The 266682-nt window shown below is 43.2% G+C and overlaps 2 protein-coding genes, 1 long non-coding RNA gene and 1 other non-coding gene across 7 annotated transcripts; 3 read left to right on the top strand and 1 right to left on the bottom strand.

Annotated features, from left to right (window-relative positions):
• Positions 1 to 18764: 18764 nt before the first annotated feature.
• On the bottom strand, positions 18765 to 92254 carry LOC105737776. Its single transcript, XR_001113460.2, has 3 exons — positions 92171 to 92254; positions 71638 to 71741; positions 18765 to 20816 (listed from the first exon to the last, which is right to left on the bottom strand). It is a non-coding gene; the product is annotated as an uncharacterized LOC105737776 (long non-coding RNA).
• On the top strand, positions 29482 to 46295 carry CHRNA1 (cholinergic receptor nicotinic alpha 1 subunit). Its single transcript, XM_030803076.1, has 9 exons — positions 29482 to 29602; positions 34303 to 34448; positions 34560 to 34604; positions 36287 to 36396; positions 39517 to 39712; positions 40191 to 40428; positions 43709 to 43932; positions 45064 to 45303; positions 45627 to 46295. The coding sequence occupies exons 1-9, from the start codon at positions 29560 to 29562 to the stop codon at positions 45756 to 45758; spliced, it is 1374 nt and encodes a 457-aa protein (XP_030658936.1). The 5' UTR covers positions 29482 to 29559; the 3' UTR covers positions 45759 to 46295.
• Positions 92255 to 125784: 33530 nt separating the features above from the next.
• On the top strand, positions 125785 to 250119 carry WIPF1 (WAS/WASL interacting protein family member 1). Of its 4 annotated transcripts, none has more exons than XM_004091972.3 (8): positions 125785 to 125934; positions 224048 to 224136; positions 228214 to 228343; positions 234288 to 234464; positions 237264 to 238034; positions 241631 to 241843; positions 242514 to 242627; positions 247084 to 250119. In XM_004091972.3, exons 2-8 carry the CDS (start codon positions 224086 to 224088, stop codon positions 247137 to 247139), a joined length of 1512 nt encoding a protein of 503 aa, XP_004092020.1. In that variant the 5' UTR covers positions 125785 to 125934; positions 224048 to 224085; the 3' UTR covers positions 247140 to 250119. The 4 variants fall into 4 exon arrangements, with proteins under 4 accessions (XP_004092020.1, XP_030658993.1, XP_003253782.1 ...); XM_003253734.4 differs by lacking the exon at positions 125785 to 125934 and adding an exon at positions 174986 to 175060; XM_030803132.1 differs by lacking the exon at positions 125785 to 125934 and adding an exon at positions 211791 to 212106.
• Positions 243416 to 243478, top strand: LOC115832587. The gene has a single exon (XR_004028113.1). It is a non-coding gene; the product is annotated as a U7 small nuclear RNA (small nuclear RNA).
• Positions 250120 to 266682: the final 16563 nt, after the last annotated feature.

The following is a 266682-nucleotide window of genomic DNA, read 5'->3' as shown; positions in this document are numbered from 1 at the left end:
AGTGAGCTAGGATTGGCTAATTTGAATAATTTCAGCAGGCTCTGGGCTATGGGAGTGGTCTCCAGTTGTTGGGTACCTGGTCCTGGGGTGATTTAGAGCAGGCAGAATGTTGTCTGGTATGTGAGTTTGACAAAGGAGATGATTGGGGTTGTGAGCTCTGATGGGTTGGTTTATATGTCAAAGGTGTCCTCAAAGGGGAATTCTTTGCTCTGTAGGACTTAGCTAGCCCTGGGAGGAGCAGGCCCTCTACCATCAATGCATCAAATGCCAGAGCATCAAGAAAACAAAAAATTGGAAACTATATTCCATACAGTTTATTGCTCCTACTTCCCTTCAAAGTCACCTCCCAGTTTCTGACTCAAATCTGACTGTCCTCAATACTTTCTTTTCTTATTCAAATTTTATTCTAAATTGCATAACTTAACCTAAATTAGATGTTCTTAGAAAAAGGAAATGGGACTTTATCAAATTTTATAAAAATCACAAATCACAAGGAGAATGAATCAGATGCACACTTATTAACTAAAATCCTTAATTAGGAAGACCAGGGAGGTTCTCTAATTAGAAACACAGGAAGTCATTTTTATGCAATAGGCACTAAACTCAAGGACTTTCTGCGGAAATGTTAACTTCAAAGATTCAGTATTTCTCAGAGTGCATTTGAAAAGACTAGCATCCCATGTACTAGTCTCTTGTACATGTGAGAAATATGAATTGTTCTGAGAACTATGACAACCTCCATCAACCGAACACAGCTATAGGTCCTAAGAACTGAGACCACCTGTGTCAACATGACTTCGTTGTTTTGTCCAGGAAATCTTTGCCCAAGGCAGGTAAGACTATGAAGCAATAATTTCAATTTTGCTTCAGAAACTCCCTATAGAGCAATCTACTTGAGACAGCACGCTGCTCACCTGAGCAAACAGCTTGCTTACCAAACAATAGCTTATCTATCAAAAGTCCCTGCCAGACCCTGCTGGGTTGGCTAGTCTTAACTACTATATGCCCTGCCTTAAAAAGCATCTTAACCGACTTGAGCCGAGTCCCCCCAGAACCCTACAAAATCCTCCTGTCTTCCTCATCCCGAGACACAGCTTATATGCCGTGGTTCTCTCCCTTTCTGCCTTGAGTTGTGTTAACTTAGTTTTGCTTTATCAGCAGGTGGTTTGGTGATGCATTAGATAGCAGGTATCCCAAGAGCAAAGAGAACAATAGTTAAATGAGCTTGGGAAATACTGTATACCAATTCCACCTGTGTGGAAATTAGAATCATGTTAGCATAATAAAGCTTCTGAGAAGTTCTGCATTTTAAAAAGTTGAGGAGATTATACAAACTGGCAACTTGTGTATGGGAAGCCTTATTGTTCCTGCAAACTTACTAACTTCTCTAAGAACATTTTTTTTTCTTAACATCAGTTTTAAAAACATTACTTTAGGTCAATGGATGAATGATTTATCAGAAATGAAGGATCCTGGCATCCTGCAGCTAATGGGAAGTGACAAGATGCCCAGGCTCCCCACGCTGAGAATGTCCCCAGTCCACCAGCAGAGCCCCTGCTGGGCCTGCCCTATGCCGGGAGTTCCCATGTGCTTAATGAGTTCGAGTTGACTGGAATCCCCGGATCTGTCAACATACAGCCTTTCGCTGAGGCACCCCCAGCAAGGCACCCATCCACTTTGTCAGAGTAGGAGGAGCCAGGATGCCTTCTTGCCCCAGATTCTCAAAGCCACTTGAGCAGCCTGCCCACTAACACAGGCCCAGCCCAGAACCAGCATTCAGTGAACACCCACCCGATACCCATTCCCATTCCAGATGGTGATACCGGGAGATCAGAGGAAATCCCCACTGAGAACCTTCACAGTCTCTCAGTCAGGACAGCTAACTTCCCTGTTGTTTCCACTCTGGAAACCCCCTGGTTTTGTCCCAGGTCTGGGAGAAGAAATTAATAAATGATCAGATAATTCTAGGATCTGATGCATTGTCTGTGGAACTGGTGGCCAAGCAAAGAGGATGCGTGGCTCACAAAATCAAGGTTATTCCAATTGCCAGTGAGCATTTTGCAAGTGTGTTTCTTAGTATGTCCCTATTAACAATCACGAATATTAATTACAGCGATTAAAAGGAAACATCTGTGAAGACAGGCTTGAATCCTTATAGCTCTGGCTGGGTATAGCCAAATAAGAGCTGCCAGAGGGAAGCATCATCATCATGTCACTAGGAAGGAAGGCAGCAAGAAAGAGGGAGGGAGGGAGGAAGGGGAAAAAAGAGAGGAAGGAGAAAAGAAAAGATATTAATAGATACTGTTCAGGCTAGGCCCTAGGACACTGATTCGGTCTCCCCTCTCCCTTTTTCCTCCCTCTCCCCCTTCCTTGCTCTATTACTCTGGCTTGCTGCTAAGTTTTCAGATTGCAGAGCAATGCGTCTACAGAGGAAGCCAGAGTTTTTCACTTTGCAAAATCCATGCTGTTCCAAGTCTACTGAACTGAACATGGGTTATAGAAAAGTTGTTAATATTTTACCTGCCCACATACCACGAACCGCTTTTCTTTTTGCTTCTTCCAACTTTATGATGGGAAGAAGCAAAGGGTTTGGTAGAAGGTCATTTTGACGGGAGCTGAACATTTCTTACAAGGAAGAAATGCCCAATGGCCCTGTACTCCTCTATAGTGGGGAGTCAAGAAGTCTCAGAGATGGCCAGGAGAGGACTGGCCCCGCTCAGCCTTAGCCTAAGATGCAGAAAAGCTCAGCCTGCTAGGAGAGGCCTCCCCACCCCCCACCCTCACTCTATACCTGGCCAAACACAAAGAAAAGTGGTAAAGAAAAAAAAATCTCTGTGATCAGTCAGCAACCCTGGGAGCTCCTTTCTTCCTGATGTGTTTTCCTTCATTGAAAGCCTGGCCCAATCAAAGACAATGCCAAGAGCAAGCTACTTAGTTCTCAGAATGCCCAAGGCCTTCTACAATGTTGTGGAAAAAGACTCCAGGCTTGGAACGTAAAAACAAGGCTTGCCAATTATAAAAACTGCATTGTGGGAGAAATGAGAATGTTGGCCAGTCTGGGGCTGGGGCCCCTGAAATATCAAAATCGAGGGCTTGCTTTGATATCTACAAGCCCTGCAAAGCTTTCCTTGGGGTCAGCAGGGGAGGGTGACTGCAAGGATGATGGCCTTCCGGCCACTCCCACAGGAAAGACCTCAGATGGGATCGCCGCATTCAGCGTGGTATGGTCATAGACAAAAGGACAAAAAATAACAAACGCTGGCAAGGATAGAGAGGGGAACACTCGCACACTGTTGGTGGGAATGTAAAGTAGTATTACCATTATGGAAACCAGTACGGAGATTCCTCAATAACCTAAACTAGAACTACAGTATGATCCAGCAATCCCACCGCTGGATATACATCCAAAGGAAGTGAAATTAGTATGTCAAAGACACTCGCATGTTTATCACAGCACTACTCACAATAGCTAAGACAGGGAATCAACCTAAGTGTCCATCAACAGATGAATGGATAAATAAAATGTGGTGGATACAAAATAGAATATTATTCAGCCATAAGAATGAAATCCTGGCCAGGCGCGGTGGCTCACGCCTGTAATCCCAGCACTTTGGGAAGCTGAGGCGGGTGGATCAAGAGGTCAGGAGATCGAGACCACCTGGCTAACACGGTGAAACCCTGTCTCTACTAAAAATACAAAAAATTAGCCGGGCGTGGTGGCGGGCGCCTGTAGTCCCAGCCACTCGGGAGGCTGAAGCAGGAGAATGGCGTGAACCCGGGAGGCGGAGCTTGCAGTGAGCCGAGATCGCATCACTGCACTCCAGCCTGGGCGGCAGAGCGAGACTGTCTCAAACAAAACAAAACAAAACTCCTGTCATTTGCAGCAACATGGATGGAACTGGAGGACATTATGTTAAGTAAAATAACATGTTACTCATGTGTGGGAGCTAAAAAAAAAGTGAATCTCAGAGAATGGTGGTTACCAGAGGTTGGGAAGGGACAGAGGATGACGACAAGTTGGTAATGGGGACAAAAATACAGTTAGATAGAAGTTGTAGTATTCGATAGTATAGCAGGGAAGTTATAGTTAATCATTTATTGTCTGTGTCAAAATAGCTAGAAGAATTGTGACGCTACCAACTCAAAAATGTTTGAGGTGATAGATTTCTCAATCAGCTGATTTAATAATTACAAAATGTATACAGGTATCAAGATATTTTATGTACCCCCATATACATGTACAACTATTCTATATCAAAAGAAGGGCCTTAGTGAAATGGGAAAAGTTCACTTGTCGCCCTTGCAGGGCGTGCGACACGGGGACCGGCTCGCTTCTTCAGTGCCCCATTACTCAAGCCTCTAGGGAGCATACAGACGTGCAGGCTACCGGGCTCCAACCCCACGGCAGTGTCAGTGTCGAGGGGTGGGTGTTTACAGCTCCTGCAGCCCCAGGAGGCGTGTGCTACCCTGCGCTCTTTTAGTTTTGTCGTCTATAGGCAGCTTGTATTAACCAGCTCAATTAGACCCTCTGTCTTGTTGCAAGAACACGGGACTTTCTGTATCCTGGGTGCCTGCTTTGCTGTAACTGAAGAATGGATCACACCTGGGCTTGGAGAATGAGTGCAAGATTTTGAGTAAAGGCAGTTCTCAGCAGATGGGGGAAGTCAGAAGGTGATGGAGCGGGAAGGTTTCTCCCTGGAGTCGGACAGCTCAGCGGCCTGGGCTCTCATCCGACTGCCACAGCATCATTCTGCTTCTGCCGATCAGTGGCCTGGTTCCTCCGCCGTTATGCTCCTCTCCACGTCCTGCCATCTGTGTGTCTGCCTGCTAGGGCCTCAGGATTTTTATAGGCACAGGATGCGGGCGTGGCAGGCCAGGGTTGTCTTGGGAAATGCAGCATTTGAGCAGGAAAACAAAAATGCCTGTCCTCACCTAGGCTCGTGGGGGTGGGAGCCCTAGCCAGGGGCCACGCCCTTCCGCCCCCTTCTGTATCATTTAAAGGCACCACGCTCTTCCCTTCTCAGCACTTCCCTTCGGTATCATTAGGAAGCTCAACAGGAAGGGAGGTGGCATTATCATAGGCTAGCCATTGCAAAATACTATTTGAAAATGGGACTGAGAGCATAGTTTGGAAAGAAGTACTTGTTCTCAATGATCAAAGGGGAAGATGACACGGAAACTCTATAAAAGGGTCAGATGTCTGTTCAAGGAAATGAAGCATTAAGGATCTGATTATTCTTTAGGTTTTTAACTGATCCAGGACTTGCAGTTCTTGTGTTACCAAGGGCCTGGTTTTCTGGTCAGCAGCACACAATTGTTTTAAATCCCAACCCCTCATCCTAGTACTCCAAGCCCCTGAGTAGCCACAAGGGTCTTGCATTTCCCCCGGGCAATGGCTTGAGGGAGAGTCTCCTGCCCCTCTATGATTTTCAGGAAGAACTGATTCCCTGTCCCAGGTTAGATGGGTCTCCAGGAATATCCCTTAGTGACCAGAACAGAGCCCTCAGCCAGCCATCCTGGAGCTTCAAGCACCCTACCGCAGTGGGTGGTATCATCTGGGCCCCATATGTTCGCAGGGAAGGGCTGAAGAGCCCAGGCCGACAAATGGGTGGGTGACCTGGCAATGATGTGTGGTCACAGTGGAATCTGGTTGCCATGGGGATGCGAGGTTTTCTACTCAGGCTGTTTGAGAAGCAAATTTTTCCATTGTGTATATGTAAGCATACTGCAACATCTTTAAATTCCTTTTCTTTTTTAAATAGCATTCAGGGTGGATTCATACATTAAAAGAAAAATTCTAAAAGGCAATTTCCCAGAAAACAGCCTTTTGGAGGGTAGCTAGGGCTCAGCCTTTGTTGAGGGATGAGGATAGGAGGAAGGGGCAGGGGCCACTTTTCCGAAAGCACCCAGGTCTACCCTAGCTGTTTAACATCTATCTCTGTGCTGCTGCCAGAGGCTGGCCCAACAGTAGCAGAAGCTCCAGGGATAGGCCAAAGAAAGCATTTTTTTCTTCTTCAACCTTCAACAAGGAAAATTTACCTTGTTTTCTTTCTTGCTATTCAGTAAATGATTCCACAGCCCAGGCCTCTGTCCTCTATCTCAACACACAGGAACAATTTTTTGAGCTCCTGTGGACTTCTTTTAGGAATATGGTAAAATATACATAAACATTACCATTGTAACCATTTTTAAATGTACAATTCAGTGGCATTAATTATATTTACAGTGTTGTGCAACCATCACCGCCATCCATCTTCAGAACTTTATCATCATGACAAATAGAAACTGTACCTGTGAAACAATAACTCTCAGCTGGGTGGGGTGGCTCATGCCCCTAATCCCAGCAGTTTGGGAGGACAAGGCGGGTGGATCACTTGAAGTCAGGAGTTCCAGACCAGCCATGGCCAACATGGTAAAACCCGTCTCTACTAAAAATACAAAAATTAGCTGGGGGTGGTGACACACGCCTGTAATCCCAGCTACTCAGGAGGTGAAGCAGGAGAATTGCTTGAACCCGGCGGGTGGAGGTTGCAGTGAGCTGAGATTGTGCCACTGCACTCCAGGCTAAGTGACAGGGCAAGACTCTGTCTCAAAAAAAAAACAAAAACAAAAACTCTCAAGGGGCATGATGGCTCATACCTGCAGACCCAGCACTTTGGGAGGCTGAGCCAGGCAGATCACCACTTGAGCTCAGGAGTTCAAGACCAGTCTGGGAAGCTTGGGAAAACCCAGTCTCTACAAAAATTACAAAGATTAGCCAGGTGTGGTGGTGCACGCCTGTAGTCCCAGCGATTCCGGAGGCTGAGGTGGGAGAATCACCCTAGCCCAGGAGGTCAAGACTGCAGTGAGCGGAGATTGTGCCACTGCACTCCAGCCTGGGTAACAGAGTGAGATCCTGTCTCAAAGAAGCAAACAAACAACACACACACAATAACTATGCCCTTCTTTTCCCAGCCCCCACTAACTACTGTTCTATTTTCAGTCTCTGTGAATTTGCCTATTCTAGGTACCTAATAGAAATGGAATAATTCTATAATATTGTCCCTTGGCGACTGACTTATTTCCCTTGGCATGGGTTCAAGGTGCATCCATGTTGTAGCACGTCTCAATACTTCATTCTTTTTAAGGCTGAATCATATTCCATCATATAGACGTGCTGCATTTTGTTTATTCATTCATCTGTGGATGGGCACTTGGGTTTTTCCACCTCCGGCTATGGTGAATAGTGCTATGGTGCACAAGGGTCTATTTGAGTCCCTACTTTCAATTCTCTTGGATATATAACCGAAGTAGAATTGCTGCATTGTAAGGTAATTCTATGATTCACTTTGTAAGGAACTACCAAATTGTTTTCCACAGCAAGCCCCGGAGACTTCTGATTAATGCGTTTCCTGGAGCAGCTGAAGATTGTTTTCCAATGGAATTTGGCAATGAGAACAATGGCATCTATTTTTTAATTCTCTTATTCACTTTCTATTTTTCTCTGAAGGTTTCTGTATGTCTTCTTTGTTCAAGGTGCTACTATTGACTGTCAGATATAACATATCTGGGGGCACCACTGAATTGACAATTGATTGGTGGACCAAAACTGGCAACAAGGTGGGGTGAAGCAAACATTCTCCTGCTTTTCCAAACCCTCCTGTGGATCCAGCAATACTTGGCTTCCACTGGTCATTCTCAGGGACCTTCATCACAACATCCTCTCTCACCCTCCCCACTCCCAGCTTCTGTCTCCCCCAGTCCATCCTCAGGACCAATGGAGTGTTCCTTCTCTGGACTCATTCTCCAAACTTCCACCACACTGGAAGTCTCTACAGCATGGTCTCGTGTTTTCACTGTTATTCCTAATGTTTTGTCTTCTTGGGGCAGCATATTCCCACCCCTCCCACTTCCACATATACAACAGTCCCAGATATAAGGCTAAGCTCATCACAGAACTTGGAAAGTAAGAGCACACTGACTTATGACCCTGGTCATCGACTTGGACAAATGCTCCTTGGAGGTCCCAGAAGTAAGGAAGCCTGGGGTAAAGGAAGCAGCCATTTCTAGACATGGAGACTGGATTTTGCTTTTCTCTTTTTCATATTCTCATAGTGAATATAAAATATTCAAAGAAAGCCATGTAACTGAAGAGTTTAATGAATAATTTATAAAGCAAACATCTTTGTCACCACCACCCAGGTTAAGAAGAAAAACATTGCCTGGCACCCCAGAAGTCCCTGTCCACCCCGGGAAAGAAAGTCTGGCTGATTCTGATTCCTTTCCTTCCCCCGGGTGTCCCTATCCTGTGTTTTATAAATTTTTTTCCATATTTTTACTGCTTTTGTATGCATCCCTAAAAAAAATAGCTTTCTTGTTTCTGAACTTCACATGAACAATATAATGCTGTATATATTCTTTTTCGATTTTCTTTGTTCACTCGACTTTATGTTTGTGGGTTATGACCATGTTGTTGCCCTAGCTGTAATTAGTTCATCTTTACAGATGGATAGCATTCCACTGTACAAATACAGCTCAATTTATACAGGCCATCTATAACTGTTGATGGGCATTGGGTTGCTTCCAGCATGGGGCTATTAGAAAAAACACTCTCATGATCATCCTTATACATCTCCAGATGCAAAGCTTGTGCCTAGGAGCAGGGTTGCTAGGTCATGGTGCCAGTGTATCTTCGCCTCTCCTAGATAATGAATACTAGCCTGTTTTCCTAAACTGTTGCGTCACTCTCACTCCCACCCTAGGTGAGAAAGTGCCTGCTACTCCTTTGCTCTCAGAAAATGCTCTGCAAATCCATGAACACAGAAGGCTGCTTATCTATTTTACTGGAGCTAAAAATGTTCTACAGCCACATCCTTGACCTTGGAGATCTCCAAGCTCAGAGGCCCTTGGAGATCTTTCCACAGGATCCCCTGCCCCAGTTTCAGAATAGTGGGAGTCAGGGGAGACTGGAACAGAGATGAGGATTGCAGCTGGGCAGGAAGGCCCTGAGGGCACTTAGCAGTCACCCTGGAGTTGTAAATGGCAGAGCCTCGCCAGCTACAGACCCGCCAGCCAGTTGCACAGCATACATCAAAGGCTCGAGATGCCCGGCTGTGGGTTTAAATGGAGCCCAGGTGTAGCCTGCAAACTCCCTCTCTTCTCCCCCGTTGAGCTACACCTCCACTTTACACGCTGAGCTTGGCAACCTCAGCACTACCAGGGCTGTGGGGTCAGAGTTGCACTCAGTCTTGCCAGCTAGGAGCGCTCAGTTAGGCTTGGTGATTAGAACCCACCCTTTGAATAGAGCAGAGATGCTGTTTTAGACCAACTACTGTTCCAGAATCAAGTGATTCAGATCGTGTGTGTAAGCAAATAAAAAGTTCAATGTTGTGTATTGAGAAAAAATTTACGTACCTCCTTATTACAAATTTCAAGCAAAAGAGATAAATACGAAGAATACAAAATCACTTAAAACTCCACCATATGGAAACAACCATCACAAACATTTGTTCATTATCATTCCGTATATCTCTCAATGCAAATATACAGATGGAAAAAAGGATAGAAGTTAGAACTGAAGAATGGATGGATGGGTGGATGGATGGACGGATGGACAGACAGATGGGTAGGCAGGTGAGTCCGTAGATGGGCACACAAGTTATAGATGTAATTCTAGAAATAATCCTACAGTACATGTTATTTTGAACTGAAAATGTGTTCCTTCTCTTTAGAAACTACTACCTGTTGCTTTCTTCCTGTAAGTACAGGAGTAAGATATTCTTAATGCAGAAACCTGGAGATCATAGAACACAAAGAAAAAAATGTACTCATATTCCACCACCAGAAGATTACTGTTAACATATATGCATATGTGTGTGTATAGGTATGTTATGGACTGAATGATATCACCCCATAATTCACGTGTCAAAGCCCTAATCTTCAATGTGACTGTATTTGGAGACAAGGCCTTTAAAGAAGTAATTAAGGTTAAATGAGGTCATAAGGCCCCTAATCCAATAGGGCTGATATCCTTATAAGAGGAGGAAGAGACAACAGAGATCTCTCTCTCTGTCTCCATGTGTGTACAGAGAAAAGGTCATGTGAGGACACAGTGAGAAGGTGGCCGTCTGCAAGTAAGGAAGAGAGCCCTCACCAGAAACCAACCCTGTTGGCACTCTGATCTTAGACTTCCAGCCTCCAAAACTGTGAGAAAATAAATATCTGTTCTGTGATCCATCCAGCCTGTATTATTTTATGGCAGCCCAAACAGACTCATACAAAATACAATGTAATATTTAGCAATGCACCTCTGTCACCTACCTCCATGGTCCCTTTTTCAGTCTTTATTCTGTTCAGTGGCCAAGGGCCAAGGACTCCCTGTGATGCCAGGCTCTGGGCACCAGAATGGAACGACTCAAAAGGGCAACAGCATCCCCGCAGGCCTCCCCATCTTCCCACCCAGTGTAGGCTCAGTAATAACTGAGTCTCCATAGCTACAGTGCCTTGAACCAGATTTTAAAACAAACCAACCATGCATGAAATTGATACAAAAAATAAAATGCTGCTTAAGTCTGTCCCTAGATCCAGCTCCTAGGGGAGTCCCTTCTCCCCTGCAGAATGCACTGGCCTCTGTCATCACACCACCTTCTCTGCCATCAACACAGGGATCGGGAGAAGACCAGACATGTTGTCCAGACCCAGGCTCTTGTGAAAGGTCTTTGGGTTTTGGACAGCAGTATCCAAAGCTTTCCGGCTTCTTCTCTATGCTAGGGAGAGGCGAGGCTCTGTAAGTGTAAGCCTAAGGGGTGAAGAGGCCTCGTGCTCACAATCTCTGTCTCCAACCTCATTCCTTATTCATACTAATCTTCCTGGTGCCCCTTCTTATCCAAGCCCCTCATGTGATCCCTGCACCCAGGGCACCCACCACTGCATGTCCTCACTTGCATCAAAATATCTCCAGCTCCCATCCTTAGAACTGCCCCATGAGCCATCCCTTAGTAATGTGATGGTCAACTCTGTGAGGGGATTGAGCTGGTCATATATTGCTGTTTCCAAGCTACAGGTTTGCATTTTAAATGGGTCTTTCTGAAAGCAACGCTGTGCTCTTAAAAACATGGCTCCCCCCAGAAGCCGCGTGCCATGAGCCTGATTGGTGGGGCTCTGCTGGGGCCTGCAGGTGTGCGGACCCTTGGATCATACTGGGCAAGGGGCTACCTACCCCCTCTATGACTGAGACCAACCTGACTTCTAAGGAGATGGTGGAAGGGGAGCAAAGAGAGAGGGTACCTCCTCATTTCTGCTCTGGGCCCCGCTCTGTGGGGGCGCAGAGCAAGCTCGCTGTGTTCAGCCCAGCCGCAGTGCCAGCTGGCGAGCTTGCCAGATCTTTCTCTATCCCCCATGCCACCTCCTCCTCTCACCTAAAATGGGAGGAGAGGGGGAGGAAATGCTGCATTTTCCTCCTGTGCTGAATTTATCCCGACTCAGACCGGCTGCGGAAGCCAGGGAGAAGATAAACAAAGAAGTCTTGTTATAATTTTTCAAAAAACTCCCAGTGCTCTGCAGCCCACTCCGTTTTCTTCCTACCTTGCTTAGGGTGGAACTCCGCTTGGCTTCTGTTGCTCTGTCCTGCATCTGAAGGGCGACCTCCTTGCTGGAGGAGACCCTCCTCCGTGTGAGCCTCAGCCCCTGGCTGCAGCTTTATTTCACAGGTGGGGACTGAGCTCCGAGGCAGGTGCTTGGCATTTTCTAACCAGTTATCACCCTTGCTGTGGCCATCAGTTGGCCACTAGCTGCACCTGCCTCGCTGTAAACGGGAAAGCAATGGCACTGGACTTTGCCTCATGCCCCCTTCTCTCACTATGGAAGTCCTAAGGAGAGATGCAGAAGGAACAACAGCCTGAGGAAGAAAGAGAAGTGAAGCGAAGGGCCTGGGTATCCATCAAGCGGAATTTGGCGCTTGGACCAAAGGAGCTGGGCAGTAGGGGCAGGAAAGGACAGCCTCATGAGAGTCAGGCTGTTGTCTCGTTTAGTCTTCATTGTAGTCCGCTGGTGATAAAGAGAGCGATCAGTAGCTTTCCTCCTGAAGAGTGTGGGATCTGCATCGGAATTCAGGCATCGTGGATATTTACCACCTTGCCGTGGGGCACAGGCATGTGGTTGAGCTGGGCCAATTAGGGACACACAGACTTAAGTGAGATGCCAGAGCTGAGAGTGGCAGGAACTACGAGGGACTACCATGGCAGGGGGCTGCAGGGGGTGGAACCCTGTGTCCTCAGTGGCCTTGGAGGTAGCTGTTTCCCCACGGTGGCCAGGCCCAGCACCAGCGGTACCCATAGGGGACTGTGATGTCCAGCAACCCACAGCAGGCGTCCCAGAGCCCTCCCGGCCCTAGGCTTCTGGTGTGGTTCTGCCCATGAGCCTGGCTGCGCCAGAGCCCTCCTGCTGTTTTCCAAGCTCACGCTGCAGCCCTCGCTGACTCTGAGCCACCCCATAGCCATTCAATACACTCCTTTTCCACTGAAAAGGCAGATAGCGAGAAACGTTGATCCGATAATAACATGAAGTCCATGAAAGCCTGGGGCTATGAAGAATGTTGAGCCATTGAATCCACCAGAGATAGTAAAGGGGGCCTTGAAATATTCTGAGGCTTGTAGAAGGGTAAAGTAAATACCTAAGGTAATTGTGATGGATACTGCCTGCTGAAAACAGCCGTTGTTCGGTTTTTGCTGCTTACATCTGAGAGCTCCAGCTGATCTCCCAGGCCCCTGGGCTTCGATTCCAGAGACTTCCACCCTACTTATCTCCAAATGCTTTCTGCCTGTCTGAGGCCAGAGTAGAGCCACTACACTTAGATGAACCAAGCATATCACACATCACATAAAAAGGATAAAAGCCTCCAAATCTTGCACCAGCCCCTGCCCTCCTACCCTGACAGCCGCCACTTCTACCAGTGGGGCTTTTCCCACCAATCAGGCGAGTAGGGTGAGGAGTAACCTGTTCTGTGGGCAAGTGAGGACTTCTGAAACAACAAGGCCACCAATCAGGGTGAAACTTGATGTCCTGAGAAGCCCCATACAAGCCTCCTGCGTGGCTTCTGATGGGTTTGATTCTAGCCCTGCAGTTCTAGCTACCTGGTTACTTCTAAATGGGGCTTTTATTACGAAAAGCAAGGTTCCCAGAGCCTGGAGTGTCTTCCAACATTACAATCCACATTGCGATGGTGAATAATCACCATCATGATCACTCAAAGGCCAGGCAAGTATTTCCTTTTGCAGTTGCCCTTTTGCAGTGGCATGTTTCTCTCTGCCTAGTCTCTTAGCACCTGCCTGGCAACATTAATTATTTAAAGGGAGGTCAGGGAGGGCCAGAGCATCCCTCTGTGCCTTGAAATTACTAGTTTGCTTCTACTCTCAGGAGAGTCAGAATACAGGATTCTCGAGTCTCTGGGAGAAGGATCACATAACAAGAAACAAAGGGTTTCTTAAATCCGTCCAGATTTGTAGGGAGGGATTTGTGGAGGGACCAAGGGGCTCTACTGGAAATAAGACCTTAGTGACTTTTTTTGAATATCTCTGGCCTCAGAAGAAAGCGACGATGTTCCTAGACCCAGAGGCTTTGAGCAGACAGAAGCTGGCCTCTGACTGTTAATCCTCGAAGTCCTTGTAATTCACCCACAGAGGGGGGCTCTGAAATCAGTGGAACGTGTGGGCTCTGAGAGCATCCAGCCCCCTATTGTCCTCAGAATCCCATCTTCCTGATGACATCCAGATGTGTCATCATTCCATGGGTCTGATTAGCTGTAGAATGTGGTATTTCCATGTTCCCAGGATTCATCTGAGTTAACTCTGCTGCTAATTGGATTTGTATCTGGCAGTGGTAACATCAAAAAAAAAAAAAAAAAAAAGGTTCTGTAGTCAATTAGGTTTCCCTGGAACACACAGGAAGGGGTTGTCCTATCAGCGCTGAGGTGTCTCTACCTTAATGAGCTGCCCCAGACAAAGGCACAAAACGACATTATCAACCCTGAGTACCTGTCTTTAGTGGCTTCTGTTGAACAGGAAACTGAGCTGGATCTGGGCACACACGAGCTGGCTTTACTGCACTCTCAAATCGCCTGCTTCCCTGGGAACACATCTGAATGTGATCAGGTGCATTAGAGCCACTTTAAAAAATCATCCCCAAGGAAATGAAATGCACAACTGGTATTCCTGCAGCCTAATGACCAAGGGCTTGGTTTAACTGCACCAAAGGCAGGAAATGGCCACATACAAAGCCAGTTACAGCCCCCACTGCCCCCATAATCCAGCCACATGGCACACACCTGGAGGAAGGGAAGTGGAATTCTTCCTGCAAGGTTTTTTCGGGTCTAGAACAAATTATTCTTCAAATGTCTTAACATCCTGAGTGTGGGTGGAAGTGATGCTTAGTTATAGCTTATGGAAAAGATGGCGTGTTTTAGAGAAGAATCATCTAGCTGGCTGGGGACTGCAGGAAGGGCCGATGGTCACTGAGGGAAAACAGCAAGGCCTTGGCTTTTTTTTTTTCCCTTTGGATCTTGGTGGGTCAAGTTCTGCCACTTTTTTAGAATACTGGGGGTTTCCAATCTCTGCCCCCAAAGATCTGGAGGCACTTCCTGCTCGAAGGAAAGTGGAAAGGCAGGGAGAGTTCCATATTCATCACTCAGCAGCAGTCACACTGCCAGGACTGGGATGGTCTGGGAGGAAGTGGGCTCTCTCTGGGACAGTGGGGAGCCCCAAGAGGAGTGACCTTGTGAGGAGGTGGCTTCAGTCACAGACAGTGGTGGGAGTGAGCCAGGCTGTGGTCAGTCCGCGGTGAGGAAGGATTCCATCTAGGGGCGGGCAGCGCCCAGCATGTGCTGTGCCAGGCCAGCCCCTGGGCCTGAGGTCAGCCTATGCTGTGTTTGCCTTCAGGATCCCATGACCTTTCTGTAAATGTGACGCAACGTGGTCCAACCGCTCCTGCTATGGGAACTGGAACTGCACATTTCCTGCCTTTCATCTTCAGCGTGTTAGGAACGAATATGTCAAAATAAGCAAACCACAGCACTGTCACTGGGGCGAGGGGCAGGGCTGTGGCTCTGGGGGAGCAGAGAGGGCTCCAAGCAAGTGGTGCCAAGAGAAAAGCCTGGGGCATGTTGTCTGCCCACACCAGGCCAGGCGAGTCTTCTGGCCGAGGACAGGGGTGTTGCTCAGTCAAGGTGCACAGCCTGTGTGGGGACATGTGCTATGGTTGTCAGAACCCAGCTAATTCTGGGTTCTTTCTGGGTGATGCTGGGAAAGCTTCGCTGTGGAATTTTATCATTTGCTGGAGAGCATGAGGCCCTCCCTTGATCTCCTGCCATAGTGGGATTCTGGAGAAAAGCTGGGCTTTGACAAGGCAAATTCAGAGAGCATAAACGCAGACCATGAACACAGCAAGCATAACTTTTGGGTGATGATACTGATCTTTAAAAAATCAAATATGTTAGAATTTATGTCCCAAAGTGGGGTATGCTTGTGCCATCTCCTTGGGGGTGGCAGGGAAGAAGGAAAGGATGTGCACTTACCCTATTCCAATCCAGGTGGAAGAACTGCGTTATTAAAGTGTGAGAACATTCAGACACCAAATACAGAGATGGTCCCAGATCTCTGCAGAGCCCAGCATTGCCTGGCTTGCTGAATGTTCTCCTTAATCCCAGTTTGCTTTCTCTCTCTAGCCCCCAACCCACCCCACATCTTCACTGCATCCCCACCGCAGGCAGCCACATTTTTCCTTCAGCCTCTCATCCCTGAAAGCACAGCTCTTTCTCCCAGACACCAGGTCCAGTGTAAAAATTCAGGCCACATCAACTCCCAGGAAGCTCCCTCGTGTGTCTCCCTTGGGTCTCTGACAACAACCTCCTATTTCGAAGACCCGCTTCCCAGTTCTGTCTTTGAATTGTTCTCTCCCGATTCCCTTGCTCTCACTTTCTAAGCTTGCTTCCTCTGGCTCTTTCTTTGCCCTTCCTAAGCCATATGGGAGGGGGCAGATGATCTGTCTCTGTCTCAGGCAGGAATTTCCATCTGCAAAGTATCAGTCTTTATACATATGGTACAAGAATGAGCTCTGGTTTAGGACAAAAAGGGATACACAAATGCTGTGTCACTGGCAGGCTGGGGATGCTTGTCACAGAGCCAGGCACTAGGAACAATTCCTTAAGGTGACCATTCTAATCAATGACAGGGTCCTTCTTAACCAGCACCATGCCAATTCACCTTCAGAATCGAAATGAGCAAAGAAGTACATGCCTGCAAATTTTTCAAGTATTTTTCTCTAGGAAATATGAGCCAAAGATCAGTCTCCGAGACTGATAGTTATATCTTTAAGAGGCAGAACTTGAGGGGCCCTCTGAGAGGGGTCAGCAGCTTCGACCTTAATGCAGGATTAATTGCATCAGGCCTGGAACTGGCCTGGCTAAAGCAAAGACTATCACAGCCCCATCTCAAATTAGGGATGCCTTGTGGTGCATTTCTTCCCACCCAAAATGTATCCTGAAAGCCCCCATCCTAGGAGCAAGGAGGAAAACATTGGGACAGCAGCTGTTCATCCAGGACAAGGGGGGCCTAGTCATCCTCCGACCCCTCAGTTCAGTGGGAGTCTCATGCTCAGAAAGTTTTCTCATGCCTGCCTGAGCTCCCCATGTTTCAAGAAAGGGGGTGCGGGGTGGGAAGAGGATAGAGCCAAGGCTGTGTGTGCTGTTTTACAAGTCATTGCACAAGGAAGCTGAAAAGGCCCTGGAATCCTATCTCCTGCTATCTTAGCTCAGGTTCTCAGCACCAGCCAAAGCTGCCTTTATTGTTTTTGAAACGAAAAACAAGCATCATAAAGTTAACTTTCACCACAACAACTTTAAGTACTTCTGAAAACAATTTTACAGAAAAACAGAAAAGATCCAGACTGCACAAAATTGGTGCAACCACTAAGAAAGAAAACAGGTTTTATTCCTTTGATATTTTGCACAGATTGGGAGGAGAGGATAAAGGCATTGCATAGAGTTCAGTCAGGAGGCTGAATATCTGGAGCCTTATGGAATTTCCCCTGATTCCAGCAGGACACGAGCCCTCTGAAGGGCACTGTCTCTGATTTTGCCGGAGGACATCTCACGTTGGCTGAATTCTTCCCCTTGTACTTCATCCCTTGGAGCTGCACTCCTCAAAAGTGACTGCTGGTGGCGCTGTAACAGCAGCGGATGAATGCATCCCCCAGGGGCACAGGGATTGCTCAGAGGCCACAGATAGACAGTACTCATCTTTGAGGTCTGATATTTTAAGCATTCACGTGAATTTTGCATTCATATTTATTTTCACGGAAAAATCAAACTTTATATTGTTCATTGGTTGAACTCGTCTATAGTCCTGGCAGTGGACCACATGAAGACAGGAACTGGAAATCTCAACCAAGGTCAAGGGCAGAAACTCTCTCACAGGGCTAGGACTGGACCTGAGTAAGACTGTGTCACCGCACTGGGCGGGTGAGGGGCAAAGGGTGCAGTGGCGGGTGATAAATGGTGATCCCAGTCAAAGGCAGGGACTCAGGCACTAGGAGCTGAGAGGTGCCACGGCCAGGTCTGGAGAGTAACGGGGACAGCTCTGGGAGGATGCTCTCAGGACTCAGGGACCTCCTGGCCAGTGCGCCTTAGCTGAGGAAAGAGGAACTTCCTCAGTGGCCCTGCCCATGCTGAGCTCACCCACGCTTCTCAGGATCTCACCTGACAGCAGGATGAGTCCCCTTCCCTTGGGTTGGAGGCTTCCTGTTCCTTCTTGAACAGTCCCTGGAGTTCCTGTGCAATGACAGGGGACTTTGACATGAGACGGGAGTAGGCTTTGGACTGCCTCACCCAGAAGCCAGGTGAGACTCGGTCCCAACACTTCTCAGGATGAGTGTCATCACATTTTTTTCTCAGCCGGTTTCTGGCTGGAACCCTGGCAGCTAAGCAGTCATACTTCTGGGTTTACACGTTGTTATTCTATCACTGAAAGTATTCAACAACATTTGGGTTTTAGTCATAACATAGCTAATGCATAATTTTGTTTGCTTTGCAGCAAATTAAAGAAAGAATTGGAGCACATTAAATAAATGGTTACATCGATTAATTTGTATTTTTCCAAATCCTCAAGTAACATTGAAGCTCCAGGCAGATGCACTATGTTTACCCAGGAGCTCCAGATCTCCCACCTGGGGACTGCCAATGTGCCCGGAATTGTGACAAAACTAAGCTAGTACCACTAATGCATTGATTGAACCAGAGCACACAGAAGGGACTCGTAGAAGTTGGCAATTTAAATAGTACTGATCATGGCCATATAATAGGCTAACAAGGCTAATGTACTTAAAATAGTATGACAGATGAAGTAGTGCTTGAATAAAATTCAGCCTTACCTAGCCAATCTTTAAAAGTCTAGCTAGATAATTAGGGAGCTGACACACATGTTTTAATTTGTTGTAAGGCCTCTGTAACAAAGAGAGAAGGTAAAACGTCATAAATATTCAACACATCTACACTCTTTCCACTGAACTGCAGAACACTAAATCATTCTGTCACATACAAGGCCCATCCTCCTCACCCGTAACTAGCGAAGCATTCCCAAGACCAAATTACATAGTACTTAAGAAAATTATGAAAATGAGAATGTAAACAATATCACATTTGACCACAGCACTTGTCAAACATACCCTGCATATCACGGGCTTTCTCTAAAGAAATCTGTTCGTGCATTTATTAGTGTCGAAAGACAAGTTACAACAGATTTAATTTAAAGATCTTAATTGGCTTTTATTTGCAAATCTAGAATATCGGGCAACACCTCATTCTACAAAATAGAATGAGTGTTCCCATGAGCCAAGCAGAGGATGTTAGTTTTATGGTCAGAAAATGGTTGAGGAAAGCAGAAACAGAGAAAAAAAAGCAGATTGGTTGCTTCCAAGTTACTTTCCTTGGAAAGGTTGAAGCAATGGGGCCTTCCTATCATGGCAGCAAAGGGATTGGGCTGTTATCTCCCTGTCTTTCTTGATTTCTTGGAAGATCAGATAAACACCTTAGTTTTGGCTTGGTGGTGTGAACTTCAGCATGAGTGGCTCCATTTTGGTTTGGTCTGTTAGGCCTAGTGCAGGAGCTCGGTCCAAGTCAATGGCCTCCTGTAAATTTCGTGTAACATTACTCTACACGTTTTGGGACTAAAAGAGAGCATGCTTACATTATTCTCATGTGTAGCGTCCTCACAGGCACATCCCACTATGTATCAGAAACCCTTTATGAATTCTATCTTCGCCATTTACCCAAAAGGATTCAAAAGGGCTTACATGCTTTGGAAAAGACTAAAGGCTACCTCCCAAACTTCTAGCTCTCTGATATTTGGCCACTTTTTAGCCAAAAGGATATGCAAGCCTTTGTTAGAAAATCATGTATTAACAATTAGTGGACAACCACCTACCATTGTCTTAAAGAACAGGATAAGAAGAGAAGGAAGATTCCGTTAAAAAGTCCAACGATATTTTAACATTTCTTGTATTGTCAGCTTTAGGATATTTTGAGAGCCCTGAAAAACTTATCTTTGGCAGTTTTTTTAGCAGAAAAGATTACTGCCTATCATTTTTCAGTGTGTAATAAATATAGTAACCATCCCAGCTAGACGTGAAGTTTCAAAGGCTAAATTCAGTCATTGATTTGATTGCATTTTTTGCACCAATGCAATTAATTCCACTGGAAGATGATAAAAAATTTCATTACACAAAATGCATGAGAGGTGAAAAATAATGTTTAACTAAACTCTTTACCAAGGCTATTATTGCTTTGAGGAAAATCACTTAAAAACAAAATTAAAAATTCTAAATTATCTGTGACTCTGCTGAGATAGGTATTATAAATACTGTAATATTAGTGCAAATTTTTTTCTGAAGTGAATTCTTTATTAATTTCATTTTTGATCATTCTTGACATAGTGTCAACACTAGAACATTCTTGGTTCAAATTAAAACTAATTAAAAGTTATTCAGGGAACACAAGTGAATAACAATGTTAACAGTTAGCACCTCTCAGAATAGAAACTCAAGCAGCTGACAAAATGGAAGTTGAGAAACATTCATGGCTTTGACTATTCCAAATCACAGCAACGTTTGCTTATGTAACTGAAATAAACCCAGGATCCTACGTGGTCCAGTCTTGACACTGGTTCAGTCCAGCAGAAAAATAGATTTGAAAACAAATCTTTCCTGCCTTTTGAGAAAATGCCAAAGGTAGGAGTGCATTTTAAATATCCAACAAAGTGCCTCAAAAATAATGTTTGCACTCCTCTCCCACTCTCAAGTTATCTGGCCAATTATATCTCCTCCCTCTCTATTCCCCCAGCCTCTCCAGACACCCAGACACTTTCTCAATTCTCTTTTTTCTCTGCCTTAGTTCTTCATTTGTCATTGTACTTAGCCTCCCAAGCTTCCTTAGTTTTCCTTCAGTCTGTTATTACCCAGACTGTGTGTAACAAAGTTCAAAACATACTTTTTGCTACCAGCAGGGGGTACAGAAAGGACACATCAGATTCTGCACCACACTCATTTCTCTTGGTTTGTGTCTGTCCCAGAGAATATGAGAAGCTGGCCATGGAAGAATTCTGCCATCAAAGCATTTCCTGCATTGATCAAGTGGTTGGACCCCGGAGCTGCCGTGGCCAAGGCCTGGCTTCGGTTCGTGTTGACTCTGTGTGGTCCTGTAGCCACAGTCCACGCTTACTTCTGCCAGGGGTCCACTGGGTCAGAAAGTACCCCAAAGTATCCCTTGAGAGGAAGAGGCGCAGATTTTTCTCCTCCTTCCGAAAGGAAAGTTAAGAGAAAGGTTACATATATAATTTAATGTACACACACGTATATTTTAAAAATCAAAGCACAGCTGTTCTAGATGAAGGAAGGGTGGGAAGCAGGGAGCATCACCCTTTTGGCCACTCCTTCCCGTCCGCTATCTCTCCTCCTTCCCTTCTCTCATGGCCACCTCAGGAGAGCTTCCTGGAGCACAATTTGAACCATGAGTGTAGTGGACAGAGCACCGTGTTTGGGGTCAGAAATATCAGATTCCCCTTCTGGTACTTGTATCTAAGTGAGCTCAGACACATGACATATGTCACATGCACAGCTGAGCTGCTGCGAGAATGAGGTGGTAGATAACAGGATTGCAGTATGGGGTGATTTCCCCTCTACCATTAGACCCAGAGAAAAAGGGAGAGTGTGAAGCAGGATGGGGGCAAATCCATCCCTGCCCCTGCAAGAAACAGCACCAAGGTCGGGGGAACCCATGATGAGTGGTCAGCAACCTCTTTCTATGTAGTTAGAAGCCTTTGTGTAATCCAGTGGTAACAAACCCAATCATTACTACAGACCGTCAGCATGATTGCATAGCACTGAGCTTGGCTGAAAAAAAAACAGAAGAAACTGACCATTGCAGATAGACTGAGACATGACAGAGGCAGGTCATCTGGTGTGAACCGGATGAAATCTCATGCCTGAAGAAGCCTAGCTTTGCACATGAATTGCCGTTGGCTCTTCAGCTCTCCAGTACAATTACTTAGAACTGTAAGCTTGTGAAATAGAAATGCAAAGTCGGGCTCTTTCAGGGGCTGAGAATTGACCCCCCTTTCTTGACTCTTTTGAGGAGCACCTGTAGTTCCTGGGGTGCCTTCCTCACCCGAAAGGGCCTGCTGGGCTGGCTTGCTGGAGTTTCCAAAACACAGGCCCTGGGGGCACAGCAGGAGAGACACCTCGTCCGGAGAGAGCCTCTAGCGCTTGGCCGCCGCTTTAATAACCATTTGTTGCCACCTGCTGGCCACTGGACCAAGGCACTCCATGTTGGAAACAGGAGTTTGGCTAAGCGTTAGCCAGGCCCCAGGGAGCTGCACCCAAATGTAGACAGCCTGTATTTTCTCCAAAGAAGTGACCTTGGGAAGATCCACAATTATTCCATTCATTAAGCCACACAAGAAGGTGGATTTTATAAAAGAGATATACTTCATTCGTGCATTAATTAGTCAATTGCAAACACTTTTGGAGCTACATGCCAGGTACCCTGCATGGCACTGGGGTGATTGATAGTCACATTTTATTTTATCCCCAAATGACATTATCTAGTGTGATCTTCTACCCTATTCATTGAATTAAGCTTTACATCCATTCATTCCCTCATCAGCAGTTATTTACTGACTGCCTACTATATGACAAGCTGTCAGCCAAAAGCTAAGGATACAGTGGTGAGCAGAAACAGGTGCCATCTCTGCACTCACTGGGTTGCAGTCTAGTGGGAGAAACAGACGTTAATCAGATAATCACACAAATAAATGTAACATATGCACCCTGACAGGTATAATAGAAAAACATAACTGTGAGAAGAGCAGGTCTAAGTGACTTTGGTTGATTCTAAAATGGAAATTTAGCTATTTGATATGCGTTAAAATTATTTAACATGTTTTCATTTTCTGACCCAGCACTTCTACTCTTAGAAACTCATCCTAAGGCAATAGTTAGAAAATTGGGCTGATTTATATGCATAAGGATGTCCACTGCATGATTATTTATAGAAGCAAAAATTAAAAATAAAAAATGAAAACATCCAATGATAAGAAATTGGTTAAATGAATTATGATACATTCAAAAAACAGAACGTTCTCAGGCATTAAAAATGAAAATGAGCCGTGCGCGGTGGCTCGCGCCTGTAATCTCAGCACTTTGGGAGGCCGAGGTGGGAGGGTCACCTGAGGTCAGGAGTTTGAGACCAGTCTGGCCAACATGGTGAAACCTCGTCTGTACTGAAAATACAAAAAATTAGCCAGGCATAGTGGCACACACTTGTAATCCCAGCTACTCGGGAGGGTGAGGCAGGAGAATCGCTTGAGCCTGGGAGAGAGGGGTGCAGTGAGCTGAGATCATGCCATTGCACTCCAGCCTGGGTGACAGAGCAAGACCCTGCCTCAATTAAGAAAAAAAGAAAAAGAAAAGAAAAGCATATATAGGAAATCCAATTTGAAATTGTTTTTTTGAGACCGAGTCTCACTCTGTTGCCCAGGCTGGAATGCACTGGTGCTATCACAGTTCACTGTAACTTCCAGCTTCTGGCCTTAAGCGATCCTTCTCCCTTGGCCTCCCAAAGCACTGGGATTACAGGCATCAGCCACTGGGCCCAGCCCCCTCTGGAACATTTGTAATGTTGTTGATTGGATCAAAACATTATATCTTTATTATTGTTGACTATTATTGTTAGATCATTACGTTCATCATGCAAATATGCTGTATGCTGTTATTTTTTTCTATTCAGAAAAAGGCACAAAATGACAACAAAATTCTTTTCACTCTGCTCCCACCAGCTCCCACCTAATTTCTTTGTTACCTTTTGCAGTAAAACCTCCAATTCTGCCCCCTTAAACCTATTTCAGTCAGGTTTCACACATGTGAGGTTGCCAGTGGCCTCCATAGTGCTAATCCCCGTAGCCATTTCTGTCCTCATCTCATGGGCTCACCCCCACCCCCACCTCCTGCACTGGCCTTCACCAGGCTTCCAGAACTCTACCCTCTTGTGGATCTCCTCCTGCCCCACTGTGTCCTCCTTCTCGGTCTTCTTCGCTGCACCCTCCTCTTCTTCTCAACTTTTTTTTTTTTTTAATGACACAGAGTCTCACTCTGTTGCTCAGGCTGGGGTGCAGTGGCATGATCATGGCTCACTGCAGCCTCAACCTCTTGAGCTCAAGGGATCCTCCCACCTCAGCCTCTCAAGTAGCTGAGACCACGGCACACACCTCAATGCTTGGCTAATTTCTTTTTATTTTTCATAGAGATGGAGTCTCACTATGTTGCCCAGGTTGGTCTCAAACTCCTGGCCTCAAGTGATCCTCCTGCCTCAGCCTCCCAAGTTACTGCCCAACTGTTTTTTTTTTCTTTTTGTTTTTGAGATGGTGTCTCACTCTGTTGCCCAGGCTGGAGTGAAATGGTGTGGTCTTGGCTCACTGAAGCCTCCACCTCCCGGGTTCAAGTGATTCTCTTGCCTCAGCCTCCCAAGTAGCTGGGATTACAAGTGTGTGCCACTATGCCTGGCTAATTTTTTGTATTTTCAGTACAGACAAAGTTTCACCATGGTGGCCAGACTGGTCTCGAACTCTTGACCTCAGGTGATCGCCATCATGCCTGGCTAACTTCTGTATTTTTGTAGAGACGGGGTTTTACCATGTTGGCCAGGCTGGTCTTGAACTCCTGACATCAGGTGATCCACCCACCTTGGCCTCCCAAAGTGCTGGGATTACAGGCATGAGCCACCACGCTCAGCCTCCAACTTTTTAATGTTAGTTCTCTTCTCTTTTCTGCCCATACTGATTCCTTTGACCTTATCCTGTTGTGGCTTTAAGCAACATCTACTCTAGATCTCCCAAACTACTGACTCAAAAATCCAACTACCTGCTCACATTTCTAATGGACACCTCCAATTGATCACATCCCAGGCAGAACCCTTGAATTTCCCCCGCTTTAAACTTGCTCATCCACGGTCTTCCTTAATCCACTTGTTGGCATTTAAATCCTTCCTTATGCTCAAGCCGAAACCCTGCAAATCATCTTAAATGCCTCCCTTTTTCTTGCATTCTAGATCAAATCCTTCAGGAAATCCCATTAACCCTCACGTCAAAATACATTTCCCAGATCTAACGACTTCTTACCACCTTCACTGCAACCACTCTGGTCCAGTTCATCACCATCTACCTCAGGGATTACTGCAGTAGTAGCTCCTAATTTACACCCCCACAGCCTGGTGTCCCCAAAGCAGCCAGAGTCGACCTTTGACAGATATGTCAGATGGTGTCACCGTTTGGCTCAAAATGCCGCAGAGGCTCCACATCTCACAGAAAATGAAAGTCGAGGATGCGTGTTGCGTCCCTCTTCCCTGGGCTGCTCCCTGACCTCATCTCCTAGCAGTTTCCCCATCTCTTGCCCTGCTCCAGCCTGCCAGCTTCCTGGCTATGCCTGAGCACACCAGTCCCATTCCCCTCAGGGACTGCGTTGCTGCTCACTCTGCCTGCAGTGCTCCTGCCACAGATATCTGTCTGCATCTCCTTCAAATGCCACCTCCTCAGTGAAACCCACCCTACCTGCTGTGTTTAAAATTGCAATCCCCTTCCAGCTGTCCTGGTCCCCTTTTATCCTGCTCTGCTTTTTCTTTTTCCTATAGCATTTTTTACCTGATGACACATTAAACAATTTAATTGTTAGCTATAACAACTTACTTATATAAATTACATATATCTTATTTATATAACATATATAAGAAAAAGTTATATAAAGATATATATTTATATAAATAAAAAATATACACCTTTTTTGCAATTTATATATTATATGTTTACATATATTATATATGTTTATATATTATATGTTTACATATATTATATATGTTTATATATTATATATAATATATGTTTATATATTATATATAATATATGTTTATATATTATATATAATATATGTTTATATATTATATATGTTTATATATTATATATAATATGTAATATGTTTATATATTATATATGTTTATATATAAGGTATGTAAACATATATAACACATGTAAACATATATGTAAACATATATAATACATGTAAACATATATGTAAACATATATTATACATGTAAACATATATGTAAACATATATTATACATGTAAACATATATGTAAATATATAATATATAACCATGTATTATATAACATGATATAAAAATAGTTAAAAGGATATATATCTTATTTATATATTATATAACATATTATATATAAAAATAAATTATAAAATATATATATATTTTAAATCATCCATCTCCTCCAATTAGAATGCATTTTTTCTGAGAACCAGGAATCTTTGTCTGCTGTGTTTATTGATGTATTTCAAATGCCTAGAACACTGCTTGGCACATAGCAAAACCCAGTGAAAAAATTTTTAGTGAATGAATGAATGGAATGCATGGAAACAGGGTCTGAACAGACACAAACTAAAACATCAAAATAAATATTCTGGGTAGAAGGATAGCGGGTCCTTTCATTCATCTGTTCTCTAATTTCTGTATAATAAATTCAAATTGCTTGAATAATAAACTTTTAAATGAAAAAAATAGGTTACTCCTGAGGATCATAGTAATTTTTTTTTAGTCTGTGGTTTCATCTGTTCACCTTTAGAAGAGATTTGGTAAGACGGTGGCAAGAAGAGGGGAAAGCCGGGCCGGGCGCGGTGGCTCACGCTTGTAATCCCAGCACTTTGGGAGGCCGAGGCGGGCGGATCACGAGGTCAGGAGATCGAGACCACGGTGAAACCCCGTCTCTACTAAAAATACAGAAAAAAATTAGCCGGGCGTGGTGGCGGGCGCCTGTAGTCCCAGCTACTCGGAGAGGCTGAGGCAGGAGAATGGCGTGAACCCGGGAGGCGGAGCTTGCAGTGAGCCGAGATTGCGCCACTGCACTCCAGCCCGGGCGACAGAGCGAGACTCCGTCTCAAAAAAAAAAAAAAAAAAAAAAAAAAAAAGAGGGGAAAGCCTCCAATGCTATCACTGTGAAGACCCCATGCCAGGCAGTGGGAGAAATTCTGTCTTGAGTTGAGGTCCCCCTGACCCGGTAGGGAGTTGACTTGAGAGGTGGCAGATTGGGGAGAAGAGACAGAGAAGGAGAGGAAGCCAATAAAGGGAGGGTTATTGAGCCACTTCCATCATGGGCAACGGGACTCACTCCCACAGAGAACAGTGTAGGGCATGCTTGGGGGTTACCCAGTCCAAGGGGAGAGGGGGCGGGGATATTTATCCTCCAACATTGGTTGAGGCCTGTTTCTGGAGGCAGTAACACTTTAGCATCTCAGGCTTGTTTCATGTGTTCCCATGGCCAAAAAAAAGGAAAGAAAAATCCCTCCGTTACAGGGTTGCAGCCATTGGCAGTAAGCAGAAAGCCAGGGCGGGCACAGAGACGGTCTCAACAGATTCCTCGATTCGACCTGATTCTGCTCTGTGGGTGGAACTCCCTTGTCCGTTGCTGTCTGAGGTTCCTGGCTATGCCCCCGGGAGGTTCTTCCTTACCCACTTTCCCCCACGGCCACATTTGAAGGGGGGGATGGAGAGAGCACCCTTTTTGGAAGAAAGTGCAGATCTTGGAGCCTGCTTTCTGGCCGTGTGTGTTTGGGAACTCAAGGACTGCTTTAAGCCTTGAACAACCAAAACTTTTGTAGCCTGGGTTAATGAACTCTTTGGCAATATAATTCCTTCAAATACTGAGTAAGCTTCGGCAATATTTGTTTCCATCATTCCCATGTGCCCATATACACACATGGGGTTCTTTCCCGGTCACAATTCTCCAATCTGATTAATTTCTTTGCATCCTGATCACCATAACTCTCTCCTTCAACTTAATAGCAGCCATCTTGAAGCCATCTGAAAAAAAAAATAGGCTTGGCTGTGAAGAAAGCACCCTTAAAGTGATCTTTGCTGTTGTGATGAAACTGCCTGTTTAAAGAGAAATCTTAACGGGCTTTGGTTGCTGAAAGCCTTTATTCCATGTTTTCACTTACTCTTTGAAGTTCAAAACAGAAGACTCCACATTTCTGGACTCATTCTATTTCTTTTCATTTCTGCTCTTGAACCAGCACATTTTTGCCTGAGCTCAGCTCTTCCTTGTACTGACTTGCTAAACAATGCCAGAAAGAGCCATGGTGCACTAACTTTGGTTTACCAACCTCTATTCTGGGAGCTACAGGCTCAGTAGACACATTGTTCACCAAGTAATTGAGGACAACAGTTTATGAAATTATTTGGTACTATATAATATGGGTCTTCATATTTTCAGCCTCCAGTATCAATTTTCTTGCCTTCTGCTGCAGTGCTACATATTTTAGAATTTATTTTTAACCTCAGGGTACTAGTGCAAAGGACTAAATTTTTTATTAATTATGGAACACCAGCTGCTGTACAAATAAACCCAAGGATTTTGATGGCTCAACACAATACATGTTTGTTTTCATTGAAATAGTGCTGGGTGGTGAGCAGGTGGATGGGGGTCCCCCTCCACACAGTCATTCAAGGATTCAGAATGTCAAAAGCAACGCCACCTTCAGAACATGGTTTCTAAGGTTGCCCTCGGGACCATGTCCATTCTAGCCGGTCAGAAGACTAGAAGGGCAGGGCTGAGCTCTGGTAGGTTTGTGAGTCTGAGAACATTTTTCCACTCATGCCACTGGCCAGAGGTCAGTCCCATGGCTCCATTTAGATGGAAGCGGATGGTCAGAGAGTGGGGGTTGTATTTCTCCCACGGGGTTATTCCATGGAAGGGAGAGAACCAAATTTTTTTTAGCAAACAGTTAACTGATCTCCCACCGTTTAAACAAAAAATATAAATAGTATGAGCTTGCAGCTCTCTCTACCCTCTGAGCCCCTTCTCTAATGATTTGTTTGGATCCACTGGAATGAGAGGATCTGTCAGGATGTTGTCGTGGGCTTGAGGTGAGAGGACCTTTCTCACCTAGTTCCATGTGGGAAGGAGGCCTGGAAGGAACAGGCAGGGTACCTTTAAATAACTGTCTCCTTCTGTGAACCCACCTCACACCCTGCAAAGAAGCATAGCTTGGGTAACAATACTTCTCAGACTGAGAAATTACTAACTGCTGGTTTTTAGGATGTTTTTCAAGCAAGATAATTGAAAAGCTGAACCACTCTGCTCTTTGCTTCCCTGAGTGAGAGTGGGCAGAGGGACGGATGGAAGGAGGCAGGGACCCGGAACAACTGCTGATGCGGTGGGACACTTTTTCCCGATAATTATGCTTCACTTGAATCACAGTGCATAGGACGTGGGCAATTTGCTCCAGCTAATGGTTCATGTGGGATAGGTATTGCCTGATACAGAGGCAGGGGTTGGAACAGCCACTCTGGGGGCCAGCAAAGCCAGTTTTATGGAAGAAGCTGTCTTTGTTAAAAACCAAACCCAGTCAACATGGGGGCTCTCCAGCAGCAGACTCAACACCAGCTACACTTTTCTGAAATCCAGGCAGTCAGAAAAGCCCCCGGCACCATCAGCCTAACACTGACGCAGAGAAAATGAAACTGAAGCCATGTTCGCAGAATGTGGATTTTTGTGGTTTAGGACAAACAGCTGACTATCTACTCAGACCAAATGACCCTAATCAAATCAACCCACAGCGATGAGGTTCTGGTTTACACAAAAGGGAGGCTCACCACTTAAAATAATTCCTTCCTTTCTATACATTTTTTTTCATTAAGATCTGACTCCTGGTGCATTTAAAATATAGTGCAGTTCATACTCAGCTTGTCAAGGGTAAGCAATTATGTAAAGTGTGGCATATCTGTAATGGTGTACGGTCCCAGTAACTCCCTGGGCTCCAGGGCTGAGGGCAGCCCAGCTGTCGCTCCCACAAACAGGTGGTGTAAAACAATAGCTCTAGTGAGCCGACTCGCTTTCCAAACCCTCCAGCAGACAAGCACCCAGCCAGAGTGCCAGTGAGAAGCACAGGCCACCACTCTGCCCGGGTTCACACCAGCTCCGGTAGCCCATGGAGCCCTGGCCTCTCTTCCTGCTCTTTAGCCTTTGCTCAGGTAAGTGCTGGGGTCAGGGGTGGGGAGAGGGCTCTCCTTTGAGGCTAAAGTACTGGAGGCCCCCAAATCAAAGTCTTGCTTCTTTGATGAGACCACAGAATGGCAGAGCTTCCCCAACCAGAGGCTGCTCTGTCAGTTTCTTCCTGATGTTAGCTTGATTGAGTTTTTGGATAAAGATTTTTAGTTTGCGTTATCTAATTAAAATAGAAACTGCCTGGTCAAAGACTTCAAGGTAGCCACGCATGTCTCTCCCTCTATCATGCCTGGCAGCCAACTCATCCCTCTGAACACTCTGCACTACTTGTAGGACCTGGACGTCTTGTGGATCATGGTAGTGTCCTGGGGTTCATATTTAAACAACTACAGATACTTACAACAGTGCCTTATAATCACAGACAACGGAGTTAACAAGTCCCTTTACTGCTGCAGGAGAATTCTAATAATAAAGAGGACTGATTGACAGCTACATGTGCTGGAGATAGAAACCAGTTAATAATCATAACTAAACTCTCTCCACAGAGACAGAAATATTTTGTAATTTTTTCAAAATTTCTGAAGTTAAAAAGATTCCATATGAATGCATTCCTATCTACTTTTTTTTTTTTTTAAAAAAAGGATGTTACTATATATAGGTTTGGGTTTGAATTGAAACTATAAAACCTTGCACAGCATTTGACCTGCATTCTACTCTGGAATGTGTCCTAACACAGCAGCTGAAACACCATCCTGAATCCCAGACTTCCGCTAGAGGGAAACAGGAGATGTTTGCTGATTGCTTCACATAAAAGTTTACTGGTGATATTATCCCAACTGAGAAACAAGGTGGCTGACATCCTGTGATTTTTCATTTCCAATATTGCTCTGAAAAACACAGGCCTTCTGGTCAAGAGGCAAAAGCTTTATTATTAATTTTTTTCAATAGCAGAGTTGAGTGAAAGAGCCTAAACTCAGATAAATTATATCCTGTGGGATTTGGACTCTATCCAACCAAAGCTAGCCTGGTGTGTGGGTGTGTGTGTGCGTGCGTGCGTGCACACGTGCGTGCCCGCAAAACCACACTCACAGAAAAATTCTTAAATGATATGCTTTAATGTAAACATCCTTAAGAGATCTCTTAGGATTTTGGTTATTGCCAACCAAAAATGCATGATTAGCTATTAAAGAAGTATGTGATATGTATTTAGGTCAAATCTCGAGTTTGCTGGCATCGATTTCCATGGGTGTTTTATAGAAATTTAGAGTTAGATCAGGCAGTCCAACATCCTCAATTTTTTATTACAAGGAAACTAAAGCTGACCTGCCCAAGGTCACTTAATTTATACATTTTGGAATGTGGTCAGTTGGAGACTTGGTTTATTACATGCACAGTCAGAAAACACAGCCTGAACTAGCCAAAGGTAGCAAGAGATACAGAATCAGGTTAAGATAATAATGATCTATGGGACTAATAACAGTTCGAAATTTCTTTTGCCCAGCCCAGGGAGCTATTTCCTACATACAAATACAAATGGAACCAGTGTGGTACAAAAGGAACACTTTGAAACTGTGGTTGAGTTTCCCTTCTTAGAATCAGTCCTTTGTGGACAAAATTGTCATTTATATCCGGGACCCTTTTCCTGTGTTAGCTTAACACAGCGTGATCTCTGTTCTATTTATACAGCACTTTTCATTTCAACTTTTTCTTCTCTTTGCCTCTGGAATCCCAAGCACTTCATTGCCATCTTTCTTATGGCATATCACTTTCCAACTTGTTCACAGTTATTTACGTAAATGACAAATGTCAATCTCCATGAGGGTAGGAAGAAGGATTCACTTTTGAACATCTCAAAGCTCCCAAAACAATGCTTTGCTTACAGTAAATTGTCAACAAATATTTCATGAATAAATTAATGTTACCATCATCTGAATAAAGATTACAAATATAATCTTGCTAAAAAGGGAAATTTGACATTATTTAATTTTCTATCTGCATATTTGTTTATTTACACCCTACCTTTTTACAAAAGTATTTACTGTGATTCATTGAATCTGTGAAGAACTAATCGAACTCTCCAGGCCATATTGGAGTTGAGAAGAGAATCATAGAGTTCCGACTTTGAGCCCTGTGAGTTTTCTATCACTCTATCCTGCTTTGGGGAAGAAAAAAGAAAAGAATACCAATGAACCAATCTAAGAACTCAAGCCCTCCTTCCTTAGAAATTCCTTATGGAAGGAACAGGCACCTTGTTATTGGCTAGGCTGGGAGAGGAGGAGGTGACTGTCGCTGAAATGCTGATTATGTCTGCTTCTGTCATCCTCCCCTTCCTCTTAGTGGGCCATAGGGTTGGTCTGCATAGTTCTCCTGCTACATAATGCTGACCATCTGCTCTGCCCTCTGCTTTCTAGTATGTTCTTCCTGTCAAACTGGAGTGAACAGTCATTTAAAAATAGGCAGCCCAAGGCAAGGCCAAAGCAAAAGCTTCAAATTCAGTGGCCAAGGCGCTCAGTAATCCATTCCAGTCTGCACCCCCACCATGGGCTGGATGAGGCCCAGGATAGAAAATGCATGGAGGACGGAAGGATTATCAAGTCCCAGGGGCTCAATGGGGTGGTTGCAAAAATGGAATCTTCAAACAACATATTCCCTTCAAGAGTCCTCAAATGCAGGTGGCTTTAGAGAAATGTCATGTGAAATCTCTGCATGGTTGGGCACTGAGTGCCCTTGGAACATTTTGGGTTCAGAAAACATGTGAAACTAGCGGGTGAGGTGGCTCTTGCCTGTAATCCCAGCACTTTGGGAGGATGAGGTGGGTGGAAGGCTTGAGCTCAGGAGTTTGAGACCAGCCTGAACAACGTGGCAAAACCCCATCCCTACAAAAAATACAAAAATTAGCTGGGTGTGGTGGCGCGTGCCCAGGTAATTTTTGTATTTTTTATAGAGATGGGGTCCCAGCTGCTTGGTTGGGGGAGGCTAAGGTGGGAGGATTGCTTGAGCCTGGGAGGTCGAGGCTGCAGTGAGCTGTAATTGAGCTACTGCACTGCAGCCTCAGCAATAACCTGCGGAAAGGGGAGATCTGGTTATGTGAATGAAGGCAAATGGATCATGTGTCTACTTCCTCTCCCAGCTCTGAACACACAGTCCCCAACCCACGGAAGGCTTGAGTTACAAAAATCCTTCATAAGACACTTGTGATTTGGAACACATTTTCTCATAGGAATAGTGGCACTTGCGGTTCTGAGTTTCCAGGACAGCTCACAACACACTGTTAGTATCAAGAATTAGTGCAGAAGCTCAGCGCAAAATGACAGGACTCTAATCTGAGCTTTGCCCTTACTAGTCACATGACCTTGGACAAGTGGTCCAACCTCCCTGAATGTCAGGTGAGGATGTCTGTCCTCCTGCTTCATCTGTGGCTGATGAAGACTGAAAACGGCTGTAGATAGAAAAGGGGGCCGTGGGTTCTGAGAGTATTAGATGATACTGCTCTCTTTCCTGAAGGAAAATGTAGTAAAGATTCCTTGGAATCGCTCGTGTTCCAACTAGGAGCCCCAAACCCATGTCAACAAAGCACAGTTTTCACTCTATTTTAACAACTTAACTGGGAAGTGTACCTGCCAGCAGTGGTATTTTTAAAAATCGTGGTAAAATACCCATTTCGTAAAATTTACCATTTTAACCACTTTAAAATATACAATTCAGTGGCATTAAGTACATTCACATGTTATATGACCATCACCACTATCTATTTCCAGAACGTTTTTATCATCCCAAAGGGAAACATCAGGCACATTAAGGAGTCCTACCCCATCCCTCTCTCCCCCCAGTCCCTGGTAACTCCTGCTCTGCTTTCTCTCTGTATGGATTTACCTATTCTGGATACTTCATGTAGATGCAATCATACAATATTTGCCCCATTGTGTCTGGCTTCTTTCACTTAGCAAAATGTTTCCAAGCTCCATCCATGTTGTAGCATGTGTCAGTACATCATTCCTTTATTCCTTTTTCATGTCTGAATAATAGTTCATCGTAGGGGTATACCATAATTTGTCCATCCATTTACCTGTTGATGGACACTTGAGTTGTTTCCACCCTTTGGCTATGGTAAATAATGCTGCCCTTCTTTTGGGTGTGGACCTAGGAGTGGAATTGCTGGATCGTATGGTAACTGTGTTTAACTTGTTGAGGAACTGCCATTTTACATTCCTACCAGCAACATATGAGGTTCCAGTTTCTCTGCAACCTCCCCACCCCTTATTATTTTCCCCTTGTTAATTATGATCACTGTACTGGGTTTGAACCAGCATCAATTTTGGCTGTTCGTGGCATCAAGAGATCTGACACAGCCAGTCCAAGATTTCATTACACTGCTCTGAAACACTGAGATTGGCTTTTTTTGTGGGCTTTTTTTTCGTGTGTGTGTGTGTGTGTGTGTACCTGGCAAACTTGATTCAGCCAGGCTGTATGAAGGAATGTTGCCTGTCCAAAGTACAAGTGTTGTGATTACCTGGCACACCCCACTGTCACCGGGTAAGGGACCACAACAGCAACTGTAATTGGAAAAAAACAAGGCAATAACCACTGCATTTGGGAGCCTTTCAACAAGGAGGCCTGTATGCCTTCCGTTAGAAGGAACTGAGGCTTATGCCTCAGTTCCTCATGTTCATGTGTTTGGAGGGTGGGGAGCAGAATCTGACAGTGTGGGTGTCATCTGCTGTCTCAGCTGGCCTCGTCCTGGGCTCCGAACATGAGACCCGTCTGGTGGCAAAGCTATTTAAAGACTACAGCAGCGTGGTGCGGCCAGTGGAAGACCACCACCAGGTCGTGGAGGTCACCGTGGGCCTGCAGCTGATACAGCTCATCAATGTGGTGAGACAAGAGCACTGGGGGCCTGCCCACACACCCACACCTCTCACCCCTGGGTTTCCTCCCTTGGGGCCCCTCTCTCCCCCATAAAAATGATCCTTAATTTTTTTCCAGGATGAAGTAAATCAGATCGTGACAACCAATGTGCGTCTGAAACAGGTAACTTAGCCAGATAATTGCATGTATGTCGTTTTTATTCACCCTGAAATTAAACCTGGGCCCAGAGGAAATCAATATGAGTAACAGGGATATATACCAAAATGTTGAAAGTAGATATTTTGAGATGGTGAAAGCATGGATCCTGTTTGGTTTTGGTTTTGCTTTTTTTTTTTTTAAAACTTTAGGGCTTTTTCTGTGTGTATTAGTTTGCTAGGGCTGCCATAACTGTGTGGCTTAAACAACAGAAATTTATCATCTCATAGTTCTGGAAGATAGAAGTCCAAAGTCTAGGTATTGGCAGGGTTGGTTCCTTCTGAGGGCTGTGAGGAAGAATCTGTCCTAGGCCTCTCTCTTCAGCTTGTAGATGACTGTCTTTATGTTCAGATGGCGTTCTTCTTGTGTATGTGATACATATATGTATGATATATATGAATATATATGTATATTTAAATACATGTGTATATATATATATATCTTTAAATTCCCCCTTTTTATGAAGACACCAGTCATATTGAATGAGAGTCTATTTTAATGACTTCATTTTAACATAATTACCTCTGTAAAGAACCTGTCTCCAAATTAAGTCACGTTCTGAAATACTGGGAGTTAGGGCTTCAGCATGAATTTTAGGGGGACACAATTGAACCCATAGCATTGTGCTTTCCAGCTTTGCTGCAGTGGGCACATACAGGTGGAGTACCCCTTTCCCAAAATGCTTGGGACCAGAAGTGTTTCAGATTTTGGATTTTTTTTTTATTTTGAAATATTTGCATATACTTACCAGTTAAACTTCCCAAATCTGAAAATCTGAAATTCAAAATTCTCCAATGAACATTTCCTGCGTGTCATGTTGGTGCTCAAAAAGTTTTGGATTTTGGAGCATTTGGGATTTCGGAGCATTTTGGATTTCAGATTTGGGATCCTCAACCTGTATTACTTTTCTTTTGAGACAGAGTCTCACTCTGTCGCCCAGGCTGGAGTGCAATGGCATGATCTCGGCTCACTGCAACCTCCGCCTCCCAGGTTCAAGTGATTCTCCTGCCTCAGTCTTCCAAGTAGCTGGGACTACAGGCACCCACCAGCACGCCCGGCTAATTTTTGTATTTTTAGTAGAGACGAGGTTTCACCATGTTAGCCAGGCTGGTCTCGAACTCCTGACCTCAGGTGATCCACCGGCCTCAGCCTCCCAAAATGCTGGGATTACAGGCATGAGCCACCACACCCAGCCTTTACTTTTATAATGTAAACAAATATATGGTACTTTTAAAAAATGATGCTGCCTGCTTGAGGAAAATGTTCACACTAGGGTCTTTCTCCTTTTCTGGGGGTGGACAGAGTGACATGGTAGATCTGCCACCCCCCAGCTGCGTGACTTGGCGGGGGTTCCTTTGTTTTCTCATCTGCAGAATGAGATCAGTAATCACCCTCCCCTCATGGGATTGTTGTGAGGACTAAATGAGTTAATATAGGTAAGGTGTTTGAAACAGTGTGAGCACGTCGTCAGTGCTATACGTTTGCTGTTCTTATTTACTGAAGTGAAAGCTGAATTCTGAATCCAACTTTTCTTATGGAAGCACAATTTCTGTCAGTAATGAATTCCTATGCATGTCAGGGCTCTTGATAACCTTAGATTTTAAAAAGTGTTTTTGGCTTTTTAATTAGCTGTATGTCTTTGTTTCTAGCAATGGGTGGATTACAACCTAAAATGGAATCCGGATGACTATGGCGGTGTGAAAAAAATTCACATTCCTTCAGAAAAGATCTGGCGCCCAGACCTTGTTCTCTATAACAAGTGAGCAAATTGCATGGGCGGCGGAGGGCGCTCCTGGGGCAGGTGGAGTAAAGTGCCCTGATGGAAGGGCTGTGCACTTGGAATGCTTCTCACCACTGCTAATGTTAAATCACCCAGGATGGTGGCTCACACCTGTAAACTCAGCACTTTGGGAGGCCACGGTGGGAGGATTGCATGAGGCCAGGAGTTTGAGATCAGCCTGGGCAACATAGCAAGACAATGTCTCTACAAAATTAAAAAAGTAAATCACTGTAAACCAAGAGCCAAATTGACGGGCTAGGGGTGCCATATGGTGTCTCATGACTTAAAGAGAAAGGATTACTGCAGCCAAACTGAATCCAGGCTGAGGGTGGGGGACATTTGATCCCTGAGAGCCCCTGAAGCATGTGTGGCAACTTTCCAAGGCACCAAAACGTCCTATCGCTGAGTTCCTTGGAATCTAGTATCCTCCCTACCAAATATTTCTGAGCCTCCTGGGGTTGTTACTCATCACATCCTGAACACCTTCCTGACACCCACTGCTGCTGTTGGCCTGGGACGCCTTCACTGCCCGTCCACTGGGCCCCACGACAGACTGCATGTTGTGAAATTATATTATTCAAGACGTTCTGGTCTAATGACAGGTTCATTAGCATACGCCCTTCATTTGTCAGGAAATGCTCGTTTCAAAAAGCATCCTTCCCAGGCAGGAGCATGCAACATCGGCCCGGAGGATTTATGGTCTGACATTATACAACATGTGTCGGGGGTCCACAAGCTGTGTGTCCTAGCAGACTTAGGGAAGGTGACAGGGCTAGTGGATGAAAACGACACCTTTTAAGGAAGGCCCTTTCAAGCTTTGATTTTCTGCCACACGTTGTCCAATTATACTTGGGGTTCAAGCTTGAGCCAAATTATCCGATCATTTGTGTAATCTTTTTGGACAAATGGGCTGATAAAGTATCTTTCAGTTTCTCTTCCAGTAGGAATCTGAGAAGAGCAATTAAAATCCTTTGGTTCTTTTGCCAAACTCACTCAGGATCACCCTGGTGAGGAGAGAACACTGTTTTATTGCTTATTGGGAGAGACTAAGACAACCCTATGACTCTCTGCCCTTTGGGGCTGCTTTGGGCGGGTCCAACGCCACATAGTTTCCCAGGTAAAGAGCCCACTTCAGTCCCAAGGAAAAACCAATGGGAAGAAAACCTCTTGATTTATGACATGAGGGACCAACATATGCCATGATGTCCCTGAAATCCCACTGAGACAGACCCCATCCCATCCATTCAACACCTATTCTAACACCCTGCCGTCTGCTAAATCCCTTGAACACAGACTGTTGTTTACGGAAAGAGTAAGTTGTCCACTGAACAAGGCCGGCAGAAATCGCTTATTTTGTTTTTGTAGAACCTCCCATGGTGTCTGTCTTTTTGAAAATAATAAATCATTGCCAACATTTGAAAACCAAGAAACATCATATTAAAATCTGGTTTTTAGCCTCTCTAGAAAAATTCAACATTTAAACTTCCAGATTTTTTTTTTTGAAACAAAGTCTCTGCTCCGTTGCTCAGGCTGGAGTGTTGTGGTGTGATCATAGCTCATTGCAACCTTGAACTCTGGGGCTTGAGCAATCCTCTGCCTCAGCCTTCCAGGTAGCTGGTACTATAGGTGCGCACCACCACGCCTCTCTAATTTTTAAAGAAAATTTAGTAGAGATGAGATCTTGCTGTTGGCCAGGCTGGTCTTGAACTCATGGACTCAAGCAATCTTCCTGCCATAGTCTCCCAAAGTGCTGGGATTACAGGCATGAGCCACTGTACCTGGCAAAATCTGGCAATTTTTGATTTAAAGAAATCTACGTTTCGCTGGGTGCAATGGCACACTTTGGGAGGCCGAGGCAGGCGGATCACAAGGTCAGGAGATCGAGACCATCCTGGCCAACATGGTGAAACCCCGTCTCTACTAGAAATACAAAAAATTAGCCGGGCGTGGTGGCGGGCGTCTGCAGTCCCAGCTACTTGGGAGCTGAGGCAGGAGAATGGCGGGAACCCGGGAGACAGAGCTTGCAGTGATCCGAGATGGCGCCACTGCACTCCAGCCCAGGAGACAGAGCAAGACTCCATCTCAAAAAAAAAAAAAAAAAAAAAAATCCATGTTTCCAGCTTCTGAGGAAGAATCCAAATCTGGCAAGATTGGGCCTTCATTCCCACATGGGTTCCTCAGGGGACACTGCAAGGTGGCAACTTCCTGTCAGGAAAGAGGGGCGCTCTGTTCAGCAGTGTCACCCTGCACTCATTCCTCACCTGCCTGGCCCTGGAGGTATCTGAGTTTGTGAGTCCACCCCAGTGAGCTCTAAATCGTTCTTTAAAAAGTAGTAGGCCGGTCAGGGGTGGTGGCTCACTCCTGTAATCCTAGCACTTTGAGAGGCCAAGGCAGGCGGATCACTTGAGGTCAGGAATTCAAGGCCAGCCTGGTCAACATGGTGAAACCTAGTCTTTATTAAAAATACAAAAATTAGTCGAGTGTGTGGTGGGCACCTGTAATCTCAGCTACCTGGGAGGCTGAGGCAGGAGAATTGCTTGAGCCTGGGAGGTGGAGGTTGCTGTGAGCCAAGATTGCACCATTGCACTCCAGCCTGGGTGACAAAGCGAGATTCCATCTCAAAAAAAAAAAGAAGTAGTAGGCCCCTTCCCTAACCCGCTTGTCACAGTAATGAGTCGCTGGAGGTGTTTTATGTAAAATTCCTGTGTTTTTTTCCCCAACATAGTACATCAGGGAGGTGATAGATGAAGATTAACATTACAAACACTTGTGAGGGCCGGAAAAATAATCTGGGATGCAGTGGACCCATGTTACCTGTTATTTCTTTAAAACTGTGGGTTCCCACATTCTTTCCCAGATACTCAGATTCAGGGTTTACTTAGAGGGTGTGTAGAACTCTGTATTTTTAACAAGCACCCCAGTGATTCTTATTATCAAATTTGGGAAACATTGCAATAGATAAAAAGTGACACTGCCCGAAAGAGAGCTTCTATAATTAGCACCTGAATAATTAACAGCTGTCTCCTGTTAACATCCCCAAGCAGAATGGAAGGCTCATCTGTCACTTGGAGCCATTTTCCTCTTTTATCCCAATTGTAGTGCAGATGGTGACTTTGCTATTGTCAAGTTCACCAAAGTGCTCCTGGACTACACTGGCCACATCACATGGACACCTCCAGCCATCTTTAAAAGCTACTGTGAGATCATCGTCACCCACTTTCCCTTTGATGAACAGAACTGCAGCATGAAGCTGGGCACCTGGACCTATGACGGCTCTGTCGTGGCCATCAACCCGGTAGGTGGTGGCCACATATGATAAGGGTGGTTTCAGGAAAAGTGTGATTCGGGTCTCCAACTTTTCCTTGGACAATCATAGGCTCTCAGTACCAGTTAGAACTTAGGAACCATCCAGTTTGATGGTTCAAGTTGTTTGGGAAGGGAGAACTAAATGGGAGCTTAAATTAATTTGCTACGCCCAGGCTCAGTCTCAAGAATTTTGATGTAATGGGCCTGGGGTGGCGGTAGGGCATCAATATGTTTTAAAGCTGCCAGGTGACTTGAATGTGTAGCCAAAATGGAGAACGCTGCTAGTCCAAACCCCCTTATGTCATAGGAAAGGAATCTAAGACCCCAAAGCAGTAGTGCCCCAGAGTCCCTCCTGGGTGTGTGACCCACAGAGCTGGAATCTGTGGCCTTGTCACTGCTGATTACAAAACGCTGCCCCTCATCAGGGTGACCTGCCTGGGATTTCCAAACCTCATTTCCTTTCTCAGGAAAGCGACCAGCCAGACCTGAGCAACTTCATGGAGAGCGGGGAGTGGGTGATCAAGGAGTCCCGGGGCTGGAAGCACTGGGTGTTCTATTCCTGTTGCCCCGACACCCCCTACCTGGACATCACCTACCACTTCGTCATGCAGCGCCTGCCCCTCTACTTCATCGTCAACGTCATCATCCCCTGCCTGCTCTTCTCCTTCTTAACTGGCCTGGTGTTCTACCTGCCCACAGACTCAGGTGGGTGCGGTTGCCATGACTGCTGCTGCTGACACTGATGGGTCTCGTGCTGCTATTTTGGGGAAGCCAGAAATAATCATGTGCTAACAAACAGGCAGATCGACCCGAACCATCATCATTAGGAGGGTGCATTTGCTGAGTGGGCGTGCGCAGTGGTGAGAGTCACTGTGAGTGGAGCTCACAGCTGGGGCAGACATCCCGAGCGGCTGGGAGTTGAACGTGACCCTCAAGATGCACACTGTAGCTCAGGCTGGTTAAAGTACATTAACCACCAATACCTATTTGCTGAATACCAACTGTGTGCCCAGAAGTGTGCTGGGTAAGGTGTGTGATCCCAGACACTTCTCATGCCACTTCCACGATGAAGTCACTTTCTATATACTGACTAATCCTGGTCTTGCTCCTTTACCCACTGCTAACCACTTGAAAATAGATTTTGCGTATCTCTTTTCCAGATGGTGGCATCTTCACACACAAGACCCTACTTCCCAAGTGGCCATTCTTTCTCACATATCAGCCTAGACAACTTACTTACCTCCTACTGAGTAATCATATCTGTGACATAATTTTATCAAACACCAGAAAGGAGGAAAGCGTACACATCTGCCTGCCAGCAAGTCACTATTCATAAACAACTTATGGCAGACAAGTTTGAAAAAAAGAAAGATGTTACAGACAGACCTCAGGCTTCTGACAGGTAGCAATTTTTATCAAAATGACTTAAAAAAAAACCCACAAAAGTTTAAATCCAACTTGCCAACTAGGAAAAAAGATTATTCATTTACTCATTCAGTGGATATTTATTGAACAAATATGATGTGGCAGATAGACCGCAGAGAATAAGACAGAAAGTGCCTCACCCCACAGAGTGCATGTTCCAGTGACTGCATTTGGGGTTTCATTTTTGTTTTTGTTTTGAGACCAGGTCTCACTCTGTTGCCCAGGCTGGAGTACAGTGGCATGATCACGGCTCACTGCAGCCTCAACCTCCTGAGCTCAAGTGATCCTTTCACCTCAGCCTCCTGAGTAGCTGGGACTACAGGCATGTGCCACCACACTTGGCTAATTTTTGTTTTTTTTGTAGAAACGGGGTTACACTATGTTGCCGAGGCCAGTCTCGAACTCCTGGGCTCAAATGATCTGCCCACCTCGGCCTCCTAAAGTGCTGGGATTACAGGTGTGAGCCACTGTGCCTGCCCTGCACTCGTTTTTAAACAAATTATCACAAACACTATTTTTTTCAACTTTCTAATCAAATGAAACTTTTCTTTACATTAAAATATAAATAAATAGAGATGGAGTCTTGCTATGTTGCCCAGGCTAGTCTCAAACTCCTGGCCTCAAGTGATCGCCCCTGCCTTGGCCTCTCAAGGTGTTAGGATTACAGGCATGAGCCACTGCACCAGGCCCTCAAATGAAACTTTTTAAAATAAAAACACTGTTGGGGCATTATGGGAACTAACAAGAGTCTCTATAAACATTAAATGATTTGCGCTTGAAAAGCACTTAGGGGCCAGACGCGGTGGCTCACACCTGTAATCCCAGCACTTTGGGAGGCCAAGGCGGGTGCATCACTTGAGGTCAGGAGTTCGAGACCAGCCTGGCCAACATGGTGAAACCCCATCTCTATTAAAAATACAAAAAATTAGCCAGGTGTGGTGGCATGTGCCTGTAATCCCAGTTACTTGGGAGGCTGAGGCAGGAGAATTGCTTGAACCCTGGAGGCGGAGGTTGCAGTGAGCCGAGATGGCACCACTGAACTCCAGCCTGGGCAAGAGAGTGAGACTCCATCACAAAAAAAAAAAAAAAAGAAAGAAAAGCACTTAGGACAAAGATTATGCTTGATAAATATTGGCTATTATTATTATTATTAATCAAGAAATTTTATATAAGTGGACAAATATTTTGTATTTGTAATTGTATTCTTTTTCACTTTGAAAGGTTTTCCTACCTACCAGGTAGAATTGACAATTTCTTGTTTGCATCCACTCTGTATCCTATACATACATACATATTCTATACATATTCTAGCATCTGGAAGCAGCCAGTAGGGGACAGCTTCATCATTGAAAGCAGGGTAACACAAGGGTTTCCAGCAGCACCAACAGCAAGGCCAGCCCAGGGAAAGTCCCTCCCAGAGCTTCTCTGCTGCATCTAGGTGGTCAAGCCTCACAAAAATACCTCAGTGCCATTCAGACCCTGACCTTCCTGCTGCCAAGTTTGCCCAGCCAAAACCCTCCTGAGATCAAAGGGTCTGCAGAAAAGAGGTGGGGGCTGGGGAAATCCCTGCTCCCTTAGTATGCAAAACAAAACAAGAAATAAGTGAGAAGACAAACTTTCTCTTATATGAAAATGCGACAGTGAGTGGTGTGAAACCACTGTATCAGAAGATCACTCAGGATGCCAAGGAGAACTCCTTAGCCTTTAGGATTTTGTCCTTTTCCTGGGTTTTGGTCTTACAGCTTGCTCCCTTAATAACAGAAAGATACGTGTACTTCTGGGCTGCCCATTCATCTGCTGGGTAATAAGTAGGCGAGGGGTGGTTCAGTTTCATGATGTTTAATGCATCCTGCTGCAGAAGGGAAATGCCACACCGAGTCCAGCTTATCCACCCAGAACTCCTTTCAGTTCCCTGGGTTCCACCAAGAATCAGAAATCTGGAGCATGAGATGAAATATTGTTCCGTTTTCTGCTTGGCAGCCTCTAATGGAAATGCTTGCCACTGGCTGCTGTCAGAAAAGTTAAGGTATGTCGGTTACATAGGAAATTCTGCAGAAAAAAATGCTTTGAGATTTCCCAGAATAATGCTTTGAGAACATGTCGGTCACATTCCTGTTACCCTTGGGTTTCAGTGGTGAATTAGTTTGCTTGGGCTGCCACACAAAACACCATAGACTGTGAGGCTTAGATAACAGAAATGTAATTTCTCACAGTTCTGGAGACTGGAATTCCAAGATCAAGGTGCCAGCACAGTTGGTTTCTTGTGAGGCCTCTCTCCTTGGTTTGTAATGGCCATCTTCTTCCTGTGTCCCACGGCCTTCCGTCCATGCATCTGTGTCCTAATTCCTCTCCTTATAAGGACACCAGTCATACTCGATTACTCACTACCCCATATCACCTTGTTTTCATTTAATTACCTCCTTAAAGTCCCTGTCTTCAAATACAGTCACATTCTGAGGTCCCAGGACTCAGGACTTCCACATATAAATGGTGGGGTGGGAGGAACACTGCAGCCCAACCCAGATGGGTAGTTGTGGGATTTTTTTTTTTTTCTTTCCAGGGGAGAAGATGACTCTGAGCATCTCTGTCTTACTGTCTTTGACTGTGTTCCTTCTGGTCATCGTGGAGCTGATCCCCTCCACGTCCAGTGCTGTGCCCTTGATTGGAAAATACATGCTCTTCACCATGGTGTTCGTCATTGCCTCCATCATCATCACTGTCATCGTCATCAACATACACCACCGCTCACCCAGCACCCATGTCATGCCCGACTGGGTGCGGAAGGTGAGTCGGAAGGCCCCTGTAGACTCCACACGGGGGCACATCTACAGGCCTCCCCTTCCAGGAACCAATGAGTTTCTAGCTAATTCTTGGGGCTATTTAGGAACTGAGTTTTTTTGGGGGCTTCAGAGAATTTTTGGAAGGAACTTTCTTTGGCCTCTTTTTAGGAATAAATAACTCCTGTAGCCTTCCCAGAGAGAAAAGAAAAACAGAATTAACAAAGCTCATTCCAAATTCAAGTTTAAAGAATCTCTTTGATTAGAGAAGATGAACAAACGGCTGCTTTTTATTGAAATGCCGTGAAATTTTCGCGATTTCTTTTGTATGTCTTCCAATTTGTGAACAGACTGGATTATTTTTTGCTGGTGAAATCATCTGTTGAGAATAGAATGAATAGAATGAGGGCTAGAGATGGGAGGGTTCCTGATGAGAGAGGGTCAAAAAGTGAGTTTTAGTGAAGGACTTGGTCTCAAATATTTACGTTACTGAATTTAAAAATTTAACATTTGAAATATGTCTTTCTTTGACAAAACTTTACAGAGACACTGAAGTCCAGGATCTTTTGTGCAGAATGTAAAATATTTGTCAGGAATTGAAAAAAGAAGCTACTGCTCACAATGTACTCTTTTAAGAGGAGAGAGAGTAAGAGTCCCTGTTTCTGTAAAGGCTGATAGATGACTGCTGGCAATACCTGTACTGCAGTTTCTTCAGGAAAAAGAAACAGAAGAAAACAATCTAGCTGTTTTATGGGATATATTTGAAGTGGAGGGGCCCCTTCTTTAACCATTTGATCCTGGTGACACATTGCTAAGGCATTTTCCACACCTGTAGGGGATTCTGAAGCTTTTAAGCTCATGGGTGGCCCCAGGTCGATGACTGCACATGGGCTCCCTCCAGTGGCGAACTTCTCACATTACAGAATCATCACTGTTAACCATAGTCATTTCACAGGACCCGGGATACAGAAGGATCTTTGAAAAAATCTAGTATAGTTCTTTTGTTTTAAGGACAAGGAGGCTGAAGCCCAGAAAAACTGAATGACTTGCCCCAAATCACATCGATAATTCAAAGACAGAGTTTTATGCTTGCCTCGTGGACAATAATTCTCATGCATGGATTTCTTTTTTATGTTAGGTTTTTATCGACACTATCCCAAATATCATGTTTTTCTCCACAATGAAAAGACCATCCAGAGAAAAGCAAGACAAAAAGATTTTTACAGAAGACATTGATATCTCTGACATTTCTGGAAAGCCAGGGCCTCCACCCATGGGCTTCCACTCTCCCCTGATCAAACACCCCGAGGTGAAAAGTGCCATTGAGGGCATCAAGTACATCGCAGAGACCATGAAGTCAGACCAGGAGTCTAACAATGTAAGCTTTGTGGCTTGAAATCCATGCCTCTGGGTTTAAATGGCCAAATGCATGAACACAGATGGTGAGTGTGACTTGACAAGAGGTGGCATACAACAGGCAGCTACTGACCTAACATGAACCCTGATGACCACCTCTAGACCACCTTAGTAACTTACCACTTTGTAAATAATCTATTCAAAAAATAAAGATGATGTCAGCCAAGGGATGGGAGGACTTTGAGATCTACAAATTGAAGGGCCCATAGACGATGCAAAGCACAAATGTTGTGGGTCCAGAAACCACCTTAGGGAGACTCTGTCTAACATTTTCCTCTCTCCCAGGCGGCGGAGGAGTGGAAGTACGTTGCAATGGTGATGGACCACATACTCCTCGGAGTCTTCATGCTCGTCTGCATCATCGGAACCCTAGCCGTGTTTGCAGGTCGACTCATTGAATTAAATCAGCAAGGATGAGCAGCAAGTGAGCTGAGCCTAGCTCTGCCCCAGAATCTACCAGAGCAGAGAAGGGCAGGAGAGGAAGATTTGTCTACTTGCTACGCTCGCACTTATCAACCGTATTATATTCCGTACTTATTATTGATGATAAGATTTACCTTTATGTAAGTTTATGGCCTTGAAGTGTTTTCATGTTGCTTCTCCCTTTAGTTCTGCTGTCTCCCTGAAGAGTGAACCCTCTTTAGTAAATGAAACTAATCACTAAAAAAACTGTTCATTTCCAGTGTCTGGAAGAGTTTTTCCCAGGATAACCGAGGTTTTCTGTTGCACTGTCATTGCTGTTATATTTATATGTTTACTTATTTTGTCTAACCACGAGACCACTAGGGAGTTGCTGATGTTCTTTTTTAAATGAAGTGTATTCTTTGCTTAAGAGTCAGTTTTGTACCTACTAAGAAAACTCCATCTACCAGTCCTAAAGGGATAAGGCATTTGATTTGGAGAGAGAGGAAGCAGTAGAAATGAAATAAACTAAAATGCAAACTGCTTCAAAAATTCATGGTTTTTTTTTGTTTGATTGTTTTTTGATACAGGGTCTTACTCCTATCACCCAGGCTAGAGTGCAGTGGCCTGATCTCGTCTCACTGCAGCCTCCACTTGCCAGACTCAGGTGATTCTCCTACCTCAGCCTCCCGGGATAGCTGAGACTACAGGGGCATGTCACCACACCCAACTAACTTTTGTATTTTTTGCAGAGACAGGGTTTTGCCATGTTGCCCAGACTGATCTCGAACTCCTGGGCTCAAGTGATCCACCCATCTTGGCCTCCCAATGTGCTGGGATTACAGGTGTGAGCCACTGCCCTTGACCAAAAAAATCCATGTTTTAAAGCAGATTTCTAGACCTGAGAAGTCAGAGAAGGTTTACCAGTCTCATATGGCACCTGGGCTTGATGAGGGTTTGAAGGGAAATAAGTCCAAACAGTAGGGCCTAGGCACTATGGAAATTGTCTTGCCTGTATGGGTTTACTTCATCCTCATCCCCTTCATAAAATCCTAGAATGTCCCTATTTTACAAATAAGAAAATTGAATTTCAGGGAGGTTAAGTTCTTTGCTCAAACTAGAAGAACTGAGATTTGAATCCAGACTTTGAGATTCCAAAGCAACTCCAGGGTGGGTCAGTTCATCTGTTCACTGGCTCTCCCAGCCACCCCTGGCTCCATCTAGGCCATCCTGTAACTCTGCTCAGTGTTGTCAAGAATTTCATTCTTAGCAAAAAACCATCTTTCTGTCTTCCCAATTAAAATTCATGCCTTCCACCCGCCACCAGCCTTTATTCCAATCATGTTTGGGGTTCAAGTCCTATAAATGAAACCAGAAATGTATTATGCATCATCACCATTTCTAAAATTCTGAAGTAAGTAGAAGAGAAATTGATTTCTTTTCACATTGTAAACTTTGATCCACAGTATAGTTTACCCAAGAACTAGAAACTGTGCAGCTACAGGCCAGGCTTAGTTGATGGCCTCCAAATTACCGCAAACCAACTGTATTTGTCAGGGTTCTCCAGAAACACAGAACCAATAAGATATTTGTATGTATCACAGTTTCTAGTTGTTGGGTAAACTATATTATGGATTAAAATTTACAAGATGAAAAGAAATGACATACATGAGAAATCATAAATATATCTGTGAGGCTGAGAAGTCCCACAACAGGTTGTCTGCAAGCTGGGATTCCGGTAGCATGGCTCAGTTCAAATCTGAAGGCTTCAGAACCAAAACAGCCCATGGCATAATTCTCAGTCCATGGCTGAAGGCCCAAGAACCCAGAGGGAACATCAGCCTAAGTCCTGGAGTCCAAAAGCCGGAGAGCCTGGAGTTCTGATGTCCAAGGGCAAGAGAAGGAGGGTGTCCCAGCTCCAAGAAGAGAGACATGAGTTTGCCTTTCCCCTGCCTTTTTGTGTTCTATCTGGGCCCCCAGCCAAATGGATGGTGCCCACCCACATTGAGGACAGATCTCCCCCACTCAGTCTGACTGACACATCAGACTCCTGTGGAAACAAATACACCCAGAGATGATGTTTTACCAGTTCTCTAGCTATGCCTTAATCCTGTCAAGTCAACACCTAAAATTAACCATCACAAACCCACCCCTTGTCAACTTGGCACCCATACCCATCTCCTTAAACCATACTTGGTCTCCAAATAAAGACAGTAACAAGGTAATAGTTCACCCAGCTTGATACAGCTATCCTGCATTCAACCAAAAATGCATTAACCCCTGCCCCAGAAAGGAGGTCAAGTCCTTGATTGATGTTTACTTTTCCCGTGAGATCCCATAACTTAAATACTATGATGTAAAATTAACAATACTTCAATACTGATATAAAGTCAATATCTTATGTTACATAAGAGAGAGGAATGAAAACAAAGATATTTGCTTAATATATGTATATATACATACAAATATATTTTTAACAAATGGGAGGAAACACTCATGACAATTACGGTCCTCATTTCTGTAACTGGTTATGTGGTCATAGCTGGTATTTGTAACTACCTCCTTCCACTACCTATTCTGTATTCCCTTTGCCTCCAGCAAGCACCTCAGCTGGTCATGGCACCTTGTGGGGTGACCCACGCTTTCATTCCTGAAGGGTCTGGGCCATTTGTAGTCAGTCCTGCCTGAATTGGGTTGCAATTTCCCATTGACCTTAATCACAGGGTATGCTGATGCTGAAAGATGCCCCAAGGGATCTCGTGTATTCCAGACATACTCTTACTTACCTGCATTGTGGAGTGGTAGCCCAATGTCCTTTTGGAAGTCTGGTTAATCACCCCAGCCTATACTCAGGGCACCCCAGCCTGTCCACTCAGGGCATGAGGAGCTCGAAGTGGCCAGGTGGCAGTCTTAACTCCCAGTTCAATGGAATCATTGTTGTGTCTCCTGGTGGAAGCATTCCTCCCTCTGAAACTAGGAACTTTAGGCCAGCAGAGCATTAAGTTGTGCAAATGGGAAGCAAAAATTTTACTAGTGGATCAGCAGGGATAATGATGAGTGGTGTCATTCCCATTTTCGCCCCTTGATTCCTGAGCCCACAAATCCTGGTTATGGGAGAAACAGGACCATATACTAGACACTGATTCAGACCATATACTAGACACTGATTCAGAGCCTTCTGGAGAATCTTGCCTCAGCCCTGCAAAATGCTGTCACTTAGCTGGTGCTGTAACTGCAATTTCAAAAGGCCATTCCATTGTTCTATAAAGCCAGCTGATTCAGGATAATGGGGAAGATGGTAAGACCAGTGACTTCAATGAGCATGAGCCCATTGCCACATGTCTTTGGCTATGAAGTGAGTTCCCTGGTCAGAGTCAATGCTGTATGGAATATCATGATGATGGATAAGGCATCTATAAGTCCACAGATGGTAGTTTTGGCAGAAGCATTGCATGCAGGAAAGGCAAATCCATATACTTATGTCTATTCCAGTAAGTGTCAGTATTGTAGTACTCAGTAAGTGTCTATTCCAGTAAAGACAAAATGCTACCTTTTCTATGATGGAAGAGGCCCAATGTAGTCAAGTTGCCCCCAGGTAGCTGGCTGATCACCCAGAAAACAGTGCCATACTGGGGCTCATCATTGGTTTCTGATGCTGGCAGACTGGGTGTTCAGTGGGTGTCTGCAATCAGGTTGACCTCGGTGAGCGGAAGTCCACGTTGCTGAGCCCATGCATAACCTCCATCCCTGCCACCATGGCCACATTGTTCATGAGCACATTGGACCATGTCAGGGGTGTCTGGGGAAAGAGGCTGACTAATATCCACAGAAGAAGTCATCCTATCCACCTGATTATTAAAGCCTTCCTCTGCTGAGATCATTTTGGTGAGCATTTACATGGGACAAAAATATCTTCACATCCTTTGTCCACATGAGAGGTCTATCCACATACCTCTTCCCGGATTTCTTTGTCATCAACTTTCCAATCATGTGCCTTCCAAATCTCTGACAATCCAGCCAAACCATGGGATACAGCCCATGGATCAGTATGTAATCACACATCTGGCCATTCTCCTTCTATGCAAAGTGCATGGCCGGGTGCACTGCCTGAAGTTCTGCCCACTGAGAAGATTTCCCTTCACCAGTGTCCTTCAGGGATGTCCCAGAAAGGGGCCATAGAGCTGCAGCTGTCCACTTTCAGCTGGTGCCCGCATATTGTGCAGAACCATCTGCGAATCAGGACCTGGTCTCCTCTTCCTCTTCAGCTGATCATAGGGTACTTCCCATGAGGCCATGGGTGCAGGTGGGGAGAGAGAAACCACGGGCATTTGGGCCACTTCATGTAACTTACTTGTGTCTGCAGGGCCTGCTTGGGCCTGATCATGTATATACTACTTCTAGTTAATGATGGAACACTGCTGTGTACACCCAACTTTATGGGTTGGTAGATCAGACAACACCCAGTTCATGATAGCCAGATCAGGTTGTGTGGTAACTTGGTGGCCCATGGTCAAGCATGCAGTTTCTACTAAAGCCAAGAGTTATCTGTCTAAAGGAGAGTACTTATCTGCAGATGATGGCAGGGCCTTGCTCCAAAATCTAAGGGCCTCTGCTGTGATTCTCCTCTACCCTCCCTATCTGCCACTGACCCCTCAAGCACCATGGGATCTGCTGGATCATATGGCCCCAAGTGGCAGAGCAGCTTGCACAGCAGCCTTGACCTGTTGCAGAGCCTTCTCCTGTTCTAGATTCTACTCAAAACTAGCAGCTTTTTTAGTCACTTGGTAAATGAGCCTGAGTAACACACCTAAATGAGGAATATGTTGACTCCAAAATCCAAGTAGGCCTACTAGGCAGTGTGGCTTTTTCTTGACTGTAGAAGGGGCCAGGTGCAACAACTTAACCTTCACCTTACAAGGGATACATCAACAGGCTCCATACCACTGGATTCCTAGAAATTTCAGAGGTAGAAGGCCCTTAAATTTTGATTGGATTTATTTTCCACCCTCTGACATGCAAATTACTTACCAACAAGTCCATAGTAGTTGCTACTTCATGCTCATTAGGTCCAAGCAGCATAATGTCATAAACATAATGGATCTACTACTAAGGTGGAGTAGATCAAACCAAACTCAGACACCAATCTCCTCTGGAAACCCCCTCACAGCCACACCCAGAAGTGGTGCTTCACCAGTCCTCTAGGTATTCCTTAGTCCAGTCAAGTTGACACCTAAAATTAACCATCACAGCAGGGTATAGGCACGTAGTTGGACTTTAAGGTTTTAATGGACTAGAATCAAATGCTGCATTTTCTATTTGCTAGCTGTTTGACCTTGAAGAAAGTTAATTAACCTTTCTGAGCCTCAGTCTCCGCATTTGTTAAAGGACCTTCATTGACTTCTTTTATTTTATTATTATTATACTTTAAGTTTTAGGGTACATGTGCACAATGTGCAGGTTTGTTACATATGTATACATGTGCCATGTTGGTGTGCCACACCCATTAACTCATCATTTAGTATTAGGTATATCTCCTAATGCTATCCCTTCCCCCTCCCCCCACCCCACAACAGTCCCTGGAGTGTGATGTTCCCCTTCCTGTGTCCATGTGTTCTCATTGTTCAATTCCCACCTATGAGTGAGAACATGCGGTGTTTGGTTTTTTGTCCTTGCAATAGTTTACTGAGAATGATGGTTTCCAGTTTCATCCATGTCCCTACAAAGGACATGAACTCATCATTTTTTATGGCTGCATAGTATTCCATGGTGTATATGTGCCACATTTTCTTAAACCAGTCTATCGTTGTTGGACATTTGGGTTGGTTCCAAGTCTTTGCTATTGTGAATAGTGCCGCAATAAACATACGTGTGCATGTGTCTTTATAGCAGCATGATTTATAGTCCTTTGGGTATACACCCAGTAATGGGATGGCTGGGTCAAATGGTACTTCTAGTTCTAGATCCCTGAGGGATTGCCACACTGACTTCCACAATGGTTGAACTAGTTTACAGTCCCACCAACAGTGTAAAAGTGTTCCTATTTCTCCATATCCTCTCCAGCACCTGTTGTTTCCTGACTTTTTAATGATCGCCATTCTAACTGGTGTGAGATGGTATCTCATTGTGGTTTTGATTTGCATTTCTCTGATGGCCAGTGATGATGAGTATTTTTTCATGTGTTTTTTGGCTGCATAAATGTCTTCTTTTGAGAAGTGTCTGTTCATGTCCTTCACCCACTTTTTGATGGGGTTGTTTGTTTTTTTCTTGGAAATTTGTTTGAGTTCATCGTAGATTCTGGATATTAGCCCTTTGTCAGATGAGTAGGTTGCGAAAATTTTCTCCCATTTTGTAGGTTGCCTGTTCACTCTGATGGTAGTTTCTTTTGCTGTGCAGAAGCTCTTTAGTTTAATTAGATCCCATTTGTCAATTTTGGCTTTTGTTGCCATTGCTTTTGGTGTTTTAGACATGAAGTCCTTGCCCATGCCTATGTCCTGAATGGTAATGCCTAGGTTTTCTTCTAGGGTTTTTATGGTTTTAGGTCTAACATGTAAGTCTTTAATCCATCTTGAATTAATTTTTGTATAAGGTATAAGGAAGGGATCCAGTTTAAGCTTTCTACATATGGCTAGCCAGTTTTCCCAGCACCATTTATTAAATAGGGAATCTTTTCCCCATTGCTTGTTTTTGTCAGGTTTGTCAAAGATCAGATAGTTGTAGATACACAGCATAGATTCTGAGGGCTCTGTTCTGTTCCACTGATCTATATCTCTGTTTTGGTACCAGTACCATGCTGTTTTGGTTACTGTAGCCTTGTAGTATAGTTTGAAGTCAGGTAGCGTGATGCCTCCAGCTTTGTTCTTTTGGCTTAGGATTGACTTGGCGATATTTTTTGGTTCCATATGAACTTTAAAGTAGTTTTTTCCAATTCTGTGAAGAAAGTCATTGGTAGCTTGATGGGGATGGCATTGAATCTATAAATTACCTTGGGCAGTATGGCCATTTTCACGATATTGATTCTTCCAACCCATGAGCATGGAATGTTCTTCCATTTGTTTGTATCCTCTTTTATTTCATTGAGCAGTGGTTTGTAGTTCTCCTTGAAGAGGTTCTAGACATCCCTTGTAAGTTGGATTCCTAGGTATTTTATTCTCTTTGAAGCAATTGTGAATGGGAGTTCACTCATGATTTGGTTCTCTGTTTGTCTGTTATTGGTGTATAAGAATGCTTGTGAATTTTGTACATTGATTTTGTATCCTGAGACTTTGCTGAAGTTGCTTATCAGCTTAAGGAGATTTTGGGCTGAGACAATGGGGTTTTCTAGATATACAATCATGTCATCTGCAAATAGGGACAATTTGACTTCCTCTTTTCCTAATTGAATGCCCTTTATTTCCTTCTCCTGCCTAATTGCCCTGGTCAGAACTTCCAACACTATGTTGACTAGGAGTGGTGAGAGAGGGCATCCCTGTCTTGTGCCAGTCTTCAAAGGGAATGCTTCCAGTTTTTGCCCATTCAGTATGATATTGGCTGTGGTTTTGTCATAGATAGCTCTTATTATTTTGAGATACATCCCATCAATACCTAATTTATTAAGAGTTTTTAGCATGAAGGGTTGTTGAATTTTGTGTCAAAGGCCTTTTCTGCATCTATTGAGATAATCATGTGGTTTTTGTCTTTGGTTCTGTTTATATGCTGGATTACATTTATTGATTTGCGTATGTTGAACCAGCCTTGCATCCCAGGGATGAAGTCCACTTGATCATGGTGGATAAGCTCTTTGAAGTGCTGCTGGATTCGGTTTGCCAGTATTTTATTGAGGATTTTTGCATCAATGTTCATCAAGGATATTGGTCTGAAATTCTCTTTTTTGGTTGTGTCTCTGCCAGGCTTTGGTATCAGGATGATGCTGGCCTCATAAAATGAGTTAGGGAGGATTCCCTATTTTTCTATTGATTGGAATAGTTTCAGAAGGAATGGTACCAGCTCTTCTTTGTACCTCTGGTAGAATTCGGCTGTGAATCCATCTGGTCCTGGACTTTTTTTGGTTGGTAGGCTATTGATTATTGCCACAATTTCAGAGCCTGTTATTGGTCTATTCAGAGATTCAACTTCTTCCTGGTTTAGCCTTGGGAGGGTGTATGTGTCGAGGAATTTATCCATTTCTTCTAGATTTTCTAGTTTATTTGCATAGAGGTGTTTGTAGTATTCTCTGATGGTAGTTTGTATTTCTGTGGGATTGGTGGTAATATCCCCTTTTTCATTTTTTATTGCGTCTATTTGATTCTTGTCTCTTTTCTTCTTTATTAGTCTTGCTAGCGGTCTATCAATTTTGTTGATCTTTTCAAAAAACCAGCTCCTGGATTCGTTAATTTTTTGAAGGGTTTTTTGTGTCTCTATTTCCTTCAGTTCTGCTCTGATTTTAGTTATTTCTAGCCCTCTGCTAGCTTTTGAATGTGTTTGCTCTTGCTTTTCTAGTTCTTTTAATTGTGATGTTAGGGTGTCAATTTTGGATCTTTCCTGCTTTCTCTTGTGGGCATTTAGTGCTATAAATTTCCCTCTACACACTGCTTTGAATGTATCCCAGAGATTCTGGTATGTTGTGTCTTTGTTCTCATTGGTTTCAAAGAACATCTTTATTTCTGCCTTCATTTCATTATGTACCTAGTAGTCATTCAGGAGCAGATTGTTCAGTTTCCATGTAGTTGAGAGGTTTTGAGTGAGTTTCTTAATCCTGAGTTCTAATTTGATTGCACTGTGGTGTGAGAGACAGTTTGTTATAATTTCTGTTCTTTTACATTTGCTGAGGAGAGCTTTACTTCCAACTATGTGGTCAATTTAGGAATAGGTGTGGTGTGGTGCTGAAAAAAATGTATATTTTGTTGATTTGGGGTGGAGAGTTCTGTAGATGTCTATTAGGTCCGCTTGGTGCAGAGCTGAGTTCAATTCCTGGGTATCCTTGTTAACTTTCTGTCTCATTGATCTGTCTAATGTTGACAGTGGGGTGTTAAAGTCTCCCATTATTATTGTGTGGGAGTCTAAGCCTCTTTGTAGGTCACTCAGGACTTGCTTTATGAATCTGGATGCTCCTGTGTTGGGTGCATATATATTTAGGATAGTTAGCTCCTCTTGTTGAATTGATCCCTTTACCATTATGTAATGGCCTTCTTTGTCTCTTTTGATCTTTGTTGGTTTAAAGTCTGTTTTATCAGAGACTAGGATTGCAACCCCTGCCTTTTTTTGTTTTCCATTTGCTTGGTAGATCTTCCTCCATCCTTTTATTTTGAGTCTATGTGTGTCTCTGCACATGAGATGGGTTTCCTGAATACAGCACACTGATGGGTCTTGACTCCTTATCCAATTTGCCAGTCTGTGTCTTTTAATTGGAGCATTTAGTCCATTTACATTTAAAGTTAACATTGTTATGTGTGAATTTGATCCTGTCATTATGATGTTAGCTGGTTATTTTGCTCGTTAGTTGATGCAGTTTCTTCCTAGCCTCGATGATCTTTACAATTTGGCATGATTTTGCAGTGGTTGGTACCGGTTGTTCCTTTCCATGTTTAGTGCTTCCTTCAGGAGCTCTTTTAGGGCAGGCCTGGTGGTGACAAAATCTCTCAGCATTTGCTTGTCTGTAAAGTATTTTATTTCTCCTTCACTTATGAAGCTTAGTTTGGCTGTATATGAAATTCTGGGTTGAAAATTCTTTTCTTTAAGAATGTTGAATATTGGCCCCCACTCTCTTCTGGCTTGTAGGGTTTCTGCTGAGAGATCAGCTGTTAGTCTGATAGGCTTCCCTTTGTGGGTAATCCAACCTTTCTCTCTGGCTGCTCTTAACATTTTTTCCTTCATTTCAACTTTGGCGAATCTGACAATGATGTGTCTTGGAGTTGCTCTTCTCGAGGAGTATCTTTGTGGCGTTCTCTGTATTTCCTGAATCTGAATGTTGGCCTGCCTTGCTAGATTGGGGAAGTTCTCTTGGATAATATCCTGCAGAGTGTTTTCCAACTTGGTTCCATTCTCCCCGTCACTTTCAGGTACACCAATCAGACGTAGATTTGGTCTTTTCACATAGTCCCATATTTCTTGGAGGCTTTGTTCGTTTCTTTTTATTCTTTTTTCTCTAAACTTCCCTTCTCGCTTCATTTCATTCATTTCATCTTCCATCACTGATACCCTTTCTTCCAGTTGATCGCATTGGTTCCTGAGGCTTCTGCATTCTTCACGTAGTTCTCCAGCCTTGGCTTTCAGCTCCATCAGCTCCTTTAAGCCCTTCTCTGTATTGGTTATTCTAGTTATACATTCGTCTAAATGTTTTTCAAAGTTTTTAATTTCTTTGCCTTTGGTTTGAATTTCCTCCTGTAGCTTGGAGTAGTTTGATCATCTGAAGCCTTCTTCTCTCAACTCGTCAAAGTCATTCTCCATCCAGCTTTGTTCCGTTGCTGGTGAGTAACTGCATTCCTTTGGAGGAGGAGAGGCACTCTGCTTTTTAGAATTTCCAGGTTTTCTGCTCTGTTTTTTCCCCATCTTTGTGGTTTTATCTACTTTTGGTCTTTGATGATGGTGATGTACAGATGGGTTTTTGGTGTGGATGTCCTTTCTGTTTGATAGTTTTCCTTCTAACAGACAGGACCCTCAGCTGCAGGTCTGTTGGAGTTTGCTAGAAGTCCACTACAGCCCCTGTTTGCCTGGCTATCAGCAGCGGAGGCTGCAGAACAGCGGATTTTCGTGAACTGCGAATGCTGCTGCCTGATCATTCCTCTGGAAGTTTTGTCTCAGAGGAGTACCCGGACGTGTGAGGTGTCAGTCTGCCCCTACTTGGGGGTGCCTCCCAGTTAGGCTGCTCGGGGGTCAGGGGTCAGGGACCCACTTCAGGAGGCAGTCTGCCCGTTCTCACATCTCCAGCTGCATGCTGGGAGAACCACTACTCTCTTAAAAGCTGTCAGACAGGGACATTTAAGTCTGCAGAGGTTACTGCTGTCTTTTTGTTGGTCTGTGCCCTGCCCCCAGAGGTGGAGCCTACAGAGGCAGGCAGGCCTCTTTGAGCTGTGGTGGGCTCCACCCAGTTCCAGCTTCCCGGCTGCTTTGTTTACCTAAGCAAGCCTGGGCAATGGCAGGCGCCCCTCCCCCAGCCTTGCTGCTGCCTTGCAGTTTGAACTCAGACTGCTGTGCTAGCAATCAGCAAGACTCCGTGGGTGTAGGACCCTCTGAGCCCATTGTGGGATATAATCTCCTGGTGTGCCGTTTTTTAAGCCCGTCGGAAAAGCGCAGTATTAGGGTGGGAGTGACCTGATTTTCCAGGTGCCATCTGTCACCCCTTTCTTTGACTAGGAAAGGGAACTCCCTGACCCCTTGTGCTTCCCGGGTGAGGCAATGCCTCGCCCTGCTTTGGCTAGTGCATGGTGCGCTGCACCCACTGTCCTGCGCCCACTGTCTGGCACTCCCTAGTGAGATGAACCCAGTACCTCAGATGGAAATGCAGAAATCACCCGTCTTCTGCGTCGCTCACGCTGGGAGCTGTAGACCAGAGCTGTTCCTATTCGGCCACTTGGCTCCCTCTCCTCATTTACTTCTTGTAATGATTACATGAGGACATGGAGATTTTCAGCACCCATAATCACAAACAGCACCATTGCTGTTTTCTTCCTGCTTTTTCATTCACTCATCAACTATTCTGATTCTGTGAGTCCAGAAACTGGTTTGTTTTGTTTCTTTCTTTTTTTTTTTTTTTGGTAGAGACTGTGTCTCACTATGTTGCCCAGGCTGGTCTTGAACTCCTGGGCTCAAGTAACCCTCCCATTTTGGCCTCCCAAAGTGCTGAGATTACAGGTGTGAGCCACTGTGCCTGGCAGGAAGCACTGTTTTTAGAAGGCATCTTACATAGTTCTCTTGCTGGGGTCCTCAGACCACTGTTGAAAAGTAGTATTCTTGAAGGATGACGAGGAGTTTGGGCACCAAGGGGAGTGTGGGCTGTCACAGAGTTCTTGAGGTCATGCACATGCAAGGGGTACCCCAACATCATACTACATCATACCACATGCCCATGGTCCACCCAGAGGTGGGGTGCATGACCTGCAAGACCATAGGCAGTGGCCCTGGGGAAGAAGGCAGAGGGAGGATGTTTCAGGCAGAGAGTGCTGTGGGGAGGGGTGGGGCATGTCTGTGTGGTATGTGTCTGCATGGTGTGATGCAGGGTGTGTTGAGGACACTGAAGATTTTTGGGGAGCATACAGGGTGGCAGACAAGGGAGCAGGTCAGGAGGTCCTTGGGTGTCATGTCCAGGAAGCCCTGCTTTACCTGGAAGCAGTGAGAATCCACAGAAGGATATTAGCAAAGATGGGACCAGATGCATGGATGGCCACATGAGAGGTGAGCTGAGAGGGTAGGTCTGCAGGCAGGGACAGTCATTGAGGTTCTAAACAAGCCAGGGGAGAGCCAGTGAGAGAGCTGAACTGAGCCCAAAGCAGAGTATGTGTTGAGCAGAGCACAGACTTGAGAGATGTCCAGGAGGAGGGTGTGGATTGGTTGCTGGATGGGGAAGAGGAGGCAGGTGCTGAGATGACCAGGAGGGTCCAGTCAGGGGACCCAGCGTGTGATTCTTTGCAAAGGCAGGTTGGGAAGAGCAGGTGTTTGTGAGATGGGAAAGCAGTGATTGGTTAAGGACTGATCATATTTAATGTAAAATTCTCATGTGACATCCAGGTTCTGGTCCCCAGGCATCTAGAACTCAAGACAGGCCTGGGAAGGAGGTAAAGATTTTGATCTACAACCTTGGCTTGAGGTGACTGCTAAGGTAGTGTGAGGAGTGGGAAGAGGAGTATGTGCTAACGTGATTCTGGATCACATCAATCCCAGGAGCCAGGAGACAGAGCAGGCCGAGGGAGGAAGGGTGGGAGGGGGAAAGAGGGGATGTGGAAACCATGGAGGACCCTGTCAACTGTATCATCTGAGAGCGCCGTCACTGAGCACTGAAAGGGGGGCTCAAGGTCTGTTGCGCAGGAGTCACTGGCCAAAGTCATCAGCTTCAGCTAAATTGGTTTTGGTAACATGCAGGGCAGAAGCCAGGTGGCTCTGTGTTAAAGAGGAAATGGGGAGTGAAAAAATGAAGACCAGGAGCTCTTTATTTTTTCTTGAGATAGGGTCTTGCTTTATTGCCTAGGTTGGAGTGCCATGGTGTGATCACAGCTAACTGCAACCTCAACCTCCTGGGCTCAAGTGACCCTCTCACCTCAGCCTCCCAAAATGAGGGAATTACAGGAATGAGCAACTGTGCCCAGTCAGGAGTTCTTGAATGAGACAGGCAGTGAGAGTTCAGGCAAGAGTGAGCATGGTGTATAAGGTTACAGGAAGGGCCTTTTAATTGAATGGGAGCTCTTCAAGCTATTCATTTCTCAGGTGTGTTCTAGCTGAGGCAAGAAGGCAGAAAAGTATAGTGGGAAGAACTGGAGAAGGGGAGTGATTCTAAGAGGACCGGATGGAAGGGCTAGAGGCCAATGCAGAATGGGATGTAGGCCCACCTGTTAGAATGGCTGTTCTCAGACAGTCAAGATCTAGCAAGGGTTGGCGAGGATGTGGAGAAGCAGAACCCCTGTACACTGCAGATGGGAAGGTCCTCCATGGTTTCCACATCCTCTCTCCACCTCCCACCTTGCCTCCCTCGGTGTGCTCCATCTCCTGGCTCCTGGGATTGACGTGATCTGGAATCACATCAATCTCCTCTTCTCATTCCTCACACTGCCTCACACTGTGCATGTGCACACACACACAGAGGAATATTATTTAGCCTTAAGAAGGAATCCTGGCCGGGCACAATGGCTCACGCCTGTAATCCCAGCACTTTGGGAGGCCGAGACGGGTGGATCACCTGAGGTCAGCCGTTTGAGATCAGCCTAGCCAACATACTGAAACCCCATCTCTACTAAAAATACAAAAAATTATCTGGCTGTGGTGGTGCAAGCCTGTAATTAGGAGGGCATGGTGGCGCAAGCCTGTAATCCTGTCATTTGTGACAACATGGATGAACCTGGAGGACATTATGCTCAGTAAAATAAGCACCAAAGTAAATGAATCAGCATTTCAAAGAGCTGTCTGCACTCTTATGTTCATTGCAGCATTATTCCCAATAGCCAAGATATGGAGTCAACCTAGTGCCCATTGTGGGTAAATGGGTAAAGAAAATGTGATGCGTGCACGCGCGCACGCACACACACGCACACACACACACACAGAGGAATATTATTTAGCCTTAAGAAGGAATCCTGGCTGGATGCGGTGGCTCATGCCTGTAATCCCAGCACTTTGGGTGGCTGAGGTGGGCGGATCACCTGAAGTCAGGAGTTCGAGACCAGCCTGGCCAAACCTCATTTCCACTAAAAATACAAAAATTAGCCAGGTGTGGTGGCACATGCCTGTAATCTCAGCTACTTGGGAGGCTGAGGCAGGAGAATCACTTGAACCTGGGAGACGGAGGTTGCAGTGAGCCAAGATGGAGCCCCTGCACTCCAGCCTGAGTGACAGAGCAAGACTCAGTCTCAAAAAAAAAAAAAAAAAAAAAAAAGGAATCCTGTCATTTGCGACAATATGGACAAACCTGGAGGATATTACTCTTAGTAAAATAAGCCAGACAGAGAAAGAAAAATCTGCATGAGCTCACTTATCTGTGGCATCTAAAAATGTAGACCTCATAGAAACAGAGAATAGAATAGTAGTTACCAGGGATTGGGAAGCGCAGGGGAAATCAAAGATATTGGTCAAAGGGTACAAACCTTCAGTTACTAGATGAATACATGCTGGGATCTAATATACAGCATGATGACTCTAGTTAATCATACTGAATCAGATACTTAAAATTTTGGAAGAGAGTAGATCTTAAGTGTCCTCACACGCACAAAAAGGGTGACTACATGAGGAGATGGATATGTTAATTACTGTGATTGCAGTGTACCAAATCATCACATTGCACATCTTAAATATGTAAAATTATTTGTCAATCACACTTCAAGAAAGATGGAGGGGGGCGGGGAACAAAACAAAAAGGGCATTAGGATTGCATACACGGGAGACCTGGTAGAGGGAGGCTGGCTGGCTGGGCAGAGAGAGGACGGTGGCATGAGCCTATGAGGGGTCCTGGGGCATGTCAGGTGTGTGCAAGAGGAGCTCAGGTTCACACTCAATAATGCTATTTGTCTGTGCAGTTTGAAGTCAGGACATGATGGGGGGCAGAGCCTACCTCCTATTTTTCCTACTTCCTATTTCTCTCTACTACTGAGGAGGGAGAAAGTTCTCGAATCTGCAACATTTGGGCGAAATTATCATAATATAATGATCTTTTTGAAGATTTTCATAATCCTTTTGTACAAAATTAGTATCAGTTTATAATCCAGTTTTTCTGTCCCTGGTCTAGTAATGGTCACGTGATGCCTCTTAGAATAAAAAGGTATGGTAATCTAAGCAAAGCTGAATTATCAAAATTTTAACTATACTCATAAAATATGTGCATTTTTAGAAAATAATTTATTTATCTTAATGGCTAGAATTGATTGTCACATTCATGCATTTATAGACTTAAAAAAAGTATTGAAATAATCTTTAGGTTAGAATGATGGGATAATGACTTTTTTTCAGAATTTTCTATAAGACTATTCTCAATCAATATCTATAAAAGTGCAATGTGAAGAATCTGGGTCTTCGTAACTTTTCAAACCTTGAGAACAGAAGATAAATGTTCTTATATCTAATTCAACTCTAGGACTAATGTTCTTTTAGCCTTATTTTAAATTCAATAAATTAAAATTAGAGAAGCATCAACTAACTTGTATAAATTTTGAGCACACAATAACTAGGTATTTTCTTTAACACTGGAGTGTTACTATCAATTTTATATATCTAATGGAAATAGCAACACATCCTTCTATCCCTGAAGCTGGGACAAATAAAAACTCTTTCTTTTTGGCCGGGTGCGGTGGCTCACGCCTGTAATCCCAGCACTTTGGGAGGCCGAGGCGGGCGGATCACGAGGTCAGGAGATCGAGACCATGATGAAACCCGGTCTCTACTAAAATACAAAAAAAATTAGCCGGGCGCTGTGGCGGGCGCCTGTAGTCCCAGCTGCTCGGGAGGCTGAGGCAGGAGAATGGTGTGAACCCAGGAGGTGGAGCTTGCAGTGAGCCGAGATCCCGCCACTGAACTCCAGCCTAGGCAACAGAGTGAGACTCCATCTCAAAAAAAAAAAAACAAACTATTTTTTTACAGGCACAAACTAGGTGTGGGTCTGGTGTGGTGATTGCTGAGGGTAGGGTCCTCTTTTGGCCTGTGTGACTTGTTATTCAAGTACAGAAAGCATGTGTCTGTATGCATTTGTTATGGCCCACTGCTCTTTATCCCACTCTACATGCCTGAAAGTCCTAGAGGATGGTTCCAAGGCCACATTAGGCATTCACCTGTGTCACTTGACTGCAGACTGAGCTCATGGTTGGGCCACTGTCTTACTTTTGCAAGTCTCTTATCCCATTTGTAGTTCATTTTTCCAACACAAAATAATTTTAATGGTGGTAGCATGCCCAATAAAAGCATCATGATTAAAATCTAATAAAGGTTCTAAATGCTTGGCTGTAACATACCTGTCAAGAGTGTGGCTATGCTGGGTAGGCTTCTCGGCTTGCAGTGCTAACGCGAACCTCTCAGCTGCAGTCAACATATCCCTTTCATTGCTTTTGCTTCTGTTTCTGAGATGCCTCTCCCTACTCCCACCTTTAACCTCCAAGACTTGTTTCAGCTCATCCAAATTCATAAACTCATGCTGAATCCCTCACCTTCAGAGGTCTAAGTTTCTCTCTTGGACCAGCAAAGCACTGGTCTTATTTCGTCTTGTATTGTAGTGACTTCTTTGTCTAATACACAAAAACTCCCTGTCTTCACAGTTGCATTAACCCATAAGCTGTTTTCTATGGCATGGATTTTCTCCTAATTTCTGCAGAGCACCCATCACTCAGTGGACACAAAGTCAATGTTCATTAAATAGAAGAGACAACAGTCTCTGCCCAAGCCCAAGGGAATTGGTCAAGCAGTAATTGAGACCCTGCTGTTCACCAGCCCATTCTATGGGTAGATGTTCCAGATATAAAGAAAATGGAAGAGTGCTAGGCTCTGTTCTCTGCTGCAATCTAATTGGGGTGGCGTAAACATAGACAAGGGACATGCTACACTGAGAGGCAATCCTCCTTAGATAGAAACACTTTTGCTTGATTTAACATTGTCATTAACTTCTGGAAGCCCCCTTCATCTTCTTTATTTATTCTAGTCCACCTTTTTTCTGAGCCTACTTCCTATTTTTCAAATCTGCCCTCTCCTCGTCATTCCCATGGCCACCCGCACTGGCCTACATTGTCACTGCTTCATATCTGAACCCCTGCAGTAGTGTCAGTGTCAGTCTCTTCTATCCTAAACATTGACATTCACCAAAATCCACCAACATCTGGGGGAAACAGCAAGGCCCATTCCAGTTTGAAGCTCTTGGGTAATTGTGTGACTCCACCTCATTCCTTGTGGGAGAGAATCACTGCTTGATGCCAGTTCTTCCTGGTTGCATTCAAAGCCTTCTCTGCTCTGATCCCACATTTTCTGGCCAACTTCAGCTCCTTATGTTCAAATCATTTGTGTCATTTTATTAAATAAATCAGCTGACAATTGTTTGCCTGTGACTATTAACTGGGGAAGGACAGTAATTCCTTCCCCAGGATAATAAAGCACCATCATCTGCCTTTTCATTACAGAACGAATCTAAAACCAGGTGCCCTTTTCCTTTCCAGTGTCAAGCGACTTATTTGCCCCAGAAGTTTTTAGGGTGCTGCCAAGCTGATGAAGCAAAGAAACCATACAGCTCCCCTGGCACAAAATGGAGAGATGACAAGGAAAGCAAACCAAATGTAATCATAAAATTGGTTGGGCTTGTGTTCTCCCTTTAGTGAGAAACACTTAAGGTTTCTTGGTCTAGGCTGGTGACAGTGGCTCATGCCTGTAATCCTAGCACTTTGGGAGGCTGAGGCAGATGTGTCACGAGATCAACAGATCAAGACCATCCTGGCCAACATGGTGAAACTCCACGCTACTAAAAATACAAAAATTAGCCGGGCATGATGGCACACACCTGTAGTCCCAGCTACTTGGGAGGCTGGGGCAGGAGAATCACTTGAACCTGGGAGGTGAAGGTTGCAGTGAGCCGAGATCGCGCCACTGCACTCCAGCCTGGTGACAGAGCGAGAATCCGTCTCAGAAACAAACAAACAAACAAACAAACAAAAAGGTTTCTTGGTCTTGGTCTAAATCTTTTTTTCCCTGAAGACATGGCACCCTTTGTCATTTGTAGCTGGGCATGTGTTTGACATGGAAGGCTGCCTTGGGTCTAGAGAGGTGATTCAATTTACAGCAGATGGTGCTTCTCTAATATTGGCTTAGTGGCTTTCTAAGAAAATGAACATAATGCCTTACTTTATTCTTGATATTCTTAAACTTTATTTCTTTTTCTTTTTTTTCTTTTTTTTGAAATGGAGTTTCACTCTTGTTGCTCAGGCTAGAGTGCAATGGCGTGATCTCGGCTCACTGCAACCTCCACCTCCTGGGTTCAAGCGATTCTCCTGCCTCAGTCTCCCAAGTAGCAGGGGTTACAGGCATGTGCCACCACACCCGGCTAACTTTGGATTTTTAGTAGAGACAGAGTTTCTCCATGTTGGTCAGGCTGGTCTTGAACTCCCGACCTCAGGTGATCTACCCGCCTCAGCCTCCCAAAATGCCGGGATTACAGGCATGAGCCACTGTGCCTGGTCACTCTTAAACATTCTTTCTTTCTCAAACTTTAAAGTGCCCCAACCTTAATCTGGATACTTCAAAGGATTCTAGCTCAGGTATGCGTTTGATTGTTAAATGCCCAAATGAAACTTTAGAAAATAACTAAGTCATACCAAGATAAATTATAGTGTAATTTTTATTTTAGTTCAGAAAATCTAAATGAAAGGTAGGGATATTCGTCTTCCTACTTGAAAGAGTTAACTCAGTTCTAAAGTTGTATGATTACCTAGCCTAGTGAAAAGATTAAAATTTGGTGATAAAGCTGTACCTAGTGGAACTGAGGACTTATCTGGGTGGGGCGATTAGGCCATTTTCTAGACTGAACACATTTACCTGATGCAGGGCTCTCTGTGAGCTCAGCCAGCTGATGGACCCTTGGCTGGGGTAGCTGAAGGAGGCTTACCCAAGGCAGTGATGGTTGAACTGAACTCTGAAAAATGAGTTCAGGTTAACAGGGCAAAGATGGGGAAAAGAATTGTCTTTGTTCAAGAGACTTGAGAGTATAAGGGTCCTGATGTAGGAAAATGTACAGAACTTGCCTCCAAAGACCAAAGAAAGTCAGATAACTGGAATCAGAGTGAGGGGAAGGGTGGCATAGCCAACATGTGTCTGCAGAGATGCACAGGGCCTGGATTACCCAGAACTTTGGATTAAAAAATTTAATCTCCAAAGAATGTACAAACAGCCAATAAGCACATGAAAAGATGCTCAATATCATTTCAGGGAAATACAAATCAAAACCACAGTGAGACACCACTGTCACCCACTAAGATGGCTACAGTAAAAAAGAAGGATAGTAACAAGTGTCAACAAGAATGTGGAGAAATGAGAACCCTCATATGTTCCTGCAGGGAATGTGAAAGGGCAGTGCCACACTGGAAGAGAGTTTGGCAGTCCGCAAACAGTTCAACAGAGTTACCGTTTGACCCGGCCATTCCACTCCTATGTACATACCCAGGAGAAATGAAAACAAATACCTGTGCATGGATGCTCAGAGCAGCATTACTCATAATAGCCAAAAACTGGAAATGACCCAAAAGTCTAAGTGATAGACAGAGAAACAAAATGTGGTGTACCCATATGTACTAGTTTGCTAGGGCTGCTATAACGAAGTGTACAACAACCTAAACAACAGAAATGTGTTGTCTCACAGCCCTGGAGGCTGGAAGTCTGAGGTCAAGGCGTCGGGGTGGTTGGTTCCTTCTGAAACCAAAAGAGGGCTCTTCTAGCCCTCTTTCTTTGGCTTATAAATCTCTGTCTTTGTGTTTGAACAGCTTTCTCCCTGTATGCACCACTGTGTTGAAATTTTCCCTGGCTGTAAGAACACCAGTCACTGGATTAGGACCTGCCCTACTTACCTAATTTTAGCATGATTATCTTGAAAGATCCGGTCATCAAATAAGGCCACATTTTGAGGTGCTGGAGGTTAGGACATCAACATATGAATTTCTGGGGGACAAAATTCAACTCATAACACTGTACAGTAAAATATTATCCAGCCCTGAAAAGGAATGAAGTGTTGATCCATGCTACAACATGGCTGAACTCTGAAAATATTATCCTAAATGAAAAAAGCCAGACATGAAAGGCCACATATTGCGTAATTCCCTTATGTAGGATGTCCAGAATAGGCAAATATCAAAGTGGCAAGGAGACTCTTGGTTATCTAGGCCTGGGAGTGTTGTGGGTGATAGCTAAAGGATACAGAAATGTGAAGGGTGGGGGTGAAAATGTTCGGAAGTTGATTTTGTGATGGATGCTAAAAACCATTGAGTTGTATATTTTAAAATGTATGGTATGTGAATTATATCTCAATAAAACTGTTAAAGGGGGAAAAGTTATATCAGAAAAAACTTTCAGAGCTTATTGATCAGAAAAAAAAAAAAACCTACATGTTTTATTTAAAAATTAGAGCTGAGACATGTCCGGGACCCAGGGCCCTCCTATCTCAGATTTGCTGGCACTGCCGGCTTTCACACACTTGATTTGTTCCATGGTGAGGTTTGTACAGAGTGCAACATATTTTTGGACAGACGAGTAGCAAATTTGTTTCTCCAATTTTTTTCCTTGTATAGTTTCTGAGAGAAGGGTTCATTGGTAATCTTGTTGCCAGTTGGAAAAATTTTTATCCTTATCTGTCTGGAAAATTAAGTCTATTTTATCTTTTTCCTCAAGGTAATTTTGTCCAGGTTTGATAGCAGGTCACCTTTCTGGGGATTCCATGCTCCTAGTGACAGAAGGGGACCCGACAACTCTCCCTGCCCCAAGGATGTGTAAAGTGACACCAGACTTACTCTTCCGCTTTAATGTTAAATAAAAAAGAAGCTGAGCTATGATTTTGTAAGATACAACCAAAATGGAGACTAGAATGAGATTGTGCAAGGATGGTTCTGCCCTAAACTGTCTGGGAAAGGGAGAGAAATGCTCCCACCAGCAGGCACAGCACTTGTGGGAATAAACGGGAAGGTTCGTGCTTGTGCTGAGTGCGGTCTGGGGAGTAATAGACATTTTCACGAGAGGCTGCGGGATGGGGAGAGACACTTCGGGCCAGAGTTGGGCAGAGCCTATCCTGGCTTAACTGGGGGCAGGAGGTGTCCAGAAGCATAGGGACGTTTTTGTCAACTAAGGAACAGTGCTGATGTGGCAAGAAGGGGAACAGGGCAGGGCATGGAGCCCCGAGGGAAGACGGGGGTGATCCCCGACTTCAGGTGGAGTGAGAGTGGGCAGGCAGTCGCAGTCCTGTCAAGGCCAAGGGTATTTGGAGGGGCCTGTGGTTCTGCAGTCTCCCACTGTCTACCTAGGAGGTGGCTGTAACCTAGCCCTGGGGGTAGAGAAAGGAACTTTAGGGGGGCTTCTCCTTAGAGGTCAGGAGAGGAAGGGGCTTCAGGAGCAAGATAAGCAGCAGCCTTGGCCCTTGGGGTTGGCCTGCCCTCATCTTCCCTCTGCTCACTTTCACATCTTCATGTTTGTAATGCAAAGTTCATTTGGAAACTTGTAGCCTCTTTTAGTTGGACTAAAGGCACCAAATGAAGAGAGTATAGCTTTTGTCCACATTTAGGCTGCCATTCTACAGGACAGCTGGGCGTGAAGGGAGCACTACCTGCAATAAGAAAGTGGAAGAGGAGAAACTCAGTAGGGGGTGGTTTGCACAGCAGCTCCCCCCAGACAAAGATTCTGCTGCCAGACGCAACCTTCCTATCATCAAGGACGGAAAACTGAGGCTGGAGAAATTCTTTACAAACAAACCTTGTTATACGAACTCATCTTCCTGAACACATCTCTACCCAATTAGCTCCCTAGCCCAAGCCCCTTTGTCTTTCCTCATTTTCACAACTTACTATGCTTTGTCCAATTCAGTACATAAGTAACAGACTCTAACGGCTTCTTTGGGATTTCATTTCCGTATGAGGGCTCCTGTGCCACATAAAACTTGTATTAAGTGAATTTGTATGTTTTTCTCCTGTTAATCTATCTTGTATCAATTTAATTCTTGAGCCCAGCCAGGACCCCAAGGGGATGGAGGTGCAGTTCCACCTCCCCTACAGTTTCTGGTGACAAGAGAGGGACCCTAAAATGCAGGGATGCCGACTATCTCTGCAGCTTGGAGATGGGACTGGGAAGACTGACAGAAGATGGTAGAAAGTAGGAAATCTCACCCAGTCAGCTCTTAGATCTCTGTCTGTAGTGGCCATTCGAGAAAGGGAGGTAAACATTGTTCATCGTCTTTTCCTTTCCAATTCAGATTGGTAGCAGAAAACATTTATAAGAATTAATTCTTCAGATTGTGACTCTTGTGAATTTGGTTCTGAGTATCCATTGGTTATTGATCACAGCCTCCCAGGAATGGTCCTTGTTTTCCTTGTCTCTGTCTTTTATGTAGTTTGTCACAAGGAGGAAAGTCATAAGATTTGGCTTTCATCTTGTTTTATGTCTTGAGAGCTTAGCTTGGGAACCAGTGAGGATACTCTCTGTGGTCTTCGCTAGCAGAAGTCGCATGTCATCAGGCTTGCTTCAGACGGCTAGCCAACTGACTAGGAGTCCGGAACCAAAGTGTCTCTTTGTCCCACTGTGCCAGCTCTTAGGGGAGTTTGTCTTAATTGTCTCAACTTCATTGCCTTGTTTAAAAAAAAGGTCTGGTCCATAGGCGTGGGCGAGGACTTCATGTCTAAAACACCAAAAGCAATGGCAACAAAAGCCAAAACTGACAAATGGGATCTAATTAAACTAAAGAGCTTCTGCACAGCAAAAGAAACTACCATCAGAGTGAACAGGCAACCTACAGAATGGGAGAAAATTTTTGCAACCTACTCTTCTGACAAAGGGCTAATATCCAGAATCTACAATGAACTCAAACAAATTTACAAGAAAAAAACAAACAACCCCATCAAAAGGTGGGCAAAGGACATGAACAGACACTTCTCAAAAGAAGACATTTATGCAGCCAAAAAACACATGAAAAAATGCTCATCATCACTGGCCATCAGAGAAATGCAAATCAAAACCACAGTGAGATACCATCTCACACCAGTTAGAATGGCCATCATTAAAAAAACAGGAAACAACAGGTGCTGGAGAGGATGTGGAGAAATAGGAACACTTTTACACTGTTGGTGGGACTGTAAACTAGTTCAACCATTGTGGAAGTCAGTGTGGCGATTCCTCAGGGATCTAGAACTAGAAATACCATTTGACCCAGCCATCCCATTACTGGGTATATACCCAAAGGACTATAAATCATGCTGCTATAAAGACACATGCACACGTATGTTTATTGCGGCACTATTCACAATAGCAAAGAGTTGGAACCAACCCAAATGTCCAACAATGATAGACTGGATTAAGAAAATGTGGCACATATACACCATGGAATACTATGCAGCCATAAAAAATGATGAGTTGGTGTCCTTTGTAGGGACATGGATGAAACTGGAAACCATCATTCTCAGTAAACTATCGCAAGGACAAAAAACCAAACACTGCATGTTCTCACTCATAGGTGGGAATTGAACAATGAGAACTCACGGACACAGGAAGGGGAACATCACATTCCAGGGACTGTTGTGGGGTGGGGGGAGGGGGGAGGGACAGCATTAGGAGATATACCTAATGCTAAATGACGAGGTAATGGGTGCAGGAAATCAACATGGCACATGGATACATATGTAACAAACCTGCACATTGTGCACATGTACCCTAAAACCTAAAGTATAATAAAAAAAAAAAAGGTAAAAAAAAAAAAAGGTCTGGTCGTTCTTAGGATATTCGGAGCAATTTGGATGCCAAGGTGGACAGTGTGTTTTTGCACCCTCTCTCGGAGGCACTTCTTGAGCCCATGGTTAAGTGATAAAAGGCTTCTCGGTTTTAAGCCATGAAAAGGCTTGTTGGTTTTGAGTCATAATTGAAATAGGTATACTTTTAAAAATTTGGACTTTTGTATCTAAAAGGGTTTTGTTGTTGTTGTTTGTTTGCTTTGTTTTGTTTTTTTGAGAGATGAAATCTCGCTCTGTTGCCCAGGCTGGAGTAAAGTGGCACGATCTCGGCTTACTGCAACCTCCGCCTCCCAGGTTCAAGCGATTCTCCTGCCTCAGTGTCTCAAGCAGCTGGGACTACAGGCATGCGCCACCAAGCCCAGCTAATTTTTGTAATGTTTAGTAGAGACAGGGTTTCACTATATGTTGTTCCAGGCTGGTCTGGAACTCCTGACCTCGGGTGATCCACCCACCTTGGCCTCCCAAAGTGCTGGGACTACAGGCATGAGCCACCGCGCCCAGCCAGTTGTTTGTTTTTAAAGAGTGCTCTCATCCTAAGCTGTCCTATTGGGTACCTATGGGTAAATCAAATTAAACGACACAAAATAATTTAATGGCTACCGTTAGCGATTCCCTTAGCAAGATTAAAGAACGCAATCAGACTTAGAACAAAAATTCAATCCACACCGCTATAAATTTTCCCTGGGTGGTGAGACTGCAAAAGGCACTTATGTCACCAAAGCCCGGGACTTGGCAGGAGGCCCCAGCGCGGAGGCTGCAGCTCCTGCTGACCAGGAAGGCCCGGAGCATCTCACGGTCATGAAAGAGCCTCCGCCCTCACGCAGGAGGTCCCCGGAAGCAGGTCTGGAACTCCGTCCAGTCCTCCGGGTGGCAGTGCACTAGCGACCCTGACTACGAGCTCCAGGAACAGGCGAAACATGCCGCACTCAGCTCCTAGGGGCCCCAATTCTGACAAAGGGAGGCTGCAGCACTCTGTGTAGGCTCCTTAAAGTCTTTGATGGGCTTAGAGCTAGAACCAACCAACCAGAGAGGAGAAAGAAAACGGATTCAAAGATAGGAAATACAATCGGCTAAAAGCAGCGTTTAATAACCGCGTCCTGGAGAGGGAAGGGAAGGCACCAATGCGAGGCCCGCGTGGCTGAGTCGCGTCACCTTGCCCTTCCCGTGTAATGGGACCAAGGAAGAAGCACAGTCCTACTGCCCGGGGCGCCTGCCCGCCACAGGCCCTCCCCTCCGGGTTTCCCAGCGCGGGAGCTACGGGGCAAGTGCACTGCCTCGCCGCTCCACACTCGCTTGAACGCATAAGAAAGCCTCATCAGACTCAGCTCCGGGCTGGGAGGGCTGCGGAGGCCCCGGGAGCAGCAAGCTGGCCCCAGCCCGGGTGGCGGTTCGCATCCATGCACGTCCAGCCGGGGTCACCACCTGGAAGCGCTGCATCCCATCACCTGCTTCGGGTCCTTCCAGTGCCCACCGATGCCACTGCCCAGTTACGGGGAGGATTGTACGGGGGGTGGGGAGGGACACACAGCACCCTAGAAAACAAACCTCACGCACGCCGAGGGCACCAGGACCCTCTAGCAGCGACGCGCCTCAAGTCGCTGCAGAAGCTGCAGAAGGTACATCTAGCCCTGTCTACATGGGCTCCTTGGGCAGAAGGGAACATCTCACACTCCAACCCGAGCAAATCTAGCGCTCCTGCGAACACCGCCGGCCCCAACAGCAACGAATTCATCCATCCCAGATTCGCCACCAGGGTCCGACGGTTCTGTCCCCGCGGGCCTTACCACTTGGCTTGCGGTGTTGACGCTGGACTGTCCGAAGGCTTTTGGCAAAGTTGCTTCCCAAGCGTGTTTACCGTGGAAGGGTGAACAGCCACCAAAGACACCACCTGCAACACAAGTACATAGGAGGTTAAGAGCCACGTGTCTTTTCTGAATTAAGGGTAAAAGTGAGAGTTTCAGGAAGATGATGCTTATAATTAGAAACTCTTAACTTTCCCCACTTTTACCTTTTTAGATCCATGGTTCAATTGCAAATACCTTCATTAAGCTTAATTGTCATTTTTTTTTTTTTTTTTTTTTTTTTTTAAAGGGAGGACAGGGGTTGCATTGGCAGGACTCATTTGTTCCTCCCCATAGGTCTGGTTCATTCCTCCCTGGGCACTTCCTGGTTGGGACTCGGGCGTCCCCGGCATATCACCGACTGCTCTGAGCCCCTCTGAGGCTGTCTACTAGGGAGAGTGCTGGTGGAACTGTGTGATCCAGAAATAACGCTCTTAAAAGTCTATGTTTCTATGATAATTACAGAATAGAATTTTAACATTGGAATTAACTTTTATTCCAACATTTCTCTATATAGTTGCAAAACTAGTTCAGAAATCTTAATGATCCACTTTTCCTTAAGAAGAATTGCATTTCTGTTTCCAGAAAGAATGCCTTGTGAAGAAGCTGCCACCTCTTTAAATACACAGATCACAAAGCAAGTGGGAAAACACATCTACATAGATACACAAATATTTATTCCTTCCACAAATGGAAGGATGCTGAGTGTTCTCTGTACCCAGCGCCATTCTTGGTCCTTGGGATATAACAATAAATCAAAATCAGGAAATATTTTATTTTACATAATAGATAATAAAATGAAGTAGAAATGATAAAGTTTTTAAAATAGCATTAGAGGGCAGAGAGGAAATAAACAAGGAAATCTGTAAAATAGATTGTGGCACCTTGGAAAATGAGGCAGGAGGCAGGGTGGTTGGGAAAAGCCCTGGGAGGGGACCTGTGGGTGGAACCCGGATGGAGTCTAGCAGCAGGCACAGCCCAGGAGTCCAGTGAAGCTGGGAAATGCCCAACACCCTTGGGTGGAGAGCAAGGTAGACTGAAGAACAAGACAGATTTTCAGGTCATTACAACACCAGGAAAGGAGAAATCCCTGTTCCTGTCAAGCTTCCGAACCACTCTGATCTCTCTACACAAGACCAGCCCTGGCCGGGCGCAGTGCCTCATGCCTGTAATCCTAGCACTTTGGGAGGCCGAGGCGGGTGGATCACCTGAGGTCAGGAGTTCGAGACCAGCCTGGCCAAAATGGTGAAACCCTGTCTCTACTAAAAATACAAAAATTAGCCGGGTGTGGTGGCAGGCGCCTGTAATTCCAGCTACTTTCGGAGGCTGAGGCAGGAGAATCACTTGAACCCGAGAGGTGGAGGTTGCAGTGAGCCGAGATGGCGTCATTGCACTCCAGCCTGGGTAACAAGAGCGAAACTCCATCTCAAAACACACACACACACACACACACACACACGCACCCCAACAACAAACCAGCCTTGGGCTGGGTGCGGTGGCTTACGCCTGTAATCCCAGCACTTTGGGAGGCCGAGGTGGGTGGATCACAAGGTCAGGAGTTCAAGACCAGCCTGGCCAAGATGGTGAAACCCCATCTCTACTAAAAATACAAAAAAATTAGCCTGGCGTAGTAGTGGGCACCTGTAATCCCAGCCACTCGGGAGGCTGAGGCAGAGAATTGCTTGAACCCGGGAGGCGGAGGTTGCAGTGAGCCGAGATTGCGCCACTACACTCCGGCCTGGGCGACAGAGCGAGACTCGTCTCAAAAAAAAAAAAAAACCAGCCTTTTCCAGGACCACCCACCTGTTGCTGCAGGGGAAGATGGGGCTCACAGCTTCCTCCCACAAAGGTTAACACCAGGACAACATTTTCCTTCATTTCCACCAATTCCATCATAATAACTTCCAAATAATGAGACATTCAAATACATTATCTTCAATTTAGCTCAATCTGAACTTCCATATTGGGGCCCTTTGCAACCCATGCAAAGAAGAACCCATGCAACCCATGCAAAGAACCCATGCAACCCATGCAAAGAACCCACGCAACCCATGCAAAGAACCCATGCAACCCATGATTTTAAAGAAGTCTATTACTTTTTATGCATTTTTAAGCAATAGGCTTCTTTAAAATGCATTAAATAATGAATTTAGCTGCTACACAGGAACACTGAATAATTTTTCTTAATAACCTCAGTTGTATGAACCTGACATATTTTCAGAAAAAAAAATAATAATAACCTCAGTTGACCAAGACAGATAGGAAGTTACTAGAAAGATATTCACTTTTTAATTCAACTAAGTAAATATCAATATTTTTACCATTGAATACCAAAATATATCTAAATTATTTTCTATAACTAAAATAAGATTATTTTCTATAACTAAAATAAGATTATCTGCTTTGGGATTTTTATTTGCTTCCAAAAAATAAAGATCTGTATCTTAAGAAAAATAAGTATTTACTTTTTAATTGTTTTATATATGTGAAAGACTTTTTGATTTTAGAACATTTAATTGACAAAGATTGTATATATTTAAGGTATACAACATGATGATATACATTTAAACATATATATTGTGTAATTGTTACAGTACAGAGGTCTGGATCCAGACCTCGAGAGAGTTCTTGGATCTCGAGCAGCAAAGAATTCAGAGCAAGTCCGCAGTGCAAAGTAAAAGCAAGTTTATTAAGAAAGTAAAATGGCGAAAGGACAGCTACTCCATAGACAGAGTAGGGCCTTCCCGAAAGTAAGAGGAGGAACGCATGCACCCTATGTACAATGCTGCTATATATAAAGGATAAAAATAGATCTTGGGAAGATGTGCTCTGCTACGAGGGTTTGTGATAAAGGATTAATTTTCTTAATTACTATCTTTTGTAAGAATCAGTATTATTATTTTTAAAGCAAAATTAGCAATGCCTTTGCTCTCCAGATATCAGGATATCTGGACACTCCCAAGTCTGGGTCTGTTTTAGTAAACATTATTAATCTGTTCCCTTTACTGTAAACATCTAGAGGCTAGGAAAGCCTGATTTTCTGGGAATGCAGCCCAGCCAGTCTCAGCCTCATTTTCCTAGCCCTCACTCAAAATGGAGTCACTCTGGTTCAAAAGCCCCTGACATAATGATTACTAGTGAAAGCCATTTTTGAAAACAAAAATAAAGTTACTTTGCAGAGAGCAAGTTAAAATACAGTTAGTCAAATAGACTTCACATTCAGATTCACGTGCAGATGAGTAAATAGTAAGTTTCCAACAATACTAAACTGATTAATACAAAAGAAATATAACCTTTTTTTTCAATTTGCAAATGACTTCTTCATTTCAATGAATTTGAAGAAGGAAACAGAACCCTCTGAGTTCACAGAAGCTTGTGGAGGGAATCATCACTGTCAACATGAGCAGCTCAGGCAGTTCTTACCATGACACTGTCATATTTCAAAGCTTATTTTTGTTGTTGTTGTTGTTTTGAGACAGAGTCTGGCTCTGTCACACAGGCTGGAGTGCAGTGGCATGATCTCATCTCACCGCAGCTTCAACTTCCCAGGCTCAAGCGATCCTCCCACTACAATCTCCCGAGTAGCTGGGACTACAGATGTGTGCCACCATGCCTGGCTAATTTTTGTATTTTTTTGGTTCAGAGATGAGGTTTCTCCACATTGCCCAGGCTTTAAAGCTTATTTTCTATGTCAAGTACTCGGAAGTCAGAGCATCTTGATCCACAGGAACCAGGCAACATCCTGTATGGCTAGACCTATAGGGCAGCCACAACAGCCACCCACCACACAGGACAGCAGCAGCAGCACCCCAGAGCCACAGGTACAAAACAATGCACCTGGAATCCCAATCTGGGGTTCTCATTTTCTACCCCAGCAGCAGGAGTGAGGAGAACTGGAGGTGTCAGGTGACTGGCAGATCTGTGAGACAGAAGTGGAGTTGAGACCCCCAGAGAGGGCTGGCTGAATCTCTACCCCTGTCTTCCCATCTGCTCTGCCCACAGGCTGGCCAGTTGGCCTCTAAGTCACCTGTCACTCCATCCAGGGTCTCTCTCCCTCCTGGCCTCTGAGCCCAACACAATGAGGCTCGAGAATGTATTTCCAAGGGTTTTCCCAGCTAGAAAAGAAAGAGAAAAAAAGCAGAAGGAAAAGGTCTATCCATGGTACTCAGGGCAGAATGAGTCAATCCCCACAGAAACTCCAGGGTTCCCTAAGCTTCCCCACCTGTCTCCACCAGCCACCTAGACAAGCCCCAAATTAGCTGTAGGTAAGGAGTTTTTCAACCACTGAGGACTTGCCAAGCACAGAGTGGTCCTCTAAGGCTAGATGAGAACTAAGACCTCTGAGCACATCCCAAAGTCCAATCCAGCACAATCCAGAAATGCCACTGTGTGACCGTACAAACTCTGCACAAGACACATGGTGGGGCATTTGCACAAGGCAGAGGGTACGTGCATTAGTGACAAAGAGGAGAAAGAAATTAATCTCTTTCAGGGTGCAAACCTCTCACCAGCATTTCAGATGGGAAGCTCCCAGGGCACACCAGCCCACCCACCAGGTTATAGCAATGCCCCTTTCTCCTTTGGACACAGGGCACCTCAGGCCACACCCCATGAGTGCAGGCTAGGATGGGCTGCTGACTTCTAGGTACTGGGTGCTTAGTGAGCCTTTTGTTTCTACTGAGTAAGAAGAATTACAAAGAATAATATTACAAACAATCTTATTACAGTACACCTAAAATTAATTATTATCATTATATCATATTTGCTTTAATTTTCCTAAAGAAAAAAAACAACAAGGACTAGAGCTAAAACTACAGTCCCAAACATCCTCAGGCCCAGCCCTGCCCCTGTCTTCCACTCTGCATCCCTTGCAATGATCAGGGCCTTGATGGACATGCTTAGTCCATTTTAAATATTTTTCTAGGCATGAATATGAACCCAAGAACAATATAAGGATTGTTTTTGTGCCTTTAAAATTTAGAAAAAATATATGCATTTTATACATTCTACAATTTTTTTATTTTTATTTTTTTTGAGACAAGGTCTTACTCTGTTGCCCGGAGAGCAACAGAGTAAGAGAGAGAGTGGCACAATCATGGTTCACTGCAGCCTCCACCTCCTGGGCTCAAGTGATCCTCCTGCCTCAGTCTCCCGAGTAGCTGGGACTACAGGCTTGTGCCTTGGCAGCTTCCATGTGGTGTTGAGCCTGCAGGTGCACAGAAGTCAAGAATTAAGATTTGGGAACCTCCATCTAAATTTCAGAGGATATATGGAAACACCTGGATGCCCAGGTGGAAGTTTGCTGCAGGATCAGGGCTCTCATGGAGAGCCTCTGCTAGGGCAGTGCAGAAGGGAAATGTGGGGTGGGAGTCCCCACACAGAGTCCCTACTGGGACACTGCCCAGTAGAGCTGGGAGAAGAGGGGGCCACCGTCCTCCAGACCCCAGAATGGTAGATCCATTAACAGCTTGCACCATGCACCTGGAAAAGCCACAGACACTCTATGCCAGCCCATGAAAGCAGCCAGAAGGGGCTGTACCCTGCAAAGCCACAGGGGTGGAGCTGCCCAAGACTATGGGAACCCACCTCTTGCATTAGTGTGACCCGGATGTGAGACATGGAGTCAAAGGACATCATTTTGGAGCTTGAAGATTTGACTGCCCCACTGGATTTTGGACTTGCATGGGGCCTGTACCCCCTTTGTTTTGGCCAATTTCTCCCATTTGGAATGGCTGTATTTGCCCAATGCCTATACCGCCACTGTATCTAGAAAGTAACTAACTTGCTTTTGATTTTACATGCTCATAGGCGGAAGGGACTTGCCTTGTCTCCAATGAGTCTTTGGACTGTGGACTTTTGAGTTAATGCCAAAACGAGTTGAGACTTTGGGGGACTGTTGAGAGGGCATTATTGGTTTTGAAATGTTAAGACATGAGATTTGGGAGGGCCCAGGGGCAGAATGATATGGTTTGGCTGTGTCTCCACCCAAATCTCATCTTGAATTGTAACTCCCACAATTCCCACATGTCATGGGAGGAACCTAGTGGGAGGTAATTGAATCATGGGGGTGGGTCTTTCCTGTGCTGTTCTTGTGATAGTGAATAGGTCTCATGAGATCTGATGCTTTTAAAAATGGGAGTTTCTCTGCACAAGCTCTCTCTTTGCCTGCTTCCATCCATGTAAGATGTGATTTCCACCTCTTGGCCTTTCACCATGATTGTGAGGCCTCCCCAGCCATGTGGAACTGTGAGTCCAATGAACTTCTTTCTTTTGTAAATTACCCAGTCTTGTGTATGCCTTTATCAGCATGAAAACAGACTAATGCATTGACTCACAGTTCCACATGGCTGGGGAGGCCTCACAATTACGGTGGAAGGCAAAGGAGAAGCAAAGGCATATCTTACATGGCAGCAGGCAAGCGAGCATGTATGGGGAGCTCCCCTTTATAAAACCATTAGATCTCAGGAGACTTATTCACTATCATTCGGAAAACACAGGGAAAATCCCACCCTCATGATTCAATTACTTGTCACTGGGTCCCTCCCATGACACATAAGAGCTACAATTCAAGATGAGATTTGAGTGGGGACAAATATCAACCATATCAATGGGGTTTTGCCATGTTGCCCAGGCTGATCTCAAACTCTTGGCCTCAAGTGATCCTCCCACCTCAGTCTCCCAAAGTGCTGGGATCACAGGCATGAGCCCCTGTGCCTGGACATACTTCTTTAGGTTTCACAATAGCAATGTTGTCTACAGGAGTAATTGAGGAAGTTATAAATCTTGTGACTGCTTACTTGACTCCAGGACAGTAAGCAATTATGGAAAAGCAAGTGAAGCCATGGCAGGTTATTGTTTAACTATGCCTATATTTTAGCAAATTTCAAGCCCCTCCAATAATGCTAACCTTGTGACCTTCTGTTAGTCTTTACAAATATGGTTTCAATTTTTGAAAAAGGAAGGGATCCATTCAAGGAAAGTACTAGTATAGCCTCTGTGCAAGAATGAGCAAAAGCAATTTAGCTTGCTAGGAGCAAGATGGAGTCAGTTATGTCAGATTTCCCTTACTACTGTAGTTTTTGCAAAGGTGATTTCACCTGCTTAGACTTAGGAAAAATGGGCTTCACAGACAATTCTCAATTGAATTCAAGCTGAGGCAACCATGACCCAATAGCTGTCCTCTGGCAGCGTCAGAACTCATCAACTGCATAAACCATATCTCCACTGTGCCCAGGTGCAGCTGGGCCCCACTGGTAGGCTATCCTCCTGAGAACCTGCATGTGCTTATCCAAGTTCACAGCACATCTCAGACCACTTCCACAAACCTCTCCAGGTGAACTCTGCAGAGCTCTGCTTGCAGCCCTTTACCTCCTTGGAACAGGATTTCATCGAAGAGTCATCATGTCACGCCTAGGAACAAGGTTTACAGCTATATAAATGTCATTACTGAGCTAAAAACTACACTGAGTTTTTAAATGATTTTAGGTTAAAAACAGAAGGATAGGAAGAGAGAAAAAGTTGATGGCTACTCCTGAAAGTTCCCTAGGTGGTTAGCCACTTGAAGGGGCCAACTGAAAGTTATGCCCCTTCCTCCTGCAACAGGAGTGCCTCTGCCTAACTGTTACAGAAAGACCAGATTGAATTCACCCCCAATCCATGTGACACGTGTGTGTTTTGTTTTTTTCATTTTTTTGAGACAGGGTCTTGCTCTGTCACCCAGGCTGAAGTGCAGTCGTGCAATCACAGCTCACTGCAGGCCCAAACTCATGGCTAAAGCAATCCTTAGCCTCCTGAGTAGCTGGGAATGTCAGATTTCCCTTGCTATGATAGTTTTTGCAAAGGCGATTTCAGCTGCTCAGGAAAAAGATGTCCAATAACAAAAGGTAGCAAATAGCATCATACAGCCATTAGGAAACTTAGGAGAAATAGACTTCACAGGTAATTCTCAATCAAATTCAGGTGCATGCCACCATGCCTGGCTAATATTTTGAAAAATTTTGTGTAGCGATGGTGTCCCACTATGTTGCCCAGGCTGTGTGTGTATACGTGTGTTTGGGAGGGTGCAGTTCACAAGGAGCAGTTACCACATGTCAAGAATTATGTAAACAACACTAAGTTTTCTATGACACATCATTGCTAAATTTTCCTCTCTTTTTCCTTAGAATCCTATTCTAAAGGTGAAAGACACAATACTGAAGCAGAAGGAAAATAAAAACATAACAAAGCAGGATGCTCTTTCATAAGTTAGATGAGAACAACATAGGAAACGATTCTGGGTTAAATCAGTAGTGCGTGGAGAAAAGAAAATCAAGTGACCACATGTGCAGGGCACTCCTAGAATTAGCAGGGAACCACAGGACGGACCCAAGCTCTGCCCTCTAGCAGACTGGGCAACCCACACTACACAACTCACAACCCCTGGCCTTGGTGCCTTAGAGCTTTCCAGGAAAAAGACGGATTTACATTAATAATCAACCAAGAGAAATTAGAGATCTACAGACACAAGTCAAATAACAAAAGGTAGCAAATAACATCATATAGCCATTAAAAACTAGGACAGGAAGGACCTCAACGACAGGAAAACTGAAGTCACCATACAGTTTAGAAATGGTTATTGCATGTCACAAAAACATTACACGTACATGCACTTGTGTTAGAAAAAGATTCACCAAAATACTGAATTCACATTACAATATGTGTCCATACTTCTATTTGTATTCTTAGGTACAGTTCGGATTCTTTTTCAGTGAGCATGTATTATTTTTTAGTATCATAAGCGCTGGCAGAGAGATAGCACTGAGATCAGAGAAAGATGAGCATACTTCCAGCTGTGGTCTTCAATGTCCTTGGGGACATGGGGCCAAGAGATAGGAAGGATTAGACCTATCAGGAAAGATGGTAGAGCACTCTGAGCAGGTTGGAGAAGGCAACATGGGACAAGGAACTCACCCTGGAATGGGGGTGTGGGAGAGGGCCAGGCAGGAACTTCAATGACAGGCAAAGCAATCTGCACAGAATCCTATCAATATTGCAGGGCCACAGAAGTGATATGAGTAAGAGAAAGGGACCAGTTGAGGCACAGAAAGAAAGAAAATCTAAAAAACTGATGATACCAAGCATTGGTGAAAATGTGGAGCAACTGGAACTCTCATTCATATGTTGCTGGATAGGAATGTGAAATTGTACAGCCGCTGATGTTGGCTGTATGACCCAGCAATTCCAAACCTAAGTATCTGCCCCAAAGCAACAAACACACATGCCCACACGCAAATGTGTATGCATATATTTATACCAGCATTTTCTACTAATAAAAAAAAAATCAGAAGCAACCCAAATGGCTACCACAACTAAAATGACCCATGCCGAAATGTATTGTCTGAAACTCTACGTCATGGGCTCTTGTCCCTGTGGCGTCTGTGGATGCAAAATATTAAGTTTGGTGCATTTTTCTGGGGAACAAGGAGCTTTTTGAGTCTCAAAGAGTATGGTGGTCAGTTTTATGTGTCAATTTGATGAGGCTTTATTGCCTAATTATTCAACTAAACATTAGTCTCGGCGTGGCTATGGAGCTCTTTTGTAGATGAGGTTAATACCTATAGTTAGTTGACTTTAAGTAAGTAAAGGAGATTACTCTTGATAGTGTGAGTGAGCCTCATCTAACCAGCTGAAGGCTCTAAGAGCAAAAACTGATGTTTCCTGATAGAGGTATTCTGCTTCAAGACTTCAGCATCAATTTCTACCTGTTTCCAGCCTACCCTACAGATTTCAGACTTGCCAGCTTTCACAATCATGTAGGCCAACTCCTTGAGATGAATCTCTTTGACATGCATCTCTTTGACATGCATTACATATCTCCCACTGGCTCTGCTTCTCTGGAGAACTTGATAGATATGGGGGAAATCTGGAAATGGACCATCCACAGTAGCAGCAGGAGGAGGAGGAGGTGAAACAAGTGGCCCAGAGCCGCCTGCAGTGCTGGGAGGCGTGAAGTGGAATAGAATTAGGAGAATCAGGACCAGGACTCTGATGGGGCAACAGCAGCCCAGGCTCATGGCAGGAGCACAAGAAGACCGAGTTTCATAGGAACACAAGAGGAGGGATGAGGCGGGAACCCAATCCTGGGCCTGGCTTAGTCTCAGGAGCAATGCAGAGCATCGTCTCAGACAGAGGCAGCAATATGCCCATCATGCTGGTTACTCATACACTGAACCCACCAGGGAGGGCACGACGGGGAAAGGTGGTGATACAGCTTGCAGGGGGGATATGGCCAGGAGGGTTATGGTGGCGGTTAGGGGTAACATACAAAAAGTTAAGGCCAGGAGGTTAATTCCAGATGAGTAAAACCAGATGAATGTGGCCAGGTGGAGAAAAGCATGAAGTTAAGACTAAGGTCAGGAGATTAAGCTCAGCTGAATAAAGCTAGGTAGTCAACATCAGGTGAGTAAGGTCAAAAGGTTAAGGCTAGGTGAGTAAGACCAGCTGGATAAGCCAATTGGGTAAGGACAAATGAGTAAGGCCAGGAGGTTACAGCCAGTGTGTTAAGGCCTGGTGAATAAAGCCACGTAGATAATACTGGGTGGGTGAACCCAAGAGGTTCAGGCCAAGAGTTTAATAAGTCCAGGTAAGTAGAGCCAAGGAATTAAGGCCAGGTGGGTAAGTCAGGTTGGTAATGCCAGGATATTAAAAACAGAAGTTTAATGCCAGATGAGTGAGGCTAGGTGGGTAAGGCCTACTTGATATTTGCACCTGTGTCATCCTCGCCTCACTGAACTGATATCTGTAGCCCTTAGCAAACTGGAAGTGATGGAGTGTGGCTTCTGAAGCTAGGATAGTTCCCGTTCTCTTGGATCACTCACTCCATGGAAAGCTGGCAGCCATATTGTGAGGACACTCAAACAGCCCTGTGGAGAGGCCCTGATGGTGAGAAATGGAGGCCTCCTGCCTGCGGCCACGTGTCTGAGTCATCTTGGAAGCAGACCCTCCAGCCCCTATCAAGCTTTCTGATGACTGCAGATCTGGGCAACATCCTGACTGCAACCACATGAGACATCCTGGGACAGATGTACCCAAACCAAGCCACTTCCAAATTCCTGACCCATGGAAACTGTGCGGGATAATACATATTTATCATCATTGTAAGCCACTAAGTTTTGAGGTTGTTTAATTCATAGCAATAGATAGCTAATACAGTAGTTAGAATTTTTTCTAGAACATTAAAAAAATTGCCTCTTTTCATGAACCAGGTTAGTCATGAATATGTTTTTGAAGGGATCATGAATCCTACATAAATTAATTTAGTTCCATATGGAAAGATCATTGGCATTGTCACCTATAATCCTACCCTCCACCCCTAAAGCAGTGCCCCTCCAGCCTCCTCCAAACTGTGCTCGCTTTCCTAAAATTCTCCCCGCCTCCTGGAAGCTAATCCCAAAGGACAATGAAATATTTTAATATAAAGACCTCACTGGCTTACAATGGTGAAGTACAGCAAGAACCAACTAAGTTACCAGGAAGTTATTTTAGTCTTCCTTGAAAAAGAACATCACTATGTTGCTGATTTAATTTCGATTTGTGGTCAACCATAACACCCCACTGAAGTTCTGTACAACCACAGTGCAGTTTAGTCAGCCTTGCCCCAATCTAAAACCTAGCACTTGCTTGTCATTCCGTGCTCGCTGCTGTCCACCTTTGAAAAGAACCACTAACTGCTCCACCTCCTTCCCAGGGTGGAGCCCAAGCAGGGCAGTAACGTGGGGACCCTAGGCTACCATTCCCACCCGAAGAATGGGATAGCACACTAGCCCCCGCCCCGTGAAAATTAAGGTGCAGTGTTTGAACATTTAAAACCCTGTACATGGGGTGACCAACCATCTGGGTTGGGACTCCCGGGGACAAAGAAGGGCTCCTAGGTTGCTGAAATTCCAGGGCTCAAATCAGGCAAGTCCCAGGCTACCTGTAAAGTGCAGGTTGGTCAATGGAAGCTGTTAATAGTAACACCATCCAGGATCTGTCTGCTAATGCAAGCGTCAGTGTCAACACTGTGTACAAGGGGTGCATATCGGCCCACTGGGAACTGCCTCCTACCTGTGTTCAAGCTTCCTGCAGCAAAGCCTCAGGATCCAAGTTCCTGCTCTTCCAGGCAAAGGGCCAACATGCCAGTCTTCACTCGAGGGACCTTGCTAGTTCTCATCTCAAGAACCACCCCTGTCTGTAACCTCCCCCACATCCTGCCCTGTGTAAGTCTGGGTCTCCTCTAACACTTAAGACGTTAAGGCAGTCCAAGGTCATGCAACAAATTACATCATCAAACACAATTATCTGTACAATAATATACAAAAACAGATTGGTTATAACCTCTAAAAATCTTGTTTTTTAATATAAAGACATTCTTAAAGGTTAATATTTAGTGAATGCTATAAAACCTCAGCCAGGCACAGTGGCTCATGCCTGTAACCCCAGCATCTTGAGAGGCTGAGGCTGAGAGAATTGCTTGAGGCCAAGAGTTCAAGACCAGCCTGGGCAACATAGTGAGACCTTGTCTATACTAAAAGAATTAAAAAAAAAATTAGCCAGGCATGGTGGCACATGCTTGGTCCCAGCTACTTGGAAGGCTGAGGTAAGCGGATCTCTTGGGCCTGGGAGGTCAAGGCTGCAATGAGCCATGGTCATGCCACTGCACTCCAGCCTGGGTAACAGAGCAAGACCCTGTCTCAAAAACAAACAAACAAAAAACCTCAATCATACCAACACAAATATTGACTTGAAAAAATTATTACAATTATACCGCCTGAAACACGCCATTCACGAGTCTTTCTTTTTTATATTTCGTAGCATGTAGAGTACAACCTAGAGGAACCTGATGACAGGCATTAAAATGCAAACTTTTATTTTTTCAAATGTATTAATTACTGAAGTTACTATTAATTTTAAAATAAGTGCACTGGGCTTATTTACCTGTGAAGTCTTTATACTCAAGATACAAACTTACCTCCCAGTAAGGAAATGTTAAATTGCTAAGTACATTGACATATAAACCAATAGCAAACGTACTCCTTGCTACAGCTAAACTTAATTTTTCTTAGAAAAACTATATCCAACCATTTGGCTTTCTAGTTAATGGAAACAAAAGTTGATTATTCTTTTCCATCTTATATTAGATAAAACTGTACTATTAGGAGCAGCAATAACAGTAAAACACATTTCCAAAACACATCGTGCTGCTAGAGAAAGCTGAACTAATTAAAAATGAGGACTATAAAATTGAATAGAATGATATTACTTCATTTAGCAATCCTTACTAGTGCTCACCACGTACCAGGTTTTACAAACGCAACTGATTTAAGTTCCATAACAGCTCTAAGAGGGGTCCTATTACTGCCATCTTTTTTTCCTTTCTTTCTTTTTTTTTTTTTTAGACAAGCTCTTGCTGTGTCAGCCAGGCTGGAGTGCAGTGGCAGGATCATAGCTCACTGCAGCCTCAACCTCCTGGACTCAAGTGATCCTCCCAAGCAGCTAGGACTACAGGTGCATGCCACCATGCTTGGCTATTTTTTTTTTTTTTTAGAGGTGGGTTCTCACTATGTTGCCCAGGCTGATCTTGGACTCCTGGGCTCAAGTGATCCTCCCCCCTTAGCCTCCCAAAGTGCTGGGATTACAGGCGTGAGTCACCACACCCACCCCATCATTTTTTAAAATGCACAAGTGACCACGATTCTCAGGATTCTGCAGTTGTCTGCATCACCCACGGATCAAGTGCAAACTCCTAGACTAGACAGAGATGGCTCAGGAAGGAGACGTCACCCCCTGGCCCACCTCACACCACTTTCCTTCCAGCTTCCCATCCCAGCCCCTCAACACCCCCAGCCACACAGCCCTGTCCCACCTCCAGCTGCACCTCCTAGGACTCAGTCCAGATTGACTCTTACCCTGGAGCCCCCAGGGTAATGGAGACCAAGTCAGGCACCAGCTCTGGCTAGGGAGACAAAGGAAGGAGGGGTGCAGACAGTCCAGTCCCCGTGAGGAAGGGATAGGGGCCAGCACACAGGAGGAGAAGCCGCCAGGCTGGGCACAAACCCAGAGGAAACTCAGTGAGGCCTGTGCACCCTCCTGCCTCCTCTCAGCCCCCCTTGCTGGACTCTTCTCTCCCCACTTCTCGTTTACTGTACAATTTACTAACTTGTTTTCCATTGCCTTTCTCTCCCCATTAGAGTGCACACCCTGTAAGGGCAGGAATTTTGCCTGGTAAGAGAACTGCTGAAGCAAGGATCCTGCTGTTGAGATCGAAGAGGTTCACAGGCCAGGCCCAGAGGAGGTGAGGCAGGGGGGCAGTGAAAGAGAAGAATGCAGGGGTCCACCCCGTACATAATTCAGGCTTGAGGGTCACCCGGTCTGTCACAGCTACTCAACTCTGCCACTGTAGCAAGAAAGCAGCCCCAGATGATCTGTAACCAAATGATCAGGCCTGTGTCCCAGCACAACTTTACTACAAAAGACGCAGCGGATGGGATTTGGCCCACAGGCAATTGTTTGCCCACTGAAATGCAGGTGACATTCAAGTAGAAAAGTTAGAAAACACCAGGAGAGGGGGCCGAATAAAAGGACAGAGGAGTAGAGACTTTTTAAAGTACGCACAAAAACCTGAGAATGATGCCACAGAATAAGAAAACTACAGTCCATCTCCAGTGTGGATATTTACCAGGCACGCAGAAACGGTTACAATGGCCAAGTGGAGACAAGGCCACAGTGTAAACCTTAGAAATCTGCATGTACGACTGACCTCAGTGCCTCAGGACCACACTTAATAAAGTCAACAGCCACTCCAACTGAACAAGATAGACACACACATGCATCTCAGCTCTATAACCAGCATCGTGACTATGAGTTAAAGGCTGGTGCACTCTGTGGACCAGACAGTGGTGCTGAAGAGTGTTAATGCTACCAGATGGGACCTGCATTAGGCAAGGTAACAAAAAGACATAAATTCATCCTTATTTGCCTTCATGAAAATTATTAGAAAAACTATTATGATATCAAATAGCTTCCCTTTATATCAATAACTGGGCAGAACACATAAAAATTAAGTCCCTTTCACAGGAGCCATAAAAACATAAAATACCCAGGAACAATCTTAATCTAAAAAGTATGTAGAGCCAAGAAGAAAGTGACCTAACTTCACTGAGGGATACATATGATGACTGGAATAAATGCATGCCATGTTATGGGGCAGAAACAATTAACATTGCAAATTAAACTGCCTCATAAATGCAATTTTAATCAGTCACAAGTTTTGGTCATGATCTTTAGGAGCTGAAAAACGAGCATTTTGAAGAGGCCTGGGGAAGAAAGAGGCCAGTCCTAAACAACAGCCCCGACTGATAGGAACCTGGTGGAAATGGCTGGGTTGTTTCTGCCTGTCTGGAACCCATGGCCCTCCTGGCAATGAGATTCTCCTTCTGAGAACTCTCCTTACTTGTTACATCCTCTCGGCTTCTGGATAGCCCTCCCTCAGACTCCAGGATGGATGAGGACCACAGGCTACTGGCACCTTCCTTCCACCTGACCACAGGATGAACACTGAACCCAAGCAGGCCCAGTGAGAGGCACCTTGGGACAGAGTTGCTGTGGGTGCTGGGCTGTGGGGCCCCAGACTGGAGTTGCCGGTAGCCCTCTTGGCACCTCAAGAGAGCATGCTTGAAAACAAGGCCAGCCCCCAGAGGTAAGGTGGGCCGACCTCCAAGACGGCCCCAAGCATCCCACCTTCATGAGCTCATGGCCTTGCCTGACCCCTCCTTGTGCCTTACTGACTTGCGACTAACCCCCAGAGTCTGCTAAAGGTGAGATTAGGTCGTGAGAGACTGTGAAAATAGAAATTTTCCTCTCTCTCTCTCTCACCCCTACCCCCGACCCCTGGTTCTCACAAGCTGCCCTATGGAAAGGCCCTTGCAGCGAGGACCTGGGGCAGCTCCAGCCAACAGCCCATGAGAGACCAAATACCCCCAGGAACCAGGCCAGTGAGAAAAAGGGGCCCTGCCTGGTGGTATCTGGGATGACCACATGCCAGCTGACACCCTCCCTGCAACCTGTGACAGGCTCCTGGCTGGGGACCCAGCTTCCTAACTGACAGAATCTGAGGTGATAAATGTTGTTTCAAATCACTAAATCATAGGGTAGAGAGATGCTGGGTGACCTGCCAGCTCAGCCCTTCTCAGTGACAAGCTCCAACACAGCCCCCACTTTAAGAGTCCACTTATGGACTCTATTATGAAGCAATAAGATATTGCTATTATGAAGCAATAAGATACGGCTGGACTGTGCAAAAAAGGTCATGTCTGGGGAGGATTTGAAGTAGAGCAAAGATTCATTACATAAACATATTCCAAGTGGATAAAAGAATAAAGTGGAAAAAATATGGCTAGCAATGCCGTGTCTGGCAATGGTAGACCAGTGAGCTTTAGATAAAGGCTGCTGCTGAAAACAATTACAAAATAAATTAATAAATATATATACAGTCAATCTGCACTTAACATTGTCAATAGGTTCTTGGAAACTGCAACTGTCCACTGTATAACAAAACCAATTTTGCTACAGGCTAATTGATGTAAACAACAGTTAAGTTCCTATGGCCTATTTCTGGTCACAAAAACATCACCAAACTTCTAAATAAAGACCAAAACACTTCTAATATTAAACACTGAAATAAATGGGAGCTACACATCCATTTAAGAAAGATTAATAAAAACAAATAAGAGAATTGTTGACCACTCGTTTCAGTTCAGGGCCTCAGGCAGCAGAGCCCAGCAGATATGGTTGGCTATGGTTTGTCCCCACCAAATCTCATGTTAGAATTTGATCCCCAGTGCTGGAGGTGGGGCCTGGTGGGAGGTGTCTGGTCATGGTGGTAGATCCCTCATGAATGGCTTGGTGCTATCCTCACGGTAATGAGTGAATTCTCTATTAGTTCCCACGATAATTCCACCCCCCACCACCTAAGGCTGGTTGTTAAAAAGAGCCTGGCGCCTCCCCCACTTGCTTTCTCTCCACGTGATCTGCACACACCAGCTCCCCTTCCGCCATAAGTGAAAGCCACCTGAGGCCCTCACCAGAAGCAGAAGCTGGCACCACCACACTTCTTGTACAGTCTGCAGAACCATGAGCCAATTAACCCTTTCTTTATAAATTACCCAGCCTCAGGCATTTCTTTATAGCAACACGGACTAAGACACTATCCCAGCAGCTCAGGGCGCAAGATGAGAACCAGCCCTGGACCAGATGCCAACCCATCACAGGGCACACTCGCACACACCCCCACACTCACTCGGGGGGGACCATGTGGACATGTCCATCTTCGGGATGTGGGAGGAAGCTGATGTATACAGAGAAAACCCACACAGACAAGGGGAACATGCAAACTCCACACAGACAGTGGCCCCCATCAGAAATCAATTAGTTTTTTCTCATCAATGTTATAGCAAGAAGACGTTATTCAAGTACCTGCTGTACATTTAAATCTGCGTAAGGGGATCAGGGCACTCCTAAGGCAGGGAGAAGTAAACAGCCAAGACCCACTTCTAGTAGGCAACGGAGGCTTGTGAGCCTGGCTGCTCTTCCACCCCCAGAGCTCGCCAACTCCAAACCAGCAGCTGAGGGGCTGATAAACAGAGATTACTCACAGGGCTGGGAAAACCAGACCTCTAATGGCTGAAAAATGCCTGAGAACCAGTTCTCACAGAGGCCCAGGCCTGTGATGAGCTCCCTCTTTTTTTTTTTTTTGGCACAGTCTTGCTCTTTCACCCAGGCTGATCTCACCTCACTGCGACCTCTGCCTCCCGAGTTCAAGCAATTCTCCTGACTCAGCTTCCTGAGTAGTCGGGATTACAGGCACGAGCCACCACGCCTGGCTAATTTTTGTATTTTTAGTAAAGGTGGGGTTTGGCCATGTTGGCCAGGCTGGTCTCCAACCCCTAGCCTCAAGTGATCCACCCGCCTTGGCTTCCCAAAATGCTAGGATTACAGGCGTGAGCCACCACACCTGGCCCCAATTTCTTCAAAGTCTTAACATTTCACTCTTCTGAATCCAACAAAGTTTAGCCAGTGATAAGGCCAAGCATCTAAGGCAATGCTTCCTTTAACCTTTACTGCCCCATGCAGAAGGTAGTCTTATTACCCTCACTTTACAGATGAGTAACTGAGTCGCAGAAGTCTTTGCCTAAGGTCATAGCCCTAGGACATGGCAGAGCTGAGACTTAAACCTGGGCCCTGAAATACTACTTGGAATCCCACGCCCAATGCAGCCTCCTCCTCCACAAACAAGCCCTGTTTCTACTAATATGAAAAGCGTTCTTCCAGAAAAATGGCACACGCTGCCCCAGTGGCATGAAGGAGGAGCCCAGGCCTGGGGGCATGAAAGAAAAACTGTCCCCACAAGGAGGGGAGAAGATAACATTATTTTTAATATTGCAGAAGATGTACACCCCCCTTATGATATTCTACCTAATATCCAGGGGGGAGAGGATGATATCACCCCCAATACCACAGTGGGTGTACACCCCTTCTGTGATATTGTTTCAAATATCCAAGTGGGGGGAAGGTGACATTACTCCCAATATCACAGGCGGTGTACAACATTCCTGGGATATTATTCCTAATATCCAGGGGGTGAGAGGATGATCTTACTCCTAATATCGCAGTGGGGTTCACCCACCCTATGATATTGTTCCTAATATCCAGGAATGATGGGATGATATTACTCCCAATATCATAGAGGCTGTATACCCCTCCTGTGAAATTGTTCCTAATATCCAAGGGGAGAGAGGATGATATTACTCCCAACAGTGCAGGGGATGTACACCCCTCCTGTGATATTGTTCCTAATATCGAGGGAGGGAGACGATGATAGTACTCTCAATATCGCTGAAGGTGTACACCTCCCCTGTGACATTGTTCCTAATATCCAGAGGGGAAGAGGATGATATTGAGAGATGACAGCGTGCTGGCAGCCCTCGCTTGCTCTCGGTGCCTCCTCGGCCTCGGCACCCATTCTGGGCACGCTTGGGGAGCCCTTCAGCCTGCCGCTGCACCGTGGCAGCCCTTCTCTGGGCTGGCCAAGGCCGGAGCCAGCTCCCTCTTCTTGCAGGGAGGTGTGGAGGGAGAGGCACGAGTGGAAACCGGGGCTGCGTCCGGCGCTTGCAGGCCAGCTGGAGTTCTGGGTGGGCGTGGGCTTGGCGGGACCCGCACTCGGAGCGGCCAGCCAGCCCCGCTGGCTCCGGGCAGTGAGGGGCTTAGCACCTGGGCCAGCCCCTGCGGAGGGTGCCCTGGGCCCCCCAGCAGTGCTGGCCCACCGGCGCTGCACTCAATTTCGATTTCTCATGGGGCCTTAGCTGCCTCCCTGTGGGGCAGGGCTCCGGACCTGCAGCCTGCCATGCCTGAGTGTCCCCCCTCCCCACCTGCCATGGGCTCCTGCGCGGCCTGAGCCTCCCTGACGAGCGCCGCCCCCTGCTCCGCCCAGTCCCATCAACCGCCCAAGGGCTGAGGAGTGCGGGTGCAGGGCACGCGACTGGCAGGCAGCTCCACCTGCAGCCACAGTGTGAGATTCACTGGGTGAAGCCAGCTGGGCTCCTCAGTCTAGTGGGAACTTGGAGAACCTTTATGTGTAGCTAAGGGATTGTAAATACACCAATCAGCACTCTGAATCTAGCTCAAGGTTTGTAAACACACCAGTCAGTACTCTGTATCTAGCTCAGGCTTTGTGGATGCACCAATGGGCACAATGTGTCTAGCTGATCTGGTGGGGACTTGGAGAACCTTTATGTCTAAGGGATTGTGCATATACCAATCGGCACTCTGTATCTAGCTCAAGGTTTGTAAATGCACCAATGAGCACTCTGTATGTGGCTCAAGGTTTGTAAATACACCAGTCGACACTCTGTATCTAGCTAATCTAGTGGGGACATGGAGAACTTTTGTGTCTAGCTCAGGGATTGTAAATGGACCAATCAGCTCTCTGTAAAACGGACCAATCAGCTCTCTGTAAAGCAGACCAATCAGCTCTCTGTAAAATGGACCAATCAGCAGGATGTGGGTGGGGCCAGATAAGGGAATAAAAGCAGGCTGCTCCAGCCAGCAGTGGCAAACTGCTTGGGTCGGTTTCCACAGTGTTGTTTTGTTGTTTGCAATAAATCTTGCTGCTGGTCACTCTTTGGGTCCACACTGCCTCTAAGAGCTGTAACGCTTATTGGAGGGTTTGCAGCTTCACTCCTGAAGTCAGCGAGACCACGAACCCACCGGGAGGAAGAAACAACTCCAGACCAGCCGTGTTAAGAGCTGTAACACTCACCGCGAAGGTCTGCAGCTTCACTCCTGAGCCACCGAGACCACGAACCCACCAGAAGGAAGAAACTCTGAACACATCCGAACATCAGAAGGAACAAACTGTGGACATGCTGCGTTTACAAACTGTGACACTCACTGCGACACTCACCGCGAGGGTCCACGGCTTCATTCTTGAAGTCAGTGAGACAGAGAACCCACCAATTCTGGACACAGTATTACTCCCACTATTGTAGGAGCTGTACAACCCCCTGTGATATTGTTTCAAAATCAAGGGGGTGAGAAGATGATGTTAATCCCAGTATCGCAGGGGGTGTACACCGCCACTGTGATATTGTTCCTAATATCCGGGGGGGAGGGGATGATATTCCCAATATCGTGGGGGATGTAACCCCTACTGTGATAGTTTCTAATATACAGGTGAATAAGATGATGATACTTAGAATATCACAGGGTGTTTACACCCCTAGTGTGATATTGTTCTTAATTTCTTCTTTTTTTATTGTTCCTAATTTCAAGGTGGGGAGAGGATGATATTACTCCCCATACTGCAGCAGGTGTACACACCCCCATATAATATTGCTTCTAAATCCAGGGAGTGAGAAGATGTTACTCCCAATATCGCACAGGGTGTACACCCCTGCCCCCGGTGATGTTGTTCCTAGTATTTAGTGTGGGAAAGGATGATATTACTCCCAATATGGCACGAGGCATGCGCATCCACTGGAGTATTGTTCCTAATATCCGGGGGGAAGAGGATCATCTTGCTCCCAATATTGCAGGGGGTGTACAACCCCCGCCGTGATATTATTTCTAATATCCAGAAGGGGAAAGGATGATACTACTTTCAATATTGGATGGGGTGTACACACTCCGCCCACGTTATTCTTCCTAATATCCAGGGGCAAAAAGCATGATATTACTTGCACTATTGCAGGGGCTGTACACCACCGCTGTGGTATTTTTCCTTATAACCAAAAAGGGAGAGGCTTATATTACTCCCAATATGGCAGGGAGTGTACACCGCCATGTGATATTGTTCCTAATATCCCAAAAAGGGAGAGGCTGATATTACTCCCAATATCGAAGGGTGTGTACACACCCCATGTGATATTGTTCATAATATCCAGAGGGAAAGAGGATAATATTGCTACCAGTATCGCAGTTGGTGTGCATTCTCCCTGTGATATTTTTCCTAATATCCAGAGGGAGCAAAGAATGTGTTACTTCCAATATCGCTGGAAGTGTACACTTCCTCTGTAATATTGTTCCTAATATTCAGGGGGGAGAAAAGGATATTACTCCCAATATTGCAAGGGGCGTGTACTCACCCTATGATATTGTTGCTATATCCAGGGGGTGAAAGGATGATATTACTCCCAATACCACAGGGCGTGTACACTCATCCTGTGATATTGTTTCTAATATCCGGGTGAAGAGAGGATGATATTACTGCCAATATTGCAGGGGGTGTACACCCCACCTGTGATACTGTTCCTAAAATCCAGGGGAAGAAAGGATGACATTACTTCCAATATTGCAAGGAGTGTACACCCTAACTCTGATACTGTTTTTTCATCCAGAGAAGAAGATAATATTACTCCCAATATCGCAGGGTGTGTACACCCTTTCCCCCCTTATATTGTTCCTAATATCAAGAAAGGGAGAGGATATTACTCCCAATATCCCAGTGTACACTCCCCTCTGTGTACACTCCCCTCTGTTTTTGTGATATTGTGATAAGTGTACACCCCCCCGATACTGTTTTTAATATCCAGAAGAAGAGAGGTTGATATTACTCCCAATATCACAGTGAGTGTATACCTACCCTGTGATATTATTCCTAATACCCGGAAGGGGAGAGGATAATGTATCTCCCAATATCACAGGAAGTGTACATTCCCCCTGTGATGATGTTCCTAATATCCAGTGGAAGAGAGGATAATATTACTCCCCAAATCGCAAGGGGTGTACACGCCCTCTGTGATATTGTTATTAATATCAAGGGAGCGAAAGGATGATATTACTCCCAATATCACAGGGAATGCACACTTCCCCTGTGATATTGTTGCTAATATCCAGTTGGGGAGAGGATATTACAAGCAATTACAGGAGGTGTACACCCCCCACGTGACATTATTTGTAATATCCAGAAGCAAAGAGCATATTACTCCCAAAATCGCAGAGGGTGTACACACTGCATGTAATATTGTTCCTAATACCATAAGGTGGACAGAATGTTATTACTCCCAATATCATGAAAGATGTACATTCTGCCTCTAATCATGTTTTTATTATACAGAGAGGGAGAGTATGATATTACTCCCAAAATCGCAGAAGGTGTACACCCCCTTGTGATATTGTTTGTAATATCCAGGAAGGGAGATAATGTTACTGCCAATAGAGTGAATACACTGTAAGTACACGCCCATGATATGGTTCTTAATATCCAGGGTGGGGAGAGGGTGATATTACTCCACATATGGCAGGGGATGTACACCCCCCTGTGATGTGGTCCTAATATTCAGGTGGAGAAAGAGTGACATTACTCCCCATATCGTGGGGGGTGTACACCCGCCTGTGATATGGTTCATAAGATCCAGGGGGGGAAAGGGTGACATTACTCTCCATATCGTGGGGGATATCGCTTATAATATCCAGGGAGGGAGAGGGTGACATTACTCCCCATATCGCGGGCGGTGTACATCCCCCTGTGATATGGTTCGTAATATCCAAGGGGTGAGACGGTGATATTACTCCCCATACCGCGGGGGGTGTACACCCCCTGTGATATGGTTTGTAATATCCGGAGGGGAGAGGTGATATTACTTCTCCATTGTACCCCGCGATATGGGGAGTAAAATCGCGGGGTGTACAATCCTTTGTAATATCTACCTTGGAATTAAGTGTAACATTTTCCTAGAATATTTCGAATAATTTCAGGGGGTGTACGCCTATTGTGACATTAGGAATAACATCTCCCTACGATATTATGAATAATATCACAAGGTGTACACCCACTGTGATATTAGGAGTAACATCTCAGTAGGATATTATGAATAATATCACTGGTTGTACACCCACTGTGACATTAGGAGTAACATCTCAGTAGGATATAACGAATAATATAACCGGTAGTACACCCCGTGTGATATTAGGAGTAACATCTCCCTTAAATATTATTAAATATATCTTAATTATTATAACAATTATTAATTATTACATAATTATCATAATTCTTAATATGAAATCATTTGTAATATCCTAGAAGGATGTTTTTCCTAATGTCACAGTGTATGTACACCATACGTGTACACCCTGCAGTGTTTTTCGTAGTATCCTAGGAAAACGTTCCTCCTAATGTCACAGTGGGTGTACACCATGTGTGTACAGTCTGTGATATTATTCCTAATATCCTAGGGGGATGTTCCCTTGGTGTACACTCTGCAATATTATCGGTAATATCCTAGGGGATGTTACTCTTAATGTCACAGTGGGTGTACACGATGTTTGTACATCCTGTGCTATTATTCATAATATCATAAGGGGATGTTACTCCTAGTGTCATGGTGAGTGTACACAACATGTGGGCACTCCCAGTGATAGTAATCGTAATATCCTAGGGGGATGTTACTTCTAATGTCACAGGGGGTGGACACACATGGTGTACACCCCCTGTGATATTATTTGTAATATCCTGGCGAGATGTTACATTTAATGTCACAGTGGGTATACACCCTGTGATTTTATTTGTAATATCCTAGGAGAACATTATACCTAATGTCACAGTGGTTGTACACCATGTGTGTACACCCTGTGATATTATTTGTAAAATCCTTGGGGGAGTGATACCTAACGTCACAGTGGGTGTACACCAGGTGTCTACACCCTGTGATATGATTTGTAAAATCCTAGGTGGATGTTACTCCTAAGGTCACAGTGGGTGTACACTATGCGTATACACTCTGTGATATAATTCATAACATGCTGGGGGATGTTACTCCTAATTTCACAGTAAGTGTATACCATGTGTGTTCGCCCTGTGATATTATTTGTATAATTATAGGGGGATGTTACTTCTAATGTCACAGTGGGTGTACACCATATGTGTACACCCTGTGATAATGTTCGTAATATTGTAGGGGAATTTTATTCCTAATATCGCAGTGGTCGTACAGCCTGTGTGTACAACCTGTGATATTATTCATAATATCCTAGGGAGATATTACTTCTAATATCACCGTGGGTGTACACCCTGAGATATTAGCGGTAATATCCTAGGGGGATATTACTCCTAAGTCACAGTGTGTGTACATCATGTGATATTATTCATAATATCTTAGGGGAATGTTACGCCTAATGTCACACGTGATATATAACCTGTGATATTATTAGTTATATTTTAGGGTGATGTTACTCCTAACGTCATGGGGGGGTACACCCTGTCATATTATTCGTAATATTTTAGGGGATGTTACTCCTAATGTCACAGGAAGTGTACACTCTATGATATTATTCATAATATCCTAGGGAGATGTTACTCCTAATGTCACAGCTGGTTTACATTCTGTGATATTATTCTTAATATCCTAGGATCCTAGGTGGATGTTACTCCTCTTGTCACAGCAGGAGTACATCCTATGTGTACACCCCCTGTGATTTAATGTGTAATATCCTAGTGGGATGTTACTTCTGATGTCACAGGGAGTTACACCATGTGTGTACACCTCCTATGATAATATTCGTAATATCCTAAGGGGATGTTACTCCCAATGTCATGGGGGCTGTAAACCATGTGTGTATGCCCCCAGTGATATTATTCCTGCTATCCTAAGAGGATGTTATTCCTAATATCACAGCGGCTGTCCACCATGTGTGCACACCCCCTGTGATATTATTCGTAATATCCTAAAGTGATGTTGCTTTTAATGTCACAGGGGGTGTACACCACATATGTACAGCTTCTGTGATATTCTTCATAATATCCTAAGGAGCTGTTACTTCTAATGTCACAGGGTGTGTACCCCCTGTGTGTAAACCACCAGTGATATTATTCGTAATATTCTATGGGGATGTTACTCCTAATATCATGGGGGGTGACACCCCCTGTCATATTATTCATAACATCCTAGGGGGATGTTATTCCTAATGTCACAGGGGATGTCCACCACGTGTGCACAGCCCCTGTGATATTATTTGTAATATCTTAAAGTGATGTTGCTTCTAATGTCATGGGGGATGTACCCCATGTGTGTAAACCACCAGTGATATTATTTGTAATATCCTAGGGAAATGTTACTGCTAATTTCACAGTGGATTACATGATGTTTGTACAACCTGTGATATTATTCATAATATTTTAGGAGGATGTTACACCTAATGTCACAGTGGGTGTACACCATGTGTGTACATTCTCTGATATTATTCAAAATATTCTAGGAGGATGTTACTCCTAATATCATAAGTGTATACTATGTGTGTACACTGTGTGATGTTAATCGTAATATTCTAGGGGGATGTTAGTTCTAATGTGACAGTGCATGTACACCATGTGTGTACATCCTGTGATATTATTCATATTATCATAGGGGGATGTTACTTCTAATGTCACAATGGGTTTACTCCCTTTGATATCCTTTGTAATATCCTGGGGAGATATTACTCCTAATATCACCATGGGTGTACATGCTGTGTCTACACCCTGAAATATTATTCATAATATCTTAGGCAGATATTACTTCTAATGTAACAGTGGGGGTCAACCCTGGGATATTATTCGTAATATACTGTGGAGACATTACTCTTAACATTACAGTGAATGTTAACCTTGCGATATTATTCATAATATCTTGCAGAGAAATTACTACTGATATCATGGTGAATGTACACCCTGGGATATTATTTGTAATATCTTGGAGAGATATTACTCCTAATATCACAGTGGGTGTACACTCTGGGATATTATTCATAATATCCTGGGGAGATATTACTCCTAATACCACACTGGGTGCACACCCTGGAAAATTGTTCATAATATCCTGGGGAGATATTACTCCTTATATCACAGTGGGTGTACACCATGTGGGGACACCCTGGGGTATTATTTGTAATATCCAGGAGATATTATTCTCCTAACATTACAGTAAGTGTATATAGTGTGTGTACACCCTGGGATATCATTCGTAATATCCTGGGGAGATAGTATTCTCCTAATATTACATTGGATGTACACCATGTGCATACACCTTGGATATTATTTGTAATATCCTGGGGAGATATTACTTTCCTAATACCACAGTAGATGTACAACATTTGTGTACAACCTGGGATATTATTCATAATATCCTGCAGAGATGTTACTGTCCTAATATCACAGAGGGTGTACACCATGTGTGTACAGCCTGGGCTATTATTCGTAATGTTTTTGGAGATACTATTCTCCTAATATCACAGTGCATTTACGCCTTGTTTGTACATCCTGGGATATTATTCATCATATCCTAGGGAGATGTTACTCTCCTAAAATCACAGTGTGTTTACACCATGTGTGTACACTCTGGGATATTATTTGTAATATCCAGGGAAGATATTACTCCTAATATCACAGTGGATGTACATCCAAGTATATTATTGGTAATATACTGGGGATAGATTACTTCTAATACCACATTGGGTGCACACCCTGGGATATTGTTCCTAATATCCAGGGGTTGAGAGGATGACATTACTAACAATATCACAGTGAATGCACACCTTTTCTGTGATATTGTTCCTAATATCCAGGGGGACAGAGGATGATATTTACTCCTAATATTGCAGGGTTTTACACCTCCCCTGGGATATTGTTTCTAATATCCACTGGGGCAGAGGATGGTATTACATTCAATATCGCAGGGGGTGTACACCCCTGCTGTGATATTGTTCCTAATATCCAAGGGGGGAGAGAATAATATTACTCCCAATATCGCAGGGAGTGTACACTCTCCAGTGATATAGTTCCTAATATCCAGGGAACAAGAGGATGATATTACTCCCAATATTGCAGCAAGTGTACATCCCCTGTAATTTTTTTTAATATCCAAGGAAGGAGAAGATGATGTTACTCCCAATATCACTAAGTATGTACACACCCTCTGTTATATTGTTCCTAATATCCAGAACGCAAGAGGATGATATTACTCCCAATATCGCAGGGGGTGTACACCTTCCTGAGATATTGTTCCTAATATGCAGAGGGGGAAAAGATTTTGTTACATCCAATATAGGAGGGGGTGGACACCCCCCCGTGATATCGTTCCTAATATCCAGGGGGGTACAGGATGACATTACTCCCAATATCGCAGGGACTGTACACCCCACCTTGATATATTGGTCTTAATATCCAGGAAGGGAGACAATGATATTACTTCCAATATCTCAGGGGGGGTACACCCCTCCTGTGATATTGTTCCGAATATCCATGAGGGAGAGGCTGATATTACTCCCAATATCGCAGGCAGTGTATACCTTTTCTGTCATATTATTTCTAATGTCCGGGTGATGGGGAGAGGATGATAACACTTCCAAAATCACAGGGGTTTACACGCCCCTGTGATATTGTTCCTGATATCCAGATGGGTCAGGGTGATATTACTCGCAATATTGGAGAAGGTGCACACCAATCCTGTGATATTGTTCCTAATATCCAGATGGGTCAGGGTGATATTACTCGCAATATTGGAGAAGGTGCACACCAATCCTGTGATATTGTTCCTGATATCCAGCGGGGGAGAGGATGACATTACTCCCAATATTGCAGGGAGTGTACACCCCTCCTGTGATATTGTTTCTAATATTCAGGCGGGGAGACGATGATATTACTTCAAATATCGTAGAGGTGTACACGCCCTGAGTAATATTGTTTCTAATATCCAGAAGTGGAGAGGATGATATTACTCCCAATATCGAAGTGGGTGTACACCCACACGGTAATATTGTTTTTAATATCCAAGGGTGGAAAGGATGACATTACTCCCAATATCGCAGGGGGTCTACACCCCTTTTGTGATATTGGTCCTAATATCCAACTGAGAAGGGGATAATATTGATCCCAATATCTCAAGGAGTGTACACCTTCCCTGTGATATTGTTCCTAATATCCGGTGGAGGGGGGCTATATTACTCCCAGTGTCACAGGGATGTACACCCTGCCCGATAATATTGCTCCTAATATCCAGGTGGGATAAAGGATAACATTACTCCCAAATTTGCAGGGGTGTACACACCACCCCGTAATATTGTTTTTAATATCCTGATAGGTAGAGGGTTATATTACTCCAAATATCTCAGGGGGTGTACACCACCCCCTGTGATATCGCTCCTAATATACAGGGGGAAAGAGGATAGTATTACTCCCAATATTGCAGGTGGTGTAAACCCAGCCTGTGATACTGTTTCTTACGTCAAGGCGGGGAGAGGATGATATTACTGATATTGTTCCTAGTATCCTGGGGGGAGAGGATGATATTACTTGAAATATCCCAGGGGGTGTACATCCCCCTGTGATATTGTTCCTAATATTCAGTGGGGAAGAGGATGATATTACTCTCAATATCACAGTAAGTGTACACCCCTTCTGTGATATTGTTCCTAATATTTAGGGGAGGAGAGTATAATACAATTCCCATTATCGCAGGGGGTGTTCACCTCCCATGTGATACTGTTCCTAATAACCAGTGGTGGGGGGAGAATAATATTACTCCCAATATCGCAGGGCACCACCACCAACCCTTCAGAGGTAGAGACAGTCTCTATTCATCTACCCTATTTATTAGCTAACTTAAAAAATAACAATACAGTAATCTACTGTCTCTTTTGAAAAAGTTATTATAGGATAGGATGCTTTTTTCCTTTTTAGAAATAATTTGAATTCCCACTTTAACAAAAACCAAGTGATCCAAGGATGGGCACTTTGACAGAATGACCAAGCAGTGCTGCTCCAAAACCCTTCTCCAGGGGCCTCCTGAAGCTAAGTGGTCTGGGGTCAGTGCAAAACAGCAATCCTGGCCAGGTGTGGGTGGTGTCCAGCAAGCCATGGGACCCCGGGTGGGCAGCAGAGATTCAATGTGCCATTGGCAGTGGACTCTGTAGTGGGACCCTATGACAATCTACGATGATGTGCCATGTGGAAGCTTAGGAAAGGACAATGTGAAGGAATGAACGATATCCTCCCATTCACCTTTCAGACTGAACAGCGCACAAAAACAGGGGCCCAAGGGAAGGAATGCTCACATGATACAAAGTAGTTTCTAGGATCATGGCCCACATATGATCAATGTCACTCAAATGATCTATAAGTCTGGGAAAGCAGGGCTGCCACCACCGTATATGAGCCAACAATGCTAAACACAGAGGCTGAAGATACAGACTGGTATCATTCTGCAGGTCAAAGACGTCAAACTCTACACCAGTGATTCCTTATCTCTTTCTTTCCACTCCCCAAAATAAAATTTGGTCTTGCAGCTTCAATGGGAGCATCAGCACACGAACCCTAAAGCAGAGTCAGGATCCTGTAGGAATCTCAGCCAGCCAGTGCAGATTTACCAAAGGCTGATGCTTTTCCAGGCCCTATGCTGCATACATAGATACAGAATCAGTGGGAGTTTACAGCCAATACCTTAGTAATTATAATCATTTGAGTAGAAGGTACCTGGGGGTGAGGGGTCATCTAATCCAACCTCTAATCCAGCCAGTACTGACCTCTTCACCCTATTCTGAGCCATCTCCACGTGCAGTCTAAGCCATTGTTGCCCATTCTCTGTCTGAACAAAACTTGAGAAATCTAGATCCTTATAACAAACACCATCAAACTATGCTGCAAGTCAAGCTAAGTATCAATTCCAAATATGAATTTTCTAATTGTTCTATAATGAAAAATAATATAATTTTTTAAATACCAAGAGTGAGGAGCTTTTAGAAACAGTCATTTATGTGAGGAAAGGCTCAGCTAAAGAGCATCCAGCAGTCACACTGCAAGTCAAGCTGCACATCAACACCAAAGGTGAAGTTTCTAAATCTTTTATAATAGGGATCATTTTTTCAAATACCAAAAGTATTTGAGCTAACGAGCTAAAAAGCAGCTGATTATGTGAGAAAAATATGTATTTTTAATCTTTTGCATTTTATACTAGATTGTCCATATGATATTTCTTTTAAAGCAAGAAGTTGTAGGGGCAACACTTAATTAAGCTGTAATTTTCTGATTTTTAAGATCATCTCAGAGATTCTCCAATTTCATCCCATGTAGAAAAAAACTCATTCTGAAATATAAAGAGCCTATTGCATAAGCAAGCATACCATCATATATTTTCAATATTGAAAATTGAGTGGACTAAATTTACTACCCTCTTAATCTTAAACGTAAAATTGTTTCTTTTTGAGGGCAGGCAAAAGAAAAGCCTGCACCAAACCCCAAATTAGCATTTGTTCCCAAAACTCACTTCTTCAAAGCCTGAAGGAAAATGCAGGTTATTGCTATACCAGGTTTATTTCTTCAGCCCTGAGTTTCATCATCTAGGTCTGTAAAATGATATCTGGAGCATATATGTATATTTTCTTTGTTTCTTTCTTTCTTTCTTTCTTTCTTTCTTTCTTTCTTTCTTTCTTTCTTTCTCTCTCTCTCTTTCTCTTTCTTTCTTTCTTTTTTTGAGACAGAGTCTCACTCTGTCACCCAGGGTGGAGTGCAGTGGCACAATCTTGGCTCACTGCAACATCCGCCTCCCAGGTACAAGCCATTCTCCTGCCTCAGCCTCCCAAGTAGCTGGGATTACAGGCGTCTGCCACCACACCCAGCTAATTTTTGTACTTTTAGTAGAGACGGGGTTTCACCATGTTGACCAGGCTGGTCTCAAACTCCTAACCTCAAGTGATCTGCCCGCCTCGGCCTCCCAAAGTGCTGGAATTACAGGCGTGAACCACTGTGCCCGGCCTGGTACATATACTTTTAGGTAAGCTCATTAGTCTCCTATTGGTATTGAACTCAGCCTCATTCTTGTATCTTTCAAAAGCTTAGATGACGAGATATACTTCTCTTTGGTCTCCAGCTTTCAATAACACAATTTAGGGATTTTTCCATGAATTCACAGGACACAAATTAGCATCATGGAACAGCTTTTGAAACCAAGGAAGATGAACGCTGAGCAAACTTACAAAGCACGTGTCCCTGCACAGTCCAGGAGCATGCTCAGATGTGCTGTGTCTGTCTCCCATGTGCAGCACAAGGAGCCTGGAGTGGTGGGGCAGGACCCCAGGAATAGCCCTCACAGTGGGCTACAGCCCAACATCTCTCCACAGAAGCATCCGTGCAACCTATGAATTCACTATCTACCACCCTTTCCACTTACAAACCTTTATGATATTGGACAAGTATTAGGACAGGATCCTCCAAAGGGGACAGAAGGGAAGAGATGCTACCATGTCTGACCACACCACGGGGTCACTTGTTCCTGGACAGTGGGGAAACTCCAGCACATGGGTGCCAGGCCATACTCTTTCACCCAAGGCTCCTTCCAGCCCCAGCTCTGGAAGAACTCTCTTTGCTGCAGTGGGAGTGACACGATAACTTTTACCTCTTAGACTTTCTTTACGGTAATTGTTGAAAAACTTTTCAAGATGTATGTCTAAGGATGGTCCCTGAGCCCCAGCTGTATCAGCAGTGGGAAGCCAGGGGGCTCTGTAAGTCACAGCCACCCTGTTGATGAACATAGAGGACATCCTCTGTGAACACTGGCAGGAAGACCCCTTAGAAAGTTTCAATGACAGGTTGGAAACTCCACCAGGCTGTACGGAGCACCCCTGACAAAAGTGTCTGCAAATGGCAGGAGGGGGCTGCATCCCAGGCTGTCATAGACAGCCTGGGGAAGGAGGCACCACTGTCACTATGTCAGGATGGGCTAGGCATGAAGATAGACAGTCCCCACAGCAAGGAAATTCTTGCTCAAAATATCAATAGCGGGGGGTAATTCTCTTACATTAAATTTCTGGAAGTAACCCCAAAACTGCTGCTGGTGGCCACTGTGGGGTGTGATCAGGCATGGGGTCTCCATAACTTTGCCTGTATGGGCTTCTGAGCTGGTTGACTCTTGCTTTTTCTCTCTCCCCCTCCACACAGCATAGGAATAGGAATATTCCACTTGAAATTTTTTTTTTTTTAACTTGAGCATTTACCAGTTAAATTCAAATAAACTTCTTTCAACTCAAAGTTAAGAACTCTTCCCAAACTCTTCTGCAATTGCTGTTGGGGAGGGTGTGGAGAAACTGGAACCCTTGTGCGTTGCTGTTGGGAATGTAAAATGGTGCAGCAGCTGTGGAAAAGTCTGGCAGTTCCCCAAGAAGCTAAATATAGAATTACCATACGATCCGGCAATTCCATTCCTAGGTATATACCCAAAGGAATTGGAAGCAGGGACTTGAACAGATACTTATATGCCTATGTTCACAATTGCAGCGTTATTCACAATCGTCGGAAGATGGAAACAGACCAAGGGCCTAAGAAGATGCATGGATGAACAAAAGGTGATAGATACACAAAGGTGGAATATCCTCTGACTTAAAAAGGAATGAAATTCTGAAACGTAGCTGAACCTGAAGAATATTCAGCTAAGTGAAATACGGTGTGATTCCACTCATACGAGGCACCTCAAGTAGGCAGATTCATAGAAACAGAAAGTAGAATAGAGGTTATCAGGGTTTGGAGGTGGGGATGAGTTATCGCTGAATGGGTGCAGAGTTTCAATTTGTGATGATGAAAAAGTTCTGGAGATGGATAGTGGTGTTGGTTACACACCACCGTGAATATATGTAATGCCACTGAAATACACTTAAAAATTGTTAAAATGGTAAGTTTTATGTTATGTGCATTTTACACAATAAAAACGTTTTTTTCTTTTTAATTAAAAACTGTTTTCTTATCTTTTAAAATGGTTGTTGGGTGAGAATTGGGTCAAAATGGAGCACTGATGGAGAAACCAATTTCCTCTTGGGGGAAATCGATCGTCTCTCTCTCTCTCTCTCTCTACAGATATCCTTAAAGAAGTCCGGCTTCCTCCTCAAACCCCGACACATTTTCCCTCTGGAAGCCAGCTTGGAAGTGTAGAACAGGGAAGTCATCCCACTTCAAATTTCAACCCACTTTTAGGCAAGTGGCTCACCTACCACCCAGAGGGCATATAGAGAGGGGCAAGAGGGGGGCAGAATGTTTCCTTGTCCCTTCCCTAATTCTGTCTTCCTCTTCTGTCAGCCGGCGAAGGTGCTGCTAAGTGAGTCTAAAGTACTTTGTAAGAGCATTTTTTTTTTTTTAGCCAGAAAAAGAAACCTCTTGAATAGTCTTAATTTTTGAACATCAATCTAAGGTAGTGTTTTCAAGCCTGGGTTTCCCCTCGCCCTTCTATTGCCCTTTGCTATACCAGTGATCACTTTATAGCATGTTTATGTATCTGAGTTCAGCTCCTAGCTTGGAATCTTCCCGAAGCACAGAAACTGCTTTGCATTATATTTATATTATCAGGTACTAGTGACGTACGTGCTGAAAAAAAAGTTTGTTGAGGCCGGGTGCGGTGGCTCATGCCTGTAATCCCAGCACTTTGTCCTCAACAAAACAGTCCCTACCTGAAGAAGGTAGTTTGGTGGAACCAGCTGGCTGGTTCCTGCTACCCATGCTTCCTGTGGGACCTTAGAATGCTTCTAAGTCTCAGAATAAAAAATGTGGATAGCAGCACCTTCTCCAGTGAGCTGGGAAAAGTGACTGACACTCTCCAGGTACTCCTTAAATAATACCCTTCAAAGCATACATGACATTCTAAACTTTTTTTATATCCAGGAGAGGATTGAATCCCTATTACAATTCCACAAATATTTGTTGAACTGAATTTTCCTCTATCACATTTTTATTGTGATATAATTCACATAAAATTCACCATTAAAAAATGTACAATTCAGTGGTTTGTAGTATATTCACAAGGCTGCATAACCATCACCACTATGTAATTCCAGAACATTTTCATCATCCCATCTCCATTACATTTTTTAAAGATTTATTTGGCTTTTTTTTTTTTTTTTTGAGATGAAGTCTCACTCTGTCGCCCAGGCTGGAGTGCAGTGGCATGATATCGGCTCACTCCAACCCGGGTTCAAACGATTTTCTCCTGCCTCAGCCTCCTGAGTAGCTGGGATTACAGGCACCCACCACCATGCCCAGCTAATTTTTTTATTTTTAGTAAAGATGGGGTTTCACCATGTTGACCAGGCTGGTCTCGAGCTCCTGACCTCGGGTGATCCACCTGCCTGGGTCTCCCAAAGTGCTGGGATTATAGGCGTGAGCCACCACGCCCGGCCTGTTTGGCTTTTAATGAATCAAAGTACACTTGACTACATCCCACTAAATTATATATATATATAATTATTCTGTTTTATAAACACTAATAGTATTAACTTTGTGTCAGACACTGTTCCGAGTACTTTATAAATTACAAACCCCATGTGGAAAGTCGTAGCAGCAGCAGCAGCAGCAGCTTCACGCTATTGATGAAGAAACTAAGACATGGCAAAGACAAGAATCTTGCCCAAGACTACACAGCTAGATGTGGCAGAGCTGGGATTTGAACCCAAGACGTCTGAGTCCACACTCCTCACCACTGTCTGCTACCTCTTGAGCAGAGAATTAAAATTTAACAACCAACCAACAGAAACAAACAAAAACACACAACCTTTAAGTACGAGTATGAAACATCCCATTTTCTTCATCCTTTATTTATCAGTCACTCTCTCGTCAGCTGTATGTTTTTGTTTTTGTTTTTTTTTTCCAGACAGTGTCTCGCTCTGTCACCCAGGCTAGAGTGCAGTGGCACGATCTTGGCTCACTGCAACCTCTGCCTCCTGGGTTCAGGCGATTCTTCTGCCTCAGCCTCCTGAGTAGCTGGGATTACAGGCGCGTGCAGCCACACCCAGCTAATTTGTGTATTTTTAGTGGAGACAGGGGGCTCACCATGTTGGTCAGACTGGTCTCGAACTCCTGACCTCACATGATCCACCGCCTCGGCCTCCCAAAGTGCTGAGATTACAAGCGTGAGCCACCGCGCCTGGCCTGGCTGTGATTTTTTCTAAACACAAATGAACTGCTCACCACCAGCCTGCACTAGGCTCTGTTGGTGACATAGAAGTCAAGAAGGCGTGGTCCTCGCCCCCAGGAAGTGAAGAGTATGAGACATCGATACAAGGGAGAGAAGGTGATTCACAAACATGGACATCCGGACGTGGGAGGGTCTGTCTGGCCAATGGGGATTGCAGACAGCTGTGACTTGTTCCAAAAAGAATCATTAATAATGATACCGTTCTAGGGAGACCAAAGGAATAGTTTTCGTTCTTTAAGATGAAAAATAGATTTCTTAACAAAGACTGAATTTGGTTGTGAATTGGGAAAATGTTCTCTCACTTTACACACTTTCTTTTCTTGATTTCATTCTCAGATCACTAAAGACACATTGATCTCTGTCTACCTTAGTAATGCGACCTCCCACATTTGAATGAACTATACGCTGGCATTTATAGTGGGCTGTTTTTAGATGATAACAGCATACTTTATTTGCTAGAAATGGTGACTCTGAAGAATCGTATGCAGATTTGATTTTGGTAATTGAAGTTTTTTTAATGTACAATACTAGGGAGTTTGCTATGGAAAAATTTCTGAAGAGAATCCTTTAGTAAAGCAAGAAATTTTCAAAATCACCAGAGCATGTGAGCAATTTGGGGCCTGCAGCTGTGTCATCACCCTAATGTCCCTAGTTCCTAGCAGCCAATGAATGCTCAACAAATGTTGGAAAAATTAATTAAATTATTAATTTGCTTATTTTTTCCCCTAAGTTCTGATATGTATGTCAGATGATCTTGATTCAAGGCACACCTGAATTTTGGCCACTTCATAGTCTATTCTTTGCAGCTCTTTGCAAAAGAAATTGCTACGTTTGAGGCCTGGACTCAGCCAATACCTCAGGGAGACTTTGACCCTCATGAAAACCTGGGCACTTAGAAATGACCCTTGTATCAGCCTCGCTGCCCTCATATGAGGTCCCGAGGCATTTTTATAAGCATAGCTTTCATCACGGAAAATCCTGGCTTTATTTAAGGATCTGAAGAACACTCCAGACTGGCCTCAGGTATCTGTTCCTAAGACATTTAAAATATTATCTTTTTTCCCCTACTAATCATATAATTTAGGAGAAATTCATTTTGGCATTTTGGAAAATAATGTACTGCTGATAATACTTTTGTTGAGTTGTGATGGGAATTTTTGGTTGGTGGGCTATATTTGGGGAGGGTGGTTAGATAGCACAGTATACTATACACTACCGTAGTTTGAGAAGAAATGGAGCAAACATACGAAAATATTTTAGTTGAATAAACTGGGCAGCAGCTCCCTCTTGTGTTGAATAGTAAGTACTACAGACACTTAATTATGGGAAAGCATCCCTTCATGCATGTAACACTCCGAAACTGAGAGCTTTCCCCAGTAGTTTTAAGTCCAAGAAAAGCATAGTGCTCAGTAACTCTTTTTTATTTTATGCTATTTTATTTTATTTTATTTATTTTAATCTTTTTGAGACAAGGTCTTGCCCTGTCGCCTAGGCTGGTGTGCCTTGGCGTGATCACGGCTCACTCTAGCCTCAACCTCCTGGGCTCAAGCAGATCCTCCCACCTGAGCCTCCTCAGTAGCTGGGGCTACAAGTACGTGCCACCATGCCTGGTTAATTTTTGTATTTTTTGTAGAGACAGGGTCTCCCTATGTTGCCCAGGCTGGTCTTGAACTCCTCAGCTGAAGGGGTCTGCCTTCCTCAGCCCTGCAATGTGCTGGAATTCCAGGTGTGAGCCACCTCGCTTGGCCAGCTCTTGATTCTAATAGCACATGCACTGCCATTCATTTTTATTTAATTAATTTTTCCAACATTTGTTGAGCATTCACTAGCTGCTAGGAACTAGGGACATTAGGGTGATGACACAGCTGCAGGCCCCAAATTGCTCACATGCTCTGGTCCATCTAATGCCACTTCTTCTCATAATGCTGGTCCCCTGTCAAAGGTGACCTGTGCCTCCTCAAACTGCCCCCTTCCTCTTCTCACCTCCCACCCCTACCCTACGACTAAGTCCAGCTCAGGCCTGTTCCCCCTGCCTCCCCTTGGTTGCAGCCAGTTGTTTTCTTGTCTTGTAACCCTTCCTGGATAATAACTCCTTTGAGGGCGGCAGCCCAGGGTCATCCAGTCTCAGTTTCCCTGTAGCCTCTCGTTCAGCATTAGTCCAGTTCATATTCAAATGCATATTTGTTCCATTTAATTTAATTCAAACAAATAGAAAAGCAACAGATCCCCACAGCTATTAATAGCTTAAAAAGGGTTCTAATGAAGAACTGTATTTGACCTCTTTGTACGCATAACCATCAAAAGTGGAGTATGTAGCTATTGTTTTGTTGCTGCTGTGAACCCAAAATATCTGAGACAGGCCTCAACCAATTTAGAAATTTACTTTGCCAAGGTTAAGGATGCGCCCGTGACACAGCCTCGGGGGTCCTGACGACATGTGCCCAACGCGATTGGGTACAGCTTGCTTTTATACATTTTAGGGGACATGAGACATCAATCAATATGTGTAAGATGTATATTGGTTCAGTCCAGTAAAGCGGGACAACTAGAAGGAGGGGCGGGCTGGGGTGGGAGGGGTGTCTTCCAGGTCATTGGTAGATAAGAGACAAAAGGTTGCATTCTTTTGAGTCCTTGATCAGCCTTTCACTGAGTCTGGCTCAATGAATCTGCATTTTTACATAGACAGCAGGTCAGAGGAAGCAATCAGATATGCATTTGTTTCCGGTAAGCAGAGGGATGACTTTCCGTCTAGCAACTGTGAAGATCAGCTATTATATTAGTCTACATCGCCAGGGTGAAATTCAACAGAACTGTCAGAAGGTAAAAATCTTGAGGCCCACATGGAATTTCCTTGTGGGCAAATTGTGAGGGAGGTAGATAGTTCTTTAACCTCTGTAGCTATCTTATTTAGAAATTAAAATGGGAGGCAGGTTTGCTTGGCATAGTTCCCAGCTTGACTTTTCCCTTAGCTTAGTGATTTTGGGGTCTCGAGGTTTATTTTCCTTTCACATCGCCAAAATGCATGTTGAATATTTCTCATGCATTTCAGTGATAACATAACAACCCCAATGGAGGGTAAGATTTATTTTATCCTAGAAACCATGGTGTTGGAGAAATCCTGGCTGTCATAAAAGGATGCTGGATTTCAAAGGTGGACGCCATGCCAGGCATCGGAATGCGAATGTGTGCTCTGGCTGAGCCACTGTCCCACCCATTCCACATCTGGGACAGTCAAGCTTCTCATCAGTGATTCCCAGACATGGAGACTTTATGTAAAATATTTAAAATAATTTTTTCAGGTACAAACGTGAGGTTTCCAATGTCTTACTTTGCTAAGTATAAACAGTTTCTTAAATCATTCATTTATTATGATAATTGTTTTAAGGAAAAAATGAAATTTTAATACCAAAAAGTAGAAAGATCATAATCTCTAATAAAAAACAGTTCTTTTGGTTGAATGCATGTTAACTAATTTTAGATCACTTATAGAATCTCAGAGATTTTTCCAAATCAGCCCCCTCATTTTGCAGAAGACTGGGGCTGAAATGTGTAAACCAAGGCAAGCTAATTATCTCTGCAGGTAGGTAAGTGGCTTGTCCTGAATCATTCTAACAACCAACCAAGGTGCAGCCAAGAACCCCAGCAAGCACCTGTAGCCTCTCACCTACCACTGCCCAGTCAGGCCACACGCAGGGCCTCCTTTGGGCTATGGTAATGCGCCTCCTCCCCTTAGAAGAAAACAGTAGCTGGCCTTACTGGACTTACCTGTCTATCTGAGGACAAGCTTTACTTTTATAGGATTTTGTGTAGGTCCTGGCTTAGCAAAGATGATATATATTCAGCATTGTGAATATATGTCACAGAATTCTTAATAACCAAGGTTAGGGGAATGAGCAAAACACTAGAAAATAGAGCTGCTTAGAGATTAACTGGGAGATATTGGAGCCTTTTGGAGCCATCATTGAGCTTCAAAGTCCGTTGTGACCAACCCCTAGACCAGAGGTCCTCCCCTTGGAGCGATTTGGTTGTCACAACCTACTGGGGGCTGGGAGTGTTACTGACATCTAATGGCCAGAGGCCAGGGATGCTGCTAAACATCCTACAATGCACAGGACAAAGCCGCAACCAAGCATTGTCCTGCCCAAAATATTAAAATGCCCTTGAACAAGTAATTTTTTTTTTTTTTTTGCCTTGTAGTATGTGAGAATTATCAAGAAATCAGGTCCCCGGGGTCAGGGGCCAGAGTGGAAACTAGCTGATGCCCAAACCTGTGGGAGGGAATTATGGGGTGAAAAGAAACTCTCGCATCCAGCAGAGGGAAAAGGGGGACAGAAGAGCGGTGTCCAGTGCGTGCCTCATGGCCACCACCCTTTACTCTCTTTCTCCCACTTCTGGACCCAGCCACGTGGCTTGGTTGTTTGGGCAGTAGGGGAATTTGTGGCATTGGCCTTGTGGTGTTCAAGGGAGGAAGGGGAAAGAGGGATCAGGCAACTGACCCTCCTTGCTGGGAGCAGCGCTTCTCTTCTCTCCTGGCCACAAGGTGGACAGCACCGAACAAGAGCTTGCAGTTGTCTCATGCTTAACTTTTTCCAAAGGCTTTCCAACTGCCTCTTCCACATGGTCATCTCCACACATCCAAGCCCTCTGATTTCCAGAAGAGGCCAAGGTTGGAATTTGCTTCCTCTTACTCCAGGACTAATATTAGAAAGGGTATGAGTCCTCCTTTGCCTATAAGGGTCTGGGCCCTGTCCTCCGTGGTCCCCAAGTTCTAGACGCAGGGAGTTCTTGCAGCTATCAGTCAGGCAGCAAGAGGCATTCAGTCTCTGTGGAACAGGGGCTCACTCGGCTCGCTCACAGCGTGGACTCTGCTCAACACAGCCCACTGATGAGGCCAAAATGTGCTCTGAGCACAGCCTTGGCCTGACCCTTTGCGGCACATTTCACTCCGCACTTCAGCACCCGCAAGAGCTAGGCACAGCCATTGTTCCAATTTTAACAGATGAGAAATTAAGGCTTGGAACAGTTAGGTATCTGTGCAGGTCTCACGGCCACACCTTGCTCCAGGTGAGGGAGCCAGGATGTGAACTCAGCAGTCTGGCTCCTGCTGAACTATGGCCCCAAGGTGTGAGGCTGTGAGGGGCCCACAGTGGCCCAAGCCTGGGCTGGAGAGCACAGATAGCAAGCGCTGAATAGCACTTACCACCCAAAGCACTTAAGCATGCCCTGACCCTACAAGGTAAGGGTTTATAGATGACAAAGTAAGCATAAGGAGTGACAAAGTGCCCAGAGTGACACAGTTAGTAATGCCAGAGATGTCAGTGCTTTTTCATCAGCGTTTCTTGACCTTTAATGTGCATGCATGTGATCACCTAGGGATCTTGTTAAATTGCAGATCCAGGCTCAGCCAGTCTGGGGTATCGCCCAAAACCCTGCATTTCCAGCAAGCTTCACCGTGATGCCAATGCTGCTGGTCTGTGGGCCATGAGTCGAGCAGCCAGGCTTTACGCTATCTTTGCCTCTTGGTAGTTCAGCTGCCTTTTTATCCTCAATTAGCCTCTCCCAAATAGCTCCATGTGTTAACAGTAATAATTTTAGCTAATATCTATTGAGTGCTTACCGAATATCAGGCCCTGTATTAAGAGCTTTATATGGATTATCTCTTTGATTAAATGAGGTAGGATACAGTTATTGTCCCCATTTTATTTTTTCCCATTTTTCATTTACTAAAAATGTTGATTATAGAACAGCAGCATCACAGTTAGTCATGATATCAAGTAGTCAGCTTATTTAATATAGCAGTATAATATTATACTAAAGATTAGCTATTACTCAGTGAATACTGGTATTGTCTCCATTTTACACATGAAGAAACTGAGGCTCAGAGAATTTAAAGAAATTGCTGAAGGTCACAAAGCCAGCAAGTGGCAGAGCTGGTCCCATTTGTCTTTGCAGGGAAGTAGGGCATTGCTAGCTCATTTTGTATATGGGTAATAACTAGGTGGAGAGATTATTCAATGTTTTAAGGCAAGCCCTGGAATCCATCTGGTTCTCATAACACAAAACCTTTTCTGTCTCTCCCTCCCTAACCATTAGCAAATGATTCCAGTAAGAGATGTCTTCCCAAGCTAGTAGTCTCAGACAGATCTGACCGAGTTCTTAGCCAACCCATCATCATCCCCAGAGACTTGAACTAACTTTCTTAGCAAAGCTGTCTCCCTTTTCAAAGTCCATTATCCTGGTTAGAATCCCTGGAGGCCTGCAGCATCTCAGGGACGTAATCAGAAACCTGCCCTGCTCCTAGAAAGACACCTCCATTGCAGACAGGGAGCGCATCTCTCCAGAGATATTATCAGTAACTTAATCAGTGGCAGGAGTGCCAGGTACGTCAAGCCCAAGACCTGATTTGAACTCTCAGTAATTCTGTGCAAAAATCCACAAGGCATGACTTGTTTTCCTGTCCCCAGCCCCTTATTCCTCTCTTCCCCCGACTCCTCTCAGGTACTGTGCCGCTCCCTCTTCATTGCAGGCTCCTCTCTTAATTTCTCAAACTTGCTTTCCAGAAAGGATCTCTTATATACTAAGCCCCTGCAAGAGCATCAATTAAAAAGAGCTTCAGTTAACAAGAGCATCAGTTAAGCCAGGTACTGTGAATGGGAATGGATGACTCAGACTAAGAAACTTCTGGCCTTGGGGAGTTTCTAGTTTAGTGGGGGTAACAGATGTGGAAAGAATTTCAGTAGAAGGAGGTAGCTTCTCAAGTGTAGGCACATCAGTAGCACTACGGGAGCCCAGAGGGCTTCTCAGAAGAGATGACGTCACCGGTGAATTCTGAAGACTGGGTCAGAGGCAGCCAGTAGGAAAGGCATTCCAAGCACAAGGAACAGCGTGAGCAAAAGCACAGAGGAATGAAAACAGCTTTGGATGTGCAGAAGCAGTTCTGTACTTGGAGGTGTAAGTATAGTTCTATACTTGGCTGAGGACAAGCTGAGAGAACAAAATAGGGTCAAGGAAGGCAGTGAATGCCACATCAAGGAACATGGGCTTGCTTCTCCAGGCAGTTGTTCTCAAACCATGCCTCAGTGTCCATTGTGGAAGGCCAGGCATTTCAGCTTCTATCTCCAGCCCTCCCTGCCCTTCCAGGAGCAGCTCTGCCTTCATCTGCTTCAGGTGTTGGGTGCTCTACATCATATTGTGTTAAGAAAGTTTCCTGTGGCCAAAAGACATGTGGAACCACTGTTGTACCTGATGGGACACCATGTCAAAGGAACTCAGGATTTCAGGGATCAGGGAGAGTTTGCACTGGCGGTTTTCTCCCTCTAGGTGGGTACCATGGGGAGCATTCTCTCTCTACAGGCCCAGAAGTGGCCGTTTTGTTTCCCAGTTCCATTCTGTAATGAGTGAGAAGGCAGGAGCTGCTTCCTTCCTCCCAGGAAGTCGGACCCTCTGGTCCAGCTGGTCCCTCCAGCCCCTTTGGGTCCATTCTCTCCAGCTTAGCCCTCAGGTCTTATCACTCCGGTGATCCTTAACAAGAAACTGGGCTTATAGGTATTGACAGCCCACACTGTGCTATAGAAGTGACCTTGCTGCTGACATCTATTGTTTTAAAGCTTGCTGGGCTTCCCCATTTGCCCACCACTCCTTACCTCATTTACTAACTGCCTGTTTAAGCCATTCTTTTTTTCCTCTCCTGCAAGAGGACCTTGCTCCCAGCGTACCACACCTGCCTCTCTAGCCTGCCTGTCATTTGATCAGGTCACGAAATGTCCAGTTCATATAAGTCCTCCACAGAAACTGAGTCCCTCAGCCCCCATCCATCAGGAATGCTGCTCTGCCCAACCCCTTCCTCTCATGCTGCCTGGCTAGTGCTGCCCGGATCCAGGAAGGCAGCCTCAGTAACTCATCCTCCAGCACCACTTTCCAAGGGCACTCATCACTACAACGCCTGGGAATCACCAAGCCATAGGAAGTCTACTTTTTTTTTCCTCCATAGGAAAGCAGTAGTCCAGAGAGCTCCAAACATTTTGAATGTGCATAGTATCACCCTGGCAGGTTGCGCTTGGCCACACTACTGGCCCAGATCCCACGCCTGCCAGGGGCAAGCCAGGTGCGGAGCAGCAAGGGGCGTGTGAATGAGCAAGTGCAGGATCCAGCCACTGCAGTGGGGCAGGCAGCTCCAGGTGCTGGCGTGCGTGCTGGCTCCCTGCAAGGCTGTGGCTGGACCAGGCGTACTGCAAGTGGCTTCCACTGCAGGCACCAGGGAACACAGTGGTGCCTGGAAGCTTGGAGATGCCAGGACCTGCTGAGCCCCAAAGGAGGCATCACAGCCCTGGCTTGGGTTGCTCCTAGGTCTGGGCTCCCTGAAGGGCTGCAGCTCTTCTCTCCTTCTATCTTCTCTCTTTCTCATTGCCTGCAACGTGGTGACTGGGGGGTCATGTTTTAGCCCTGTTTGTGTTACAGCTCTTTCAGTCCCACCATTTGGCAGGTCCCAAGTTCTTTTCCCACATCCAGGAAGAATGAGGTAAGTGGACAACTGAGGGTGAGCAAGTTGAAGGTTGCTTTATTGAGTTAAGTTCCACAAGAATGGAACCCATTTTGCCTGCCACCATGCAGATGAGCACTCCCCAACAAGCTAATGACAGAGCTGGGTTCCACCCGTTCTGGCACTCTCCTCACACTGCTTTGCAATGGCTCTGCTATGGAGGAGGACGCTTTGTGTGAGGAGAGTGCCAGAACGGGTGGAACCCAGCTCTGTCATTAGCTTGTTGGGGAGTGCTCATCTGCATGGTGGCAGGCAAAATGGGTTCCATTCTTGTGGTAACAGCATCTCTGATTTCCTTTGGAACTCCTTCTGCCCCCATCTCAGTGCACATGTTTTGAGTGGGGCAGACACTCCCCATAGTTCTAGGGGGCACATGACTGGGCTGGCCAGTCAGCATATTGCATTCTTCCTGGCTCGAGGATGGGTTCTGGAATGGACACAAGGTCCAGTGTGACTCAGTCCAGGACTGGGGCCAGGAAAGAGAAGCTCTCTCCACTGAGATGACAGGATAATGTAAGCCTGAGTTGCTGAGGCCACCACAAGGAGAGGGCCTGTCTGATGGTGGGGCCCATTCAGAGACAAGCATAATGGAGAATGGGGACCAGTGAGCTGGAGTGATCAAATCCTGATGAGGTCACATAATCGAGGGGTCCAGCCCCATCTAACCTTTGCCTCTGGACTCTTCATGTACATGAGCCAATACATGCCACCTTTTGCTTAAGCTGGTTTGAAATTGGTGGCCCACTCCCTCAGGGCCTCAGTTTCTTCATCTGGCAAGTGAGAGGAGAAAAGCAGATGGCACTCACAAGTTTTTTTCTAGCCCCTTCCTGTTTGAGGCTCAAGTGTATACTTTATTCCTTCTTACTTGCTCTTTGAAGACCATCTTCTGTCCATACTTATTTCCATCTCTGTATTGTTTATATTTTTAATTTTCTGTACATTATGATGCTTTGACATCTTAAAAACCTTTCTGGCTGAGGACAGACTGCTCCTCCTGCTGTGGATAGCCAAATCTTACAGATAGCAAAAGCGCTCAACTGGGAACAACCCTGTGATATGCAAACTAACTAATCCAGAACAATGCCTCTTCTATCTGGCCATATACCCAAAAGGCAATATTCCTCTGCCTTTGCCATCCCAAGAACAGGTACCAGGCAACGAGGAACCATCCCTATAGCTCGGAGCCCTTGGAAATTATTCAAACTAGCCAGGCTTAAACTGCATCCCCTGCACTGCCCTGCCTTTCCCACTGAAACCCCAAAAAAGGTCATGGCCTAGCCTCTCCCACCCATCCTGTCCCTTCTGCCCCTGACCCATGCTGGTGCTTTCCCATGTGGCCCTGCTGTGCCTCCTGTTTCTAGGATGTGAGATTGTGGTAAACTTTTCCCCTGAACCTCTCCTGATCTCCTCTTGTGGCCACACCTGACTGACCATTACCTAAAAGAATACAAAACAATCTCCTTCTTGGGCTTTCCCTGGGCTGGTGCAGTTGGCAATTTGCCCTAAAAATGAGAAAAGGAAGTTACCCGAAGGAAGAAGCAGGACAAGGGGCTTTCTGTCCTTGGACTATTGAGTGTTAACCACAACAAAAATAAACCAATGCTGTTTGCTTCTTAAGAGGTGCTAGTCCTGTGTGTGCATTTGCATTGCAACAAGTAATTTTTTAAAGAGGATTTGTCCCGTGTTTCTTTACGATGGATTTTAATTTTTTATCTTCTAAATGTCCACCATAAGGGATCTATTAATATTTATGTTGAGAACCTTCCTGAGGATGAGTTCATCTAAGTCAATGTTAATTGATAGTCTTCTTTGAGTGTGTGTATATTTTTTATCCTATTCCATTCCCCATCCCTCAATTTCCTATTATCCTTGGCTCTTCAAAATACTCTTGGAATGTTTTAATTAGTGCCCCCATTACCTTTTAACGAGTTGTCTCACCAGCTGGCCATAGTGGCTCATGCCTGTAATCCCAAAACTTTGGGAGGCCAATGTGGGCAGATCACCTGAGGTCAGCAGTTCAAGACCAGCCTGGCCAACACGGTGAAACCCCATCTCTACTAAAAATACAAAACTTAGCTGGACGCAGTAGCATGCGCCAGTAGTCCCAGCTACTCAGGAGGCTGAGGCTAGAGAATCTCTTGAACCTGGGAGGTAGAGGTTGCAGTGAGCCGAGATCATGCCACTGCACTCCAGCCTGAGCGACAGAGAGAGATTCGGTTTCAAAAAAAAAAAAAAAAAAAAAAGAGTTGTCCCCAGATCACTCATATTTTAACTGCATCTTCATACAGCATAAAAAAGCTAATTGATAAATATCAATTAGCACAGTAAAGTAAATGCAACCTTTCCTGACCTCTCCCATGTCTTCCCCTCCAGCAGGATTAAAGCATGAAAGCAACTGTTCAAAAACACTCCAATTTGCCCAGGGAGTCCCTGTGAATGTAGCCATCAGGAGGGAAAGGCCCGCCTTGAGCCAACTGGGTTCACCCATTTCTTGGCTATTGTATTGTTTCCACTTCTCCTCGGGCCCTCCAGCTGCACTGCGTTCTCTCCTAAGTAAGGCTCCTGGATCCTTGTTATGGGTGGAGAACAACCTCTGGAACACCTTGTGCCTTTGGCAGCCCCTCAGGTCTTCAGCGGACACCTTCATTCATACCTGACCAGTGAGCAATGACAGGCATCAGAAGGCAGGAGCAAAACAGACACCTTTCATGTCATTAAGTCCATTCTCCAGATAAAATAAAACCTGCAGCCCACATGGGCTTCCTGACACACCTACCCTGGATCTGCCAGTTATGAGTTTAAACCCCTGTACCTTTCTCACTGGTCCAAAGGTAAGGAGGACCAAGAATCAATGATTGGATCAAACACCTCTGGGGGTATGCTTCCTGTCACCACCCCTCCCTGCCCACAATCCTGGAAACTCAGGATTAACTGCCTTTCAGTTCCTCTTTTATTTGAAGGAACCATGGTATCCCATTCCCAAGAAAGTCCCATTAGGGAGGAGCTGTGCCTGCCCAAGCCAGATGTTTTCCATTCACCCCTCCAGGCCACTGTCACCATTCTCCACCCGTCCCAGGCCAGGGAGGCTGATCTGCATGGACAGCGTTGTGGGTTTCCTGTCCTCTGGCTCCTGAGTGAGCTCACATGATGGGTGAGCTGGCAGGAGAGGAATAAAGTCAGGGTATTTACCCCTTTTTCCCTCATTCCACTGGGTCACCATGGCTTGTCATCATTCTTGCCTTATCTAGGGTTGCAATTCCTAGAGCTGAAGCCACCCTCCCCAAGTTCTGGTTCACATCCTCTCCTCTTCAGGCCCAGGGTGGTAATGGCCCCCTGCCGTTCTGGCTCTGCAGCATGGCACCATCCCTTGTTCCTTTCTCTACACTCCTTTGTAAACAATTTCTTTACTAAGCTTTCCTATAGCACCTCATTTGAGAAGCTTTCTGTTTCCCGATGGAGACTGCCTGCTAAACAATCCAAACAGTAGCTTTAGTTAGCCACTTTTTGGTTCCTAATGTGATACTAACAGGAAAATGGGTGAGAGTACTGGACAATGATGATGATAGTGATGGTAGCAACAAACAATGAACTTTTCTTGAGTGTTTATTAAAGTCAGACACGATTTGTATTATTTGACATGCGTTAACTTACTTTAAGCCCACGACCCCTTAGTGAAGAGCAAGGAAGGAAGCCTCTAAGATGACCTCAATCACCAGGGCGAGCTGATATTCATATTTATGTGCCACACTCTTACCTTAAGTGTGGGTTGTATTTAGAGACTTGCTTCTAATGAGCAGAACACAGCACAGTGATGTGATGTCACTTTCAAGTTAGGTTACAAAAAGACTGTGGCTTCCATCTCACGTGTCCCCTCTTGCTCAGTCACTCTGAGGGAAAACAGTTGCCACGTTGTGAGCTGCCCCAGGGAGACATCCACACAGCAAGGAACTGCTCTCTCCAGCCAACAGCCAGTGAAGACCTGAATGGTGAAACAGCCACGCAAGTGAACTGGAAAGTAGCTCATCCTCCAGTCAAGCCTTGAGACTTGGCTGGCACCTTGACTGCAGCCTTGTGAGAGATCCTGAACCAAAAACACCCAGCTTAGTTACCAGATTCCTAACCCACAGACACTAGGAGACAATAAGTGTGTAAGTCACAGGTTTTAGAGTAGTTTGTTACACAGCAACACAAAATGAATCAAAGGGGGGTGCCATTATTATTGTCCTCATTACAGATACAGAAACTAAGCCTTAGATACCTGCCCTAGATCACACTGGAAATCAAAATGGCAAGATTGGTAGCCAGACAACCTCATTGAGCATTGATGCGCTTAACCATTGCACATGAAACAGTCTATGAGGGAATTTCTTTATAAGAATTAGCTACTTACGCTTTTGTATATTGTCATTGGAAGTACAGACTGGTACCAACATTTTGGAGAGCAATTTAGTAGTATCTATCAAAAAGTGCAAACACTTCCATCTTGCAATTCTGACTAGCTAATGGAAGTTACTTCTGTGAGTCAGGACACTAAGAAGAATGTAGATGCATGAGCATTTAAGAGCATGAGTGTTTATTATGCATTTTTAAAAGACAAATAACTGGAAGTAACATAAATGTCCACTAAGAGGGGCTTTGATTGAATTATGACACATTATACAGTAAAAGACTATGCAGTTCTTAAAAAAGAATGAGGTTGATTTATATTTAGAGAAATGGAAAGACAACCCTTGTTACCTGTGGTAGGCAAAATTCCAAGATTTTCATCCCCTGGTGTACGCACACTTTCTCTCACTTGTTCAATCAAACACTGATCTAGATGCTGCTGTGAAGGGATTTTGTAGATGTGATTGGGGCTGCATTTAAGATAGGGAGATTATCTTCAATGGGCCTAGCGTAATCAGCTGAGACCTTAAAAGGAACTAGGCTCTTCCAGGCAAAAGAGACTAGAAGTATGAGAGGGATTCCACATGAGGGAGATTCTCTGTTGCTGGCTTTGAAGACGAAAGCCATGTTGCAAGGAATGCAGGTGGCTTCTAGGAGCTGAGAGCAGTCCCACAGGTGACAGCCAACAAGGTGACAGGGTCCTCAGTCCCACTACCATAAAGAATTGAATTCACAGGGGCCAGTGACCTGAATGAGCTTGGAAGTGGATTATTTTCTCCAGCACCTCCACATAAGAACTCAGCCCACTTGTGATACCTGTGAACTGAATCACACCATGTCCTGACTTCTACAGAGCCATGAAATAATAAATGGATGTTGTCTTGAGCTGCTAAATTTATGGTAATTTGTTACACAGCAACAGGAAATGATTGCAATAGATTATTTAGCGGAAAAAGAAAAATAAATTAGAAGAAGAAGATGTCCAATATAATCACATTCACCTGGCTTTCATTAAATATTTGTTGATTAAGAAAAATAAAAATACATAGAAAAAAAGACAAAGGAAAAATATATATCCTACCATTAGTGGTTATCTCTGGTGAATGGGATTGCAGGAGACTCACTTTCTACATTTTACGCTTATGGAATATTTGAATTGTTTAGAATGAGAACTATTTTTAGTAAGGGAAGAAAATGATAAAGTGAAAATATTTACTAAATTTGCTATCTCAGACTAAAGTTTAAATTTTATCTTGTTCAACTCTTACCGTCTTAAGTCTTTTTTGGAATAAGGTGTGGTGTAAATAAGTAAAATATTTAGCTCTCAAGAGCTCAGTCCTTTCAGTTTTGGATATATCTATTAAATATATGCTGAGCATTTTTTAGGTGCAAAGCAGCTTCCTTCCTTCCTTCCTTCCCAACACATCCTGATTCTTCACAGTATCCCTGGCCTAGCATGGTGCTGTCGTCCCACATAGCATTCCATTTCCTCCCTGCATTGATGCAGAAGAGAAAACCCAGGCTGGTAAATAGCCTTTAGCCAGATCTACCTGAACCTCAACAATTCTTTCCAACGATAGAAACAATGTTTTTTTATTTTGCTATTTGGCACCAAGGAATTTGGATACCAGTCAATTCAGGTCATTCACACCAGCAGAAGCTCAAAAGACGGAACAAAAATAGGAAGTAAAGCCAAGAGACAGTATTAAATAGTGGTTAAAACAAGGGTGTTAGCATCCAAATAATCTGGATTTAGAAGGTCACAAGCTGAGTGGTCTTGGGCAGGTTACCTAAGATCTCTGAGTCACAGTTTTCTCATCTGTAAAATGAGGACAAATATCTAAATCACAAAGTTACTGTAAGAATTCAATGAGGTACTCTGTAAAAGCATCTCACTTATTCATCAAGTGGTAATGAATACTGAGAATGTGCTGGAGCTGGGAAGACCGCGGTGAGCCAGGCAGGCAGGTCCCTTTGCCTACTCTCTCCCTCTAGACTGGGGCTACTATCTACTGGGGAACAAGTAATTACAATAAAAAAAAAATGCTTGTTATAAGAGGGGAAGTTCTAAGGCACCACAAAGCTAATTTAGAGGTCAAAGTAAGTCCCATAATGGTAGTTATGAAATGGTAAGCAAATATATGTATTTAATGATATTGTGCCCTGCTTAGTTTGTCCTAGTTTTGCATCTCAACATCCTTCTATCTACCTCACTTCTCCCTTTTCCCCAAGATCACTGTAACATTTCTAGCCTAGCTCAGTCTTCAAGCAGCATTCATTAAGTCATTTTTTCTTATTAACTCATTCATATCAAAGTATACATGACTACAAAGGTTTAGCATAATACTTTTGCATGCTACTAACTGCAATGTCTTCATTTTAAGCTGAAATTTGACATCACCTAAGGGAACAAGGTATCTGTTGAAGAATTTCAGGGTTTGATATTTTTTACCTTTAATTTTTTAACTTTTTAAAATAATTTCAGACTTACAATTAAGTTGCAAAAACAGTAAAAATGTTTCCATACACACTTCACCTAGCTTCCTCAAATGTCCACATCTTGCATAACCACAGGCAACTTACTGAAACTGTCAGAGGCATGTGAACCAGAGCAGCTCCACCTTAAATAGGAGCTGGGTAAAATGAGGCTGAGACCTACTGGGCTGCATTCCCAGACAGTTAAGGCATTCTAACTCACAGAACGAGATAGGAGGTCAGCACAAGATACAGGTCATAAAGACCTTGTTGATAAAACAGGTTGCAGTAAAGAAGCCGGCTAAAACCCACCAAAACCAAGACGGCCACGAGAGTGACTTCTGATGGTCCTCACTGCTACACTCCCACCATCACCATGACAGTTTACAAATGCCATGGCAACATCAAGAGGTTACCCTATGTGGCCTAAAAAGGAGAGGCATGAATAATCCACCCCTTGTTTAGCATAGCATCAGGAAATAACCATAAAAATGGACAACCAGCAGCCCTCAGGGCTGCTCTGTCTATGGAGTAGCCATTCTTTTATTTCTTTACCCTCTTAATAAACTTGCTTTCACTTTACCCTGTGAACTCACCCTGAATTCTTTCTTGAGCAAGATCCAAGAACCCTCTCTTGGGGTCTGGATTGGATCCCCTTTCCTGTAACAAAACCAGAAAACTACCACTGATAAAATACTATTTAGGTTTTGACCTAATTGAGAGAACTGTTAAAAATTTGAAGGGAGAGAAGCAGGGCCATTTTTGACAACTGATTACTGGCCTTATCAGTGATTTAAAACAGTAGACAGTTCAGAACACAATTTATTTTTGGCTTTCAATGGAAATGAAGGGGGAAGTATTTTACCTTCCCAATTTTCTTTTGTGTATATCAACATTGAAATTCCCACAGATTCCTGAGAGACACAAACTCAAGAGAGTCCTTATCTCAACAAACATTTAATCAATTTCGTACAAGGTACTAGGAGCTCTGCTGAACACTAGGGAACCAAAGATAAGATTTCCTATTCACTTGTGTGCCAGTACTCTGCTCATCTTTAGAGAGATTATCCCATTTAATCCTTATAACAATCCCAGGAAGTAGGAAATATTGTTATCCCTATTTTACTGGAGCAAAAAATTGAGGCTTGGAAAACTAGTAAGGGGACCAGGCAGCTCCTGGGTTTAATTTCCTTGCTAACCACAGTTAGTGCTACTGATATGCTTTCAAGTCTGGAGTAATATATTTATATATTAAACTGCTTGTCTTCATTTTATATAAAACATAATATATGCGTATTACCATAGAAATGGTTTAAAAAGAAAGGCAAATAGTTAATAGACCTTAAAAAGATGGGTACATTTAGACAAAAATTTGCCAATGGGAAGAGTTTCCCATGTTACTAAAGGTCTTTCCCAGAGAGGTCATTGTATCTGTTAAAAGCATATCAAGATACATGTGTGCACACTGGAGTGGTACAGAAGCAGAGAAAGCCGGGAGTTAAGGTCCCTCAGCATGGTGTAACAATTCCGAAGTGCATCTATTTGTAACCACCCAATGGGTTCACCTTGCCAGCTGCCTAGACAGAGCTGATTTACCAAGACTGGGAAATTGCAACGGAGAAAGACGGATTCACGCAGAGCCAGCTGTGCGGGAGACCAGAGTTTTATTATTACCAAAATCAGTCTCCCTGAGCATTCAGGGATGAGTTTTTAAAGATAATTTGGCAGGTAGGGGCTTGAGAAGTGGGGAGTGCTGATTGGCCAGGTTGGAGATGGAATCACAGGGGGTCGAAGTGAGTTTTTCTTGCTCTTTTCTGTTCCTGGGTGGGATGGGAGAACTGGTTAAGCCAGATTATCATTCTGGGTGGTGTCAGCTGATCCACTGAGTTCAGAGTCTGCAAAGTATCTCAAGCACAGATCTTAGGTTTTACAATAGTAATGTTATCCCCAGGAGCAATTTGGGGAGGTTCAGACTCTTGGAGCCAGAGGCTGCATGACCCCTAAACTGTAATTTCTAGTCTTATAGCTAATTTGTTAGTCCTGCAAAGGCAGACTGGTCCCCAGGAAAGAAGGGGATCTTTTCAGGAAAGGGCTATTATCAATTTTGTTTCAGAGTCAAACCAAAAACTGAATTCTTTTCCAACGGCTACGCCCAGGAGTGAACAAGACACTTTAAAGGTTAGAGGGAAGATAGAGTCGGTTGTAGGTCTGATTTCTTTCACTGTCACAATTTCCTCAGTTATAATTTTGCAAAAGCGGTTTTATATTCTCATCTTTCTGCTTTAATTCAAAGGGATACACAGCCTTGATATTTTAACAATATGATCCGATGGTTATTACACTGAGCAGAACTTTTTGTTGTTATTCCTTTCAAATGCACACTCTCAGTAGCTATAGCGTCTTAGCGAGTGAATGTTAACTTTTCTTTGGGGCCTGGAGGTGGCAGCTCTCAGAGCCGGTCAGAACCCCCTGATGAGCAGGAGTTAGCTAGGGCAATGGAGTAGAGCTTCAGTTTTCTCCACGTTTGCTGTGGATCCTACCGTATTTAAGGAAGTGGGTGGCTGATGATAAATCCATCCCCACTGGCAGCAAAACGACTCAATTCCAACCGACTTGTGAGGAGAGGCAGCATCTTTCCGAGGGAAGAGCAGCACGTTGTCCCCACATAGTGGGCAGGAGTCAGATGCGTGTGGACCTTGGGCCGCTGTGGGGTTCACCCAGATTTTAAATCCATTTTTAAAAATGAATTTGAATTTCAGATATCTGAAAGTTGGACCCTCTTTTTTTGAGAGCAGACGGGAAAGCGTGGGAAAAGGCGTTCCTTCCGGCTCGAAGAGAGGGAACACCCCCACGCGATCCCCCCCGCCAGCAGCCGCAAGAAGGTGGAGAAGATTCAAGAGTTGGGGGGAAAAGCCCTGGGCTAGACTCCCCTTCCAGTTCCCGCTCCTCTGCAAACTCCTGTCCTCTTGCCTCGGTCCCCTCGCGCGCAGGGGAGCGGGACGGAGGAAACTGCGGACTCCAGCCCCGACCATCCCGCCCCGCCGCGCTCCTCTGCGGGCCGAAGCTGCCGGCGCGGAGCCCCATTGCCGGCGGGGCAGGCGGGCGCGCGGAGGGCAGGGCGCGGGCCGGCGGGGCCTCGCGGCGCGTCCACATGTGGCGGGGCGGCGGGAGGGCCGCGGCGCCGGGGGGGGAGGGCCCACATCTCGGCGAAGTTCCCGGATGGTCGCAGCCTCCCGGCGCTGAGCGCTTTTCCTGCCCGCCCGGCTCAGCCCTGCGAACCCCGGGAGAAGTTTCCCAGAAAAAATGCCCAGCGCGGCGCGGGGCTGTGGAGTCGTCCGGAGCCGCTGCGCGGTAAGGGACGCGTCGCCTCTGGCGCGACCCGGGTTCCGGACTCCCGGGGGCCGTGGGGGACGCCGGGAGGGGCTGGGTTCGACGGCGGGGCTCGGAAGCGCCGCTTGGCACCAGTGACGCGGGTGGGGCGGCTGGGGACGTCGAGGCCGCGTCCCCAGCGAGCGATGGGCGCGGGCGCGCGGCCTCGGGAGGGGCGCGATTGCAGGCCAGCGGCCCGCGCGTTCTGCCCCGTGCTGATGGCCCGGGGAGGAAGGGGCCGTGGACAGCCGGGGTCCCGCGCCTCGAGCTGGGCTCACCGCTGGGCTCCGCGCACCCGGGGCCGCCCCGTGGGGCTCGGGACCCACTATCTCCGTAGGTCTTGAGCAGGGGCTTCGCGGCGATGCCCTGGGGCCGCATCTACACCCCAGCTAGGACGGAGGGGGACGTTCGGGCATCCCCCGGGGCCGGCTCAAGCTCTGGCACCGCCCGCCTGCCTCTCTGTGGGAACCATGCCCCTCCCGCGCTCCAGCCGGCCTCCCTCCCGGCGCTCCCGGGCGGCCCGCTCGCCCCAGGTCGGCGTAGACTCGCGCGTTAGGGGTCTGCGTCGACCTTAGAGACATCTCCAGTCCCAGTCAGTGCTTTTCGCGCGGAGTGGGGACGGGGGTTGAGCGGGGGTGCTCCCCCGAACTCTCCAGAGACAGCTTCACTTCAGTCTCGAGTCCCCTACCTTTTTCTACTATAGATACTTTTCTTTTTAAAGAAAGAACTGTTAGCGTTGCGAGTGTCAGGGAAAGCAGCTGACCCAGTCGCTGTGAGCCTTTGTTAATCGCAAAGAGCTCTAAATCAGATCACTGGTGGTTGGTTAGACTTTGAGCTCTTTGCGATTAACAAAGGGTGTGGCTGTGTGAGGAACTGAGCCTGGCGATGTCTTCTGGTCCTGCTTAAATCCCGATGGAATATTCCTTCTTCAGCCGCGGGCTCCTGGCCTTATTCAGTTTTCTGGGAAGCCTCTCAAGTTGGCTCAGTGACCAAGTGGACTTGGTCCCTTTTACTGAAAAGCGTGTGTCCGTCCTGCCCCCTGGATCGTCTCTGGACCCCACCCCACTCCCATTCCTCCATCCCTGGCTGCGTGTAGCCCCAGACGCCAGTCTGGTGCAGCCGCAGAGCCCGTGAACAGATTCCACGCTGGGTGGGTTTTCTTTTGCCAGCTTCCCAAAGCAATTTCAAAACAATACTGTAGCTTCATTTTGAGTCGTTGGTAGATTTTTCCATCTTCAAAAATGCTAATTTTTGTAATGGATAAAATAACTCTAAGAAATGTTCTACTTCAGTTTATAAATCACCTTTTAAGTTCTTGAGGTGAGAAAACCCTTGCTAGGCTATCAGCACTGCCTATTAATCCCTTTGCAGTGCACACAGCACTGCCTTCTACTGTGACTGTGTGTGTCTACTTGCCTGTCAGCCCCACAAGGCTGAGTTTCTCGGGGACCTGGAGGTGCTATAGTCTGCAAATCCCAGCCACCTGTGAGAGCCCATTACCTGTTGAATGGAAATGTTCAGACTAAACTCTGCAGATGTTATGAAACCAGTTCAGTAGTATTGTCTTCCTCCCTGGGACTTACCCAACCCCTGCCATAACTTTGGCTCCATGAAAACACATCAACTCTTTGAGGTTGTGTGACGTAGTGCAAAGAGATTTGTAAGCAAGGTAAGATCAAATTCTGGGATATTTAAAGAGAATGAGACTTTCCCCCTGGGGGGATTCATGCCTCCTTCTATTTGTTCATTTTAAAAATTGTCTGTAATGTGTTCAACCACTTTCTGGTGCCCTTAGGCATATCATTACAATTTGAGCCTCACTTATCTCATCCAAGAAATGGGCTTGATAATCTTTGCTCTACATCTACTACAGGGTATGAGGATCAAGTAGGATAATGGAGTGTGAAGGAAGCAGCAAAAAGCAGTATGATACAGGGGCCATCCAGATACCACGCGGTGTGTAGCACCAAGACACGAAAGCTATAATGAGCAGAAAGGTGGGTGGTGAAGAGAGGGTAGTATGCCCTGATCTTGTACATTTACTGTCTCAGGTGCTATGGCCAGGCATGAGACCCTTTTAGCAGACAGTATTCATTACTGGGTCTGTGTCATTGTCTTTGCTATTTCAAGGTGTTCCTAACTATGGTTGTAATTTTAGGAACATAGTTAGTTTCCATAACACATACTGAGAGAATAAATGAAACAAAAGTGCCTTTTATTTGTTGCTATAACCCCTTCACTTTTAAGCATCTGATATTTGTCATTTTACCTCCCAGGGCTGTGGTCTTCCTGAAGCCTTCCCTCCAGTGTGGTCTACTGAATTCTTAATGGTTTCCACACAGTGCTCTCTCTGCTGCTGTTTCCCAGCAAGCCACAATTATACCATGGTTCTTGAAGGCTTGGTAGGCTTATTTATCCCCTGTGGCTAGCAGGGACCCATGTCGAATCAGGTCACAGTTGGAATCAAGCCAGATACTCATTGAGCATTGTGGGTCCCTGCTAGAGGTTATAGCTATACTCTGTGCTAGGTAAGGGTAGAAAGGAAGATGTAGCTCAGAAAGAGATGAAGTCTGCGCCTGAATGCTTACTTTCTGGTAGAGATGAGACATGGTTTCAAACAGCAGGTATGCAGGCAGAATTTGGTAAATAAGGTAAAAAAGGTACAGACCAAATACAGGGAATTCAGAGGAGTCCAGCTGGATGGAGGCACCCCTTCGTTAGTTTGTCCACTTAACAAATATTTATTAAGTGTTTACTGTGTGCCAGGCATCGAAAGATTAATCAGCACATTCACATCGTGTCCCACCATCTCTTCTCCAATTGAGGAACAGTTTAGGCTTCACCTCCCTGTGACAGATGAATACTTCCTCACTCAGCTCTAACTTTTGTTCGCTAGGGCGGACATTTGTCAGTTGTTCCTCACTCTGTAGGTATTATGGTCAGGTCGAAATAACTTAAGTCTGTCCCTTGTATAGTTTTGAGTAATGAAAACTCTAGGTGTACCAAAGCCCCCAGAATATCTTCAGTTAGTTGAGTGATGCTATTCTGCTTAATACACTTTAACTAGTATGCTAATCCTTAGCCATGGGTGTGACGAGAAGTTTATAAAGCTGTGATTCTATAAGTCTGCAGTAAGGCCCAGGAATCCATTTTTTGAAAGCTTCCCCAGGTGATGCTGATGTGCTACCAGAGGGCAGAGTTTCCTAATGGGTAAAGCATGGGCCAGTCCCAACACTGTCTTTTACAAATTCTTTGTGTCTTCACCTTTTTTTTTTTTTTTTTTGAGACAATTTTTTGCTCTGTTGCTCAGGCTGGAGTGCAATGGCATGATCTCAGCTCACTGCAACCTCTGCCTCCCAGGTTCAAGTGATTCTTCTGCCTCAGCCTCCCAAGTAGCTGGGATTATAGGAGTGTGCACCACGCCCAGCTAATTTTTGTATTTTTAGTAGAGATGGTGTTTCACCATGTTGGTCAGGCTGATCTCAAACTCCTGACCTCGTGATTGGCCTACCTCAGCCTCCCAAAGTGCTGGGATTATAGCCATGAGCCACCGCACCCGGCCCTGTATCTTCAATTTTGAAATGAGAGTAACACCCCTTCCGTAAAAGGATTGTTCTAAGGGTCAGATGAGGTGATGTATGTGAATTACTTAGCAGATTGGCTGGGACAGTGTCACTGCTCAGTATTTGTGGACTATTATTATTATTAGCATTAGCATTACATTTATCAGTGTTAGCCTGAACAAAATACTGTTGGCATTTCTTTCTCCATAGTAAATACCAAAAAAGCCTAAACACAGGAACTGCTTTCGATGTAAATTAACATAGAACAATAACCCATTAGCTGTCTGTAGTTTACCGAGTGTTTCATGTCAGTCATCTCATATTTTAACAGCCCCCAAGGAGAGAGAGATCTCACTGAAAAGAATCTTAGTATTGAGGCACTGCCAGCCCGCAGTATCTGCTTACCCAGTAAAACCTACTCTGTTGAGGTTGTCCGGACAGATAAAGGATGAGGAAGCAAAAACCAGACTTGTCACTTTTCCTGGCCCTTTGACACTGGGAAATACCAGTTTAATGTGTTGTGGCAGCCACACAGTGGCCATCATCAGTGTAGAGATGACAGTAGATTAGACTGCATGAGATGTCTGATGTAAAACACCCAATAACACTTGGCCCCAGGCCGGGCTGCTTTGGTCACAACTACAGCACCCACGCCATGGGGTGAGGGTACCACTGCTTCTTCTCGTGGCCATGGATCAGAAACTTTTGAGTCCTAGGGTGCATGCTCAGCATTACAGAAATTGCAGGTCACAAATATTTGTTGAGAAGTCAAAAATGATAGACTATGCTAATAGTCAATAAAATAAAAATGTAGCTAAACAGGAGATACAATTAGCTACGATGTTTGTTAGCCTTGATAAGCAGGGTTCACATTGGAGGAACATGTTGCTATGTAACATTTTAGCATTGCTTACTATGGGTATATGTATTTTTCTTCTTCTAATAAGCCATCTTTCCAGCATAACTAAATTTCTTCTTTTAATTTCCTTTTCTCTCTCAATTATATTAATTTAAGTGAATGAAATTCTTCAAAACCTTCTATGATCTGGCCCAAACATTTAAAAATATCTTTCTTTCCTTTCTTTCTTCCTTTTATTCTCTCTCCCTCTTTCCCTTTCTTTAACATTATCACTTACTATATGTTATTTGAGTCATTTGATATTCACTTACCCTGAGAGGTAAGTTCTGTTTATTTATGTGGAACCTGAGGCTTAGAGAACTTAGGTAACTTGCCCAAGGCCCCACAGTTAGTGACAGAACTAGTAGTCAAACATGGAGCAGTCTGATTCCAAGCATCGCACCTTTAACCTTTAATTTCACCATCAGCCTTATTATGCACTACTTTTCATTTACTGGGTTCCAGCTAAACTGCACTTTCCTTTCGTATGCTGTTGCATTGCCATTCCTCCTCTCCACACTGCCCCTTCTCTTCATTTGTTTGTTGAATGCTATAAGAATCTTCAGATTGGTCAGGATTACTTGCTGAAAAGTCGAAATAATAGACTTTGCTAATACTCAGTAAAAGAAGAATGTTGCTAAAATTAACAGGAGACACAATTACCTACAAATTTCACTAGTTTAGGAGCTTTGATAAGCATGGTTCACGTTGTAAGAACATGCTTCTTAACAAGAGCCAAAATGTTCTCTTCTCCATTTGCTGATTCTGCCTTCTCTTAGTTTCCATCGCCATTGTTCTGGGCTTCACCTGTGGCTTGAAATTCACCCTGTCCTGTATTGCAGTCACTTGCAGGCATCTCTTCTTTCTTGTTAGATTGTAAGCTCTTTCAAGACAATCACTTTTTAAAAAATCCTTTTGTATTTTCTCAAAACAGTAGATTCTTGTATAGTAGGTTGTCGATGTTTGTTAAAGGATGGTTTATTTCTTCCACTCTGTAAGATTTGAGTGAATTTTTCATGAAAGCCAAACAGATCTTTGTTTTGCAGAAGAGTGTCTGGTTTCTGAAGATGCTAGCAAACAAATTTGATCCTAAGAGTGGTCCTTTACAATAAGTTATATATATATATATATAATATATATATATATATGATGACTTTTTTTTTTTTTTGAGACAGTTTCTCACTCTGTCACCTATGCTGGAGTGCAGTGGTGCCATCAGTTCACTGCAGCCTCGACTTCCCAGGCCCAAATGATCCTCCTACCTTAGCCTCCCAAGTAAGCTGGGATAACAGGTGTGCACCACCATGCCTTGTTTCGTTTTGTTTTCTTTTTTGTGGAAATGGGGTCTCCCTTTTGTCTTGAATTCCTGGGCTCAAGCGATCTTCCTGCCTTGCCTCCGAAAGGGCTGGGATTACATTATACCTGGCCACAATGTGACATTTTAAAATTCATATACATAATTAGCTTTTTATGTGTTCCAAATTAAAAAATAACCATGATTCTAATAATTAAGAAGTGGGAAGTTTTGTTCTTGTGGGGAAAGTAGAAGTTATTATTGTAGAACCTAAGAAGTGATATTCCTGGTCTAATACCTGTATCTGATTCACTTCCACATAAATGAAGTTCAACTCTTTTGCCCAGGAGTTTTGCATCCCTTGCTTTGGGTGAGAAGAGGATAAAACGTAGAAAGAAGTCTAAGCAAGACCGGGTGTGGTGGCTCACTCCTGTAACCCCAGCACTTTGGGAGGCCAAGGTGAGAGGATGGCTTGAGTCCAGGAGTTCAAGAACAGCCTGGGCAACATGGCGAAACCCCATCTCTACACAAAATACAAAAATTAGCTGGATGTCATGGTGCACACCTGTAGTCCCAGCTACTCAGGAGACTGAGATGGATCACTCAAGCCTAGGGAAGTAGAACCATGATTACACCACTACACTCCATCCTGGGCAACAGAGTGAGACCCTGTCAAAAAAAAAAAGAAAGAAAGGAAGGGAGGGAGGGAGGAAGGAAGGGAGGGAGGGAAGGAGGGAGGAATATCACACTGTATCCCATAAATATGTACAATTATTATATGTTCCTTAAAAATAATAAAAGCAGCCAGGTGCTATGGCTGAGCCCAGGAGTTTGAGACCAGCCTGGGCAACATAGTGGGACCCAATCTCTGCAAAAAATACCCCCGCTCCCCCCAAAAAAAAGCCAGGCATGGTGATATGTGCCTGTAGCCCAGCTACTCAGGAGGCTGAGGTGGGAGGATCGCTTGTGCCTGGGAGATTGAGGCTGCAAGTGAGCCATGATCACGCCACTGCACTCCAGCCTGGGTGATAGAGTGAGACTCTGTCTCAAAAAATAAATAAATAAATAAAATGAAAGCAAAAAAAAAAGAAAGAAATCAGGTAACTTCTCTTCCCCACACCTTCATGCCCATCCTCCCAACTCTTACAGCCCACCCTCCCACTCCTCCCCTAACACCCCCCCTCCCTCCCACACACAGAGGAAACAAACAAAAACAACGTCTTGTCTCTTAGAACTTGGAAAAGGTTTTTGTTAACCACAAGTCCAGGTGCTCAGTATTTGTAATTTATAGTCTTTGCTTCTATGTTTTTGCTGAAAATATGACTCTTTATCAGTCTTTAAAAATTATATTGTACTGTTGACCAAGCATGGTGGCTCACACCTGTAATCCCAGCACTTTGAGAAACTGAGGCAGGAGGATCACTTGAACCCAGGAGATCGAGACCAGCTCGGGCAACATAGCAGACGCTGTCTCTACAAAAAATAAAAATTAGCCAGGCATGGTGGCATATGCCTGTAGTCCTTGCTACTTGGGAAGCTGAGGTGGGAGGATCACTTGAGCCCAGGAGTTTAAGGTTACAGTAAGCTATGATCATACCACTGCACTCCAGCATGGATGACAGAGTGAGACCTGTCTCTAAAAAAAAAAAAGTAGATAAAAATAAAAATTATATTGTAGTTGTAAATTTTTTCAGATTACAAAAGTATATGTACTTGCTATAAAGAAGACAAGTAAAATGGAAATATATAAAGAAAAGTTAATAAATTTTCTCCTATCTCCCTTAAATGCTAACCCTTTGAAGTAATCAATATTATCAATTCCTGAACTTTCTCCTTGCTTTTATAACTTTGTATAAGTATATATGCACATATATAGTTTTTTCTCCTAAAAATAGAATTATATTACATATTAATACATTATGCCACAATTGTGTTTAATATAATAAAGCATCATAGACATTCTCTCCAGAATAAAAAACTCACTTATGGCATGGCTGCTTAATATTCCACAATTTAACTATTCATGTTGTTTCAAGTTTTCTTTTACTACAACAGTTCTTCCTGCAACATCCGTGTGTGTGTGTGGTGTGTGTGTGTGTGTGTGTGTGTGTGTGTATTTGAACCTGCCAACTAACAGAAGCTTTTTTATTTCTGTCTGTCAGAGTCTCTAAACTAGTATTACTTTCCAAAAGCTGTAGTAATTCACAGTCTCACTGACACTATTTGAAAATATCTGTTTCCCCGTATCTTTGCCAGCATAATTCATTTTAGAAGTATAAACTTTATGATCTCTTTTTTCCTGTTTTGTTTCAAGTTTTCTTTAGGGGAGCACTTGTCACTGTCTCTACATTAAAAAAAATTCACTTATTTGATTATTCTTGCCTGCCTTTTCCTTAATTTTATAATTTCTTAATCATAATACATATGATTTGTCTTCTAGAACTGAAAAAGAAAAGTTCATGGCTGGACTTACAGAGTTTAATTGTTCTGTATTGAAATAAAACAAAACACTTGATTTCTCTTTATAGTAAAGTAAATGTAGACCTTTCAATTCTAATTTTCCTCTTCTAAAAGTTCATTATTTAAGAAATTGTCTCAGGAAATATAAATGTTTTAATGGGAAAAACAGAAACTTACAAAATACAAAGATGGGAAATTTTAAAGGAGCTTTAAGACTGTAAAGCTGAGTTTCTCTCTTGAATCTGAAAATCTGAAGACAAAGGTTCTTTGAGAGCATTAGTTATAAGTTGTGCTGAATTACATAAAGAGGAAAAAGTGAATCATAGCAGATAGGAATTTAAACCTGGACTGTTGTTGAAAGTCCTTGCGCTCATTGCTCCTGCTTATTTTTCTGGGAGGTGGGTTTAGATTCTGCTTCTCATGTCCTTGCCGTTTCTGAGTTCATTATAAAATTATTTGTGTATAACTCCAGCAGTACATTGGTTAATCAGAAACAGCTGTACAACTGGATTCATTTATAGGAATGGAATAACTAAATCAATCAGCAAAAGTTCTTGTATTTGGGTAGGTTGGGCCAACATTGTGCAGCCCAGAATAATAATGCTTTGTAACTAACCTGACACAGATGTCAAAAAGATTGCATTTGGGCAACAGAAGTTGGAACTGAAAATTAAGAAACCCTGTGAATGCTTGATGTCTGCCATAATAAAGTGTTACTCTTTTTTTTTTTTTTTTTAATGTTAGTGTTTTCAAAGTTAGGAAGATTCACTAAAGGAAGTCCTGTTTTAAAAAGAACATATGAGAGTTTTACCCTGTATGGGCTGGGTCCCTTGAATGAGAGTGAATTGTCCAGATCGGTGTCCCCTGAAAGTAAGTGCATACATTCTGCCAAACGTCCAGGATTGAAACAAGCCGAGGGCCTCATGCTGGGAAGAATGCCACAGACCAGGCAGGCAAATGGATGTCTCTGACTAGAGGGAGCCGCGCTGAATCAGGGAGAAGACAGAAGTTCCCAAGCAAGACTCAGGCTGAAGTTCTGACACAGCATGGTCAGAGGAGTTCCTCGAGATGATGTGTTCTTATGCAGAACCCAGAGATCCATGGGGGCTGAATGAGTTTACAGAATGAAGCCCTGTTTGTATAGCTCTAAGCAGGCAGTGTTATGGAGACTTCAGTACAATGCGACAGGAGGTCTGATGAGAAAAGGAAAATCTCTAGACCCTGAGTCCCCATAGGGGACCCAATCCTAAGGGACCCTGAACTCTCCACCACTTGAAAATACAGGTGGGTTACTTTCAGTACCAGAAATCTGCCTGCCTCAACTAGCAGGTCCAAGTGCCTGGCTTGCTGTGAAGTGGAGCTAACCTTAGTAGGGAGCTGCATTACATTTTAGCCAGTGAGGGGCATAGTGAGGAACCAGGACCAGTTGGCACCTTTTCTCTTGCTGCATACCATGGTTTTGGCACTGGAATTTGTAAAAACTTGCATCTTTTTGAGGCCCCCTTATGCTGATGCCTGAAGTCCGATGTCCTCTTGCCCACCTTCACATTGTCCCTGGTTTGGGATGTCCATCAATCCTGACAGATAGTGAAACCATCTTAAAAAATTAAGTTACTGCCAGACGCAGTGGCTCACGCCTGTAATCCCAGCACTTTGGGAGGCTGAGGCGGGTGGATCACAAGGTCAGGAGATCGAGACCATGGTGAAACCCCGTCTTTACTAAAAATACAAAAAATTAGCTGGGCGCGATGGCAGGCGCCTGTAGTCCCAGCTACTCAGGAGGCTGAGGCAGGAGAATGGCGTGAACCCGGGAGGCGGAGCTTGCAGTGAGCCAAGATCGCACCACTGTACTCCAGCCTGGGCAACAGCGAGACTCCGTCTCAAAAAAAATAAATAAAAAAAATAAAAAATTAAGTTACTTTCAGGTTAAGACCTGATATTGACCAGCTCCTTTACTGGATTTCTTGTGCATTGTGTCCTCTGTTAAAGGCAGAAAGGTAACATGAAAAGGGCAGTAAACAAGGAGTTCACCAGTTGTAGTCTAATCCCAGCTTTGTTGCCTAGTAGTCAAGCTGGCCTTGACAACAACACTATGCAGAAGTAGAGTAGAGAATCTGCAGGAACAGGGAGAAGATGGTGGCCAGCATGTCTGTGATGCCTCTGATGGGACACACCATTAACATCTCCACATAAGGTCCATCCTAACAATGCAATCAACGTTGTAACTTGTCATTCAGAGGCCTGAGGAGCCGGAGCCTGATATTTTACCATGCCTGTTTTTGACTAAGTATTTAATAAGGGAAAGACGTATATATCCATCACATTTCTCATTTAGCTAAAATAGTGTATATGTAATATATAAAGATCAATTTATATTTTAGCGAACTCATGGAGTTCTTCGTTTATACTTGAGTCTCACTGTATACTTGCTAAAGAAGGAATATTAGCTGAAACACTGAAGTCTTTCTATTGCACTGAGGTTGTTTTTTGTAATAGTATTTGTGGAAATGGGATTTGAGCCAGATGCTGTCCAGGTACACTGGGCAGATTTTATTTACATCCAATAAAAATCACACTACCTCACTATATGTAAGCACACATCGTTTATATTCACTTTTATTCTGTATTAGTGTATAACCTTGAAACCATCTGTCCTCACCATCTATTATTAGGGCAACCCGCCCCCAATAATAATTAAACATTATTTCACATAGGTTATTTTCTATTTCCCTAAGTGTTGGCCAGTCTGAGAAATAAAGGGAAAGAGTACAAAAGAGAGAAATTTTAAAGCTGGGTATCCGGGGGAGACATCACATATTGGCAGGTTCCATGATGCCACTGAAAGCAGCAAAACCAGCAAGTTTTTTATTAGTGATTTTCAAAGGGGAGGGAGTGTACGAATAGGGTGTGAGTCACAGAGATCACATGCTTCACAAGGTAATAAAATATTACAAGGCAAATGGAGGCAGGGCGATATCACAGGATGGGCTGAAATTAAAATTGCTAATGAAGTTTCGGGCATGCATTGTCATTGATAACATCTTACCAGGAGACAGGGTTTGAGAGGAGACAACCGGTCTGACTAAAATTTACTAGGCTAAAATTTACTAGGCGGGAATTTCCTCGTCCTAATAGGCCTGGGAGCGCTACGGGAGACCAGGGCTTATTTCATCCCTTATCTGCAACTGTAAAACACAGGCATTCCCAGAGTGGCCATTTTAGAGACCTACCCCTGGGAAAGCATTCTCTTTCTCAGGGCTATTCCTTGCTGAGAAAAAGAATTCAGCGATATTTCTCCTATTTGCTTTTGAAAGAAGAGAAATATGGCTCTGTTCTGCCCCGCTCTCAGGCAGCCAGACCTAATGGTTATCTCCCTTGTTCCCTGAACATTGCTGTTATCCTGTTCTTTTTTCAAGGTGCCCAGATTTCATATTGTTTAAACACACATGCTTTACAAACAATTTGTGCAGTTAACCCAATCATCACAGGGTCCTGAGGCGACATACATCCTCAGCTTACGAAAATGACGGAATTAAGAGATTAAAGTAAAGACAGGCATAGGAAATCACAAGAGTATTGACTGGGGAAGTGATAAATGTCCATGAAATCTTCACAACTTATGTTCAGAGATTTCAGTATAGGACAGGCATAAGAAATTATAAAAGTATTAATTTGGGGAACTAACAAATGTCCATGAAATCTTCACAATTTATGTTCTTCTGCCATGGCTTCTGCCGGTCCCTCCGTTCAGGGTCCCTGACTTCCCGCAACAATCTATCACACACAGTTGCATCTGCACATATGTACACATATGTCATTGACTTACCCCTTTTAAGGAGCACTTCAGATATAACCAGGAAGCACCAATTCCAGACTTCCTTGGAAAAGTCAATATATTGCTGTCCATTTTATGTGTCAGTATGTGTCAGCCTTTGTAGCTTCATAGAAGGCAGAGGTTGTCGCTAACTAATGAATACTTTGTACAGTCTCAGACAAAACACCCTATGCCTAACCAGGTGACTGTAAGTGCTTTGGAGGGCATTCACTGTGATGGCAGTGATTACTGAGAGTGGATACAAATACTTAATGCGGGGCATTGCCAGTGAGAATTCTGACCTGACTGTTAGTTGGTGACTGTGGCCATTGCTAGTTGAGCCTCCTATTTGTAATTCTTAGTCCTGGTCTAAGGAACAACGCATTGCTGTTTTGGCTCAGCAGCAGACCGTGCTAGATGGCAGCCAGCCAGCAGGAACTGCACTGCTCTTGCTCCTCAAAATTGGTGCTAACATTACAGGCCTCTATTTATGCATGGCAAGATTCTGGACCAACACACTGGTCAATGATTCCCCTATGGACTTTCTTCCTTGCAGAGAGGTTAGACCAACTTGTCTACCTGGGAAGCTGAACTTTAGGACAAGTGCCCTCGACAACCCAGTTACCCTTTGTAGTTAGGGTTGTGACAAGGGCTTTCTGAATTCTAACTTAGATGCCCAAGAAAGCATAGCAGAATCCTAATAGAAGCTTTCCCTGTGCTTCCTGTCAGCTCTGGTCCTAGCAACACAGACGGGGAGAGGAAAAGGGAAGAGGTTCCTTGTGATGGGGGAGGGTACAGAGGCCAGCAGTGAAATAAGACAAAGAGTCTGGTGGTTCTGAGCTGCAGGGAGAGACCCCATCAGTGGGTTGGGGGGCAGGGAGTGAAAAGCCAGGAATCCTAATCTTCATCTGTGTGGCTGCTGGGTTGGACTCCTGGCGGTGCCAGGAACTCAGTGAGCTGGACTAAGCTGGGATCTGCCTTAGGAAAACTCATTAGGAAACAGAGATTAGAGGAGGCCCATCTCATGCTTACTCTTGCAAGAGTGCCCTCCCCTCCTCACCTTGAAAACTCCTTGTCATGTCTTACATCTTAGTTCATGTCACCTTTTTTGAAATGCTTCCGCACTCCTCTCCAGCATAACAGTTCATTTCTTTTTAAAATTATGTTTAAATTTTATTTGTTTTTAAAGTAGTGTTTCATGCTGTCACCCAGGCTGGAGTGCAGTGGCACAATCATAACTCACTGCAGCCTCAAACTCTTGGGCTCAAATGATTCTCCTACCTCAGCTTCCTGAGTAGCTGGGACTGCAGGCACATACCACCATGCTTGGCTAACATTTTTTCATTTTTTTAGAGACGGAGTATTGCTATGTTGGCCAGACTGGTCATGAACACCTGGCCTCAAGCACTCCTCAGCCTCCCAAGTAGCTGGGACTACAGGCGTGAGCCACGGCGCCCAGCTCTGACAGTAATTTCGTTAATGTATGTTGAGTATCTGTCTCCCCATTAGATTGTGAACTACTTGATAGCAGATAATTGCAGCAATTTACCCTCTTTATTGCCAGTGACAAGTGTAATGCTTGGCATATACCTGGTGCCTAATAAATACCAGCTGAATGAAATCATGTGTCCTTCTAGAGCAGTTATCTCAGTTTTGTTTTAATGGTTTATTAATTCTGGGATACTGAAATGTTAGAAACTATTGACCACAATTAAACAGGTCTAGAAATAGAGCACTTCTTCACTTATATTGGAGGCCAATGGAATTATGAAATTAATTTAACAAAATTTTACTTATTTCTCAGGAATGCATGGGAACATAAGGGGTCTTCATCTGGATTCACTGTCTGGGTACTGTTTCCTAATTTCTTGCCTGCCTGGCTACCACACTCAGCAGTACTTTGCCATGGCCACAGAAGTCAGGGATGAATTATTCCTATTTAGATTACCAGTAATCATTTTTGAAGAAGTAATGATAAAATAACATTGTTTACTGTTTACCAGGTAAAATTCTAAATGCTCTGAATGAACTTATTGAACCCACGTAACCACCATCTAAGGCAGGCACCATTATTGTTTCCATTTACAGGTGAGGAATTTGAGGGTAATCAGCTGGTCCAGTTTCACACAGCTAACCTGGCAAGGTCAGTGTTCAGTCCAGGCAGCGTGGCTTCAGCCCATTCTGAACCATGAGGCCCTGCTGCCTCTTTGGTCAAGCATGTTCATTTAAAAGGACCTAGATGGCCCCAGCTTTGTTCAGGCAGCTGACTGACCACTGACCCAGTGTTGTTCATGTCCCTCTGTTTGTTGCATGCATGCTTCTGGGTTAGGGCCACTGACCCACTGTGGAAAGGCAGCAGGAAGCAGTGAAGGCTGACTGCTGGTCCACCCATTAGCTCTTTGTGTGGTGTTTTGGGTCCAGCATTAACTTTGCTCTGAATCATCCACACTGCCCTGATACCCATCATAGACATACATAGACATAAGTTTCTAAATGTCCCCTAAGACTCAGTGGTCTTTAATGAGGAAGAAAATCTTCCTAGAGTGTCACAAATGCTGCCTAAAACTGGTGGCACTGACTAGTGTCACATTATGTTATCAATAATAATAATAAGTTACATTCAACTGGTAGAGAAGGAATATAATACTCAACTGAAAAATGCACACCCTTTTTTCTTTTAACTAAAAAAAAATGTAACATCCCAGAGCATTAGAGTAGGGAAGCAAAGTGAAGATCATTTTGCCCAACCTTGCGTTTCGTAGGTAAAGAGACAGAGCCCCAGAGAAGTCAGGTAGATTGCCTAAGGCTAATGGCCAGTTGGTAGCAGAGATGAGATAAGAACACAGGCCTACTGGGTTCCAGTTCGGTTCTCTTCCCCCTGCCTGAGACTGCATAAAATGTTCCATAGATGATTTTCTTATTAAATTATAGGCAAAACATAGAACAATCTGTTTCTTTACTGGGCAGGACCAAGGTTAACAGTGCCTTAAAGAGGTGAGAGATGCGGCTGGAAACCTCCTTCAGGTACAAAAGGTAACAAGATGAAGGGCTGGGGAGTGTGCTTAGCAAGGTGGTGTTCAAAAGGCAGCTGTCCTGTAGAGTTTGCACTGCACAAGCCCCTGCCTTCTGGACAGTCCCAGGCAAAAAAGCAGATACCTTTCTCCAGTAACTTCTGGCTCAAGTTATTTTGGGGGTGAGAGAATCAAACTAGCTGAGTTTATAGCAGAGTTCAGCAGAGGGCAGGAAGAGGAGGGAAATGGCTACTTCCTTTCCATAAAGAAAAATGTATCTCAAAACCTGCTGCGGAGAGCAATTGTTAGGCAGCCTAGCCTCAGCCTGGAGGCCGGCAAGCTGCAGGGCTCTTGCTAGGCTGCTGGGAGGAAGAGCTTTAAGCCCCTCCCAGAAAGGCTGAGGTGGCCTGCAGAGGCTTCCCCTCCTGGTGCTCTGCATCACCAGCAACCTGGGCAGGATTTGCTGCTCCTGGGATCAGAGCTGCAGGTTGACCACAGGTTACCTTTGTACCTGCAAAACAATGACCAGGGATCCTCACAGGCAAGACTGGAGAGGAGATCAGCTCTTTATCAGATAGAGACAGAAACCTAGGGCTGGAAGGGATCCAGAGCTGTGTTCCCACCTCTGAGCTAGACGCTTCAAAACAGCCCAGGGAAGGGGGTGGAGGTGGAAAGGGTTGTAAAGTGTCATTAGCCTGGGACTGACTTCAGCCCTGATCTTGCATGATCTCACCCACAGGAAGAGCATTTTGGGAGAATTGAAACTATAAGGTCAAAGAAACTTGAGGGGAATTCTTTACAATTCTTGCAGAGACCTCGACCAGTCCCAGAAAGAGTGTGCCATACTTGGTAGACTGTTCGAGGGTGGGAAATGCTTTATTCCTTCCCTCCCTTCGGGCCTCGCTCACTGTCAGCCCCAGTGGTGAGCTCTGTGCTGGCAGTTTATCTGGTCTTCTTTTCAAGTCCAGAGAAGGACAAAATAAAAAGCTTAGAGGAGCAGAAGCTAAAACAAAACCAACTGCATTCTTAAACCCAATCTGATACAGCAAGGTTTTCAGGGAGTGCAGCTGCTCACAAGCCCATGGGGCCCTTCCAGCCTCAAATCCATGGGACATTGTTCTTAGTCAGAGGGCAAAGGGATCTCTTTGTGTTTTTCTGATGTGAGCCTGGACCTTTCTAGAATTAAACAAGAAACTAAAGGCAGAGCTAGGATTCAAATTGAGAAGTTTCTGATTCCCATGTCTGTGGTCTCCGTGCCTTGTCCTTGATTAAAATGGCAGTTTTAGAGGCACATCCCACCATTGAGCATTCTGTGTCAGCATCAGCCAGCTTCCTGCAAAGCCAGGCCCCTGGGCATGTGCAGGCTATTGGTTAAACCTGGATGATGCAGAAAGTGGCTTCCAGTTCTCCTTCTTAGTGGTCAAGGAATGTGGAGGGGCCTGTGGCAGGTAGACCAGGCACTAAGCTGGGTGCAGAATGGGCTTTACCTTCTAAACTTACTGTCCCAGCTCCAGTGTAAACTAATGAACTCTCATGAAACCAGTAATGGCTTGCTTGCTTGAGGAACTAGAGGGCAGGGTGTGCCGTAACTGACCCTGGTTGCATAAGACAGTCCAGTGAGTTCCTCCTTTTTCACCCCCTGAGGTACATCAAAAGGGCCCAAGATAGAAAAACTGTAGGAATAAACTCAGTCCTAATTTGGAGGCCATAGGCAAGGAACCTTACATTGTATAGATTCCTGGCGCTGGCAAAACAGACAGTGGTGGATACCTTCAACTCTTGCCAGAGTTAAATTTTTGTTTGTTTGTTTTGAGATGAGATCTCACTGTGTCACCCAGGCTGGAGTGCAGTGGCACGATCATGGCTCACTTGCAGCCAAGGAATCCTCCTACCTCAGCTTCCCAAGTAGCTGGTACTACAGGCACATGCCAACATGCCTGGCTAAGTTTTTCAGTTTTGTAGAGATGAGGTCTCACTGTGTTGCCCAGGCTGGTCTCATACTCCTGGGCTCAAGTGATCCTCTTGCCTCAGCCTCCCAAAGTGCTGGGATTACAGGCATAAGCCACCACACCTGGCCCAAAATATTTTTAAGAGAGATAATTTAAGAGGCTACAAGTGGTATGGGTTAGAGTTTAAACGACAACAAAAGAAGCATGCTCAGAGTAGAGCCCCATTCCTCCACTCGAATGACAGACGTGAAGGGGGACTGTGTCTGCATGCAGTATCTACAAATGAGCCTCTCTGAGCAGAGTCCATTGTAGAAAAACACATTATCTAAACTAGGGTTCTGAAACCTTTTTTGGTTATGACCTACAGTAAGAAATACATTTTTCATTGAGACCCAGTGTATACAAGATAGATAAACAGAAACAAAAACAAAAGTGTTTTTTGTTTTTTTTTTTTTGAGACAGAGTCTCGCTCTGTTGCCCAGGCTGGAGTGCGGTGGCGCGATCTCGGCTCACTGCAAGCTCCGCCTCCTGGGTTCACGCCATTCTCCTGCCTCAGCCTCTCTGAGTAGCTGGGACTGCAGGCGCCTGCCACCACACCCGGCTAATTTTTTGTATTTTTAGTAGAGATGGGGTTTCACCGTGGTCTCGATCTCCTGACCTCATGATCCACCCGCCTCGGCCTCCCAAAGTGCTGGGATTACAAGCGTGAGCCACCGCGCCTGGCCCAAAAACAAAAGTTTTATAAAACAATTTCCATGTTTACCAAATGCAACACATTTTCTTTTCTATTCTATTAAGAAGAAAAAGCTGGTTGCAACCCACTAAAGTGATTTTATGGCCAAAGAATGGGTAGCAATTTGCATTTTGAAAAATACTTATTTAAATAGAAATTTGTCAGGCATGTAGAAACCAGTCACATTGTAGCTCTGGCAGATTTCTGCAGGAGATCCAGTGACACAGGTTTCACGGTCCTAGAAATGGTTTTCCTTACTCTTTGAATCTCTCACAGTTGATGAGGTGGTGATGGTGATGAAGGCCAAGGAAGAGAGTGGAGAAGATGGTGATGGAGGAATTAGGAGGCCGAGTCTTAATTCTGCTCAGGCAGAAAACAGTTGAGTGTCTGTGATGCATTGTCCAGACATGAATGAGACACAGACCCTGGTCTATGGCTGCTTATAATTGAGGTGTTGGCTTCATAGTAAAACAGGAGCAAAAAACCAGAATGATGCAGGAAACCTGAGGCCCCTTCATTCTGAGTTCTCTAAAAGGAGAAACCATATTATAGGGATGTGTGCAGCATTATACCCTAGGTCTGTCTCTCCTCAGTAATAAGTATTCAATAAATCTGTATTGAAAGATAGTGTTACCTGAGAATACTCGTACTTGGAACTAGACTGGTAATCAATTATCTATAGTGGTATTGTTAATATAATATTAATGTTAATAAAACATTAACGTGATGTGGGATAGGACAGTTTAGATAAGAAAGATCCAGGCCTGGCGTGGTGGCTCATACCTGTAATCCCAGCACTTTGGGAGGCCGAGGTGAAAGGATCACTTGAGCCCAGGAGTTTGAGACCAGCCTGGGCAACATAGCAAGACCTTGTCTCTATGTAAAAATTAAAAAGGAGAAAAAGGAAGACCCAGAAGAGTTCAGATTATGTAGCAGAACTGCAGACCCCATCTGGGTTTCAGGTCCTCCTAGAGCAAGCTTTTAAACGTTGAGGTTTGTCTGGTTTGACTTGTAAGTGGGCCCTGGGACAGCTTGCCCTGGCTCTTGGCCTAGAGACAAGAAGTCAAAGTGGTGTGGGCCGAGCCCGACACTGGCCACCACGAAGCACAAGAGAGGGCATTCTTGGTTTTCCCCTACTGCTCATTTGAAACTGCACTGAGTTTTCCCACTTGGGTCAGCAGTTCAAGATGGTGTGATTCAGGCTTAAATCACCCCAAGTTTCTGTGTGGTAGGTTTCTGTAGAGATGAGGGTGCTGGCAGACCACTCTCTGTTGAACCCTAAATGGAGTCTTTGTTTCAAGTCCTGGACTAACCCAGCACTAAGGGGGCATTGAGGCTGAGGAGTGGTCTTGGGGCCCTGGAGACCCTGGCACAGGTCCCAGTGCAGAGAGTGAACGAGCTCCTCCACACCCCCCGCGCTGGCTCTCGCAAAAGCAAGCCCTGTTCTGATTGTCCTGCCCCAAGGCCTGGCGCTTCAGACCCAGACCAGTCGCACTGCTACACTAAATTAGATCGAAGCCCTTCATTCAAGCACTTGGGGTGTGTATGTGAGAGAGAGGGACAGAGGGACAGAGAGGAGAGAAGGGTGTGCTTGCTGGCGAGGGAGGCAGGGATTTGCAGGGAGGAGAGGGAAAGACGGTACCTGACTTAGGGATAGAGCCAGAGAGCCCCAGGTTCTACTGCCAGCTCTGTCGCTGTCTGTGTGGCCTTGGGCCTCAGTTTCCTCATCCATAAATTGGGGAGGTTAGTGCTGCTTCCTCTGATCTCCTTTGGCTCCAACGCCCTGTGGCTCTCAGAGCTGAGCAATGTTTTCTGGCAGGAAAGAGAGGCTGCCCAGAGCTTCCTTCTCAGGCAGCCAGTGCGCACATTCTTTCCTGTGCCCGCATATGGAAGCAATTTCTAGATTATCCAAGGCACTTGTGCTGCCGAGCTCACCCGAGACAGAAGAGCTTGGTGGTGGTAAATGGAAAAAGATAAAAAACCTGCATGCGTGTTCCTCTGTTTTCCTCCCACGGTGACTTTCATATCTGGAATCCCTCGTGCAATTTGCTTTTCCATGCTATGGCAGGGGCGTGCCAGTGGGTTTGGGAAACTTCACAGAAAAATCCTGATAAAAACAAAGTGAACTGCTTCTCTCCTGAGGCCAAAGGCCACTTTGCCTTTTTCCCCAGAAAACTTCAGGCCTGAGGAAACTTGCAGGGGGCGGGGGGATGTGGGGAAAGGGAGTGCGTGGAGGGGACCATAATGTTCCCACATTTATTGTAATCTTTCTCTCTGGTCTGTTAAAATGAAGACTATTAATGGCTGGCTGAAACATCAGCCAAGAGCTTTGAAGGGAATATGTTTTATTGGTTCCTTCTCTGCCAAGTGAAACCTTTACGTGTGTTTCTCCTCTGCACCCCTTGGAGGTTTGGGTCACAGTTATCTGGTAACTTGTAAACTGGAGGCACGGGGCATTTACTCCTAAATTCAGGTCAGGAAAGTGACTTTTTCTAGAGCACCACCTTGCTCTCAAAGCCTCAACTGTGGCCCTGATCCCCATAGATGGTCCTCAGGACCTTATTTTCTCCCACCCTCTCTTCACTCCTGACCATAATTCTTGGGAAAGGATATTATTGAAAAGGGCATGTTTATAGAGAAGTGGTTTTTGTTCCCCTTTCAGTCTGTCTCTAACTTCTCTACTGCCTAGTCTCCCACTGATGTTAACATTCAAACGTTAATTTTGTAAAGTGGAGGTATTTTTCCTAGAAATGAAATCTGAGTAATTAGGAATCTGTAAATGTTTTACCAACACTTGTTAAAGGTGTTGCATTCTTGTTGTCATATAGACCCAGAATATCCCTTCCGAATACTTTCTGGAAAAATCTCTCAAGACAGTAGGCTGATGGATGCCAAAAGACTCTTAGCAGGGACCACATTCTTTATTTGTTTTGCTTCTGGGTTCTCCTGTGCAGAAGCTTCTGGTCCAAGCAGCCCTCTTATTCCCTTTGGAGAGAGCATGTTTACAACTCTGGTTTGAGTCATCTGGGTTGCTGCCGTGACGGGCTGGAAATCAAACATGACACGAAGATAGAAACACTTACTAGAAACTCACGTGTCTGGCCACCCTATTTCAGGGTGCTCAGATTAGCTCTACTTGGTTGGACATAGTTGTAATTCTGTACATAGTAAACTAAACTGTGTATATGACTAGGACTAGGACTCTGCTAGATTCTCTTCAGCACTAAGCAAAGGTCCAGCAGACCTGTATCCTGTCCTCTAGAGGCTAACAGTCTAGACCACCAATCCAGGGGAAGAATTATGAATTCAGGCCTCACTGATGCATGGGGGACAGTTGACCCTCTACATCCGCAGTCCAACCAAGCGAGGATAGAAAATGGTCGTTATGCCTATGATGGTTGCCTGTACTGAACATGTATGGACATTCTGTAGTCATTATTCCCTAAACAGTACAGTATGACAACCATTTTCATAGCATTTACATTAGGTATTATAAGTAATCTAGCGATGCTTTAAAATATACTGAAGGATATGCATAGGTTTTATGCAAATACTGTACCATTTCATATAAGGGACTTGAACATCCAAGGATTTTGATATCTGCAGGGGTCCTGGAACCAACCCCACATATGTATAGAGGGATGACTCTGTCAACTTGGGGCAAGGGTAGGTGCTCTGCAACCATGGAGATACAGTCCTCTGCTCTCCCAAGAGGATGAAGGAAGAGTCATTTCATCTGTTCTTTTCTTCCAGGGATTTTCTTGTTCTTCGGGGTAAGCACTCCTGCCTCTGGTCTTTAAGGCAGCCACACCCACCCAGACACCGCACACCCAGTGACCCACGGAGTTGAACCCAGCTCTCCAAGGTGGTCACCCTTGCTCCTCCTCACTCCTCTGCAACCTGTTTTTGCTTGATCTATTCATTCAACAAACATTTATTAAGTGCTCACTGTTGAGGTGTGCTTAAGGCAAGGTCCCTATTTCAGTGGAGTTTATGTTCTGCAAGGGAAAAACACACAGGAAACAAACAGATGCTTATGCAGGTAAATTAAGACAGTGATGAGAGCTGTGAAAAAAGCAGAGAGGCTGATGGGATGAAGAATGACAGGGATATATGCTCGAGACATGGCGGTCCACGGAGGGCAGTGCTTCTAGAGTTGAGATGCGAATGACAAGGAGACAGATGCGTGATACCTGGGGAAGTGTGCGTCAGGCCAAGGGCATGCCCGGTGCAAAGGCCCTGAGGAGAGTACACTGGACAAGTCTGGAAAAGACAGAGAGGGACTGTGGCTGTGGGGAGAGGAGTGTGGGCCATGCCAGAGGTGTAGGCAAGGGCAGGTGCTCCTGAGGTCTCTGAGGACCTTAATGTAATAGGCTTTTTGCCAGTGGGGTGATAGAATGTGATTTATGTTTTTAATAAAATCACCCTTGCCTCAATCCCGTCTCCACCCAGCTCTGAGCTCATGGCCTCACACCTTAACTCACACCTGCCTGCCTGGTCAGGCTGCCCCTCAGGCAGGTCTACGTGCTACACGCTGGCCTCCCCGTTGCAGCTGTCCTAGTGCAGGTCACTTCTGCAGCCCCAGCACCAATTGATCAGCTATGCCTTGGGATTCAAAGAATGGGTGAATCAGTCTGCTGTGAGCCGGACTGCAGTGCAATGCAGGGAAGATATGGAGATGCCTTCTAGGCTGTAAGGCCTTGGACATGCCCCTCGCCCCTCTTGACTTCAGTTCCAGCCTCCGTCAGGTGCTTTCCAGCACCAGCCCTAGGCATCAGTGGTTGTTGGGTGATCGTAATAACAGTATTTATCATGCACTTTTTCTGTCCCAGGCTTTATGTGTATTGCACTCAGTCCTCTTGACAATGCTGTGGGAGTGGCACTGCTGGTAACCTTCTTTTAGAGTGGAGGAAACGGAGGCACAGAGTGAATAAGCAACTCCAGTCCATAGCTAGAACGTGGTTGAGCCAAGATTAAAGGCAGACGGTCTGATCCAGTCCATCCTCATACACTTATATCAACCACTGTACTGCCATCAGTGCAGTACCTCCCTGCTGACACACTGTGCCTCAAGCAGTGAGCAGATAGGGTGGAACTGTTTCCCCCCACACCCAACATATTCTCCATTAGGCTGGTGTCTCCAGCATCAGCTGAACCAGTGCTCCCCGTTCCCCCCTCCGTAGGGTGAACCCAGATGTCCTGTCCTGGTGCAGATGTGAAAATCTCTGCCCTGGGAACATTGGCTACCTGCCAAGTAACAGTCAGTAGTAATAGTAGCAGCAAATGTTTATAGAGCACCTACTATGTATCTTGCTGCCTTTTTAAATTATTATTATTTTACAGATGGAGAAACTGAAGCACAAAAAGTTTAGGCAACCTGCTTAGGATCACGGAGCTAATAAATGGCAGGACTGGGATTTGGACCCAGGCAGTCTGGCCCTGGAGACTGTTCAGAATACACTTCTTTATAGCGAAGAAGAATTCCACCCCCTGTGGTTTCCACATGGTAGTCTGTGTTCTAATCCTGATAGCCACAGAATGGCCTAATTTTACTAACAGAGGACAGACCTGTAAATATTTGAAGACAGTTATCACATCTCTCCTGGTTCCAAACCACCTTGCCAAGCTTTCAGGGAGCAGTTCTACCCTGGATCTCTCTGTTTCTCCCAGAAAAGCACAAAGAGTACTTTGTAAATTACCATCCACATCCAGGTACTTGTGAGAGGCAAGGGCGCACTATTAATAATTACACTGGAGTGACAAGCATAAATGAGGACCGTCCTGGGCAAACAAGGAGGTGCTTGACCCTACCCCCAGGCCACGGTGGAAAGGCACTGCTTGGAATGCCTTCTGAAGATGTGTTCAAGTGGAATGTGGGAAAGTTAAGCTTACTATACGCAGATGCATTATGGATGGGAAATCGTTAGGTTTTAGGAGTCTGTCTGCTTTTAGTCAACTTTAGTGCAGTGGAAAGGTGCTCAATGAACGATTGAGTTCTGTAATCACTGATGTGATCCTGGATGAGTCATCTCCCACCCCAAGTTCTCAGTTTCCTCATCAGCACAACAGTGTTGATAATCCAGAGTTCTTTCCAGTCCTGAAACTCTGATCCTCTGTCAACCTTCCCTACACAAGCAGTGGTCTGCATCCTCACCTAGAAGCCACCAACATGGAACTTGGAGTTTTTGATTTGTTTGCTGTGAGTTGAGCCCTCGTATACCATTACTCGCTAAACCGTAGAGGTAGATTTTTAGAGTCCCAGAAGGATCCCCCCTATCTAGCTTGCTTTTGGAGTGTTGATGAAATTGTCCCATGCACTATATTCTTTAAATAATGCTTTTCCTTGAGACACCCATGGATTTTGTTAATACACAAACAGGAAACAGGAAACAGAAAACTGAGCCTCCATTGAAAGTAGCTGTTGAGAGCTGAGTGTGGTGGCTCATGTCTGTGGTCCTTGCTACTCACACTCAGGAGGCTGAGGCAGGAGGATTGCTTGAGACCAGGAATTCAAGACCAGCCTGGGCAACATAGCAAGACCTCATCTATGAAAAAGAGAAACTACCTGTTGACTTACTGAGGAATGTCTTTATTAAAAGATTTACATTTTATATTTCCTAAAACCTGAATCTGCAAATAATTTCAGTGTTTTACATAATTTATCTCATTAGATCCTCAAAATGACTGTGTATAGTAGATATTATCTCCATTTTCCAGATATTGAAACAGAGGCTCAAGGGCTGAAATGACTCGTCCGAGGACATCTGCTAGGTGGTGGTGGGACTGCAATTCACATTTATGTCTGCGGGATCCTTATCAGTCATTTTTCTACTATTCCCATAGTTTTCATTTTGTGTATGTTTTTTGTAAGTGTAGAACTCATTTTTTTCAAGCAGAAACAAGGCTTTGCTGGATGCTGTGGGGTGTACCTGCCTTCTGTGGGGGACTCCATCAGACCATCCTGCTATAGAACATGGTTTGAACAACCCTGCACTTTTTCTAAGCTGGCTCACACTGTTTTACCCATTTCAAGGAAATGGGATGCTCATGGGATTCTGCACAATTTCATTCTATGTGAGCTTGTTGCATTTAATTAACTTCACTATGATTCCAAGTCACTTGGGCAAATCATTACAGGGCTTGGAGCAGTGGCATGAACTCAGTCTTTGCTAGGAGCCTTGTTTCCCTTCTCCCTAAGGCTCAGCCATTACCCTCTCCATCCTGTTTCTCACCTTGCCCTGTTGAATCCCAGGCCCACCTGTATCAGTAATGGACTTGTGTCTTCTCTAGATGTTACTTGCTCACTTTTATCATTCATCTACTCACCCAATTAAATATCTACCAAATAAAATTATGTGAAAGGGTTCAGCCTAGTGGCTGGCGTATAAGGAGAACAAGTGTTCATCTGTACTATAGATAAAGCATAGGTCTCTTTTTTTGTGTGGGTGTGAGGTTATTGGGTTGACCATGATAATCTCTCAGGTTCCTTTTGCTGCAAAAACCCATTGCTCCTATGCCAGCTTCTTCTCTCTCCTAGAAGGCGAGAATTGGGTGCCTGGCTCATTTTCCCTGCCTGTGCATCCTGTCCTCTCCCCACAGCCTAATGCCTCCACCAGAAGTTACTCCACAGAAGAAGAAAAGTTAAAGAATAAGTTTTTCACTCTCTAGGGTTTCTGGGTCCCAGGGAACATCCGAGGGGGCATCTATTCAAAGAGCACTTTTATCTAGGGAGAAAAAAAAGAATAGGAAATATTTCTTTTTTTTTTTTTTTGAGACAGAGTTTCGCTCTTGTTGCCCAGGCTGAAGTGCAATGGCGCAGTCTTGGCTCACCACAACCTCTACCTCCCAGATTCAAGCAATTCTCCTGCCCCAGCCTCCCGAGTAGCTGGGATTACAGGCATGCACCACCACGCCCAGCTAATTTTTTATTTTTTTATTTTTTATTTTTTTTAGTAGAGATGGGGTTTCACCATGTTGGTCAGGCTGGTCTCAAAACTCCCGACCTCAGGTGATCCACCCGCCTTGGCCTCCCAAAGTGCTGGGATTACAGGCGTGAGCCACTGCGCCCAGCCTTCTGATTTTTTAAGTCTAGCTTTTATTCTCAGCCATGTTTGAAAGGAGTTCATGTTCAGTTTCACTAGTGGATAGGACATCGACATTTATGCTGCAGGCCCTTTTTCTCTCACTTAGTTCTGAAGCTTTGAAAACCCTGGGAGCTCATTTTTCCCTTCCCAAGCATGCAGCATTCAAGCTGCTGGCTTGTTCCTGAATTCACTTCTTTACTTTAAATATCCATCACATAAAATTTATTAATTGGAGGTAGTTTTAAGAGGCATGCTATTCTAGAAATACATTGATAATTTTACCTACTAAACATCATTCAGAAATTTCAAAGCATTAGTCCAGTATAATTTGTTAGAAAATATTCTTGGCATTTTGTTTTATGGTTTTTTACAAAAGACAGATACTTCGCTTAGGCCATAGTTCTTACATAATGATTTTTTTCTTTCAGGAAGAAAACCAATTATTAGAAGTAGCAATCCAAGATTCCATCAAGCCAGTATAAATTTAGCAGTCTTTCTCCTTATTCTGAGATGTGCATGCTAATGTTGCTAGCTAATATTTAGGATTCAAGATATAGTCTAGCCAGAAAATATTCTGGATTATGTAACAGTGTGTATCAGCGGCCTCTAGGGGGTGTATGTGCATATCTGTATAGTGTAACTGCTTGGATGCCTGGGTTAAAGGCACTGAGTAGCTGTCTATTTTATTTTTACTAGTTCACTGACAAGTCATTAACTGTCTGTATAAAAATTAGCCATTCTGATCTTTGGATGGTATTTTTCACACTGAACTGAACATTTGGTGCCCAGTTAAGCCAGGAGTCTCCATAGTATTCCAGTTTCCCCTGAGCACAGCAGCCTCTATGCCCTCATCCACAGCTATAGATCTGCTCTGCTGGCAAGTAAGAGGAAATGGAACAGCAGGGATAGGTTGGCCATGGGATTCTAAGCAGTTTCCATTTGTGTGTTAGTGTTCACATCCCCTCCTTGGTTGGACTTCTTAACTTTAATGTCAAACCTAGAATCTCTTTTTCACAAAAGAGTAGGAATATCTTTTCATTGGAGAATATCTTAAAACCAAAGAAAATGACAGAGGAAAAATGTGATGTAATGTGAATGGAAGCTGGTGGTATGAGTTCCTCTATTTCCTGTTAGTTCTGTTGCTATTTTCTTGACTCTGCTATTTCTTAGAAATGTTTCTTAGAGACGTTGATATGTCTTTGCATGAAACTTATTCTGTGAAGTAATTCTTTATTCCCTTTTATTCATTTATTTAGTTTATCACAGTTACATATTGCTAGGTAAGAACCACCCTAGAATTTTAGTGGCTTACAACATTAGTCATTTTACTTGCTTGAAATTCTGCAATCTTGGATGGGCTCAGCTGGGCAGCTCTTCTGCTGTTCTTGCCTGTGGTCAGTCTTGTGGCGAGTTATCTGGTTAGGACTCAGCTGGGAAACAGGGATGGCTGGGCTTCTCTCTCCATGTAGAGTCAGGACCCCTTGCCCTTCAAGTGGCCTCTCCATGTGGTCTCCTCAGGATCTCAGCAAGGTCACAGGGCTTCTTACTGGTGGCTAGGATCACAAAAGCACAAGTGGCAGGGTGTCGCTTCTGCAGCATTCTGTTGGTTAAAGCCCAAATTATATGGAGGGGACCACACAAGATGTAAATACCAGAAGACATGGTTCATTGGAGGCCACCAATGGAACAGATTACCACATAGTCATTCTTCAGCCAACTAATATTTACCAGGTACTGAGCATATAGTAGTGAACAAGCAAACTGTGGTCCCTGCCCTCATAGAGCTTATAGTCTGTGGGGAGCACAACTGAGTGATCAGGAAATTACCACACAGTGTGGTGAGTCTGGGCTGGAAGAACTCTTGGGTGTCTGGGGTGCACTTTGGGAAGGGTACATAACCGAGGCCTGGACTTTTCATGGAAGTATCCAGTAGAGGAGTCATCCTGTGGAGATGGTTGAAGAAGGTTGCTGGCAGAAGAACAACATGCTCCTAGGCCAAGAGACAAGAAAAACATGGCCCTTTCATGGAACTGAAAGAAATTTTGTGGTGGTAGAGAGTAGATGTAGAAAGTAGAGCTGTCGGGAGAGGAGCTGTCATACCTAGGGTTTGCAAAAAGAAGGCATGAGAATTAATGAGAATTAAGCAGGGGCCTCATCACATGTTATGAGCTAAGTAAGCCATGTTAAGAACACTGGACTTGATCCCAGTCATGATGGGAAGAGGATTTTAAGCAGATCCGCCTCTCAAAGTGGTCATAATATTAACTAAGAATGGAGGGAGGTGGGCCTGGGACCCGAAGGAAAATGCTACAGAAGGCTGGGCAAGGGAGGGAGGTGGATGGCCAATGGTATGGATCTGAGGAGATGGATTCCAGAGATACTAAGGAGTAGATCTGCAAGTGTTGAGGATTATGGGGGTGAATACAAGGGAAGGGGCGAGGGTGATCCTCAGATTTCTGGCTTGGGCAGCCAGTGATGATCTCATCCTACAGTAGGGAACACTGGAAGTGGAACAGTGTTGGACCTCATGGAAATGGGCTGGAATACTGAGGAGAGCCAGCGTGGACATACCAAGTTAGATGCCTTTGAATTCAGTGGTCTGCCACAAACCTTTTTCAGGACTAATAAGTTATGAGCCTCTTAGGTGCTTCTTAGCTCTGCTTAGCTTCCATGCCTCTCACATACTTTGCTCCTTTTTGCTTCTCCCCTGTCCTCTGGCAGAGAAGAGTAGAATGACCAGGTCTGTGGCAGTGGGTCAGAGACCCTGGTGATGCACAGTTCAGGGTTGGGGTTGGTGGGTTGCAGAGAACAGTTCAGGACACAGGGTTGAGAAGTGCAAAGGTGAGAGGAATTAGGGAGCAATTGGAAGATACAGAAGGGAAAAAAACCAAACTAGTCAGAAGAGAGTTAAGAACTGACTGCCCACATAATAAGGGCAAGGAAAGCATGAACCATCTGAGGAGAAAAAAAAAAAAGGAATAAAGTAGAAAAGGCAAAGAGAAAGGGGATTGGTTCCACAAGCTATGGCCTGTAGCACAGAAGACTCCAGAATCTTGTTCTTTTGTGCCTCCTTTTTACATTTGTGTTCAAAAATTAGAAAAGTAAAATAAGCCTTTTTTCTGAAAGCTTTAATGAATAGAAAGAAGGCCTTCAGACAAGCTTTCTCCTTATATAAAAAAGAAACTGAGCAGTTAATACACAAAGATAAACTCTAGTTTTTTGTGGAAGAAAAGGACTCCTAAGAAAAGAAGGGGACATACAAACAGTTAAAGTGAATGAAAAAAAAAATTAGTAGAATACTTTGTTGTTTATTCCCAAGTGATTTGACGAAGAAATATCTGTAGCCTCAGAGAATGGAGAGAGAGCATGTCTCCATGATCAATTTTTAATAAACATAAATGGTACAATAAATTATGCATGGAAGAATGATACAAAGCATTAAACAGTAAAGGATAAATAATTTAAATGATTAAAAACTGCCTCTGTCGTATGTTTGATGTATGAGAACTCTATTTGAATTTTCTCTTCAAGGAAGTAGAGGAGGATTTTTAAAGGGGGCTTTTAAAAAATAGATTTACTAAGGGGAGAATCTGTGGTGGTCTACCAGGAGATGTTGTTGAGTACAGAAATGCCTGCCTCACACAGTCCATGACTTGTGCTTTCTCTGATAAATATGTGAGTAGCACCTTGCTGATGGATGGTTTTATGTCAGGTGATCAATGGCAAAGCACTGCCCATCTTCTAGAAGACTGAGACCTGAACTTTCTTTTCAGGTATCCAGAGAAACTTTGTCAGGGGTCAGAAGTACTGTGAACTCTGTTTCTTTTTTTTTCTTTTTTTCTTTTTTTTTTTTTGAGACAGAGGCTTGCTCTGTCACCCAGGCTGGAGTGCAGTGGCGTGATCTCGGCTCACTGCAAGCTCTGCCTCCCAGGTTCATGCCATTCTCCTGCCTCAGCCTCCCAAATAGCTGGGCCTACAGGCACCCGCCACCACGCCCGGATAATTTTTTTTTTTTTTTTTTTTTTTTTTTAGTATTTTTAGTAGAGATGGGTGTTTCACCGTGTTAGTCAGGATGGTCTTGATCTCCTGACCTTGTGATCCGCCCGCCTTGGCCTCCCAAAGTGCTGGGATTACAGGTGTGAGCCACCGCACCTGGCCTGAACTCTGTTTCTTTTGCAGTCTTAGACTTCCAGGACAGGATTCCTAGGTAAGAGGTACTGTCCCCGTATATTCACTGACGCAGGTAAGCTCCATTTCTATCCCAAAATTAGAGTAGCTGGGTGGGTTACACCCAAAGAAGTGTCAGCAAAGATAGGCCCCTGCTTGTTGGCCACTCACCTTAGGGGAGCCACATTCATCCAGAGCACCATATTCTAACATGGAGTGGTTAACAGCATAGGTGGGGGCAAACATACCTCAGTATGAACCTAATCTCTGCCACTTACTAGCTTTAGGACCTTTTTCAGGTTAATTTAAACTTCCTGAAGCCCAGTTTCCTTATTTGTAAAATGGGCCCAGTAATACCCACCCCAAAGGACTACTGATCATTAAATAAAATACTTAGCACCTGGACATAGTACATTCTCATTATATGTTTGTTATTAGCTACAGAATTATATATTCAATGTTTATTTTCTCATAGAGGAGTGGAAAACAGACCAATCTCATAGAGGAGTGGAAAACAGACCAACAGAACCAGGGCAAAAAGCATAAATCTAGGAAATACCCACCACCTAATCTAAATTAAGGATTATAAGCTATGGTTCAAAGGCCAGTTTTGGAAAATGAAGTGTTGTTTTTTTTTTTTTAATGGAATTTCCATACCTTAAGGCAAATGTTTCCAGTGAACTTCAGTCCCCAGTACTTCCACTGACTTACCCCAGCCACACTTACTCCTCTCCCAGCCTGGCTCTGGTAGGAGTTTGAGTTTGTCACCTCAAGCCTAATGGTTAGCTCTATAAATTTAAATTATTTCCCCCTAAGGTTCCTAGCTCCTTAAATGCTTTAATTTAACCTCGGGCATCTGATTGCTATATAGCCTTAATGGAGATGGGAAAAATCACCAAAGGAAAATACTGAAGGGCCAAAGATAGACAACAGATTTTCCACCAGTTGTATCCTTTGTTGTTATTCCAAGTTAATATTTACATAACGTCCATGTAGGCATTATATTGCCCTGGGACTGTGGCCTCCCACAATTCAGAAGCTGATTTTCTAGAAATATAATCGCAGACACTTAATGGCTCATATTCCGTAAGCACACAGGCTTATCATTAAAAATTTCACGTTCAAAATGTTGGTGCACCAGACAAGAGGCTGAAGGTTTACTATAGGTATTTTAAAACATGATTGTAAATATGTTGACTCTCCTCACAATGAGAGGTGGGCCTGTGGTCCTTCCCCTTAAATGTGATGGGGGAGAGGTTGTGACTACTTTGACCAATGGAGTACGGAGAAATGACCCTGTGTAACTTCCAAGGCTAAGACATAAAAAGCTATACTTCTGCCTCGTTCACTGGAAACACTTGCATTTTGAGACTTGAGCCACTATGTAAAAAGTCCAGCTACATGCCATAAAGGCTTCATGTAAGTGCTCTGGATGACAGTCCTGGTTGCGTCTATCCCTTATCCTTCCTAGCCTTGTACCAGGCATATACATGAAGAAGCCTTCTTGGAAGTAGATTCTCCAGCTCCAGTGTTCTAGCCCCCAGTTCATCAAGTGATCCCAGGCAAGACCACTGATATTATGGAACAGAGAATAGCTGTCTCCACTGTGCCATTTCGGAATTCCTGAGCCAAGAATCTGTGAGGATAATGAAATGGTAGTGGTTTTATCTAGCTGAGTTTGGGGGTCATTTGGTTATGCAGCAGTAGATAACTGGAGCACTCATCCAACAAAGTTGTCTGGCTTTATAGCTTGGGTAGTTACCATATAACACGTCGTTGTGTTTGTAAGATCTTGCTTGTGAGAACCACCTGGTTGCATCAAAGTGTGCTGTATTACTGCTAGTTTTTTTTCCATACAAGATAAACATTGGGGAGTTCGCTAACCAGTTAACAGATATTTATTGAGCTGGGACCCAGAGTGAAAGGCAACAAAACCAAGCTCTGCTGCAATTTTATAGAGTGTTTGAAAAGGTATGTTACTATTGTTTTTCATTTAGCAGTAACTCAGTGTTATCATTCTGAAGTAGAAACAACAACTTTGCTAGGTGATGACGAATTAGTGCATAAAAAAGTACTTTGTTGTTTTTTTTAAAAAAAGTAGTGTTGATTCATGTAAATACTTAATGTAATAATTATTTTAGGTTAATGGATAATGCTAATAGTTTGTGCTACAAAGACCATTTGCAGAGTAATCTGAGCATATACAGGAAGATGAGGCTCTTAGGGCCTGAGGTAGCTGGTGCTTAAGAAGCAGCTGACCTGAAATGACAGTCTTAGTACTTCTGCTTGGAATCAGTTGAGCAGTCTCCACAGGTGACTGAGTTAGCAGTTTGAATGTCAGGACATTGCAGATCATAGGGCAGATCTCTTCGGAGAAGTTGTATGGAGAAAACTTTTTATTCTTTCCATTCACTGGTTTAAAAGCCCAACAAGCAATGTGAAAGCCAATTCCCTGTGAATCAAAAGTTGTGTTCCTAGATTAGGGATGGCATATCCACAGCACGTGTAATGCCAGTCTGTAGGGCTGTCTCTGTAGACATAAGTTTGCCATGGTATTGGTCTCATCCAAACTGTGCGGTGATCACATGCAGGTTCTCATGGCAGCCACCTGCCTGGGCATTCCTCACTGCCCAGCCTTCTGAAAGAGCTCATGTGCACATTGAATCAGAGCAAGGATCCCTAGCATAGGGATGAATAAATAATAGATTGGATGCTTTCTATTTGTCAAAGACTTTCTATCTTATTTAGATATCTGTTTAAAATATTGTCAGGAGATGTACTGTTTAATACTAAAAAGACAACTGAAAAGCTAAAGAGAGTCCATCATCATGGAGAAGAACAGTCAGGATGGTCTTAAGATTCAGTGGAAGTAGAAGGTCCAGGAAACAACTCCATATACAGGAGCTTATAGGAGGAGTAACAAAGGTGGTTTCATATCCCAGTGTTTGCCTTATAACTTTAAATTACCAAACAGGTTAATTTAGACTGAATCAGCATTTAAAATTTTTGAAGCTCTTACATGTTGTGTGTACACAGAGTGAACTGATCATTTATAAAACTGGCGAACTAAACTGCAGATTTTGAGAATGAGGGATTCCTCTGTTCTCAGTTGCTGGGAGGCAGTCATCTTTCATTCATTCAGGAAACACCTGCAAGGTGCCAGACCATTTTCCCCACCCAGAAGGAGACAGACATGTAGAGGAGGATTTCTAGTGGACTATACTGGTGCAGTGGTAGAGTAAGGGGGCACAGCTGTACCTGGGAGGGTCTAGAAGGAAGAGGTCCCCTGAACTAAGGCCAAGAGACAGAACACCTCTTTCTGAGGTGCTTACTGCCATAAGTGCTGACAAAACCCCAAGTACTCATCTATACTTCATCAGCTTGGCATAAGGAGAACTGACACATTGGAGTGGCTACTCAGAAAGAAGCGTGATTTAGAATTTACTTAGCCTTAAGATCACTGCAGCAGCACAGGTTCTGGTCTGTTATTGTCAGGACTGGAGGAACCATGTGGAGATAAAGTCTTACCTGGCCTAGTTCAGTGAAGTTAAGGTTTACAGTCATGCATAAAGTAGAAATTATGTCTATTCAGAATTATTCTTGATTACTATTTCCTTGGTTGACTTTCAGATTGTTTTATATTCTTTTATGTGATGGTCAGTCACAGGGAGAAGACACAGGAGAGGCTCAGGAAAACAACATTTATTGTACTTACGAGTCCTACATATAAAGGCACAGCACACCACATAGGGCCACATGGGAAAGACATCAGGGTGGTCAGGAGGCAGAAAACAGGAACAAGGGGAACATTTAGGCCAGAGCTTTTATTGGGGTTTCCTTGGGAAAGGCAAGGCAGGGCAGGATGAAAACAGTTTAGGGTTGGCTAGTTTGAATAACTTCAGCAGGCTCTAAACTACAGGGGTGACACCTAGCCCTGGGATGACCAAGGCAGAGGAATATTGTCTCCTGGGGTATATGGGCCAGATAGGGGAGAGCTGACTCTGGATTGATTAGTTTGCATATCAAAAGCATTTTCCTGACTGAACCCTTGTTATCTCTGAGAGTTGGCTAGCCCCAGTAGGAGCAATCTCTCCCCAGCCGGAAAGCTTCTAAAGTTGTCTCAAACATAATAAAACACAGGAAATGTATATGTGTGTGTACCCAATACACAGATGAAGTAGCTAGCTGCCATTTATGGGCTCAGTATCTGAAATACATGTATTTTTAAAGGCTGGAATCACCCCTAGTAGGGCCTGATGATGACAACAGTGAGAGTCTTGAAGAAGAACCTGCAGATTCATGTCTGTCATCTCAGGATACTCTGGGGGCACGTTCACTGTGAGGAGTGGTGGAGGAAATGGCCATCACTGTTTAAATTACTTTCTTTCTCCTTCTCCTTCAAGCATTAAAAGTTGGATTTATGTAAGTTAAATGTGCCTGTTATGCAAACTGCACAAATGTGAAATGTAATCTCGACATTGGTTGGGAATTCCTAACCGAATTCTTTTTTAATAATTTGGATAGCCCAAAGCAGTCTGTTATTAATGACAAAGGGGGAGGGGTTGCTTTGCTTTGCTTGTTTTTGTTTTTATAACCCTAAATCCTTGTTTTTAATCAGGCTAGATGTGTTTTTTAAAAGCTGAATTCTTGCTTCTAATTGTACATTCCATAGCACACTGGACTTGGTCACAACGTATTTTCCCCCTGTATATTCTTTGTTGCTTTACGAGAGTTTCATGCCTATAAAATCGAGTTACTAGAAATCTCAGCATGCTTTCATGAATATTACAGTTCATGTTGCTAATTTTCCAATAATAAAAGAAGTAGAGTTTATTAAAAACCGTTATCAACTCACTGCAATATTCCATTAACTCCTATTCTCCCTCCACTTGCATCAGTGTTATTAATGCTCCACAGTGCACCAAAGGTTAAAATGCAGTTTACACAAAATGTTCAGGAGACATATTTCAGTAAACACACTTATGTTATTAGACACAGAGATGGCTGATCATTTCTGTATGCAGATTTGTCATTGGAAGTTAATTGGTGGATATTATGTTGCTTTCAGTACCTTGCTTATATCATTGAGAAGTATGCAATAGTAATTTAGTAAATAGCACTCTTGTTCTACTTTAGGCACCACCCAGAGCACCAACCTTATTTCTGGAAGTTGATTGAAGGCAAAGAAAATAATAGATGTTGCTATACAACATATAATGTTCCCCATTCATTATGACTGTCACTAATTAATAAAATCTCAAGAGATGTTTCTCTTTTGTAAGTCTGCTTCCTTCACAGAATCGTGTAAGTAAGCCTGTCTGCGGCCATTTCAAAATCTGAATCATAATCCAGAAAAAATGTGACTAACACATGGTTGGATTTGATGTTGCTCAACTGGATGTAACCCACCCTCTAACTGTAACCTGAATAAATCCTGAGACCCCACATGGTCCGGATTCTGCCTGGAGTCTCTTTCAAACAAAACGTGTCCCAATCCCAGAAGCATTGAAGAATAACCTTTCTCTTTAATCTAGGTTCTTCTAAAAGGCATGGCTTAAGGGTTTTATGCTTTACGCTACATAAACAGTTTCTCCAAAATTCTTCGTAGCCACCTTTTCCTCTACCTACCCTCATGGCTTCTGCTGAAACCTCTCTTTATCTTTCTTATCTAACATATTTTGTCATTAACCGTGAGGCTTTCCTCATTTTTTTTTTTTATCATGGAGATGTAATTCATATGCCGTTTTCTTGCCCTTTTTTTTTTTTTTTTTTAAGACAGGGTCCACTTTGGGAGGCCAAGGCGGGGGCAGATCACAAGGTCAGGACTTGGAGACTAGCCTGACCAACATGGTGAAACACCATCTCTACTAAAAATACAAAAATTAGCCAGGCATAGTGGCACGCGCCTGTAATCCCAGCTACTCAGGAGGCTGAGGCAGGAGAATCGCTTCAATCCGGGAGGCAGAGGTTGCCTTGAGCCGAGATCGCGCCATTGCATTCCAGCCTAGGTGACAGAGCAAGACTCAGTCTCAGAAAGGAAAAAAAAAAAGATAGCATCTCACTCTGTCGCCCAGGCTGGAGTACAGTGGCGCAATCATAGTTCACTGCAGCCTCGGACTCCTGGCCTGAAGGGATACTCCAGCCTCAGCCTCCCAGATAGCTAGGACTACAAGTGTGTGACACTGTGCACAGCTAATTAAAAAAAAAAAAAAAAGTTTTGGAGACAGGATGTCACTCTGTTGCCCAGGCCAGTCTTGAACTCCTGGTTTCAAGCAATCCTCCCGCCTCGGCTTTCCTTCTTACTTTTGATCAGACACAAATATTCTCACTCTTCCAAATTTAGGAAAGTATGTGCTTCACCACCTCCAGGCTCAAAGTACCCTTAATGGATTTCCTTTCCTGCTTTCTAGCTAGACTGTACCTCTCTGGGATAATCTGCAGCTCTGTTCCGTTTGATTCCTGAATATCCTTTATTTCCTGCATGGAAAACACCCTCAGAAATAAAGTTCATGGCTCTGTGTGGCGGCTCACACCTGTAGTTTCAGCACTTTGGGAGGCTGAGGTGGGCAGATTGCTTGAGCCCAGGAGTTCGAGACCCACCTGGGCAACATGGCAAAACCCTGTCTCTACTAAAAATACAAAAAATTAGCTGGGTGTGGTGGTGGGTGCCTGTGGTCTCAGCTACTCAGGAGGCTGAGGTGGGATTGCTTGAGCCTGGGAGGTGGAGGTTGCAATGAGCTGAGATTGCACTCTAGCCTGGGCGACAGAATGAGACTCCATTTCAAAAAAAAGAAAGAAAGAAAGTTCTTTGTTTGACTCTGGTTGCCTTTCTTGTGAGAAATTCTAATATAGATTTCCCGTGAATAAAATTTTCCATCTACAATAGTAACAGTACCCACCGTTTATGCACTACAGTGGTTAAACTCTTTGCAGCATCACATTTAATACTCACATTGAATAATACTAAAGTTATCTCCATGTTATAGATGAGAAAACTGTGACCCAAAAGAATCAAGCAATTAATTGCAACTAGTAAGTAATGGATTTGGTATTTGAACCCAGGCAGTTTGATTTTAGAATTTGATTTCAGAATTCTTTCTTTCAGGAGTGATATGAACTTGTTTACCAGTTTTGCCCTGTTTGATGTGCTCCTAAATATGGAGGAGAGGGATGCTCCTGAGTAGGAAGAATATACAAATAGATCATTAAATTAGGTGTTCTCTTGGTCCCGTGTTACATATATATGAGGAAAACACAAATTCTGAATCAAAGCCACCAATCTCAATAATGAGAGACACCTTACTGTTCACAATCACTCCTGACACTTTTCGCACGCTGTTGAATTGTTTACATTGCCTGTGTTAATCTCTTCACTGTTCAGCCCAAAAGAAAGGAGCACCAAATGTAAGATGGTGTCTTGCTTCTCAGTACTGTCGTTCTACTACCTCTATTGTTCTGTATTTATGAGCCTTCTTAAAACTCACCCTGGATGAATGGCAAGGCTTTCCTATGTGTCCCTAGCCAGTCATTTTATGAACAAGGGAATTTGCCATTTTCTTTCAATGTTTTGATCAACAACAAAGATGAATGTAGGGCCTAATTATTTGGAATTCAATTGCACAACGTTGGAAAGCGCCAGTTTGGTTGTTGGCATCAGGCCCTGTGGTATGCCAAAGAAGAATGACCCCACTAGGTAGGGCTCTAGCTTTTAAGACAGCCGGTCAAAGGGCTTGAGAATTTTGGCTTAGATCACATCACAATGGTATCAACAATGTACCAGTGTACAGTCTACCAGCAAGAGAACTTTCTTGACCTTTCAACTTCCTTTAGCTGTTCCAAGGGTCAGAAACAGCGTTTGCTGGCTTTTTGCATGGTTGTTAATGAGGAGAGGCTTTGCATGACATAATACTCCAAAAATCCACCAGAGTCATTTTAGAAACAATTGCCCCGGGGTCTGGCTGGACCATTTGACGTACATTGTAAAGCACAGACCATATCTTGCCACAGTTACCTGCTGCACAACTCATGTAGTGTGCATGGGTTTAAATTTCTGTCAGAGATAGAACAACAAGAAGGCAGTTATGGTGTGTACTGGAAATGACACTTGACTTAAAGTCAGAAACGGGTTCAAATTCCAATTTTATCACTTATTTACTTATTTGAACAAATCTCTTCAATTCTTGGAACCTTAATCTCCTCATTTGTAATATAAGAATAATTACGTATAATATTTAACTCAAAGGGTTTTTTAGGCTAAAATGATTTTTTTAAACATGTAATATTCAAACAGAAACACCCTTTTAAGGTATTTTACCACATTTTCTCGTGGTCCAAACCAAGGTTTCATTTCAGTAAATGGAGTGACTGACAGGTCTTACTTGCTATAGCTTTATCCCTATTCCTTCCCCTCTACTCTGGGCTTCTCTATGAAAAATCAAATAAGGAATTTTAATGTTAACTTTCATTCAAACACATACCCATATAAAAAACCACACAACAGTATTTGTATTTTATGGCCAGAATTTCCCCCATACCCCTCCAGTGATATCAAAGCTTTAAAAATTGAAAAGTACTTCATTTTTTAAAAGAGAAGAAAAAAAGATTGTGAATTCTTGTTTACTACTGTGCCTCCTGAATTAGACATTAGGAAACTCAGAATTCTAGCCATTCAGCAGGTCTAGCAACATTATTTTCTCAATTGAGCTCCTCAATTCTTTAGCAATTATGTTTACATTTTTTGTGACGTCACCTAATCTAGAACAGATTCCTCAGTTATGATGGCTTTTAGTGACTGGAAATGAGGTAGTAGGAAACCCACCCGGAGAGCCTCCCTTCTGCAGATACCTCTGTAGATCTCCAGATTGCCTGCATGTCTCAGAGTCCAAAATTTGCAGAAGCAGTCCCCAGGATGTTTTTGGTTATGTCATAGGCAGTGGGTTCCTTGCTGCCTCTACCCCACACTTACCCACATTATTTGTGAGAGCTGTAGCTTGTCCTCCATATAGGGAGGGGGGTGGGGGAGTGAATATGGATACCTGGCAGCATACCCTTTTAGAAAGATTTCTGATGCCTGTGTAATATTAAACCCTCTTATATAATTATGCTTATTAACATGAACCTACCACTACATTTCTCAAAACAACAGAATGACTTTACCAATTAATAGAGTCCTACTATGTAGTTCTCTGATGTTTATGAAGAAAGGTCACATGTGTTTGATCTCTTGAAAAAAGTATTAAGTAGGATTTCTAAACCATTACATATTAAAACACATACACAGCTGGGGTGGAGGGTACTATACTAGTTAAGAGCATGATCAGTCAGAAAAAGTCTAGAAAAGAGGGGAAAGACAGGAAGAAAATAATATAACTGAACACATGATAAAATTGCAGGAATAAGTTAAACAAAAATAAATGTGACTAGGTTAAATTCTTCTAATAAAATCAGTGACTCTCATTGTTTAAAAAGATAATCTAGCTATATACCATCTTTAGGAGTCATATGTACTGCAAAATAACACAGAAAGGATGAAAAGAGGGGATAGGTTAGAGAATGCTAACTAACAAAACAAAAATCAGGACAGTAATATTAATATTTAAAAATGTAGGATTGAATGTAAAAAAAATACTAAATGAGACATAGAATAAGAAATACAAATCCAACAAGAGGATTTAACAATAATGAACCTTTACGCACTGAGTATCCTAGCACTGAAAAATCTGTTAAAAATACAAATAAAATAATACAGGCCAGGCATGATGGCTCACGCCTATAATCCCAGAACTTTGGGAGGCCAAGGTGGGCGGATCACTTGAGGTCAGAAGTTGGAAACCAGCATAGCTAACATGCAAAACCCGGCTCTACTGAAAATACAAAAATTAGCCAGCTTGGTGTTGCGTGCCTGTAATTCCAGCTACTTGGGAGGCTGAGGCTCGAGAATCGCCTGGACCCAGGAGCAGAGGTTGCAGTGAGCTGAGATTGCACCACTGCACTCCACCTTAGGTAATGGAGTGAGACTCTGTCACACATACATACACACACACACACACACACACACACAATACATATAAATAAAATAAAAAAATTTAAAATACAAATGAAATTTTTCATCATGATAGTGGGAGACCAACAAAATGCTTTCAATATTTCATCAAGTAGACAGAAATAAATAGGAACAGAATATTTGAATAGCATTTTTCCAGTATCATTATTGACTTAACCCAACAAATAGGACATACACACAATTTTTTTAAAAGATCATGGAGCATTTACAAAAATTGATTAAATAACCACAAAGAAGATGTCCAATTAACAAAAAATAGACATGTATTGGCCGCATATAATAGTATAGTAGCATTGAAAATTAACACAAGATGATTCCTTCCCCCACCTCCATCTAGCACTTAGAAATTAAGGTATGATCCTTCTAAATAATCCTTGGGTCAAGAAAACCAGTACTAAAACTATGGACTATTTAAAAGTTAACAATGAGAATATAATGCATCAAAATGTGTGGAATAGGACTAAAAAAACACTTAAATAAGTTAAGGCTTTTATTTAAAAGGACCAGAAAAAATAATATTGTGACTTAAGAAGCTAATAAAATAAAGCAAAACAAAGTGTGGAGAAGGAAATAATGAACGTGGAGGAGGTGCCAGGTGCCAGGTGCAGTGGCTCACACCTATAATCCCAGTGCTTTGGGAGGTTGAGGTAGGAGGATCATTTGAGGGCAGGAGTTCGAGGTTTCCGCAAGCTATGATCATGTCTCTTGCACTCTAGCCTGGGCGACAGAGGGAGACCCAGTCTCAACAACAACAACAACAAAAAAGGCCGGGCACGGTGGCTCATGCCTGTAATCCCAGAACTTTGGGAGGCCGAGGTGGGTGGATCACGAGCTCAGGAGATGGAGACCATCCTGGCTAACACAGTGAAACCCCTTCTCTACTAAAAATACAAAAAATTAGCTGGGCATGGTGGTGGGTGCCTGTAGTCCCAGCTACTCGGGAGGCTGAGGCAGGAGAATGGCGTGAACCTGGGAGGCGGAGCTTCAAGTGAGCCGTGATTGCGCCACTGCACTCCAGCCTGGGCGACAGAGTGAGACTCCATCTCAAAAAAAAAAAAAAGTGGAGGAAGGAAATAATGAAGATAAAGCAGAAGAAAATTAGAATTAAAAATAAAATAAAATAAATAAAAAAAAGAAAATTAGAATTGACAGGAAAGCAAGAATGCAGGGTCCCCAGGAGAGCTGCTGCAGTGAGAATGGAAAGCTGAGATAAGGGGATATTAGACACTATCCTTGCCCTCCTTGCAGCTTAGGTTTGGTTGAGGTGAAAGGCATGTGCAGAAAATAGAGAATAGGACTGTATTCAATAAAGTGGTCATTTATGAATACAGCAGTTGGTATTCTATCTATAGTATGGTAAATCTCTCTATAGCAAAGAGTAGCAGCTAGGCTCTGAGTCTCTGCACTGATAGAACTGAACCTGTATGTTGGCTTCAGACTTATCAAGAGACTCTGGAGATGTTAGTTAACCACGTAAATCTTGATTACTCTGTCTGTAAAGTGGAGATCACAGTACCTACCTCACAGGATTATAATGAGAATTAAATGAAAATATGTGTATAAAGCACTTGGCTCAATGTCAAAGCATGTGGCACAGGCTTGGTAAATGGTTGCTGAAAAAAGTCAGTGCAGCATCTCTTCCAGTCCCTCCTGGGTACTGGTGAGATGAGTAAGGCACTATCAGTATTTTGGTACACCTTATGCAGGAGTGGGACAGTAAATAGTATTTAGAGTAGCCAAGTTCTGCCTACCTGGATGAAAAGATTGGGCATTTTGTCTGTGATCATTTGTAAGATATGCCAGTGGGAAATGGTTGAATTAGTCTCTGTCCATTAAAAGAAAAAAGATCTATAAAACATCATGCTCCCAAAATAACAGTGGTTCATTAGCTGGAGAGAAAATCCTGGCCACAGAGAGGGGACTCCTGGTCAGTCCTGCCACTGTGCACTTATTTGTCTGTCTCAGTAGGAAAGCAGAAGCAAGGAGACCTTTGGATCTGCCTGCTGACCAGTCAGCACATTTGCTCCTCATCAGCCAGACTGAAACTCCATTCTCACAACCCCTCAGCATCAATATTAGGTTGCTCAGGCATGATAATGGACTCATGAGATCTTGGAAAAGTAATAGAGTAAACACAAAAGGAGTCAGTAAACCCAGAAAAGAATTTAACACCTTCCCTCATCCTTCTGCACATGGATATCCAATGTTCCCAGCACCATTTATTGACGAGAATGTCTCTTACCCAGTATGTGTTCTTGGCACTTTTGTTGAATGGCAGTTGAGTGTAAGTGCAGAAATTTATTTCTGGGCTCTGTTCTGTTCTATTGGTCTATGTGTCTCTTTATTCTAGTACATGCAGTTTTGGTCACTATTGTTTTGCAGTATATTTTGAAGTCAGATATGCCTTCAGCTTTGTTCTTTTTGCTCAGGATTGCTTTTGCTCTTTTGGATCTTTTATGGTTTCATATGAATTTCAGGATTTTTTTCTGTTTCTGTGAAGAATGTCATTGGTATTTTGATAGGGATTGCATTAAGTCTGTAGATTGCTTTGGGTAGGTTGGCCATTTTAACAGTATTAATTCTTTAAATTAAATTTAAATTATTTAAATTAAAGAATTAAAATTAAAGGGGGGAGGGATAGCATTAGGAGATATACCTTATGTAAATGACGAGTTAATGGGTGCAGCACACCAACATGGCATGTGTATACATATGTAACAAACCTGCACATTGTGCACATGTACTCTAGAACTTAAAGTATAATAATAATAAATACATACATACATACATAAAAATAAAGAAATAAATCCATGAACATGGGATATCTTTTCATATATTTGTGTCCTCTTCAATTTCTTTCATCAAAGTTTTATAGTTTTTAGTGTAGACTTCTTTCACCTTGGTTAAGTTCATTGTTAGGTATCTCTTTTTGTAGCTATTGTAAATAGAATTGTCTTCTTGATTTCTTTTATAGATAGTTCACTATTAGCATATAGAAATGCTATTGATTTTTATGCATTGATTTTGTATCCTGCAACTTTATTGAATTTGTTTATTAGTACTTACAGTTTTTTGGTGGTGTCTTTAGGGTTTTCTATATCTAAGATCATGTCATCTGCAAACAGGGACAATATGACTTTCTCTTTTCCAATTTGGATGCTTCTATTTATTTCTCTTGTCTAATTGCTTTGGATAGGACATGCAAAGAATGACGCTAGATCCCTACCTTTCATCACATACAAAACTCAACTCAACATAGATTAAATACATAAGTGTGAAACCTGAAGCTGTAAAACTACTAGAAGAAAACATAGGGAAAATGCTTCTTGACGTTAGTCTGGACAAAGTTTAAACATAAGACCTCAAAAGCATAGGCAACAAAGCCAAAATAGACAACTGGGAATACATCGAGCTAAAAAGCTTTTGCACGCAAAGAAAACTATTCTCCTACCAAATGGGAGAAAATATTTGCAAACCATACATCTGACAAGGGGTTAATATCCAGGCTATATAAGGAACTAATAGCAAAAAAAAAACAAAAAAAACCAAAAAAACAAACAAAAAAAGAAAAACAAATAACTTGATTTAAAATGGGCAAAACTGTAATCCCAGCACTTTGGGAGGATGAGATGGGAGGATCCCAGGAGTTCGAGACCACTCTAGGTGACAAAGTGAGACTCCGTCTCTAGAGAAAATTTAAAAATTAGCCAAGCGTGATGTCGCATGCCTCTAATCTCAGCTACTCAAGAGGCCAAGGCAGGAGGTTCACTTAAGCCTGAGAGTTTGAGGCTGCAGTGAGCTATGATCATGCCACTAGACTCCATCCTGGGTGACAGAGCGAGACCCTGTCTCAAAAATAAAAGTGAGCAAAAGACCTTAGTAGACATTTCTCAAAAGAAGACATACAAATGTCCAGCATCACTATTCATCAGGGAAATGCAAATCAAAACCACAGTGAGATATACTTCACTCTATTCAGAATGACTATTGTCAAAAGAACAAAAGGAAACAAGTGTTGGGCGAGGATGTAGAGAAAAGGGAATACTTATCACTGTTGGTGGAACTGTAAACTAGTACAGCCATTATGGAAAATAGTATGGGTCAGGATCTGGAAGAATTTACAAAAAAGAAAAAAGAAACAAATGAACAAAAAAGAAAGGAGTAAGGAGATTTCTAAAAAATATTAAAAATAGCATGACCATATGATCCAGCAGTCCCACTACTGGATATATATATCCAAAGGAAATGAAATCATTATGTTGAAGAGATATCTGCCCTCCGTGTTTATTGTAGCACTGTTTACAATAGCCAAGATGTGGGAATCTGCGTAAATGTCCAACAAATAAAACGTGGTATATATACACAATAGAATACTATGCAGGCATAAAAATGAATAAAGTCCTGTCATTTGTGACAACATGGATGAACCTGGAGGACATCATATTAAGTGAAATAAGGCAGACACAGAAAGACAAATAACCACATTGTCTCACCCATATGTGGAATCTTAAAAAAAAAAAAAGGTTCATATCATAGAAGCAGAGAATAGAACAGATGGTTACTAGAGATTGAGGAGGGAGGGGAAGATGGGGTCAACAAGTACAAAGTTACAATTAGACAGGAGGAGTGAATTCTGGTGCACTCTTGCACAGTAGGGAGGCTATGGTTAATGGTAAAATATTGTATTTTATAAAATAGCCAGGAGAGAGGTGTTTGAATGTTCTCATCATAAATAAACAATAAATGCATGAGTTAATGGATATGCTAACTACCCTGATTGGATCATTATACAATATAGATATGTATCAAAATATCACATTGTACCCCATAAATGTGTACAGTTACAATGTCAATTTAAAAAATAAAATTAAATAGACTCCCCTTTTTAATTTATATCAATATCTGTATTTTATCTATATTTAGGACTTGATGAGAATTTGTAGCTTGAGGTAAAGTTAGAATATGTTTGGAATAGAATGTATCTTGGGATTTTTTAATGTCTGCACATGCTACACATCAAACCACTTTAGTCAAAATATTTGTTCAGTGGGAAAAAAATCAGTGAAAATAAATTACATCTCTTAGTCCAAACAAAAAGTAATTGACTGATCTATTTCCTCTCAGAAAACTACCAACTTGCATTTTAATTCAACAGTACTTTATTCTGTTGCTCAAATTGCTCCAGCCTTGGCCACTGGGAGCTCTTACCATTGGTTTCTGTGCTCCTTTGACATACTCCTATCAATATTTTTTTCTTTTTTGTTTTTAAGTACTTCCTCACTTTCCAGCATACCTTATATACTATAAGGTATAACATAGTTCCCATATATCCTACGCCCAGTCTCCCCTATTATTAACTTCTTAAATTTAGTATGATACATAAGTACCAATTAATAAACCAATAGTGATACATAATTATTAACTAAAGTCCACAGTTTATTCAGATGTCCTTAGTTCTTACCTACTGTCCTTTATCTGTTCCAGGATCCCATATATATATATATATATGTTTTATATATATATATGTTTTATATATATATTATATATATGTTTTATATATATAATATATGTTTTATATATATATTATATATGTTTTATATATATTATATATATGTTTTATATATATTATATATATATATAACATCAAATTAATAACAGGTAAGGAGGAAAAAAAGACATGACATTAAATGTGCACTTCGATTCCAGGAATGTTAAAAATATGTAGGGGAAAAAACACTACCAGCACAACCATGCATCTGGGGATTAAGCCAGTGCAGAATTTCACTCACTTGGTATTATGGTGGGTTTTTTTGTTTGTTTGTTTGTTTTGAGACGGAGTCTTGCTCCGTCGCCCAGGCTGGAGTGCAGTAGCGCAATCTCGACTCACTGCAAGCTCCACCTCCCGGGTTCATGCCGTTCTCTGCCTCAGCCTCCCAAGTAGCTGGGACTACAGGCACCTGCCACCACGCCCGGCTCATTTTTTGTATTTTTAGTAGAGATGGGGTTTCACCGTGTTAGCCAGGATGGTCTCGATCTCCTGACCTCGTAATCCACCCGCCTAGGCCTCCCAAAGTGCTGGAATTACAGGTGTGAGCCACTGGTATTATGGTGTTTTGCAGCTGGTAGAGGCCAGGTAGGTAGGACTAATTTTATGAATGTAATTAAACAAAATTTTTTATTAATACACATGAGCAGAACTAATTAAAATTGAAGACACATGTTTTCTCAGGCCCATCAGTTTATTTTTGTATTCTTTTGTCAAAACAAAACAAAAAAAGAAACCAAAATCATAAACAGTTGGGGAGGTACTATACATGGTGAGCCTGGAGCATCTTGTAGTGCTGGAAAGTGAGGAAGTATTTAAAAACAAAAAAGAAAAAAATATTGATAGGAGTATGTCGAAGGAGCACAGAAACCAATGGTAAGAGCTCCCAGTGGCCAAAGCTGGAACAATTTGAGCAACAGAATAAAGTACTGTTGAATTAAAATGCAAGGCATAAAATAAATATCCATTCAGCCATACTAGTATAAATAAATGATTGAATACATTAATAAATATGTAGAAGAGACAAATCTTCCATGCAGAAGGATTCCAAATAATTTATATAGACACTCTACCCTGAAGGACTTTCTTCCAAAGAGTATGATATGGAAAGGTGGGGAGAAACAGAGAGCAACTTTACAGTGGAGAAAACTGACATGCACTGCCTCAGCCAGGTGATCAAGGGCAACACCAGCAGTATTAAATCATGTGGATAGTACATATATCTGATGCGATGTGACTAAAATGGCACTTTACCTGTGTGATCCTCCTCTAAATAACACATAACCCCAGTCTTACCAAGAGAAAAACACCCATTTGTGTGCCTAATTGTGGCACATTCTACAAAATACCAGACCAGTGTTTCTCAAAACTGTCATGGTTGTCAAAAACAAGGAAAGCCTGAGAAACTGTCACAGCCAAGTGGAGCGTAAGAAGGCACGATGACTAAATGTAATGTGGAGTCCTGGATGGGCTCCTGGAACAGATAAAGGACAGTAGGTAAGAACTAAGGACATCTGAATAAACTGTGGACTTTAGTTAATAATTATGTATCACTGTTGGTTTATTAATTGGTACTTATGTATCATACTAAATTTAAGAAGTTAATAATAGAGGAGACTGGGCGTAGGATATATGGGAACTCTGTACTGTCTTCTCAGTTTTTCTGTAAATCTGTAACTGTTCTAAAATATAAAGTGTATTAAAATTTTTAAATGCCTAACCAGAAAAAAAAATCATGGACTGAAAGCCAGGTTAGGGATTTTAATGGAAAATTATAAAGCATTTTATTAAGGCCTTTAAAAATTCCACAAGAACACAGCTTAAGCAGAACATATGCAGCTGCTTAGTTGAAAAATGGAACTGGCAGCTTAACCCAGAATGTGAGACTTCTAAATACATTCAAATTGAGTCATTATCATTTTTCATCTATGTAGTATTTTGTTTTTCCAAAGTTCTTGCAATTTCTGACTCCAAGATGGCAAAATTTTACCATTATTCCTATTTTAAAGTTAATGCCATGTCTATAGCTTGGACAGCCATTTTGACTCAACTGTCTAATCTAAATGTCATTTCAATCAGAAAACCAGCCATCAACTGTCAAAATGGTAAAAACAGTTATGTGTGTTTTCAAAGCCAGAAGTGCAATCATGTGGTGAGACTTCAGGGTTTTACTGTTGTCCACAGTTCTGAGTCCCAGGACTGGTTTCCTTACTCGGTATTCTCCCATGGAAAACTTCATCGGGGAATTATAGAGTAATATTTTCAAGACTTGGAATATGTCTACAGTTACCTTTCTAAAAAACAACAAAAAAAATCCTTTTAAAAGCATTTTTTAAAAAATAATCATGCCAGGGTAGCCAAATAGAAGCAACTTTGGGGTTTTTGCAGAGTCAAGTCTTACAAATTGTGGAATATTCCCCTTGGTCCAGGAGATCATTTGACTCCCATACACCACTTCCTATATCCACAAATTCCAGTGTGTTTGGACCCTCCTGATGGCTGGGAGAATCACAAAAAGAAACAGAAGGCACCAGTGAGTAGAACAAGAAAGCTAGATATGGTGTCCTTGGGCCTGTTGCTTAGTCCCTGCTCCAGCTCTCTCCAGCCTCTCCAGCTGTACAGGGCAGAGAGGGTCACAGCCCGCACTCTTCTGGTGCTCTTGTCAGGCCACCATCAGAGCCCCCATGGCCAGGACTCACACGCTGCCAGGAACCCAGCACCATCCTGGAGGAAGATGATGCCCAGCCCTTTCAAGGGAAACCAAAAGGCTGGCATATTTTGGAGGTCAGCAGGAGGGAAATGTCTCCCAGTTATTTAGCCCTGGAAGGCTGAGAATACAGTGGTTTGTTTTCTGAACCAACAGTTGGGGCACACTGTCTGACAGCATGACCACATGTGAACTTGAGAGAGTCCCAGGAAATTCAGGGTGTGTAGCCATGGTTGCTGCAGGATCCAGAAATATGAACCAAGGCCTGAGTGTGTTCCCTTGATGTTGGTGCCCTCCAGAGAGGAGTGTGGGGACATCCTGGGTGCAGCACCATCGAGGGCCCTTCCTCAGCTGCCCTGAGGGTGGCAGTCCCAGGGACTGTCCTAATGACAGCAGAGCACCCAAGCCCCAGGCTCCTCTGTGAGTGCTCTGCCCCTTCTCAGCTGCTGAACTCCAGTCTCAAGATAGGCGACCCTGGGGCTCAAGACTGTCTCTCCCTTCCCCCTCCAGGTTCCTCTGGAGTCAGGAGTGCCTGGAGTCCAAGCATGACTTCCCCCTGGCTTATCTCCTCTTTACCTGTGTCCTGGGAACACCTGAAACAAGCTGGGGGAGACAATCATTTCTGCAGACACAGGGTTACCCCCATGTGAAGCAAGCAGCAAATTGATCTTATCACATGCCTCTGACCGGTTAGGGAGGCGAGTCAAAGAAGGTGCAGTGAGGAAGTATAATGTCACATGCAACATTTACAGGAAACTGGCTAGAAGACAGCAGGGGAACTCGAGAAGTTGGTTGTTTTCAGCAGATTAAAACAACACAGGTTAGTGCTTTTTCCCCCTGGGAAACTTTTCGTAGCCACTCTAAAATACCTAATTCTCTTTCCTTGAACTGTCTTTAACGATTTCTCTAATGTGAAGAACTTGCTTTTTGGCTTTGAATGTAAGAGCCAGTGTACAGCTGTTAACTGCACATTGTTAGAGGAACAAACATTGAGCCATTATGGTGAAAATGAAATTCTCAGAATCTCTTGCTTCCCTGTTTAGAACTTCTCTGCTTCTGAAAGAACAAAACTTCAGATGTTCTTTAAATAACTTATTTCGTGGAATTCAGCTAGGCCTCTTGTCATTTTTACCTGTTAATGTAAATGTGAAACGGGACAGATCAGCCTGTGTTTGCAGACATCTATGGGGCATTCAAAGGGTGTTAGAAAATACAGAAATACTGTGCATAAAAACGTGCTTGCGAGGTTATGTGGAAAAGTTTGTTGTTTGGTGGTGTTTTCATCTCATAAAACTCATCTTTTGGCTTGTATTTCATGTTAAAATAGTATGTCATTATAAATTCTTAAGTTTCCTTTTTTTATTTTTTCTACTGTCCTCCTTCCCCGTTTTCTTTCCTTCCTTCTTTTACTAACACGAAACAGGAGTAGAGAAGCAGCAGTAGGGACAGCTTGAATATGAGACGAGGAAATCCTTTTCCCGGCACCAGAGTTTAAGAAGCAGGCACAGCCCACAGCAAAGCCAAGCAGGCCCTGAAGAGGCCGTGAGGTGTGACGGCTGCCAGAGCTTTACATCTTCGGCCTTGTGCTTCCTAGAGAAGAGTCTGCAAAAGAGCCAGAAAGATGGCTAGAGGGTTGGGAAGCAGCAGTCCAGAAACATAGAAAGGGCCCAAGATTATTCTTCCTGAGGCCAATGAGGGACAGTTTAATTACGCAGTGGCCTGCTGCTTTCAGACCTATGTGTGGAAAAAGGAAACATCTCAAATCCAAGTTAAGAGAAGGAAGTTCCTACATTATTGTACTGCTGTGCAGCTCTAGGACAGGTTAGCCAGAGAGGCTGCTGAGCTCTTTCTGGGTGTTTTTGGGAAACACACTAGACGGCATCTTTGACTGTGTTATTGTGTTAACTGAGACAGGGAGGATAAGGAGGAGAGGAGAGCAAGATCAGGAACTTCCTGTTTCATGTCTTCATTCCAGCCCAAAGTGTTGTAAAATGTGTCTGTATGATAAACAACGAAGGGGTGAGGGGCTCGTAGACTCACTTGTTTATATCCTAGTAATGCCAAATAACTAGAACAGTGATGAAAGAGAAAAACCATGGTTGATTCTGTCCTCCAGTTGCGACATTTTTTTCATATTTTACTACCAAGTTGTACAAGAAAATGGAGACGAAGCTGACAGAGAATAAGGGAAGATTCTAAGCTGGACATATCAGCCCTAGTAGTTTCAGAAACCCTGCGCTAGCTCTGACAGAGCCAGCCCACATTGTCATCAGGTTTGGAGGGATGGAGGGAAGATTGGATTTACCGCTGGTTGGAGCCCTTTGCACAAATGCCTGTAGGAGACACGCACTTGGGAACTGCAGTAGGAAGGCCTCTTGTACCTGGTACTGCCGTTGAGCCCCAGGAAGAGGCTTACAACTTAACAGTGGCTGGACATCCCTCAAAGGAGCTCTTCTTTCAGTTTTGTTTTGCTTTGTTAGTTGGCTATACAGCCTTGCTGTTCCAGAAGTTTTATATTCTGCAAATCTGCTGCTCATAGTAGAAAGGGACTTTTTATCTTTTTATTTTGTTAGAATACTTTCCAGATGGGCCTGATGTCTTTTTTTTTTTTTGAGACGGAGTTTTGCTCTTGTCGGCTAGGTTGAAGTGCAGTGGTACCATCTCGGCTCACTGCAACCCCTGCCTTCTGTGTTCAAGCAATTCTCCTGCCTCAGCCTCCCAAACAGCTGGGATTACAGGCATGCATCACCACACGTGGCTAATATTGTATTTTTAGTAGAGACGGGGTTTCACCGTCTTGGTCAGGCTGGTCTTGAACTCCTGACCTCAGGTGATCCGCCCACCTCAGCCTCCCACAGTGCTGGGATTACAGGCATCAGCCACTGCACCCAGCTGCCTGATGTCATTTTTGTAAATGCATCCTTCCAAAAGCTGTTTGTATTTCTTCTGGGGGTCTTTATTCTTTCCTATTTCTCAGCCTCTTCCCCATCTTTCCACTTTCACTGCACTGTGTTCCTTTGTGTTTGAGATGCAAAATATGGCTTATAAAGTGTCATCATTATATAAAACCTCTGATCCCCAGGTTCTGAAAGAACGAGTGGAGACACAGAATGGCAGAAGGTAACAGATCCTGTTGGGTGGTAGCGAGCACCTGGAGTATTAATCTTGTGTGTAATTTTTAGATAGGAATGACTGCCAAGTTGAATACTGAGTTGAGTTTAAAGGTCAAAGTGGAAAGAGATGAAGTCACCTTTAATCTGGAGAAAAAAATGGGAATTTTGTGGGGAGGAACAGTATGGACACATTCCTGAACTCTCTAAATAGAAAAGGAATGAGGCTGACTTCACAAATCTCTCTTCTTCCTCAACATAGGCAGGCCTCTCCTCCCTGAATCCCAGATAATACCAGAGTGGCACTGCGGGTCGACATCCACAGATGTCTGGGTGACCCTGGTTTCAGAGGGATAAAATGGTGATATATCCCAAACATTCATGCTAGTGGGGAAAAGAAAGTTAAACCCTGATAAGTGCAACTTTTACAACTGAACTCATCCTTGGTATCATTTTGAGTTGGCATGAACTAATCTGGAGGCCCAGCTCTCTGGATTTCTCAGAAAGAAGTTCCCGTGCATTTGTAAGGTATTATTGTTATCACCATCATATTGGGAAATACTAAGAACTATAGGTTTTGGGGGAGTTTTAATTGTGATAAAGGACACATAACAAAATTTACCATCTTAACCATTAAGCATACAGTTCAGTAGCATTAAGTATATTCACATTGTGCAACCAATCTCCAGAACTCTTTATTTTGCAAAACTGAAACTTACACCCATTAAACAACAAATCCCCATTCCCTTTCCCCCAGCTCTTGGCAGCCACCATTCTACTTTCTGTCTTTATGAATTTGACTTCTCTAGGTACCTCATATAAGTAAAATTATATAATATTTGTCTTTCTATTTCTGCTTTATTTCACTTAGCGTAATGTCCTTAAGGTCCATCTATGTTGTTAGCACGTGTCAAACATTCCTTCCTTTTTAAGGCCAAACATATTTGTATGTATATATCACATTTTCTTTATCCCTTCATTCATCAGTGGACATTTGGGCTGCTTCTACTTTTTCACTGTTGTGACAATGCTGCTATGAACGTGGGTTTGCACATATCTCTTTGAGATCCTGGATTCAGTTCCTTTGGTATGTCCCCAGAAGTGGAATTGCTGAATCATAGGTAATTCTGTGTTTGGCTTCTGAGAATTATCCAGCAATTGTGTCTTCTTATACCACTCTTCCTCCTAAAACACAGACTTGAAGATACCTCATATTATAAGATCATTATCATTTTTCTTCAAGAATGCCTCAAACAAAATGTTCATGTCTTGCTTCTGAGCAGTAAAGATGCAGAGGGGACTTGGGCTGTTGTCCCAGCAAAAGGAGCAAGACCAATGGGGCTATTCTGGAGGGGTGGCCATGGTAGGTGTTTGGATTACAGATTCTGTGCAAGAAAGTGGTAGGAAAGATGTGATAGACAGCCTGACACATTGCTGTGTGGTGATTCTTTTGCTGGAGATGTTGTCTCCTAACTAAAATAGCATGAATACTAATGTATACTCTGTAACACTACCAGGGAAGGGATTGCCTATGTGCCTGATTGATTTTTTACTCTGCCATTTCAATTTCCCTCTATTTCATCATCAGTCAGAAGGTTGGTGCTGTTTAAAGGGAAAAAAAAAAGCTCTAAGTGTCCCCTTCTCCCAAAAAAAGGAACCAGAAAATGACAAGAAGAGTTGCATTTGTTTATGAAAGTGCATAGGAAGCTTTTCCTGGAAAAGAATAAACTGGGAAAAGATGAGTCCTTGAAGTAGAACCCTGTCATAATGCAACAAACTGAATTTAAGAGGCATCTGTTCCCAGCTTATACAACATCCAGTACCAGTTCCACAGTAGGTATTCACATTACCACTCAGATTGTTATTTCTCAATGCTAATGAGAAGCTACTGCTTTGAGACTGTCTAACTAGCTAGATACTTACCAGACTTTGTCTTGATATTTTCTGGTATGAATTAGGCTTCCTTTCTAGTTGTGTTCATGCCAAAGGAACTGAATCCAGGATCTCAAAGATTTTAATATGACACATTTTAAGTTAACTCATTGTATTGTTTTGTAACCTAGTGTGGCTTAAAAATGGAGTCATTTGTTATAGTAGGATATGTGTTTGCACACACAAATATACGTGTGTGTATGTGTGTGTGTATAATGGGAGGAATTCTCTAGAGCATATGTTTCCTAAATTAGAAGTCACTAAGTGATATCTTGGAGCCTACAATTATTTGGAATACTGCTATCTTCACACTAGGAGGTTATGCATGTATTATACATAGAGATTCATTTGGGGAGTTTGCTAGTAAACTGTAATTCTTTCAGTAAGTCACTGCTTTATTGAATGGTGAAGATTTGGAGTGTCTTCTTTGATTTCCAGGCCAACAATGGATAGATTTGGTCTTCCTTGAAGCCTTTAGAGACCTGTAGAATGAACTTAACTTCTGAAAATTGGGTGCGGGGCCAATAGAGGGGCTGCTCAATACCTCACCAGCCTGCTATGTGGAGGGCTAGATGGAGGGGCTGCTAAAGGAAGAGAACTGCTGTTCCAACTCCGCCTCCTCCCTGCAGTGTGGCTGCTTAGGCAAGTCCCAGTTTAGAAGTCATCTAACTAAGTGAACATTCTTGAACTGCCACCAGACCTCTCCTAAAACTTTTTTCTAAGCAAACAATGTATGCTTTCAGACTTTCTCTTCTTCCTTCTTATTTTCCCCTTCTCACCACTCCCTACTTTCGCCTCTGCCATTTCATGCCCATCACCTTGTGAAAGCTCAGGGCAGAATTTATCTACATGGACAGCATGCTTCCTTCCCCGGCCCTGTCTCTGAGCTTTTTATTCCTCTTCCCCAGAGCATTTAATAGCCTTCCCTGCACAATAGAGGAAAGTCAACTCTGATGAGCATAGTTATCAGAATAAAACTGTTTTAAGAGGTTTTATGTAAGAAAAATAATTTGGAAAATAACAGTGTTTTTTATAAGATCCTGATGAATCAGGAAGGATAAATAGTTTACTTTTTTTTGATAGAGAGAGACTCACTATGTTGCCCAACTCCAACTGGAGTGCAGTTGCTATTCACAGGTACAGTCATGGCACACTACAGTCTCGAACCCCTGGGCTCAAGCGATTCTCCTGCCTCAGCCTCTCTATGTTTTAAAGACTTCCTTTAAGGGTCCATAAGGAGGTAGCTGTAAGGGAAGGGGAACTAAAAAGGACAGAGGATAATTTTCTCTAAAAGGCAAAAATGTTAGGTTATTCAAAAACTATTTTTTTCCTCTACTTCAGTGCCAGGAACATCTGGCCTCAGGAAAAGTTTAGGAAAGATGCTGTTGTCATCATTTAAAACTTAAAGAGGTAGGTAAAAAATAATCTTGGATTTTTTACAACTAGAAGGGACCTTAGAGAGTTATATCCTTTTATTTTTAGATTTGGAAACTAAGGCCCAGAGAGATTAGGTGATTTGTCTGTGGTCAAAGTAGCTCATTAATGATGGTAGAGGGTGTAGAACAAGGCCCCTGGCTACACACTGGTGACATAAGGGGGAAATGGTGAAGGGGCCCAAGGACTTGGGAATCTGAAAGTAGGTGCCCCTCTGGGATCTACAGAGGCCAGATCTGTGCCTAATGGGAGTAGAGTACCAGATTGAAGATTTGAGGAACTTCCAGAACTCCAGCAAAGTGAGCTGTGCGTAATTCCTGGAAGACAGCACGGCCATATGGTTGGAGTTTTGTGGGTAGAAAGCTAATCCATCCTACCTGGAGAAAGGCTGTGGGCAATGAACTGGTCCTCATGGAGCAGAGAGGAAAAATTTCCAATGGTTGCCCAGTATTGGCCTGGAAAATAGGTCCTGAATCTTGTGGACATGAGTGTGGATTGGTAAGTATGGATGAAGATCTTTTGTGAAGTATCTGCGGTGATGCATTACCAGGGCTCACCACGGCATGGATTAAGCAGTCCTCAGAAGGGTTAGCCATCCTTAGCACTGATTCCAACACCCCTGAACCACATTCTGAATGCTAAGTGAACTTCCTGGGTACCATTAGCTCAAAAAGGTAATTCTGGACAATGGACATCGTCACTGGAAAGAAATGGCTTTTTTTATATAGATTCCGGGGTGCCCAGCAGCCTCCTGTGAATTTTTACTCAGACATTCTGAGTCTGATCCCTCTGGCTCCCAGATAAAAGGGAGATTTGGGGACCTCTATGATAATGGTCTGTGCTTGATGTAGTGTTCTACCCCTCCCCAAGAATGCCACTCTTAGGGGTCTTTTCAGGGTAAACAGCGGCCTCTCCTAAGTGTCAGGCCTACTTTGTTGTTGCTCCTCTTCAAAATGCCACAAACGTTATTAAAATAAAAAATGAGATATAATACATGGGTCCTGCTATTAGAAATCACAAGGCCCGGCCAGGTGTGGTGTCTCATGCATGTAATCCCAGGACTCTAGGAGGCCAAGATGGCCTTGAGGATTGCTTGAGCCAGGAGTTCAAGACCAGCCTGGGCAATGTAGGAAGACCCCCATCTCTACAAAAAATTAAAAATTAGCCAGGTTTGGTGGCATTCACCTGTGGTTCCAGCTACTCAGGAGGCTGAGGCAGGGGGATCACTTGAGCCCAGCAGGTCAAGGTCAAGGCTGCAGTGAGCCATGATCACACCACTGCACTCCAGCCTGGGTAACAGAGCAAGACTGTCTCAAAAAAAAAAAAAAAAAAAAAAGAAAGAGAGAGAGAGAGAAAGAGAGAGGGAGGGAAGGAGTGAGGGAGGGAAGGAAGGAAGGAAGGATGGAAGGGAGGAAGGAAGGATGGAAGGGAGGGAAAAAGAGAAAGGAAGAAAGAAAGGGAAAGGAAGAAAGAAAGAAAAAAGAAAGAGAGAAAGGAAGAAAGAAAGGGAAAGGAAGAAAGAAAGAGAAAAAAAAGAAAGAAAGAAAGAAGGAAGGAAGAAAAAAAGAAAAGAAAATCATAAGGCCTTTTTTTGGACACTAGTTGTTTTCAAAGTTTTTTCTCTTTGTTTTTCTTGTTTGGCATTTTCTGTTAATTCAGATTTATTTATTAAGTATCTTCCATGTGGATCTTATGTTCAAGTTAAGGGATGTGGACAAAAAACAATAAACCTGAAAAATATTAGGTGATGTATATTAGGAATTTAGAAGGGATATATGCTGTGGAGAAAGAAAGAAGTCTAGTGGGGTAAGGAGGAGCAGGGCACAGTGCTGGAGGATGGGTGTAGGTGAGCTGGTAAGGGCAGCTGTCATGGAGAAAATGGTGAGATAATTCACCATGCAGACACATGGGGAAAGCCTGAGGACACAGAAGCGGAACATGCCTGGCGTATTCAAGGAGTAACATGGAGCCAGTAATTTGGAGGTGAGATCCTGGAGGGCCATGTTGGTCATGGTAGGACTCTGGCTTTCCCCCCAGAGTCTGGGAGTGAGGGGAGGATTTTGATCCAAAAAGAGACAATGATCTGACTTTAAATTTAGCAGCTCCCTTTGGCTACTGTATTGAGAATAAACTGTGGGAGCACAAGAGTGGAAGAGAGGGACCAGTTAGGAGGCTATTGAAATACTCCAGTGAGACATGCTGGTGCCATGGACAAGGGTTAGCAGTAAAGATGGTGAAGAGTAATTAGAGTCTGGTTATTTTGAAGGTAGAACCAGCAAGATTGGCAGTTGGATTGAAAAATAATAAGCAGAAGAGAGGAGTTAAGGAAAATAGGGAGTGGCCTAAGTGTAGTAAGAATAGAAATGCCATCAGACTGAGATGGGGAGGGCTGTGAGTACAGCAATTTGGGGTGGAGGGGAGATACTAGGACTTTTGTTTGGGATATAGTGAGTTTGAAATGTCTATGAGACAGACAGCCACGTGGAGATGTCAAGTGGGCAGTTGGATATATGTGTCTGAATATAGGAGTTAGAATCCTAGAAAAAAGTCATCTTTCTTAATGGTCTTGGTTTAATATCACTCCTGAATTCACCTGTAGCTTCCAAAACTTCCATTAAAAACATGGAATGTGACTCTGCCTAGTGATGTGTTCAGTGGTTGATTTCTGGGACTGAAATCAGAGAGAGAATGTTCTTTTGGGTAAACAGAAGTAAAGAATCAGGATTCTTGTTTCGAACTTTGTTTCTTATTGCTTAAAACTTAATGATTCCATAATTCTTATTTTAAGAAAAAGAAGTTTTTTTAAACAAAATGGGCAAAAGCAATACCTTAACAAATCAAGCTTTCCTCTGCTTTTATGTCAAGGTAGTTGAGAGTATTGTGAGATGGTTATAATTTTTATGTTTATGTAAATGTCATTTTAAATATAATTGAAATTGCTTTTTGTCATTGAAACAGATATTATGTAGTTTTACAAATGTTAATGAATTAAACTATGCCATCTTCCTGTAGAAAAGGAGATACCGCTGGCCCTCCATATTCACAAGCCCTGCATCTGTGGGTTCAGCCAACTATGGATCGAAATGTGCAACTTCATATTATCTTCATTCAGGAGGGAGAACCCTGAGTTCTTCTGGGTTGGATCTAAGCATGTAAGACTATTGAGTTACATTTGACTTCTGAAGTCACTTTTTTGTCTTTACTTTTTAGTCAGCTTTCGCATCTTATTTTTAAAATACCTGTGTTAGTACCCTGGAATAACAGTGGCATTTCCTAGCCCAAACTGAGACTAAAAGTTTTGAATTAATCTTTCCCTCAACTTACAAGAAAACAGTTATCAAATTTGTCTTTAAATTATCTCATTAGACCCTCCACCAGCCTATGAGGCAGGCACTCCCATGAGCCCCATTGACAGAGGTGGAAATTGCCCCAGAAAGGTGAAGTGAAGTGGTGATGCATTCCACAGAGCTGGAATTCAGACCCAGGTCTGTGTGCGCCCAGAGCCCCCCTAGCCTGCTTTCCAGAAGCATGGAGTAAAGTAAAACAAACCCGGGCATTTCAGTGAAATAATGCAGACCAAGAGGTCATGCAGAATGATCTCCTTTGTGATAAGCCTAAAACCTGAGACCTCATTCAGAAAGCTCAGGAAGTTGCTAAACCAATCCTTGAAGTGGGGGGATTCATGAGCCAAGTCTTTTCTTAGGCCTGTATCCTGTACAGTGGTGAGGCTACTCGGGTGGTATGACACCTGTGGACTGAGAACATGCCCTCCATCAAACCCACAAGGAAACTTCCACTCAACCCTCAGTTGCACAGAAGCCCATTGATGCCAGCTGGCAGCAGCTGTCCCTGGCTGCTCCCAGAAAGCGCCTGGTAACTGGGAGACTGCCAGCCAGCCGCCCCCTGGAGACCTGAGTGAGGGGTTCTGCAAGCCTTGGAAGTGGTCCAGGACCTTAAGGCTCTGGCCTGAGCTCAGGGCTCAGAAAAATGGACAGGGCTCTGTCCCCATAGTGCCAGTTGTCAGAACACTGTAGGGTGATGGGGTCAGCTTCCACACCAGTAGCCTTCCATGGGGGCCCTTGGGAGCAGCAGCCCCAACCCCCCTCCACAGTGAATATTCAATCTTGTGTGCACTGGTGCAGACATCCTGGGTGTTAAAATAATGAGATGCCTAAAAACCAGTTGGCGAATTGTCATCACCCTCAGCCCCCTGAGCACACCCCCAGAACCCCTAAGACTTCTCCCATAATTCAACAACTAAAGGATGAATGCCAGCACAGCACAGGGTGCCCCTGGACCCTGCTCCAGCATCTTATGTTGTCCTAACTGGTTAGTGCCTGTGCCTCATTGGTTGTTAAATATTTTGAATATCACCCCATTTCCACCCAAGTAAGATGAAACACGGAAGGCATTTCTGTGAACAGGTGATGACAAATTTGAATTGGCGTCTAGGAGGGGAAAATTGAAACCTATAATTGTGTCCCTAGTTCACTGGTTCTCTGATAGGGGCCTGTCGATAGCATCCCAGGCTGTTTTTCACTAGCGAGAAGAAAAACACCTGCAGTGGTTATGACTGGAAAGGTAGTAAGCAAAGGTCAGCTCAGCCCCTAGAAAGACAATTTTGATTAATGTTTTTAGAGGGCCCCAAGTTTAAGAAGATTTGAATTTTGCAGGAAGGCTTCTCCTCCACTCACTTTCTGCTCTAGTCCTACCTGTCATTAGAAATGTGGTTATTACATCTAACCATGGCTTGTTTGCTCCTGTAGTTCAGTTGGTGACCACCTGCCCAGAGGAGATGAAAGGTTCATTATTAGCTGAGCTCCACTAATTCTGATTTATTAGTGCCAAACACTTGCCTTTTGCAGCTGTGAGGGAAGTTTTCAAAGTTGATGTATTTCTGAGCTGCACTAGCAGTACCACATGTTTTTTTTTTAAGAATCTTTCACAAACACAGTAAATGCCCACAGATGGTGGATTCCAGGGGTATGTGAGGAATCCCTGTGCCCATCCACAAAGCACCAGACTGATTTTTCAGATGGTGCAAGATAGACTGCATCCTTTAACACAGGAGTTTTTTCACCCGAAGTCTATGAACTAGATGGGAAAAATTGTACCTCTTTTTCACTAACCTCTAGCTGAAATTTTGCATTTCTTTGATTATAAATGTAGCCAACGAACTGCAGTGGCATTAACAGCACTGTGACACCATCACCAATAGAGCTCATAGATATTTTATTTCATTTGTGGCAGGCAGCTTATAAGATGGTCCCCAATGATCCCCACCTGCTGAAATTCATGCCTTGGCATAAGTCCCTCCTCCTGAATATGCACTGGATTTAATAATTCACTTTTGGTGAATGAAATGTGGCAGAGAGGATGGGATATCACTTCTGAGATTTGGGTATAAAAAGACGGTGGCTTCTTTCTTAGGAGCTTTCTCTCACTCTCTTGCTCACTCTCAGGGAAGCCAGCTACCGTGTTAAGAGCTGCCTTATAGAGAGATGCATGTGCAGAGAACTGAGGGAGACCTGTAACCAGCAGCCAGTCAGGAAATGAATCCTGCCAACAACATGTGAGTGAACTTGGAAGCAGGTTCTCCCCCAAACTTTCAGATGGGAACACAGCCCCAGCTGACACCTGCGTGCAGTCTTGTGATAGACCTTGAGCCAGAGGTACCCAGCCAAGCTGTGCCCAAATCTCTGACCCACAGAAACTGTGATAAAGTAAATGTTTGTTGGTTTCAGCTACTTAGTTCTGGGCTAATTTGTTACACAACAATAGACTAATACACACTACAATTTCAGATATCTTTAAATATTGTTTATATGTATTACCATTTGAAATTATAGTAATTATTAGACTAGCCACTGGATCTTGTTATTTAATACACTAAGAAGCACTTATGTTAATATATAACACATTTGTTTTAAACCATTTTGGTACTACACATCCCCATCATTGAAATTTACCAACTCTTTTTTCTTAAAGTCTTTGGGCTTTAAGATAATTCATAATTGAAAATCATTTTGTTAACAACAATAAATAGAACACCTCTTAGGAGGGCATTATGGTTAGGTGTTGTAGTTGCCTCTGCCTTGTCATGTTTATAGGTAAAAGCTCAAATCCCAGACTTGCCAGCTCTGTAACCTCTGGAAAATCAAAACAAAGACCGTGTACCCACAAAAATTAAAAACAAAAATAAAAATTGTTAAGAATTTCCTTATAGTTAATACAGGTTGCCATATAAAATTTCTGACCGCAGGGCAGACACAAGTGCTAATCAGCCAGAATAAATGCAAGCCTGAAAGACAACCAGTGGGTAGCAGTGACCATCAGCCTGCTCCTAGGAGAGTGGGGATTCGGTGAGTTAGGATAGGCGTGCCCCACTGAGCACTGTCAGCATAGAGAGGGGATCCTATAGTGTTACTTTCCTTTCTCTTCCCCAAGAACAGTGTTTTTAAAGTTTGATAATCATATCACAGGTGGTTTGGAGGTGATTTTAGGAGACACGGATAAACGTTCTTTATTTAAATATGTATTTGTTTTAATGTGTAGTAGAAAAAATGTACAACAACATATGAAATTCATGACTTCATGGATATAGTTACTTAGGATGACACTAAATATGTCTTTAGATTTTTTTAGGTTAGTTGAGTTAAATAAAAATATTAAACAAATCATATGGTTTTGGTGGTATGCAGGCATGACAATTATGAAGTTAGTTTGCAAATATTTGAAAGTTTAGGAACAACAGCCTTAGGAAATTTATCAGGAGACCAGATGTAGATCCACATTAAGAGATAACAAATTCATGGCTCTAAATTCAGTCACGTTGCTGTCAGGGTATTTAATAACCTAAAAGGCAACATTTAGAGGAAATGATTTTCTATGCTTCATGTCTCCCAAACTTCCAACAGCATGTCACACTGCCCCTTTGCACTCCCTCCCAGAGCATGAGAAGGGAGGGTGGGGTGGGCAGTGATTTGGAGGGCCCAGCAGGCTTCCTCATTGTTCTCTCATCAGTAAAATTAAATTCCATTTAATTTAATTCCACAAATTTCAAGGGCTAAAAAAGTTCATGTTGGTGCCTAATCACCCTGGTAGGCTACTGTGTAGTCCTGCACAGTCCAAAGCAGGGGCCATTTGAAATGTGGCTAGTCCAAATTGAGATGGCCTGGGTCATGGGTGGAAAATTCACAATGGATTTTAAACACTTAGTATGAAAGGACAATATAAAATATCTCATTAGTAATTTTTATATTAATATTGAAATGATATTGTAAATACATTAGGTTAAATAAAATATATTCTTAAAATTAATGTCACCTGTTTTCCACATCACTTTTTTGATGTGGCTATTAGAAAATTGCAAAATATGCATGGGGCTTGCATTGTATTCTTAGTGAACAGTGCTGTTCTACCTATATACAGACAAGAGGAAGCATCCAAGTGTGTGGGTGATGGGGGTGGAGGGGAGGGAGAGATTGGTAGGAGAGTTGTAGCTGTATACTAATTATTCAGATCTATGACTCTGCTTATACCTCTCCTGATCTCCAGAGTTGTATTTTCATTCGCTTTCTGGATATTTCATTCACTTTCTGATACCTCACTCGATCTCAAGCTCAATGTGTACAAATCCCTTTCGTCCAAAACCTGGCCTTCCTCCTTTCTTGCCTATCTTATTAATGACACCCATACATCTAATTAGTCTCTATGTCTTATTATTTCTTTCTAATATATATTACTCAAACTCATCTCCTCTTTCATATTTATTCTGCCTCTCTCTAATTTAAGCCTGCCACCTGGTTGTCTGTACCAACACGGATAAAGCTCCTGCCTTCAGAGTCTCCAGTCCTTCCCCGTACTGCCATTAGAACAAGCTTGGTAATGCACCACTTTGACCATGGCATCGCTGCTTAAACAGCTTACATGGGTCCTAACACCTCCAGGCGAAGTCCAAACTCCTGAACACTGCCTGATCCTAGACCACCTTTCCAGCCTCATCTCCCGCCAGCACTCATTTTCCCAGGCTGCTGTGTTTAGCCACATGTGACAGCAGCCTTCTCCAGTGGGCCCTGCCCCCCCACATTCTTCTTATTTTATCTTAATCCACTTCTTCCCCTGCTTTCAAGCACAGGCTTGAAATGCAGCTCACGTGCCCCCTCCTCTGTGAAGCCTTCCATGTTCATTGCTCCGGCACCCCCACGGCATCATGTGCACCCCATTACTGCCCAGTCACACTCACTGTGATGATTTGCTCACATGTCCCTAAAATGAATCCCTCGTTTCTTACCTTGGTACTCTTCCCCCTTTTACTACAGCACCTAGCACAGGGTCTGGCCATAGTGTAGACCTAGTAAATTTTGGCTGGATGAGAGGATAATGGGTATGTGCTGAATATTTTAATGGTCCTAGGAAAAAAATTATTTGTAGATTTTAGCAGGGATCTTGAAAATAAAGTAGTAACTAGGTGCGAATTTTTACTTTTGCCTATAAAATAACTTTTTCTAACTTGGTACTATGAAGATAAAATAGAGTTTAGAACAACTGTAGTTTCTTTTTCAAATATATTCTTGTGCAGTTTTTTCCTTATACTTTCACCCTGGTAACAATGGCTTGTTGCTTCCATTAGGTTAATGAAGGAACCTGATCTAAAGAAATGAATCACAGGGCAAGACACCTAGATTCTAGTTGCAAGTCAAGTATATTACCCAGGCCATTCAACTTCTCTGAGTTTTGGTTACCTTATATATTCACTGAAGCTGTTTACTCAGTGATCTCTGATTTCCATTTCTGAAATTCTAAAGCATTTTAAGCCTTCAGTGGTCTCAACGTTGGAGACTGTAGGTCATAGGCTTGTTTTGCTCTTAATAAATATGCAAATGGCCCTTTGACATTTTATTAAGAAGCATAGAGTTTAAATGTATGCATTATTCTGACCCATTCAAGAAATCAAATTAAGATAAGGGTTTTCTAAACCTGCAGCATTCAGTGTTGTCAAGGGTATGGTGAATGGAGCTTTCTTTTTTTTTTTTTCTTGAGACAGAGTCTTGCCCTGTGGCCCAGGCTGGAGTGCAGTGGCACAGTCATGGCTTCTTGCAACCTCGACCTCCTGGGCTCAAGTGGTCCTCCTGCCTCAGCTTCCCAAGTAACTGGGACTATAGGCAGACACCACTACACCTGGCTGATTTTTTAATTTATTGTAGAGACAGGGTCTTACTGTACTGTCAGGCTGGTCTCAAACTCCTGAGCTCAAGTGATCCTCCCACCTTGGCCTCCCAAAGTGCTGGGATTACAGGTGTGAGCCACCATGCCCAGACCCTGGAGCTTTTATGTAGCCAAAGGGGGTCTAGGCCTGCCCCGAAGGCCATTTGCACTGTGTATCAAGTGAACTTAAATTGTTCAAACTCTTTGATCCAATACTTCTGTTTCTATAATTTATTCTATAGCATAATCCTACCTTTGCACAAGGATTTGTATGTAAAGATATTGACATTAGCACAATTATAAAAGCAAAGTAAGAGATAGCTAGATGACTATTTTTGAGAAAGGGTCTCACTGTGACACATAGGCTGGCGTGCAGTGGTACAATCACTGCAACCTTGACCTCCTGGACTCAAGTGATCACTTAATGTTAAGTGTTAAATAAATAAGTTATTAAGTAAGTGTTAAATAAATAAATGAATATAACGCAGTCATTAAAAGTCATGCTTTCAAAGAATATTTAGTGGCATAAAAGGATAACGAAAACTGGATTCAAAACTACATTCACGCTTTGGAGGCTGAGGTGGAAGGATTGCTTGAGCCCAAGAGTTTGAGACCAGCCTGGGCAACACAGTGTGACCCCGTATCTAAAAAAAGGAAACAAGTGGGCATGGTGGCATGCGTCTGTGGTCCCAGCTACTTAGGAGGCTGAGGTAGGAGGATCACTTGAGTCCAGGAGGTTGAGGTTGCAGTGATTCCACCACTGCCTGCCAGCCTGTGTGTCACACATAGTGAGACCCTTTCTCAAAAACTCTGTGTGTGTGCGTGTGTGTGTGTATGGTGGGTGTATGTGTCAGTTAATAAGATTCATAATGAGTGGAGCCAAGGAAAATGCTAATTGTGAGACAATAGAAGAGTAAAAGACCCTCTGTAGGGCCTCTTTAATAGGAGGGGCTTTATTGTAAAGATGGGCAATAAAGGAGACAGGAGACTCAGGACTAGCCCCACAGGGAGGCACAGACTGAGTAGAAGCATGAAGCCAGACCACTTGAGCTCAAATTATGTCTCTGCCACTTATAAGCTCTGTGGCCTTGGTCAGGTAACTTAACTTGTCTGTTCATCAGCATCAGCAGCACCCAGATGCATCTTACAGGGTTGTGAGAATTGAATGAGTTGATAATACTTATAAAAGCACCTAGAACACTCCTTAGCACATAATAAGAGCTCAATACATGTTCATCGTTACTGTTGTTATTATTGTTAGTATTAATATTATTAGAATTATTGGGAGTAGGATGTGGTTCAGGTACCTGAAAAGCCACAGTGCACCCTCAGTCCCAGGAGATGGCAGATCTCCCCTCCTTCTCTCTTAAGTCCACTGATTGACTGGCTCGGCTGTCCATTTTTGCCTGTTCTTGTTTCCCTGGTGCTAACTGCCTGCCCCTCCTTGATCGTCAGTTCATACTTCTGAGGCAAGGAGGGACCTGAGTTGCCTCATGCATTACCTTTTCCTTGTCTGTGCCGAGCTTTTCAGGACAGACCAGCTCACAGTGTGCTCTCCAGCCTGAGGCCTGGCTGGCCTGGTCCAGTTGACCATGGTTGGGGTCAGCCCAGCTCTAGTTGATCTCAGAAGAGGAATGTGGGCACAAAGGAAGGTCTTTTAATTATGGGATTTTCAATTATTCTGGAAAGAGGACTTGAAGAGTATAAAAGAAAGGTTAAAATAAGTAACCCTGCTGAAGTGGCAAGATGACCTTTGTCATTTCCCACCTAGCATACCAATTTGATTCCTTTTCAAAGCCTTATTAGTTACTGTTAAAATCCACAAAGGAAATTGTGGGACTAAGAACTGTGGAAATGAAAGGAAACCTCAAAGGCCTTTACTGAACCTCTGCCTTTCCAGACCACGCCCTTTCCACCTCTGCATCAGGTCACATTGCAGTTTGTCTACTTTCTGATATCTTTATTCACTTCTTTCCATTCATGGACTGGCCAAGAAAATACAATACGATATTTAAACCACACAGAGAGATGCTGAGGGCCTCCTAATAATTTCCTATGGCTGGGTGAGACCTTTGGGAAATACTAATGGGGAACATCACCACCACAGGGTGCGCGTTCCAACCTACCGCACTTCCTTCTTTCTCTGATGCTGCCATGGACTCAACTTTTCACCACTCCCTGTGTCCACAAGGTGATCAGAACAATGACATTTCACTCCCTGGAAGTCAATCCATTGCTACTTGAAGACCACACCGGCTCTTGAGTCATGACTGATAGAAATTACCATTTGCTCCGATGCCTATAGCTCAGTATTAAGCAGACAGCAGGTAGATGAATGTGTACGAGGGGTCTGTGCTTACAGACTTTGTAACGTCATCATTCTTTCTGGGCTGTCTCTCTTTTCCAGATGACTATGACTTGGTATTTCTCCCGGCCAGAGAGTAGCACTGGAAACATTGAACACAAAGTATTCTAACCCTTATTGCTCAATGTGTTTTTCCAGAGCAGCCCAAAAGGTTATGCTGGGTTTCATGAGCTGCAGAGGATGACTGACTGGTGCCACCTAGAAAGACAAACAGCAGAAACTGCAGAGCTTGGACTGAGCTCAGACAAAAATCTCTGCTGCTTGTACCCAGCTTGAATATTATGGCCAACACTTGAAGAAGAGAAAGCATCACTTAAAATATTTTAATTATCCCCACATGTAACATGGGCCCTAAATGTTCTGAACTGAAAACCTCACTATCTAGTTGAAGGTCAATGACACAAGTTTCAGATATTAAAGGTTTATCACTGTTTCCTGTCTTCCTCTTAAAAAAAAAATGAAAAGAAAAATCAAATAAATCATCAGTTGTGAGACAAATTTCCTTGATGACCAAAACCAGAGGGCTCTTTGGGCTTCCTTAACCCAGTCAGCAAGAAACACCTCAAAATAGCAATACAAAGCCAGGATTGAAAAGAATTTAAAGACCATTACTGACAAAGTTCTTGTCAAATAAAAGTTATTTGAAAATAAAAATAAGGATCTTTTTGAAATTTTGGTAGCAGTTGCCACCTGTTCTCTCGGAAAAGTAACTGCTTTTACAGAAAACTCTAAATAATTTTCAAAACCCAGTAAAACATGGTCTTTATTGCTTATGTATTACCTTAATTTGAAGAATATTTTTAAACACTCAAAAATGGAAAATTCAATGTTGGTCATCTTAAAGATTCGAGATGTATTTCAGCCCAAGCTTGACAAACAAGTGCTTTATCAAGGAAGGTATCCTCTTCCCTCCTTAGCTCCTTAAGGACCACACTGTGGAAGGAAGACTGTGGAAAGGCCTCAGCAGGGGAGAAACCATGTGTTGGAGGCTCAGAGTGAGCTTCTGATCTAGTAGTGGCTTCAGGAAGGGATGCCAGACTTGCCATTCCAGCAGGGGTCGAGGCCTCCCTGTCTCGTGAAGAGGAAGGTGTGAAATCCTCTTACAGACACATGATTCTCTTTCAGTGTATTTTCTTTATTCCATCTTGACCTCAGGATGGATAACTCATCATCCCTTTTGGCACGGATCAAAATCCTTGGATAAATGCCAACCTTCAGTTTGCCTGCATGTGTGTAACCATGGCCAAGGTAAACTGGTCTCTTGGGTTTCTTTTGAGTTGAAATGAGCTGAGCTGTTTGTTTCTTCTGAGCCATATACAGATGCTTTTTGAACTATCTTTGTGTTTGAGGGAATTTTTTTTCATGGTATCAGCACACCACTTCCTCCAAGTCATTACTTTGAAACAGTTTTGTAGAGGGAGATATTCCTGCTGGCCACCAGCCTAGCCAAGCAAAGTGATGACTGAGGGATGGCAGTAAAGCTTTATTAGTGCATTTCATGTTTTTGGATGAGTTCATGAAATGATTTCTCATCCACTAATTTTGGCAAATAGGGGGTGGGCTGTCATCTGAGCTCAGCAATAGAAAACAGCACTTTGTTAATACCAAGCAATGGCTCCCCTGTTTGAATGATACTCAGAATTTCAGCTAAAATAATGTCCTCCAATAACCTTTGCCTGCTCTTCTCTTTATAAGAATTCCACAGAACTCTTTTGAATATGGATTTCCACTTAATCTTTGATACTTCCAGGCTCTTGGGTCCTGATAAATTTTAGAAACTACAAGTTTAAGTGAAGCTGTTTTTAACTTCCCTTTTATTTTGCTTTAAATATTTTTAGCAATGACCTTTGAATACTTTTAAATGTTGCTATACAAACATAAACAGTGCTTTTACTAATTTTATAAATATTCCCTTTTCCATAAATTCATAAATTGCTTTTGTCATGAAAATAGTAATATTTTATAGTATTTTAAGAGTAAATTCTAAGCCTTTAAGAACTTTTATGCCTACACTAAGGAAAATAGGACTAGAGACTTAAAATACATAACCATGCTACATTTATAGTGATTGTTATGTTCTCTGATTCATACATTAAAAACTGATGTGATTCCATAAAATTCTGACTATATTTTTTTAAACGTAATTGCTTATTTTGTGTAGGAAGTGGGAGGAGTTATCCTTGAGGCAAATCACCACTGAATTGACCCATCCTTTTATCAACTTTATTTTTTTTTAAGCCCAAATTCTAGCAAAGCGATAACAGGTATCAGTTTCTTCCCTTAAGTAATATATTGTACACTGTCTTTATTATGGTTTGGCAGCATTTTAGAATAAAGTCATAACTTTAAAACTTTTTTAAAGCTGCGCTTTTAAGACTGATTATATACATGTCACAGAATCCAGAGTAGAATGAATATATGTCGCTATTCTTCTCCATTGCTTGAACTTCTCCATGTTACTTATGCTATAAATATTTTTGAGATATTCTCATCTTTGTGCATCTTAGAACTTCTGAGAAACTGTCATCTATATTCTCGAGATATTGGAGCAGAGGAAACATAGGAGAAAACTTGATCTCAACATTGGTGCAAACAGAGGTTGGAAAGCATTGCAGTGAGCAGTGCTAGTGAAGAATAAGATGTGCCTCCACAAGGTGTTTTGCAGCAGGTTAAGAGTATAGCTTGGATAGTAGGAAGTTCTGTATACAGAAGCCTTTGTACTTTGGAAAATAAGATTTCACATTGATCTTCATACTTGTTTTCCATGAATGCCCTGCCAATGACAATTGGATACTCTGTTTTCTGTGTGGTGTTCAATTTTGCCAAAGCTTTATTTGACTCTTGGCACTAGTACCTTTCACGTCAGAGTGCCATCAGCTTGTGGTGGCAGAACTTGGGAATAATGATAGGAATTGTGGCATGTTTTTTTTTCTCACTTGCGTAGTTAAATCAGATCTTGCCCCAAGGCCTATTTTCTCCCTGTTTGTTATGTGTCACCTCTGAAAACATTCCCAGACGTTTACTGTTCTCTTTGTTTACTCCTCAACCACTAGAATAAAGCAGCCTTGAAAATAAGCAGTCTTCCATTCCCTAGTTGGGTGAGACTATCCGAAAAGCCTTTGAACATTTTCTTAGTGAAATGAAGAGGAGTCCTGTTCTCTGCAGTGGAGGATTTGGAGACAAATGGCTCCGCATTCTGCTCTTGGAATTTTAACTTAACTACTAATTAGCAATGGCTCTCTCCAGGTGAAATGAAAACAAGTCAATGAACATAAAACCAACTTATTAATCCCCGTTTCTTAACTTTTAGGAGCAACTGTGTTTTTAGGAAATTTGTAGGGCATTTTCTTTCTGAATTTGTGTTCATTGAGTCTAGGGATATTTGGAATTACACAAAAATACAGAGGTATTAGTGAATGAGAATGACCAGCACAAATTGAATGGATCAATGCAGCTTTTTAAAATAGGGCTAAGTGTATTTGAAAATGAGTTTTAGATAAATGACATAAATGGAGACTCAAATGATTAGCACCTACTTTTTTCAAATATCAAATAGAGTAAATTATTTATTCTTTTTCGTTTAATATAAAATTTTAAAAAATAACTCATAACTCAGCATTATAAAAGTCTTCATTCTTACATTGCATTGAATTATCCCTCTGTAAACAAAAGGAGCCACTTTACCAGCTGTGTTCCCACGTTTGCCTTCTTACTTGTCAATCTTGCCCTCCCTGCCCAACCTACCCTTGTTTCCTCTTTTACCAAGTAGCACGAACTGGGGAGAAGTTCTGCTCACTTAATAATCATAATAATAGCTAATGTTGTTGAGTGTTTAGTATGTACCAGGCACTTCACCTCAAAGCATCTGCCTGTCTAATTTAGAAATATCAAATATCTCCTAAGTGCAGGATGAAGAACTGTGCAAAGTGAGGAACATCCTGTCACAGGTCTTCACTTGGGAAGAGCCAGGTGGAAAGGAGATCAGTTGTCCTTCTAGCCCAGGACAGCTGGAAATTACAGCCCACCAAGTAGATTGCTAGAGTTGCTTTGAATGACCTGTGCTCAAAAGAGATTTTTATCATCAAGTTTGCAATCATAAAAAAAATCTAAACTAGATTCTACCTTTTCTAAAATATTTGCATAATGGCTAATGAAGATGGTAGAAATGAGAGAAGCTTGAGTATTCGTTAGGTCAGCCTAAATTACACCTTGATTTCTGGGAACTTTGGTCTTGTGAACACTAAAATAAGGTGACTCAGGGTCACAACTGCTGTTTTCTGTACCTTAGACTTTAGAAGTTTACAGATGTCTGCATGTGCGTAACATAAACCAAGGCATTCCTGCTTTTGCCTTTGAGGCAGGAAGAGCTATGGTAAGATGTGCCTAGAGGTCCTACCCTCTCCTCCCAGCACCGGATAGAAACATTTCTTAGAGTGGTAAAAATTCTCATAGACTGCACAAAATTAGCCACAGCTAATAAAATAAAGGTAGTCCGTGGTTTATGAACATTTGTTTTATAAACACATAGAAATGGTCACTGCCTACCACCCAGTCAGTCTACGAATGGTTAGAATATTTTATTTTGTTTATGAAAAATCATGGAGCTTTTAGGTAACCTTTAGGTTCAGATAGGAGGAAATAAGGAGAGGACTAAATCCCTGTGATTTTTTTTTTTAAATCCAGATAACAAACCACTGGAGTAAGATATACTAATAATGAAGACAATAAATAAATGTATCAAATTGGCAAAGATTTTGAAATGTCATAATAGCACATGTTAAAAAGAAGAAATGAGTACTGATGGGAGTATGCAAGCTAAAACTTTGAGAAAATAATTTAATTGTATGTATCAAGATTCCTTAAAAAAAAACTGTTCATGTCTTCTAGTGATTGTACTCTAAAAATTTATCCTAAGGAAATAATATAAAATGATTACAAAACATTTAGATGCAAGTACATTAATTATAATAGGATTTGTAATAATGAAATTGGATGCAATTTAAATGTCTCACAATAAAAAATATTTACATAGATAATAGAACATTTAGAAAATAAGATATGCAACTATTAAAATTGTGTTAAGAGAATAATATGGGGAAATGTGAAAAAGAAGGGTATGTACAGACACACGTACACATCCAAAGTATGATCCCATTTTAAATACAAACAGAAAAAGAAAAACACTGGAAAGAAATTTTAAAATGATAACTGGTTTTCTCTGGATATCAATGGGTGATTTTTAAAAATAGGTGGGGTATGGTGGCGCACACCTATAATCCTAGCACTTTGGGAGGCCAAGGCAGGATGATTGCTTGAGGCCAAGAGTTTGAAAGTAGCCTAGGCAACATAGCAAAACTACGTCTCTACAAAAATAAAAAATTTGTAAAAATTAGACAAGCGAGGCAGCATGCACCTGTAGTCCCAGCTGCTCAGGAGGTGGGAGGATTGCTTAAGCCTAGGAGTTTGAAGCTGCAGCGAGTTGATCATGCCACTGCACTCTGGCCTGGGTGATAGAGTAGGAATCTGTCTCAAAAAAAATAAAGTTATTTAAGTGAAGGAATCAAACTATGAAAAGTGGGAGAAACTTAACAAAGTTAACCCTAGACAGTGTGTGACTCTACTATGTGGTGTCTTCCTCCAACTAAATGTCTTCTCTGATCTCAAAAAAATTCAGCATCATATGGGTTAACATGGGTTAACACCTCTCCTCTCTTTTAAAATAAAAGACAGCTTGATTTCCTCCTGATGCCTCAGTGAGATCATCTTATCCCAGGAAAGGGAATTACAATTTAGGGTAAGAAATATTTGGGGGACAGGAGCCCCTTAGTGTCCTGCATGAGACCAAGGGAAAGTTTGGAAGTGGCCTGAAGGTGGGGGCAGAGGCAGAAGCTGAGGCTGGGGAGCCCCAGAGAGGGACGACCCTTCCTCCTCCTCCTCCTCCTGATACCACCTTTAAGTCCTTTCCTTTGAGGACTCAGAACTGAAGTTTTAGTTTAGTGACATTATGAACTAAATATACTTTTGTGGGCTGGCCTAGCAATATACCATCAAGTTTTTTTGTTTGTTTGTTTTTGTTTTATGGAAATGGTCCTTGGATTGAAATGACTAACCCCCAAAGGACTTTGGAGCCATGCCCATTTGCATCCTAGTTTGTCTGGATTAGCGCTGCTCTGACAGTGATCTTGGTGAGGCTGCTCTTCATAATATAATATGAGCTGGGCCTAAATGAACACCTGCACAGCCCGAAACAGAGGGTAAATTTCCTTCCACACATCATCAACGCAGATAGGAGTGTAAGCTCCATGAGGGTGGACAATGTTGTCTGTTTAATCTTTGTAGTATCTATCCCCTAAAGCAACCTTGGAACATGAAGATACTGAGTATTTGTTGAATGGCTGCTGTGCATGGAGCCCTAGCACAGCTGCTCGCTAGTTAACAGTGGCATTAGAGACACACAAAGATTATAAAACACTTCTATTTCTAGAAAGTCATCTACAGTTTTGTGCGTTTTTCTTTTGGCTGGAGAAGAGGGCCGGGAGGTTGAGTGTGGGGCCAGATCTAGGGGGAAAAGGTCAGTGACTGCAGGGACCTAGAGGTTGGAGAAGCTCATCTGGAAGGAGGAAGTGCTGGTGACAGAGGTGCCGTGGTCAGGAGCTGGGTGGGCTGTTGACCAAGGCGGAGGTTATGTCGGGCTATTCTGACACATTGACCTTAGCCACAGTTCCCAGACCACTACTTATTTGTCTTGCCAAGACACAACTGCCATCCAAAGCCAAGAGTAACACCCAGCTTGAGTTTTGTTTAATCATTGTTTCATTTTATTTTTGTGTGTTTTTTGTTTTTATTTAATGATGGTGGGGGTGAGGCAGGGAGAGACCATTTATATTTTTTTTCTACTTTGTCCATTTATCTTCCTGAGGGTGTCCTACAAAACATAAACCACATGTGGTTTTTATACCCCAAATTTTTGTGGTTTGTATTCCCAAACTAGTCAATATTTAAAATGTAGTCATGGAGCTGCTTTTTACATAAGCCACCAACTGATCATTTTGTTGGAATGGATCTGAAATAGAATGAAATGGTCCAAGTCTTTGGATTAAGCAGCTTCCGTGTTGTGGGGAAATGAGTCAACACGGAGCAGAAAGAAAATAAAACCCACACAAAATGGTGGGGAACGGGTCACTTTCTGATCTCACATTTTCTGATCCTACCACCACCCCTGCATACATATTTGGAGTTAAAGGAACAACATATGTGCACATGCTCTAGCAGGAAGCATTTTCCTTTGTCTTTCCTGTGGCCTGATAGGGTATTGACCCCATCGAAACAACCTGAAAGTGTTTTTCCAATAATCTGTTTCCCCGGTCAGTCATTTGAAGAATCCAGAAAAGCTGAATGAGAGGAGGGAAGTTCTTGGAGGGAATCTGGGGTCATTCCAGTAGAACAAATTCTGTTCTGGCCAAGCCACTGAGAAAAGCAGGATCTGCTGAAAACAGGAGAAAGAATCACCCATGCCTCTGTGATATGTTTGGTAACAAAATGTGAAGCCCCTTCACAAGATCAGAGGTGAGTAGCTGTGGTGGTCTCCACTGCCCAGGCTGGATGAGCAGAATCATCTGATTGGCCTTTCATGACTTTAAACAGAGCTCAGGCACATGTAGACATCCCAGGACCACCAGAAGCAGTGGCTCCCAGCCCCAACTGACCCCGTGCTCACTTGTAATAACAGTATTTTCTAATGCCCTCTTCACAATCTTCAGTGAACCTTCACAAATAATCTGACTTCACACACAATTTCCCTCCAAATCAATGTAGTCTTAATTTAAAAGAGAAATAAAAGGAAAGTAATTTATTATAAAATAACTTCAGTTTGTAAGTGGTCAGGTACAACTCATCAGAAAACAAAAGTACATGGTCAGGTGTTTGCGTGTATGCGTAGGATCACGGTGGGTGTGACAGCTGCCATTGCAGGCTCTCTTGAGTTAAAGACTTCAGTAACACCATTGACATTGTCCTTGGGCTCATGATTTTCCAAAGGGGCAACCAACTCTTGGTAAATATCTGAACAAAACAAAATATTTCATTTGTATGACATTTCCATTACCGGAAAATACAGGGAATGAATACAACAGTGCAATAACTATTTTGAGTTTATATATAAATTGGAGTTAAGGTCTAGGCTCAGATAACTAGAAATAGTTTTTTCAACCACATCAATATGTAACAGGACCTTTGAAGGTCATGTGGGACAGTTCTTTACTGAGTGAGACAGTGTGGTACATTGCAGATCATCTGAATCCCAGGAAGGCCCCCCATTCTTATGGCACTCACAAATGCCCACTATTTCCTGTCCACCTGCAGAGTAGTTGGGTCTGCCTCTCCCAGGCAGCTGCACTAGCCAGGCCTGGCTTATATGCAGTCAGAGGGCCCCTAGGGGAGTCTTAGGTCACTGTGCCCTTCCCACAGTGTTCAGATGGGTGGTGTCAGGCCCAGAGGTGCAGAGCTGTTTACCCTTGTTTCCTGAGAAACCAAGGGAGGGGCCTTTAGTGTCCATATAGTTCTGTCCTCCAGCAGGTGACACCGAGTAGCCATTTAGCTACAGAGAAGTCTGAATAAGGAACAATATGGTTACTTTCACCAGCCCAGAAGTAATTGTAAAGGCCCATCCTGGCCTTTATACCTAATGATTAGCAACCAAAGGGAACACACAGCTATCTTCATGCCAGTGGCTTCTCTCAGTGTGTGTGCACAAGTATGTACCTGGCAGGATGTGAAAATGGGGCTTTCCACCAGTTTGTCCCTTGGGTTGCAAGAAGCCTCTTTCTATCATTCACATGGGTTTTCCCCTGGGGGCCACTTGTATTGGATGTTGGTAACTGGGAAATGTTTGCATTTTAATTAAATTACCTAAGACAAGAGAGTGCTTAGAAAAAAAAAGAAAAAAACATGAATGGTCTTTCCACATGTGAAATCATTTTCTCTTCAAAGAAATAAGGCAAGTGATGTTCCAACCTCAGCATTTGTATTTGTTTGCTTTTTGTTTCTTGGTTTTTGCTGAGCACAAAACTGCTAAACTCAGCATGGAGAGGTGAACTTCCACGCTGTATCCTCAGCATCTAGGGTACTGGCATCAGGCACACAGGAGGCATAGAATACAGATTTCTTGGATATGAGTACGTGAAGCCGTTATGGGACTGTCCTTTCTAAATAGTCCTGGGCCTCTGTTTTCTCACCCTAGTTTGGTTCCCTTGCCTCTTTCCAAGTCAGTCATCCCACTATTTTCTAACTCATTCTCTCCCTGACACTGGCAAACAGCCCTGCTTGAGAAAGAGTTGTTAAATCTGTTGGCAGGGCCCCCATATTGTCTTTTTAAATGGCTGTCTTGTGTCCACCTGTTGGGAGAAGCAAGAGCCTCCCCAGGTCTTTTTGGAGGAGCAAATCTAACACATTTCCACTTTATCCTGGCACATTCTTGCCTAGAGCCAGACATGGAGCAGCATAATCACAACCCCAGATTAAGTGAAAGTTAAAACTAAACTTAGAGCTGGAAGTTTGTAAAATTCACTTACGAATATTTTCCAGCATCTGCATTATGCCAGATACTGTTCTAAGTTGTTGGGGCAGCAGCAGTGACCAAGACAAACTCTGCCCTCATGGAGCTGCCTTTCTGGTGGGAAGAGCAGATCAGGCACAAATACTGCAGAACATGAGTGGAGTGAGGGGAGCAGCCAAGAGAACAGTGTCCTCAGAAGAGGGAACAGCAAGCACAAAATCCGTAAGGCAAAGAGATGGGGGGAGAAGGTAGGGAAAGAGGTCAAGGAAGGAGAGGGGAAGTGGGGTAGTGTCAAAACCTTGAGGACCTTGCTAGTCATGGCAAGGACTTTAGGTTTTACTTGGTATAAAATGGAAAGCCACTGAAGTGTTTGAGTCCATGAATGCTGTAGTTTGTATGTGTCCCTTGAAGTTCATTTGTCAGAAACTTAGTCCTGAATGCAACCATGTTGAGAGGTGGGACTTTTTTTTTTTTTTTTTTTTTGAGACATAGTCTTGCTCTGTTGCCCAGGTTGGAGTGCAGTGGAGCGATCTCGGCTCACTGCAATCTCTGCCTCCTGGGTTCACACCATTCTCCTGCCTCAGCCTCCCGAGTAGCTGGGACTACGGGCACCCGCCACCACACCCAGCTAATTTTTTGTATTTTTAGTAGAGACGGGGTTTCACCGTGTTAGCCAGGATGGTCTCGATCTCCCGCCCTCGTGATCCGCCTGCCTCAGCCTCCCAAAAGAGAGATGGGACCTTTAAGAGATGATTAGGTCCTGAGTACTCTGCCCTTATAAATGAATTAATGTCCTTATTATGGGAATAGGTTAGTTATTGCAAGAGTGGGTTCCTGATAAAAGGATGAGTTCTGTTTCCTTCCTTCCCTGCCTCTCATTGTGCATGCTCTCTTGCCTTCAGCCATGGTAATGACACGGCAAGAAGGCCCTCACCAGATGTGGCCCCTCGACCTTGGACTTCCCAGCATCCAGAACCGTATCTGGCCTTTTCATAAATTACTCAGTCGCCAGTATTCTGTTACAGCAGCACAAAACAGACTAAGGCAATGAATTTTTTCTGAGCCCTTAATTTAAAACTTCTATACTGCAGTATCTCTTCACATGTGGTACCAGAAGTGTTAGCACTAAGACCCCAGGAAAGAGAAGCCAATTTAGCTCTTCTACTGGCCACAAATCCAACAATACCTAGTCAATTCCCTGTTTTAGGAGATGGCTTCAAGCAGAATAAAGTCTTCCTAAGAATTTATAAAGCCCAGAGTTGGCTCTAGGTGGACCAAGACTTTTCCGGGATTGACATTGATTGAACATCTGTTAAGTGTCATTCAGGCATCCTGCCAGCATAAAAGATGAGTAAGATGGGGCCGGCGCGTCAGGCCTTCACTGTCTAGAGTTGTGTTGCCCAGTGTGATAGTGGCTCTGGAGCACTTGAAGTGCTGCCAGTAGTAAAGTAAACACCAGTTTCTGAAGACTTCGTTCGAAAAAAAGAGTATAAAATACTTAATTCATAATTCTTTTCAAATGTTTAGTACATGTTATAATGATACTATTTGGGGGGATTTTCATTTTTTTTGATACTATTTTGGAAGTAGTGTGTTAAAAGAAAATATTACAATCTCACCTATTTCTTTTTACTATTTCTAACATAGCTCGTAGAAAATATAGAATTGCACACATGGCTCAAATTGTATTTCTACTGAACAGTGCTGTTCTAGAAAAAAGGGTCTGCTCTTTTGTTGGTTGGAGTTTTATTTTTACTTTTTTGTTGCCTCTAATAATGGGTGTTCAGATTTTGAGAGTTTACTCCTTTTCTGGGAAGAACCACTTGTTCTTTGACCATTGTAGGGGAGCCCTCATTCTATCCAGTTTCTCCAAAAGCAAAAGAAATTATTTTGAGAAGTAAAAGGTAACTTCTGTAACTCTGTAAGTTACCTATACAAGTCTGAGCATTTTTACACTAGATTAAGCAAACCTCTTTAACAACCTCTAGTGGATGAGGAAGGGAATGAGCCACGTCTTTTTTTTTTTAATGCTTTTTGTTATGGGAACATTTTAAATATATATGAAAAGTAGACAGAACTGTGTAACAAACTGCTGTGTACTCCTCACCCAGCTTCAAGAATGGCTATTTCATGATCAATTTTGTTTCATTTGTACCCCTACCCACTTTCCCTCCTTTTCCATATTACTTTGGAAACAAGCCCAGGCATCATATTTCATCCACAAATATTTCAGTATATATCTCTAAAAGTTAGGGATTCTTTGTAAAATACAACATAACCGCAGTAACATTATCACACCTAACAATTATCAATTATCAATATCTTAATATCATTAAATATCTGAACAATATCCAAATTTCCAATTGCCTCTTTTTTTTTTTTTTTTTTTTTTTTTTTTTTTTTTTTTTTTAGTTTATTTGACTCAGGATCCAAGTAACATCTACACGTTGCTTTTTTTTTTTTTTTTTTTTGACACAAAGTCTTGCTCTGTCGCCCAGGCTGGAATGCAGTGGCATAATCTCGGCTCACTGCAACCTCCGCCTTCCAGGTTCAAGCAATTCTCCTGCCTTAGCCTTCTGAGTAGCTGGGATTACAGGTGCTCACCACCCACCATGCCCAGCTAATTTTTGTATTTTTAGTAGAGACAGGGTTTCACCATGTTGGTCAGATTGGTCTCGAACTCCTGACGTCGTGATCCGCCTGCCTCTGCCTCCCAAAGTGCTGGGATTACAGGCGTGAGCCCCCGCGCCGGCCCACACATTGCTTTTGATTGCTGTACCTCTTGAGTCTCAGGCTCCCCTCGCTCTTACTGCATTGGCTTCATGCTCAGTCTCCATGTCTATAATGTGGGTATAATACTGCCATTCCAGCCCCACACCTCTAATGTGGATAATATACTACCAATTCAGTCCCACACGCCTTAGAATAAGTCTCACTACATCTCCTTGGTTCAAAAGTAGTCACATGGGCATCTCTGAACCAGTCACTGCAGCCAGGGAACCCAAGGCTCTAATTAGCCAGGGCTGGTCATTTTCCATTCCTGGAATCAGAGTAGAGTTACTCCAGATCTGGATCATAATCCCAAAAGACACAGTCCAGAACACCATAATCCCGAATGCTGAAATTCCCAAAGATGAAAATCCCTAAAGTATAAATCTCTAAAGTCTAAAATCCCAAACATCTAAAATCCCCAAAATCACAATCACAGAATAGCTGCATCATGTTAGGCCAGCTCTTTGGACTATCTCCGTGCAATTGCCCATCATCTATCCCCATAATATCCTTTTCATATTGCGAATTTTCTTTTTAGTTCTTTTTCTTATTTTAGTTTTTTTTCCACTATTTTAAATTTTCAGCATGATTTTTTATAATTCACTATGCCATCTATTTCACCTTTTCATCATTTCCAATACTGGACATATACATTGTATAGAGACTTTTGGAAAATTCTAATTCATTAAATGCATTTTTTGCAAATTTAACTCCATAAAAATGCATCAGCACAGCATTGACTTTGTGTGTAAGCATTGCGCATATACATAAAAATGTTGAAACATCCTCAATAAATGAAGAGATGGCCTTTCATACAAATCTGCATTTGTGAAAGAAAATTTCTTGAGATCTCAGCTCTTTGGGCAACTGCCTATGTGGTAACTGCATGTCACAGTTTTTTATTGATCTCATCAAAAGATTCTTTGTCACAGTATTTCAGATGACCAAATTTATAAAGCTGGGCACACACAATACCAACTGTAGTGATATGCATTTGTACACTTCCCTTCTTGCCCTATTTCTTTATGAATACAGATGTCTGCTTATAACTTCTATACCTGTGCTACTGTCGTTAGAATACTTGAGTGTTTATGCTTGCAAAAATATTTGTTATTATTGTCTATTTTTTTATGTAAAATGGCCTATGAAGTGTTCTGTCATGTTTTTATATGTTTCTTAAATAAATCCTCCTTTAAAATGTAAATAAATATCTTTCAAATAATTCTCTATTATTTCTTCCAGAATTATATTTTCAGGATTTTGATCTTTTGGGATTTCCATATTCAAGATTCTGGTGTTTGGAATTGTGTCTCTCAGGATTATGATTGGGTCCCTCCCCACTCTATCTAATGTTAGCATGCCATAGAGAATTTGGGTTTTCCAACCCGCAAGTCTCCAAATTATTTGACTCTCACCCATCTTGGTTGCAGATCACAGCCAAAAAAAGGCCTCTCTTAACAAAGCCGTATTTTTCCCCTCTGTGCCTCTAGTCAGTTTTGAGCCTACATTTATCTCTTTCCTGTGGATCTTACTAAAAGACACAAGAAATAGCCAACACACTGCACCATTCTAAATGTTTTTCTAGTGAATCCATTAATGGTGTACCATGAGTAGGCTCCTGTCTCAGACCGAGGAGTCAATAGGTGGCAGCATAACTAGCTATTTTGTTGTCACTTAACAAGGACTGCCAACTCTCCAGTCCAGGCCAGCCTGCGCTAGCCTTCCCCAACCTTAAATCAGCCAGTTGCACATTTTAGGCTTAGTCACATTCAACACTCACTTCTAGTACCAATTCCTTTATCACTTAAGAGTCTTTGTATTGCTAATGATAGAAAACGTGACCATACCAGCTTAAATAAAAGAGAGAATTTATTTGCTAATATAAATTAAAGGTCTAGAAATCTTCAGTTATAGATAGATTCAGGGCTCAACCAACAACACCAGCACTTGGTTTTTCTCCGTCTTCCAATTCCCATTTTGTTGGTCTTGGTTTTAGACCCCATGTGGTCAAAGGATGAGTGCAGCAGGCCCATCCCCTACATCCTCAACAGATCTGGTTCCAGCCTCATCCCTCAGGGATAGAGCTCGCCTCAGGCTACAAGTTTCCTCGATTCTGATGATCACAAGCCATCACCAGAAGTCTCTAGGGCCAAACGAATGCAAGGCTCTGATTAGCCAGCCCTGAATCACATGCTTTTCCTCTGTCTGGAATGGGAGTGAATGCCTCTGGATGCACATGGTTTGAGAGTGAGCGCGGGATGATTCTCCACACAAACAAATGGACATGATTATAAGTAGGGGAAATGGTTGCTGAGCTGCCAAAACACAACGGAATACACTGCAGACTTTTCCCCAAGTAAGATTATATCAATTTATATTAACAGGGTACAGAATACTACAAGGTTTGTTTTTAATTTATCTATGTTTCTGAGATTATTTTTAAATGATCAACCCTGTATGTAGCTGTACTGATAATTATGTGGTGGAGAGGATTATTCCTTTGTTTCTGCTCTTTTAAATCAAATAATTCCCATATTTTAACATTTTGAAAATAGATTCTTACAACCAATGCATGTCTTTAATCTGGTAGTGTTTCTTTTTCACCCTAAAAATCTATAAGGGGTCATTCTGCAGTATAAGAAGGAATAATGTAAGTTTTAGAACTGAGGGATGCAGTATTATAAAACACCTTTCTACTACTGGGGAAATACTGCACCATAACAGGTAGTCATGGAAACACAACTTGAAAAACCAGAATTATTAAAAACTTACGTTGCCATATTTTACACATGCCACTGTTGCACTGATTCAGTCCATGTTGACTGGGGGCCACGGCAGGAGACTGTGATTCTTCAGCACTTTTTCTACACTGGCTAGACCTACATTATTGTTTTATAATCTTCTGCCTGCTCTTGGTTTTTTATTTCTATAGATTAATATGGAGGATTCTTTATGTGATTGGTCTGCAAGCCTATTGGTTATTGTTTTACTCTGTCATTAAGCTCAGACTGATGTATATTAAATGGGAAAGAGATATGCATTTAAAATTCTCTTTAAGTCCAGAATTGTGATTGTCTTTATTCATCCAGGCTTTCAATCCACTTATCTCAGGCCTTTGGTTATAGTATAACAGCCTCTCCCATCCGCATCACAGCCTTTCTCTCCACCCTCTTTCTTCTGCCTCTTCTTATACTTACAGAAAGGAGGTAGGTGGTATCACCCGAACCTGAAATGAGGCTGAAGACATTAATGGCGCTGGACAGTGGAGTGGAGCCCAGGCTTTGGCCACTGCTCTGCTGCTGCCAGCTGTGTGACATGGGCAGGATGCCTAACTTCTCTGGACCCCTGTTTCTTCCTCTGTAAGTGGTGATGTAGATTTTGATCTCTGCAAGTCTCCTGCAGCCTTAAAGTTCTTTTCTTTTTAAAGAACGTGGCTGCTGGAAAAGCTGACACTGAGCTTGGAACTCCGCTTCACCCAGGAAGGCCAGACAGCACTGTTACATCCAGCACCTGTGGGTCATCCACTGCAGAGGTGGCTTCCAAAGCCTCTGAGGTCAGCAGTGTGGTTGTAGCTCTCCCCTACCCACCACATGATCTCTCCCCATCTCCAGCTTTTCTTGCCTTATTTTCTTTATCTTTTTATTTCCTTCCCTTCCTTTCTGATTGTTCTATTTGTTTTCAATTTTCTTAATCCATTTTTCTCTTCACATTGCCCAATGGTGTAAGCCACCTGCACTGCTTAAGACTCTGCCTGCACTGCCAAGCCCACTGATAGGCCAAGGGTTTTACCTGCTGACCTTTTCTCTGGAAAATTTCCCTTTAACAGCTTCTCCCAAGAAGGCTTAAGTCTAGTCTTGGCATTTGTTATTTACCATTTCAGGGGGAACAGTCTTAAGCTTTTAAAGGAACATTATGCTGGGCATAGTGGTGGTTCACACCTATAATCCCAGCACTTTGGGAGGCTGAGGTGGACGGATCACTTGAGGCCAGGAGTTGGAGACCAGCCTGGCCAACACGGTGAAACCCCGTCTCTACTAGAAATACAAAAAAAATTAGCCAGGCATGGTGGTACACGCCTGTAGTCCCAGCTAGGGAGGCCAAGACAGGAGAATCGCTTGATCCTGGGAAGTGAAGATTGCAATGAACCAAGGTCGTGCCACTGCACTCCAGCCTGGGTGACAGAGTAAGACTCTGTCTCAAAAAAAAAAAAAAAAAAAAAAGGAACATTATGCTATAGTAGAATTTGTAAGAAACATTGATTTTCTTTTTCATTCAGCAAACACTATTTTCAAACACCTGCATTAAATGCTGAAGCAACAGCAGAAACAAAGCAGAAACAAGATGGACAAGGTCCCTGCTCTCATAGAGCTTGAATTCTAGTGGAGAGAAACATACAAGTAAATAAACAGATAAATAAGACAGTGTCAAGCGGTGACGTGTGCTATGCATAAAAGAAAACAGAGCAGAAATGGGTCATGAGGGAGAGCATTTTTGCTGACATTTGAAGAATAAAAAGGAACAAAAAGATGAGTGTACCAGGCAAGAGTACCAGGCTTGCAAGTAAAAGGCCCGAAGATGCAAATGAGCTTGGTGCATTTAAGGAACAGAAAGATATGGAAGGTAAATTAGCAAGGCAGAGTATTACTTGAGATGAAGACAGAGAGTTAAGGAGGGGCCAGATTTTGTGGGTCCCTGTGGACCTAAGAGTTTGGACTTTTTAAGTGAAATGAGAAGTCATTGGAGGGTTTTAAGCAGGGGAGGAACATTATCTAATTTATGTCCTAACATGCATAGTAGACACCTGATAAATGTGTCCAAAGTTGACTGTAGGAATAGACTCAAACTACACAACTACTCCCTTGCATGTCTTGGGGACTGCAGCCTTCTAGGTGACATACTCCCTTCTAAGTGAGCTTTTCCTAAGGTAGGGGTCTCCAACCAGTCTATGGCCCCTTAGGAACCAGGCCACACAGCAGGAAGTGAGCAGCTGGTGAGCGAGCGTTCCCTCCTGAGCTCTGCCTCCTATCAGATCAGCTGCGCATTAGATTCTCAGAGGAGCAAGAACCCTAAAGTGAACTGCGCATGCGAGCTCCTTACGAGAATCTAATGCCTAATGATCTGAGGTGGAGCAGTTTCATCCCGAAACCATCCCCACCCCCTGCCCCGACTCCGTGGAAAAATTGTCTTCCCCAAAACCGGTCCCTGGTGCCAAAAATGTTAGGGACCACTCCCTTAAGGGATGGAAATAGCCATGAATGGTATGTGTACTGACAGAGAGAGAGAGAGAGAGAGTGTGTGTGTGTGTGTGTGTGTGTTTGGGGTGTCTATTACTTAGAGAACTTCAAAATAATTCTGAAAATACGTAGAGAAATTGTCATATCGCCCATGTTCTCTTTTTAGACCCGACTATAATTAGACTTCCCCAAAGATTCACCCAGGCGTTTACTTAATAGTTGATCAACTTTTCTGTTTTCCTGAGGGTTTGTATCGGGGGAAGTGGCTGATAGCTGCAGGCCTCCACCTCTGTCCAGCCCCATGCCTGCAGGTATTTATTCGTGTATGAAGTCACGGGTGGACACCAGGCCAGAGTTAGACAAGAGGCAGTCCCTGCCTTCAAGGGGCTCCAGGGAAAGCAGAGGACTCTCAGTCACTTATTCTTGGATACTCCACTCCAGGAACTGTGCCCATGGCCTGGTATCATGAATCTGCTCATGCAGTTAGACTCCTATCTCAGGGAATTTTGAGTTTAAAAGATCCTTAGACATCATCTGTCCCAGTACTCCCCAGTAGGAGCACTTCTGATATTTTGAGTGGGACTGTCGTAAGCACCATAGGAAATTTCCCATTCCTGGCCCCGCCCACTGAATGCTACAGGCCCCTGCCCCCACCATTCCCACTCACTGCTCGCCACCCCCAACAGCTACCTGAGTTGAAAATTACTCATCTAGCCCAGTTCTATCACCTTACAGGTAAGGCAGTGTTAGACAACATACGTTCTTTTCATGCCTCTGGCATCTGATCCTAGCAGAATCAGGACCCAACATTCAGATTTTACAATGAAGCTAGTTTCTGAAATATGCCTCTTTTTTAAATTCCTCAACTGTTACTGTTTTCTCAGAGTTACATGCTATGTGTTGCAAATGTAAGTCTGAACCTTTAAGATGGGTTAAGAAAAACTTAACGAGCATTTTCAGATCATTCTATACATAACTCAAGGTTTTGATAAAATGTTTTCTACATGTATTCCATCGCCATCCACCTCTTGAGTTCTTTAATAATGAGAAATCTGACTTTCTTCCTTCTGCCCTCTTTATCTCTATGCTTTTGTCAAGCATCTTCTAGGAGAGTTACTGTTACCCCATTAAGTGTGGGAGACAAACATTTTGGCATAGAAAGCTATGGATCTGCAGCTGACTTAAGCTGTATATTATTTACCCTGACTTGGGCACCAAAATCACGTTTCAAAACTCATTTGCTGCCAAGTATGGTAGCTCAAGCCTGTAATCCCAGCAATTTGGGAAGCTAAGATGGAAGGATCACTTTGAAGCTAGGAGTGCAAGACCAGGCTGGGCAACAAAGCAAGATCCCATCTCTACCAAATATAAAAATAAAATAAATTAGCCAGGTGCAGTGGCATATGTGTGTAGTCTCAGCTACTCAGGAGGCTGAGGCTGGAGGATTGCTCGAACCCAGGAGGTCAGGGCCACAGGGAGCTATGATTATGCAACTGCACTCCAGCGTAAGTGACAGCAAGACTCTGTCTCTAAAAAAAAAAGAAATAAATAAAACAAAACCAAAAAAAGAACCTCATTTGCCTTCATACACCTGACCTGCTCTCTTTACCTGCATTTGTAACTTTCTCCCCACACACTTGAATGCCCTGTAAATGAGAAGAAGCCCTTAGCCTAATTAAGAGATAAGGTAAGGTAGGTAAGAGCTTTTCTTTCTTGAGTGACTCTTTTCCCTATTTCTCAATGGAATAGTCAGTATTTACAGTGATACTTTCACATATAATTTTCCTAAAGGAATCTCAAGTTCCATGAACAGTTATTTTTGTGGGAATATCTAGAATAAAGTTGGACTCTTCACTGAGTGGAGGTGCTCATCTCCTCTTGTCACTGTACCAAATAGCTGTGTATTACACCTTGTGGGGAGGAGAAACATTTAATTTTTTTTAATTTAGGTTTTTTTTCTTGCTTGCTTCTTAAGCAAAACCAATCTAGTTTCTTTTTCTGCAGCAAAGGAGGTAGGAACAAACAACAAATTAATCAGACAGGAAGCGAATAACCACAGAAGGACGTCTGCCTCTGACTCAGTATGTCACGTTTAACAAGAGGCCAGAGCATGTCCAAAATGGCTGTCCAAAAACGACCCCACACTGGCGTTAGAAGATGATACCTTTTTCAGGGACAGTTTTCTCTCTTGGCTCCTGTCCCACTGGCCCTCTGTCTGCCTGTGTCCCTGACCATGGCTCCCTGCAGTACCCTTTAACGGTAAGAAAAATTATATTCAAACTAAGTTTATTTCCTTTATCAGCTATAGGGAAGAACTAAATGGCTTTTAATGGACCATAGTATGTCGAGATAAAGTTGTTTAATTTTTCTGTAGAACACCATGTGAGCTATTCCTATTGCCCAAAATGCTAGTTTCACCACTATGGTGATTGTGAGTGATTCATAACTTATGCTTTGCGCCAAAATGTAAGCAAGATTTTCAATAGAATTTTTTTTGACCACTGGACAAGTTTGGATCCACAGGAATTTATTTTCCCATTTAAATTGGGGGCTTATGTCAGTAAATATATCCTTTTGGTGTATGATACACTTGTCCACACAACTGCCTTTGAATCTTTGATGTGGCCAGCAACAATAAGTGCTTTAAAGTACAAGGAGCCATTGGAAGCTTCAAACGAAAATACCATGGAACTAAGCTGTTGCACTGTTGCTGCCGATGTGCTATTTAAGTTCGAAACTCAAACTAAACCACTTCTAAGCAGAGTCTTTTATAATACAATTTGTCTTTTAGAATAAGTCTATTCCTGTTATAACAGTGTGTGCACAATTACTATCGCAAATCAAATTTTATAGCATTAATTATAACTTTATGTTTAATATGATTAATGTTTTGGCATAAAATATTGTGATTTTAAAAATTTCAAGCCATCTACTCAGAGACTTACAGAGCAGAACTAAGGAAACTTTTTACATTAAAAAACTTTTTTCTGGAATATGTAGGAAGAAACAATTTGACTTATGTTCCTTTCTCTCTGTGAAGAAATATAAAATAAAGCTTTAAAAAACTCAGAAGACACATATAACTTTAGTCACTAAGTACAAGTTTTTTGTTTTTTTTGTTTTTGTATTTTTAGTAAAGACAGGGTTTCACCATGTTGGTCAGGCTGGTCTCAAACTCCTGACCTCAAGTGATCTGCCCGCCTCGGCCTCCCAAAGTGCTGGGATTACAGGCATACAAGTTATTTTAAATAATTTAATGGCATAACTAGTATATGTAGTAGAGAATGGAGAGGTGGTAAATGAAAAGGCTACTGAAAGATTCTAACTAAGCAAAGTAAGACAGCTTGGTAGAGAGAAAGATGAAAGACTGGGGAAAGAATAGGACAGGACAGTGAGAAAGGAAGATGAGAAACTGGGGAAAGGTTTTGAGGTTGATCTGTGTGGAAATCATACTCTTACAATTCACTTGGACTACAGTGCTATGTGTTAACTTTATCAAGCTTTGTTCTTCTGAACTGGAATATCGTCCTGTCAAAACTCTTCCTTTTATAGGTCTAAAGTCATTAAATGACTTACCTAAAAGTCATTTTTCACTAAGTCAGGTTTTCTATTGCTCTTTGAAAAGTTTATTCATGGACTATTTGCTCATAGTGCTTCAACTACTCTAATATCTAACCTTTTAAGGGTTACACATACTCTGGGTGGACTGAAATATTCAGAGAACTCCCTGTGGTGAAAATTAGTTCCTGGGATCAAGCAGCAACTTCAGATCTGATCAAATTCTAAATCTGGCCTGTAGGCTGGAAGTTCCCCAACCTACCTAAAATATAAGATGAAGTGATACTGAATTCCTGGACCCTTCAAGTTTTATGACCTTTTGAAGCCTTCTTAACATTTTATGAACACATATCATTTACTTTGGAAGTTTCTGGCTGTTTAAATTGTGATATATTTCTGCTTTAAGGTTTGACTCATTTTGTCCAAATTGTTAAACATGCTTGTTGTTGAAAAAAGCATTTCTCCTGGACTGCCATAAATACCTCTGTCTGTCCTGAAAATTAAAAGTGTAAAAAAATACTAGAATAAGGAATGCCTTAATCAGTATGCTTTTCTGAGAAATTTGAAATGCACTTTATATACGTCTCCCTTCACCATTCACTTGTAATAGGGAAGTTTGCATGGGTGTACACAGGTAGGCTGATTTAAATCAGCTCATGGTTTCTCTTTCTCGTGGTTAAATAGGGGGAAAGACTGTAATATTTACTGACCACTTATTTTGTGTTAGGTTCTTCACCTTTGCTTATTTTATTTTTTGAAAATGGCTAATACTTATTAAGCACTCCCTCATTTAACTCTTGAATAACTGTACTAAGTAAGTGCTGTTATTTTGAAAACCGGACTTAATATAAGCTAAGTAATTTACCCAAGGCCACCTAACAACTAAATGTGGAGGAAGTTATCTGAATTGTAGGAGTTTTTTTTCACAAGTGCAGCTTGGAAGCAACATTATAAATTGTATGATTTATCTTTTTATTTTTCTTTTCTTTTTTTTTTTTTTTTTTTTTGAGACAGGGTTTTGCTCTGTCATCCACACTGGAGTGCAATGGCATGATCACAGCTCACTGCACCCTCAAACTCCTGGACTCAAGCAGTCCTCCCACCTCAGCCTCCCAAGTAGCTGGAACTACAGATGTGTGCCACCATGCCCAGTTAATTTTATATATATATATATTTTTTGTAGAGATGAGGGTCCCACTATGTTTGCCCAGAATGGTCTCAAACTCTTGGGCTCAAGCAATCTTCCCACCCTGGCCTCCCAAAGTGCTGGGATTATAGTCATGAGCTACGACACCCAGCCAGTATGATTTCTTAAGGTGCTTTTCCGGCCTTGGGCATCTGAGATTACAAATGTTTTGCTTTAAATGTCACAGCAACAGTAAATATCTTTAAAACTAATAATCTCAAGTAAGATATTTTCCTTTTTAAGTCTTTTCACTCCTTCAGAGGTAAACTTGGTGACACTTCTGCTTATATCATAAAGCTGTACTTTCAATGATAAAATGAATACAGTATATCAAGTGTGCTGACATATATGCCGTGTGTGTGTGTGTGTGTGTGTGTGAGAGAGAGAGAGAGAGAGAGAGAGAGAGAGAAACAGTGGCACATCTTAATCTCTGGTAGAACTAAATGTGGTGATAGCGATTTAGGCAGATTTTAGCTTGGAGATTTGAACCCCTTAAGGAGATGGGAAGTATGGAAGAAAACCTGCTACTCTTTAATTATATGGATAAAGTAAAAAATGTTTCCTTTCCCTTTCCTTCAGTTAAATAATGACAGGTAGGCGGGTCATTCAGCTCACCTTAATTTTCTCACCATTAAAAGGGTCTTTGATGTCTATGAGTTTGTATTAATTTTAAAATTAAATGTGCACAATAGTGGATTAAAACATAATTTTACTTCATAGCAACCTTTATTTCCCTAGCAGTACTCTTGCAGTAAAATTGTGTCCAAGCTCCCAGCCAGTCTTAATGATGTTAGAGATGCTTCAAAATGTCTTCTTTGAAAAACACCTTTCCTACTCCCCGCCAAAATAAATCACCTCCTTATTTAAAAGAACTATAAAAGAAGCATTTCTAGGTTCAGCAGACTTAAATTGACATTTACCATTAAGAAGACAACCTAATCAGACGTCGCTGAAGTATTGTTTTCAATGATGATTGACTGAGAAAAGAGCAGTACATTTTGAGAAATGAGGGATTCTGTATATGGCAAGCGTGTGTTCCACATTCAGCTCAAATGGAGACTAACAATGCATAAGAACCAACTGGCTGAGGCTGCTGATTTGCTAATAAAGCTGTTTTCCTCTTCTCTGCCTTTTGCTTCCTCTGGAGTCCAGCTGCCTTTTCTGTTTCCCCTCTTGTATCCATGGCCTTATTGCTCTGAGCAAGGACCTTCAGCTTGGAGAGAGGAAGAGTAGCAATAATAGAAACGAACCTTTCTGCAAAGGTATTGAAAGTTTCTAAAATGGCCAGACCACATGCTGGGGGGAAGGGACGGTAGAGCTGTTGCAGTGACTCGCGTCATAAAATAGAAACTCCAGGCAACTGCAGCTGTGAAAAGATTGTGTTAAAGAAACAGGATGACTGTGGTTTACTGCGAGCATCAATTTTCCTGTTGAGCATTTTTTACAGGAAGTTGAAGAACAAAGACAAATTCATCTTAATTACTTCTAATAGTTTTCAGATCTTAAATACATCCAGCTAAGTTTGCATCATGGAGGAGTATCTAAAGAATAGAATCAAGAATAATTGAGTAGGAATCCCAAAACGAGATGCTTTTTAAAATTCACCGTCTTAGCAGCAATTTGAGTTTGCTCGATGATTTTATTTTTTCAGGGGGACTTGGAGTGGATTCACTGTCTTTGTAATGAATGCCCTTGCAGTTATTTTTTATGGTTGTAATAACTCAATATGAATTTAAAAACCTTTTCTCAGGAAAACACTTTTGTGTTACATGTATTATAAATTTTGTTCTATTTTTGTATATAATTGTGTGTATACGTGTATGTGTGACACAGAGAGAGAGAGAGGGAGAGAGAGAGAGAGATGTACATATACTTATAAGCTGGAAGGCCATGTATCAAAATAACAAAGAGTTACCTCTGGTTATTACCCCTAACCCTTTTTCACATAAAAATTAATTATTATTCAATGCTTCCTTTAGTGGTTAAATACAACTTCAGTGCTTTTTTTTTCATCTTTGTATATTTTTGTATTCTCTACAATACAAAAGGAGAAAAAGAAATCTCGAAGAAAACAACAACAAACAAAAAACTAACCTGAAGATGCCAAAAGCACTCAAGAAATACATAGATAAAAATGAGTTAAGAGCATTATATATAAAGTAAAATATAAATGAGTCCAGGCATGGTGGCTCATGCCTGTTATCATAGCACCTTGGGAGGCTGATGCGGGTGGATCACTTGAGGTCAGGAGTTCAAGACCAGCCTGGCCAACATGGTGAAACCCCATCTCTACCAAGAATACAAAAATTAGCCAAGTGTGGTGGTGCGCGCCTGTAATCCCAGCTACTTGGGAGGCTGAGGCAGGAGAATTGTTTGAGCCCAGGAGGTGGAGGTTGCAGTGAGCCAAGATCGTACCACTGCACTACAGCCTGGGCAGCAGAGCCAGACTCTGTCTCAAAAAAACAAAAATCAATAAATAAATGTAAATAAAAATAGAAAATGAGGGCAAGACAGCAGTTGGATTTTTGAATCTATCCAGTTATATTATTTCTGATACCCTCCCCCACCCCCAGCAAATAAAATATTCCTCTATTAATTCAATCTTTTGGGGGAAAAAAAGTTTAATTTTCCACCATTCATTTTAGGTGTGATAGTATTTAAGGGTTACTTTTAGCAACATTTATAGAGCAGAATGCTTTATATTTTTGAATAGTCCAAATTAAGGATAAACGTAATTGGATAAAGCTACTTCTTATCTTCTCTAATGGAACCCCTGCCCACGTGAGATTAGAGACTGGCCTTCGGAGGATTGTCAACTGTGTTCACTGGAGGACTATTAGGAATCGCTCCCCACCTCATGTCATTCTGTAGTGTGGGCCCTAGGCAGTGCAATCTAGAATGAATTTTAAGTTGGCTATGAAACTAATAAACAGTTTATTTAAATAACTACCCCATTTTCTTGATCCCAAGGAAGGCAATCATTTTACATTCAGGTATGAGTCTGCTTTCTTAGATGAGCACATTGAAGAAGAAACCCTGAGTTTCCTGGGGCATGTCTGGACTGAACTGTGAGCTATGGTTGACCTCTAGTTGGCCATGCCATTGAGGAGAATGTGTCCCCTGTACTGGTGGGGAGTGGGCTGAGCGGTTCTCTTTCTCTCACAGTGCTCGTTGTAGCCAACATTGCATGTTTAACAAGTGGGTCCAGGCTGCGAGATGCCTTAGTTGATCTGGGATCAGTGAATGTTGTCTAAATGTAAGTGTTAAACCATGATGTTGACCTAATAGCATTCTAGTAAGACCAACGATGCCAGCCATTTCATTCACAGAACGAACTAGGAAGTCCAGAATTTCTAAATGTTGGGGTGGTGTGTGTGTGTGTGTGTGTGTGTGTGTGTGTAGGCAACAAAGAAGAAACAGTAAATTTTTAAAGTCATTTATGCAAATTATTTCACTCTGTTCTCTCAACCCATAAAGCCAATTCCTTACGAAAGGTTTATTGATAGATCTCTCCCCTTACTTCAGCTATTTTCACCTAAAATTTGATTATTTTTGAATGATTCATTCACTTATTAAATAAACCTTTGGCAGTCACTTACATACTCTAAGGTTCTGGCTGATTTTTAAATTTTTTAATGTATGATAATCCAGAAATATCTTGGTGAGAAATCAATTGATGGATAGTTTATTCAAAGGCCATTATCTTATTGTTTCCACAATGGATAATAGACAAACATATGTTGTTAAAGCCATGTGTATTAATTTGCTAGGACTGCCATAATAAAATACCACAGCCTGGGTAGATCAAATAACAGAAATTTGTTTTCTCCCAGCTCTGGAAGCTGGAAGTCCAAGATCAAGATGTAGGCAGGTTTGGTGTGTTCTGAAGCCTCTTTCCTTGGTTTGCAGACAGACACCTTTTCACTGCGTCTTCACTTGACTTTCCTCTGTGTGAGCACATGCCTGATGTCTCTTCCTCTTTGTATGAGGACACCAGTCAAATTGGATTAAGATCTCACCCAATGGCCTCATTTTAGCTTAATCACCTCTTTAAAGACCCTATCTCCAAATACAGTTGCCTTCTGAGGTCCTGAGGGTTAGGAATTCAGCATATCAGTTTGTAGGGGGCATAGTTCAGACCATAATACTGTATGTGAAAACAAAAGCCTTCTCTGTCCCTTGGGTTTTCTTTGTGTACGTAGAAGTCAACACACAAAGTAAAGATTTTAGAAAGTCTGGCTTTTCTATCATGAAAGTTACTTAACATTGAAATTATTCTTAAAAAGAAATTAATTCTGAAAAGTGTGTCTTCTTAAAAGTTCATTGCCTGGGTTGGGGTGGGGTAGGAGGGCAAGGCCCAGCAAATGGGTAGTCATGTGATCCGACACTGCCGAGAGCCCAACTAGTCTGGGAAGCCGGACACAGGCACAGCAGATTCTGATGCAGGAGATGACTGACCACACTGGGAAACTGCTGCTGAGTCCTTTCCCTTCTCGGGTCTCCCCTGCACCCGAGTCAGCTGCCTTTCCTGCCATGCTCCCATCTCCAAGGGAAAAACCAAATGCTGGGAGGCCCAGTCATCAGTCGGCCTCATTCCCACCCAGGCAGATCCACCCACAGCCACTGAGCAAAGCTGTGGCCCCTCAGACTAGCCTCCAGGTCCACCCCTCCTCTGCCAGGCACTTAGCAGCTTGTACCAGCAGGACCCATCCTCACCCTCGGAAGGACAGATCTAAGCCCTGTCCACTGACAGCTTTGCTCCCCCAGGCCATGCTGAAAGGCTTGCACACACCATTTCATTTAATCTGCTCAGCAACTTCCTACTTAACAGATGGGAAAAACAAATTCCCATCTGAATCTGCCAGGTGGCAGAGCAAGGATTCAGAACCAAATTTGCCTGACCAAGGTCTCATGTTCTCCCTTTTTCATTCTATAAACCCACTGGTAAAGCCCAAAGGACTCCTTTATTTTAAATTTAATTTTAATTTGTTTTTATTTTATTTTATTTTTAGAGATAAAGGGCTCACTTTGTAGCCCAAGCTGGTCTTAAACTCCTGGGCTCAAGCAGTCCTCCCACCTTGACCTCCCAAAGTGTTGGGATTATAGGCATAAGTCACCACTCCCAGTCCCAAAGGGACCCTTTTGTGTCTACGTTTAAATGCATAAAATAAAATACAGAGAATTACAAAGGAAACTAATTTATTAAAATATGTACTTCTTTATTAATGGTTTAAACAACAAGATCTAGCAACAGATCTAAACGTTGCCAGAATGTTGAAAATTATTGATGTGTAGTTGTAATATGATGTGAAAATATCACGTGAAAACTATTGGTGAAAGAATATCAGATATTATGGTTTGTGGCCTACATTCATAATCAAAGGAAATGCTACATTTCAGTTAGTGCTTAGTAGAAATAATATGTACTTTTTTTTCATCCAAGTTCATGAACCCTTGAATTCTATCCACAGACTCTGGGTGTGAGGATCCAGGCAGGAATGCCTGGTCTGTTAGGATCCGTGCTCTAGGGCCAAGGCCTTCAGTAAGAACTGGCTCTGGCTCTGATGTGGGCTGTCAAGTCCATGAGAGGAGGGAAGCCCTCCTCTCCCAAGGCCTTGGGGCTCTACTTCTCTGGGGAAGTTGGAAGCTGCCAGGAAAGTAAGTTCCAGTACGCAACACTAGCAAGCCCCTCTGAAATAGGGCTGATTCTTTTGCCCGGATCTCAGAGTGCACTGGGGTGATGCTGGGAGCCCTTCCAGTGGCAAGCACTCAGCTTGTTTGTGTGATACACAGTTCTTTCACTGCATATATATTTAGTAAGAACCCTACTTTGTGCCAGGTATTGGCAAGACCCCATGGAGTCCATAGGCTGGTGGAAAGACAGCCAAGAAGTGGGCCTGGCGTGGCCGGTGGGCCCAGTGTTGGGGCACACGAGCTTGGTCTTCTTTGATCCAGGGGCTGAGTGCGGTGGCAGTATTGGAGTCTGGGGTTTCTCACACACTTCCCTTGAGGCCCCAGCCTGGAGAAGTCCAGACCATGCCCAGCAGTTGTTCAGCTAGAAGGGAGGAGAGAGGACATGACAGCCTCCCTCATCTATGTTACCATTGAGATTGGAAAGGGACAGTTAATCTGGAGGGGAGTGAGAGATTGGGCCGGGGAAAGCAAGCCATGCAAACAGAAGTCTGCAGAGGAAGAGAGGAAAGAGCACTTAGTTCTGCACCACCCTCTAAAAAGTGAGAGCCGTCACCTGCAGACCCTCTCCCCACTGTCCATCTGAAGTGGCCAGGAAGGAAAGGCAGCACTTCTTTCAATACCTCAGACTCTTTAATAGCATCTTGCTCCCTGAACCTTGGTTTTGCCCGCTAATTTCTGCAATCTGGCCTTGGACCTGGCCCCAGCCATGACTGTTGCCATTTCTCCCACACTAGCCCTCTGGACCATGAAGTTAGCACGCCCTCCCTGGAGTTGTCATCCAGAAGTTAATATACAAGTCAGTTAGTGCACAGACAGTACTGAAACAGCAGTAACAGAGAATTGTAAAATAATTAAGGAGGCCTTTCAGGGTGGCAGCCCCTGAAAGGGTCCCCATTCCACAGTCTGCCCCCTAAGCTGTGCAGGACAGAAGTTCAATTTGATCTCTGCTACGAGAGCCGAACTCATGACAACCATACCCATAAGAGGTTTCTGTTAGTTGACCAGAATATCCACTCCTTCCTAGATATTAGGATCACAGAATGACAGAAAGTTAATTGGTGAACATGAAGTCAGACAAAATAATCTTGAGGGATTTTTCATCAACCAAGCACGTGGATGCACTGTTCCCAGAGCCCATCTCTTGGGCCCACCGGGCAGACCAGGCTATCCCCCTTCCTTGGTAAGCCTTACCCAGCTCTGGTCATACCATTGATTTGGCTCCAGCATCTTTCACAGTAGTCAGGCCTGAATCAGATCCCTTTCGTTCTTGCTGGTCCTAGGAGACGTCTGACTCCAAGGCCTCTGAATGTGCCGCTGGAGATGCCCCTTGGTGGAGGACCCCCTAACACAGGCACCCAGTCCGCTCACAATGCCCATGTGGCCCTATGGGTGACTAATTGATGTCATGCCAGAAAGAGCAATTTAGGAAACATACTTTAAAAGAATCCTTGCCTGAGACAGTCTCTTACTGAGAACAGCGTCCAGCCTAGTTAACAGGTGAGCTGTGGCACTAATTCGCCTGCCTGAAAGTGTTTATTAGATCATTAAAAGGGCAGTGAGTGAGTGAGTGAGACAGTGTTGTCCAGCAGAAGAGCAGGAACCAAAAGGACATGACTGAATGAATTGCTTCAGGGTGTTTTAGGGAGTGACTTAATTTCTCTGAGTCTATCAAATGAGCACAGCTATGCTGGCTTCCGCTGTCTTAGGAGTCAGAGACCACGCAAGGATAGAGCCCTGGATCCAGCGGATTCTCCACACATGAGAGCTGCTGTTGCTGCTGTGGAATTTAAAATTTTCATTTTCTAGACCGCCCACTTTGAATGGGACTCTTCCGAACTGTCTTAATTCTTGTTTCCCAGCGGCTGTGACAAGTCCAGCAGTGTCTTTTTTAGCTTCTTCAGTCCATTTCTGTTCACAGAAAGCAAGCCATCTAGCATTATTTCAATAGAAAATATTTGTTTAGGTTTCGGTTTTCCACATTAACTCTAGTGGTTGAACTAAATGAATATTTTAAATTCTAAGAAATTGTTTTCTGCAATTAAGGGACTATTGGGAGTTTAAAAAGCCTGACGGTGGCTCACATCTGTAATCCCAGCACTATGGGAGGCTAAGGCAAGAGGATGGCATGAGGCCAGGAGTTCAAGACTAGCCTGGGCAACATAGCAAGACCCCATCACAACAAAAATAAAAGATAAAAATAAATTAGCCAGGCGTGGTGGCATATGCCTGCAGTCCTAGCTAAGCTACTCAGGAGGTTGAGGCAGGAGGATTGCTTAGGCCCAGGAATTTGAGGCAACAGTAAACTATGATTATGCCACTGCATTCCAGCCTGGGTGACAGAGCAAGACCTCATCTCTAAAAAAAAAAAAATTTAAAAAAATTTTTAAAAGAAATATAATTCTGCAGTTTAAAATTTGGGACACATGTCCTGTAGAAATAATGTTATTCAGGTGGCCAGTGACCCAGACTGCCCACTGGTTTAAGGCTCGATCTCTACATAGGACTTTAGTGCATATGAATCACCCAGGGATCTTGTTAAAATGCTGAAACGAATTCAGTTGGGGGCAAAAGGGACTGGGAGTTGACATTTTTAACAGCTTCTGGGTGGTGCCCACGCTTCCCATCCAGGACCACAGTTTGTGTAGCAAGCATGGGGTGGGAGAAGCTGGCATTGCTTAGGGATGAGAATAGTGGGTGAGGCGTTGTCCTAGACAGGGCAGAGGGAGCAGGGGTTCTAGTGAGGCGAAGGAACAGGACTGCAAGGATTGGAGGAAATGGGGAGAGGGCTCCTGGCTGGTGTAACTCACCAGGCACTTTCTGGCCATCATCTCTTCTGGCCCTGGTGTTTGCCAGGCTGCCCTCTCCGCCCTGCCCCCTCACCCACCTAAACTTTCCTACCCAGCTACAGAATCTGGTCTTCCCTTTGTTCTCAGAGCAAGGACACTCTGCAGAAAGGCTCTTCTTTTTTATTTTATTTATATATAATTTTTTACCCAAACAAAGGTAAGACAGGCTCTTCTAAATGAAATGCATTTCTGGTAAACAGCCTGGGAGTCCTAGGTCTGACTTCTCATGCCCGCTCTGTTTTCGCTTAGATCCTCTGAGGAAATGCTAAGGAGCACAGAGATAGGGATGGCTGGTCTTTGAGTGCTCCAAACATAAGGTTGACCCCCACACGTCCACCCCGCCTCACCTGCTGCTCCTTGCTTTCCACCTTATATTCTCCATGCCCTCTCCCTGGAGGACTAGGAACTTTGAGGGCGGGACTAGAAGTAGATTCATTTTCATATTCCTGCAGTGCACACACAGACTTGGCGAATGTCAGGAAGAATGGGAGGAGAAAGCCAGAGAGGTGGGAGAGCAAGAAAGGATTGTCATGGAAATTAGCAAGGAGGAGAAGCCACTGGAAGTGAATTTGTTTTCAGTGAAACTTGGCCAGGATACATCCTAGCAGTTGTGTGAGACCTTCCTGCTTAACTGGGCCCACCTGGGTGGGTCATGGCCTGCTGTGGTGGGTCGGGGGGTGGAGCCGAGTAAGGCACTGGATGTGGCCTCCATTCTCTCCAAGCACCTCGGCTCAGAAGCCCCTCTGCCAGGATCCTTCCAGAACAGTAACATTTTAGCAGTGAGGTATAAAGGTAAGCCCATCTCTTTTAAGAGTTGAGCTAGGTGGAGCTGTCACTTTGGTGAGAAAGTGAAGGCAGATTAGGAGAGTATTACTAAGATTACATCTAATACATGATCGCATTCTTGTTTTTCCAGATTTATCAGCAAGACTGTTGAACGCATAACTGCCCAAGATGCCTGTCCCTCCCCCTCCAGCACCCCCGCCGCCCCCGACGTTTGCACTGGTGAGTGTCTCCTCCCCAAACACTTTCTATGCATAAAGCAAGCAAAATGAAGCCAAAACCTGGCATGCATGTGTTTGTATTAAATGTGTTTGCATTCTGGCTTACATGTGATACAACAGGCTTTCCCAGTGCCCAGAGTAAGCCAAATCCTGAGACCCAGCAAATACAAACAACACGAAGGGTTTTGTTTGTTTAAGGTCTCATGTGATGGATAGTACAAGGGTGGAATGTGGCTGATGAGGTGTTTTCTGCCGCATCTGCGCAGGGACATGTGCTGGCCCAAGATAGGGTTTGCAGGAGCAGTTCTGAGACCAGTGTGCACTGTTTTCATTCAGATGAACTTAATGTCTGGCCTTTAACTTCTGGGCTGGACGGTCTAGAAACCCTCTGCCTGCAGTGCATTCCATTAAAGTGTCTTCCGGTCTCACTCCTTTTCTTTTTTTCTGCCTTTTCCCCTCTTCTTCCCAATCTGTTTTTGACAAATATCTCCCTCCACCACCTCTGCCATACACATTCACATCCTCCTTTAAATCTATACTTGCATTTAGGCATTTAGATGTTTATTTCCCGAAAGAATTTCTTCAGTGGATTCATCCTGGTCTTTTTTTTTTTTTGAGTCTCGCTCTGTCGCCCAGGCTGGAGTGCAATGGCACGATCTCGGCTCACCGCAACTTCCACCTCCCGTTCAAGTGATTCTCCTGCCTCAGCCTCCCAAGTAGCTGGGACTACAGGCACGCACCACCGTGCCCGGCTAATTTTTGTATTTTTAGTATGGACGGGGTTTCACCATGTTGGCCAGGCTTGTCTTGAACCCCTGACCTCAGTTGATCCACCCACCTCGGCCTCCCAAAGTGCTGGGATTACAGGCGTGAGCCACTGTGCCCGGCTCATCCTGCTCCTTTGATAGACCTCTTTGGGGAAGTTAGCGTGCCCTCTTCCAGGAATTTGGCAACCCTCCACTTGGTCATATGGAAAGGCCCCAAGATATGCTCTGTTACAAAGCCCTCCGGCTTGTGAAGCCTTCACTGAGGAGGGAGCCTCACACTGATGGTTCCTTCATTTTCACCATTTTCACATGGGGAAACTGAGGCTTGGAGAGAAAGTTTCTTGCCCCAGGTTTCCACGAGACACATTTATATAACTCATCTGAGGTTGAAACCTAGTGAGAAGAACTATTAATTAGCTTATTGTTACTCAGAGTGTGGCCTTCCAACTGCTTTTTAAGAGTCCCCAAAGTGATGAGGACAGAAGTTGAAAGTAAGCATTTAGAAGCATTTCTAGCAATTTGACAGTAGTTTTCTGTTTCTAAGATTGGATGTTGTGTGTCTTTTTTAAAAAACTAATTCATTTTTCTAATAATTCATTGTTATTTTACAAAAGCGTCAGTTCCTGATGAAAATATTTTTCAAAAGACTGGTCCTTGGCCAGGCGTGCACTTTGGAAGGATAACTTGAGCCCAGGAGTTCGAGACCAGCCTGGGCAACATGGCGAGACCCCCATATCTACAAAAAAAACGTTAAAAATTAGCCAGCCAGACATGGCGGTGCATGCTTATAGTCCCAGCTACTCTGGAGGCAGAGATGGGAGGATTGTTTGAGCCCAGGAGGTCAAGGCTGTGGTGAGCTGTGATTGCACTACTGCACTCCAACCTGGGTGATAGAGTAAGATTCTGTCTCAAAAAAAAAAAAACGTGGTCCTTCACATGGATAAGTTTGAGAACCTCCAATCTGGCTTACATAGCAGGATTCATTTATCCATGTTTCCCCAAAAGTGTGGGTTATAGTGAACTGACTTAATAAAAAATATTAAATAAATAACACAGGTGGTATGAGAAGATGACAAAAATCGTGAATCTTATACCAGAATGCTTGAAGTTTAGGAAACCTTGCTTATCTTATCAACTCATTTCTATCCTTTATTACCTAATTCAAAGCAAGATTTTGGATAAATGGAATATAGAGATGAAGAAAGAGAAAAGGTGGGTTGGTGGCCATCATAGAACACTGCCCTTGTGAAACAACATAATTAAGGGCCCTGAACACGAGAGAAGTTGGCATCCAGGGAGGTCAGCTGTCAAAATAAGTTTTGAGGCAGAACAGGAGGCTACTGAAGGTTGCTGACCCAAAACTGTTAAGAGATCCAGTGTGACACATCGCTTAACCTCTCTAGGCCTCAGAGTTTTTTCATCCTTAAAATGAAGACAGCAGGTAATGTTAAGAGCTCTTTCCAGGACATCCAAAGTATGTTAAGTTGAAAACAAACAAGTTGCAGAACAATAGACGAGAATCCCATTAGCAAAAGCAAACTGTGTATGCAGAGAGCATTTCTGGAAGGACAGCAGAGAAACTTTTAACAGGCTTGCTTCAGCGGTGTGTTGGGGCTGGATGGGGAAGGGCATTTTAGAGCCTACATTTACCCTTCTGTCAGCTTGTAGGGAAGGCTCTTGACTGCCAGGGTTTGAATCCCGTCTCGTCCTCAACTAACTAGGTGACTGGGGCAAATGATTTAAACTCCCTATACCTCAGTTTCCTTGTCTGTAAAATGGAAATAATAACTCACGGGGTTGATAAGGGCTAAAAGAAGTCATACACATAAGGTGCTGAAAACAGTGCCTGGCACAGAGTAAAAGCTATATATGTTATTAGCTATATATATTATTATCATAAGCAAGTAATACTTCATCATTTAGTTATTTCAAGATGCTTCCAACTTTACCACTGCAATTCTGGTTAGCCTCCTTCAGGGTTCTTCTGAGTTCTTCCTTTGCCTCTAACTCTACTAATAAAAGGCTGAGTTAGGCCAGGAGGAGTAGCACGTGCCTGTAATCCCAACTTCTCAGGAGGCTGAGGCAGGAGGATCACTTGAGCCCAAGAGTTCGAGGCTGTATAGCATGATGATCACACCTGTGAATAGCCACTGCACTCCAGCCTAGGCAACATAATGAGACTCTGTCTCTAAAAAAAAATTGTTTTTTAAAGGCTGGGTAAGGTATTGAGCCATACCTTTCCCCAGCTTTTCCTCCTGTGGCCCTAACTGGCAAATCTGAAATCATATCCCTGTCAGAAGGGCTGGGGCCAGCCTAGAAATGACCTGTGGGTTTGGGGCAACCAGACTCTCCCTAGGACAGACAAGACCTAGCCAGTTTCCAAGTGTGATAGACACAGGCACACAGGCAGGTGCCTACATCTAAGTCCATTTGCTGGTCTCTTAGTGTCCCCACTCCCTGAAGGAACAAGATCCCAATTTCATAGTAGGTAGGGATCTTTCCTAGGAATTCTGGAAATATAAGAAAATAATAAAACATGTTAAAGCAGCATTTTTGTCCATTCCGCAATTTCCATGAGCTAAGCTATCATCAGAATTAAACAACAGAAACACCTCATGCCAACAGTACATGAGGGAACTTTTGAAGTAATGAAAATATTCTATATCTTGATTGTGATGGTGGTTTCACAACTGCATATGTTTGTCAAAACTCACAGAACTGTAACTAAAAAGGGTGATTTCACTATATGTAAATTACACCTTAATAAATCTACTTAAAAAGAAAAAAAAGCATCTTTGGCAATATACACAGAGGGAATTATTTTCTAGAACTTTGGTGGGTTTAAAAAACATACAGCTGACTCTTTTTGCTAGAGACAGTTTTTCCCTTGCATTGGGATAGTTCTAAAAGATGGGAAAAGGAAGTTATTCTTCAGGGTACCCTCTAGTGAGTGACACCTGGTAATGTCCTTCAGAATCCTCCCAGACTTAAAATTCTTTTCTCGTGTCTCGTCATCTCACCCTAACCTGGCCCTGTTAGTTTCAGTCAGACTGTGGTCTGAATTTTCAGAGACTTTAATCAAGGACTGACTCTTCCTCCCTTAAAAATAAACATAATTTATTGCTGCATCTGCTTCCAAACGTCTGGATTTTAAAAAGAATGATATGGGGTCTAAAACTTGTCGAGAATTTACAACCTATCACCAAGAACCTTAACAACAAGCTTCCCATACCCAACCTTTCCCAGCCGAGTGTTACAATGCATGATTTTAACCCAAGAGATGACTACTTGTTTGTATGGCTTCCTTTCAGGCCAATACAGAGAAGCCTACCTTGAATAAGACAGAGCAGGCTGGGAGAAATGCTCTCCTTTCTGATATCAGCAAAGGGAAGAAACTAAAGAAGACGGTCACCAACGACAGAAGTGCACCAATATTGGACAGTAAGTAAAAAAAGGCTATTTACCATGGAGAGGAACAGTTTATGGCCTAATAATCAACCCTACCCTCACCCCTCAATATTTTTTTTTTTTTTTTTTTTTTTTGGTTAACAGCTGCAAAGCTAGCAAAATAAGGGACTGTATCACTCCCTGTAGGCCACAGCTTTGGCTTGGGTTCCCCTCTAATGCTGCAAGAAGCCAGTATAATAATTCTTTGTCCAAGACATACACAGCAGCAATTCTCTGCATTATTCACAACACTTTCTGGAGATTAACCCATTGCTCCTGGCACCACAGATGAGGAGGCAGCATAAAATATGGAAAGAGCCCTAGCCTTGGAATCAAAAGCTGTGGGTTCAAGACCTGGCACATCCATCCTGTACCATCTCCAAGCCTTGTTGTCTTCATTTTAAAATGGAGATGATAATACATGTTCTATTGACCTCACAAGTTTGTCATGAGCTTCAAATGAGATAATGCCTGTAAAATGTGTTGTTGTCTGGGAAGTGTAATTCAAGCGTTAAGATACAATTATTAGGAGCTTAGAGAGAAAGAAAATGAGGTCACAACTTCACTTATCAACCAACCTAAGTCTGAGGTACTTTCTGGAACAAGGCTACTTATTAACATTTACAACAGGACAAAAAATAATCCATGACTAGAATTCTACTGGCAATTAATAAGTAGATCTTAAGGCTGTCTCCTCACATTCCTAGACCCTTCCTTTGCCTGCCAGATATCCCCAAGATTCATCCTAGACTACAGATCCCATTTGGACGGAACAGGAAATAGACTGACCTTCCAAAATCACCAGATGGAGCTTTATCAACAAGTGAATAATGAGGCAGAATCTTTGCAAAGTAGAGGATTAGAAGTGCTTCGGGGAACTTTCTGGGAGAAATGCCTAATGAGTAGAGAAGGAAGAAGAAAGATCAGAGTTAGGTGGACTACTGGTTTGGGAGGAAAAAGGAAAAGTGAAAGACCTAGATAAGGCCTTTGAATGTTGTTCTGTTACCGGGCAAAGTGGTGCAAGTGAGAATGCACCGCTTTCAAAAAGGAACTATGGCCGGGTGCGGTGGCTCACACCTGTAATTCCAGCACTTTTAGAGGCTGAGGCGGGTGGATCACTTGAGGCCAGGAGTTCAAGACTAGCCTTGACAACATTGTAAAACCCCATCTCTACTAAAAATACAAAAATTAGCCAGGTGTGGTGGCACATGCCTGTAGTCCCAGCTACTCGGGAGGCTGAGGCACAAGAATCACTTGAACCAAGGAGGTGGAGGTTATGGTGAGCTGAGATTATGCCACTTTACTCCAGCCTGGGCAACAGAGCAAGACTCTGTCTCAAAAAACAAACAAACGAAAAAAAGGAACTAAGGTATTTAACTCTTGACACAGTCTGACCTGTAAGTCAAAATGCCCACAAAACGAATGTGGTTATAATATATTCCCTCTAATCCCTCAGCCCTCCAAGCCCTCCAATAGCCATCTGAATCATGGTCCCTGGTATGAGGCCAGAGGAGCTGAACTCTAGGACAGAGGCCTGTGGTTCTCCTCACTACAAGAGGGAGCCTAGGGCTCTGTTGAAGGACGCTGGACAGTCTAGAACTATTCCTGAATCCACTAGTGGAAACCTTTAAGAATTGTATTCTTCAATGTCCACTTCTCTCATTTAATGGAAATAGTGTTAGTCCTTCTCTCTTCCATGATGTTTAATAATGTGCTTTCCTTGATAGAAGGAAGATACAGTCCAGTGCAGGCCCTTGTTCACACACTTAACTGGACACCTATACTGCTATCACAAGCTCTTTGCAAGCAGCAGTGTTTATCCATGGTTTTGTATCTGTTTGCATGTGAAACTTCCCTGGGCTGTATGTCAAAATGTTGACCATGGTTATGTGTGATAACTCAGCCTTGTCCTACAGTTTAATTACTCAAAAAATAATCTGAAAGCTTAATCCTCAGCTTTAGCTTCTCTTTCTGAAAGATGGACAGATTTGCAGGTTAAGAACACTAATGGGCCAGGCACAGTGGCTCATGCCTGTAATCCCAGCACTTTAGGAGGCTGAGGCAAGTCGATCACCTGAGGCTGGGATCACCTGAGGCATGGAGAAACCCCATCTCTATTAAAAATACAAAATTAGCCAGGTTGGTGGCGCATGCCTGTAATCCCAGCTATTTGGAAGGCTGAGGCAGGAGAATCGCTTGAACCCAGGAGGCAGAGGTTGCAGTGAGCCAAGATCGTGCCATTGTACTCCAGCCTGGACAACAAGCACGAAACTCCATCTCAAAAAAAAAAAAAAAAAAAAAAAAAAAGAACACTAATGAGCGATGTCTGATAGTGCAGGAGTCCCTCTAAAGTTTCATTACCACGTAAATGTGTCCTGTGAAGTGTAGTATTCCAAAATGTGTCATTCGTCAATGAATAGTGTTTGAATGACGAGGGCGATGTTAATATTATTAGCAAAATTTTAAAATTTTATATGGGAACAATTTTGTATACACTTCTAGAAATTGTTAGTCTTATATGATTTATCCTGTTAGGTGAAGTAATTCTTGTCAGTTATTATCAGATTATTTCTTCCACAGCCGAGCTACCATAAGCATCCCAGCAAACTCCACATCTAGAAAAGATACAGAGCTAACACAAATTTATGATAAACCTAATCCAGAAAATAGAAATAAAAATGAATAAGAGTGGAACTCAGAAAGCAGATAAAATAAGAGATTCAAAGTGTATTTTCTAAAATTAAAGTAGTGTAATAAAGTTATCTGCTAAAATGTTTTAAGATATTAAAGAAAGTACTTTTCTAAGAAAAGCATACATTTATTAAGGAAACCTCAATGAGCAAGGGAAAAGATAAAAACTTTATTAAATTACTTTCTCTCCAAAAAGTTTTGGAGCCAGATTATTTTATTAGCAAATTCTTTCAAATTTTAAGAAACAGCTAATTCAAATGCTGTATAAGTCATTCCCCAATATATTAAGAGATGGAAGGCTATCGAATAATTATAATGAAACTGGCATGATCCTCATGTCAAAACTTGACAAAGGCAGCACATACAAAAAAGAAAGCTGTACATTAGTGGTTTTCAACTGAGGGTGATTTTTGCATTCCAGGGGATATGTGGCAATGTCTGAAGACATTTTTAGTCACTACTTTGGGGGACAGGGAGGGCTGCTACTGACATCTAGTGGGTAGAGGCCAGGGATGCTGTAAACATTCTGTAAAGAACAGGACAGGACAGCCACCCACAAAAAAGAATTATCTGACCCAAAATGTTTATAATTAAGAAACCCTATTATGGACCACTTATCATCATAAATAAGAGAACACTAAAATACCAAAAAACAAATCTAAATCAATCAGATGTTACAAGAATAATTCACCAACACCAGGGTTTATACCCCCCCTTTTTTTGGAGACAGGGTCTTGTCTTGTCACCCAGGCTGGAGTAATGGTATGAACACAGCTCACTGCATCCTTGACCTCCCAAGCTCAAGGGATCCTCCCACCTCAGCCTCCCAACTAGCTGGGACTACAGGCATGCACCACCACATTTGGCTCATTTTTTATAGAGATGGGAATCTCATCATATTGCTCAGACTGGTCCTGAACTCCTGAGCTCAAGCAGTCCACCCACCTTGGCCTCCCAAAGTGTTGGGATTACAGGTATGAGCCATTGCACCCAGCCTATCCCATTTTTAATGTTAGAAAATCTATCCATCGTATCAAATAAAAAAGACCATAAAAAAGCCTCAGTAGATCTTGAATAGGCATTTGATAAAATTTCATGCTATAAGAAATTCTTGTAAACCTAAAATAGAAGGATCCATCGACTGAATATTTAGAAAGGGAAAAAACCTATTTCAAACCAATAATTCATATTAACTTTGAAATATCAGAGGGATTCTCATTAATATCAGAACATGATTGCCTTTAGGAACGTTAATAATTTACATTGTTATGGAAATTTACCCATCAAAGTAATTACTTATATAAAACAAAAATAAGACATACAACTCTTAGAGAAGAGGAGGCTTTAAACCATTATTATTTGAAGACCATGTGCATACTAGAAAATGCAAGATAATACATTTTTAGTAAATTTTGTTTAGAAAATATAGCAAAGTGGCTTATTAGATATTAAATACAATTTCCTGGTGCCAAAAATAACCTATTACAAAATATAACAGGAAAAACATCCCTTTCACAATTTCAGCAAACAAAAATACATTTGAAGTAACCCTAACAAAAAGCATGTGTAATGTATATCATGAAAACTAAAAAACTTTGCCAAAAAATCCAGAAGACATAAATAAATGGGAAAATATGCCACATCTCCAAATGGAAAGTCTAAATATCATAAAAGTATCAGTTCTCCCAGATTAATTTGTAGATTTCATATACTATTTATCAAAAACTCAACATAGTTTTTTGGGAAGAGGACTTTAAATAATGTTTAAGCTCATAAATACAAACATGCATACATACATAAATTAAGAGATAATTTTTTTAAAGAGGGTATAAGCATGGCTTAAACACAACTAATTTGCACTTCTTTGGACAAATACCATTGCATTAGTATCAGTTTTCTATGCCTTTCAGAGTGATAAAATACTGTGGCTCAAAGACAATGGAAAGTAACCCAGAAGACTAGACAGAATACTCAGTAATCTTTTTGTTTGTTTGCCTCCCATCAAAATCTTTCACAATTTTTTGCAGATAAATTCAAAATAAAACAAGATCTTTATACCCTCTCAAATTGCAAAGAATTTTTAAATTACTAAAGCCTACTATTGGGCTTCATGATATTAAAAAATTAATAGCAATCTAAAAGGCCATCAAATGAGTAGTTAAATAAATTTTAATGTAATACATTCATGTTCTACAATACAATACAATCCTTTAAACTCATGTTTTCAAGAGTATGACACAAGAAGTGCTAACAAAGTGTTAAATGAAAAAAGCAGGCTTAATACTGCTTAGTGAATTTGTTCTTAATTTTAAGAAAAAACACATAAAATGAAAAATACTGATGGGAAAAGTATGACTCAATAGTGGATATTTGTTTAGTTTTTTTTTTTTTTTTTGCTGGAGTGCAGTGGTGCAATCATAGCTCACTGCAGCCTCAGTGGGTTCAAGTGATCCTCTCACTCAGCCTCTTAAGTAGCTGGGACTACAGGTGTGCACCACCATGCCTGGCTACATTTTTTTGTTGTTGTTGATTTTTGTAGAGACGAGGTCTCACATTGTTGCCCAGGGTGGTCTCAAACTCCTGGGGCCCAAGCTATCCTCCAGTCTCAGCCTTCCAAAGTGCTGGTATTATAGGTGTGAGCCACTGAGCCAAGCCTGGATATTTGTATATTTGTGAAATTATGAGATATTTTATTTTCTTCTCTTTTTAACTCTTTCCTTTCTTCTCACCTTTTATGGCATCTCCTCCTCCCTTGGGACCCTCTTTCTTTGAAGATCCTTTTTATTGAGACAGGGTCTCACTCTGTCACCCAGGCTGAAGTGCAGTGGCACAGTCTTGGCTCCCTGCAGTCTTGACCTCCCCGGCTCAAGCGATCCTCCCACCTCAGCCTCCAAAAGTGCTGAGATTACAGGTGTGAGCCACTGCACCCAGCCTGAAGATCCTTCCATTTGCCAAATCTTAGGATACGGAACAAACAGATACTGACCCATGTGGCAGCCAGTCAAGTGGGGAGTGTGGGGACAAGTCATCCTTTATTTTCGTTTCTTCCACTACTGGGCCTGGGACTGCCTGGAGCGGGCAGTTCTGACTGAGCTGAGGGAACTCTTAAAATCCTGCATTTTAATGAAGAAATCCCAGTTGTCCACTGGAGGCCGAGAGCCGGCCAGCTCCCTGTTGTACTGTTGTTTTATGGTTTACCTGGGCCAGACCAGGGGGCATAGTCTGTCGGGTGTTTCTTCTTCTGCAGAACCTAAAGGAGCCGGTGCTGGAGGCGGTGGTGGTGGCTTTGGTGGAGGCGGCGGATTTGGCGGAGGAGGTGGTGGCGGAGGCGGTGGAAGTTTTGGAGGGGGCGGACCTCCAGGTCTGGGAGGACTGTTCCAGGCTGGAATGCCGAAGCTGAGGTCCACGGCCAACAGGGATAATGGTAAGGAGAGTTTCTCTGTGTCTGAGTGACTGAAGACAAGGCAGAGTTTGGCAGTTTGGAGGCTGGTCATAGCCTCTAAGGCTCTTCGCCCTTATTAAAATATTGTACATTGTTTGAAATATTACCACTGTTTTATAAGAGACTCAATTTAGTCTTTATTACTATTATTAACCAGGATCAGACAGCTACACAGAACTATGAAATTTTCACCCAGTATTTTGTTTTTTATTTTTACTTTTTTTTTTTTTTTACTTTTCTAAAGTACTTTTTTTTTTTTTTTTACTTTTCTAAAGGGTTAGCTGGAGTGGGAAAAAAAGGGAGGAGCAAGTAGAACTTGCTGGCCCTGGAAATCTTCCTGGTGACCTGACGGATTCAGCTTTCTTTGTGAGGTAGCCCAGCTGTCTAGTAGAGTAAATACTTGTGAGCCGCTTTTCAAACACGATGGAGCACGTCGTGTGGAATATGATTACAAATATCACTAAATCTGAAAAAGTGTTTTGCATGACAGACATTTGGTATTTCAGTGCCAGTGGTTCTCAGGAGTCTCTGCAGGGAGCCATGGACATGAGTCCTTCAGGATTGTCTATGAACCTGGTGGTAGAGAAAAGCTGAACTTGCTCATGAATGCCTAGATAAAAAACTTTGCAGAGGGCATGAGGCTCTCTCCCAACTACTACAGAAACTCAAGAAATTTTACCATAAAACTGCTTTTGTAATGTTGATAATGTTATAATAATTTTCGTTTTTAGACCTTTTATAAGATGTCCTCTGGGAAAGAATGAAACTCTCACATTTACATGAATATGGAACACTGAATTCTCAGAGTTAGCCTACTATTTTATCACTGAATGGTCTAAATCTAGAGAGAAACTCAATCATGTGAGAGGTTCTATCTTGCCAGACCACCATTTAAATTTGAATTTAAATTTATTTAAAACTCACCAAAAGGATTTAAGGCAGCTGATAAATGTATACATTTAGTACTTTAACAACAGGTGAAGAAATTAAGGCAAAAGACAAAGAAAAATAAAATAATAAAATGGGCCAGGCATGGTGGCTCACACTTCTAGTTCTAGCACTTTCAGAGGTCAAGGCGGGCAGATGGCTGAAGCCCCAAAATTCAAGAACAGCCTGGGCAACATGGCAAAATCCTGTCTCTACTAAAAACCACAAAAAATTAGTGGGCATGGTGGCTCTTGCCTGTAGTCCTAGCTACCCAGGATGTGGAGGTGGGAGGATTGCCTGAACCCGGGAAGTTGAAGCTGCAGTGAGCCATGATTGCACCACTGCACTCCAGCCTGGGCAACAGAGGAGACCCTGTCTCAAAAAAAAGAAGAAAAAAGTTTTCTCTTAAGTTCATGATACTCCACTGTATACATCTGTCCAAATGCTTCTTCCTGTGCCTTAGATAAAATTGGAACCCCTTCTGTCCTGCAGGCCTCCTTTGTGACTCACCCCTGCTGGCCACTCAGGCTCCACTTCCAATGGATCTCTCCCATTCTCACTGTGCCCTGGGCACATGGGCCCGTTGCTGAACTTGAAGCTCTTTCCCACCTCAGGGCCTCTGCACCTGCTGGCCCCCTGCCTGAAGTGCTGGTCTTCCTCATCTTTCCGTGGCCGACTCCTTGTCAGGCCTCAGCTCACATGTCACATTCTCAGAAAAGCTGTCCGCAGCCACTCCATGTACCCTGGCCTCTCCAAGCACTCTTGATCTCATCGGCCTATTTTAGTGTCTTTTTAATACATATAATTATCTGAAAGTATTTATTCCCTGGTTTATTTTTTATCTCCCCCCACAAGAATGTAAACTACAGGAATGCAGAATCTTTTCTATTCTGTTTACTCTTCTGTCTCTAGTCTCTAGATTAATGGCAGGCGCATAGCAAGTGCTCAAAATTATTTGGTACGCTTATTAACTCATAATTGAAGGGTAGTTTTTTTGTTTGTTTGTTTGTTTTGTTTTGTTTGTTTTCAGAATTACCTTGAGTTCCAAGAGATTCTGGGATGGTGGTTTGAAATTTTCCATCTCTTTGGTTCCCCCTTTAGTTTCTCCCTTGTTGAACCAGAGCAGTTATAGGATTGTTCTGTCCTGCCAATATTGAAGCAGAGGTTGACGTGGTACCAAAAAAAAGTTGTGTAGTTGCCTGCTTCTTTGTAGATGAATTCCATCCACTGGTGTCAACTCTTCCAATTAAACTTTACTGATGGTTCTTTTTCCTTTCTTAGTTTTTTCTTATTGCAGTCATAACTCTTTCTTTATATTTTCCCCTTATATTTTTCCATGTTTTTTTGGGTATTTCTCTTCATAGGGACTAGATAAGCCCTCACATTTGGAGATTTACATTGGGATAATTAATTTTTTCACCTAAGACAGCTGACTTATTTTCAAAACTGAGAGGTACAAGGGCTGGGAGACAGAGATGGTGATGGGGAAAAATGAAAATCATGATTCTACCAATGCCATCTTGTTCTTGTCCTCTCATAATGAATAGGCAACTCACCAGAACTCTCACCTGCTTCATCCTGGCTCTTGTCTATACATAATGCTAAGAGATCCTTCCAGAATCCTTTTGAAAGCTGATGGGCTGTAGAACTTGGGACTCGCAGGTAAATAGAGCTATGGTCGATTTTCTGCTCCCAGGAAGGACCACACAAAACCCAATTTATATAAATAATAGTTTCCTGTATTTTATAGCCCTCTGAGGAAGGGACTTCCAGTCACTGGGAACAGACTCTAGCTCTCTGATTTCTTCAGGGTTCCTGATTTCCTAACTGGACGTTTATTTTCCTGTTCTTCAGATTCTGGAGGAAGCCGACCACCATTGTTGCCACCGGGAGGAAGATCCACATCTGCCAAACCCTTTTCACCCCCAAGTGGCCCAGGGAGGTTTCCTGTGCCTTCTCCAGGCCACAGAAGTGGTCCCCCAGAGCCTCAGAGGAACCGAATGCCGCCCCCAAGGCCCGACGTGGGCTCAAAGCCTGATAGCATTCCCCCTCCAGTACCCAGTACTCCAAGACCCATTCAATCAAGTCTGCACAACCGGGGGTCCCCACCAGTGCCCGGAGGCCCCAGGCAGCCCAGCCCCGGGCCCACTCCTCCCCCTTTCCCTGGGAACCGCGGCACTGCTTTGGGAGGAGGCTCAATACGTCAGTCCCCCTTGAGCTCCTCCTCGCCCTTCTCCAACCGGCCTCCCCTGCCGCCTACCCCCAGCAGGGCCTTGGATGACAAACCCCCTCCACCGCCTCCTCCAGTGGGCAACAGGCCCTCCATCCACAGGGAAGCAGTTCCCCCTCCTCCTCCTCAGAACAACAAGCCTCCAGTGCCTTCCACTCCGCGGCCTTCCGCCTCCTCACAGGCCCCACCTCCGCCGCCACCTCCCAGCAGGCCCGGGCCGCCTCCCCTGCCTCCAAGTTCCAGCGGCAATGACGAAACCCCAAGACTCCCACAGCGGAATCTGTCCCTCACTTCGTCCACGCCCCCGTTACCTTCGCCAGGACGTTCAGGTCCTCTTCCTCCCCCGCCCAGCGAGAGACCCCCACCTCCAGTGAGGGACCCGCCAGGCCGATCAGGTATGACAAGACGTGGGGTGAGTTGCTTCCAAAACCCAGCCTGCCCAAATGTGCCAATAATCCTGTCAGTCAAGATAGTCTAACAAAAGCAGGCATAAGTAAACTCTCAGACTGCTTTGTGCTTTTAAGTGGCACACAACACGTGTGATCGTGACCTCGTGTAAACCCCTGCGGAAAGTGGGACCAATATTTCTGTTGGTGTTTTAGAGATGAGGACACTGAGTAGCTAATAAAGTTAAATGGTCACGAGCTAGTTAATAAAGAAGAGGCAAGAACGTTTATCTTCCATCTCTGAAGTGTACTTGCCAGTCCACTACCCTGCCTCCCTAGAGAGAATTTCGGCGGTCTTAATTGGGAAAATAAGTCCCCACCTCCTGCAGGAGGGCTCCGTTATTCCAACAAGAGGGGAAGTTCTTCAAGAGCTAATGAACTTCTCCTGTACTTCTCTCTTCATTTGCCAGGCTTTGAGGCCATTTCCCTATTCATTAAAGACAAACGTTTAAAAAGTCCATTTTGCTCTTTGTAATCTCTGGTACATAAATCCCTTGGAGAGTCAAATAAAGGTAACTATCTTTACAAAAATACTCAGGCATAAACTCAAAATTTGCCTGCTGTCACGTGGCTTGAAGAGCCTGCTGAAGCCCATCTGAGACCCTTCCAATGCCCCCATCCACGGTTGAGAAACCTTGATCTGAGGGACAAACTTTCAGAGTATGAAAGGAAATGCGAGGATTGCCTAGAGTTTGCCCTCTCTGAATTATAATAGGCATTTTTAGTAGAATACACTCACTTGATGCATTTTACAGTGGTTATGGATGAACTCAGTAGAACCACCCACTTTTAAAATTTAATCTCATCATACAGACCTTATCATGTCTGGAAATGGGGCATTTTTTTCCTTTATGCAGAGGTAAGAGACCTTTGACCCTGTGACCTTAGGAACCTCATAATCACCATTCTTTAAACTTGCTCACGTACTGGAATCATCTACGGAGCTTTAAAAACCACGAATGCCTGGGTCCCTTCCCGGAGTCTCTGGTATAATTGGTCTGGGGTGCAGACTGGGAATCGGGATATTTAAAAGCTCCCTGGTGATTATAGTGTGCAGCAGAATGTGAGAACCACACCTTGAAACCATTGTGCCGTGGCCCTACCAAATGGATGAGTCAGCAGATTAAATGTTCCCCAAAATAGGCATTGACATAAAACATTATTTCTTTTGATTACGTAAGTCATACTTGTTTATTATAGAAATACTGAAAAATATAAAGAAAATTAAAATTAATCCTTCTACCACCACTATCCAGAAATAATCATTGATAACATTCTTTTAATGTGGCCTTTCAGTCTTTTTTAAATGCATATATGTTTTTACAAACTTGTTATCACACTACATATATTGTTTGCTAATTTGCTTTTTATTTAACAGTATCTCATTAATGTTTGCTGATATGATTATTCTACAGCCTGACTTGTAACAGCTACCTAATATTAAATCCTACAAGTGTACCTTGATTTATTTAACCAATCCCCTCACTTGGTCATATGGGCCATCTCTAGATTTTTCCTGTTGCAGATAATGCAGTGATATATTTTTGTAGCAAAATATGTGTACAAATCTCTGTATTTCCTTTGGATTAATTCCTGTAAGTGGAATATCTGGGTCAGTGAGTGTGCATAGTAAACTATGGATTTCATAGGTACTGCCAAATTGCCTTCCAGAAATTTCCTACCAATTTACATTCCCACAAGGAGCATATGAGAGTTCATCAAAGGCCCTGTGTATTCTGAGTCGTTTGGCTTCAGTATTATGAGAGTGGGCCTTGGAATCTGATAGATTTGGAGTCAGATCCTGGCACCTCCACTCAGTCTTCTGATGAGATTTTTAAGCTTCCAAAACCTCTGAGGCCTTGTCTCCTGTCCCTGTACCTCTCAGAGTTGTTGTAAGAATTAAATGAGACAAGCATGTATAGTGGTTATCTTATTTCCTGGCATGTAGTTATATTCAATAAATGATCATTTCTGTTATTCTGCCAGTGGGAAATAGAAATCTGTTTGCCTTTCTATTGTGCCTGCCAGGATTTGGAGCAGGGAGCCACAGGGTTGTGGAGTTAGGAACATGGACATGACCATTTACTTTAAAAAGAAAATGAGATGAAGTTACATAGTACAGAGCCCCATAATACTGGAAGTCGAGTTTGCATGTAGTGACAGTTGTGTGGTGGTATCACCAAGAAGTTAAACCCACAGCAAATGAGACACTTTCTGTCAATAAATCAACTCTTGCTGCCTGGGACTCTAGCAATGACAAGCAGATAGGGTAATAAATAACCACTCCCAGGTGAGGCACTGAAGACTCCTTGAGAGACCAATCAGGGCTGGACAGTGCCTCCCACCGCTGTAAAATGTTGGAGCGAAGACTTTCTGTCAGGGATATCTGCAGTGGGCAGGTTGTTCAGTTCAAGGTTCCTAATTGGATTCTGAATCTATAGCTAATAAGATAATTATTTATAGCACCATAAGACATTGTATTCACATAAAATGTCAGCATCTTACAAGTGGAACACACTGCTGAAGATCAGGAATAATTACTAAGGCCATTTTGATTTACATTGGAAAATGCTCAAGTTTTTGGTTTTGTTTTTTTAATTTACTTACTACTCAAATAGCCGCTGCATTTGGAGGATAGGAAAAGCAAGATGGTTTTCTTTTGTATTATCAAAAAAAATTATCTTGAATTTTTCTTTAGAAACTTAAAAACTTATGGTTATACCATACTGCTACATTTAAAAAAAAAAAAAGGTTTCAAGTACTTACATAGTATTTTTAATTTGCATTTTCACTAGTTTTTACTGGCAGCAGTGCTGTGAGACAGGTGACCATCTGGCACTCTTTTACAGCTAGGAAACCAAGTTCCATAGGGTGCCAGCTTGCTCAGGCTCAAGATTCACATTAGCATTTATAGCCATGGATGTTGATTAGCTGTTTGTCACTCCCTGTGTTCATGTGCCTCCCCAAAGAGGAAGAACCAAGAAGAAACTCCTACTGCTCTCAGGATGACTGGTGTTTGGTTTCCTGAGGCCACTTCTGCCCGGAAACTGATCATATGCATCACAGAAACATGCTTCTGTAATTAACAACAAAACTGTGCATTTAAAGAACTTCTTTCTTCTGAAGACCTAAAATAATTTCATAACTATCTTATCTTTTTAAAAAAATTCTTTCATCATGTCACAGTAATTAGTTCAATAGCTCTTTAAAGGATTGTAAAATTTTTTTAATTATATGGTTGTTAGTATAAACAGATTTTCACCTGTTTTCAATTTCACTGTGCCATCTCCAATCTCAGTACTAATTCGAAGCCAAAACACCCATTTAGCTATCAGTATGCACTTGTTTTGCATATACATGTGTACACATGTGCACTTTTTGTGTTTCTGTGTGTTTACTGATTTCTCAGCCAAATATCCTAGAAAATCTCCACCCTAATTAAAGGGCATGTGTCCAGCAGGTCCCCATCAGCTGTACACTAATGGTGACCACGGTAATGGAATGTGGATGTAAGGTTCTGCACTAAGTGTCTTTTTTTGCTCCAGGCCCCCTCCCACCACCTCCTCCAGTAAGCAGAAACGGCAGCACATCTCGGGCCCTTCCTGCCACTCCTCAGTTGCCGTCCAGGAGTGGAGTAGACAGTCCCAGGAGTGGACCCAGACCTCCCCTTCCTCCTGACAGGCCCAGTGCTGGGGCGCCTCCCCCACCTCCACCATCAGCATCTATTAGAAATGGCTTCCAAGACTCTCCATGTGAAGGTGAGGTGTGGTTCCAGCTCCCTAGGCTATAGGGCAGCAACCAAATGGTAAATCTGTTTGTATATGTGGTTTGCTTGTTTGCGTTTAATTTCTTGTTCCATCATTATCACACTCCATTGCACTGATCTAACTATCTAACCATTCTAAGGCCCACCATGATTTCAAATTAAAAATAGTAATCCCCCTTCCCCACTTCCCAAAAAGGCAGATCATTTTTCCCTGATCTGTTCTTTCTTTGGGTCTCAGTTAACTTTCCAGAGATTCCAGGATTCTGAAAAGAATCTTTTTATAACTTCTTATTATGTACATTTCTAGACAGTTCACTGTAGGTAAGAGGCCCGATGCCCTGCAGATACTAAGTTGCCTATCTCTGCCATTGTTATCAATGGGGAAAAAGGTGTCCCATACCTTAGCCCCCAGCTTCTAAGAGAGACTGGCTGGATCCTAATCACTCTCACTAAAACCACTTTGCTTTGATTTGCGGGCCTGTATATATGTCAGTGTACTAATTCGTGACCTTTGTAGCACTTCCAGCTTTTCTGTAAACTTCTAGGCATAAAAACTAGCACTCATGTCTGTGGTTCTCTCTGTTTCATTCTGTGCCTTTCGTTATGTAAGTCTTCATAGCACATTGTCTGTCACTGAAGATACTGCTTGTTTCTCTTCCCAGATGAGTGGGAAAGCAGATTCTACTTCCATCCGATTTCCGATTTGCCACCTCCAGAGCCATATGTACAAACGACCAAAAGTTATCCCAGCAAATTGGCAAGAAACGAAAGCCGGAGTGAGTATTTCTGCCAAAGTTTTTGAAGATTCATGCTTGAATAGCCTGAGTGACACTCGGGCTATATAGAAAGTCCAGGCCTCTTGCCTGGAGTGGGGTAGAGAACCCTTTGGAGCCATCTACATTCTAGTGAATTCCCCTTCCGCAGGCAGTGAGGAAATTGCAGATGCCCAGAATGCATATGAGAAACAGTTATTTTAATGTGTCATTACAAGCTCAAAATTCTGTGGTTTGCTAGTATTAAATTTTATTATTTTGCTTCTTTGGACAATCTTCCTCTGTTTTCATCTTCCTGAGACAGCACAAGTAGAGCCATCTTCTATTCCTTCTAGTTTTGAAATTGGCATAATGTCTAATTATAACAAAAACTCCCTGTAACTGCCTTGATCTTTTAAATGTATTATAATCATAGCTTTACAGAGCATTACATGAAAATGTAAAAATATCCATAATCTCTCCACATAATAGATATTTTCATTTTACCAGATTCTCATCCAATTTTTTATCCATATAATTCTGATTTTTTATGTAGTTATAATGACAACCTACAGTTTTTTGGTGGGGTTTACAAAACATTGCTTAGTAAATAGTGCCCGTGTTATCACATGGTTTTTATTTCAGCATATAGTAATTTACCATTACCATGGACATTTAAATTATTTGTGTTGTTCTGCTAATGTAGGTAATGCTACCATAAAAAACTAAATTGTTTTTCCTCCATTGAAGAAGAATGTCAACAAAAAGGGAAAAATAGACAAACTGGAATTTTATAACAGCAAACGTATAGGAAGTGTTACAGCTCTTTGAGAATTTGTCTAGCAGGCTTTCCAGGGTTTTGCTGGAAAGCCTCTTAAATTTACTTTTAAAAAAACACAATAGCCGGGCACGGTGCCTCACGCCTGTAATCCCAGAACTTTGGGAGGCTGAGGAGGGCGGATCACAAGGTCAGGAGTTCGAGACCAGCCTGACCAACATGTTGAAACCCCGTCTCTACTAAAAATACAAAAATTAGCTGGGCATGGTGGTATGCACCTGTAATCCCAGCTACTCAGGAGGCTGAGGCAAGAGAATCACTTGAACCCAGGAGGCAGAGGTTGCAGTGAGCTGAGATCGCGCCATTGCACTCCAGCCTGGGTGACAGAGCAAGACTTCGTCTAAAAAAAAAAAAAAAGCAATAAATGTATACAACGAAGAAAGAATTAGCATGAAATATGCATATGTCACCCATGAGGCTGATGTTCATGGCAGCCTTAGCCTCAGAGCCAAATTCCCAAGCCAGAAATAGAGAAAACTTAAGCAAACAAGTCAAATATGTCACAACACCCCTAGCCATGGCCTCACTCCCTAGCAGAGCATCTTACATGTACTCAAAGCCTACTGATGCTTTCCTAACACAGTTTAAAGTAATTTTTGGTTGGTTGGTTCCAAACCTTATAGGAGATTAATAACAGCTAAAGTTAAGACTGGTGAGAAGCACAATCACTGACATGGGAGAGAAGTGACAGATGGCAGTCCCAGGTCAGAGGAGGAGACAGGAACATGGCTGTGCTGTGTGTTACAGGGCAGGACAACACCAGATGTTTCTGTTGGGTTAAATTTCTATTGGGTTAAATGGGATTAAATTAATTGAGTCAAACTGTGCTTTGTGCCTCTGTAGAAAAATTTAGAGAGCTAGAAAATACAGGAAAATTTCCATGGACAAATGCTAGAAGAAAACAGAATACTACTGCTTAAAAGGAAAACTTTAATTCCTGGAAAAATTTGTTTATGTGGAAGACTGCATTCATAGACAATACGTAATGAAGAAGTATAGCTATAATAAAATTATTATGCAAGAGTTGATGATTGAAATTTTTAGTGAAGGCCGGGCGTGGTGGCTCACACCTGTAATCCCAGCACTTTGGGAGGCTGAGGTGGGCGGATCACCTGAGGTCGGGAGTTCAAGACCAGCCTGACCAACATGGAGAAAATCTGTCTCTACTAAAAATACAAAATTAGCCAGGCACAGTGACACATGCCTGTAATTCCAGCTACTCAGGAGGCTGAGGCAGGAGAATTGCTTGAACTCAGGAGGTGGAGGTTGAGGTGAGCAGAAGTCACGCCATTGCACTCCAGCCTGGGCAACAAGAGCGAAACTCCATCTCAAAAAAAAAAAAAAGTTTTAGTGAAAAGTAAGCTTTCACATGGGACAGATATCTTTGAATGCTGTGTGTGTGTGTGTGTGTGTGTGTGTGTGTGTGTGTGTGTGTGTTCACCAGAAGAAGGGCTTCTGTTTGGTAAGAGTACAGCCCTTCTTCCTTCTTGGGCACCAATAAACGAATTGACTTTAAGGAGTTGTTCATATAGACTCCAAATATTTTTCCTGACTTATTATTTGCTTCTTATTCTAAATATATTTGTATTTTTAAATTGGTAACAGACCATCTTCCCTGTACCCTCTAGATCTTTAATGTAATAGCTAAGCATATATCTTCTCCCATCCTCCTTTAAGACTCGAGTAGGCAATGTAAGGACTAGAACTGTGTCCTGCTCACTATTGCATCTTCCTTGAGGGGCACAGAGCCTGAAACATAAAGGGCACTTTCAAGTATTTCTTTTTAAAAATTTTCTTATAGAGACAGGATATCTCCATGTCGCCCAGGCTGGTCTTGAGCTTCTGGCCTCGAGTAGTCCCCTGCCTTAAACTCCCAAAGCACAGGATTATAGGCATGAGCTACCACGCCTAGCCTAAAAGTAGTTTTTAAATTGATGAATTAATTTCCATTGTCTACCAACATTTTTTTGTAGATTTGCCTTAAATATTTCCAGCATTAGGCATGTTTAATATTTTATAATGATAATGGATCATCTAACAAAAATAAATAAGGCACTGTCGAGTACCAAGTTTTCCTCTGCTCTGCAGTGGCCTCAGCCTCCCAGCCCACAGCCTGAGAGCGCACCCAGACAGCCCTGAGCAGTACTGAATGCACTTGGAGTGCCCTCTAATTACAGCTTTGGACAAGGCCAGCCCTCATTCTTCTAACCACTTGTGGTGGGTCAGTTGATGGTCAAGGCTCCATGATAGGTGTCTGGTTTACATCTAGATGAGTCTTTTCTCGGATGCCTGCCCAAGAAAATATTTGGTTGGGATGGTGAGAGGAAGAGGTGCCTCTTTCAGTGTTTTCTCCTAACTCCTTTCCTTTCTCAGAAATTTGGTTCTTTCTCAGAAATCCCTAAGTGGACCAGTAGGGTCCCTATCAAGATGCCTACTGAGGAATCTGCCAGTTCCAGCCCACTGAGTCTCAGAGCAGTGGTTAGAGCAGACCTACCTGATTGACACATGCCCCGGGTAGACCTGTTCACGGCTTCTGAGCACCTGACCTCATGCCGAACACCTGTTAAATCCTCAGCAAATGTTTGTGTAGTAAATGAATTTTTTTTTATGTGAATGGGTTTTAAGCCTAGTTACAGTGGACTGATAGCCCATGAATAGCTTGGTTTTTGTTTCTGTTTTGGAGACGGTCTCACTCTGTCACCCAGGCTGGAGTGCAGTGGTGCAATCTTGGCTCATTGCAGCCTCGACCTCCCAGGTTCAGGTGATCCTCCCACCACAGCCTCCCTGGTAGCTGGGACTATGGGACAGGCGCGCACCAACATGCCCGGCTAATTTTTGTGGAGACGGGGTTTTGCTACGTTGCCCAGACTGGTCTTGAACTCCTGAGCTCAAGCCATCCTCCCTCCTCAAGCTCCCAAAGTGCTGGAGTTACAGGCGTGAGCCACCGCAACTGGGCCATGAATAACTTTTAAAAGAACACATTGACAGAGTACTTGAAAAGGTGTTCAACATCACTAATTTTTAGGAAACTGCAAATAAACTATAGTGAGATACAACTTTACACCCATTAGGATGGCTACTGTCAGAAAAACTTTCTAATTTTTAATTAGAAGATACCTAAATGCCCAACAAAAGGGAATTGACTAGGTAGACTGTAGTGTACTCATATTTTGGAATGCAGACTGTCATTAATAATCTTTGCAAAGAGTAATGCCTTCGAAAGATGTCCAAACTGACTATATGATCTTATTTCTGGAAGAAAACGGGGAACTGTTTCTAAGTAAAAAATATACACATAATTGGTTATCTCTGGGTGCTGGAGGAATGGGTGAATTCTTTGTTTTTACTCATCCATATTTTCTAAATCTATAATAAGCACACACTGTGATAAGAAGAAAATGATTTTTTTAAACTTTTTGCAAGTACTTGGGAGCCAGTGATGGATCACCCACCATGATGTTTATTCAGAACATTACTTGCTTGTTTTCACCTCTCACTTCCCATCCACAACATACGCCAGTTAGCTGACAGCCCTGGTCATAGGGATGAGGTAGTGGGTACTCATGCAACCATCCCCGAGTTTCCACGATGAGAACATCAGCTTTCTAACCAAAATTATATTTTGTCTGTTTTTTCACCAAGGTGGATCCAACCGAAGAGAAAGGGGTGCCCCACCACTCCCTCCCATCCCGAGGTGATCTTTGCCTGCTCTTCTCTACCCAAGCTCAAGAGCTGCTTCTGTTGCTATCTAAGAACTGCATACCCTCCTCCCCACTTCTTCCCTTGTGCCCCATGTATGGGCAAGAGGAAAGGTGGGAGGGGGAGTGGGAATATGCGTGTGTGGGTGGGAATTGGTAAGAAATGCGCCTAGCTTTTCATATTGTGTGTATTCTCCAGGCTATTGCTTGCTTCAGCTGCAGCCTGCCTGTGCTGGCTGCCGGGGTCGATAGGCTTTTGTGATAACAGGCACAGATGAATTGCATCCCAGCTTTCCACCAACCAAATTCAAACATTCACTGCTTATTTGCTACAGACTGTAATTATTAAAGTCCCTGAGAGCTGTTTTCTCCCGTTCCTTTTTCGCATGCTTGGCCTCCCGTCTCTTTCTATGAACCACAGACCACCTAAGCAAGCAGCTGAGTAAGGGCTCACAGGAAACTTTTGCAGTCACAGGATGTCCAATCTTTGGCAGTCCGAGCTCGGCTCTAGGACAGAGCTGTCCAACAGAAATATAATGTGAGCCCCATATACAATTTTTACATTTCTAGTATATTTTAAACAAGTGAAGTTAATATGCATCCAAAATATTTCAACCTGTAATCAACATAAAATTTTAATGAGATATTTTATATTATTTTTTGGTACCGAATCTTCAAAATCCAGAGTGTATTTCACACTTACCGCACATCTCCATTCAGACTAGTCACATTTTTAAGTGCTCAGTAGCCACATGTGGCTGGTGGCTACTGGATTAGACAGCACGAATCTGGAAGATGGAAGCTAGTGCCGAAACCTTTTGTTTAAAAAACAAAAAAGGCAAAATGGGCTTGAGCGATTCAAGAGGCAACTAAAAATAAAATTAGGACCCAGCACCTTGTTTGACACACAGTTTGACCTTCGATTTTCCTCCCTTAATTTCCCTCTTCCCTTAATATCTGTAAACAAGTGTTGCTTCAAAGTACCAAGGTCAAAAATTGATTGAGTACGGTTTACTAAAGTCATGTGGAATAAAGCCATTGGAAAGAAATGGAAAGCCTGTCGGGACTTCCGGGCTCAGAACCAGCTGGCTCACGCGCTCACTTGTCAGTTGGACTTCTGCCTTGTGAAATGGAAGCAGCCTTTGTTCCTCTCCGGCTGAGCAAGCTCCTGAGGCTGGGAGAGACTAGGAAGGCTTGGTAGGAGGGGAAGAAAGTCAGGAAAAGATATCAAATCAGAAACATGGAAGAAGAAGGGAACAGATTTGAGTTGGTGGGCAAAACTCTAAAAATCTAAATCTGATGCTTATGTAAGGGTTGAGCGAATTAGGGAGATTGCTAGTGGAAATTGGAGGGAATCTGTTTTGCATCATTTGTCTAGGATCTATGCAAATACAGCTCCATTAAAGGACCATAGGGAAGAGCCAGCCTTGCCTTTTCGTATATGATTTTGTTTACAAAATTTTACTGGGACTTTTAAATCTAGCTATAGAGTTGGGAAAAAAATATTTCCACTTAGATATTTTATATGGTTTTGTTTAAAATTACCATTACTTGTTTTTTAAAAACACATGACCACATATGTATATGTATATCTACCTAAACATTGTATCATGGTTTCAGTATGTTATTCATGTATTACTGGGAGATGCTAACAAGAAACCAACCCAAAGAAAATTCTGAAAAATACATTTCTATTTATAGAATAAATGTTTCATTTATATAAAAGCAAAAGAACTTAAGAGTTCTAATAAATGGGATGTCTAATAAATTATGAAGTTACTAATTTGAATATATTATATTTTTATAACTTCCTTGCCAAAGTCCTGATTTAGTACATTAGAGAACCTGTGTTTCCTCTCTCCTCTACCATTCATCTCTTTTCCATACAGTCATTTGGGCTTTTTACTCAAAGAGAATCAAGAAATAATAAGGTATAACAAGCTTGGCAAAGTGTTGGTTTTTTTAAAAAAATTTTTTTAAATCTCTAGCAGTTTGGTAATTTGGCAGCATCATTTATTTAGGATTCTTTTATCTGATTTCAACAGTGAAAAACATCCCTATGATAAAGCCTAATGACCCATTTCACAAAAGATGGAGTTTGCCCTTCCTAGAAAATATGACGGGGGAAAGTCTGACTCAAAGAAAGTGGGTCTGAATTTTATAAGGGGTAGTAAGAATTGGACAATTCCTTTGCATATCTGAACTTGGCAGGTACCATTCTAAATTTGAAACAGGGTCATAGCTCAAAGTTGCCATTCATCCAGAATAGAGATGTTTTAGAATGTAGTGTTTAAGTGAATGTTTCATTAATACACCTACACCCTTTCTTTGAAAGTTTGCAACCTAATTGCATCTAAAACTTTGAATAAGTTCTGTGGTAAAATCTTAAACTACGGAAAATTACAAAAATGAATATTTTCTTCCCTGAAATCAGAGCTTACATGTGTGTTTTTTTCATAAAATTTTCAGATAAATGTATTCAACATGTAATACAGTATTTTAACATTCACCTCTTATTTTATATTGAAATGTATTACAGTATTAAAACTCAGTGTTCAGTATTTATTTCACTATGCATTTTATTTAGTAAAAGCCAGGAGAAATGTTTAATCCAATGGTGCCTTACTTTGTGATTTAAAAGAAATCAACTTTTTTTTTATGTCTAAGTAGCAGATTATTTGCATATTTGTAAAAACTGTTAGGTCTTTATATTTTAAATTGTAATACCAGTTTTGTTATTTTAGTAGCAGAAATGGGATGATTTTTAAAGTTCCAAAAAAATGTTGGCATGAAATTAATTTTTCCCTCCTTCTAGTCAAGGACCGTAGAGGAAGAAAAACATTTTTTTCATACCATGCCCTAGGTAAACAGACACATTTTGCTATCTGTGTCATCAGGATAGTGTAAATGGTAGGGTAGAGACTACCCTAGACATCTGCATCTTTGTAAGTTAGCCAGACAATAAAGAAAAGCAGAATGATATGGTGTCAACTGGTGGTTTTTCTTTTAAGTATTGTTTATGTAAATATAAACAAAAAATAAGTGTCTGTTTTCTGTTTTAAACTGTGGAAAAGAAAGACAAACAAAAAAAGGTTTGTATAAGTAAGTAAATATTCATTGTACCTACTTGCTAATCCCATCTTCGTTTTTTCCGAGAATCTGCATCTTAGTCAAAATCTGTTTACTTGAGGCAGATGTTTCTACTAGGAGGTAAAGATGGATGGCTGAAGCAATGGAAGATGAAATTACAAAGACTGGCATGGATACTGATAAATACAGGAAAGGCCAATGGGAACTTACGAGCCTGATAACTTTCTTAATTATCTGCTGTATGTATACATACAGATCTCGATATAGAAGAATGGCTAAGAGCTTAGGAAGACCTGGCTCCGTGTCTTACTTGCAAGTCACTTCACTAAACCTGTTTCCTTATCTATAAGGTGAGGAACTATCTTATAGCATTAATATATGCATTAAATGAGATAATGCACTCAGCATTTAGCCTTAGTGTAAGCACTCAATAAGGAGTAGCCACTATTAGTGTGAAGTAGGAAACAAATATTTATATAATGATCCCAAATTAACTGGAGCCAAATCCACTAGAAGGGGATTTACTAGTGTACTTTTAAAGGAAAGGTGCACTAGCTCCTAGATTGAAAAAATATCCATATCAGAAACGCAAAGCAACTTCTACATAAGGGTCACCTACCGTCCTCCCTGTACCTCCAGGCCTGGAAAATGAAACTTTACCGTGCTTCAGCCATCAGAGAAGTGTTATTAGGTTCAGTATGAAATAACAGAAATTAAGAGCCAGAACCTCACAGATAGGGCGACCTTAGAATTTATGATCCACAATGGAACATTTTTGAGAGTGGAAGGGGTGCTAATAGTTGCAGTGGCAAAACAGGTATAAGTCTGGGTTGCCTTGGAAAATGGGGCCGTGTGGTCACCCCACTCAGAGGTCATCCAGTCCAACCGTCTGGGCTTACAGATGGGCAATTTAAAGCCCTAAATGATGTACTGATGATGGACAGTGTGACTTCTCACTATACTGTCCCATCTTCATAGTCTTTCCTGCCTTTCTCTCTATCACTGTTTTATGTGTCTTTCACATTGGCTGGAAAGAACAGGCCAAATGAGAGGTTACAGTGTCGCAGCAAAAGCTGTGCACTCACAAACCTGCGTTTGGATTCTGGCTCTGCCACTTGCTCCCTGTGAGGCCATAGACAAGTTATTTAAGTCTGAGTTCTAGCTTCTTCAATTGCAAAATGGTTACAAAGCTTAAATAATACACATCCAGAAGCTTTGTAGGTGGTTTACTGAAAAAAAAAATTTTTTTTAAATAAATAAGTAAATATGTAAAACTCAAGCAAGATACCTGGCATATGTTAGGCACTCAATGAAAATTAACTCCATTTCATTTCTTACTCGTTTTGCCATCAAACCTAGGCCATATTCATGACAGAATTCTCAAACGCAGTCAAAGAAGTCTTGACAAAATTCAGTTACAGAGTCTTTAGGAATAAAAATTGCTTTAAGTCTGGCCTCATTTGTTCAAAGTGGAATTATTTATTTGATTCATCCATTTAATAAGTTTTTATTGAGCCCTTACTGTTTACCACCTTCACCACAAATGACCTATTAATAACTGGTATCCCCACCATGACCGTAGTGGTCAAGTGATCTCTGAGTGGCAGGTAAGGAGGCCAGCACCCATTCCAAACAGGCATGGGGGCAACTTCAGTCACCCAGGCCATAGAGGGCTTGCTGCTAGTGGAGAAGACACATATTTTATAGGTTCTTACACCCTTAAGTAATTTATTTGCTTTCTTTTTTTCTAATCTCAATGTCATGGTAAATTACACTCGTTTTTTAAAAATTGTTAAACCTACAGGAACCTTGAAAAAAACAGTATTTGGAAAGATTTTTGATGACCAATAAGTTATATCTTTTGGGTTTTGATTAATTTGGAAGGTAAATTCAAGGATTCCGAGTTCTCTAAACATTCCAACTAACTGAAGGCTCCCTGGGTACCTAATAGTCACCAGTTCCTTTCTTCTTTGTCTTCCCCCAGTCTCACTTCCCTGCAGCCTGAACACTTGGCATTTAATGTCTATGTCTGGAGTTACATTTAGCATGTACATGTTTCTCTTACTGGTAAATGTTTAGAAATGTCCCACTCATCAACGTTATAGCACAAGTAACTTTGTCTTAAAATGTTGCTTCCATTATTACACAGGTGCATTTATAAGAAGCTAATTAAGCTCAAGCTTTGAGATCCCCCACTTGCAAGGGGGTGGGGGGGGGCTTCTAACTATTTATTATTATCTTTATTTTAAAGGGTCTCATTCTGTCACCCATGCTGGAGTGCAGTGGCATGATCATAGCTCACTGTAGCCTCAGATTCCTGAGTTCAAGCAATCCTCCTGCCTCAGCCTCCTGAGTCATTGGGACTGACTACAGGTGCCCAACCATGCCTGGCTAATTTTTTAATTTTTTTTTGTAAAGAGGGGTGGTCTCGCCATATTGCCCAGGCTAGTCTCAAATTCCTGGCCTTGAGCGAGGCTCCCACCTCAGCCTCCTAATGTGCAAGGATCATAGGTGTGAGACACTGTGCCTGGCTGGGGCTTCAAGTTAAATACTCATTTTCATCTCGTTTTTTATTTATGATTTTATATGATTTTTCTTAAATAGGACATCTTATATTGTCTAAAGCTTCAGACATCACAAAACCTGGACCTGCCCTTGCAATTCTGCCTTGCTCAACTTCTGGTGGAGAACTCAACCAAAATGAATGTCTTAAAAACTTTAAGCCACCAGCTTCCTGTGAGTGACAGATATAAGAGAGCCAAAGTGTTTGCCTCCTTCATACTCCCTGAGTGACCTATAAATGTCTCTGAAATAACATGGTCATTGCATTGCCCACATTGCATTAGAGTCAAAAGCCCCAGAATGTGACCTATCTAAGAAAATACGTTTGACCTTTGAGGTCCCTGGAAAACAAGTCCAGCTGTTATTAGACGTTGAGCTCAAATTCAGCTTAAGTTTTGGCCAGGAAGATGCCTACCAGAACACCTGGAATATCCATCATGGACTTAACATAAATACGTTTTAGTCATAGGGACTCCCACCCTTTTCCTGTTTTCTGTCTGCCTTGGTAAGTCAAAGGTCACACATCAAAATGCTATCTATTTCAGATCAGTTCCAGAAACAAATAGCAGCAAATAATTGGAAAAACCCACATGATTTAATGAAGCTGTTGTACTCCCTGATATTTATTTGTACATTTACTTATGCAAATCAACAAACAGTAGTTGAGGAACTATAATTTATTAAGCACTAGGAATATAAAGATATACATAATACAATAGGAAGTTTTAAATACTAGTGCCAGAACCAAGTGTGAGTTTAAATTCTAGATTTAACAAAAACTTCAGCTAGTAGGTACAACGCAACCCCATCCCACCACTGGTTCTGGAATGCACCTCATCATGGACATAGGGCTGTTTGGCTGCCTGTGTGCATGCAAGGAAAATTCCTGCTCATGCTTGCTCCTTTGAGATTTACTCTTGGAGCAAAAGCATGGACAGTCCCAAAGGAGGCCACCATGGGAAAATGAAAAAACATCTAACACAGTAATGAAAACAGTAATTTTATACCATCAAGACACGCTACCATGGCCAGGCACAGTGGCTCACACCTGTATTCCCAAGACTTTGGGAGGCTGAGGTGGGAGGATTGTTTGAGCCCCGGAATTCAAGACCAGCCTAGACAACATAGCCAGACCCTGTCTCAAATAAATTTTAAAAATTAGCCGGGCATGGTGGCATGTGCCTATACTCCTAGCTACTCAGGAGGCTGAGGCAGGAGGATCACTTGAGCCCAGGAATTTGAGGTTGCAATGAGCTATGATCCTTCCACTGCACTCCAGCCTGGGTGCCAGAGACCCCATCTCTTAAAACAATAAAAAAAATTTTTAAAAGAAGACACTCTGCCTAATTTATGTATCTAAATAACAACACATATATTGTCTTTCTTTTTCATATAACCACCACCAATACTACAATTTGAGCTAGGCTCTTTACAAATATTATCGCCAATCTTTGTATCGTTACACATAGAGAAATCAAAGCCTGAGTGGATTAGAAATTTGCCTCAAGCCACTTCCCTTAAGTGGATCGAGAATTCAAACTCAAAGCTGCCTGATCAAATTTGAATGGGGAGTAATATCATTGTCAATTTTTCATTTGTCAGTTTAAAAAAATACCGATATTTCCTATCTGTAAGAACCTTTAATGAGCCAAGACAATAGAAGACCTCATTTGAGAATGAGATAGTTGGCTCAACTGAATAAACATAGCTTCCTGGAAAGCTCGCTCCAGTGTCCTCACTTTCCTCATTGGACTGTGGACTGGCTCTGCGTTTACCACCTGGGGCACATTGCTTCTTGGATGTGATCCAACTTCTTTTGGTTCTTTGCAGTTTAGGGGGTGGTTATAATCCCGGCCTTGAAGTTTTAAAAAGGATATTATATAAATTTGCTTTTCAGCTCATCTTATCAGATACCTGCTACCTTTTAAGGTGATCTCAGAGAAGCCAGATGTCATTTCATTAAGCAGTTACAGGTTACGGGAAATCCCCCTGTCAGAATCAAACTGCAGTGTGCCTAGTTAATTTGCTTTCCTGTGAATCTCCCTTCCTTTGTACTGTTCATTATTTATAGGATATTTCTACCATTCCTATCATAAATTTATAGTACTAAATTTGTCACTCTCCTTGGAGTTGGAAAAGCCATGTGGCTCTTTTAAATACCAAATAATAGGATTTGCTTTTCGGTAATAGCCAGAAGTAAACCTTGTGTTCTTTGCCTCATCATACTACCTAACACTCAGTAAAGCAAAAAGACAGTCATATTCAATGAAATTGAAAAGAGTGTCTCCACAGTTTTCAGGCATTTTTACATACCTTATGTCATTTGTACCCCACAGCAGCCCTCAGAAAGAGGAAGGAGTAAGAAACTGAGCCCCATGTCACAGGTGCAGGGCTAAGGCCTGGGAGAGGAAGTAACTTAAGGCCTCACAGCTGTTGGGCTTACAGGCCAAGACTAAACTCCTCTCTGACTCTTTCAGTCACATTCTTTTCATTGCATTTCTGTCCTTATTGTCTTCATTCATTTGACAAATATTATTGCGCATCTTCTCACAACAGAGACGGCATGAGGTAAGCCCAGCTGAGGATATGCAGGTCAGTACTGCAAAATGCCTGTATCTCAGGAAGCCTATGGTCTTTGGGCAGGGCTGAGGCAAGGACATGAGAAACTCTAGAACTAGGCAGAGTACATTAATTGTTATTCAAAGTCCAGATACAATGCATCAGGAGGATCCAAAGAAGGTACAACACCTGTGAAAGGGGTTGAGCCTCACTGCTTCACCCTCACAGGCACTGCTCCACCCCACTGATTTAGACTCGCAGTGTCTCTCAGAAGGAAACAATCACCTGGAGTGCTTGTTAAACGCAGATTCCTGGGCTCCACCTCAGACCTACCAAAATAAGAATCTCTTGGAACCCAGGGAATTTGTATTTTTAACAAATTTCAAGGTCATTCTGATTCACATTCAGATTTCAGAAGCACCACTCTAAAGATTTTGCCCTTGCACTGGGCCTCTAAAACAATGTATTCATAAGCCTGGAACCTGGACTAAAAAATAAAACAAAAAAAGTACTAAAATATATAGGATATATGAAATAATGTGGATGACTTCATCTCCATAGATGATGGAGCCCACATCCATTTTATTTATTTATTTATTTATTTATTTATTTATTTATTTATTTTTGAGACAAAGTCTGTCTGTGTCACCCAGGCTGGAGTGCAGTGATGCAATCTGGGCTCACTGCAACCTCCGCCTCCCGGGTTCAAGCCATTCTCCTGCCTCATCCTCCTGAGTAGCTGAGATTACAGGTACATGCCACCACACCTGGCTAATTTTTGTATTTTTAGTAGAAGCAGGGTTTCACCATGTTGGGCAGGCTGGGCTCAAACTCCTGAGCTCAAATGATCCACCCACCTTGGCCTCTCAAAGTGGTGGGATTACAGGCGTGACCCACCAAACCTAGCCAAGCCTGCATAAATTAAAACAAAAAAGAATATATGAAATAATATGAAGGTTAAATCACCAAGATGGTGTTCACCTTTTGTCATACTGATTCACTTCATTTAACACTGTCCCATGTGTGCTGATTCATTAGAATGCTATTGTCTCGACTTTGCGTTCCTTCAAAAATGTTTCTATTAGGTAAACCTTGAGGACATTATGCTAAGTGAAATTAGCCATTCAAGAAAAGACAAATACTGAGTGATTCCTTTTCTTTTTTTTTTTTAATAACAGAGATGGGGATCTCACTGTGGTGTCCAGCTGGTCTCAAACTCCTGGGCTCAAGCAATCCTCCTGCCTCGGCCTCCCGAAGTGCTAGAATTACAGGTGTGAGCCACTGCATCTGCCTGGATGATTTCATTTTTATGAGCTATCTAAAGTAATCGCATTCATAGAAACAGAAAGTAAAATGGTGGTTGCCAGGGGCTAAGTGTAGGCGGGGAAGTGGGAGTTGTTTAAAAGGTATAGAGTGTCAGTTTTACAAGATTAAAAAGTTTGGAGATCTGTTTCACGACAGTGTGAATATACTTAACGCTATTCACCATACACTTACAAATATTTCAGATGGTGAGTTTCGTTATGTTTTTACCACAATCAAAATTATCTCTATATCTATCTACCTGTCACCAAATTCTGATGACATTTTTCCCTCATGCTACGTGCTACCCTATCCTCTCTGCCAAAGAAAACTCCTGTGGTAACAGCACTGTGCGGTCCCGGCCAGGGAGCATCAGCACTCTGTACTGAGTGTGTGTTCTACTGCATTTCTTTCAGTGTGTTGGCAATGTGTGGCCCCTCTTCATGCCACTTTCTGGTGAGTTCTGGTAAACAATTTTGGTCCATTGTGCTGTCAAATGTAAACAGTGTGGCTTCTGCCATAAAGAAAAATAGAAGAGTATCATGGTGGATGTTAAAAATGTTTAAGCACACTTTGGGAGGCTGAGGTGGGCAGATCACGAGGTCAGGAGTTCAAGACCAGCCTGGCCAACATGGTGAAACCCTGTCTCTACTAAAAATATAAAAATTACCCAGGTGTGGTGGCAGGCGCCTGTAATCCCAGCTACTCGGGAGGTTGAGGCAGGATAATTCCTTGAACCCAGGAGGCGGAGGTTGCAGTGAGCTGAAATCATGCCACTGCACTCCAGCCTGGGCAAAACAGCAAGACTCCATCTGGGAAAAAGAAAAATGTTTAAGCAGCTCAAGATGATGTCAAGGAAATGAAGTCTCAGTGATAGAGGGGAAGCACCAACAGGGTGCTTCAGGGTGGTGGAAGTCCTCACATGATGAGGAGTATCATAAACATCCCTACTACCACAGAGGTTAAACACCAACTATGACTGGTAATGGGAAGAAACTATGGCCTGGGGCACACTGTGACCTCAGGAGATTTAAAGAGAAGAGAAAACCCAATGGAAAGGAACCTGGACTCAAGAGACGTGGCCACAACAGGCTGTTTGCTTGGGCCCCCCTTCTAGGAACACATGCCCCCTCCTCCAGCTAACAGGGAACACCTACAGCGTTGCTGGGATGGCAGCCTCCACACTTACCTATGTTTCACTTTATCGAGGGGAGAATGAGTTACAAGATGCTGGAGGAGTGATTCTCACACCTCATCGCACCTCCTGTAAGGCTTGTTAACACAGAGTCCCGGGGGCCTGTGCCCACTGCTACAGATTCGGATTCAAGAGATCTGGGGTAAGGCCTGAGAATTTGCATTTCCAATAGGTTTTTGAGTAATGCTTGATGTTGCTGGTTCTCAGACCACACTTGGCATAGCTCTGGTGCACAATCGCAATGAAACAGCTTTCTTTGTATTAAATTAATATGTATGTATAGCATCTAACCTAAATACATTGTCCATAATTTGCATTATAGTTGAAGAAACTTAGCAGAGAAAAGGAGAAAACCAGTTAGTATGGTATTTTGAACATAATTATGACTTATAATTACCTAATACTCTCTCTTTGACTATTAATCATATCTATGGATCTTTTTTGTTGTTGTTTTTCCCTTGCCCACACATCATGGAGGTTGGAGTAGAATCCAAATGTTAATAAATGTTAATTATGGATTTTTAAAAATCAATCCAAAACAGCAAAAATCACGAAAAAAGTAATTCATGGAAGCTGACAAGCTTTCACCTTAATCATCTCATGGTTAAATAATGATCAGAATTCTTTTAGTTGAAGCACTTACGTTACATCTTGATGTTTGACTATCATATAAATATAACTGTGCTATTAGGCTCTATTTTTCATTGCAGATGAAATTGATGCATCTTAGTGTGGTGCAGTTTGACACAGTAAAATTGTTACTCTCTAGGTAGGATATTCATAAAAATGTAATTATCGTCATCAGAACAGTCTTTAAGCTCCTGAGCAGAGACAGCCAGATTCATGATTGCCAGTTCTCAATCACTTCCCGTATAATAAAGAAACTTCTTAAAGCAGCCTTGGAAATCATTAATGTCTTACAGAGGGAATCTATTCTAATCAAACAACAAAAGGTGCTGGGAGATGGTGATAAGAACTCAAGTTGGCCTCGTCTGCCTGACTTTGGAGAGGATTGGACAGAGATTTAACATATTTCATTCAGTTTACTCACCAACAAGTTTTACTTTGTTTTCTTGTGTGTGTTTTTAATTTTTATTCTTTTTTTTTTTTTTTTTGAGACAGAGTCTTGCTCTGTCACCCAGGCTGGAGTGCAGTGGCACGATCTTGGCTCACTGCAAACTCCGCCTCCCAGGTTCAAGCAATTCTCTGCCTCAGCCTCCCGAGTAGCTGGGATTACAGGTGCCCGTCACTATGCCTGGCTAATTTTTGTATTTTTAGTAGAGAAGGTGTTTCACCATCTTGGCCAGGCTGGTCTTGAACGCCTGACCTCTGGTGATCCACCCGCCTCAGCATCCCAAAGTGCTGGGATTACAGGTGTGAGCCACCACACCCAGCCGATTTGTATTCTTAAGCAATTTGTATCACCAACAGGTTTTAATAGCAGTGCTGTTTGCTGGAAGAGTGCTTTGAGAAGAGATCATAGCAAGACCACCTTGAGTGTAAATCAGAAACAGTTACTGACTGTAACACATTTATCATTGTTCTTCTTTTCTTTTTTTTGAACCAAAACCGAGAGGCAGCAGCCTGGTGCCCTCTGGGTTCTCCTCTCATTTTACTTCTTGAGTTCATAAACTGCTGGAGGAAGAGCCCTGCAGTTGCTTCCCAGGCACCATGCCACCTGGACAAAACATAGCGAGTGCAGTCAGTAGGATTCAGCCCCTGGTTAGTTGGAGTGTCCAGTGTTCTTAATGTCCCAAATGCTGGTTTAATAGTATGCTTGATCAACTTACGGATGCCAGAAGCAATCACATTTCAGTGGGTTAGAGAAATAAAAGGGAAAACATGAAATCAACAGATTTTTAGATTTGAAGAAGAAAACAATATATTCAAAGGAGAAAGCAACCTTGTTTTTGATTCCCACTGTCCTTTTCAGATTACTCAATAGGGGAAAAGTTCTTCTCTTGCTCCAGAATGAAAATCTCCATAATCTTACAACTCGTTTTTATCACTCTTAAGTAATAAAAAGTTCTATAGTCACTCTAAGTCTCCAACAGTCTCAACTGAGAAGTTAGAATATCTAGTTTTGTGTCATAATCATTTTTTTTTTTTTTAGATGAAGTCTCGCTCTGTCACCCAGGCTGGAGTGCAGTGGCGCCATCTCAGCTCACTGCAATCTCCGCCTCCCGGGTTCAAGCAATTCTCCTGCCTCAGCCTCCTGAGTAGCTAGGACTACAGGCCCCACCACCACGCCCGGCTAATTGTTTGTATTTTTAGTAGAGAGGGGATTTCACCAAGTTGGTCAGGATGGTCTCAATCTTCTGACCTCTTGATCCGCCCACCTCGGGCTCTCAAAGTGCTGGGATTACAGGCGTGAGCCACCGCTCCTGGCCCATAATCAATTCTTAAAACTAGATTTCAAGTTGAAACTTCTCCCTTCACCTGTGTGGGGCCTTCTGCAGCCAGGAAGCCAGGTAAAGGGGGGCGGGAGGCATCTTTTCTTGTCGTCCACCTACTGTTACTGAGAGGTGACAGCGTGCTGGCAATGAGGGGCTTAGCACCTGGGCCAGCGGCTGCGGAGGGTGTACTGGGTCCCCCAGCAGTGCCAGCCCACCAGCACTGTGCTCGATTTCTCACCAGGCCTTAGCTGCCTTCCCATGGGGCAAGGCTAGGGACCTGCAGGCCGCCATGCCTGAGCCTCCCACCCCCTCCATGGGCTCCTATGTGGCCCGAGCCTCCCCGACAAGCGCCACTCCCTGCTCCATGGCGCCCAGTCCCATCGACCACCCAAGAGCTGAGGAGTGCGAGCGCACGGCACAGGACTGGCAGGCAGCTCCACCTGCAGCCCCAGTGCGGGATCCACTGGGTGAAGCCAGCTGGGCTCCTGAGTCTGGTGGGGCCTTGGAGAACCTTTATGTCTAGCTCAGGGATTGTAAATACACCAATCGGCACTCTGTATCTAGCTCAAGGTTTGTAAACACACCAATCAGTACCCTGTGTCTAGCTCAGGGTTTGTGAGTGCACCAATGGACACTGTGTATCTAGCTGCTCTGGTGGGGCTTTGGAGAACCTTTATGTCTAGCTCAGGGATTGTAAATACACCAATCGACACTCTGTATCTAGCTCAAGGTTTGTAAACACACCAATCAGTACCCTGTGTCTAGCTCAAGGTTTGTGAGTGCACCAATCGACACTCTGTATCTGGCTGCTCTGGTGGGGCCTTGGAGAACCTTTGTGTCGATACTCTGTATCTAACTGATCTGATGGGGACGTGGAGAACCTTTATGTCTAGCTCAGGGATTGTAACCGCACCAATCAGCACCCTGTCAAAACAGACCACTCCACTCTAGCAATCAGCAGGACGTAGGTGGGGCCAGATAAGAGAATAAAAGCAGGCTGCCCGAGCCAGCAGTGGCAACCCGCTTGGGTCCCTTTCCACACTGTGGAAGCTTTGTTCTTTCACACTGCAATAAATCTTGCTACTGCGTACTCTTTGGGTCCACGCTGCTTTTATGAGCTGTAACACTCACCGCGAAGGTTTGCAGCTTCACTCCTGAAGCCAGCGAGACCGCGAGCCCACCGGGAGGAACGAACAACTCCAGACGCACTGCCTTAAGAGCTGTAACACTCACCGCGAAGGTCTGCAGCTTCACTCCTGAAGCCAGCGAGACCACGAGCCCACCAGAAGGAAGGAACTCTGAACATATCCGAACATCAAAAGGAACAAACAACTCCAGATGCGCCACCTTAAGAGCTATAACACTCACCGCGAGGGTCCGTGGCTTCATTCTTGAAGTCAGTGAGACCAAGAACCCACCAATTCCGGACACACCATTGACCACCCAAGGGCTGAGGAGTGCAGGCGCATGGCGCGTGACTGGCAGGCAGGTCCGCCTGCGGTCCCGGTGCAGGATCCACTGGGTGAAGCCAGCTGGGCTCCTGAGTCTGGTGGGGACTTGGAGAACCTTTATGTCTAGCTCAGGGATTATAAATACACCAATCAGCACTCTGTATCTAGCTCAAGGTTTGTAAACACACCAATCAGCACCCTGTGTCTAGCTCAGGGTTTGTGAATGCACCAATGGACACTCTGTATCTAGCTACTCTGGTGCGGACGTGGAGAACCTTTGTGTCTAGCTCAGGGATTGTAAACGCACCAATCAGCACCCTGCCAAAACAGACCACTCGGCTCTCTGTAAAATGGACCAATCAGCAGGATGTGGGTGGCGGGGGGCACATAAGAGAATAAAAGCAGGCTGCCCGAGGCAGCAGTGGCAACCCGCTTGGGTCCCCTTCCACACTGTGGAAGCTTTGTTCTTTCTCTCTTTGCAGTAAATCTTGCTGCTGCTCACTCTTTGGGTCCACACTGACTTTATGAGCTGTAACACTCACCGTGAAGGTCTGCAGCTTCACTCCTGAAGCCAGCGAGACCACGAACCCACCAGAAGGAATGAACAACTCCAGACGCGCCACCTTAAGAGCTGTAACACTCACGGCGAAGGTCTGCAGCTTCACTCCTGAGCCAGCGACACCACGAACCCACCAGAAGGAAGAAATTCCGAACACATCCGAACATCAGAAGGAACAAATTCCAGACACGCCACCTTTAAGAACTGTAACACTCACCGCGAGCGTCCGTGGCTTCATTCTTGAAGTCGGTGAGACCAAGAACCCACCAATTCCGGACACATTACCAGCTCTCTGCCGCCATTTTACTACCATGATTTGTTCCAGGCTCAAAGCAGGAAGAGGGAGGAGGAGGAGGGAGAAAGGGAGAAAAGCTCTTAATTGATAGTCTCTTACGGCAGATTCTTTCTTTCTGGGCTAGGTTGTGATATTTAAAGTTACCTCACCCTTGTTGGATGGTCTCACGGGGTCTTCAGAGACACCACCGCCTCTGTGGCTGGGGTTGTTTGTTGAGGTTCCCTTGATCAGCTCTGCCTCAAAACTCTGCTTCTCCCCGCTCACGCCTGAGAGTCCCTCTAGGTGGCCCTGTTGGACAGGAGCTAAGCCTTATCTCTGTCTCTTTCTCTCTCCCTCTCAACCAACCCAGGCCCATCTCTTTTTCTAGGAGGGAGCCAAACACCAGTCGCCAGCACGGGGCAGGGATGGGGCAAAGCTCAGAAGGAAGCCCCGCCGACAGAGTGGAGGGCTGGGAGGGGCTTTCAGCCAGTCCTGACTTTTTGTTATGGAGAATGGCTCTTCCCTGCTCTGGGTGGCTCAGTCACCCTGGAGAGTCCTGCACCAGCTCTAACATTCCAGGCTTTTCCTTGGCCGCCAAGAGAGCTGGGCCCGCCCTCCCCTCTGAGCTCCCCTCCGATCTCCCCTCCGCTCCCTGCCCCTGTGGTCCTGCCCTCAGGCCCGTTCAGAAAGCCTAAACCAGGACTAGAGGGCAACTCCTGCCCTCCAACTTGGCACCTCAGTCATGAAGGTGGCATTTGAGTCCATCTGGTACCTTTTATTTTTTCAATTTGTGCAGGACCTGGAGGGGGAAGAGAGATGTTATTTATTGAGCCCCCTCAGAACTTCAACATCGTCTTACCTCGAAAGTAGGCAGAGAAGAGTGATGTCGTGTTGCCACTTTTGGGATTTCCCCTTTGAAGATTTCTTATCTTTTTATGGCACCTGTCTTTGGCTTGTCATATATATTTTACCTTGGTGTCTTGGTGAGAGCTTCTTATGTAATATTCTGAAATGTGTCATATGGGAAATAAAGCTTTTAGAGTTTTCTTGAGAAGTAGCTGATTATAGCAACTACATGAGGACATATATTTAATAGTGAAATGAAGACATTTTAAACTATTTCAGGGGGAAAATGACTTTTAAGAGGCTCAAATTTTTTTTCTTGGCTTTGCACAAACTAAATCACCCCATTTTGCTCAACCCTAATTTTGTCATTTATAAAATGAAAGGTTTAGCCTAAATAATCTCTCAGGTTCCTTTCCAACTCGTACCATGAATCTGAGAGACCTGGAAAGGAAGTGGGAGAACATTTCTGTTGTGAAGAAGGCAAGGCTGGTGATGTGGGCGTGAAGGTTAAAGATGCTGGCCCCTCATGACACTGGTGAACGTGGCCCTTCCTCCACCTGCTCAGCCAGAAACGCTACTGAGTGCAGATGTTTGTATACTAAGAGGTATCTGGGTGCATACGATTTAATCCTTGGCCTGATGAACTTATAAGTATGAAGGAGAAGCTAGACTGTTCACAAATTGCTAAAACAAAGTATGAGGCTACATTTACCCAACAAACCTATGATTCTGTTTACAAAACATTGCAGTAGTATCACTGGAATTGTGTGTGGGCTGCTGTGAGTTCAGTGTCCTCTCAGAGCACCGTGCTTCCAAGTGGAGGACGGACCTTAAGGGGTTCCATAATCAGGACAGGTTGAAAGAATAGTGAGTGCCATATAAATGCCCCCACACCCTTGGCCCCGTGCCACCAAAGGCAAAACCAAAAGACATTTCAATTGGGAAAATCATGGTGATGCTTGTCTCTTATTTTCTTTCTTTTATTATTATTTTAAGACACGATTATCAGTCAGGATTCATGCTGTTTACAGTTTGACTACTTCATAGAAAAATATGTCTATAAAACACCTGGTAGTTGTAAAAAGGCCTGGGTAGGGCCCAGAGAGCCAGATACACGTATGCTATTTATTCAGCTGCCTGGAGTCATTCCCTGTCTCCATACACCCAAGGATTGTCTGTCCTCTCCTAAATTTTATTTCTAGTATTCTTGCTACATAGTCAGGTTAAAAAAATTAAACAAAAAATCAGGAAAATCAAAGCCCTGCCTCCCTGAAAAATTATGCTCAAATACAAACATTCTTTGTGGCATTTCAGGCATGTTTTGACACTGTGGACCAGGAAGATGGTTGCAAATGCATCGATCTGGTGTGCCACACACATTAGATCTACGTGAAAGTTATCTGTGAAAGCAAGTCTACAAGCATCCTCTCAGCACCTCTGGTGTATCTGACTCACGGGGCTAAGTACCATAGAAGATACCCAAGATTCTGACATGTTCTGTGCCCTGGTCACCCAAGCCACAATGTCAGAACAGTAAGCCCACTGCCTGCCCCACCACTGGTGACAGCAAGCCTGCCCCCAGGGAGTTTTGAAGTTGCTCTTTGCTCTTATCTAGTCTCAAAAGCTGAACCCTAACCCTGCCTTCTACCCTCCAGTGACTTCCAAGACAGGTAATGTTCACCTGCTTGAATGCATCACTTAATGCATCTTTAAAGGCTTTGAACTTTATTGTGATAATGGACGTTTAAATCACTTGGAATACCGATTAGGTAGGTAGCTTTTCAAAGGGAGCTAGGCTCCTGACATACTTTGTCTAATTTTAATTGACGAAATGGAATTTCAGGCATGATCCCTGAAGAGAGGGCATTTCTACTGTAGACACATGGGGGAATTTTGCTTCTTGCAGAAAGAGAAGGGCCGCAATCTAAAGTAATATCCAAAACAATGAAATGAGTGGGGAAAACCTCCAAGTAGGTAGAGAAGTTGGGAGGCGTTGTTCTATGGTGACAGTGATCATACTTTCCTAATCAGACACCAGGGCAAATGGGCTGACCCGTGGTCTGATCATAGGACAGATTATTTGATATCTGGGGTGTTTGATCACCATCTTCATAGTGAATGAAGCCAGCAAGTGCCAGCAGCTGTTCAGAGTGAAAGCCCTTAACAATGAGTCTCTGTGAGTTGAGGGACCCAGCGGAGTGGGTGGGAAATCTGCTGAGGTCACTTATGAGCCACAGCTTCCTCACACAACACAAAGAAGGGTTGTTACCAGGGACTTCCTGGAACCAGTTGCTGTCACCACCTTGTTGTCTGCAAGGAGAAAGGTGCAATCTACTCACCAGTAAAACAATGATGTTTTGCTTCCATACAACATAATGTGGGAATGCAAAATACAAGAAGCAGGAGCAAGAACAGGGCAGATCATCAGCTATCCTCTGCTTTCTCAAGCTCTATGGCTCCCTCTTAAATAGATTTTGAACATCACACTTTTTTTCTTTTTCTTTCTTTTTTTTTTTATTTTTGAGACAGAGTCTCACTCTGTTGTCCAGGCTAGAGTGCAGTGGCACCATCACAGCTCACTGCAGCCTTGACCTCCTAGACTCAGGTAATCCTCACACTTCAGCCTCCCAAGTCCCTAGGACTACAGGTGCACACCACTACACTCAGCGAATTTTTGTATTTGTTGTAGAGATAGGGTCTTGCTATGTTGCCCAGGCTGGTCTTGAACTCCTAGACTCAAGCTATCCTCCAGCCTCGGCCTCCCAAAGTGCTAGGATTATAGGTATAAGCCTCTGCATCCAGCCCATACTTTTTTTCTTAAATCTTCATCACTTTGCCTGCTAATCTTGTACATTCAGTTTGAAACTGGGGAGCTGTTTTGTTGCAAAGGAGATTCAGAAATTCCAATTCTCCTACTTACTTTAATAAGAATGTTATGTCCAGCATATCGTAATAGGAGAAAAGTCTTTCTTTATTGCCAACACTCAAAGTCAATTCTCAGTTATGTGCTTTGAGAATAATCCTTGGAAAATATTCTAATTCCACCTCCTCTCACCAACATAGAAGTTTCTAAGCCTCCATCTCCACTTTTAAGTTGCTGTGTGCTTTTTCAACTTATATCCTACCAAAAGCTGAGTTTATTTAATATATGACATCATAATACGTTACTTTTGATGATTCAATGCTTTGTGCAATCTCAATCATAGTTTTAGCTCTATTAGGGTCATTAAGGAAGAGTTCAGTTTTATGGAAAACTCAAGGTCAAGTTCCATTGGCTTCTCTCCATCAAAGCTTTAAATATATAGTAAA

Source organism: Nomascus leucogenys, chromosome 22a (genome assembly GCF_006542625.1).
Source record: "Nomascus leucogenys isolate Asia chromosome 22a, Asia_NLE_v1, whole genome shotgun sequence".
Taxonomy (NCBI): Eukaryota; Metazoa; Chordata; class Mammalia; order Primates; family Hylobatidae; genus Nomascus; species Nomascus leucogenys.
Note: the sequence above shows the minus strand (reverse complement) of the source record. Positions and strands in the feature narration are given on the sequence as shown.

Coding starts and splice junctions, on each gene's coding strand:
- CHRNA1 (XM_030803076.1), top strand. CDS start 29,560: ATGGAGCCCTGGCCTCTCTTCCTGCTCTTTAGCCTTTGCTCAG. Junction 43,933..45,063: donor TGCCCGACTGGGTGCGGAAG/GTGAGTCGGAAG, acceptor TTTTTATGTTAG/GTTTTTATCGACACTATCCC. Junction 45,304..45,626: donor CAGACCAGGAGTCTAACAAT/GTAAGCTTTGTG, acceptor CCTCTCTCCCAG/GCGGCGGAGGAGTGGAAGTA.
- WIPF1 (XM_004091972.3), top strand. CDS start 224,086: ATGCCTGTCCCTCCCCCTCCAGCACCCCCGCCGCCCCCGACGTTTGCA. Junction 228,344..234,287: donor AAGTGCACCAATATTGGACA/GTAAGTAAAAAA, acceptor CTTCTTCTGCAG/AACCTAAAGGAGCCGGTGCT. Junction 238,035..241,630: donor GGACCCGCCAGGCCGATCAG/GTATGACAAGAC, acceptor TTTTTGCTCCAG/GCCCCCTCCCACCACCTCCT.